The 288,358-nt window shown below is 44.2% G+C and overlaps 4 protein-coding genes and 1 long non-coding RNA gene across 14 annotated transcripts in view; 3 read left to right on the top strand and 2 right to left on the bottom strand.

The window, feature by feature from the left end:
* The first annotated feature begins 3,838 nt into the window (after positions 1-3,838).
* ap2a1 (adaptor related protein complex 2 subunit alpha 1) lies at positions 3,839-107,844 on the top strand. Of its 4 annotated transcripts, XM_073034072.1 has the most exons (24): positions 3,839-4,053; positions 22,061-22,129; positions 29,034-29,176; positions 30,915-31,108; positions 32,726-32,855; positions 40,661-40,762; positions 51,712-51,820; positions 53,582-53,732; positions 54,882-55,050; positions 59,756-59,893; positions 62,379-62,561; positions 63,928-64,025; positions 71,300-71,531; positions 75,534-75,701; positions 78,887-79,026; positions 87,068-87,127; positions 92,505-92,582; positions 95,872-95,954; positions 96,696-96,785; positions 99,290-99,413; positions 102,126-102,242; positions 102,551-102,620; positions 104,595-104,729; positions 105,770-107,844. In XM_073034072.1, the coding sequence occupies exons 1-24, from the start codon at positions 3,987-3,989 to the stop codon at positions 105,845-105,847; spliced, it is 2,928 nt and encodes a 975-aa protein (XP_072890173.1). In that variant the 5' UTR covers positions 3,839-3,986; the 3' UTR covers positions 105,848-107,844. The 4 variants fall into 4 exon arrangements, with proteins under 4 accessions (XP_072890173.1, XP_072890174.1, XP_072890175.1 ...); XM_073034073.1 differs by lacking the exon at positions 87,068-87,127; XM_073034074.1 differs by lacking the exon at positions 92,505-92,582 and having other exon boundaries at positions 3,840-4,053.
* Positions 107,845-112,042: 4,198 nt separating this feature from the next.
* Positions 112,043-164,931, bottom strand: fuz (fuzzy planar cell polarity protein). Of its 4 annotated transcripts, none has more exons than XM_073034080.1 (11): positions 164,822-164,924; positions 158,750-158,871; positions 153,544-153,628; positions 149,173-149,241; positions 147,599-147,703; positions 140,543-140,740; positions 131,632-131,727; positions 130,607-130,713; positions 128,599-128,678; positions 126,284-126,385; positions 112,043-113,094 (listed from the first exon to the last, which is right to left on the bottom strand). In XM_073034080.1, exons 1-11 carry the CDS (start codon positions 164,903-164,905, stop codon positions 113,051-113,053), a joined length of 1,092 nt encoding a protein of 363 aa, XP_072890181.1. In that variant the 5' UTR covers positions 164,906-164,924; the 3' UTR covers positions 112,043-113,050. The 4 variants fall into 4 exon arrangements, with proteins under 4 accessions (XP_072890181.1, XP_072890180.1, XP_072890178.1 ...); XM_073034079.1 differs by lacking the exon at positions 112,043-113,094 and adding an exon at positions 119,860-122,838 and having other exon boundaries at positions 164,826-164,931; XM_073034077.1 differs by lacking the exon at positions 112,043-113,094 and adding an exon at positions 119,860-122,838.
* Positions 164,932-175,937: 11,006 nt separating this feature from the next.
* Positions 175,938-211,495, top strand: LOC140719327 (cathepsin D-like). Its single transcript, XM_073033885.1, has 9 exons — positions 175,938-176,096; positions 192,246-192,396; positions 196,502-196,625; positions 198,064-198,182; positions 201,542-201,741; positions 201,868-201,990; positions 203,862-204,006; positions 207,393-207,491; positions 209,338-211,495. Exons 1-9 carry the CDS (start codon positions 176,035-176,037, stop codon positions 209,497-209,499), a joined length of 1,185 nt encoding a protein of 394 aa, XP_072889986.1. The 5' UTR covers positions 175,938-176,034; the 3' UTR covers positions 209,500-211,495.
* A 9,441-nt stretch (positions 211,496-220,936) lies between these two features.
* Positions 220,937-234,858, bottom strand: LOC140719329 (uncharacterized). The gene is made up of 3 exons (XR_012096893.1): positions 234,723-234,858; positions 225,350-225,466; positions 220,937-222,865 (listed from the first exon to the last, which is right to left on the bottom strand). It is a non-coding gene; the product is annotated as an uncharacterized lncRNA (long non-coding RNA).
* A 220-nt stretch (positions 234,859-235,078) lies between these two features.
* Positions 235,079-288,358, top strand: part of LOC140719326 (voltage-gated potassium channel KCNC1-like) — a 182,401-nt gene continuing 129,121 nt past the window's right edge. For all 4 annotated transcript variants that reach the window (XM_073033883.1, XM_073033884.1, XM_073033881.1 and 1 more), the window contains exon 1: positions 235,079-235,687. In XM_073033883.1, the coding sequence (XP_072889984.1) occupies positions 235,088-235,687 (600 nt within the window). In that variant the 5' untranslated portion in view covers positions 235,079-235,087. The remainder of the gene's footprint in view (positions 235,688-288,358) is intronic.

Here is a 288,358-nt window from a genome sequence, read left to right on the forward strand (position 1 = left end):
AAATAAAATAATAATAATAATAATAATAGATAAATAAGCAATAAATATCAAGAATATGAGCTGAAGAGTCTTTGAAAGTAAGTCCATTGGTTGTGGGAACATTTCAGTGAGAGGGCAAGTGAAGTTATCCCCTTTGGTTCAAAAGCCTGATGGTTGAGAGGTAATAACTGTTCCTGAACCTGGTGTTGTGGGTCCTGAGGCTCCTGTACGTTCTTCCTGATGACAGCAGTGAGAAGAGTGTATGACCTGGGTGGTGGGGTCCCCGATGATTGATGCCATTTCCTGTGGCAATGCTGCGCGTAGTTGTGCTCAATTTTGGGGAGGACTTTACCAGTGATGGACTGAGCCATGTCCACTTCTTTCTGTAGGCTTTTGCATTGAAGGGCATTGGTGTTTCCATACCAGCTGAAATCATTATACTCTCCACTACACATCTATAGAAGTTTGTGACATCATGCCAAACCTTCACAAAATCCTAAGGAAGTAGAGGTGCTGGCGTGCTTTCTCCATCATTGTACTTATGTTCCAGGCCCAGGAGAGGCCCTCCAAAATAATAACACCCAGGAATTTGAAGTTGCTGATCTTCTCCACCTCGGATCCTCCCATGAGTACTGGTTCATGGATATCTGGTTTCCTCCTCCTGAAAGCAATGATCAGCTTCTTGATCTTGCTGACGTTGATGGGGATGAGAGTGAAAGGAGCTAATCACACAGCCTTATGTTGATCCTGGGCTGATGGAGACCGTGGTGGAGATATTGTTACCAATCTGAACTGACTGGGGTCTGCAAGTGAGGAAATCGAGGATCCAATTGCACAAGGATGTATTGAAGCTAAGGTCTTGAAGCCTTTTGATTAGTTTTGAGGGGATGACAGTAATGAAACGTAGATTTTCTGTCATTGAATATGCTTAGGATTGAGCAAAATGATTGGACATGTGAACTTGAACGTAAATGATCTGAAATGTTGACTGCCTATTATCTTCCCCAGATGCGTCTTGACCCACCATTCTTCAAGCCCTTTTCCACATTCAAATAGACCTTGTCAAAACTGTACCTTAGATTTACTTCGTTTTTAGCTTGTTAATCGCCCTGCATCGCCGTCTGGTATGGGGAGGTGGGGGGTGTGGGGTGGATCTACTGCACAGGATCAAAGTAAGCAGCAGAGAGTTATAAAATTAGTCAGCTCCATCATGGGTACCAGCCTCCATAGCAGCCAAGACATCTACAGTGCTAGGGGAACTCAGCAGGCCAGGCACCATCCATGGAAAAGACTACCGCTGATGTTTTGGGCTGAGAACCTTCAGCGGGACTGGAGAAAAAAAGATGAGGAAATAGTTAGAAGGTCCCAATTCCTTCACAGTAGCCAGATCCTAGTGCGAGGTATGATCCGCTGTTTAGACTATCTAACTGCCACCCCAGATCGGAGGCGAGAGTGGTTCTGCTTGCTCGCCATGATGTTCACTCCTCTCTCCTGGGCACCAGAGACTTATACTGTTCCGTTGTTTGGTCAATTTAAACGCTGGCCCAGATAGACTGAAAGGACAGAGTGACAAGATCCGAGGCAGGAGCCGATTCCGCTCGTTCTCCGTGATGATCGCTCCTCTCTCCATGGTGTTGAGGATATGAAGACTGCCCCGATTGCCTTGCACCATGCCCACTAAATTGATGAACTGATAAGTGAGGCTTTGGGCCTACTCCGGGGTTCAGATCTGAGGACTCAATTTGGTTCGGAATGTAGCTATTTGCTTCAATTGTTTGCATCTTTTGTCATCTTTTTCTTTCTCTTGCACATCAGGTGTTGGTCTTTTTTTTCCTTTAATTGGGTGCTTCACGTTTCTTGCTTTGTGGCTGTCCGTAAGCAATCAAATCTCAAGGCTGTATAATTCATACATTTTTTGATAATAAATTTACTTTGAACCTTTGAATCTATTTTTGATGAGGTAAACATACAAAACATGCATTCAATTGTTATTTTGACGGGAACTGGTCATTTGGGACTGAATTAAATATGTGAAAGTAGAATTAGAGGGGAAGCCTTGCATGTTGTTGCCCTTTGGTAGGGCTTACACAGTGAACGGAAGGGCACCGAGGAGTGTGGCAAAACAAAGGGATCTAGGAATACAGGTCCATCATTCATTGAAAGTGGTGTCACAGATAGAGAGGATCGTAAAGAAAGCTTTTGGCATATTGGCCTTCATAAATCAAAGTATTTGTTTATGTTGTACAACTTCAACATGAGACAATGGCGAAGCCTAGTTTGGAGTATAGTGAGCAGTTTTGGTTACCTACTCACATGAAAAATGTAAATAAGGTTGAAAGGGTACAGAGAAAATTTGCAAGGATGTTGCAAGGTTTGGAAGAGCTGAATTATAAGGAAATCCGCAGGTTAGGACCTTATTCCTTGGAACATAGAAGATTGAGAGGAGATTTGACAGTGGTATACAAAATTATGAGGGATATAGATAGGGTAAATGCAAGCAGGCTTTTTCTGCTGAGGTTGGTGGGACTACAACCAGAAGTCATGGTTTAAGGGTGAAAGGCGAAAAATTTAAGGGGACTATGAGGGGAAACTCCTTCACTCAAAGGGTTGTGAGAGTGCAAAATGAGCTGCCAGCACAATTGGTGCAACGTTTAAGAGAAGGTACATGCCTGGTAGGGGTATGGAGGTCTATGGTCCTGTGCAAATTGATGGGAGTTGGTAGTTTAAACGGTTCGGCATGGAATAGATGGACCGAAGGGTCTGCTTCTGCGCTGTACTCTTCTGTGGCTCTATAGTTCTTAATAAAGTCAATGAGATTCCTGAGAAAGCTTTATCCACAGAAGTGAGCACTTAAATGTGAATGCCACAGACATATTTAAAAAAAATCTAGTCAAATATACAAGGTTTAAAAATGTTGTTTGAATGAATGAAGAAACCGGGTTTCTATAGACTCTACATAATAGAGCATTAGGCCAAATGGCTAGTTTCTGCACTGTGAATTCAGTACAGTAGGGCTCGTTTTCGAAAAGATTTGTGACCTCTTTTGCACCAGTTAATGTTGGTCTACTGATTAACTAGGAATAATATTGATCACCGCAACAACTCCAAGCCACCTGAGATTGAAGAAAGTTTCATTCCATTAATCCTAGCCCTCCCATCGTCAAAGAGCCGCCGCATGATTGATTGACATACCTCCCGCACAATCATCAAGCAGGATTTTCGTTATTGGCACGTTTAGTAACCATTCAGCGATTTTAGGAGGCGGTATTTCCGTTACGAAGCCGTTTATCATCCAATCAAATGCATCGCATTTGTAATAGCAGCTGCACGGAAAATATTATTTGCCATATGTTTGAAAACAAACGCGATGTTAACTTTTCGTTCAGATTGGTAAATCGTCCAGTTACATAAAGCTTCATCCTGTCTTCCCGCCTCCGCGCCTCATTCTCGACTTCAGGTCTCCCACATTACACCCACCCCACGATCATCATACCAGCCAATTAGAGTTGCACATATTTGACAGACAAGCGTTTTGCTCACTCACGGAAGAAAATATGAGTAGATCCCACCCACCAAGTGGTACAATCCCTTTTTAGCAAATAGATTCCAGAGCCTAATTTGATTGATGCTAAAGCAGTCCAATAAACATTTGGAACATATGCATTGACGTCCCATTTAACCAATGAGCTGTGAAGGAGGGTTGACAGTCTACTCAAATCTGATAGACCAATAGTGTTTGTGATTTACAGTGAGTGACGTTGACTTTAAGTAATTAGACGGCAGGAATCTATGATTGACGTTTATATTGCCCAACAAGGCCAGCGGAAGGGGATGCAGGTTGGGCGGCTTAGTTTCCACCCAGTTCCGGCCTGCTGATCCAGGCGCCCAGTGACAGGCAGACTGAGGCCTGGTGTGAAATCCTCATTGTAAAAGAGCCCGGCCGCTCGCCTGCTCGCCGCCTTCCGCCCGATTCTCTTGGCCGAGGCGGTAGATTGTAACCCGAGAAGATGCCCGCGGTGTCTAAAGGCGATGGGATGAGGGGGCTGGCGGTGTTTATCTCTGACATTAGGAACTGTAAGTGCCTACAGATATATTTTTTGGGGGAGTGGGTGGGGGCGTCCTTCAGCTCATTTATAATTCATCTGCCCCCTTCTCAATATTGATTAGTCCCTTCCCTTTTAATTAACCAATACTAATCTATGCATCATATATTTTTTATTGGGGCATTGCAAGGGGTTGGGGGTGGCACGGTTTCCACGGTGATGCCGCGGAGTGCCGTCACACCCCATGGAGCTGGTGGTGCCATGGAGTGTTTCCTTGGACTGACTTCACTCTGTCTGTGTGAGGGAGAGAGAGTGGAGGCTGGAGGTGTGCAGTACATTGAGGCAATCTCCACTCCTGCTCCCTCCTCCTCGCCCAGAAGGTCTCTGTTGTGCTCAACAAATCTGGGCAGCCGTGCCAGTTCTGCCCTGTTGAGGGTTTTGATAGCAAGCCTCTTGTTGTGGGCACAGCACTTCCATTTTAAAAGGACCAGGGATGCCGCTATTTAGGGCAGTAGATCGAGGGCGGTTGCCTCTTCCCCTCTCCCTCTCCCCATGACAGCCTTATCTAATTCTTACATTTGTTCGTTGTATATCTTCTCTAAACCAGGAATTTAGAGCAGGCCTGGAGATGTTGCAGATAAACGAGAACTGCTGCCCAAAATGCAGGATCTGTCACTGAATAAGGTGCCACAAGCTGAATTGATGTAGGGAGACTGCCACAAGGGCAAAAGCGAGGGTTTTTAGTCCCCTTGAGTGCTTTGTGCAAAGCAGTGAAATTGCTCACTCTGGTTAATGTTGTAGAACGTCTGATAATCTAGCAAGATCAAATCGGTCAGGATGTTATGAGGTTGTTGACTGCATTTGTTAAAAAATCTGCGGTTAATGCACTGCAATCCTGGTGTAGAGCCTGCCCTTCCTTATTTCTCAATAATATTGAACCTTGACCATCAGCATCAGAGTTACAAGTACAGCTCATCGCTGAGACCACTCAAAAATGACTGTACACTTCTCCAGTTCTACCATAACGTTTATTCCCTCTTGTGTTTTAGAACTGTACCCTATTTACTTTGCAATGGAGCAGATTGCAAGCCCCAACAATACTTTATAGATGGCCTGCATCAGTGTGCATTGAAAGGGCCAGAATCAGGTTTAATATCACTGGTGAAATTTGTTAACTTAGTGGCAATACATGATAAACATAGGGAAAAAAATCAATTACAGTAAGTGGATATGTATATTAAATAGTTAAATTAAAAATAGTGCAAAAACAGAAGCATAAAAAAGTAGTGAGGTAGTGTTCAGGGGTTCAATGTCCATTCAGAAATCAGATGGCAGACGGGAAGAAGCTATTCCTGAAATCGCTGAGTGTGTGCCTTCAGGCTTCTGTATCTCCTTCCTGATGGTAACAATGAGAAGAGGGTACATTAAACAGTTTTATGATTTGAGTCATTCCAGGTTAACCATGACAGCTATGCCAACGTTTGGCAGTTGTTCCCAGTTCCCTAAGAGTAACCACAAACTTGTTATTGGGACATCCCACTGTCTGCATTAGTGTTTTCATTTAGCAAAGTTGCTGAGCCAAAGTCCTTTGGAGTTTGTTTGTTCAGATCTGCTATGTGTGCTTTTGTTAGTTTCCTGTAAGTCTGCACAAGTTTGCTGTTTTGGTATGTTTCATTAGCTACCAGAATACAACCATAAATATGCTGCATTTAGAAACGTGCAATCAGATTCAGGTTTAATATCACCGGCGTATGTCATGAAATTTGTTGTCTTTGTGGAAGCAGTATAATACAATGTATAATAGAGAGGGAAAAAACTGAATTACAGTAAATATATATATATATATGTAAATCAAATAGTTAAATAAGTAATGAAAAATAGCAATAAAAAAAGTAGTGAGGTAGAGTTTGTGGATTCGGTGTCCATTCAAAAATCAGATAGCTGAGGGAAAGAACCTGTTCCTGAGTCATTGAGTGTGTGCCTTCGGGCTTCTGCACCTCCTTCCTGATGGTAACACTGCGAAGAGGGCGTGTCCTGGGTGGTGGGAGCCCTTAATGATGGACACCATCTTTTTTGATGTATCACTCCTTGAAGGTGTCTTGGATACTATGGAGGCTGATACTCATGATGGAGCAGACTTAAGTTTACAACTCCGCAGTTTACTTCAATCCTGTGCAGTAGTTCTCCCCCCACTCCCGGACCAGACAATGATGCAGCCAGTCAGAATGGTCTCCCAAGGTACATGAGTAGATGTTTTTGAGTGTTTTAGGTGACAAACCAAATCTTCTCAAACTCCTGATGAAATATAGTCACTGTTGTGCCTTCTTTGTAGCTGTATCGATATGTTGGGACTGAGATCCTCAGACATATTGACACCCAGGAACTTGAAATTGCTCACTGTCTCCACCTCTGATCCCTCTAGGACATATATGTCAAACTCAAGGCCCGTGGTGGAATTATCTTTGGCCCGCGAGATAATATCTAATTACTATTAAAGCTGGCCCCAGTAATCGAAGTGCCTATGGCGTATGATATGGCTAATGCTGAGTTTATTCAGGTACCAGGTTTTCAGGGTTTTTAGTGTTTATTCGGCAGTCTTCTTCATAAGAAACGGAATTTGTAAAGTGAAACACTTTGTAGTTATAGCAGAGACTGAGACACATGAGAGCAGGCTGAAAAAACGGAGGCAACAAAAGCTGCGTTCGCACGAGTCCGACTGATCCGGCCCGCATGAAGCTGCATTTTGCTCAATCCGGCCCGTGACCTAAAATGAGTTTGACACCCCTGCTTAGGAGGACTGGTGTGTGTGTTCCCTTGTCTTGCCCTTTCTGAATCTGAGCTATGTGATCTCTTGATATTTTCTTCCACCTTGCTTCATTGTAAGCCCACTGGTAAATTGTGACATTCCATCTTTCACTTGTGGATCAGGGGCACTATATTTGCTCAAAGACTCCTATCTGTCCAAGCTTGGCCAGCTTACCACAGAGAGAGAGAGGTGAAGGTGGGAATATGCGTTACTGTCTGGTATGGAGGGGGACTGCTCCACAGGATTGAAATGAGCTGCAGGGAGTTGTTAACTTGGTCAGCTCCATCATGGGCATTAACCTCCATAGTGTCTAGGGCCCCTCAAAAAGGCAGCATCCATCATTAAGGACCTCCATCACCCAGAACGTGCCCTCTTCTCATTGCTACATCAGGAAGGAGATACTCTTATTGTCCATCGAAATCCGATGACGACGTCCACTCCTTTACCAGTGAGATCTTTGATGACTATACAGTCCTATCCTGGACCCACAAGCTCTATTGCAGGTGGGACATGTATATGTGGTAGTGATGGCAACCATGGCTGCATTTCTCCTGGCTCTCTTCTGGTTGTTTTTTCCATCCCCAGAATACGAACCTCATCCCTACACAGCTGTCTCCAAGTGTTACGGTCAGCGGCAACATCCTCCAGGTCCTCAGGTCTGATCTTGCATGCACTTAAAGCATTCTTCATCTGATCCTTATAGCACTTCTTCGGCCCTCCAGCTGAGCATCGACCATGATGTAGCTGGCCGTATAACACTCTGCGGGGTAGCCAACGTGGGGGCATCCTTATCCCGTGCCTCAGCCACTGCAGCTGACGCTGGGTGATCGTGCCCTCAGTACTTCTGCAGTTGGTCTTTACAAGTACAGAAGCCTAAAGAGACACTCAGCGATTCAGGAACAGCTTCTTCCCCTCTGCCATCTGATTTCTGAATGGACATTGACCCCATGAACACTACCTCACTACTTTATTATTTCTATTTATTTTAACAAGTTAAAATATATAGTTTTTTCCCTATTATTATGTATTGCAGTGTAATGCTGCCGCAAAGATGACAAATTTCATGAGGAATGCTGGTATATTAAACCTGAATCTGATCTGCAGCTCAGTATTGTGGGCTGTCAGTGGTAGCATAACATTACTACAGTGCCAACGACCTGGGTTCCATTCCCACCGCAGCCTGTCAGGAGTTAGTACATTCTGCCCCTTGACCATATGGGTTTCCTCCGGGTGCTCCGGTTTCCTTCCACAGTCCAAAGACGTACTAGTTAGTGGATTAGTTCCTCCCATGGATGTAATTGACTCAGAAGGTCCTGTTACTGTGTTGTATCTCTGAATAAGTTAAGGAAAATGGCAGATGATTCTATTATTTACAGGGCCACTTGCCTGTATTGCGATCTGCTCTGTCCTCCCCATGGCCATGTGGGTTTCTTCCACAGACATTCAGGTTAGGAGTGGTAAGCTGTGGGCATGTTCTGCTTTTGCCAGGAGTGTGGCGACATTTCCAGTCCAGCACATCCTCAGACAGTGTTGATCGCTGATGCAAAACGACACACTTCACTGTATGCACACGTGACAAATAAAGCTAATCTTTCTATTTCAAATGTGCCAATATTATTCCTTACTATTTCTGAGGGCTTTAAAATGGTTCAGTTTGATGTCAGAGAATGCGTACAGTATACAAGCTGAAATTCTTACTCTTTGCAGACATCCATGAAACAGAAAAAAATCCCCAAAGAATGAATGACAAAAATGTCAGAACCCCAAAGCCCCACCTCTCCTCTCCCATGTACAAACAGCAGCAAAAGCATCAATCCTCCCCTCCCCTTCCCCCCACTTGCTCCAGCAAAAGTATCGGGCCGCTCTCCCCTCACCATGCAAGCAATAGCAAAGCCCCCAAAGAGACCGTCGGAAAACTACAGTCCATCCCAACGCTTCAGTATCTCAGACAGGCTTTCTCTCGCCAGCGAGGGAGAGAGAGGTTTGCTCCTGCAACAAATGAGAGTAGCCAGCAGCCTCTCGCTCACCTTTGAGAGAGAGCGAGAGGATCGCTGGTGCAGGGGCCTTCTTCCGACTGCAGCGCACACCACCTGCTATCCCGATGTTTTGGTCTCCTGTGACACTTCACTTGGCGAGGAACCGGGATGACCACAGGGCCGTGCCCCAAAGGCACACGTCTTCCAGGCTACATGGCGAATCTGAGAACCCACCGCCTGTGGAGAAGTGTAGTTTGAGCTGCATCTGTAGATCACGGACTCTTGACAGGACCCCAGCCACCTTGAAAAGAAAGGAAAGACATGAAAAAAGAAGAATAAGCTGTTTTGTGGGCAAACTAGAAGAAGTTGCCTGGGTCTGCAAAAAAAACCTGTAGCACAATATTTAAATAAGTAAAAGAATGTCAGAAAATAACTGGAAGTTTGGGACTGAATTTGTCGGTAGGAAAAAGCCAGAAAGTGGTCAACTGTTCTACTTCTGCAGCATATAGATTGATGTCTCTGATTTTTTTCAGTGGGTTTGTTTAAAATGTGGTAACCCACTGGGCCACTGCAGTACATCAGTCCATGGATTCACTGCGTATGTTTGCACACTAGGTTTATATGGACGAAAACCAATTTCCTGAGGAGAATAGCAAATCTTTTGATCAAAACTGTAATTAAAGATCAAAGATCTCAAGCTGCGTCCATTGTTGAAGACTCATTGTCACATCAGCTGTTTCACTAATTCTGGGTGCTATTATTAAGCTGGTGGGAGTTCACTTGCACAGTTGTGAGAGCAGGCGGACAGCAGTGTGTGCACTCCTTGAATAGCAGTTAATGCTCTTTGGAACAAGTCATGCCAAAAGGTTTGCAATTCCATTAATGCCTCTTTTTAAAAAACTTTTGGGTGTACCAAAGTGCTTTCCCATCACTGAAGTAGTTTTGAAGTACTGCCGCAGTTGTAATAGAAAAGTGGTGGACACAGCCCAGTACATTGCACACAAACCTCCCCACCACTGAGCACGTCTAAAGGAGCACATCACAGACCTCCCCACCATCTCCATCAGCCTTCATCATCAAGGAACTCCACCATCTAGGCCATGCTCTCTCACTTCTACCATTGGGAAGGAGCTTTAGGTCCCACTCTCCAGGTTCAGGAAGAGTTATTACCCATCAGATATCAGGCTCCTGAACCAGTGTGGGAGACTTCACTCACCTCAACACTGAATTGATCCCACGTCCTATGGACTCACTTTCAAGGTCTCTACAACTCGTGTTTCAGTGTTAGTTTAGTTAGTTAACAATTTGTGTATCTGTTTATTTATTATGATTTTTTTGTTTGTGCAGTTTGTTTTTTGCACATTGGTTGTCAGTCTTTGTGTGTAGTTTTATCATTGCTTCTATTGTATTTCTTTGTTCTACTGTGAATGCCCGCAAGGAAATGAATGTCAGGATGGTATACATACTTTGATAATAAACTTGCTTTGATCTTTAGACTTTAAATCAGTGAGATTTAGAACATGGAATCTATTCGCCTCTCAGCTTTGCAGGCCAAAAAAAATTATTCCTCCTTCCCACTTTCCCGTAGCCTATAGTTACAGCCCATCAAGCTACATTCTCTTACTATCTCTTCTTTCAGTTAGTCCTGATGAAGAGTCTCGGCCCGAAACGTCGACTGTACTTCTTCCTATAGATGCTGCCTGACCTGCTGCGTTCCACCAGCATTTTGTGTGTGTTGCTTGAATATATGAGGGAATCTGTCTCTTCAAGGTAGAGGTTCGTACGATTGAGAGGCGTAGATAGAGTAGACAGGGAGTATCTTTTTCCCGGGGTAGAAATGCCTAATACCAGGGGGCATGCATTGAAGATGGGGGGGGGGGGTAGTTTTAAAGGGGGATGTGAGGGGTAAGTTTTTTACTCAGAGAGTGGTGGATACCTAGAATGTGTTGCCTGGTATGGTGGTAGAGGCAAATGCATTGGAGGCTTTTAAGAGATGTTTAGATGGGCACCTAGATGTGAGGAAGATGGGGAGACATGAACATTGTGTTCAAGTGTTCAAAAGGAGGAATTAATTTTTTGGGGGGGGGTTGGATTTACTACTTTGCTGGTTCTGTACAATATTGTGGGCCGAAGGACCCGTTCTTGTGTTATACTGTTCTATGTTCTAGAGCATGAGTTCCCAACCATGTTTAGACTGTGAACCCCAGGTTGGGAACTGCTGCAGATTCCAGATTCAATGTAGTTTATTGTCATTTGTCAGTATGCAAGTGTAAAAAAAAAATGACATGATTGTTACTCATTCAGACAGAGATTCAGAGCCCCACACCTTTTGGGGGGGGGGGATTCTCAACCCCCCTCCTTTCCTTGATATCCAATCTTCTGCCGTTTACTTTATATCTATGAACTGTAGCTATTGAATTCTCTGGTATGAGAAATGGGTCCTTCTTGCTCGCCTAGACTAGTCCTTGCATAATTTTGTACACTGTGCTCTAAAATTTAAATTCTAAATCATCTTTGTTCAGAAGAGACATCAGACCTGCCCTTGTCTCATTACTAAAATGTCTTGTCAGTGTTCTCCTAAGTCTTCTCTGAATCGCTGTTAGAAATATAGACCAGTTTTTTTTTACACATCAAGCCCTTACAAACGGCAATATTATAATAATCTCATTGTCTCTTTCTGTCAGTTGAAAGATAAATAGTAGTCAAGGCAATGGCAGCAGGTCGTGCTGCTGGTTGGCAGCTCCAGCGACCCGCATCTAATCGTGAGTCAGGTGTGTGATATGTGCTGTACGGAGTTCTCACATTCTCCCTGGGTAGCAGATACTTGAAAAACAACTTAAAACCACTGAAAGACTAAACCAGGGTACTTGACACGCTTCCAAATAATGTATTTCCAAACCGAAAAAGTAAGTTCAATCCCTTATTACAAAACTAGCAAAAGCGAACAATCTTGCATCGATTGAAAACCAACAAAGCTAAATTAGCGATATAGCAATCTTAGCATTCAAATCAGCATAACTAAGCATTCTAATTAGCGATAGTACTAAGTGTAGTTAGCGGCTGAACTAAATTAGTGTTCCAGTTTGCGAAATTGGCATATTAAGTGGTCAACAAAAAAAACGATCATTCCCTGTGGCTCACAACTAACTAACCCCAATTGGGAACACGTAGCTATACTCGTTTGCTTCTACCACACCCCAACCCACATGACAGATTACACCGACAGAAAGTAGATACAGAGCTCCTACACCCCGTAACCATGTAGGTTATCCCCCACCCCAATATTCCAGTTACCTCCCACATCCCAAAGACAGACTACCATTAATTATGAACACAAGAAAGTCTGTAGATGCCGGAAATCCAAAGTAACACACACAAAATGCTGGAGGAACTCAGCAGGTCAGGCAGCATCTATGAATATAAATAAGCAGTTGTCGTTTTGGGGTCAGACCCTTCTTCTGGACTGAGAAGGAAGGGGGAAGCCACCGCAATAAGTGGGGGAAGGAGGCTAGATGGAAGGTGATGGGTGAAGTCATGTTGGTGAGAAAGGTCAAGGGCTGGAGAAGAAGGAATCTAATAAGAGAGGAGAGTGGACCATAGGAGAAAGGGAACGAGGAGGCGACCTGGGGTAAGTAATAGGCAGCTGAGAAGAAGCAAAAAGTCAGCAAGGAATAGAGGAAGAAGGGGGGGTAGAAAGAGAAATCGATCTTCGTGTCATCAGGTTGGAGCCACCCAGATGGGATATAAGGTACTGCTCATCTTGTCACAAGAGGACACCATGGACTGACATGTCAGAATAGGAATTGAAATTAATGTTTGGCCACCAGGAAGTCTCACATGATGTATGGTGCAGTGATGCTCGACTAAGTGGTCCACCAATTTACAATGGGTCTCACCAATGTAGGGGAGGCTGTGTTGGGAGCACCAGACCATAAATTGTCCTTTTAGTATGTGTACGTAGCGAAAGAATCAATTGGAGTTGATGGGCAAAGAGCGAACAACTTGCAGGATTGAGGGAGAATAAAGCCCCTCCTCTGGTAAAAGTGTTCCGTTTTCACAGTCATCCGTGAGGGGGTTTTGTCTGTGTCAGAAAATAGGGGGAAGAAAAGCTTTATATGGTGTCCATGCCAGGGGAGACAGATGAAAGCTTTGGGTGTTGCCATGGGAGGTGGAAAATGAAGCTTCAGTTCTTAAACTGAAAATCCCATTGCTTGAGAAATGAGAGAATGCCTGCATCTTAAAAGATAAAATAGGGATCAGCTTTGTCACGAATACTTCAAAACATACAGAGAAATGTATTGTTTGTGTCAAGTCAAATCAGTGAGGATTGTGCTGGGCTGTCTGTAAGTGTTGCCATGCTTTGGTGCTAACATGGCATTGTCACAACTAGCCCTAACTGTGCATCTTTGGAATGTCGGAGGACCTGGAGGAAATCCATGATGTCACAGGGAGAAATTACAAGCTGCTCGGAGACAACGGCAGGAATTGAAGCTCGATCTTGTAAAACATTGCAGTAACCGTTGTTACTGTACCACAGTTAGTTCATATCAGACTTGTATTTTATATGTTAAATCTGAAGAGTTTTGGGAGTAAAGTTTGAGGAAATCCATAGTTTAAAAGATAACATTGGGGTAGGCAAAGATCAAAGATGAGATTATGACATGGAGATTTTGAAGAAAAACTTGTATATCAAAAAACAGTAAGTCTACAGGTGCTGGAAATCCAAAGCAACACAAAATGCTGGAGCATCTCAGAAGGTCAGGCAGCATCTATGGAAATGAATAAACAGTCGATGTTTTGGGCCAAGCCTCCTCTTCAGGACTGAAGGTCTTAGCCCAAAATATTGACTGTTCATTTATTTCTATACGCTGCTTGGCCTGCTGAGATCCTCCAGCACTTAGTGTGGTTTATTTGAATATCAAGGTTGGATCATCTGTAGTATTGAGCTTAGTGCGGAGAGAGTACATACTTCAGCCCATCATGTCTATGGGCTGTAGGTCGCTGACAGCAGATCACCAGTCCTCTGTCCTGGGCGAGTCTTTCACATTGTCCCCAGGTGTAGCCCATTCTGGTGTATCCTTCCTCTCTCTGGAACTTCTGGTGTTTCTTTTGCGCTGGGTTTTCATGGTTGAGCCCCATGCCCAACCCTCCTCCTTTCGCACATGGGCTTGGGACCATGCGTGTCGGAGCTAGTATGGATGGAGTGCAGTAGGTTATTGATTCTGGGGATAAGGGATTCAGTTATCGGTTTTAAAATGGCGAGCCAAATAAGTACAATCTAAGTGTTAAATGGAACAATTTGGAATACAAAATAATAGCATTGGTTTCTACAGAGGATGAAATGTCTGTAAAGTCTGGTAAAGTCCAGCCATAGTCTAAATAGAGTAAGTTGGCCAAGTAAATGCTTATAATGGCATAAGTTGACACAGTAAGACTTAATCTGGTTAGATACTGATGAAAAGCTGCTTGATTAGGATGCTTCTGTTATTTGAGATCAGGATCAGAATTATATTTATTATCACTGACATATACTCACAAATGTATTATTTTGTGGCAGCAGTACAGTACAAGACATAAAAATTACAATGTTAGTGCAAAATGGGACTTAGTGAGCTGTTCATGGGACTTTCAGAAATCTGATGGCAGACGGGAAGGAGCTGTTCCTAAACCATTTAGTGTGTCTTCCGATTCCTGTACCACCTCCCTGATGGTGGTAATAAGAAGAGGGCATGTCCCAGATGGCGAGGGTTGTTAATGATGCATACTACCTATTTGAAGCACCAGCTTTTGAAGGTTTTTCTTAATAATGGAGAGAGTTGTGCCCATGATGGAGCTGGCTGAATCTACAACTCTTTACAGTCTCTTTTGATCTTTTGCTTTGGAGCCTCCGTACCAAACAGTGGTGCAAACAGTCAGAGTGCTCTCCATTGTGCGTCTGGAGAAATTTGCTGGAGTCTTTGATCATAAGATGTAGGAGCAGAATTAGGCTATTTGGTCCATCGAGTCTGCCCTGCCATTTCATCATAGGTGAACTATTTCCCTCTCGGCACCAATCTCCTACCTTCTCCCTGTATCACTTGATGCCTTGACCAATCAAGAATTTGTCAATCTCTGCCTTAAATATACTTAGAGACTTGGCCTCTACAGCAGCCTGTGGCAATGAATTCTACAGATTCACCACTCCGGCTAAAGAAATTCCTGCTCATCTCTTTCCTAACTGGACATCTCTCTTTTCTGAGGCTGTGTTCTCTAGACTTACATTTCCCCACCATTGGAAACAACCTCTCCATGTCCACTCTATAGAGGCCTTTCAACATTTGATAAATTTCAATGAGATTTACCCTCTTCCCCTGCCATATTTTTCTGAATTCCAGAGAGTACAGGCCCAGACATATTAAACACTCCTCATAAGATAAGCCTTTCAATTCCAGAATCATTTTTGTGAATCTCCTTTGAATCCTCTCCAACGTCAGCACATCCTTTCTTAGATAAGGGGCACAAAACTGCTCACAATACTCCAAGTGAGGCCTCACCAGTGCCTTGTAAAGCTTCAACATTACATCCTTGCTTTTATATTCTAGTCCTCTTGAAATGAATGCTAACATTGCATTTGCCTTCCTTGCCATTGTCTCAACCTGGAAATTAACCTTTAGGGAATCCTGCACGAGGACAACCAAGTCCCTTTGCACCTCAGATTTTTGAATTTTTCACTTAGAAAATAGTCTGCTATTCCTTCTACCAAAGGGCATGACCATACATTTCCCAGCACTGTATGCCAGCTGCCATTTCTCTGCCCATTCTCCTAATCTGTCTGAGTCCTTCTGTAGCGCCTCTGCTTCCTCAAAACTACCTGCCCCTCCACCCATTTTTGTATCATCCACAAACTTGACCACAAACCCATCAATTAGAATCATAATTAGATTTAATATCACTGGCATATGTCTTAATTTGTTAACTTTACAGCAGCAGTACTATGAAATACATGATAAATATAGAAAAAAAACTGAGTTTAGTAAGTATATACATGTCTATTAAATAGTTAAGTTAAAATAATCAGTGCAAAGAAACAGAATTTTAAAAAAAAGTAGTGAGGTAGTGTTTGTGAGTTCAGTGTCCATTTAGAAATCAGATGGCAGAGGGGAAGAAGCTGTTCCTGAATCACTGAGTGTGTGCCTTCAGGCTTTTTTACCTCCTTCCCGACAGTAACAGTGTGAAGAGGCATGTCCTGGGTGGTGGATATCCTTAATGATGGATGCTGTCGTTTTGAGGCACTGCTCCTTGAAGATGTCTTGGGATACTATAGAGGGTCGGTATCCGTAATGAAGCTGACTAACTTTACAAGTTTCTTCAACTTATTTCGACCTTGTACATTAGCGCCCCCCCCCCCCCACCCCATACCAGACAGTGGTGCAGCCAGTCAGAATACTCTCCATGGTATATTTGTAGAAGTTTTTGCGTGTTTTAGTTGACAAACCAAATCTCCTCAAACTCCTAATGAAATGCACCCATTGTCTTGCCTCCTTTATAGCTGCTTCAATCAGGTTAGAACTTCAGATTCCTCTGAGGATTGGTTTGTGTTCCCTCGACTTCCCCTTCCTGAGGTCAACAACCAGCTCTTTGATCTCGCTGACGTTGAGTACGAGGTTGTTGTTACAACACCACTCTCAGATAACTGGTATATCTCGCTCCGGTATGCCCTATTGCCACCATCTGAAATTCTGCCAATAATGGTTGTAATTTACAGATGCCATTTGAGCAATGCCTAGCCACCCATGGATGGAGAAAGGGTAGAGCAGTGGGCTAAGCATACATTCCTGTGGTGCGCAAGTGTTGATTGTCAGCGAGGAGCGAGGTGGAGATGTTATTTCCATTCTGCACAGAATGTGATCTTCCAGTTAGGGTCCAGTTTCAGAGGGAGGTACAGAGCCTAGGTTCAGTAGCATTTCGATCAGGACTGTAGGAACGGTGGTGTTAATTGCTGGCAGTTCCATACCACATCTCCTCAAACTCCTAATGAAGTACTGGTGTGTCTTCTTCATGATTGCATCAGTGTGTTGAGCTCAGGATGTATCCTTCGAGAATTCGCCGCCCAGGAACGAAGCTACTCTTGGGAATCAAAAAGGAGCTCTATAGGGGGATGTTTGTCTGGAATATGTCGGCAAGCTTGTTTTCAGTGCTGTTATTTATTCTGGAGGTGGATGTGATATAGTACATCCTATTGGAGGCTAAAATGCCTACTCCACTTCCTTCAGCTCACTGAGTGAAGAGGATGTAGTGATTGAGATGCTTGATGTGAAAGTCTGTGGGGGGGTGTGAGTTATTGCTGGAATTTGGTGGATTCAGCTGCACTGAGTTTTTTTTCTCTAAAAGAAAAATTGCTTGCGAAAATGAAGGTTAATAACTTTTCTGCCCTCTCCTCGTTTTTTTTTGTTTTTCCTCCTCCTTTACTGTCTCTCCCCCTTTTCCTGCAAGCACAGACTTGCTCTGGCATAACTCTAATACGGCTCTCTAGAGCCCAATTTCATGGTTCAGTGCAGGTCAAGAGTGTTGGCGGCATTTCATTTGTTAAATGTTGGTTGCCAATCAGCATCCACAGATGTGTTTTGGACCAGGTCATCGTTGAGTACCATGGCTGATGCTTTAATTCCTCGCCCAGTGACCTGAGCTGTAATAGTGTCACGCTAACTGTGTGGTACCGTGGCACCCCTCCTGGGCCTCCTGATACGGGTCCACCACTGTAATACAGCTGGAAGTATTTTGGTTTTTATGTATTGCACGTGTGTAATGATATCAGCTTAGATGAAAATTCTACCTGGAAAACTTCACTCCAATCCACACTGCAAGTGGCTTTTACAAGGTAGTCTTTGGGAAATCTGGAACTATTTTAAATGTAAAATTCCTCATTTAACTGCACAAAGAATTTTTAAATCCTGTCTTTCCATATCTATTAAACCAAGAGATTCAGCTGGTGACTAGATTGAGATGAGGAGAGAGATGTTCTGTTGTACTATAGGATATCAAATTTTGGTTCACATAGGCAGCAAAAGGTTCTAACTGGATCACCTGTGGAGACTGCAACGAGAACGATGCAAGCCAGGCAGGATTTGCGCTCTCAGCTCGTTTAAGGAGCATAACCTGGCCATGCAGAGACACGGTCTACTGTTGCTCATCTGGGTACATGAAGACCGCGAAGGACACACCAGAACTATGGAGGTTCTGGCGCAGGCAGACAAGAGGCAGGCATGGGAATTTTTAAGTGTGGTTCTCTTCTAATAACTCTGTTAAGAAACACATTGAAATTGACAAACCCCTAAGAGCCAGAGAAATGCAAGCCAATAGAATTCAAAGGTCAACTGAAGGGGTAGCAGATGGGGTGGGGGGGCTGCTTAAATGCGAGCACTCCCGGAGAGAAACAACAACAACAACTGCGCACTGAGGATGTCATCTCGACTGATGATGAAATGTCTACAAGCTAATTGCCAGGTTCAGTGAACACCTCAACATCGGGTTCTAACATTGTCATCTGGAGAAAACAAGGAATTTTGCTTTCATCTTGATTAATTTCTTCAACCAAGATGCCCACAGACCCGGGTTTGCGAAACTCGTGACTCGCCCACTGGAGGCCAAGGAAGATGGCTTGTCTTGGGGTTCGATGACTGTGTATATGGGTGGGTGGGAGGAGCAAGGCTTGTTTTGCTGTTGTTTTAATGTTTGCTCTGTTTGGTTGTGTGATCATGTTGTTCTGCCAAGCATTGTGGGCATGCTACATTGGCGCTGGAATGTGTGGCAACACTTGCGGGCTGCCCCCAGCACATCCTTGGGTATGTCGGTTGTTAATGCAAACGATGGATTTCACCATATGTTTCAAGATGCACTTGATAAATAAACCTGAATCCTGAGTCAAGCTTTTCATTTCACAGTAATCTATTATACTCAAGCCCCTTTTGTGATGTAATTAAAAATTACATGTAAGCACATAATTTCTTGAAAGTGGTGTCAAATAATTTTACCTGGGGCACAAGAAGTTTCTTAATATCACTCTGGTCAGTGATTTCCAATATCTGGGTACCTCTGATCTTTTAAAAAATATATATACAATTATAGGCGAGAAAGAGCTATTTTCTATGTAGGTAATACCCGGTAGTCTAGTTATGAGATCTTATCGTTCATCCTAAGCTGATGTGTAGACTTCCTACTCCCTCATGCGTTGTGTCAATGTTTGCACAATTAAGAAGTTTGAAACCTGTAGAATTTCTTACCTGAAGTTCATTTATTATCTATGTATAAACCCTGAGATTTTTCTCAAGATTACAGGCAGCCATGAAACAAGAAGTCCAAAAGAACCCATTTTATATATATAAAAAACAACAAACACCCAATACACAGAGAGAGGAAACAAATAACAGATCATGAAAACAATAAAAGTAAACCAATAGCGTTTAGGACAAAATCGAGTCATCAGACACTACACCCTCCACCTCAGTTCAGTACATAGCAGAGTAAATGTCGCTGAGCCCACAGACATGAAGCCCAGAGTAGGCCCCCAGCCTCAGCTCCAGTTAAGCACGTAGCAGAGCAAATGTCGCAGAGCCTGCAGGCACGCAGATGGAGCAGGCCCTCAGCCTCCATGCAACACGTAGCAGAGTAAATGTCCCAGAGCCTCAGCCCCTCTGAAGCGAAGAGTGGAGCAAATGTGGCAGAACAGTGAGCTGATCGAGCCTGACCCTCGCCTCTGGTCCCAGCCCTCTACCTTTTCAAACCACTGGCCCGCTGTTTAAAACGTCCAAGCATTGGGTCATTCCTTGCACTAGGACTCAGGCCTTGTCGCACCAATACATACCAATACCTGCTATTTTCTCTTGTAATTTATAAAACCCTGTATTGCTGTTGTTACGAATGTGCCACGGCTCTGAGGGGCCGAAGGGTGCGGGGTAGCCCCCTCCTTTGTGAGAATCGCAAGATCACTATTAAGTCAGTTCAGGGGACACAGGAAATGAGAGGAAGACATGCAGAATCCACAAAAGGGTTGGAATGTGTCCTGGCCTCCGAAAGGCGGACCCATTGATACCCGCTATTGTCTCTTGGAGACGGACTTGTGTATTGCATCCTGGACGATGCAATCAAAGCCCCAGGCAATGAACCAAGGAGGAGGTTGGTGGAGGGATTGCATCATCCCAACCTGATTGACACCTGAGACCCTGTGAGTCAGGATAAAAAGAGGGTCTGGGGAAACAGCCCCTCAGACGCACCAGAAGAAACGCTAGTGATCCCATAATAGCGAAAGCCGGTGGAAGGCCACGTGCGTCCGCTTCCATTTGCCCGGAATCGGTGACCTTTGCCACGGAAAAACGGTTTTTAGCTAACAACGGGGAACTCAATTCCCAACGACTCTCGAAGGATTGACATCATAAAAGGAATGGGCAAGTTTTAACCCGTCTCTCTCTCCAACCAAAGGCTGCAGCCTACAGCTTGACTGAACTAAAGTGACTTTTATATTTCCATCGGACAATACATTATCCCCTAGACAACGATAGAGCTATTTCTTATTGATTATTATTATTATACCCGCGCTTTTAGATTTAGTATTGACGACATATATTATCTGTGTGTTTGCATTGATATTATTTTTGTGTATTTCTATCAATAAATACTGTTAAAAATAGTACCATCAGACTTCAACGGACCTCTCTATCTTTGCTGGTAAGTGACCCAGTTACGGGGTACGTAACACTGTATAGACTGTATTTTGTTAGATCCTTGAGAAGAAGTGGATATGACATAATTGAAACATATTGCTTAAGAGATAATTGTTCAGGCTGTGCACTCTTGATTGTTACATTTTCTCCAATAAAGTTAATCCATGTTAGCTGCATAATCATCTTGCTCATAGAAATTCATTCATCCTGCTGATCAAAACAGCTCATGATTTTGATCTCTTAATATTATCTCCACAGTGCTCTAAGTACATCAAGATTCAAAATTATTTAAATTCATTTCCAGTTCACAAGTGTAAAGGAGAACAAATTGTTACTTTGGATCCAATGCAGCTCAAAAACCATAATAAGATAAAGAACACAATAATAATTAAGAAACTATTTAAATATAAATACTCAGCAGATCAGGCAGCATCTATGGAAAAGAGTAAACATTCGACGTTTTGGGCCGAGTCCCTTCATCAGGACTTGAGAAGGAAGGTTTCCCCTTTCATTCTCAGCCTGACAAAGGGTCTTGGCCCGAAACATCGATTGTTTACCCTTTTCCATAGATACTACATGACCTCCTCAGTTCCTCAAACATTTTGTGTGTTTTGCTTTGGATTTCCAGCATCTGCAGATTCAAATATGAATATGTAAAGTAGCTTATTTACATTGTTTGTACATCTATAAAGTGACACCAGGTAGTGGACTGTCTGCATAAGATGACTGACAGAAAGTGATACAGTAGTGGTGGTTGGAGCAGTGGAGAAGTGGGTTATTGTGTGGAGCCTTACTGTTTGTGTAAAGTAACTGTTTTGAGCCTGGTAGTTCTGGCATGGATGCTACGTAGCCTTCTCCCAGATGGGAGTGGGACAAACAGTCCACGAGCAGGGTGAGTGGGATCCTTCATGATGTTGCTGGTCTTTTTCTGTATATATGTTCTTGCTGGCAGGTAGGCTGGTGCCGCGGTCCATTGTGCGTTTTTGACTACTCATTATAGAGCCTTCGTGTCCACCACAGCAGTTTCCGTACTGTGTAGTGATCCAGCTTGTTAGGGTGCTGTCCACTGTGCACCTGTAGAAATGAGTATAGATGTGCATAGTCAGCTCTCTTCAGCCTCTTCGGAAATGAGAGGTGGTGTTGAACTTTCCTGACTGTGGAGGACATGTTCTGGGACCATGAGAGGTTGTGTGAAACGTGCACGCCCCAAAGTTTGAAACTACTCGCCGTTTCCACTGCTGTGCCACTGATGTAAAGGGGAGTGTGAGTGGTATGAGTTCTTCTGAAGTCAATAACCTTCTCTTTTATCTTGTTGACTTTGATTTGCCTGGCAGCAGGCTTCGAACTCCTCCTCCTCCTCCTCTCTGTAGGCCACCTCATCATTGTTAGTATTGAGCCCCACCACTGTCGCGTTATCAGCAAGTTTGGGTGTTTGACTATGCATTCGTGTATGAGCAGCTTTGGGCTCAGCACACAGCCCTGGTGGTCACCTGTGTTGAGGATGATGGGGAGGAATGGTTCTTTATCCTGATTGCTCATTGTTTTTTCCTTTCTTTCCAGGTAAAAGCAAAGAAGCTGAAATTAAACGCATTAACAAGGAACTGGCTAACATCCGATCAAAGTTCAAAGGTACGAGTACCCATTTGTCGATTGGATGCCCTTTTAGAACTAATTAAGTTGATTGAATTTGGTGACTGACCACAAACCTGGCAAAAGCTCCACAACTTCACTACTTACAGAAGCAGCATCAATAGGTTGTGTAAAAGGTTGTGTGATTCTTGGGTCCCTGTAGCTTGGGTTCCCAATCTTTTTTTAATGCCATTATGGAAGGAGTCTGCGTGCTCCAGCTTGGGATATCGTGTTGTAGCTCTTGGCCAAAGTACTTCTGGCAATGAAACTGGATGGTGTAAAATCTATTGCTAAAGGCACACACTAGCACTCCTGTGGAAATTATATTCTTCCTTGCCTCAGGTAGTAATTGCATTCATGCTATCTAGTGAGCTGCAAGGTGGAGGCTATTTGCTGTTCTCGATTAACTATGACACCATCTTCTCTAAGCACAGAGATCCACTGGTCACATTTATGCACTTCCTGGTAGTGTGTGGACAGACAAAGATTCTTGATTGGAAAATAATGAGGAAGGTCTCCTCACAAATTGCCATTGTCTTGGAAATTAATGGAAAGAACAATACATTCAGAAAATTAAAAATAAACTGACAAATTTAAAAAAATAACATGTCTGTATTTAGTTCCTCAAGTGGAACTCATTACCACAGCTTTTGTTCAGTCAAATACCTTTAAGGGGAAGCTAGATAAACATGTTGTGCAGCAAAGAACAGAAGAATATGTTGATAAGGCCAGATGAAATGGGGTGGGGGCAGGTTTGTGAAGTATACTTTAAGTGTTGATGTAAACCATTTCCATAGCCTGTGTCTGTATTGGGCATTTTAAGCAATAGTAATATTAGTTAAAGCTATTAGTTTCTGTAGGTATATACACTCAATAGCCACTTTATTAGATATAGGAATGAAACCCAGTGTGGTTCCTGATGAAGGGACTCAGCCCGAAACAGCGACTGTTCACCCTTTTCCATAGATGCTGCCTGGCCTATTGAGTTCCTCCTGCATCTTGTGTGTGTCCACATAATATTTTTTCTTTTTAACAATGTTAATATATGCTAGATTATCCCTGTCCTCTTGCCTGAAATCTGAAACTGGAACTTCTCATCTGATCAGCAATGTCAAATAGAAGGTAATGTGCCTCACCAGGAAATTAATTACTTTCTAACCTCCTTCCAATTCAACCATGCAGCAAAATAGATTAAGGTCCAGCTTCTTGCCTTTTATCCTAGTGATAATGGAATTGTTGTGAAACCATGGCCATCTATTATCTGTTAATTAGTCTGCCTCGTAACCTAGATGTGACATGAGGGAAGTGGTCATTTTGAGAACCAAGGACCCTATGTCAAACATTCCTCCCAAGCCAATTTGCTCTCAGCATATTTCCTGTCACCAACTGTTAATGTTTTATCTTTGGGGGGGGGGGGGGGGGGGAAGACCTATCTGATTTGCATTTGAATCCACAATGGAAATTTCATTGTTTTCCACAGGAGGCATCCCTCGGATTGCTGACTTGAACTAATGTTTCTACAGATCAGAACATAGAAATGTACAGCACATTACAGACCCTTGGGAGCACGATGTTGTGTCGATCTTTTTAAATACTCTTGGAAAATCAATCTAACCTTTCCCTCCCCCATTACCCTCCAATTTTCTTTCATTCATGTGCCTATCTGAGATTCTTGTTGTTTTAAGCCCACTGGTCCTACTAGGCATGGGCCACTGACAGCATCTTGCCAGAGTCCTTTGTCCTGGGCCAGTCTTTAGAGTTGTCCTTAAGTGTAGCACTCTTCGAAGGTCCTTCCTGTCTCAGGGTTGAGGTTTTTGGAACTTCTGTTGGCAATTTAGTAGCTCTGGGTTATTATAGGGTGCATTTGCTAGCCCCATACCCAACCCTCCCTGCTATGTGCCACAACACACACAAAATGCTGGTAGAACACAGCAGGCTAGGCAGCATCTATAGAGAGAAGCGATGTCGACGTTTCGGGCCGAGACCCTTCGTCAGGACTAACCGAAAGGAAAGATAGTAAGAGATTTGAAAGTAGAGGGGGGGAGGGAGAAATGTGAAATGATAGGAGTAGACCGGAGGGGGTGGGATGAAGCTAATAGCTGGAAAGGTGATTGGCAAAAGTGATACAGAGCTGGAGAAGGGAAAGGATCATGGGACGGGAGGCCTCAGGAGAAAGAAAGGGGGGGGGGAAGCACCAGAGGGAGATGGAGAACAGGCAAACAACCAAATATGTCAGAGATGGGGTAGGAAGGGGAGGAGGGGCATTAACGGAAGTTAGCGAAGTCAATGTTCATGCCATCAGGTTGGAGGCTACCCAGCCGGTATATAAGGTGTTGTTCCTCCAACCTGAGTTTGGATTCATTTTGACAATAGAGGAGGCCATGGACGCAGACTGGGAGACCGTTTCGTGGAACACCTATGCTCGGTCCGCCAGAAAAAGCAGGATCTCCCAGTGGCCACACATTTTAATTCCACGTCCCATTCCCATTCTGATATGTCTATCCATGGCCTCCTCTACTGTCAAAATGAATCCAAACTCAGGTTGGAGGAACAACACCTTATATACCGGCTGGGTAGCCTCCAACCTGATGGCATGAACATTGACCTCTCTAACTTCTGTTAATGCCCCTCCTCCCCTTCCTACCCCATCCCTGACATATTTGGTTGTTTGCCTGTTCTCCATCTCCCTCTGGTGCTTCCCCCCCTTTCTTTCTCCTGAGGCCTCCCGTCCCATGATCCTTTCCCTTCTCCAGCTCTGTATCACTTTCGCCAATCACCTTTCCAGCTCTTAGCTTCATCCCACCCCCTCCGGTCTTCTCCTATCATTTTGCATTTCCCCCTCGCCCCTCTACTTTCAAATCTCTTACTATCTTTCCTTTCGGTTAGCCCTGACGAAGGGTCTCGGCCCGAAACGTTGACATCGCTTCTCCTATAGATGCTGCCTAGCCTGCTGTGTTCCACCAGCATTTTGTGTGTGTTGTTGTTTGAATTTCCAGCATCTGCAGATTTCCTTGTGTTTGCTCTGCTATGTGCCAGCTGCTCATATGATTTACCACCTGCTCCTATGGTTTCCTGTGATCCTGATCTTGGGGGGGGGGGGGGGGGGTCCTGAGTAAGTGTTTCACCTTGCTCAAGTGTGGCCTGTAAGCTAGCAGAGGGAAAGAGCGCCCTACACCTCCTTTGCTAGAGATGTACCTCCACCTCGCTAACATTAGTTACTTCAGCCCTGGGAAAAAGTCTCTGGCTGTCCGCTCTATCTGTGCCTCATCATCAGGTATACCTCTATCAAATCAAATTAATTTTAAATTTGTCCATTTCTAGTGTAGTCTGTGTCTAATATTTCTCCTGTTCTGGGAAAAGTGAAAATAAAACTGCTGGAAGCACCTAACGGGCTCAGCAGAATTTATGGAAGAGATAAAAGGAGCGATGACATAAGCAATTCTGCAGATGCTGGAAACTCAGAGCAACTTCCTGAAGGAACTCAGCAGGTCAGGTGACATCTATGGAACTGAACAAACAATCAGGCAGAGACTCTTCATTAGGACTGGCAAGGAAAGGGAAAGAGGCCAGAATCAGAAATGGGGGGGGGGGGGGGGGGGGGAGAGGAGGAGGAGGACTAGCTGGAAGGTGATAGGTGAAGCCAGGCAGATGGGAAAAGTAAAGGACTGGAGAAGAAGGAAACAATGGGGGAGGAGTGGACCATGAGAGAAAGGAGGGGGGGAAAAAAGAGGGGCACCAAGGGGAGATGATAGGAAAAGCACCGGATGGAGACATCAATATTCATGCCATCGTGACAGGAAGTGCCACTTCATTTCAATGGTTGAAGCTTCTGGTTTGCTTTACATTTTCCAGCCCTTTCAAATCCTAAGCAAGCAACTCTCGTGCTTCTCAACCACCTCTTTACATAGTAGCACCTCCCAATCTTAGGAATGTGTGCTCTTGCTCATTAGGTTGGCTGTAGCAGAACTAATTGAATTTTAGGAAGAGGAAAGCAGCTCTTCCTGGTGGCTTAGCTGGTAAAAGATTGCCGAAACTGACACCAAGGAACATAAATCAAAGATTCCCCACATAGCACGTCTGTTCCGAGGTGGTGGTTAAGGTGTTCTGAAAAATGTGAATCTTTTTTTTTCCTTCTGCAGATGTTCTCTGACTAAATCTGTGGGCGTATCAGCCAGCGTATGTGGGAGGGGTGGGAGGAAAAGTAAGGAATAGTTGATGTTTCAACTCAAACCCTGTATCATGTTCCACTACTACTTTTGTGGCATCCAGGGTGATGTCCTGTTTTACTGCTTCCTTGGGTTGGGGAAGACAAGTGAGGATTTACCTGGGTGCTGTCAAAGAAATAACTGGATTTTGTAATGGAATATAAAATTTTTTGAAACCCTGTCACCAGGCTCGTATGGTGCTCAATAGCTATATTTTGAAAATTTTGATTTTTTTTAAAAAAAATTAAATTTCTGTATCTACTTTTTTTTTGCTGAAGGGAGAGCAATTTTCAGTATTGTACTATTCTAGAACGTAGCAGAAACCAGAATTAGAAAATTATTTAAGATATTAAAATCAAGGAACTAAGCTGGTGTTGTAATTCTCATCACTGCAGTAGAAGCAAGTTCATAATTGGTGCAGTTTACTCGTAAACGTGGGACTGCCTCTCTCCTCCAAACACAGTGGGTCAGCACAATTTTTAGTTTCCTATATTGTTCTTTATCCTGTTCACCTAAGATTTAAGTGCGGTCAGTTCATGGAACTGAGAGAAAACAGCAATTTCCCTTCACATCTGGGCTTCCTGTTTTAGTCATGAGTCAGCTGTTTTCTTTGGGGTGGGGGAGAAGTCTCTATTTTGGTAAACTGTGACTAGAGCCTGACTTTCTACTAGACTTTAGTCTGACTAGGATTCAGGGCAAGGTGTGGGGGGGAGGAGGAAGGATTGACTGTTCTGTTAATTGTGACTCTTGGCAGCAAATGTTGGTTCATTAGGCTCTTCTGTACAGTTGACTAATCTTGTTCACTCTTGATGCCTCCGTACTTTCTAACAGAAGCTATTGAATAAAGTTGAAAGTAAAATTTGATATCAGAATACATACAGATACAACCCTGAGATTCTTTTTCCTGTGGGCATACTCAGCAAATCTATAGAATAGTGACTATGACAGGATCAATGAAAAAGCAAGAACATTGAAGACAACAAACTGTGCAAATACAACTATAAATAAATAGCAAACACGAGGAAATCTGCAGTTGCTGGAAATTCAACACACACAAAATGCTGGTGGAACACAGCAGGCCAGGGAGCATCTATAAGGAGAAGCACTGTCGATGTTTCGGGCCGAGACCCTTCGTCTTGACTGTGTTCCACCAGCATTTTGTGTATAAATAAATAGCAATAAGTGACAAGAACAGGAAGTAACAAGATAAATAGCCCTTGTTACTGAGATAATTGAGAAAGATAACTGATAAATTGAAAAAGATAACTGAGAAAGTGAGATAATTGGTTGTGGGAACACCTCGATAGATGAGTGTAATTATCCTCTTTTATTCATGGTAAATTGGATCAGCAAATTTGCTGATGATACAAAGATTGGAGTGAGGAAGGTTTTCAAAGCTTGCAGAGGGATTGGGACCAGCTGGAAAAATGGGCAGAAAAATAGCAGATGGAGTTTAATACAGGCAAGTGTGAGGTATTGCACTTTGGAAGGACAAACCAAGGTAGAACATACAAGGTAAATGGAAGGGCACTGAGGAGTGCAGTAGAACAGAGGGATCTGAGAATACAGATATAAAATTCCCTAAAAGTGCCGTCACAGGTAGATAGGGTCGTAAAGAGAGCTTTTGGTATGTTGGCCTTTTTGAATCAAAGTATTGAGTGTAACATTTGAAATGTTATGGTGAGGTTGTATAAGACATTGGTGAGACCGAATTTAGAGTATTGTGTGCAGTTTTGGTCACCTAATTACAGGAAGGATATCAATAAGGTTGAAAGAGTGCAGAGAAGGTTTACAAGGATGTTGCTGGGACTTGAGAAACTGAGTTACAGAGAAAGGTTGAATAGGTTAGGACTTTATACCCTGGAGCGTAGGAGAATGAGGGGAGATTTGATAAAGGTATATAAAATTATGATGGGTATAGATGCAAGCGGGCTTTTTCTACTGAGACTAGGGAAGAAAAAAACAGAGGACATGGGTTAAGGGTGAAGGGGGAAAAGTTTAAAGGGAATATTAGGAGGGGCTTCTTCACACAGAGTGGTGGGAGTGTGGAATGAGCTGCCAGATGAAGTGGAAAATGCGGGCTCACTTTTAACATTTAAGAAAAACTTGGACAGGTACATGGATGAGAGGTGTACGGAGGGATATGGTCCAGGTGCAGGTTAGTGGGACTAGGCAGAAAAATGGTTCGGCACAGACAGAAGGGCCAAAAGGCCTGTTTCTGTGCTGTAATGTTCTATGGTTCAATGGATGCTGCTTTCCTACGACAGCATTTCATGTAGATGTGCTCAACGGTTGGGAGGGCTTTACCTGTGATGTACTGGGCCAAATCAGAATTGGTAATTTGGGGTAATCGGCCTTCTCACCTACTATCTCTCTGATATGATTGCCATGGCCGAGTAGCTGTTAGCATGATGTTATTACAGCTTAGGGGTTCAGAGTTCAATCCTGGTGTCCTCTGTAAGGGGTTTGTCCTCCACGTGGAATGTGCTTGTCCTCCAAGTGCTTTTGTTCCCTCCCACATTCCAGTTGGTAGGTGAATTGTTCATTGTAAATTGTCCAGGGATTAGGCTAGGGTTAAACTGGGGGTTGTAGGATGGCATGGCTGAAAGAACCTGTTCTAAATAAATAAATGAGGTATTGTCCTTGGCTCTGCTGCACATTCTGTACCTTTCTGAGAAATTCTCTTTTCTGATTTATAGGAGATAAAGCACTGGATGGTTACAGTAAGAAAAAGTATGTCTGCAAGCTGCTCTTCATCTTCCTGCTCGGCCATGACATTGATTTTGGTCACATGGAGGCTGTCAATCTGCTCAGTTCTAATAAATACACCGAGAAGCAGATTGTGAGTATTTGCTTCTGACTGATTAAAACTGTGGGGGAGGGTTATTGCGGTGTGATTGTTTAGACAGAAAGTTAGATCTCGAGGAAAGTTGTCGTCTGGTGACCCGCCAGCCAATCAAATTCATTCCTCTTGCACCCCCATTTTATTCAGTTCACTAATCAGAATTGGAAGCTTGAGACTGAGCAAGATTTCTGATTAGCAATTGTCTTTCCAAAAAAAAAATCTGGGGTTGGCAACGTAGCTTAGTGGTTAGCGCGATGTTATGAGAACTTGGGAAGTTCCAGAGTTTGGAGTTTGATTACAGTGCTGTTCTGTGAGGAGCCTCTGTACCTCCTCCCCATGGAGTGTGTAGGTTTAAAGACATACCAAGCAGGTTAATTGGTCATTGTAAATTGCCCCGTGATTAGGTTAGGGTTAATCAGATTTGTCAGAGGTTGCTGGGACACCATAGGGCTGAAAGGGCGTATTCCGTGTTGTAGTGCTAAATAAAATTTAAAAGCAAGTGTTTGTCTCAGTAGAGTATTTGTGCTTAATGTCTCTACTCAAAACATAGGGGTCACATACTCTTCAACTGAAAAGGATAGCACAGTTAAACTGTTCCTATAATTAGGCTGCACACAGACAAATCTTCCCTTTATGTAATTTCCTTCAGATTGCAAAACACTTGTGTGCGCACTGCTGTGTACAAAGAGAGGTTATAACCAGGTTGTACATACAGTAGAGCAGTCTTGCATAGAACTGAGATAATGATCAGAGGCAACTATTTAAGTTTTTAAGTTTGAGAGTGAAATATTGGCCAGGATAGCAGGAAAAGTTGTTTCAAATTATTCCTCAGTTTATCTTTTCACAAGTCAAGCTACTAATTTATTGATGTCTGTGAATTTTTGAGATTCGACTCCCTTGGTTTTGCTGGGGTGTATTATGACAACTTGGCGTTGATGTGTGCAAAGTGCTGGGTATGTCAGAGTTTTCTCCTTTGCATCCAGTGTGTACTTGCCTTGATTCCTTAATTACCAGCTTTTATACTATGACTTGACGTAAGATAATATTCCAGATTATTATTATTATTGACCATACATTCATGAGCGCCATGGTAGTGTAGCGGTTGGCGCGACGCTATTATGGCTCGGGGTGTAGGAGTTTGGAGTTCAGTTCTGGCATCCTCTGTATGTCCTCCTCAAGGAATTTATGGGTCTCCTCCAGGTGCTTCAGTTTCCTTCCACGGTCCAGGGATTTATTAGTTGTTAGGTTAATTGGTCATTGTAAATTGTCCCATGGTTAGGTTGGGGTTAAATCAGGGCTGTTGGAGGTTGCTGGGCAGCGTGGCTTGAAGAGGCTATGCCTCACTGTATTGCTAAATAAATCAACGTTTGATATCTTAAGATCAGCTGACTAGCAGTTTGGTAAAATTATCAAGATGCCAACAATTTGTTCCAATTACTCAAGCATTGACAGAGATTTTTTAAAAATTGGTTAGTGATCCTTCTGTGCACCAAACCTGGGGTCCAGGGACCCCCTCAGTCAACGGTAAGGGTCCATAGCATAAAGAAGATCGGGAACTCTTATGTTGGAGAATCTAAATTGTATTGTGCCTTTTAACTAGAGCTTTGTGGTTTATTTGCAATTCTCCAATTCCACTTTATGTTTAGTCATGACAGCTGAGAACACAAAATTGGTCAGTTATACCATGGCTGTCCTTTACAAATCCAGCCTTGGATATGTGTTTTTGTGCTTTCAGGGTTACCTTTTCATCTCTGTGCTGGTAAATTCTAACAGTGAGCTGATCCGTCTGATTAACAATGCCATCAAGAACGACTTGGCCAGCCGTAACCCTATCTTCATGTGCCTCGCTCTGCACTGCATTGCAAATGTCGGCAGCAGAGAAATGGCCGAGGCGTTCGCTTCTGAGATTCCCAAAATCCTGGTAGCTGGGTATGTATGTCCTCAACTGCATCTGCTGTTGGATTTTTGGTTAGGATAAAAAAAAAATTCTCTGTCCAATGTGCTACAGAAAATTAAGTGGAGAATTTCAACCTTTTTTTGCTGGTCGTAAATGATTCTTCATCTGTCTCTCATTAGGCATTTCCACCTAAGAGAGGTGATTTGTGTATTGAGTGTAGGATCTGTTTAATTTCTGATCCTTTGGGTTTTTCTGGGAGCCAAAAATAGCGAGCAGTCTTAATTCCAAGATTTCATTATTTTAGAATTCAAACAAACCTGCAAGTACTAAGCAAATTAAATAAAAAGTTGAGAAACAACGCTGAGGGGAATTGCAGTTTAGGGGTTTAAGACAAAGGAATAAAAGATGGCACTTCTGAGAAATCTATTACTTTTGTGGATAAGATGAGAAATTCCTTGGATAGAGATAAATTAATAGGCTACATAATTAAAACGATGGCATCATGTGGGTATTGTGCAGGTACTTGGCCAATGAAGAATGAGAAAGGTGATAAACAGGTAGTTTAGCTGTTATGCAGCTTTCTGCCAGTGATGGTGAAAAATACATGTTTGTTAAAAGTACAAATCTTATATTAAAAATTATTTTAAAAAGACAGTAGTTTCCAACATGTGGTAGATGGCATGTGGTCTTCAGAAACTGGTAAAAATGAATGAATTGCCTGGTGAATGTTTGGTGGTATAGCATAAATGTCCCTGATGGATGGTATGGAGACCCTCCCCCCCCCCCCCAATAATCCTCTCAGTTCTCACAGTCCTTCAGTCCTTTGTAGGGACTTCTGGTGTGATGCTCAACTGTTCCCAACTCCAGATGGGTTGGAGCCTTGCTTGCCTCAATCTTCTTAGGAAGTGGAGGTGCTGCTGTGCTTTGTTCAGGCAGGTGATAATTAGGCCTGGCACTTTCAGGAATCTGGGGCAACTGTAACTCATTAAAAAGAAGCAACCTGCATGTCATTGGGTATCTGCTGGGGTGTATTGGGGCATGATATTTTTAACTGTGTGCACAAATATGGCTTCTATTTAAGAAAGGGACAACTAAAATCCAATGACTAACCAATGCTGGGACAGCCCCAGGAGTGCTTGATGTAACCTTGAGTATCTATATACAATGTGTTCTCCAATACAACAATTTACTAATATCAGATCATGTGCAAAGACCTTCAAATGCACTATAAACAGAATGCTAGTAGAACTGCAGATCAAGTAGCATTCATAGAAAAAAGCTGAGTTAAAGTTTCCCCTTGAAGTACCATTAGATTTTTGTTGGTAGCATCCAATGATCCATTTGATAGCTGCTCCAACAGTCTATTTAATTGGATGACCCCTACATACATGTGGCAACTGAGTCTTGCCCTATCACAGATATTCTCTTTGTCCTATCCACCTCTTCTGACACTTACCCTGCTACTTAAATGCCATTTTATCACCTCTTTTATGGTTCAGACAAAGACTTTTTAACCTGTAACTAATTATATACTGTCTGATATGCTGAATGTTCCTCATATTTGTTAGTTTTAGATTTACAACACCTGTACTTTTTTGTTGATTTCTGGTTCATTACTGACATTGAACTTTTTGATGCCCTGTTGTCAGTGATACAATGGATAGTGTGAAACAGAGTGCTGCCTTATGTCTACTGCGTCTCTACAAGACTTCCCCAGATTTGGTACCCATGGGAGAGTGGACATCCCGAGTTGTGCATTTACTGAATGATCAGCATCTGGTAAGCAACAAGTTACCTCTGTTTCTTTTCTTTTGTATAAATTGATTAATTTAAGCTTATTTAGTAACTTCTCCTTTCAGTGTACAAACAGTAAGGGGAAGAAATCAGTGGTTCTTCAGTCAGAAGCTGTGATTACCCAAACATTTGAAGGAGAGAAATATCATTGAAGGGTCTCATTCTGAAGTGCTAAGCAGAACCTTAGGCCATTCATGCTTCAATTTTCGATAGGTCCATAGTCAATGCTGTATCTCCAGTTGACATACCCACTGGAATTCTATATCTTGTGATCTATTTTTAAATATTTTCTACAGTAGGGTATCTATGCATTGCATTTGTGGTGGAAAGAACATTAAGGGTGGTGGATGGGTAGCCAGTGACGTGGACATGGTGTCTTAGAGTCTTCTGTCATTGGAGATGGGCCAATCCAGAGCATTTCAACACATCTGGATGCACCTTGTAGATGATTTTTGGGCATCAGGAACGTGGGTGGGGGGGTGACATTTGCTGCAGGACGTCCCGTTTCTGATCAGCTGTTATAGCTACAGTTCTCAGTGGTGACCTCAGGAAGTTGAGGATGGGGAATCGAACAATTGTTATGTGCTGAAAGACAACATTGGGTGGTTAGATCTTCTGTTACTAGAGATAGGAAATGCCACTTTTGTAACACAGATGTTATTTGTCACTTATCACCCATGCCTGAATATAATCTAGGTGTAGTGGTATCCAGGTATGAGTTGCTGCATTTTCTGAGGAGTTGCAAATGGAATTATCTGTTGTGCAATGATTAAATGAATGCATTTATGACTTTTGTGGAGAGACTCTCATCACTGTAGTAGCCTTGACTTGGACTGAACTGCATCTGTGTCCTGTAGGTAGAGTGACTGCCCTCCATCAGCCAGAATTGTCCTCCTTTGTGCAAGGTATGACTCCAGCCATTGGAATGTTCTCACTTGATACTCATTGGCTGCGTTTTACCCAAGTCCCTTATGCCACAGTCAGCCTTATTCACATTGCCTCTGGAATTTCCCCTATTGTAAGCATGTTATTTTGATGCCAAAATGTATGACAAAACTTATGGGCTGCCTCCAGCACATCCTTGGGTGTGTTGGTTGTTAATGCAAATGTACATTGAAACATACAATGAAATGAATCATGTGAGAAATAAATATGACTCCTGGATCATGTTTGTGTGAAGCTGTGATGTGTTTTGGGCCTATCTTCTTGGCAGAACCTAAACAGGGTATCAGTAAACTGGTTATTTGTGACTAATTGCTGCAGCTTTCATTAATTTGGTAATAATTAACTATAGACCTGGTTGTATTCCACCTGATTAGATTTTGGCTGCTCTCCACGGAGAAGATGTGCCTGCAAAGTTTACGTGATCAGGTAGATGCCAGTGTTGTAATTGTCAAGAGGTGTAGCTAGTTCTGTTGTATAAGTATTGATGTGCGCTTTTATCACCTTTTTTGCATCCCGTACTGTCAACCAATTCTTGACTCTATGGAGCATTACATTGGCTGAAGACAGGACAACTCATGAGGAAGCCAAGATGAGTTATGCACTCCAAACTCCGAGTTGAATGCCGTTGCGAATGCTTAACTTTGCACTTGGCACTCATGTTGGGCCTCTATTGTTGAGGGTGGAGGTATTCTTGGAGCTTTCTCCTGTTAACTGAGAAGGGTAGAAAGCTAAAGATTAGCTTTACTTGTCACATGTACATCGAAACATACAGTGGCACACAGTGCTAGAGGAACACAGCAGGGCAGGCAGCATCTATGGGAAAGAGTATAGTTGATGTTTTGGGCCAAGACCCTTCATCAGGGCTGGTGAGGGGAAAAAAAGACGAAGCAGAGTAAGAAAGTGGGGAGAGGGGAGGAAGACCTACACGGTGATGGGTGAAACCGGGGGTGGGGGGTGAAGTAAAGAACTGGGAAGTTGATTGGTGAAGGAGATACAGGGCTAGAGAAGGGAGAATCTGATGACAGAGGTCAGGAGACCATGGAAGAAAGAAAAGGCGGAGGAGCACCAGAGGGAGGTGGTGGGCAGGTAAGGAGATATGGTGAGAGAGAGAAATGGGAATGGTGAAAGGGGGGGGGGGGGGGCATTACCGGAACTTCAAGAAATCAATGTTCCAGCCCTGTATCTTTTATCTCTTTCACCAATCAACTTTCCAGCTCTTTACTTCCTCCTTCTCGCCCCCCCCCCCCCCCCCCCAAAGTTTCACCTACCACCTTGTGGTTTGTCCTCCTCTCCACCCACTTTCTTACTCTGACTCCTCATCTTTTCTTCCCAGTCTTGACGAAGGGTCTTGGCCCGAAACATTGACTGAACTTTTTTCCATAGGTGCTGCCTGCTGAGTTCCTTCAGCATTCTGTGTGTATTGCTTGGATTTCTGGCATCTGCAGATTTTCTTTTGTTTGTGATTGAAACATACAGTGAAGTGTGTTGCTTGCGTCAACAACCAATGAAGTCCAAATATGTGCTTTGGGCAGCCTATAAGTGTCACCATGTGTCCGGTACCAACATAGCATGCCCTGAACTTATTTTAATGGTTTCCCACTCTTCAAATTGGTCATGTCAGGAATTTAGAATTTTGATCTAACCTGCTGATTATGTGACCTTTTGGCTTGTTCGAAAGGTTCGTTTATTGTCAAAGTATGAACACAGTATTCAACTCTGAGACCCCTATTCTCCAGATGAACCAAAAAAAAGTCAGAGAAACAACAAACCCACACACCCTTTGCACAAAAAAAGGTAATGTAAACATGAAATCCTCCAAATTCCGCTCCCCCCACACAGAACACTACCAAGAACATTAGCCCCCTCCCCAAAGCCCCCTGCCCCTGGCACAGAAAGAGAAAAAGAATGGGTGAAAACACAGAATATAGAACCATAAGACTGAAAAAGGTACATAGTCCAAATCCATAAACACTGAACCTTAGTGACATGCTGTGACATAGCTTGGTAAGCTGTACTGTGTGCTGGTTTTTTATTGCTTGGCGTGCAAGTAGTCTTCTGTTGGATTGGGAGCTCAGTTTTAGCTATTATCTTGCTATCTCCTGGCATACCATTCTGCACTCATTGAATGAGGATTGATTCCCTAAGGTCCCAGCCTTTTTTTATGCCATGGACCAATACCATTAAGCAAGGGGTCTATGGACCCCAGGCTGTGATCTCCTGCCCTAACAGTAGACTGATGGAACTTCAGGTTGTGGTTTGCGTTTCACTTGGTGGTGATGGTCTTTAAAGTCTCATGGATGTCGAGATTTGAGCTGCTAGATCTGTTGTTGTTCTGTTCCATTTAGCATAAAGTAATGGCACAAGATGCAGTGGAGCGTTGACTGTAAGGCCAGGTACAGTGCAAACTTAATCTGCAAGTTTGCCAATGAAACCATAGTTATTGGCCACATCAACAATAATAATGAGATGGAGTACAGGAACCCTTATGATCGTAAGACTGTCCTTCCATTAGAGCTGATTTATTATCTCTCTAACTCCATTCTCCTGCATTCTCCCTGAACCTTTGACGCCCTTACTAGTCAGAACCTATCAACCTCCGCTTTAAATATACCCAGTGGCTTGGCCTCCATGGCCATCTGTGACAATGAGTTCCACAGATTCACCACCCTTTGTCTGAAGAAATTCCTCCTCATCTCTGTTCTAAAGGGCTATGGTCCTAGTCTCGCCCAATATAGGAAACATCAACTCTCTCTAGGTCTTTCAATATATAATAGGTTTTAATGAGATACCCCCTCCCCCACCATTCTTCTAAACTCCAGGTCAGGGCTATCAAATGCACCTCAAATGTTCACTCTTTTATTCCTAGGGTCATTCTTGTGAACTTACACTGACCCTCTCCAATGTCAGTACATTCTTCCTTAGATAAAGGATCCAAAACTACTCTCAATACTCTTAAGTGTAGTCTGACAAATGTCTTGTAAAACCTCAGCATTACATCCATGAGACATAGGAGCAGAGTTCGCCATTTGGCCCATTGAGTCTGCTCCGCCATTTAATCACGGCAATCCTTTTTTCCTCTCAGCCCCAATCTCTTGCCTTCTTCTCGTATCCCTTCATCCCTTGACTAATCAAGAGTTTATCAACCCCTTCCCTTTATATACCCAATGACTTGGCCTCCATAGCCACCTGTGACAATGAATTCCACAGCGTCACTACCCTCTGGCAAAAGATATTCCTCCTCATCTCTGTTCTAAAAGGATGCCCCTCTATTCTGAGGCTGTATCCTCTGGTGTTAGACTCTTCCACAACAGGAAACATCCTCTCCACATCTGCTCTCTTAAGGCCTTTCACCATATGATAGGTTTCGATGAGGTCAGCCCTCATTCTTCTGAATTCTAATGAATACAGGCCCAGAGCCATCAAACACTCTTCATATGACAAGCGGTTCAATCCTGGAATTACTTTTGTGAACCTTCTTTGAACCTTCTCCAGTTTTAGTATATCCTTTCTTAGATAAGTGGCCCAGAACTGCTTACAATACTCCAAGTGAGGTCTCACCAGTGCTTTATTCTCAACCTTGCATCCTTGCTTTTATGTTCTAGTCCTCTTGGAATGAATGCTAACATTGCATTTGCCTTCCTCACCACAGACTCAGCCTGCAAATTAACCTTTCAGGAATCCTGTACAAGTAATCCCAAGTCCCTTTGCAACTATTTCCAAATTTTCTCCCTGTGCATTTATTCTTTCTACTAAAGTGCATGACCATACACTTCTCGACACTGTATTCCACTGCTATTTCTTTGACCATTCTCCTATTTTGCCCATCTGCAGACTCTTTGCTTCCTCAGCTCTACCAGCCCTTCCACCTATCTCTGTACAATCCATAAAATTAGCCATAAAGCCATCAATTCTGTCATTAAAATCATTGACATATAACGTGAAAAGGAAGCGGTCCCAATACCGACCCTGTGGAATACCACTAGTCACCAGCAGCCAAGCAGAGAAGGCCCCCTTATTCCCACTCTTTGTCTCCTGCCAGTCAGCCAATCTTCTATCCATGTTGGTATCTTTGCTGTAAAATCATGGGCTCTTATTTTGTTTTGCAGCCTCATGTCATGGGTTGAAAGAGCCAGTTGTTGACATAAGGAAGTGGGCTGGTGAATAAAACCCTTGTCCTTTTCAATGGAGTGTTGTAGAGATTGTGTTGGACCAGCATCCTAACCCTTAACATCAGCAAGGTGAAAGTGTTGGTGGTTGACCTAAGGAAGCTGGATGGCAAATAAAGCCATTTCCTTATCAATGGAACTGCTGTAGAAATGGCCAACAGCTTCAGATTGCTTGGCATAGATGTTGCCATCAACCTCACCTGGTCCCTTCACACTAATGTGTTGGCATATACATTTCCTGAGGTGTCTGAGAATGCTTGGCATGTCAATAATAATTCCGTGGAGCTTCCAGAGACGTGCTGTAGGAAGTTTTCTGATGGGTTATGTCCCAGCCTGATATGAGCATCTGCTCTTGACTGTAGTAAATACGGCCCAGTCCATCACGGGCTCATTGCTTCATTCCATCTAGTTCATCTTCACAGTGCATTGCTCGGGAAAGCTAGTAATATTGTCAATGATGACTACCACCCTGGACATTCTCTTTTTCTCTCTTCTATGTGCTGGTATTGGAGAGGGTCCATAGGAAATTCATATGGCTCTGTGCCTGTACTTGTTGGAGTTTAGAAGAATGAGAGGGGCTCGCATTGAAACCTAGCGAATATTGAAAGGCTGAGTTAGAGTGAATATGGAGGGGATGTTTCCTATAATGGGTGAATGTAGGACCAGAGGGCACAGCCTCAGAATAGAGGGATATTCATGTAGAACATCCATTTAGAGATGAAGAGGAATTTCTTTAGCCAGAGGGTGGTGAATCTGTGGAATTCATTGCCACGGGTAGCCATGGAGGCCAAGTCATTGAGTATATTAAAAGTGGAGGTGGATAGGTTCCTGTTTAGTTGGGGTTTCAAAGGTTATGGGGAGAAAGCAGGAGAATGGGTTTGAGAGGGATAAATAATGGTGGAGCAAACTCTGGGCTAAATGTCCTAAATCTGCTCCTATGTCTTATGGTCTACTTTCTGCAAGAAAGCCTAGACATCTAGAATAGCTGCTTTCCCACAGCTATCAGACTCCTGAACATCTTTCACACCCACTTCCTTATGGTGCTGCCACATTCTCGTACTCTCAGTTCTACTTCTGTTATTCCACTGTTGTCATTTTGACAATTTTTGATTTGCACTACAATCTTTGCAGCCTTCTGCCAATCAGTACTCATAATTGTGTTTGTCATTGCCTTGTTTTGTGTTAGCTTTGTGAGCTTCATACAAACAAGGAATTTCATTGCACCCTAACGTGTAAGTCAGCCGGTAGTGTAGTGGCATCAGCATTAGACTTCGAGGTGAGTGGTCCTGGGTTTGAATTCGGCTGGCTCCTTGCATGATTTCCATCTGCCGTGCTGAGTTTTGAGCTAGCAACTCAGCCTCATTTTTTTTTTTAAAAAGGACAAAATGCTAAAGAAACGGCTGCCCAATGCTCCAAAAGGAGCCAAGAGGAATAACACAAACAAGCTGGTGTATATGACGATAATTTAGTTTTTGGTCACCTCTTGTAACCATGTTCTAAAAGCATATAAGGAACATTTTCTGTGGATTCAGATGCAGGTTTGCCATTGGAGTTTTGGTTGACCATAGTGGTGTCATAAAGTGAAATTCCATAATTAAATAGTTCTCTGCTTAAATTGAGGAAATACTGATGGGAGAAAAATTAAATGAATATTGACCTTTTCTAAGTTGCAATTCTTTTGGTATCATTTGCATCGAAGGGATAACGTTGTTTTGCAGGCAAAATCAGAATTGGGTTTAATATCACTGGTATATGTCATGAAGTATGTTGTCTTTGCAGCAGCAGTACAATTATAAATTGCAATACTATATATAAAATTAAATTGGTGCACAAAGTGTACATGGTAGTGTACATGGGTTCATTGCCTATTCATGGTTTTCTTTGTTTTGTGGTTGTCTGTGGGACGACGAATCTCAGAGTTGTATACTGTATATGTAGTTTGCTAATAACTGTACTTTGAATCTTTGAAATCTGATGGTGGTGGTGAAGAAAATATTGAGTGTGTTGTCAGGCTCCTGGACCACCACCTTGATGGAAGCAATGGGAAGAGGGAATGTCCTTAATGGCAAATGCTGCCTTTTTGAGGCAGCACCTTTTGAAAATGTCCTCGATGCTGAAGAGACTCGTACCTATGATGGAGCTGGCTGAGTTCACAACTTTCTTCAGCTTTTTCTGATCCTGTCCAATGGCCCTTCCATACCAGACAGTGATGCAACCAGTCAAGTGATCTCCATGGTACATCTGTAGAAATTTGCAAGAGTATTATAATGAGTTTTCCTTTGTTAACGTCTCTCATAGAGTATTTGGTTGAAGTTTGACTAAGACTTCAAACTGCCTGGTAAAATAGTATCGTGCAATCTTTTAGTTGCTTCCTGAATAACTGGAGTAGACAAAAAATGGGGTTTAATGTGACATGCAGGAAGAAACAATATGCTAAAGAGCTGCTAATTTCGGGAGAGGAGCAATAAATCAACCGTGATGAAATGGTGTTGCACACTTGATGGACCAAGTGGCCTAATTCTGCTCCCATTTGGATTGACTTCGACCAAGAAATATTGTGCACTAGGCCAAAGTTTGCTGGTCCACACACAAGTTGACTTTCCAAATCTTGGAGCATCTACCTACATGCATTGAACCTGTTTCACAGAAACCTTTGTTCATTCTTTGTATTCCTTGCAGGGTGTAGTGACAGCTGCTACCAGTCTTATCACTTGTCTGAGCAAGAAGAATCCAGATGAGTTCAAGACGTGCGTCTCGTTGGCTGTTTCCAGACTGAGCCGGGTAAGTGATCATGCAGGCACTCCCATCTTTTCATCATTGAAGCATTCCCTCCTTTTGTGCAAATTCATTCATGTTAACTGATCATTTTGTAAAAACTTGTTTACTGTTCTGACTGGGTCCTTCCCAAAGCCTGGTGGATGAAGGTTCTCTTGCATGTCCCCGTGAATAAAACCTGGAAAATGTTTCAAAGTTTTCGCCATAGAACATGATGGTATTCAATTTCAACTATATAAATTTCATACTTTTATACAGTGCATTGAAAAGGTATTCACATTTTACTTTCTCATTTTCTATATTAAAAATTATTTTGAGCAGGATTTTTTTTGAGCTAATCATTGTTATTCCTCTCCGTGCCTTCTGGCGCATTGGGCAGCAACCTTGCCATTTCTTTTAGCATTTTTGTCCGTTTTTTTTTAAATGAGGACAAGTTGCTAGCTCAGTGCTCAATCCAGCATGGATGGAAAGTTGAAGGAGCTGGTTGGATTGGAACCCACGACCACTTGCCTTGAAGTCCGTTGCGGACGCCACTGCACCACTGCCAAAACATTGTGCCTCATTTCAAATCAAAAGATAAATTCCAAAACCTGACAACAATGTATTTAAAATTAGAAACCAAAATTGTCAGGCTGAAAAAGTATTCATCCCTTTTGTAATTACTGTAGCGATGTGCTACACACGGCACTGAAATAACGACACACAGTCGGTAAGTCGTTTGGAGACTAGTTTATTCAAACCGCGGCGCTGGCATTTGATCCCTAGCGCCCGCCCTCTCCAGGCGGAAATGACGTCAGAGGTGCATTACCAAAGTCTCTCCCTGCACGCTGGCTATTTGTGAGCTGGTTCGCCTGCGCAGAAAGTGGGTCGCCACATAACCCCCGCCCCCCCCCCTAGAACCAGCGATACACCCCCCAATGTCCACAGTCTGGATCTGCCTCTGTGCCGTGGTGCCTGAACCTCGACCGGCTGCGCCAAGTCCACATGGGCTGGTTTGAGTCGGTCCACCGTGAAAACCTCCTCTCTCCCCCCAATGTCCAGAACGTACATGGACCCTTTGTTGTTGATCACCTTGAATGGCCCCTCATACGGCCGCTGTAGCGGTGCCCGGGGTCCGTCCGTGCTGTGAAGTTGGTACGGGGTCCAGGTTGCTGAACCTTTCGCGTAGCCTGTCCAGGACTGCTGCGGGTTCTTCCTCTTGCCCCCTTGGGACTGGTATGAACTCTCCCAGGGCGGCCAGGGACGCGCTGTACACCAACTCGGCTGATGAGGCGTGCAGATCCTCTTTGGGCGCTGTGCGAATTCCAAGCAGGACCCAGGGAAGCCCATCCACCCAGTTAGGTCCTCTCAGGCGGGCCATGAGAGCCGACTTCAAGTGACGGTGGAAGCGTTCCACCAGTCCGTTCGACTGCGGGTGGTAGGCAGTTGTGTGGTGTAGCTGCGTTCCCAACAGGCTGGCCACAGCCGACCACAGGCTGGAGGTGAACTGGGCGCCTCTGTCGGAGGTAATGTGGGCCAGGTTGCGATCAGTGCTCAGGCGCAGGAATCGGCAGATGTGTCGGTGAGTGGGACCGCCTCTGGCCACCTCATGAACCGGTCTACCATAGTTAGGAGGTACCGCGCTCCTCGGGACACTGGTAGGGGGCCCATGATATCCACATGAATGTGGTTGAACCTCCGGTGGGTGGGTTCGAACTGCTGTGGTGGGGCTTTAGTGTGCCGCTGCACCTTGGTCGTTTGGCACTGCGCGCATGTTCTGGCCCATTCACTGACCTGCTTGCGAAGTCTGTGCCACGTGAACTTGTTGGAGACCAGCCGGATGGTTGTCCTGATAGATGGGTGTGCCAAACCGTGTATGGAGTCGAAAACTCGCCGCCTCCAGGCTGCCGGGATGATGGGGCGAGGTTGGCCGGTAGCCACGTCGCACAGGAGGGTCCTCACCTGGGCCTACGAGAAAGTCCTGCAGCTGCAAACCCGAGACTGCGGTCCTGTAGCTGGGCATCTTGTCATCTGCCTGCTGCACCTCCGCCAGTGCTGCATAGTCCACCCCCAGGGACAGGGCCTGGACAGCTGGTCTGGAGAGTGCGTCCGCCACGACGTTGTCCTTTCCCGAGACATGCTGGATGTCTGTCGTGTACTCGGAGATGTAGGACAGATGTCGCTGCTGGCGAGCCGACCAGGGATCGGACCCCTTCGTGAACACGAAGGTCAACGGTTTGTGGTCTGTGAACGCGGTGAACGGCCTGCCTTCTAAGAAGTACCTGAAATGCCGGATTGCCAGATACAGTGCCAACAGCTCCCGGTCGAAAGCACTGTACTTGAGTTCGGGTGGTCGTAGGTGCTTGCTGAAGAATGCCAGGGGTTGCCAGTGCCCCTCGATGAGCTGCTCCAGCACCCCACCAACTGCTGTGTCGGATGCGTCCACCGTGAGGGCGGTCGGAATGTCCATTCTGGGCTGCACCAGCATCGCGGCATCTGCCAAGGCTTCCTTGGCTTTAATGAAAGCGGTCGCGGCCTCCTCGTCCCAAGTAATGTTCTTGCCTTTACCCGACATCAGGGTGTACAAAGGACGCATGATACAGGCTGCTGAGGGGAGGAAACGGTGGTAGAAGTTCACCATACCAACGAACTCCTGCAGGCCTTTGACTGTGTTGGGCCGGGCAAAGTGGCGGATCGCGTCTACCTTGGTGGGCAGAGGTGTTGCCCTGTCTTTGGTAATCCTGTGGCCCAGGAAGTCGATGGTATTGAGACCGAACTGACATTTGGCCGGGTTGATCATGAGGCCGAAATCACTCAGTCGGGAGTAGAGCTGGCAGAGGTGGGACAGATGCTCCTGACGACAACTGCTGGCTATAAGGATGTCGTCCAAATAGATGAATGCAAAGTCCAGGTCGCATCCCACTGCGTCCATTAGCTGCTGGAACGTCTGTGCGGCATTCGGAGGAACTCGAACAGGCCGAACGGGGTGACGAGTGCTGTTTTGGGGATGTCTTCAGGGTGCACCGGGATTTGATGGTATCCCCGGACGAGGTCTACTTTAGAAAAGATTCTTGCCCTGTGCAGGTTTGCTGCAAAGTCCTGTATGTGCAGCATGGGGTAGCGGTCTGGAGTGGTAGCCTCGTTCAGTCTGTGGTCGTCGCCGCATGGTCTCCAACCCCCGGCTGCTTTGGACACCATGTGCAGGGGGGAGGCCCATGGGCTGTTGGACCTCCGTACGATCCCCAATTCCTCCATCCTCTTGAACTCTTCCTTCGCCAGGCGGAGCTTTTCCAGAGGGAGTCTTCATGCGCAGGCATGGAGGGGTGGTCCCTGGGTCGGAATGTGGTGCTGTACCCCGTGTCTGGGCATGGCTGCTGTGAACTGCGGTGCCAGAATCGATGGAAAGTCCGCCAGGATTCTGGTGAATTCATTGTCTGACAGCGTGATGGAGTCCAGGTTTGGGGCCGGCAACTTGGCTTCACCCAGGGAGAACATCTGGAAAGTCTCAGCATGTACCAGTCTTTTCCCTTGCAAGTCGACCAGCAGGCTGTGAGCTCGCAAGAAGTCCGCCCACAGGAGTGGTTGGGCCACGGCGGCCAGTGTGAAGTCCCACGTGAACCGGCTGGTGCCGAACTGCAGCTGCACTGTGCGGGTGCCGTAGGTCCGTTTCGTGCTGCCGTTTGTGGCCCTCAGGGTGGGTCCTGGCTTCCTGTTGCGGGTGTTGTACCCCGTCAGGGGCAAGACGCTGATCTCTGCTCCGATGTTAACCAAGAAGCGGCGTCCTGACTGTCCCAGACGTACAAGAGGCTGTCCTGGTGGCCAGCCGCCATAGTCATTAGCGGCAGCTGGCCCTGGCCCTTGCAGGGCAGGTGACAACGGCGGGCTTTTGTGCCCCACCGCTGGTGGCAGAAACACCACTGTTCACTGGCCTCCTCACTCCTGCCTCTATGTTGTGTGCGCCCCCCCTGCCGGGCCTGGTCTGGTCTGCTGTTGGGCGCGTGGCCTGGTAATCTGACCAACGGACGCCACGCTCTCCCTCTTGGCTTTCCACAGCACGTCTGCCCGGGCCGCCACCTTCCGGGGGTTGCTGAAATCTGCGTCGGCCAGCAGCAGATGTATGTCCTCGGGCAGTTGCTCTAGGAACGCTTGCTCGAACATGAGGCAGGGCTTGTGTCCGTCAGCCAGGGACAGCATCTCATTCCTCAATGCTGACGGCAGCATCTCGTCTGCTGAATCTGGAACTGGGCTTCTGCTTGGCTAAACCACACGCGTGGTCGCAGCGTCCAGAAAGTTGGCAGTTTTAGCGAAACTGCGTGAACAGATGAAGAGTCGGTCATCTTTGGTCCAATCCCGTTTGGACCGTCGGGGTCACCAATGTAGCGGTGTGCTACACACAGTGCTGAAGTAACGACACGCAGTCGGTAAGTCGTTTGGAGACTATTCAAACTTCGTAACGCTGGCATTTAATCCCTAGCGCCCGCCCTCTCCGGGCGGAAATGACGTCAGAGGTGCATTACCAAAGTCTCCCCCCGCGCGCTGGCTATTTGTGAGCCGGTTCGCCTGTGCAGAAAGTGGGTCACCACATTACTGCGCTAACTTTCCTCAGGTTCAATACTGTACACTACCTTGCCAACTCGCCCGATTTGTTAATGTAGAAATTTGGAGGATCACCTGAATAAATACCCCCTCACTCTGTAAGGTTAACAGTATGGTAGATTTTCAACAGACCAAACCAAAATGAAGAGGAAAGAACATTCAAGACAAATCAGGAAAATGATAATAAAGCAGCAGAAATCTGGGGAGGACTACCTACCTTGGAGCTCTGTGTGGCCCATTGTGAAAAATGGGAAAAACTAGAGCCGCAATGCCTAGGAAGGCCTCCCCCTAAACTTAGTCACCAGAGAATAATTGAGTTTGTAAGAGAGGCTAATGGGATGCCAGCAGTCACTCTGAAAGAGCTGCAGATGTCCGTGGCTGCAACTAGAGATGAAGTTCATGGCTCCATAATCTTTAAGGCCTTGCACCAAAAGGATATTTATGGAAGAAGGGCATATCCTTCCTGTAAAGACTTTACAAAGCGTCGCTTAGAAGATACTGTAAAGATGTGGAAGAAAGTCTTGATCAGATGAAACTAAAGTGGACTTTTATAGCCTCAACAGTAAGCGGTACATGTGGTGTAAATCGAATACTGTGTATCAGCCTAGTAACACCATCCCTACTGTAAAGTATGTGGAGGTAGCTTCGTGCTATGGGGATGCTTTTCAGCAACAGAGTTGGAAATCTGGTCAGGATTGATGGGAAGATGAACGCTGCTAAATATATAGAGATCCTGAATAAATACCTGCAAGCCTCTGCCAGAAAGCTTAAACTGGAGAGGAAGTTCATCTTTCAGCAGATTAATGACCCAAAGCACACTGCCAGAGCAACCATGGAGTGGCCCAGTCAAGGTCCTGACCTTAACCAATCGAACATCCCTGACAAGACCTCAAGATTACTGTCCACTGCTGCTTGAGCAATTTTGCAAGGAGAGATGGGCAAATCTAGTGAAGCTAATAGACACTTATCCAAAAAGACAACTGGCTGTAAGAAGTGGTTTGACTAAGTACTGGGCAAATGAGGATGAATACTTTTGAACTTCCGACATTTCAGATTTTGAATTTTTAATTTGTCATGCTTTACAATTTTCCCAGTTTTTTGGGGCACTACTGTGGAAAAGAGGAACATGTGATTCGCAAATAAAAATTCTCAGTTAAATTGATCAAGATCCCTTGTCACATAAATGAGTATTACAACCAAAGGAATGGGGGTTGAATACTTTTACAAGGCACTGTACATGCAATATTCTTAAAAGTTATATGTAGTTTTCAAAAGGAACTTGTAACTACTGATTAGACCTGTAATTTTGGATGAACTGGTCTATGGGGTGTTGGTGGTAAACTTTTAACAAGAGAATATACTTAGATTGTGCCTGAGGTATTAAACATTTCAGGTTATTTGGACTTTATAGACCAAACTTTGCATCTTGGTTTAAAACAAAATCATATATGCCCAATTTTTGTGTAACACTAAGCAACACAGACAAAATGCTGGAGAAGCTCAGCAGGTCAGGCAGCATCTATGGAAATGAATAAACAGTCAACGTTTTGGGCTGAGACCCTTCATCGGGAACGAGAAGGAAGTGTGAAGAAAAAGGGGGGGAGAGGAAGGGGAAGGAGACTAGCTAGAAGGTGATAGGTGAACCTGGGTGGGGGTGGGGGGAGAAGGGGAAGGAGGACAAGCTCGAGGGCATAGCAGAATGGGGAGGAGGAGACTCGGGCAAATGATAGGCAGGTGAGAAGAGGTAAAAGGCCAGAGACTGGGGAATAGAAGAGGGGGAGGGGAAGGGAAAAGGCTTTTTACTGGAAGGCAAAATTGATGATAATGCCATCAAGTTGGAGACTACCCTGACGGAATATAAGGTGTTGCTCGTCCACCCTGAGGGTGGCTTCATCTTGGTAGTAAACATTTCTGAACTATTTGTTTAATATCGATGATATCAATGCCAGTGAGTAGATTGTTGCTCTGCTTTGCCTTCTCACTATAGTGCAGCTGTTTCTGCTGAATACTGTCTGCATTGAACAGAACTGAAAATCAGATTCATGTGATTGATTTATTTAAAGGTTAGACTTGGCCAGAATATTTTTGGATTTCACTAAATTACATGCACGGGGTGATGCTGTTGGTCATTCTCAGCTCTAGAATGGAGTACAAGGCGGCAACAACAATGGACAGCTCACTGGCAGATGAATTTGAATACCAATTATACATTACATCTTCATGGTTTTAAAAACTAAAATGTACAGTCCATGAAAAATGCAAACAAAAGTTTGGAAAGGATGTGCTGTTATTGGAGAGGGTTCAAAGGAGGTTCATGAAAACGATTCTGGGATTGAAAAGCTTGTCATTTGAGGAATGTTTGATGTCTTTGGGCTTATTCTCACTGGAACTCAGAAGAATAACGGGTGATCTCATTGAATGTTGAAAGGCCTTGATAGACTGGATGTGGAGGAGATGTTTTCTTTGGAGGGGGAGTCTAAGACCAGGGGACACAGCCTCAGAATAGAGGGTTGTCCTTTTAGAATAGAGATGAGGAAGAATTTCTTTAGCTGGAGCGTGGTGAATCTGTGGAATTCATTGCCACAGGTGACTGTGGAGGCTAAGTCATTGAGTATATTTAAGGGAGAGGTTGATAGATTCTTGATTAGTCAGGGCATGAAGGGACACGGGGAGAAGGCTGAAGACTGGGGCTGAGAGGGAAAATGGATCAGCCATGATGGGCTATATGGTCTAATTCTGCTCTTCTATCTTATGGTCAAAAAAATGTATAGACTGGTCAGGATATTTGCACAGGACATAGAAAGAAAACCAAGTTCTCAACATTTATTACTAGTAACATGGAGCCAGAAACCCTGCTGAAGTTGTGCTAAATTTACATCAAGCGTGAAATAGATGGCACTTGAAATGCTATGTGTAGCATTGGCCACTAGGATACAGAGACTTTTGAGGAAAGAGAAGAGCAGGTATTCATAAGGATGGTTGCCTATCAGTGTGCCTATTTTATAATAGCCATCCACATATGCCTTTTCAAAATTATTTGGAATTATAATGTTTCTCTTTAAGATCAGAGAATATTTCCACTGTGGGATAGAGCAAGCCAGAGCCTCGGGATAAAATATTCACTTGGAAGCCATGTGGGGAGTTCTTTATCTAAGGAGTGGTGGGAATTATGAATTTGCTATCACAAAGACAGGTTGAGATTAAATAGACACATCTAAAGGGAAACAGGAAAAGGGAGTAGAGAATTGTAAGTGATGAAAGTAATGTGGAAAATATTGTAGGAAGTTCGACTAGAATATAAATGTCAGCAATGTCTACAGCTGAATTGCCTTTTTCTGTGCCATACACTCCACATAGCACAAGAAACTCACAAATAGACTTGCACCTGGCCTCTTTGGCAGCATGTCAGAGGTTGTGCTGTCCCAGTGAAAGTTCTTTCAGTAGGACAAATGATGGATGGGCTGGTGAGGGAAGAAATGGGCAATGTAAAATAATTCTGTAATGCAGCAGAGACCCCAATTGTAATTTAATCGGGATCACCTTTTCATCGCCCTTTGTGGAGGGATAAGCTATTTACTTACTTCTGGTTATGCTACTGTCATTTAGGGCAGCAGTGAAGGTCCTCCATCTCTGGGGATGCTCAGCGCTTCCTTCGTTGTACCAGTAGCTTCCTCTCTCTGTTCACCACTGTCAGTCATGTAGGTCTTGGGTGGAGACTCAGATGTGGAAGGATTCTTCATCACTGTTTCTGTAACCAATTTATTTTACCAGTCAGGGTTGTTAGCCCTGAGCTGAACCCCCAAAACTGGATGGCCAATGCTCCACTCTTAGTTTGACCTGTTTGACATGGGTGACCCCACCAAGAACCAAAGTATGAAGCCATGACTCCAGCCAACATAGCCCTCCAGGTCATTGAAGCACACAAGCCTCCAGATCACAACAATTTGATCCACTTGGAGGATAAAATGCTTACTGAAGGTTTATTTCCCACTCACTTTTCAAGGAAAATGCTGGAGGAACACAACAGGCCTGGCAGCATCTATGGGAAAGAGTAAACAGTCGAGGTTTTGGGCTGAGATCCTTCTTTAGGACTGGAAAAAAGAGATAAGTCTGTGGAAGGAGGGGAGGAAGAACTACAAGGTAGTAGGCGATAGGTGAAACCGAGAGGGGAAAGTGTGAAGTAAAGAGCTGAGGTCGATTGGAGAAAGATAAAGGACTGGAGAAGGGGGAATCCGATAGAGGACAGAAGGCCATGGAAGAAAGGGAAGGGGTAAGGAGCACCAGAGGGAGGTGATGGGTAGGTAAGGAGATAAGGTGAGAGAGGGAAATGGGAATGGGGAAGTAGAGCAGGAGGGCAATTCACAAAATTCTGGAGGAACTCAGCAGGCCACAGAAAATGCAGGCCAGGTAGTGTCTAGAAAAGAATAAACAGTCGACCTTTTAGGGCAAGACCCTTCATCATCCATCGTTTGGAGCTACATGCCCCACATTTCTTTTCCAATATTCTCGATCAAAAATTGTGCTTCCCTAGGGACAGTTTCATAAATTGAAACCAAAAAATGCAGTGGGTTAGATGCTTGTTCTTCATCTACGGGTGTTAGCTTTACATCCTGCCTGGAATAATGAGGTCCCTGCAATCGGACATTGAGGCTTGCATTCCAGGTGAAATGAGATGTCAGCCTCTGAGTGGGGGGTATATTGACCTCTGTGTAAAACTACCAACTTGCAGATTGTCACCAAACTTTAGTCTTGCACATTTTCAAAATGGTAAAATATTACCCACTTCAATAGACTGCCTTGTTCTGAGATTGGGTTGGAACACAGTAGCAGACATGATGTGACTGAAAACACAAAATGCTGGCAGAACTCAGCAGGCCAGACAGCATCTATGGGAGGAGGTAGCGACGACGTTTCGGGCCGAAACCCTTCATCAGGAATGAAGATGCTGGTATGGTTAACAGAGATTGCACTGGGCAAAGAGAATACTGGGGAATGGAAAAAATATTTTTTTACTCTTTTGAATATAAAATTTGCATAAAACATTTCCTTTTTGAAAATAAATTAGCATAAAGTATTTTTTTAATATCAATTTCATATAAAAACTAGATGTGTGCTGAAGAAGGTATACATCTTAGTAAGTATCTCTGCTTCTGAGTAGTCTCAGAAAAAAGACTTGATTACAAGGCAGAGATGGGGAGGAATCTGTTGTCTGAAACTCAAGGCAGTCTTTGGAATCAGAAAATGATAAGCGATGAGTCACTGTGTATTTTTAGCTGAGATTGCGAGAGAGTTTTGAACTGCTGGAGAATTGGCGGTTATGAGGGTGAGAGGAAAGTATTGAAACCGAAGATCAGATTAACCATGATATTGTGTGTAATACTAATTCAAGAGATTATATGGCCTCTTTGCTGCAGCTTATCGTAATTTTTATACCTTGCACTGTACTGCTGCAAGACAGCAGATTTCACAAGATATGTCAGTGATGTTATATTGTGTGAGGCGTTGGATAGGCCGGAGTGGGAGTGGTCACCTGCCTGCAGAAAGGATAGCAGTGGGATTGAAGAAGTGCAGAGATTATTTACAGGAACGTTGTCTGGACTTGAGGATGGTTGAATAGGCTTCAGTAGTTCAATAGGTATATTTAATGTCAGAGAAATTTATGCAATATACATCCTGAAATTCTTCTTTGCAAACATCCACGAAAACAGAGGAGTACCCCAAAGAATGAATTATAGTTAAATGTTAGAACCCCAAAGCTCCCCCCCAGCTCCCTCCTCCCATGCATAAGCAACAACAAAGCAACGATCCCGCCCTCCACCAGCAAAAAAAAGCATCAGCATTCCCCTACCAAACACTCCAGTGTGCAGCAAAGCATCAATAGGTTAGGACTTTATTCCCTGGAACGTAGGCGAATGAGGAGAGATTTGATGGAGGGGTATAGATAGGGTAAATGCAAGCAGGCTTTTTCAATTCATGTTGGATGAGGCTAGAACTGAGCCATATGTTAAGCGTGAAAGGTGAAATATTTAAGGGGAGCCAGAGGGAGAACTTCCTTGCTCAGAATGGTGCAAGTATGGAAGAAGCTGCCAGCGCAAGTGGTGGATGTGGGTTCAGTTGCAATGTTTAAGAAAAGCGTGACTAACTACATGGATTGACAAGGCATGGAGGTCTATGGTCCATGGTCTGATCATTGAAACTAGGCAGTATAACAGTCTGCCACAGACTAGATGGACTGAAGGGTATGTTTCTGTCCTGTGATTCTCTATAACTCAATAATAAACCTAACTCTGATGCTTTATGTTCCTGAGCACGATTCAGAAGAGGTTTGATTCACGTTTAATGAGATAGTTTGTACAGTGCTTTTTCCTTGACATTTTCAGATTGTGTCCTCAGCCTCCACAGACCTGCAGGATTACACGTATTACTTTGTTCCAGCACCCTGGCTTTCCGTCAAGCTGCTGCGGCTCCTGCAGTGCTATCCTCCACCTGGTAAGGCTCTTGCATTACCTAATGACTGTCCTGCACCGTTGTGATCGGAAACATCTGTCTTCACCAAATTACCTGCAGTGTCGCCAGTGAATCAGTTCATACACAGATATAATAGTGAAACAGAAGATGATCGTGCAATGACGGAACGGTTTGCCGCTCCTGTGCGTCGCTGCAATGGGATATTTAATGGACGTACCACCAACGGAATAAAGAAGTATTAATAAAACAAATTGCAGTATTAACAGTATGATCCTGAAATTGTCAACCAAAGATAAATGTTACACAAATGCAAGTTTCTAAAAATATAGATAAGGATACATCAGTGGTTAAATCACCAGACTATTTATCTGAAGGCTATAATCTCATCACAGTCCATTTCAGGCAAAGCCCTCCCCCACCATTGAGCACATCTACGTGGAGCACTGCACAAGACAGCAGCACCCATCATCATGGACTCCCACCACCCAGACCATGCTCTCTTCTCACTGCTGCCATCAGGCAGGGAGGTACAGGAGCCTCAGGCCCCGCACCACCAAGTTCAGGAACAGTTATTAACCCTCCACCATCAGGCTCCTAAACCAATGTGGATAACATCACTCACCTCAACACTGAACTGATTCCACAACCTATGGACTTTCAAGGACTCGACAATTCGTATTCTCAATATTATTTATTTATTATTTGGGGGGGGGGTTGTATTTGCAGAATTTTGCACAGTGGTCATTTGTCTATGTGTGTAATTTTTCATCGATTCTATTGCATTTTTATCTAAGTACCTTGATAATAAGTTTTCTTTGAACTCTGTGCAATCTAGAACCACAGGTTCAAATCACATCCTATAATCCTCAAAATTAAAAGTAGGTTAATTATTTGGAATTAATATATTTAAAATACTGGTGGTAATGATGACCCACAAAGCTGCTAAAATATTAAAGGATCAAACCCATTGGATTCATAAATATTCTTCAGGAGAGGAAATCTGGCTTACCAAAGTGGTTGTTGAAGTGGCTTAGAACGCACTCTGTTCAAGAGCCATTAGGAATGAGCGTTAATTGCTGATGTACAGATCCTGAAATAGGTTTAAAGGGACATAGAACAGCGCAGTACAGGCCCTTTGGCCCACAGTGTTGTGCCGACCCTTTAACTGACTCCAAGACTGATCCAACCCTTCTCTCCCCACGTAGCCCTCCATTTTTCTTTCATCCATGTGCCCATCGAATTGTCCTTGATGCATCTGCCACCAGCCCTGGCAGCTTGTTCCATGCACCTACTGTCTGTGTAATTTTTTTTTTAAATCCCTTTTGACATCTCCCCTACATTAAAGTAATATACACAAATGCTGGCGGAACCCAGCAGGCCTGGCAGTGTCTATGGAAAAGAGTATACAGTCAGTGTTTCGGGCCAAGACCTTTCATCAGGACTCAAGGAGGGTCTTGGCCCAAAATGTTGGCTGTTTACTCTTTTCCATAGATGCTGCCTGGACTACTGAGTTCCTCCAGCATTACGTGTTTATTACATAAAGTCATGCCCCACTTGGTCTAGCAATTTCTACTCTGAGGGGGAGAAATGGTCTCTGGCTACCAGCTCTGTCACTACCCATACATCTCCATCAAGATGTTAGGTCTGATATTTAGTGGCTAGTGAACCAAGTAGCACAAACCTAGGTCAGATTGTTTGCTCCTTGCTGTATCAAGACTTGTTAAATTGATCAGTCGGTGTGATTTGATTGGTTTGCTACACTCCTATTTCATTCTCTTGCAGAGGACACTGCTGTGAAAGGCCGCCTGATCGAATGTATGGAGACTATTCTGAACAAAGCTCAAGAGCCACCTAAATCCAAGAAGGTACAACACTCCAATGCTAAGAATGCAATTCTTTTTGAAGCAATCAGCCTTATTATACATTATGACAGGTATGTGATATGCTGCTTATAAATGATTTATTGTGATAGAATTGGTGTAGCTTGGTCATTGATTGCCAGATAGTTTTGATTTCTTTTTTTTTCCATGCTCATTGTCCACTAATGCACGTACATTGGCTCAACTGGAATGTGGCCAATTGAGTGAAAGCGAATGACATCCTGAACTGTAACCTGGAGGTGAGCATGGAACGAAAGGTTGGATCTCATCTCCCAGATGGATTTATACCAATCTGATAGGTTCTTGATTAGTAATGGCATCAAAGGTTACGGAGAGAAGACAGGAGAATAGAGTTGCTAGTGATAATAAATCAGCCATGAAGGAATGGTGCAGCAGACTCAATGGGCTGAATGGCCTTATGCTGCCCCTATGTCTTATGGTCTGCAAATGGAAAACCAAAATGTGGGATAATGGTAGGGCAGCACAGTACCATGGTGGAGAGCTCAAGTGACCCAGGTTCAATTCCCTCTGCTGCCTGTAAGGAGCTTGTACGTTCTCCCCATGACTACATGGGTTTCCTGTGGGTGTTCCGGTTTCCTCCCACAATCCAAAGACATACCGGTTGGTAAGTCATTGTAAATTGTCCCGTGATAAGCCTGGAGTTAATAGGGGTGTCGCAGGGCAGTGTGGCTCCAAAGGCCAGAGGAGTCTACTCCACACTGCATCTCAATAAGTAAATAAAACAATGTGTGCACTGCAACTTGTACTAATGAGACTACTGATTTCAGCTGTGTGAAAATGGAGCACTGAGGGAAAAGAATGAGAAACTGATAGAGAAATTGATACACTCAAAAAGCTGGAGGAACTCAGCAAGTCAGGCAACATCTATGGAGGGGAAGAAAAGCAATGTTTCGGCCCAAAACATTGACTGTTTATTCCCCTTCATAGATGTTGCCTGTCTTGTTGAGTTCCTCCAGCATTTTGTGTTTATTGCTCAACACTTCCAGCTTCTGCACATGCTTTTTTCTGAAATAGATATGGAATTATTTTGTGGATCCTGTGATCAGCTAAAAGGCCAAGGTACCTTCTTTATTTTCACTGCTGTGTTTATGCAATCTGCTGACTGCTTCTGTTAGAAGGAGGAAATAGTGGCTTGTTTTGAGAATTTAATCATTTAATAGCTTTTTAAAATTTCCTGGCAGCGAACCTAACCTGTTGGTACGTGCGTGTAACCAGCTTGGCCAATTCCTGCAACACCGCGAGACTAACCTCCGGTACCTAGCCCTGGAAAGCATGTGTCTGCTGGCAGGATCTGAATTCTCCCACGAGGCTGTCAAAACCCACATTGAAACGGTCATCAACGCACTGAAGGTAAGCTGCATTTTTTGTTTTGAAGGAACCAAAGTTTTTTTTAAACTTTAAGATTGTTTAGTCATTTCCTGTACACAAGTATAAGGAGAACGAAACGTAACTATGGATCCGTTGTGGCACGAGAAAGAGATAAAAGATGAAGAAACACAATAATAAAACATAGGCAATAAATATAAGTACATAAGATAGCTTATAGGTTGTATATCTATAAAGTGATGCTAGGCACAGGAGTGTCTGTACATAAGGTGTGTTACGTACCCCGTAAATGGGTCACTTACCAGCAAAGATAGAGAGGTCAGTTGAAGTCTGATGGTACTATTTTTAACAGTATTTATTGATAGAAATACACAAAAAATAATATCAATGCAAACACACAGATAATATACGTCGTCAATACTAAATCTAAAAGCGCGGGTATAATAATAATAATCAATAAGAAATAGCTCTATCATTGTCTAGGGGATAATGTATTGTCCGATGGAAATATAAAAGTCACTTTAGTTCAGTCAAGCTGTAGGCTGCAGCCTTTGGTTGGAGAGAGACGGGTTAAAACTTGCCCATTCCTTTTATGATGTCAATCCTTCGAGAGTCGTTGGGAGTTGATTTCCCCGTTGTTAGCTAAAAACCGTTCTTCCGTGGTAAAGGCCACCGATTCCGGGCAAATGGAAGCGGACGCACGTGGCCTTCCACCGGCTTTCGCTATTACGGGATCGCTAGCGTTTCTTCTGGTGCGTCTGAGGGGCTGTTCCCCCAGACCTTCTTTTTATCCTGACTCACAGGGTCGCAGATGTCGATCAGGTTGGGATGATGCAATCCCTCCACCAACCTCCCCCTCGGTTCATTGCCTGGGGGGGGGGGGGGGGGGGGGGCTTCGATGCATCGTCCAGGATGCAATACACAAGTCCGTCTCCAAGAGACAATAGCCGGTATCAATGGGTCCGCCTTTCGGAGGCCAGGACACATTCCAACCCTTTTGTGGATTCTGCATGTCTTTCTCTCATTTCCTGTGTCCCCTGAACTGACTTAATAGTGATCTTGCGATTCTCACAAAGGAGGGGGCTACCCCGCACCCTTTGGCCCCTCAGAGCCGTGGCACATTTGTAACAGGTGACTGACAGGAAGTTATAAAGTAGTGGTGGAGTTAGTGGATGGATATGTTGATCAGTCTTGCTGCTTGGGGAAAGTAACTGTTTTTGAGTCTGGCGATCCTGGCATGGATGCTATGCGGACTGTTGTCCCACTCCCACCAGGGAAGAGGCCATGAGCAGGGTGTGTGGGATCCTTCATGATGTTTCTGGCCTTTTTCCGGCACCTTTCTGTAGATATGTTCTTGATGGTTAGGCTGGTGCAGGTAATGCTTTTGGCAGATTTCACCATCCATTGTAGAGCCTTCCCGTCTGCTGCAGTGCACTTTCCATACCGAGCAGTGATGCAGCTAGGTAGGATACTCTCTCGTGTGTTTCTGTAGAATGACATGAGTGCATGAGTGTGTGTGTGTGTGTGTATATATATATGTATGTATACACACACATGCTCTCTCGCTCGCTCTCTCTCTCTCGCTCTCTTTCTCTCTCTCTCGTGTCTACTCAGAAAGTGGAAGTGTTGGCGTGCTTTCTTAACTCTGTAGGATGTGTTCTGGGACCATGAGAAGCCGTGTGATATGTGCACTCCCAGGTGTCTGAAACTGCTTCCAGTTTCCGCTGCTGTGTCACAGACGTAAGGAAGAGTATGAGTGGTACAAGTTCTCCTGGAGTCGGTAACCATCTCCTTAGTCTTATTGACAATAAGGAAGAGTCTAGTTGGCTGGCACAGGCCTCGAGCTTTTCCACTTCCTCTCTGTAGGCTGCCTTATCGTTGTTGGTGATGAGCCCCGCCACTGTCTTGTCATTGGTGAACTTGACAATGTGATTCCTCCCTCTCCGTGCTGGCTAGCATTTTTCAACCTCAAAAACGACTGGCGCTGATTTTTCACTGTTGCCCAAGACCCTACTGGAGTCATTATCCCAAGGCTGCTAATGGTCATTAGCACAGACCATTAAGGAATGGACGCATGGGATGGTCATTCTGTGCCAAATGACCATCAAATTGGATTTATAGGCTTAAGGCATGTATTCAAATACAGTGGTGCTAGAAAGTGTGTAAACCCTATAGAATTTTCTCTATTTCTGTGTTATTTATTTAATTGGGTTCTCTTCATCTAGCTTTAGGACTTGCATGAAGATCTGATCACATTTTAAGTAATTTTTATGCAGAAATAGAGAAAATTAGAGAAATAGAGAAAATAGAGAAAATTCTACAGGGTTAACAAACTTTCTAGCACCACTGTAAAACCTTTTGAAGTTCCCGTTAGGTGTTTCACAATGCTTTGCTGCCATTGGCATGCTTTATGAAGTACAGTTGCTATTCTGTCAAAGTAAATGTGGCAATAAATTAGTACTTTGCTGGTTCCCACAAATAGCAATGTGATGAATGCCAAATATCTTTGCATTAATAACTTTGCAGCCCTTGTTTAAAATTGTCAAGTTCCAGGTCAAATTTATTGTCTTTGGACTGTGCATATATACAACCAAACGAAACGGTGTTCCTCTAGACCACGGTGCAACCACAAAACACATAACTGGCTGCATCGCCTTCTGGTATGGGGGGAGGGGCGGTGTGGTGCTACTGCACAGGATCAAAAGAAGCTGCAGAAAGTTGTGAGCATTAGTCAGCTCCAGCTTGGGCACTCACCTCCATAGTATCCAGAACAGCTTCAAGGAGCAATACCTCAAAAAGACGGCATCTATCGTTAAGGACTCTCATCATCAGGAAGGAGGTACAGAAGCCTGAAGGCATACACTTGATGACTCAGGAACATCTTCTTCCCCTTTGCCGTCCAATTTCTGAATGGACATTGAACCCATGAACACCACCTCACTACTTTTTTTATTTTTGCACTACTTGTGCTAATTTAATAGATAAATTAGTACATAAAGCAAAATATTACATAAGTTAATAAAATACACTTCAAAATGCATGTAATTGTGAGCACAGGTAAACAGCTTGCTGTCCTAGTGACACAGCCTGAGGGAAGAAGCTGGCAGTCGCAGTCCTAATCCTGATAGTCCTGTACCTCGTCCTTGACGGTACTGGTTGAAAGAGACTGGGTTTGGGTGGTAGGAATCCGCTACGATGCTTCGGGCCGTTTGTCTGCAATGTTCCTGGTAAATGTCACAAGTAGTGGAGAGAGAGACCCCAGTGATCTGCTCCGCAGTTGCTACTATCCTCTGGGTCCTGTGGTCCTTGCAGCTTTGTACCACACAGTGATGCAGCCAGACAGGCCACTCCCGGTGATGCTCCTGTAGAAAGTTGTTAGAATATGGGCTTATGCTTCACTTACTGGAAGAGCAGACAGGATCCCTGTTTAATATCCCATCTGAACGATGGCACTTATGACAGTGAACACTCAGCACTGGAATGCAAGCCTGGGTGTTTGTCATTCTGTGTCTGGATAGTGACGTAACCCCCAAAACTTGGATTCATACAAGGTTGTGACTGTCTGATCCTGTGTAGTTGGAGGATGGAATTGACTGTGACGTCACAAAGAAAGGTTGGCCCTGGCATCACCTTCTAATTTCCATTCTCAATTCATTTTTAGGGTATGTGAATAAGCTGTCTGGTCAAAGATGAAAGAGATTGGCTTTATTTGTCACATGTATATCAAAACGTACAGTTTCAGAAATGCGTCATTTGTGCCAAATGAAATCAGCAGGAATAGCGCATGGCAGCCTGCAAGCAATGCCAAGTTTCCTGTGCCAATTTAATATGTCACAACTCGCTAATCCTAATTGCACATCTTTGGAATGTGGAAGAAAGCCCACACAGTCACAGGGAAAACATATAAGCTCCTTACAGACAGTGACAAGCATAGAGCCCTGATCTCACAGCAGGTGTTGTGAAGCATTTTGCTAACCGCGAGGCTACTGTGTTACCCTACTGAAGTAATATTGCACTTGGCTGTGGTGTCTCACGTGGCTCTAAGTTCATAAAAGTGAAGCATTGTGATTTTAGGCAAGGTATTGACAATCTGCCTGAAAAAGGACAGGTGCGATCTCTCTTCCCTTAGTACCAATGATCATGTGCAGAGGTTTGAATAAATTCTCTCCAAGTACAAATTCAATATATTTACTGCCCATCGTGCTGCTGGCATTTAAGGCAGCACGATGCGGTGTTCATCATGTCAGTAGCTTCCTTTTGGTTTTCACTTCTAGCAGTCACGCAAATCCCCTGCAGAAACTTTGCAATACCATTAAATTCAGATGTAGAATGATTCTTCATTGCTGTTTCCATAACAATCTTGTTTTACCAGTCAGGTTTGTTAGCCCTGAACTGAAACCCTGAACCTGGAGGATCAGTGGACTACTCTAGTCTGGCCTCCGGCTTTTGATAGGGTCATCCATGCCAAACAGGTCAAAGGGTGAAGGTCAAAGCCCAGACTCCAACCAATATAGCTGTTTGGGTCTTTGAGGCACACAAGCCTCCAAACCACAACAAGGATGTGGTCCTCTTGGAGGACAGGTTCAGTAGATGCCACAATAATTTTCTATCTTTGCACTTTCTAGATGCAATAATTCTATTCAATGATATTACAGAGAACCAAGCACCATAGAGGTATATTGCAATGCAATTGCTTGTTCATTAAGTTTTTGTTTATTATATTGAATAGACTGAGCGGGATGTGAGTGTGCGCCAGCGAGCTGCGGACCTTCTGTATGCCATGTGCGACCGAACAAACGCACCACAGATTGTGGCTGAAATGTTAAGCTACCTGGAGACAGCTGACTATTCCATTCGAGAAGAAATTGTGAGTTTTGCTGTCTTGTCTCTTTCAAAAGTCATCTACGTCAATAACTAGCACGTAGAAGCTCTCTTCTGTCCTGTCCCCTCATTGGTGTAATGGGAGTAGGGAAGGTGAACTGTTTCTTTTGGATTAACTTTGTGCGTTAATATACTTCTGTGAAACTCTTTTCATTGAATAAGACCATAAGATATAGGAGCAGAATTAGGCCATTTGGCCTATCACCATTTCATCATGGCTGATTCATTTTCCCTCTCAAGCCCAATCTCCTGCCTTCCCCCCATATCCCTTCATGCCCTGACCAATCAAGAACCTATCAACCTCTGCCTTAAATATACGTAATGACTTGGCCTCCACAGCCGCATGTGGTAACAAATTCCACAGTTTCACCACTCTCTGGCTAAAGAAATTCCTCCTCATCTGTCCTAAAAAGACGCTCCTCTACACTGAGGCTGTGCCTTTTGGTCCTAGACTCTCCCACCATCCTCTGCAAGTTGTGGTTAGAATGAATACTGTTTAGCTTTGCAAAGAGGGATTGTTCTTCCCCCTACTTTACCTCACCAAATTCTTCACATAAATGGCCTTTTACTCCTTTGCATCCTTCATGTGTGCTGACTTTGGGACCTTATTGAGGGGTATTTTCTGACTTGACCTCCACTATTTTCCCTGTCCTGCAGCTGTTTGGAGATTTGAAAGAGTGGGTTTCCACTTTTTTTTTAAACTTTCTGTTGCATTGCTTGTATAGGCTGCAGAAGTTTCCTATAATTGGACGATAAGAAGTGCTAGGAGCAAGGTTAAGCCATTATGGCCGATTTATTATCAGTCTCAACCCCTGCCTTCTACCTGTAACCTTCGATGTTCTTACTATTCAAGAACATATCAACCTTCACTTTAAATACACCCAACGACTTAGCTTCCACAGTTGTCTGTGGCAATGAATTCCACAGATTCATCACCCTCTACCTTAAGAAATTCCTCCTCATCTCTGTTCCAAATAGACATCTAGTATTCTAAGGCTGTGCCCTCTGGTCCTAGACTCTCCCACTACAGAAAACATCCTTGCCACATCCACACTATTTAGGCCTCTCAGTATTCAGTAGGTTTCAGTGAGATCTCTCAACCCCTCATTCTTCTAAACACAGGCCCAGAGTCATCAAATGCTACTCGTATGTTAACCCTTTCATTCCTGTGATCATTCTCATGAAGCACCTCTGGACCCTCTCCAATGCCAGCACATTCCTTCTGAGATAGGGGCCCAAAACTGCTCACAGGACTGCAAGTGCAATCTTACAAATCCTTATAAAGACTCAGCATTACATCCTTGCTTTGGTATTCCATTTCTCTCAAAATGAATGCTAACGTGCATTTGCCTTCCTCAACACCTACTCAACTGCCAGGTTCACCTTTAGGGAATCCTGCATGATACTCTTAAGTCCCTTTACACTGCACCTCTGATTTCTGAATTTGCTCCCCATTTAGAAAATGGTCAACGTCTTTATTCCTTCTACCAAAGTGTATGACCACGCACTTCCCTACATAGTATTCCATCTGCAGCTTATTTCCCCACTCTCCTCCAGTTATTTATTTGCTTGTTTGTTGATATACTGTGTGGAGTAGGCCCTTCTGGCCCATCAAGCTGCACTGCTGAGCAATCCCTGATTTAATGCCAGTCTCAGGACAATTTACAATGGTTAATTAACCTATCAACCAGTACGTTTTTGGGCTGTGGTAGGAAACTAGAGCACCCGGAGGAAACACACACGCAGTCGTGGGGAGACGGCAACGGTGGGAATTGAACCCAGGTTGCCTGTATTGTAAAGTGTTGTGCTAACTAATTCCGTGCCACATCTTTCGATGTCCTTCTGCATGCTCCACTTGGAGTCATAATTCTAGAAAAGTACAGTGCAGAAACAGGCCCTTTGGCCCATCTGGTCTGTACCGAACCAATTTAACTGCCTACTCCCATCAACCTGCACTGGAACCATAGCCCTCCTCCATACCCCTACCATCCATGTACCTACCTAGCCTACTCTTAAATGTTGAAATCGAGCTCGCGTGTGCCACTTGTGCTGGCAGCTCATTCCAGACTCTCACAACCCTCTGAGTGAAGAAGTTTCCCCTCGTGTTTCCCTTAAACTTTTCAACATTATCTTTATGTCATGCACAAACTTGATCACAAAGCCAAGTTATCAGTTAAACATGTTTACCTAATAAAGATTTACCTGAGAAAGAGCCAACTAGCTGGTATAAGGGAAGGAGGCAAGAAAGCACCTGGGCAAAATGAAGGATTGGTATTGGGACTGGACAGTGCTGGCAAGTGGTGGCAGTGCATCTGGTGCAACCACATTGCTAGAACAATGCAGTCTCTGCATTGAATAGCAGAGGCACTGAACTATTGACTTGCTTGGTCTTGGAATGAACCACAGTGATGATGGCCGTGCTTCGTGTGCTCGGAGTTTGAGAAAATGACCACTTGCTCTGTTTGTATCAGGTGTTGAAGGTGGCAATCCTAGCGGAAAAGTACGCCGTGGATTACACGTGGTACGTCGACACCATCCTGAACCTCATCCGCATTGCAGGGGACTATGTCAGCGAGGAGGTGTGGTACCGGGTTATTCAGATTGTTATTAACCGTGACGACGTCCAAGGCTATGCCGCAAAGACTGTGTTTGAGGTAAGTGTCTGTCCTGAAAGTCTGAAAGAAATCAACAACTCTTTCAATTGTTAATAACACCAAAATAAACCATTTGTCACATCATACATGTCATATTTATGAATTTGGACCATCTCTTCCTCCTCATTCCTTGTCCTTCGCTTTTAAGTTTTGGCACTTTGGCTGTCCATCTAGATGTATGAGAAGGGCTTCTGCCTTCACACTCTCTCAGTCACTGTATTCCAGATGCAGGTGGGAAAATAGTCCTCAACTCTCATCTATTAGGTTCAACTAACTACTTTAAATCTGTCTCTAATTATTGATCTCACCATGAAGGGAAATCTAACTAGGCCCCTCCTAATTTTAATTATAATTAACTTTTAAAAGCAAACAGCTGCAGCCTAGTCAGTCACACTTGACTAAAATGATCTGGTTCTACATAGGAAGTGTCCACTCCTACTCAGGAAGTGTCTTTTATGGTGCATGTGATATGCGTTTTGTGTGTGCACCGTGGTCCGGAGGAACTTTGTTTTTGATTATATATGTGTACAGTCAGATGACAAACTTCAACTTCTGAAGTCTGCACTCTGTCTAAATGTTATAACATCCTTCTACAGGACAATATGTAAAGTGGCTTGAAAAGTGTTATGTTAATGAATTAGTTAACGTTTTCCCTTTTTGCTGCATAAATAATTTTTAATATTAAAACTTTTTCACAATTATTTGATTGCTTGTGTTATGGTACATATAGTACTGAATATAGAGGTTTGGGATGGTAGTGAGTATTGGTAGCTCTGGTTGAGGCATTTGATGTTGTGGTATAGGCTGAGCTTGCAGACGTTTCATCACCAGTCAAAGTGACAGCCTCAGTGCCAATCAGGACTGAGGTATGTGAACAAAGGTCCTATTATAAACACAAGCACTCCCAGAGACAAACATCATCAACTGCGTAGTTGAAGGGCCCATTCCACACTCTATCTCTAAGTAAATAATTAAAAATACGTTTACTAAGAATCGCATAATCCTTCATGGCAGACTGGTCAGAAAATCTAAAACCCCATGGCATCCAAGGAATTGTGGCGTTGGATGGATAAATCTGGGAGTACCCACATTTGGGAAGAGCAGCTATGGAAATTTGGGAGTGCCTACATTTGGGAAGGATACCCACAGAAATCTGAGGGCATCCATTTTGGGGAGGGCATCATGCAAACTCCACAGTGACAGCACTGGTATCTCAGAATTGAACCCAGACTGCAGAAGTTGAGGCATTAGCTCTGCAATTGCACCATTGTGCTGTCCCAAATTTTGTAAAAGTGGAAAGGAGTGTTTTGGAAACTGCCTCCTCCTATTCTCTCTACATTAATCTACTTTGCATTTTGTTCTTAAGGCACTCCAGGCCCCAGCCTGTCATGAGAACATGGTGAAAGTCGGTGGATATATTTTAGGAGAATTTGGAAATCTGATTGCTGGTGATCCACGATCCAGGTGAGCAAACCAGGTAAAGCAGATGGCCAGAGTAACACACACAAAGTGCCAGAGGAGCTCAGCAGGTCAGGCAGCATCTATGGAGAGGAATAAATGTCAGTATTTCAAGCCAAGACCGTCCATTATATCCTGATAATAGATGTCAACAGTTTATTCCACTCCAGGATGCTGCCTCACCTGCTGAGTTCTTCCAGCATTTTGCAAGTGTGTTGCTCTGGATTTCCAGCATCTGCAGAATCTCTTGTGTTTAAAAGAGTTGGCCAGTCACTTGTATTAAGATGAGCATATCCTACTGAGAGTGTGGTTATTAGCACAGTTTTGAAGTTAGCCAGGGCTTGTTTCTCTGCAGCACTGTGACTTAGCATAAAGTAATCATTAGAGTGTTGTGAATGTCCTGTCAAAAGCTGATTGTTTCCTTCACTGAGTTCTGTGACCCAAGCTCTGTATCTGCGCCAGAAACCTTGCTCATTACTGGTGAGTTGTATGTCTTATTCTACACAAAATGTGACAGATTTGAAAGAATAATATCCCCTTACTTCATCCCCGGCTCTAAGAGCACCTGTACCATCTCATGCCTTCCTTTCGGACTATGTACAAATTGAGTTGTAATTTTACCCTTTCTGTAATACCATGGTATCCACTACGTTTTAAACTAGATGTGTTTATTGAAAAAGACAGATTTCCTTTTAGCATCTTGAGTTGGATTTGCACAAAAGGTATAATCTCTCCCACACGCGATGGTGTAGCGGTTAGCGCGATGCTATTGCAGCTCGGGGCCTCAAGAGTTTAGATTTCAATTCTGACATCTCTGACAAGTCAGTACATCCTCCCTGTGGAGTTTCCTTTGGATCCTCTGGTTTCCTCCCACATTCCAAAGAAGTACCGTAGGTTCATTGGTCAGTGTAAATTGTCCCTTGATTGGGCTAGGATTAAATTGGGGGATTGCTAGGCAGTGCAGTTCAAAGGGCTGGAAAGGCCTGTTCCATGCTGTATCTCAATAAAAAAAATAATAAAATACCACCATATTTTGTGTAAAGAACATCTCTGACATCCCCTTGTACTTTCCTCAAACCATCTTAAAATGATGCCCCCTTTTATTAGCCATATCTGCTCTTGGAAAATGTATCTGGCTATCCATGTGATCAATACATCTTAATTATCTCATACACCTCTATCAAGTCCACCTCTCATCCTCCTCCACTCCTTAGTGAAAAGCCCCAGCTCGTTCAACTTATCCTCATGAGACACGCTCTCTAATCCAGGCAGCATCCTGGTAAATCTTCTCTGCACCCTCTCTAAAGCTTCCACATCCTTCCTATAATGGGGCGACCAGAACTGAACACAATATTCCAAGTGTGGTCTAACCAGCGTTTTGTAAAGCTGCAACATTACTTCATGGCTCTTGAATTTTGTACCCTTCCCACTCCTGGCTAATGAAGCCTCCAGGTTCTGTAGTGCTCCCAATAGAATGGAAGGCAGCATCTAAAGGAGGGAGAGAAAATGGGTGCTCTAGATCAGTTGCTTCCAGAAAAATGTTAGAATACATCGGTTAAGGATAAAAGTTAACAAAAAATACCATGGTCTTTGATAGTTGACATGGCTTTCTGAAATGAAAATAATGATTTGTAAATCTGAGCCACAGCTGTTGTACATGTCTTGGGGGTGTTAATACTACCCTTCAAGTTATCTTAAGTACTCTTACTTCTCTCGAGTTTCTGTCGTGAGTTTTTGTTTTTATTTCGGACTTGCAGCATCTGCGGTGTTTTGCTTCCAAATCCAAGTCATGATCTGCGTCCCATAACTAGATTGTCCACTCTGGTTGCCAATTTGACAGTCAATAATTTTGCATCTCGTTCTCCTTATTGTGAACAAGGGTACATGCTGCAGTATTTCTCTAGTGATGGTGACTCATCTATAGTTTGTTTCCCCACATCATTGTTTTTGTTTTTATGTGGGAAGCCTATTGCCACAACATCACAGAACATTTGATTTTTTTCCTATTGCCAGAGATAGCCACACAAGGAGTATAATGGCTGACGTGCAAGTTGTTTAGATTTTTCCCTATTTCAGATTACATTGGCTAACTAACTTGCTGCCCATTATGCCGGTGGCATTTAGCACAGAAGTAAAGATTCTCCATCTCTGGTTCGGGGCTTCTACAGGTGTACCATGGAGAGCATTCTAACTGGCTGCATCGCCATCTGGTATGGAGGGGAGGGCTGGGCTATTTCACAGGATCAAAATAAGCTGCAGAGAGTTGTAAACTTGGTCAGCTCCATCATGGGCATAATGGGCATGTCTATAGTATCCTGGTCATCTTCAAGAAGCGATGCCTCAAAAAGGCGGTGTCCATCATAAAGGACCCCCATCACCCAGGACATGCCCTCTTCTCATTTCTACAGGCACACACTCAACGATTCAGGAACAGCTTCTTCCCCTCTGACATTGAACCCATGAACACTACCTCACTACTTTTTTATTTCTATTTTGCACTACTTTTTAATTTAACTATTTAATATAAATTTACTGTAATTATATTAAATATAATATATATAAGATAATTCAGTTTTTCTCTTGTGTATTGCAACATACTGCTGTCACAGAGACGACAGATTTCACGAGTGTGCCCGTGATATTAAACCTGATTCTGATTTCTTCATTGTGCCGGTAGCTTCCTCTTGGTTTTTACTGCTGTCAGTCATGCATGTCCTGGGTGGAGACTCAGGAATTCTGTCACATTCCAATGTAGAAGTTGTTCATTGTTGTTTCCGTAACAATTTGTTTTGCCTGTCAGAGTTGTTGGCCCTGAGCTGAACTCCTGAACTCGGAGGACCGGTGGACCACTCTTAGTCTGGCCTCTCCCCTTTGACCTATTTGGCATGGGTGACCCTACCAAGAGCCAAAGCATAAAGCCCTGACTCCAGCCAACATAGCTCTCTGGGTCATTGAGACACACAAGCCTCCAAACCCAATGACAAGGTTGTGGTCCTCTTGGAGGAGTGGCTAATTAAAGATTGTGATAATATTGTGTTGCTTTACACAGCACCTAGAGAGAAATTGGTGGTGTTTTGTCCTCACCCAGTTCACCTATGAAACAGAAAGAGATCGTAGGTGAACTTGGCTGTGGAGGCCAAATCACTGGGTATATTTAAAGCGGAGGTTGAGAGGTTCTTGGTTAGTCAGGGTGTCAAATGTTACAGGGAGAAGGCAGGAGAATGGGGCTGAGATGGGTAATAAATCAGTCATGATAGAATGTGGAGCACACTTGATGGGCCAAATGGCCTCATTGCTGCCATGTCTTATGGTCTGATGAACAGAAAGTTCTGGTCCAGTGTTATTATGTTGATGCTGTACTGCCAGTTCCCGTTGTCCTGAGTGCCAAGCGGAACCCTTCTTTGATCGTGAACGATTTAATTTTGTGAAATTTGTTGTTTTTTGGCAACAGTACAATGCAATTCATAATAAAAACTGAATTACAGTAAATATATATTAAAAAGTGAAGTTAAATAAGTACTGCAAAAAGTTGGGGGGGGGGGGGGGGAGGTTAGTGGTGAGGCAGTGTTCACAGATTCAATGTCCATTCAGAAATCTGATTGCGGAAGGGAAGAAGCTATTCCTGACTTGTGAGTGTCTGCCTTCAGGCTTCTGCACATTCTCCCGATGGTAGCAATGAGAAGAGGAGGATATGGCCTGGCTGATGAGCGTCTTTAATGATGGTTGCCACGTTTATTGAGGCATCACTCCTTGAAGATGTTCTGGATGCTGAGGAGGCGAGTGACCATGCTAGAGCTGACCTCACCCCTGGCAAATGCATCCTGTGGGAATAATGTGTGCAGTGGCTCTTTAATACTTCCTGGCGATGGCTTCTCTATCACTACCCCTGACTGAGTCCTCAGATTACTGCCACTCCAACTGCCTTGCACATTTACTTGTGAAATGCACAATCACATGCCCTTTGAAATAAGACTTGTGAAGATTGGGAAAATTCTCCAAAATGCTAGAGGAACTTGGCAGTATCGACAAAGGGAAATAGACAGTTGACATTTAGGGACGAGACCCTTCATCAGTCCATTTCCTTGCACAGGTGCTGCCTGATCTGCTGGGTTCCTCACGCTATTTTGTGTGTTGCTGCAGATTTCAGTACCTGTAGACTCTTGTGTCTGCATTGTTATTGTTTTACCTTGTTCTACTTCAGCGCACTGTGTAATGATCTGATTTGTATGAACAGTAAGCAAGACAAGCTTTTCACTGTATCTCAGTACATCTGACAATAATAGCAAATTCCAATTCTCTAGGTAGACATAAAGTTCGGCTGGGCTGAAGAACTCATTTCTTTGCTGTACCAATCTGACATCATTTTGTGCTTATGGCAGTTGCAGCTTATTTTTTTTATTTTAGAGATACAGAACAGTAACAGGCCCCTCCAAACCAAAGAGCCTGCACTACCCAGTTACACCCATGTGATCGATTAACCTACCAATCTATAATGCCATAAGATATTGGAGCAGAATTAGGTCATTTGTCCCAACGCCATTTCATCATGGCTGATCTATTTTACCCCTCTGCCCCAATCTCCCGCCTCTGTATCCCGTCATGCCCTGGCAAATCAAGAATCTATCAACCTCTGCCTTAAGTATACCCAATGGCTTGGTCATCCACAAGTTGCCTATGGCATAGAATTCCACAGACTCACCACCCTCCAGCTAAAGAAATTCCCCCTCATCTCCATTCTAAAAAGACTCCCCTCTTGAGGCTGTGTCCTCTGGTCTTAAACTCTCCCACCGTAGGAAACATCCTGTCCACATTCACTCTATCGAGGCCTTGCCTAATTTGGCAGATTTCAACGAGATCACCCCTCCATTCTTCTGAATTCTAGTGAATATGACATATGACAAGCCATTCAATCCTGAAATCATTTTTGTGAACCTCCCTTGAACCCTCCAGTTTTAGCACATCCTTTCCAAGATAAGGGGCCCAAACCTGCTCACAATATTCTCAAGTGAGGCCTCATCAGTGTTTTATAAAGTTTCAACATTACAGCCTTGCTTTTATATTCTAGTCCTCTTGAAATGAATGCTAACATTGAACTTGCCTTCCTCACCACTGACTCAACCTGCAAATTAACTTTTAGGAAATCCTGCACAAGGATTCCCAAGTCCCTTTACATCTCAGTTCTTGCGTTTTCTCTCCATCTAGAAAATAGTCAACCCTTTCATTTCTTCTGCCAAAGTGCATGACCATACACTTCCCGACATCTGCCACTTCTTTGCCCATTCTCCTAATCTGAGTCCTTCTGTAGCCTCTCTACTTCCTCAAAACTACTTGCCTCTCCACCTATCTTCATTTCATCTACAAACTTTGCAACAAAGTCATCAATTCCATCATCCAAATCATTGGCATATAACATTAAAAAGAAGCTGTCGCAGTGCAGACCCCTGTGGAACACCACTAGTCAGCAGCAGCAGCCACCAACCAGAAAAGGCTCCCTCTATTCCCACTCTTTGCCTCCTGCCGCTCAGCCACTGCTTTATTCATGCTTAACCCTTTCCTATAACATCATGGTCTCATAGCTTGTTAAGCAGTCTCGTGTGGCACTTCTGAAAATCTGATTGCACATATCAACCTATTCTCCTTTGTCTATCCTGCTTGTTACTGCTTCAAAGAAGTCTAACAGATCTGTCAGGCAAAACTTTCCCTTGAGGAAACAGCGCTGACTACGGCCTATTTTATCATGTGCCTCTGAGTACCGTGGGACTCCATCCTTACTAATCAACTCCAACATTATTCCAACCACAGAGGTCAGACTATCCGGCCTATAGTTTCCTTTCTTCTGGCTTTCTCCCTTCTGGAAGAATGGAGTGACATTTGCAATTTTCCAGTCTTCTGGAACCATTCCAGAATCTAGTGATTATTGAAAGATCATTACTAATGCCTCCACGATCTCTTCAGCCACCTCTTTCAGAACTGGGGTGTATGCCACCAGTTCCTGGTGACTTGTCTACCTTCAGACCTTTCAGTTTCCCAAGAACCTTCTCTCCAGTGATGGTAACTTCACACACTTCACACGCCCCCTGACACCTGGAACTTCCACCATACTGTTAGCGTCTTCCACAGTGAAGACTGATGCAAAATACTTATTCAGTTCATCCACCATTTCGTTGTTCCCCATTACTACCTCTCCAGCATCATTTTCCAATGGTCCAATATCCTGTCTAGCCTCTCTTTCACACTTATGTATCTAAAGAAATTCATCCTCATCTCCATTCTAAAAGGATGCCTCTGTATTCTGAAGCTGTGTCCTCTGGTCTTAGACTCGCCCACCGTAGGAAACCCCCTCTCCACATGCACTTTATTGAGGCCTTTCAACATTTGATAGGTTTCAGTGAGTCACCCCTCATTTTCCTCGATTCCAGTGAGTAGAGGCTCAGAGCCGTACATCTTTGGACAGTGGGAGGAGACTAGAACACCCGAGGAAACCCACGTGGTCACGGGGAGAATGTGCAAACTCCTTACAGACTGTGGCGGAATTGAACCTGGGTCACTGGCGCTGTAATATCGTTACACGGACTACTGTGCCACCATATCACCCTATCTGGCACTTTCACAAGTTGGCTCCTTGAAGGTGGCAAGATTCTGTCACCTTGAGCAACCTCAGTCCCTTTTGGCTAGGGAATTCCAGGACTTTACCCCGGTGACCACAAAGGGACAGCACTTTATTTCCAATTCTGAATGGTGGAGGAGTTTTGAGACTGGTGGTCTACAATCTGGGAGGCAGGTGCTCTTGGTTAAAGCCTTGCCAAGGGTGAAGATGCTCAAGGTGTCAGAGATGTGTAGTTCACCAGCAAGTCCTTTCCTGACTCGTCACTGTGACACACACAAAATGCTGGAGGATCTCAGCAGGCCAGGCAGCATTTATGAAAAGAGGAAACAGTTAGGATTTTGGGTTGAGACAGTTCATCGGGTCTGGAAAAAAGAGGAGTCAGATGAGAAGGTGGGGGGAGGGGAGGATAGGTGATACTGAGGTAGGGGTGAGGTAAAGAGCTGGGAAGTTGAATGGTGAAAGAGATAAAGGGCTAGAGAAGGGGGAATCTGATAGGAGAGGACAGAAGGCCATGGAGGAAAGGGAGGGAGGTAATGGGCAGATGTGAGTAATGGGGAATGGTGGAGAAGGGGGGCAGTTACCAGACGTTCAAGCAATCGATGTTTAAGTTGCTGTGTATGATTATTGTAACGTTTTTAATGTATTCTCTCCCCTTTCTTTCCCAATCTTTCAGCCCCTTGGTTCAGTTCAACTTGCTTCATTCCAAGTTCCACTTGTGCAGCGTGCCGACTCGTGCCCTTCTGCTCTCCTCGTACATCAAGTTTGTCAACCTCTTCCCTGAGACCAAGGCCACCATCCAGGACGTACTGCGCAGCGACAGCCAGCTCCGGAACTCTGACGTGGAGCTGCAGCAGCGGGCTGTGGAGTACCTGAAGCTCAGCTCTATTGCCAGCACGGATGTTCTGGTATGTAAAACACCAGAGCCCTCATTTCTTTCCTGTTTCCTGTTGCTGCATACAGGGTCTGTGTAATGGAGTAGAATTTGCATATGTTCTAAAGAATGCACTACAGCAGGTAGTTCTGCAAGAACTTATGTTAATGTAAATTGGTTATAATGTGTTGGCGCGTGGCCTAGTGGATAAGGCATCGGTCTAGTGATCTGAAGGTCACTGGTTCGAGCCTCAGCTGAGGCAGCGTGTTGTGTCCTTGAGCAAGACACTTAACAACACATTGCTCTGTGATGACACCGGTGCCAAGCTGCTTGGGTCCTAGTGCCCTTCCCTTGGACAACATCGGTGGCATGGAGAGGGGAAGGCTTGCAGCTTGGGCAGCTGCCGGTCTCCCATACAACCCAGGCCTGAGCCCTGGAAACTTTCCAAGGCGCAAATGGTCTCAAGAGACTAACGGATGCCTATAATGCAATTGACGGATTAGAAGATAAAATGTACAACCGTACAGTGCAGACCCTTCAGCCCACAATGTTGTTCTGACTCGTTAACCTACTACTACAAGATCAATCTGGCCCTTCCCTCCTATGTAACCCTCCACTTTTCTTTCATCTTATCTAAGAGCCTCTTAAATGTCCCTAATGTTTCTGTCTCTACACAATCCCTGAGAACACATTCCAATGTGGTTTTTTTATATAAAGAGCTGCCTCTGAAGTCCTCCCCATACTTTTCTTGCATCCCCTTGATAGCTATGTCTCCTTGCATTGACTATTTCCACCCTGGGAAAAATTATCTGGCTGTCCACTTGATCTATGCTTTTTGTACACCTGTATTAAGTCTCCTCTCCTCCTCCTCCTCTCCAAAGAGGAAAGCCCCAGCTCACTCAGCCTACATGCTTTCTAAACCAGACAGTACCCAGGATTATTGGGGGCCTGCGCCACTCCAACCACAAACTGTTCCAGCTGCTACCATCCGGGAAGCGGTACCGCAGCGTAAAAGCCAGGACCAACAGGCTCCGGGACAGCTTCTTCCACCAAGCCATCAGACTGATTAATTCACGCTGACAACAATTGTATTTTTAAGCTATATTGACTGTTCTGTTGCATACTTACTGTACGAACTATTTATTACAGATGACTAATTTGCACATTCAGACAGATGTAAAGATTTTTACTCATGTATTTAAGGATGTAAGAGATAAAGTCAATTCAATTCAATATGAATAAGGTACGGTACTAAGACGACACGGTGCTGATTACTTACTCCCCATTATGCCACTGGTCATTTAGGGCAGCAGGAAGATCCTCCATTTCTGGTGCTGTTCAGGGCTTCCTTCAACATATCAGTGCCCTTTGACCTGTTTGGCATGGGTGACCCTGGGTAGAATCAAAGCATAAAGCCCTGTCTCCAGCCAACATAGCTCTCCGGGATCAGGAAAACCTGTTTAAATCTGTGCTGTGTAGGCAACTGCAGCCTGCTCTGCCATAATGTGGCTTTCTATAACAGGAGGTTTCTTAGGGACTTAACTACCATTTTATAGCTGAATGACCTGTACTTGAGAAGTGGCACATCGTTGGAAGTGCTTGCTCCCTTTGCAGATGAGAATTTTAAATATGGCATTCGACTTGTCCACAGCTAAGCCTGGCATTATTGGCTGTTTGCGGTTATAACCGTCGGGTGAGATTTTGGAAACAACTTCAAAATGATACCGTAAGCAGAAGCGAATGAAAAGGCTGTTACACGAAGCTGGGTTGTAGATCAGCCATGACATTGGAATGTAAAGAGCCGAATGGCCTGGCCCACTTCCTGTGAGAGGCGTCAATTATAGTGCAAGCTGAGAAAATATCGACTTCCCCCTTTCCTATTTGGGTTTTCTAAAACAACCTTAATGTAACTTTGAGTATATTACAGCACAGAAGGAATCGGCTCTGTGCTGGAGCAGACTCTTTGAGACAGTTTTTATGCTCAAACCCACAGACCTCTTTCAGTCTGGACACTTTGGTCTTTCACCCGAGGAGGGAAATATTCTTCGTCTTACATCTCAATAATGTGCAGGCTAACACTGAGTATTGACTGCAATTTCTTTTATTCAAGATGCATATCCCTGAAGGTTAGAACATAGAACATGGGACAGGACAGGACAGGACCAGGCCCTTCGATCCACAGTGTAATGCCAAACCAGCTAAAAAGTAAATCAAAAACTCCTGAAAACTAATCCCTCCTGCCTACACAATGTCCATATCCCTCCATCTTTCTCACATCCATGTGCCTATATAAATGTGTCTTAAAAGCCTCTAATGTATTTGCCTCTACCACCATAACAGGCATCCACCACTCTGAGTTTTAAAAAAAAGTTACCCCTCTCACCTTCAATGCATTCCCTTTGGTATTAGACATCTCTACCCTGGGAAACAGATACTCCCTGTCTACTCTATCTATGCCTCTCATAATCTTATAAACCTCTTTCGGATTTCCGTGCCCCCCCCCCCCCCCCCACCTCCATCCTCCATCACTCCAAAGAAAACAACTCAAGTTTGTCCAGCCTCTCATGATAGCACAGGCCCTCTGAACCAGGCAGCATCCTGGTAAACCTCTTCTGTACCCTGTCCAAAGCATCTTTCCTATAGAGGGGCGACCAGAACTGTATGCAATACTCCAGATATGGCATAACCAGAGTTCTATATAGTTGCAACAAAATCTCTTGATTCTTGAACTCAATGACTCGACTAATAGAAGCAAACATTCCATAAGCTGCCTTAACCACCCCCTTTACCTGTGTAGCTACTTTCATGGAGCTATGAACTTGGACCCCAAGATCTCTCTGCTCAGCAACACTTAAGGGCAAGACCTTAACAGTGTACTGTCTCCTTGCATTTGCCCTCCCAGGGTGCAACACCTTGCATTTATCTGAGTTGAACTACACCTGCCATTTCTTTGCCCACATCTGCAACTGTCCTATCGTGCTGAATTCTTTGCCAGTCTCCTACACTATCCACAACTCCACCACTCTTGATATCATTTGCAACTTGCTAACCCACCCATCTACATTTTTATATAAGAAATACATCACCAATAGAGCTTTTACATTCAGTTGACGAGATTACTGGTACAATTATCTTTTGATAATGGAATGGTGGCTACAGGAAGACTTTAATAAGTAATGGACTAAGTCCTGATTACAGAGTAAAATGATTGTCCACAGGTCTAACAGTAAATCCAATTTTCTGTTAAAACATTGGGTGCACTCTATTACATAATCAGTGTAACTCCTGAACCTTGGACATCATCACTACTGCATTCCAAGTCTCCACCTAGAAACTTTGTCTGCAGTTCCCAGTTACCACGTTAGCACAAACCACATCCCTATTTACTAATTAGTAGCCCTCGCTGTTCTTTCCCTTCCATCATCTATTTATTTCCTACATAGTTGAAAGTTTTGTAGATGAGGCACACAAACTAGAATTGCCCAAGACTGACTCTTAGTGTAAGCTTACAGTACATATAGGGTGCCTAAGACCTTTGCAAAGCACTGTATTGGTCAGTGGAGCTGAGTGTAAGTTTGTAAATCTGCCGGGAGCAAAGGATGTTGGGGAAAGACGAGTATAGAGGGGTGTGGGACAGGTGGCAGAGGAGGAGTGCCAGAGGTGGGGGGGGGGAGAGGTTTGGTGGCGCAGATGCAGACACATCCAGGAAAAGTAATTTGATTCCAAACAATTGTGGTTTATTGGGTCATTACAGAATGTCTCTCTGGTGCTTCCCGCTCCTTTCTCTCACCCTTCCCCTTGTCCCATCCATGATTCCCCTCTCCCTGCCCACTTCCCACTTTCTGTCCACAACAGAGACCCATATCAGAATTGGGTTTATCATCACTCTCAATGTCATGTTATATATACACGCACACACACACACACACACACCCTTTTTCCCTCCACTTCTGTGTGTTTCTGTTTGGGCTGTCTCATTTTTGCTCTCCTCATCTCTGCTTTCCCCCTCCCCCCCCCCCCCCGCCCCACCGTATAGGCCACCGTCCTGGAAGAAATGCCTCCATTCCCTGAGCGGGAATCCTCCATCCTTGCCAAGCTGAAGAAGAAGAAGGGACCAGGCACCATGACTGACTTGGAAGAAGGGAAGAAGGAACAAACGGAGGTGAACGGTGGTGTCGAACCTGTTGTGAACGCCAGCACAGTGGTGAGTGTGACTTTGGCAGAATGCCTATATTCCACTCTTTGATCTGTTAAGAACCATATAAAGATAAAGATCAGCTTTATTTGTCACACGCGCATTGAAACATACAATGAAATGTGTTGTTTGCATTAATGGCCAACCCATTCCGAGGGTGTGCTGGGGGCAGCCTGCAAGTGTTGCCATGCTTCCCGTGCCAACATAGTGTGCCCACAATTTACTAACCCCAATACGTACCTTTTGGAATGTGGGAGGAAACCGGAACAACCAGAGGAAGCCCTTGCGATCGCGGAGAGAACATACAAACTCTTTACAGGTAGTGTCGGGATTGAACACTGGTCTCCTGATCGCTGGCGCTGTAAAACATGATGCTAACCACCACACTACTGCACCACCCAGTGTGTATGTTCGTGGTCTTCTGCTGTGGCCCCTACTTCAAAATTCAGTGTGCTGTGCATTTAGAGATGCTCTTCTGCACGCCACTGTTGTAATGCATCGTTATCTGAACTACTGTCACCTTCCTGTCGGCTTGAACCAGTTTGGCCATTCTCCTCTGACCCCGTTCATTAACGAGGTGTTTCCGCCCACAGAATTGCTGCTCACTGGATTTTTTAAATATCATTCTCTGTAAGCTTTAGTGACTGAGCGTGAAAATCCCGTGAGATCAGCAGTTTCTGAGATACTCAAACCACCCCATCAGACAGCAACAATCGTTCCGCAGTCAAAGTCACTTACATAACATTTCTTCCCCATTCTGATGCTTGGTCTGGACAACAACTGACCGAGTCTGCAGCTTTTACACATGGAGTTGCTGCCACATGATTGGCTGATTAGATATTTGTGCAGGTGTACACAATAAAGTGGCCGCGGAGTGTATATAATTCTGACCATGTGTCATACGTTTACTATACGTTGCACCACTTTCCTCCAATTCGGAAGGCTGTAGTTGCATTTCAGGGACTTGGGCACAAAATTCAAGCAGTTGTTCAGTGCTGAATAGAGAAAATGCTGCACTGTCAGAGATAGCTAATTACAGGCTGGAAGCTGCCTCTTCCATCTGCTTCCAGAAGGGAAGATGTAAATTGGTGCAGAAAAACAAACTTGGGGAAACTCAGAAACCAAGAGGAGACCAAACTGAAATATGTCCTTTGCATTGCTGTTCCAACGCAATGAATGTCGGAATCAATGGGAACACCAGCTGGTTTCTGGTATGAGAGTCCATGAATTACTTCACCTTACCACAGGAATCTGGTGCTGGAGATAACTGGCCTTTAACCTTCTTGAAACATAATTGGGCAGCACGGTAGCATAGTAGTTAGTGCGACAGTATTATGGCTTGGAACATTGGAGTTTAATTCTGGTGTCCTCTGTAAGGAAGTTTGTACGTTCTTCCCATAAGCAAGTGGGTTTCCTCCAGATGCTCCAGTTCCCTCCCACAATCCAAAGACATACTGGGTATTGTAAATTGTCCTGTGATTAGACTAGGGTTAAACTGGTGGACTGCTGGGCAGCGTGGTTGAGTATTCTGTGCTACATTCAATTCCGGTTTACTTGTCATTCGATCATACATGAATACGGCCAAATGCAAAACACTGGGGCCAAGGTGCAAAACACAGTACCAACCGTCACACACAGCACCAAGAGGGTGAGCACATGAAAAATATCAGTAAAATACGGTCGCACAAAAAATAATTCCAGACCCTGAGTCCATGAATGCCACAGAAATCTGCAGTCGGACACAATACAGCTTATCTTCTCAAAATAAAAAATAAATAAAAGTAATTAATACTGATGTTGCTGGCCAACTGCAGATATAAGTCACTAAGTCCACATCCCTTTTAGAGTTTGCATGAAAAACTATAACAGGTGCAAAGTTGTACAGCGTAGTAACAGGCCTTTCTGGCCTGGGTCTGTACAAATCGTGCCTATCTGTGCAAGTCCCAGTTGCCTATGTAACTCCTCCCAATTGTTGTTGAGCTCATGTCCTGTATCATCAGAATCAGGTTTAACATCACTGACGTGCAGTGAAATTTGTCGTCTTCGCTGGCAGCAGTGCAAAGCAATACATAATAATAGAAAAAAAAATGTGAATTGAAGTGTATATATATTCAATTGTTAAATAAGTAGTGTAAAAAGTGGTGACGTAATGTTCATGGGTTCAGTATCCATTCATAAATCTGATGGCAGAGGAGAACAAGCTGTTCCTGAATCGTTGAGTGTGTTTTCAGGCTTCTGTATTCCTTCCTGATGGTAGCAAAGAGAACATAATCAGTTCTTTGGTCTTACTGACGTTGAGTGGAAGTTGTTGCTAGGACACCACTCAACCAGCTGATATTCCTCACTCCAGCATGCCCTCTCGTCACTGTCTGAATAGTTGTATTGTCAGCAAAAGTTACAAAAGCAACCCTTTTTGGAATGTAAGTGAATGACCCAATTTCTGTTAAGACCATAAGACATAGGAATAGAATTGGAACATTTGGCCCATCGAGTCTGCTATTCCATCACAGCAGTTTATTATCCCGTTCAACCCCACTCTCCTGCCTTCTCCAATGATTTGGCCTCCACAGCTGTCTGTGGTAATGAATTCCACAGATTCACCACTTCTTGGCTGAAGAAATTTCTCCTCATCTTTGTTCTAAAGGGACATCCTTTCACTCTGAGGCTGTGCCCTCTGGTCTTGGGCTCCCCACTATCGGAAACATCCTCTCCAAGTCCACTGTATCTAGGACTTCCGATCTTTGGTAGGTTTCAATGAGATTCCCCTCTCAGTCTTCTAAACTCGAGTGAGTACAGGTCCAGAACCACTAAATGCTCCTCGTACATTAATCCTTTCATCCCCAGGATCATTCTTATGAACCTCCTCTGGACCCTCTTGACATTCTTTCTTCTGAGGGGCCCCAAAACTGCTAACAGTACTCCATGCGGTCTGACTAAAGCCTTATAAAACTTCTTTGATACCAACTACTTCCAGTAAATCCTCAGAAAGCCTTTCCTACAGATTAACCATTCACTCACTGAAACAGCATTCCCACAAATTTTATTTAGCCACTTTTCAACCTCAGGCTACCTAGTTGTGCAATTACAAGTGAGGAGAAATAGCTGGTCCTGCCCATTTACTATAAATGAATTGTAATTCGGTGCTGTGATTTTTTTTTTGGCTGTTCTATAACTGGATTTCCTGTCTCTTGTAGTCCACGCCTTCCCCTTCTGCTGACCTGCTCGGCCTGAAGAGTGCTCCTGCTAGTGGAGGCAGTCTGCTGGTGGATGTATTTTCTGATGCTGTGCCCACCACTGGGACCCTGGCACCAGGAGCTGAGGACAATTTCTCCCGGTAAGTGCAGAGCATGCAGTCAATTTCTAATCTCTTGTTGGTTTGGGAGGGGCTTTTACCACTGTTATTTAATCCAGCTAGTGTAACTATGAATCTGTACAAAGCCAATTCCGGGCTGTTTGATCAGCGTATACATATGTCAAAGTTAAATTTACTGTCTAAGTTCAAAGTACATTTACATAGTACAACCTTGAGATTCGTCTCCTTACAGGCAGCCACAAAACAAGAAACCCAAAAGAACCCATTTTTAAAAAAAAGACATACCCAACGTGCAAAGAGAAGGAGACAAAACAACAAATCGTTGAAACAGTAAAAGTAATCAAATGGCATTTAGAATGAAAGTGAGCCCGCAGACACGAAGCCCGGGGCAGGCCCACAGGCTCAGCCTCAGTTCAGTACGTAGCAGTGTGACTGTCACAGAGACTGCAGACACGAAGCCCGGGGCAGGCCCACAGGCTCAGCCTCAGTTCAGTACATAGCAGTGTGACTGTCACAGAGACTGCAGACACGAAGCCCGGGGCAGGCCCACAGGCTCAGCCTCAGTTCAGTACGTAGCAGTGTGACTGTCACAGAGACTGCAGACACGAAGCCCGGGGCAGGCCCACAGGCTCAGCCTCAGTTCAGTACGTAGCAGTGTGACTGTCACAGAGACTTCAGACACGAAGCCCAGGGCAGGCCCACAGGCTCAGCCTCAGTTCAGTACGTAGCAGTGTGACTGTCACAGAGACTGCAGACACGAAGCCCGGGGCAGGCCCACAGGCTCAGCCTCAGTTCAGTACGTAGCAGTGTGACTGTCACAGAGACTGCAGACACGAAGCCCGGGGCAGGCCCACAGGCTCAGCCTCAGTTCAGTACGTAGCAGTGTGACTGTCACAGAGACTGCAGACACGAAGCCCGGGGCAGGCCCACAGGCTCAGCCTCAGTTCAGTACGTAGCAGTGTGACTGTCACAGAGACTTCAGACACGAAGCCCAGGGCAGGCCCACAGGCTCAGCCTCAGTTCAGTACGTAGCAGTGTGACTGTCACAGAGACTGCAGACACGAAGCCCGGGGCAGGCCCACAGGCTCAGCCTCAGTTCAGTACGTAGCAGTGTGACTGTCACAGAGACTGCAGACACGAAGCCCGGGGCAGGCCCACAGGCTCAGCCTCAGTTCAGTACGTAGCAGTGTGACTGTCACAGAGACTGCAGACACGAAGCCCGGGGCAGGCCCACAGGCTCAGCCTCAGTTCAGTACGTAGCAGTGTGACTGTCACAGAGACTTCAGACACGAAGCCCAGGGCAGGCCCACAGGCTCAGCCTCAGTTCAGTACGTAGCAGTGTGACTGTCACAGAGACTGCAGACACGAAGCCCGGGGCAGGCCCACAGGCTCAGCCTCAGTTCAGTACGTAGCAGTGTGACTGTCGCGGAGCCCGCAGACACGCAGCCAGAGTGGAAGCAAAGCTATATGTATGCACAGGTGCAAGAACTTAGAGCAGCATCACAAACACAGCATTAGATCAGCAGCATTCAAAGAAAAACATGAATGGAACATAAATAATACACATTTTTTTACAAGAAAGAACACAATTAGAGCAAAACAAAGTGCAAAGTGATCATTATGTTGCTATACTGTAGTGATGAGGGTTGCACTGGTTGGCAAGAGTGTATGCTGGCATACAGTACATGGTAAATATTCTGTGAGGTTTTTTTTAAACTTTCACTTACGCCCACTAAGATTCTTTGGTTCAGATTTTAGTCTTTGTATCCCTACTGTGATATTTGGGCACCATTCCTGTATGTTAGTTTTTGACAGGATGAAGTTAAAGTTCTTCCCTGTACCAATAGGCACACTGGGTGGCAACCTTGCTGTATCTTTAGCATTTGTCTATTTTACAAGGCCAAGTTGCTGGCTCAGCGCACAACCCAGTACGAGTGGAACGTGCACGGAGCCAGCGGGATTCGAACCCGGGACCTCTTGCTCCGAAGTTCAGTGCAGATGCTACTGTACCACCAACACAGTAGTAGGGTAATACACACAAAATACTGGGGGAACTTAGCAGGAAGATACCATGTACTGAGGGAAATAAACAGTTGATGTTTTGGGCCGAGACCCTTCATCAGGATAGGTCATGATGAAATTTCTCAGTTCAAATGCTGTCTGACCCACCGAGTTCCTCCAGCGTTTTAGTGTGTGTTGCTCAAGATTTTCACAGGTGCCATTGTAGCGTAGTGGTTAGCGCAGTACTATTACAGCTCGGGGCATCAGCGTTTGGAGTACAATTCCAACGTCATCTATAAGGAGTCTCTGTCCTTCTCGTGGACTGTGGGTTTTCTCCAGGTGCTCTGGTTTCCTCCCACAGTCCAAAGACATACCGATTACTGGGTTAATTGGTCATTGTAAATTGTCCTATGGGTAGGCTAGGGTTAAGTTGGGGATCGCTGGGGGTCTTGGCTCGAAGGGCCTATTCCATGCAGTATCTTCATAAATAAATAAGTACATTTCCAGCGTCTGTAGCAGATGGTCAGACATGATCAGAATTAATTTTTAGAAAGAAATTTTTAACCACAAATGAGAATTAAAGAAAGCTCTGCGTTGTGTTTCTTGACCTTTTTCAAACCTTTCATTGCTGGCGAAACTCTGCTTCACTCTCCAGTTAAAATGGTTAGCTGCACACAGGTTTTGTCTGCACCTTTGTGTAGTAGTTATGCCACAAAGTGCCCCACCCTGTGGCCAGAGTGAGAACTGTTAATGTTTGGTCATCCAGTCTCAGGCCCAGACAAGTAACGTTCCTTGGCTGGTATTGCACCCTTGTCACAAAGAATGGAGTAGCTACACTGACACTGTCTTTCACATCGTACTGTTGCCTTGGCAACCTTTTTTGTAGCTTGGAAAGCTGAAGTGATGGGGGTGAATCTGTTAGATTGCAACATTTTTTGAACAAGACATTAATGGATTCAGACATTGCAATTTAAAGCATGGAACATTACAGCACTAGACAGGCCATTGGTCCACTATGTTGTGCTGATCTTGATGCCAATGTATATGAAATATAAGACCATAAGACAGGAGCAGAATTAGACCATTCAGCCCTTTGATTCTGCTCTGCCATTCCATCATGGCTGATTTATTATCCATCTCAACCCCATTCTCCTGCTTTCTCCTTGTAAACCTTGATGCCCTAACTAATCAAGAACTTATCAACCTCTGTTTTAAATGTACTCAATGACTTGGTTTCCACGGCCATCTGTGGCAATGAATTCCACAGATTCACCACCCTCAGGCTAAAGAAATTCCACCTCATCTCTGTTCTAAAAGGATGTCCGTCTATTCTGAGGATGTGCCCTCTGACCCTCGAGCCCCCCCCCCCATAGGAAACATCCTTTCCATGTCGACTCTATCAGGCCTTTCAATATTCAATGGGTTTCAATGAAACACTCCCCCCCCCCCCCCCCCCCCTGCATTCTTTTAAAATAAAGCAAGTAAAGGCTCAGGTCTTTCTTCTGGTAATCATCCATATCCCTCCATTCCTTTTATTTTTATGTGTCTATCTTAAAGCACCACCAAACTGTCTGTTTCCACTACTTTCTGGAAACCAATTCCAGGCATTTATTATTGTGCTTTTTTATTTTAAAAAAAAACTTTGTTCTTCACTCTGCCTTTAAATGTCCAATCCCCCAATCTAACCTCAAGCTTGTCCTATAGTATTTGAATTTCTACCCTGGGGGGAAAGATTCTGACTGCTGACCCAATTAATGCCTGTCGGAATTTTGGAAACCTTTATCAGTTCTCCTCTCAGTCTTAGATGCTCAGGAGCAGGAGTTTCCAACCTTTTCTATGCCACAGACCCCTACCGTTAACTAAGGGCCATGGACCCTAGGATGCAAGCCCCTGCTCTAGAGGGAACAATTCAAGTTTGTCCAATCTTTTAGCTCATAACCTCCAATCTAGGCAGTGTCCTGGTAAACTACTTCTGCATCCTCTCCACAGTCTCTTCACCTCAACATCTCTCCTGTGATGGGGTGACCAGAACTGCATACAAGTGCGGTCTGACTGAAGTTTTGTATCAGTACAACATGAATTCTATGCTTTTATTCTCAACATCCCTACCAACTTAAGGCAGCCGTACCAAACACTGCCAATTTCACTTTATCCTCTTGCAAAACTATGGACCTGTCTCCAAGATCCTTCTGTGCCTTAAAGCTATTAAGGGGTCTGTCATTAACTATTTACTTTGTCTTTTCATTTGACCTCACAAAGTGCAACGCCTCACACTTGTCTAAATTAAACTCTATCTGCCATTTCCCTGCCCATATCTGTAACTGATCTATACCCTGCCATGTTCTTTGGTAGTCCCTTACATTGTCCACAACTCCATCAATCTTAGTGTCAGCTTGCTAATCCACCCTTCTACATTTTGTGCTGTACACTCAGTGGCCGATATGTTAGGTATAGGAGTGGAACCTGGGGTGGTCTTTTGCTGCTGTAACCCATCCACTCAAGTTTTGTCAAGTAGCCCATTCAGAGATGCTCTTCTGCACATCACTGTTGTAACGTGTGGTTATTTGTCAGCTTGAACCAGTCTGGCCATTGTCTCTCATTATTAAGGCTTTTTCACCCACAGAACTGCCTCTCACTGGCTGTTTTGTGTTTCTCACACCATTCTCTGCAAACTGCAGTGAATGTTGTGCGTGAAAATCCCATGAGATCAGGAGTCTGAGATACTCAAACCACCCCGTCAAGGTCACTTGGATCACATTTCCTCCCCATTTTGATGTTTGGTCTGAACAACAGAACCTCTTGACCACATCTGCATGCTTTTATGCATCGAGGTGCTGCCACATTGATTAGATGTTTGCAATAATGAGCAGGCTTAGCAAATGGCCACTGAGTGTATATTGCAAACAACAAAGTACCAGCACCAGTCCTTGTAGAACATCGCTGGTCACGGACCTCCAGCCAGAGTACATGGTGTTCCATTTTTTCAATCCATGTTTACAATTCACCCTATATCCCCCCCCTGCACCTTTATCTTCTGAAGCAACTGACTGTGAGGGACCTTATCAAATTGTCTCCATGTGGACAATGTCCTTTGCCTTATCCACAGGCTCCTCTGTCACCTCCTCAAAAAAAAAAATCCTCAGTCAGTTTTGTTAGGCGAGTCCTTCCCCGTACACAGCTCTGCACAAATAACCACAAGCGCTGAGCCCCTGATATTTGAGTTTGTATACAATAGAAAATCCAGCAACTGTACACAATCCAAAAGAAAGATACTGCAGTTTAAATCTTCTCCAGCCAGGTACATCATATCGCTGCTGACATCACTCAGTGCAACACACAAGTTGTTGGTTTGCCTTGGATAGATTCTATCTCATCTCTCACAACAGAATATTTGAACATGTAATCTAAATATACTATTGAGGCAGACGGACAGACATACTTTATTGATCCCGAGGGAAATTGGGTAACTATTAAACTATTAATTGGGTATACTATTAAACTGCTGAACTCTGGTAACTTCAATATTGTCCATGGTTTCTCTGCCTCTGAGGTGCACCACAACAACTTTTGTGCTGAAGAAGGGCCTCGGCTATCTATTTATTACATGGATGTTGCCTTACCTACTGAGTTCCTGCAGCATTCTGTGTGTGTTGTTATAATAGCAGAAATATAGAAGTCTTTTGAGTGTTTCTAATAGTTGTATTCAGATGCCTTTAAGTCATACTGCAAGGCAAAGCATCAAGGTTTTCCTCTTCACACACTTCTCTGGAGTTTACAAAACACTTGTGTAAGGCTGAGATCCCCTAGTACAAATAATACCTACAACAAGACTCACTAATTTCACCTTGCCTTGAACATTGATGCTGTTGTACCTGTTGACAGTCTGTAGTGGGTTTAAACTTGGGTCCAAAAGATGCAAATTACTGTTTGAGTTGCTTTTCCCTGACATCAGCAATGATTTCTGTAACAACGGCAAAACCTGAATATAGTAGCCAATGTTTTTTATTTGTCCACACCTGCTTAGATCTATTAAACAACCTTTTGTGTTGCCTCGGTAGCGAAACACTATTGCAGCTTGTTGTGTTGGAGTTCAGTTCCAACACCATCTATGAAAAGTTAGTACATCCTTCCTGTGAGCTCAGTGTGCTCTGGTTCCCTCCTACATCCCAAAGATGTACCAGCTAATTGGTCATTGTAAATTAGGCTAGGATTAAATAGGTGGGTTGCTGGGTGGTGCAGCTACATGGATGGAAGAGCCTCTTTCACAGTGTTTCTCCAAATACAATAAAATTGGGGTGTGTCAAAAGGATACCAGCACTCTTTTCACACCAAGGACCAGAGCTGCATTGTAGCACAGACCAAATACGATTGGTGTAATCTCATTTGGAAGTGAGCTAGTTGTAGCCAATGTCAAATCTTGGTTATCTTTGATCCCTGCGTTCTTTTAGTACAGGAATGAGCGAGAAACTGATTCTTCATGATTCTTTATTTTAAAGTTTAAACAGAGCATTTGAAACTAAGTGAAGAGCTGAGAAACAAAATAGATATTAAAGAGATTTGGTATGGTGCTTTTGAGAAACCTATCACCCATAATCTCCAGATAACAGAAATTCCTTGGATAAAGATAAACCAGTTAAAAGGCTACACAATTATAACTCATGTAAATGTGCAAATTAAAAGTAAAAAGGGGTGATTGTTATACCACCACATACTGTGAAAATACATGTTTGTTAAAGATACAAATAGTTAAAAATACAAATTATGTCAGGGAGAAAGAAACTGCGATTAAAACTATGATTTTAGTCTTGCATTAATTCAGGTAGTACCTTACTAAAAAGTATTTAAAAACCCGATTGCAACACTGGTTTCTGCCTAGACCTATTGTCCAGAGCTATGATTCACAGCATGAATGCAGAGTGATAACAGATTAAAAATGCCCTTCTTTTGCTATAGGTCTTCATTTCTGAGCATGTGAACTGGTTACAGAAAGCTCTCTGCTATCCGAGAGTGGAATGGGGTTATGTTTGTGCTTTATTCCAGGTCTGGTCAGTGCAGTGCCTGATGTTAGGTATCTGAAGTGAGATCACCCTCACTTCACAGACATCTCTTGTGTACACTCAATGGCCATTTTATTAGGTGGAGGAGTGTACCTAATGAAGTGGCAACAGGAGTGGAACCTGCTGTGGTCTTCTGCACTGATGTAAGGCATAGTTATTTGAGTTACTCTCACCTTCCTATCAGCTTGAACCCATCTTGCCATTGTCCTCTGACCTCTCTCATCAACAAGAAGGTTCTTGGCATGGAACGTTGACTGTTCTGTCTTTTGAATAGATGCTGCGTGGTCTGCTGGGTTCTCCCAGCATTTTGTGTGTGTGTCATTAACAGGGTGAACTGTTGCTCACTAAATTTCCTTTTGTAATTCGTACCATTTTCTGTAAACTCTGTAGACTCAGCAAGCTAGGCAGTATCTACGGAGAAGAGTAAACTGTCGACGTTTCAGGCTGAGACCCCTTTGCAGGACTTCTTGGCCCAAAACGTCGACTGTTTACTCTTTTCCATAGATGCTGCCTGGCCTACAGCGTTTCTCCAGCATTTTGTGTGTGTTGCTTTGGATTTCCAGCATCTGCAAGTTTTCATGTGTTTGAACAAGACTGTTGTGAATGAAAATCCCAGGAGATCAGCAGTTTCTGAGGCACTCAAACCACCCCATCTGGCACCAACAATCTACCACGGTCAAAGTCACTTAGGTTACATTTCTGATATTTAGTCTGAACAACTGAACCTCTTGACCATGCCTGCATGCTCTTGTGCATTGAGTTGCTGCCACATGATTAACTGATTAGATTTTGCATTTATGAGCAGGTGTACTTAATATTAAGTGGCCACCGAGAGTGTGTCTACAAAATGTCTTGTAATGTTAGTTTTTAAATCCATAAGTTTAAAGGAGAAACCTTGTGACGCGATGTTTATTTTGAGTAGTTCTACGGCGGTTGCATTGATTTGGTCTCTTTTTGTTCCCTCTGTTCCTCTGCACGCTTGCCTCTGCTTTGGGATGGAGCAGAAGCCTGGATCTGCCGGGTGAGAGCCCTGCCTCGTTGGTGGATGCAGCCCTGTGTGCAGAGTAAGCTATGTACTGCTGAATAAGCCTGGACTGTTCAGATCCCTCTGACCCCGCTCACCCCACTCTACCCCTCCCTCAAACAATCCACTGTGTCCAGGCCCCCAAATTGAAATATTGTTTACCCCCGAGTGATTTTTTTTACCACGAGGGCCACAATAACATGGTGGTTAGCGCAACGCTATTACAGCTCGAGGTGTCAGAGTTCAATCCTGACATTCTCTATAAGGAGTCTGTTTGTCCTCCCTGTGACTGCATGGCTTTTCTCCTTGTACTCCTGTTTCCTCCCAGCGTCCAATGCCATACCAGTTAGTACGTTGATTGGTCATTGTAAATTATCCCGTGATTCCGTTAGGGGTAGATCTGTGTTGTCAGGGGTTGCAGCTCGAAGGGCCAGAGGGGCCTGTGCACTGTTTTCCTAAATTTAAAAAATAAATTACAGTATTTTATTTAGACTGTCACAGTTACAAGTAAGTAGGAAGGATCGAGAAACTTCTCTTGTCCAGAGCGCTTAATTACTAAAACATATCACTGCCCACAACACCACAGTCATAGTTTGAACATTTATCACTTTCAAGTTTGAAGCTTTTGTCAAGGTTTCAGGCAGATGAGTCTCACAGGAACATGTTAATATATTCCTTTTTAGTCAGTTACGTGTAGTGATAACCCAAGGAACAAGAAAACAGTCTGTGGTTTAATGATGGGTCCACTTGTGCGTTCGGGTATAGTGGCATGCGACATAGGAGCAGAATTAGCTCATTCAACCCATTGAGTCCATGGCTGTTTTGTTATCCTCCTCAACCCCATTCTCCTGCCTTCTCCCCTTAACTAATTAAGAACCTTTCAACCTCTGCTTTAAGCATGCCCAATCACTTGTCCTCAACAGTCATCTGCAGCAATGAATGCCGCAGTTTCACCACCTTCTGGCTAAAGAAATTCATCCTCCTCTCCATTGTAAAAGGACGTCTCTGTTCTGAGGCTGTGCCATCTGGTCCTAGTCTGTCCCACCATAGGAAACATCCTCTCCACATCCACTCTGTGTAGGCTTAGCAAGCAAGTTACACGTATACAAAGCCTCATATACCACAGGAGCTGAGGAATTTAAATACAAGGAATTAAATAAACCTGGAAGTTTTTTTTAATGTCAGTGGTTAAGTAAAACTTTGATAGTGCAAGCTGATTTTCTGTTCTATTGGCTCTTATAACTCTTATTAATGCCCAATCACATAGAAAAATGTTTGGAAGGAGAAAATGGGGAAATGAGGTGAATAGGCTCCTCTACAAAAAGTTTGCGTAGACAAAACTTATTCATACATACAACGATGAATTTTGTGTATTTCTGTGCTGAGGAGATTGACAAGGCAAGACACCGATTGTCTGGGTGACTTCATAGAAAACCTACAGCACAATACAGGCCCTTCGGCCCACAAAGTTGAGCCGAACACATCCCTACCTTAGAAATTACTAGGCTTACCTATAGCCCTCTATTTTACTAAGCTCCATGTACCTATCTAAAAGCCTTTTAAAAGACCCTATCGTATCTGCCTCCACCAACGTTGCTGGCAGCCCATTCCACACACTCACCACTCTCTGAGTAAAAAGACTTACCCCTGACATCTCCTCTGTACCTACTCCCCAGCACCTTAACCTGTGTCCTCTTCTGGCAACCATTTCAGCCCTGGGAAAAAGCCTTTGACTATCCACATAATCAATGCCTCTCATCATCTTGTACACCTCTATCAGGTCACCTCTCATCCTCTCTTGCTCCAAGGAGAAAAGGCCGAGTTCACTCAACCTATTCTCATAAGGCATGCTCCCCAATCCAGGCAAAATCCTTGTAAATTTCCTCTGCACCCTTTCTATGGCTTCCACATCTTTCCTGTAGTGAGGCAACCAGAACTGAGCACAGTACTCCAAGTGGGGTCTGACCAGGGTCCTATATAGCTGCAACATTACCTCTCTGCTGTTAAGTTCAATTCCATTATTTATCATTTACATTATTTCACTTTCTGTTTTGCATATTCTATAGACACACAGATTAATTGGAACACTTTACAGAGTGGGAAATGTGCAAGTGCTCCAGATCTCAGTTCCTGCTGCAACCCCATTCGTGTTCTGGTTCCCAACTCCTGGTCCACTGTCTAGGCCCAGCTCCAGCCACACTGTGCAACTGTGGTTCATGTTCTTGGCTGGCAAGTGAATCCGAGGATGTCCAAACAGTGGATGCCAGATTATCTGAGTCCTATTGTGCAAAGTTAAAAATTCTTCAGGGAAGGAAATAGTTGTCCCTGCCTCTGATGCACATGGTAATGCTCTTGCCTCTTAACTGCCCTCTGGAGTGGCTAACAAGATGTTCTGCTATGCCTAGGGATGGGCAGTACTTGCTAGTGAATTGATAAAAATAGCCTTGTGATTTATATATTATGCAGTGAGATTTGTGAAGCCAGTCTCTAAATCTGAAGTAGATATGTAGCATGAAATAAGGAGGTAGGCCAACTAAAGTCCAAATTCAAGTTTAATTGTCATTCAGCCAAACATTTGTATGCAGCTAAACAAAACATCATTCCTCTAGTAGCAAGGTGTAAAACACATTACATACAGTCACACATAGTTACCATCAGTACAAACAGACACAAAATAAAATTAGCACAAGCCCCTGAGTGACAGGGCCTGAAGATTATGTCACCCTGTCAAAGGATAACTTGCATCGACTCACGAAATGCTTCCCGCATTTGTCACGTGTAAGCTTGTGTGCATCAACTAGGGAATGGTCTTTGCCTGTCCTGTTACATGCTCAAATTGAACTGTTTTCGGCTGGCTTGAATGAAGCTAGCTTCTCTGTGGCTCTGTGTGTGGGGAGGATTTAATCCAAACCAACATGATGTGTGGCTCTGTGTGGAGAGGATTTAATCCAAGCCGACATTAAATGGAATAGAGTGCATCGGGGATTTGCATGTTTCAGTGTTCCCCAAATAATTTTGAAGCTCCCTGCCTTTTCTCACTTCCAATTCTCATTCCCGTTCCGACATGTGCCTAGATGAGGCCACTCTCAGGATGGAGGAGAAAGAAACACCTTGTATTCCATTCGGGTAGCCTGATGGCATAAATATTAAGTTCTCCTTCTGGAAAACTAGGTTCTCTCCCGCCCCCCCCGGTCCCTTCCTTCCCTATCTCCCACAGTCTACTTTCCTCTCCTATCAGATTCCTTCTTCTCCAGCCCTTGACCTTTCCCATCCACCTGGCTTCACCCATCACCTTCCAGCCAGCCTCCTTCCCCTCCCTCCACCTCTTTATTCTGGCATTTTCCCCCTTCCTTCTCAGCCCTGACGAAGGGTCTCAGCCTGAAACATCGACTGTTTATTCATGTCCATAGATGCTGCCTGACCTGCTGAGTTTCTCCGGCATTTTGTGTGCACTACCTTTTCTTTTGTCTGAATGAAATTGAGCTCCAGTTCTGGACAAGTGATGAACATTGTCTTAACCTGAGGCTCTGCAATGGAGCTGAATTTGTTGATTGTCAGACAGAGTCAGTTGGCCCTGCGTTGAGCTTTTTATTTCATTCAGTTTGATGTTTCTGTGCCCATTGGGCTTTGAGACTGTTGTGATTGTAGTTGTTTTGCATGGTAGCACAGAACTACCTGTTGTCTGTAACCTAACTATTAGGAGCATTATTCTGACCCCATGTGCCCTGCTACCAGTCCTGCCTTTGGCTGACAATCAGAAGATGCAATGCAATATGTATCAAGACAGAAGCCTATGCTTCCGCCTTACCTTTCCCACTTTGGGCCTGGCATGGCATGCAGTAAACGGGCTTTTCCTCCAACTCTCCCATGTGGAATGTACCGCTGTGCCTGCGTGGTTTAATCCTGCGAGCTCAGTGAGGCTTTTCGCACAAGCATGCCCTAGACAATGACCACGCCGGCGGCCACGCAGTCACCAGACACGTTTAGCGCAGTCAGTTTGCCCCACGTCAGTAGGCACACACAATGAGTGAGAAAATGGAGAAGAGTGACAAGTGCGACAGATTGGCACGGTATGCTCCACTGCGTTGTCCAGACTAGTCTATAGAAATGTGTTGGTCAGATAACTCAGTCCAATCATTCACAACAGGAGCATATCAGTAATTAGAGTTGCACCTTTATTCTGGTACAACCAGGTTCACAGTGTCTTCAAAGTTCAAAGTAAATTCATTAGTTAAGTCAACTTTGTCATTTAACTATATATACATCATATTTACATGTACAATCATATTATGTGTATGGAAATGAGACAATGTTTCTCTGGGTGGAAAGCATAGTACACAATATACTATAACTTATGAAGGTAAGGATAAAATCTACAGATAAACCATGCATAAATAACAAACTAAAGTGCATAAATTAAATATTGTAAGCTGTGGTACAGATTAACCAGTGACACTTTGAATGCAGTGAGTTCAGAAGCCTAATGGTCTGAGGGAAGAAACTGTTTCCCATCCTGACCGTTCCTGTCTTTATGCATCGGAGTCTCCTGCCTGGGGTAGAAAGTCAAAGAGGATGCTGGATGGATGGGTGGGATCCTTGATAATACTAAGAGCCCTGAGTACACAGCGCTCCTGATAAATATCCCCGATGGATGGCAGGGAGACCCCTACGATCCTCTTGGCTGTTCCCACAGTCCTTTGTAGGGACTGAGATTCATTTTTCTTGCAGGCATTCAGTGGATACAAGTAAATACAGTAGAATCAATAAAAAGCGACACACAGACTGACAAACAACCAATGTACAAAAGACAAATCGTTACAAATACAAAAAAAATCAATAAGTAATATTGAGAACTTGTTGAAACTCCTTGAAAGCGAGTCTTATAGATGGTAGAATCAGCTCATTATGGTGAGTGAAGTTATCCACACCCGTCCAGGTGCCTGATGGTTGAAGTGTAATAACTGTTCCAGAACCTGGTGGTGTGGGATCTAAGGCATCCCAGTGACCTGTGTGTACCAGGGGCAGTACTGTACGTGGTCCTGATGTCTCTGGTCGCCAAGTTGCTGGTTAAGCTAACAGAGGAGATGTGCTTTAGGAGCAGGAAGAGTTGTCACCTTTTGGGGTGGCAGGGAAGGGGTAGAAACTCAGGAGAGGAGTCAATCCTGAGGAATATGATTAAAATTGTCCAGCATGGATTTATTTATTTTTAAACCTGATTTGAACAATCTTCTCCTGGTACCAATAACAGTTCTACTTAAAATTTCAACCTTAAGTTATACATTGCGAACTATTTGTTGCTTGTTAACAGAATTGTGCTTTATAACTCCATCATTTCTCTCTAATAATTTCTCTCTCTGCCTCTCTGTCTCTGTCATTTTTTCCTCTCTCTCTCTGTTTTTCCTCTCGCTCCACCTCAGTGCCGTCGCGACTGTGCCTACTGCTGGCTCTGAGGATGCTTCTTTGCCTGTGCCTGATGCTGACGATCTCCTCAACAAGTAAGGAGATTACTTCTGTCTCTGTTTCAGGATGCTTTCTTTTCATACAAGAATGCTGAGCTGCCTTTTATAAAAGCAGCGTTGTGACTGCTGGTGTTCTATTGGAGGACAGCCCTTTCTCCCTCCACTACAGATGAGGAAAGTTCAGCAACTTTAAGTGATCACTGTTTGTTTGTTTATCCAGAATTGATATTTTTGGACCTGATGCTCTGAGTTAATTTTAATCCAGTGGCTTGCTTTACTGTCTCCAACATGGAGGTCTTTCACCTGGGGACTTTTTGTGCCACTTTTTTCACGGGGTCTATTTTCCTTGGGGCATTTAGTGTCGAAAAGATCTATCAGGATGTTGCCTGGAACTGGGTACACCTGAGATACAAGCAGAGGCTGTGAAGACTAGAGCTTGTAACCTGGAACATGGGATATTGAGGGGTGACAAGGTGCCGAAGGTTATGGGGAGAATGGAATGGAGAGGGAAAATAAATCGGCAGAGTAGACTTGTTGGGCTGAACGGCCGTGCTTTATGGGTATACAAGTTGATAAGGGGCATGGACAAGGTTGCAGTGCAGAGTTGTGTTCCCAAGGAGGAAGTGCTAAAAGCAGTCATGAGTTTCAGATCAGAGGCGAGAGATTCGAGGGGTACATCGGGCAGCTACTTCAACCAAAAGGAGCTGCCAGAAATGGTGGTTGGGGCAGGCGTATTAGCAATGTTTAAAAGCCATCCAGTTACGTAGATGGATAGGAAAAGTTTAGAGGGCTACAGGCAGATGGGACTAACTCGCTGGGCAATGCAGTCGGTGTGAGTTAGGCTGGATGCCTGTTTCCATGCTGTCCGAGTCAGAATTCACAGGAATGTTACCAGGGCTAAAAAGATATGGTAAAACACTCAATGTATTCTCTTGATTATTACAAATTATAAACTATTCTCATCAGTTTGTTCAAGTTAATTAAGGGCATGATGTGGAGGGAAATTATTTCCTCTTGTGCAGAAGTCCAGAATAAAGAGGTCACACAAAATTACGGTCGGGATGTTCTGAAGCCAAGTCAGAAAGCATTTCTTTACACAAAGTATGCTGGATATCTGGTGCTTTTTTTTCAAAGATGTGTAAATTGGGTCAACAATGATCAAATAGAATAGTACGATGGGCTGAATGGACTGAGTACCTGTTCACGTGGTGTCACATCACAATGTGTTCCTATTTGATTTGGCAGAAACTGATGCCTATCATGAGCCACACTGTTGTCTTGCTCAGGGAGGTGACTGTGTATCGCTGGCCTGATAGTTAAGCAGAGTTGATCTTTCCCCAATGAGGAGCTGAGATGAGTCTGCCACTCTGCATGGTACACCACTACCATCTACTGGACAGTAGCGGTAGTGCTTCTTCTGACAAAAGGCATCGTATGGAAAAAATAGCCTCTTTAGATGTAATTAATTTTGACTTTAAATTTTGCTTCCTTTAGCTTTTAGAAATTTGGTATTTTTTACCATCTTTTAATCCTGTGACTGTAGAAACTGGTGTGTGACTGGTAGGAACATGGTAGGCTGTAGCCCTGGTACAGGTTAATGGCAGCTTAATAGGTTTTGGCATGGATTAGATAGGCCAAGGGGCCTGTTTCTGTGCTGTACTTCTCCATGACTCCAACTGTAAGATAAAGTAAGGGTCAGCCAACTGTAGAGATGACTGTTGGATTCATTAAATGTGAATTGTTTAGGAAGGTTTCCCGATCAATATATTAACGGAGAAGATGAAAAAGTTTATTTTTGTACAATTCAACAAAGTTAGTTCACCAACTCAGATAAATTAACCCGTGCATCAGGAAAGAATAAATGTATTATTGATACCAAGTACGTACGGGGGAAATTACACAGTTTTAACCAAACGAGCATGGAACACATTAGCACAAAAGCCAAGTTATTGAGACTGGATTAAATACATGAGAGTAGTGTTACAGTGGAAGCTTGCACGTTGCTGCACTTCAGTAGGGCCAACCAGGGTCGGTCTGACACAGATTATGGTCGGGCACTGAGGAGTGCGGTAGAACAAGGGGATCTGGGAATACAGGTACATAATTCATTGAAGGTGGTGTCACAGGTAGATAGGATTGTAAAGAAAGTTTTTGGGACATTGGCCTTCATAGATCAAAGTATTGAGGACAGGAGATGAGATATTATGTTGAAGTTGTATAAGACGTTGGTGAGGCCTAATTTGAGTTACAAGGTAAGATTGAAAAGGTTAGGGCTTTATTCCTTGGAATGTAGAAGATTGAGGGGAGATTTGATAGAGGTATATAAAATTATAAGGGGTATAGATAAGGTAAATGCACGCAGGCTTTTTCCCCCTGAGGTTGGGTGGGGCTACAACTAGAAGTTATGGGTTAAGGTAAGGATGAAAGTTGAAACATTTAAGGGGAACGTCAGGGGGAGCTTCTTCACTGAGGGCGATGAGAGTGTGGAATGAGCTGCCAGCACAGGAGGTGTATGCGAGCTTGATTTCAACATTTAATGGAAGTTCGGTTGGTAGGGTTACAGACGGCTGTCGTCCAGAGCAGGTTGATGGGAGTAGGTGCCGTCTAGAGCTAGTCTGCCGTACTTTTCTGTGACCCTGTGCTAGCCAGGGCTAATTTACTTCAGATTGCTGAACTTTCTGATGGCCTGAAAATTGGGATTTGTCAACCAAGTTAAATATTAGCTAGGCTGCACCCCTAGTTGGAGTGTAAATGTGTGTGGAGAGGCAGATGCTTATTGAATGGGGGGTGGGGTGCAGTTTGTGAGAGGTTTTGAAATGTGGGGCCTCAATTGTGACAGTGACTGCAAGGTGAGGTGGCCTCTGCCTCGAGTCCTATTGGTGAGTGTTCACTGTGCAGATGTCATGCAAATGGGACTCTCTTCTATTTGTGATTTAAAAACAAGAACTGGGATACTATCAGGATGCAGTCTCATTGGGGTTCGATAAGATTTTACTTTTGAAATCGCCACACTTTTACTCCTGGATTTTTGGAAGTTACCTCTGCCTTTCCCAGCTGGTGTTAGATTTGAAGAGAGCACTTGGAGTTGTAATAGTGGGACCCAGGTGGTGTCAGAATCACCCTGGACATTGGGAGCAAGCTTTGTGGGTAAATGAATATAAACAGTGGATTTTCCTTTTTTTTTCTGGGGTGTTGGCACTGCTGCTTTGGAGTGGGGTTTAGTGACTGCTATTTCTATCAGTGTGTTCCCTTAGCTGTAGCTGGTAACAGTAACTTGCCAACATTACTGACTCCTTACTTGCTGTCTATCCTCTTCCCGATGTAGGTTTGTCTGCAAGAACAATGGGGTCCTGTTTGAAAACCAGCTTCTCCAGATTGGAATAAAATCAGAATACAGGCAAAACTTGGGTGAGTGACTGAGACCCTTTCCTTCAGCTTAATGGTCCTTGGTTGGGATAAACTACTGCAGTTTCTGGGATTTGCTCTTGCAGTTTACTTGCAACATCACAGTCCCTTTTGTGTTGAAAACATACATTCAAGTCGGTTTATTCCTTCTTCCCCAAGCTTTATTCTCTCGATTTTCTCGAAAGCACTGCCCTCCTGCAGCATGCTTCTAAAAGCCATTGTATAGAAATAAGACTTTGGCGGAGTACTGTACATTTGTGCCCAGTATTTATTTTGCGATACAGCATGGTAACAGGTCTTTCCACCACAACAAGCCTCTACTGCCCAATTACACCCATGTGACCAATTAACTTCCTAACCTGAACGTCTTTGGAATGTGGGAGGAAACCCGCACATTCATGGGGAGAACATACAAACTTCTTACAGTCAGCAGCAGGAGTTGAACTGGGTTGGTGCCGGTCTGCTAGTGTTACACTAACGTGCTGTCCATTATCACAGAGTGTGGGAGTAATACCCCACATCTCCATCACAGGGTACGTCTTCCTGGGATGTCGCAATGTCACTTTAATAAAGCCATTTGAGGTCTGTTAAAATAAAACAATCTTTTGGCCCCGAGTGGATTGCTTGCTTATAGTTTTGAAGATCAAATTTCTTCATGAACAGGTTTTTTAAAAATTTCTAAACCAACTTTTTGGCAACTTGGTCATCAAAAGCACTGTTACTTTTTTGTATCTATACATCTAGGTCGAATGTACCTGTTCTTTGGGAACAAGACGTCCGTCCAGTTCCTCAACTTCGCAGTGAATGTTAGCTGTCCTGGCGAGCTGCAGAATGATATCCTTTTTGATTTTGTTCAGCAAACGAAGGGGAGTACTTTTCAACTTGAATGGTTCAGTGGTTCCATTTAATATCAGAGAATTTATACAGTGTACAACTTGAAATTCTTACTCTTCACAGACATCCACAAAAACAGAAGGGAATTCCACAGAATTAATGACAGAAAGAAAAATATTAAGCCCCCTCTCCCCACCCCCACATGCACAAGCAGCAACAAAGCATCAACCTCCCCCTCCCCAACCATTTCAGCAGCTCCCACCACCCACCAAGCAACAGCAAAGCCCCCAAAGAGAGAGACCATGATCTGCAGTCCAACAAAAACCATTGTTTACCCAATAATTTGATGTGCCACAGGCTCTGTCTCTCTTCCTCTCTCATTAACAAGGGACATAGAGATGTCTCCCATTGCACAGGGGAGACCAACAAACAGTCGCTGTTACGATGTTGCAGTCTGCTGCATCACTTTTTTTAATCCGAGAGGGTGTGAAAGGATCAAAAGGAGGATTTACAAAAAGTGTATATTACCTCATGGGGGCATCAACAAAGACTGGCAAAAGTATCTGTGATTAGTTAAAAGATTCTTGGGTGGAGAGTAGGGAGAATCTAGAGCAGATGAGGTAAGGGAACACCGAAGAGGCTCCCAGATGTTTGATGGGATTTGTCAGGGTAAGAAATTCATTGGTCCTGAAGCAGAGTTTTAACCTGAAAAGTCAATCATTCCTTTCCTCCTACTGATACTCCTCAACCTGCTGAGTTCCTCCAGCAGGTCGTTGATAAGAAATTGCTCTCACTGTTAAGTTGGTGAGTAACTAGAGCTGAGTTGAACATAATTTACCAAAGGAGGAAAAATTAGTTTATAATTCAGCAAGTTTCATTCCTGGGCTTAGGGCTATCCCATAAAAACCCAGAACAACAGAAATGCCAACATAAGCTGCAAAGACCTCCTCGCTGGGAGAGGAAGAATCTTTGCCTAGGAGATGTATGAAGTTCTATGGTGAAAGCAGAAGCCACAATGGCTAATCAGCCTATGCCCCAGGAGGCTGGATGGGCTTAAGAAGTTGTTTTAATTCTGAATGTATTGCCTGAAAAGGTTGTTGCAACAGATCTGTTCATGAGAAATGGAACAATAATTGCACCACTTTCCAACTCGTGTTAGAAGCATAACAGAAATGATGGCTATTGGTTTAAACCAACCATCGGGACAACTTCCACCCTGAAAAGCAAGGACAATTGGCATCCCCTTCAAACTGAAGATGCTGGACAGCGCAGATCGTGCTTCAGCGAGACTTCGGAGGAGTCGGTGCGCGAAGGAGGCGTGCATTCTAATAATGAGTGACCGTCTTAGTCGCTTGTGATCGCAAGACCCTTTTTGACATTGTTAATGTAGAATGCTGCAAGCCCGGTTCACTGTTGTTGTTTTTTTGGCAGACAGCAGGGGCAGATGGCGGGGAGCTGCGTAGCCTTGTTTGTAGCAAGATGTAGGTCTCGAGTCGCAGTGTCGCCTATTTACAGCCACCAGGAGAGGGTGTCAGAGCCAGTGTGCTCCACCGGGGCGGTGTGGCAGTGTCCAGGCTGGAGTTGATGCTGCCCCAGTATTTGCTCGGCAGAAGACAAGCTCTGTTATGGTTGACTGTAGATTTCTGTGGCATTCGTGGACTCAGAGTCTAGCTGGGGTGATCAGTGATGCTCTTTATACAGGCATGTAGTGTCAGGAGTCTGTCATGGAGAATCAGAATCAGGTTTATTATCACTGATATGTGTCATGAACTTTTGTGGCAGTAGTGCAGAACTTACAAATACTCTAAGTTACAATAAGAAATACAAAAAATTAGTGCAAAAATAGAGGTAGTGTTCATTGGCTTATGGATTTATTAGAAATCTGATGGAGATGAAGCTGTTTGATGTTGCGGCAATTGGTTTGCAGACGCTTCACCACTTGTCAAGGTGACATCCTCTGTGCGCAGTTGTTGTTTCTCTCTGGGAGTGCTTGTGTTTATATAGACCCCTGTTCACTTGTCTCTATCCTGACTGGCTATCCCTTCAGTTGACCTTTTGAATTCTATTTTGGTTTGTGTTACGTTGGCCCTTTCATAGATGGTGTCTATATCGATACGTTTGTTAATGGAGTTATCAGAAGAGAACCACACTTCTAAAAATTCTCGTGCCTGCTTCACGTATGCCTGCGCCAGAACTGCCACTCTGTCCCAGTTGAAGTGACATCCTTCTCAATCTTCAGGTACCCAGATCAGCAACAGTGGATCATGTCTCCATACCACCAATGTGTGTTCCCGTAAACAGTTTAGCTGTTCCTAAAACGTTGAGTGTCTCTTCAGGCTTCTTCTCCCTGATGGTATCAATGAGAAGGCTACATGTCCTAGATGCTGAGGGTCCTTAATGTTTGAACTGTATCCATTGAGTCCTCTTAGAAAAGAATTGGGAGAAGATACAGCAAGTGCATGCTTCAGTGTAGATGCCACGATAGGTTCCTTAACACTGGTCACAGCTGAATCTTCAGGCTAAGCCCGTGGAGCCCATTGTGGAAGGCGGAGCACAGGTTCAGCAAGTGATTAACATCGAGTGCTTATCTGATTTCACCGAAGCCCCATTGCTCAACATTCAGTTCAGGTACTGGCTTCTTCATGTTACCCACTTCTCGCTGTTTTGTAAAACCTCTTGCTTTCTCTTTTCCTCTGCTGCTCTGTCCCCTGCTCTCCTCACTCTGTTCCACCCATGCACCCACCACACTCTGCAACCCCTCTCAACAACAAGAATGATTCGGGTTTAGTCAAGCTTTCTGCTGCCTTGTGCCATATTTGCCATTCAACTGGGCAGCAAACAAATTGGAAATTGAACAAGATAGAATATTCTAATGACCCAGAATAAAACTAATTGTGCTTTGTAAGTTCCCATCAACGTGTTCACTGGATTAGCAAAGCATATGTGGGTCATTTCCACTGTTATTAACTACTGTGTAGCTGTAGCACATTCCTCATTACAATTATAGAGCTGTTAGTTCATTGAATGCCATTCAGCCCATTTGAATCATTATATATTTGTTTAGAGATACAGCACGGAACAGGCCCAATGAGTCTCACTGTCCAGCAACCCACCTGTTTAACCCTAGACTAATCACAGGCAATCTACAATGACCAGTTAACCTACTAACTGGTACGTCTTTGACTGTGGGAGGAAACCGGAGCAGCTGGAGAGAAAACACACGGTTTGTATGGGGAGGACATACGGACTCCTTACCAACGGTGTGGAATTGAACTCCAACTCGTAGAGCTGTGATAGCATCTCACTGACCGCTACGCTACAGTGGTGCCCCTGCCTCTGTAGATCAATCCATGCCTGCTCACCTTCATCAGCTCAAGTTCTTCAGACCCTTTTCATGTTTCTTCCTTATTATTTGCTTCTGTGAGTTTCACCTGAGGTTTGAATTTACTAGTCTGTAGATGCCTGGCGCCTCCTGGGGTCACTGTTATACAAGTGCAGAGCATGAATGACAAACAGACCTGTGGGCTTAAACGATTTTAGTGGGTCTTGTTGGCCACTGTACAGGCTGGGCAGCAACCAGGCCCACTGAAACGAGAACGTGCATGCTCGAAACCCCACAGAAAAAGAGAGAGCCTCCTGTGGGTAGGAACCCCAGTTGATTCACTGCACAATCAATTGACCCCATGCGTACTTGCCACATTCTCACAATCGATCTGATACGGTTCAGGCACCACCACTTGCAGGTTCCTCTTCGTCCCACACCATCCCAATTTGGGGGAAGTTCCGCTGGTCCTTCATGATCACTAGGTCTCCATCCAGGAATCACTTGCCCACCAGCATTGATGTACTGTACTTCCATCAGTAGACTGCAGAGTTCAAACAGGTGCCTTCTCAAGGGAATTGGCAGTGGACAATAAATACTGGTTTGTCTGTGAACCCCAGATCTCAAAATGAGTTCCTGCTGAACTTTCCCTGAAAGAGAGCTGAAGATTTGTCCCCTGTGTTGACGAACATTGGAACATTAAGGAAAGCCAGCAGCAACTTCTAGCCACACATCTCCAACCAATCTGGGATAAAACCTTTCTGTACTTGATGACTTTTTCAATTTTAATTGCAACTGCCCTTTCATTTGCTCTCCTTATCAACACAAAATGCCAGAGGAACTCAGCAGGTCGGGCAGCATCTGGGGTTGCTGAGGGGGATATACAGTCAACATTTTGGGTGAAGACCCTTCATCCAGCTCTTTATTCCTCTCCATAGATGCTGCCTGACCTGTTGAGTCCCTCCAGCATTTCGTGTGTGTTTCTCTTGAGTCTCAAGTTTCAATTGCCCATTAATTCTCCTATCTCCCCTGATTATGATGTTTTGCCACAATCTTCCTCCTTGGTAAAGACAAAGAACTCAATTGCAGCTCTGCTAGCAGCACCTCCTTTGCACTCAGCCAGCCCTGCTCCTCTTACTACTTGTAAGACTAGAAGACACAGCTGTACAGCATAGAAACAGGCCCCAGGCTTTGCAAACATCAAGTATCCACCTGCACTAACCCATTTACCTGCACTTGGTCCGTAGCCGTCTGTCAATCTGGTATTAGAGATTTCAACCCTGGGAAAAAGACACTGTCTACTCCTATATTCCTCGTAATCTTGTGAACCTCTATCAGATCTCCTCTCAGGCTTTGCCGCGCTGAAGAAAACAGCCCAAGTTTATCCAGCACATGCCCTTTAAACCAGGAAGCATCCTGGTAAACCTCTTCTCCCCCCTGTCCAAAGCCTCAATATCCTTACTAGAGTGAGGCGACTAGACCTGTACGCAATGTTCCAGATGTGGCCCAACCAGAGTTTTATAAAGCCACAACATAGCTTCCTGACCTTTGAACTTGGTGCCTTGACTAATAAAGGCATCATGCCTTATGAAACACCCTATCAACCTGTGTAGCCACTATGAACTTGGACCCAAGATCCCTCTGCTCAGCAGCACTTATTAAGGATTTTGCCCTTAACAGTGTACTGTCACTTTATGTTATTTCTTCACTAGTATCTGCTCCTGATCTTTGCCTTAAATGCTTATCAGAATTCCATGTTATGCTAACAGCTGTTCACTTCTCTTTTGCTTTCCTTGTTATTTTCCTGTCTGGTTCCCTTGTCTGTTCACTATATTTAGCTTGGCTCTCACATTTCATCCCTGTAAGATGGTGTGAAGGTCCTCTGCAACAGACCTTGAACCCAGGCCTAAGAGGAGAATGACGACACTTAATCCAGTGATGAATCCCATTTCCCTGAAGTCTTTCATGACACTAATTTATACATTATTGTCATTGTTGAAATCCTTTTCCTTTGGTAGGTATGGTGGAACCTTGCAAAATATCACCCTAAAACTGCCCATAACTGTCAACAAGTTTTTCCAGCCAACAGAGATGGCGTCGGAAGATTTCTTTCAGCGTTGGAGACAGCTCAGCAGGTACAGGAATAATCATTTAGATTCAGATTAGTTTATATCTACTCAGAAGCAGAATCAAGTTTAGTATCACTGGCATGTGTCATTGTGAAATATTGTTATTTTTATATATATAATATCTGCATATCTATCAGGTATGGAGAGTTTGTGCATGGGAAATGTTTTTAGATGGCTTGGCTATTTTATATTGTTACTGCCCTTACCTGAGCAACTCAATATTGGTAAGGACATAGAACAGTACAGAATGTAAGGGCTCTTCAGCCCATGGTGTTGCAGGCAGCCCATGTTATTTATAGAACATTTTGTCTTAGTCCCCAGCAGGAAGCTCAGAAGATCTTCAAAGCTAATCACCCCATGGACACAGAGGTCACCAAGGCTAAGGTAAGGTTTCTTCTCTCCATTTGTGACTCCAAATAAAAATTGCTCATCTTTGCAGGCAGGCAGACTAAGAGAACAAACTGTGCCAGTCATGGAAGGCGACAGACCAAGTGTGTGTAAAAGGGATTAGTAGTCTGTGGTTGGCATGGGTAGGGCGGTGCTCAAAGACTCGAGTCTCCTATCCTCCTAAGCAGCAGTGTGTATAGAAGAATAGTGTTGATCAGCTTCTGCCGTCACCACACGACTTCTAGGCAAAGATCTCGCAGGGGTGAGATCCTTGGAACTTCTTTGGCATTTCTGTAGCTCTGGGGTTTTACAGAATGAAGTTGCTAGCCCCATACCCAACCCTTCCCCCTTTTGAAGCCAGGCTTGGGACCGTCCGTGTCAGGGTTTCACGCTATTGGATTAACACCTGTATATTCTTTTTCACTTCGAGGATGGGATCTCGAGCTCCTTCTTTATCCAAGAGGAAGGTGTCTCAGCCTTCCCTGCTTCTCTAGTCTCTATATGACTTCATATCCCGAAACCCCTGCAAATAAAAATGTAGCGGCGCCCTTGATCGTATGATATCTTATTCCTTCACCGTGTTCCGAATGTAAAATGGCAAGTCACCCTGTTCTACTGTAATCCCACATCTGTGCTCACTGACCAAGGGTCTCGGCCCGAAACATCGACAGTGCTTCTCCCTATAGATGCTGCCTGGCCTGCTGTGTTCCACCAGCATTTTGTGTCTGTGCTCACTAATTAGTTTGTGGATATGTCTAGTGGTTTTGTGGTGTTCCACAGTCCTTAATATCTGAAGAATCTCAATGCCTCCTCCCCTGAGCCAAATTATTTCAGTATTAATTGTTCCAATCTTTTAGAGTCCTACTAGCGCAGAAACAGGCCCTTCCAATCTTTCAGATTCAAGAGTAGTTTAGGGCGCGGGCGTGACGCTATTACAGCTTCGTTTATCGGAGTTCAGAGTTCAATCCTGACATCCTCTAAGGAGTTTGTACGCTTCCCCGTGACTGTGTGGGTTTTCTCCGGGTGCTCCAGTTTCCTCCCACAGTCCAAAGACGTCCTGGTTAGTAGGTTAATTGGTCATTGTAAATTGTCCCGTGGTTAGGTTTGGGATACATCGGGATTGATGGGTGACAAGGCTGGAAGGGCCTACTCTGTGCTGTATCGCTACATAAAACAGCACAGAAACAGGCCCTTCAGCCCATCTAGTCCATGCTGAACTGTGATTCTGCCTAGTGCCAGCGACCTGCACCTGGACCATAAACCCTCCATACCCCTTCATCCATGTACTTCTATAAACTTAAATACTGCAACTAAACCCATATTCACCACTTCCCTCACACACAAAATGCTGGCGGAACATAGTCCTGACGAATGGTCTCGGCCCGAAACGTCGACAGCGCTTCTCCCTATAGATGCTGCCTGGCCTGCTGTGTTCCACCAGCATTTTGTGTGTTGTTGTTGTTGTTTGAATTTCCAGCATCTGCAGATTTCCTCGTGTCCACCACTTCCTTTCTGTGTTTCTGTTGTTCCTGTTTGTAGATTGATGTCTAATTCTCTCTCAAGGGGTGCAAAGGTGTTAACGTGATTTGTTTGGTAAACCTATAAAGTGCAAAATAAAGACCTATTGTTCTCTAAGGTGTTTCTAAAACACTCCCACCTTCCAGTGGAATGAGCCAGCCAGGTCTATTTTTCAATCAAGGATCAAGTTTACGTCTATGTGTACAGTGGTTTGGGTTAACTTGGGACACGATGGGACTTATACCATTCCACACTGTGCCTGTAGGAAGAACCTATTCCACACTGTGCCTGTAGATAGATAGATAAACACCAGAGAGCAGCCCACAGCCTGAAACCACCTCAGACGCTCCGTAAATGGGAGCCTAGTACCCCTTTGTTGTGGGATATGCTCAGTGAGGTTCTGCAGGGGCACTTCTCTCCGTTTATTTTCTGCTTTTTCCATTCTTTCTGTAGTTGATAGGGTTCGGCACAGCTCTGCTGCAGGACGTCGACCCCAACCATGACAACTTCGTTGGTGCGGGAATCATTCACACAAAATCCATCCAGGTTGGGTGCTTGTTGCGGCTGGAACCCAACAGTCAGGCACAGGTTTGTGACATTTAGCGCTGAGTTATTTAGAGCCGCGGCCGAATCAGATCAGCTTACCGTCTGTGCGTCATCTGAGAATGAGAGCTCACTAGGTGACCTCTGTTGCCTGAGCTGGGGCAGACACTTGGGCCTGATCAAAAGACCGCCTTCAGGGGTCCAGCAGCGGTGCCCAAAGTGGTTCTTGGCTGCTTCCTCTGCATCAGCAGTGTATGCAGTGGAGCTGGGAGCTGGTTCATTACTGTCACGTGGACCAAAATGTAGTGAAAAGCTTTTGTTCGATGCTCAAGTGCATTGAGGTAGAACAGTGTTATAATTACAGAGGGAGTGCAGTGCAGGTAGACAAAACTCAAAATCCATGACGAGCTAGACTGAGAGGTAGCAGTCGATGTAATGTTTCACAGTGCCAGTGGCCCAGGTTCGATTCCCACCGCTGCCGTGCGTTCTCCCTGTGACTGTGCAAGTCTCCTCCGGATGTTCCAGTATCCTTCCACATTCCAAAGACGTTAGTGAGTTGTGGGCATGCTATGTTGGTGCCGGAAGCGTGGCAATGCCTACCTGCTGCCCCCAGCACATCCCCAGGCTGTGGCTGTTGATACAAATGGCACATTTCACTCTTTCGATGTACATGCGACTAATGAAGCTAATCTTATCTTTAAAGTGGTCCTATCAGACAAATTGTTCCATTCTGAAATACACTGAGCTGAACCAAAGCAGGAACAGAAAGAGAAGCTAATAGTTTTATAATTGCAAAGAAATTAACAGTGCAGGAAGACAAAATGCAAAGTCCATGATGAGGTAGATTGAGAGAATATTTATCTTGTGTTGGAATAAGTGTTGGGTAAAAATGAGGACCCCAATGGATGGGTTTCAGTGAGGAAGGGGTGCTCATTGCCCAGGCATGCCCTGTCTACCCTGGCATAGTTTTAGTGGGTTTATACTGCACGACCACCTGTGTCCTGTTCCCCCAAGGTTAGAAGTTGCTGGCTGGAATTGCTTTACTGTCTAACCTCTCACTTCTCTCTGTCTCTCTTCATCCACAGATGTACCGCCTCACACTACGCACAAGCAAGGAGACTGTGTCGAAGCGACTATGTGGTTTACTGTCTCAACAGTTCTAAAGTCTCCTCCATGTAATCGATCTCTTACACTATACTGTGTCTGTGTGAATCTGGGAGTGAGTGTGCGTATGTGTGTGTGCACGGGTGCATGAAGGTCTTATATCCATGCCACGTCCAGTGAAATCTTCAAGTATCATGTGACGTCCTCTTAACTACAGTATATGTTTACGTGACTGTTTTGTGGAGGTTTTCCTTCTGTTGCTATTGTGGAGGGATTTGGAAAGTTCTTTGGTACACGAGGCATCAGACTGTGCAGTAGATGGGCAGAATTGGCGTCAGGCTACAGTGAAGTCGACACGACCCCTGGCATAACTGCATCCTGTGTTGATGAGGGGCATTTAATGATTGTAAATCTTTGCTGAAGCAAGGAGTGTCAGATGATCACTAATCTCAGAGTGAAAAGAATGGCTCCTCCCTGCTCCTGTATGCACACCGTACTGCGGTGACCAGGTACAAACCAGGAAGGGTTCAGGGTGTGACACGATGGCAGCGCCCTTCAGAAATGGGGATTAGGCAATGTGCCTCTTTTGAAGTGTTTGGTGACTCCCACTACCCCACGGCTGAATGTCCAAACAAGGCTGTCGATAAGAGATTTAGGCAGGCTATTGGAGCATGTCTACTGACTGATGACCTATTCTCCAGTGAGGAGTGACTGCTATCAGAGATGATGAGTAGAGAAGGGGAGGATTCCGAGCAGACGGTGTCCAGTATATGCAGGGTGCCTCACCATTTTCGCTTTCTCGCTGTCTTTACAGACCTCAAAAGGAGGTGATGCCCGAATACCAAAAGACTTGATGTCCCATCTCGCTGTTAATCGATATAGTCATTTCTTATATTAAAAAAAATGTATGAAGTAATTGTAAAATGTATCTGTATATAACTCTTTCTTAGAGCTGGATAGAAATACCTGTACGACCAAGTTAGTCAGTGGTCTCTTATGTTAAATTTGCTGTTTCAATGTCACCATCGAAAGTTAAAGGGTGGGCATTTTTTTTATTTAACCTTTTGCTTAAGGTATTGTACATGCAAAAAGACTGGAACTTCCTGAAACTGTTCCCTTCTGCTCCTCCCTGTGGAACACGCATCATCTGTTAGTAGTTTTTGAAAACTCTCTGCTCTATGCAAATACTGCCCCTTGTTGTCGTCACCTGCAAATCCCATTCTACAGACTCTTGCACTTTTTTGCCCCCCTCTCTCTCTGTCTCTCTTTCTCTCTGTTGACAGCCAGCATGAGCTCCACAGTGCTTGCTGTTGTGCATGAATACTTAATATTATGGGAATGAAATGTGACAATGGGCTGAGTTGTTCTTCTTTCCTCACTAAGCCTGCTTTCATTACCAGCAATCGTTTTTAAACAGTTCAGAGTCTGGAAGATCCCAGGCACAACACTTGGATTCTCACTAGATAAAATTAATCTAATACAGTGTCTTTGACAGAGGGAGATGGAGCAGGAAGGCAAAATGCACAATGAACAACTCCCCCATTCAAAAGGCTCAGTTTCTAACTTCTCATCCCTCTCTGCTCCTGGCTTTACTTGACATTTCCTACATTTTTGGGGGACATTAGGATTGGCTTGCTCATTAACCCCTGCCTCCACTTCTTTCAGCTTGCTACTTCAGTGGCATTGTCTTGTAAATGGTGGGCAAACTTGTGCTGTGCAACCCTAGATTAGCTTAACTTCTCTGCTAATAAAGAGGATCCCATCTGCCTAATGCCTGTACATAAAACTAACTCTAGCAACTGGATAACGTGGCAGTGGGGCTTCTTAGTGGGTCCTGTGCGAAATGGAGGAAGCTTATTCCTTTGTAAAGACTGATTTCTAACGATAGCACCAGTACGCTCCTGGGGGGGGTGGGGGGATAGGGAAACCATGTTGAATGTTCACTGTCAAGTGCTTTGGACCAATAACTAATGGAGTTGCTGTGACCTTGGAAACAAATGCTTGTCAAAATGTAACCTGCAAGGGAAATACAAGAGAACAAAGGATGTGAATAAAACTCCAGCCTTGTCATTACTGTGAAACACGCACCACACCACTCCAGGCAAAATTCTCAGTGTGCACTCTAGGTTGCTTGTCGCGCAGTTGAAAACTAATCAAAGGATATTTAAGCCTCTCGCCTCTGCAACAGGAACCTCATCTCAAGCACGTTTAGCATTAAACCTGCGGAAGGTGGAAGAACATCTGGGGGGAGGGGGGGGAGATGCATTTCCCTGTTACTTGTGACTACCAACCTTCCCTTCAAGCTCCTGAAACATTCTCCCAGTTAAATAATATTGTCCTGTACTGGAGACAGATCTCATCATGAAGACAGAACCGAGGCTAACCATTCTTTGTTAACATTGCAGTTAGTGTTACTGTACTACAGCAGAGGGCTTCAGAATGCTGAGTGCAATCCTGGCATCCTTTTTAAGGGGTTTGTACATTCTTTCCGGGGAATGTCCGGCTTTCTCCCACAAGTCTGAAGACGTACAAATTAGTCATTGTAAATTGATCCATGATAAGGCTAGGTTTAAGTAGGTTGTTTGGTGGTCAGCATGCCTTTAAGGGTTGGAAGTTCTGCACTGTACTAAATACAATTAATATTCTACAAGCACAGGCATCAGGACAAACTGCAGAGGTACCCTGATGGTGGAACTTACAGTAGTGTGACTGCATGAGGTAACTTTAGAATTACTTCTAAATTGTCTTGATTTAATTTTTGTAAACTGGCCACACACCCCACCATCTTGTCCCAGAACCATCTGATTGGTGTGTTCCAAATACTTATGGTAGTGTCAGGTAGAGCAGCTGCTGCCCTTCAGCTCCAGCAGACCTGTTCGACCCAGACCTCTGGTGCTGTCAACAAGGGCTCTGTGCTTTCCATAAGACAGCAGCAGAATTAGGCCATTTGGCCCAATGAATCTGCTCCGCCATTCCATCATGGCTGATTATTATCCCTCAACCCCATTCCCCTGCCTTTTCCCCATAACCCTTGGCCCCTCTTACAAATCAAGAACCTATCAACATCCACTTTAAATATGCCCAAAGACTTGCCATCTGTGGCAATGAATGAATGTCCTTCTATTCTGAGGCTGTGCCCTCTGGTCCTAGACTCTCCCACGATAGGAGAGTCTCCACTCCATCTAGGCCTTTCAATATTCGATAGGTTTCAACGAGATCCTCCTTATGATGGCGTAGGTTCTACTTACCCATTTCCCCTCCCTCAATTTGAAATTCCCAATTTATCCTCCTGGTATTCTCAGCAATGTGGCGGAAGAAACGCTTCTTCCATGCACAGCAGCCCACTCCAGGAAATCCAGATAGGTTTAGTGACTCTGTAATAGTGCCACTGATAGGAAGATAGAAATTACACTGACCATTTTCCTTAAGTTCTCCATTTTCATAATTTTAATAACTTTAAAACACAGGTTTAACCCTTCCTCCTTAGCTAGCCTGAATATACTTGATATCTGGAGGAGGCAAAACCTCCTGTTATTGAAAACTACAGCGTTCCTCCTGCTCTGTTTATTCAATATACAGGTTAGTAGGTTAATGGTCAAATGGGTATAAATGGGCAGCACAGGCTGTTTGGGCCAGAAGGGCCTGTTACTGTGTAGTATCTCTATTTGTCTCTAAATAAAACATAAAGTAATATTTTAATATTAATTTAACATCAATAGCAGCACTTTCAACAATTTCAATTTGGTGCCTATTTCAGTATTATACATTTTGTCCTTAATATGTTTAAGGACAAAGCATTTTTATTTCTTATAAATGTTCAAACTTGTGTAAATATATTACAGAAAGCAACTACGATTAAGCAGGGGTAACTGCACTGATGTTTACATGGGCAGTTTCCATTCTAAATGTGAACATGGGATACAATTTTAAAATGAGATGCTTCCATTGAAAGATTTTTTTATGTATATTTTTAATCCTCCACTATCACACTTTACCCTTGATAATAGATGTAACAATCCGCCTTTCATATCGGAATATCATGTGGGGTTGGTTGTAGTGTAAGCAGTTTGCAAATTGCGGTTGTCAGTGGGCAAACTTCCAGTCAGTTGACCTTGTTATCGCAGCTCATGATTTCCAACACGCCTGCTCTTATTCTTAATTATATTCTTCCTGTTACGTTAACGTGTAAAACTAGCCCTCTGAGTCTTTGTGTCAATTGGTTAAAGGCACTTTTCAAGATGTAGATGCAAAGGCAAGGAAGTGCCCCGGCAGGACCGATGACCAGCGACACCTTGTCAGCTTCTCCTTCTGATTATTGCGCAGCACTTTCTACACGTGATTGTAAACAGAGTCCTCGTGGGGAAAAGCCCAATAGCATTCCCAGTCCGGCAGAGCAACCTGTGAAAGCCTAGCCCAAGGACAGTCAACACCTTCAGGAGTATTTTACAGAAATAAATATTTCCGTTAATCTTCTGTGCGTTTTCAACAATAGTTTGGAATGAGAAAAGTTTCAGGTCTCAGGATGGTCCTTGTATTCTACCTACCAGACAGGATTCCTGTGAGTGATGATACCTGTCAATCTTCCCATGTAGTTCAAGCCTTTTTTCCATTTTCAACAGGTAGTAGATGAATACTTGCAATTCTCTTTGGCATCGTCTTGATTATTTGCGTGTTCTGGTGATTGGTACGAGGGGAGGGCTGTGCTCCCTTCTGGGAGCAGTGAGGTGGAACAGCCACTTAACTGGATGTGTCTAGCAGGGAAGCTGTTCAATAAACTAGTATGCCTTGTTTAAATGCAACATATTTACAGGTAAAGAATGGGGCTCATTCTGTATCAAAGCAATTAACTTAGTGATGTGGAGCACTTTAATCAAAGGGTGGGTGTATAATATTGTGTGGCCAACAATATAGTATTTTGTCCATGTGCCTCTGGCCTTTGTTCTGTGTAAGCAGCCATACTGGTAGTTTTGCAATTAACGTGGTAGGAGATTGAACACATGCATATTTACATTTTGTTCTGAAGCTGAGGTACTTAATAGGTGTAGTTAAAAGGAGTATTATAAGAGTATTCTGTGTGTGGTATCCAATTCTTGCTGCTTATAACCTGCACACAAACCCTGATCTTCCTTATTACTGAAGTTTTATTTTGTGGCCTGCAGAGTATATTTATTATTGGTCCTTGGGTGAAATATTGACAGCATCCACAAACTCCTTTTGACCAGACTTTGGCAAACTTTTCACCACCTTAAATATTGCTGACAACCATGGTGCCCTGTAGGTGCATTCTGGAGAAGACTGTTCTGACAATAGCTTCTAATTGTGTGACCTCTACCACCAAATCAGCTAGGACATTAGGAGAATGGATACACCAAGTGCATCACCATAACTTGTATCACCTACACATCTCCATTCCTTCACTGTGGAAGGGACACAGAACTCCCCAACAACTATGGAAGCACCTTCACCATATCACCTCGGCTTGCCACTATTTTAAGGGAAGAATAACATTTGCCTCTTCTGCAACATCCATGTCCCATAAATCAGCTGAAACTTTCCGTCAAAACTTTGACCCTTGAGCTCCACCAAATATCACCTCAAGGCACCGGGAGTGTGTCACACCTCACACATACTCATCTCAGCCACACTTGCTTCAGTAGGGAAACAAGCTGATCTTCCTGCTTCCAGTTGGTATTAAATGTGTTGTCGTTCTGGTCAAAGCTTCTGTGTGGATCATCTCTGTCAGCTTTACCATTCAGCCTGAGAACATCAAGCCCTCCACCCCCCCAGCAAGTATTTACCCAATGTTCAGTCAATCTGGACCCGCAGCTCCCTTGCAGAGCTCTGTCTTGGGATGCAAAACCACTTTTTTCTTGTACTATCCTGCCTTTTCTGTTGTGGGTGCATGTAATCCAGACTCTTGCTGTGTCTGGTTTCTCTGCTGAATCAGCCACCGACCTGCACACATGCAAGGGGGATCTTTACCTAGCCCTGAGAAAAGCAGGGAGATTCTCCCCGTTCTGGACCCAATTTTGTCTCACTCAGGAAGATTGTTAAATTGTTAGCTAAATTACAACAATGCTGTTTGTGGTGTCCAATCAGCTGCCATGATTATGTCAAAAGCAAAAACTCTCCTTGATCTTTAGGATTGTCAGTACCAGGAATGGGTACGGTAGAATTAAACAATCCCAAACTGTTTTTGCTAGTTAAGTGTTGAAGCTGGGTGTGGAAAAAGTGCCTAACTCTGCCCCTTATAATTCCTGTCCTTGGTGATCGGGAGCCCTGCCCTGGATTGTAGTGAGTGCAAATTGTGATTGTCGATTGTCAGAGTTTAGCTAAGTTTCCTCTGCATTCCAGATCACTGATTGTTATAAACATTCTGACCTCACCCAGGCACTACCAGGTACAGATGGGAACAAAATACTTCAACCCACACACCAATCAAAAGTTACTTGTGATATATGGCATAAGCTCCCACGACCATGGCCCTTTCTATCAATCGCAAAGTTGATAGTTATGGTTCTCACTTGAACTTTCCCAGCATCCTCCTACAAGCTGAGCATCACCAGAAGACACTTTCTGATTATTAACCTTATAGCGCTAGGGTGGGATCTTTCTGTGTATCAATTAGCTGCTTTAACACTTGCTAGGGACCACAGTAACTGCCAGATGGTGATCAAGTGGTTTCATGTAAAATGATTTGGAAGATTTGTGTGGACAATTTTTTGAAGTAAGTAAATACGGTTTGGAAACTGGTCAGCAGTGATTTTATTTTTAGAGTTTAAAAAAACACAGTAATGAATCCAGAGCCGTAGGAGATCACGCTTCCCAGGCTACTTGTAAATCAGACTCGCTCTTGTGTACTGCCCACATTTGCTTTCTCACGTATTTGAATCTTCTGAAAGTTGCTATTAGAGGGGTATTCCACCCCCCCCCCCCCAGTCCATCAGGCAATGCTTATCACCATCATCCTCTGGTTCATTGACTTTGTGCCCTCGAGCCACCAGTGGAGCTGATTTCTCATTAACAGTACATCACAATTCTTTAATGTGGGTTACCTGCTTTATCCTGTTAGGGAAAACCAGTGGACTCATGAGGATAGTCAGGCTCCTTTTGTCATAGTTCTGCATACATTATACTCCCAGAATCCACCTCCTGGGAAGTTTTTAATTTCTCTGGCCAATCTCTTACTTGTTTTTGCAGTCATTATACAATTGTGATGAAAAGCCAGGTAGTTACCAGCTGCACATAACTGCGCCTGATGTTCAACTGTATTGTGATGTCCTTCCATGATCCTTAAGGAATGAGCCTGCTTGGAGAGAACACAAATGTGTAAATTCTCCTCTAGTCAACAGCATGCCAGGTTTGATGTTGGGGCGGTTCAAGTTTATTTTTCACATGTACTTTGAAATCTACAGTGAAACGCTTTGTGTTAACAACTAACACCCCTTGACTGGAGAATATTCTGCACTGTATTTCAATGACAGGGAACCTTTGAAATTCTCATTGTGATGGATGGTGTAGGGTGGCAGCATTACAGTAAGAATCACTGTCACAATGAGCTGGCATGAAATGTTTTGATTTCAGATTCAAAAAGTTGTGGCCATCCCACATCACCCCATGCTGAACCTTGTCACGTTTTCTACAGTTGTAGAGGGGGTACTGGTTCCCTGAACGAGAGAGAAAATGGACCGAGAAGAGGACACTGGAATTATAGTGGAAGGAAAGTGCACTTGGAGATGTGAGAACTGTTTGGGGTGCAAGGGTATGGGGCAGGGAACAGGGATAATATCAGGGGCTGGATTGAATGTGGGTGGGCTGGGGTTTGCAACAGAACAAGAAGAGGTTTTGCAACTGGCCAGATGGAAAATTGAGCCAATCAGGATCATTTGTTTCTGCCTCCCATCCAAGATGCATGTTGAGTGAAGGCAGAAGTGAGTGCTTGCCCCCCCCGGCTGTGCATCATTGACTTAGACAGCAGGTAATTCATTTCATACAGTAACTGGCCACAGTTTAAGTATCCATACATGGGAAAGCGTGATAGCGTAATGGTTAGTACACCACTTTACAGTACCAGTGGTGTAAGGAGTTTGTACATTCTCCCTATGAGTGTCGGTTTCCTCCAGGCGCTCAGCTTTCCTCCAACAGACCTAAATCATAACAGTCGGTAGGTTAATTGGTCACTGTAAATTGTCCTGTGATTAGGCCAGGATTAGATCTGGGGATTGCTGGGCAGTGCAGCTCGAGGGGTTTGATTCTGTGCTGTATCTCAATAAATAAAAAATGTAACAGTGGTGGTTTAGTAGTGCCTGTACCTCCAGGGTCATGTAGTTTGGGAGAGAAGGCTGGATAAAATTAAAAGGGGTAAGCCATCTGATCCAGAGATCATCTGAGTTCCAGTACAGCTGAATACATATTGAAATATTCTGTTACTATGCAATCACTTGCATTAGAGGAGTGGCTTCTAACATTGTGTATGGGTGTTATGTGTGCAGCCATGTACACCTGAGAGGTGATCCTCATCAGTGTTAAATGACAAATGTTTAACTGAAGAGATGTAAGATGAAGAACAGTATTTAGATAAAACATTGACATTATGATCGACCTCTGTCTCTGCTTATTTATTTTGTTGCAGTTGGATGGTTTATACCCAGGGAATGGATGAAGACTGATTCAGAACAATGAGTGGTGTGGGGCACAGGCCAGGGGCGTTACTGGAGTAGAACTGGGCTTGCATATCATCTCCACTACATTGCTAGCTAACCAACACATTTCACAGTGCTGCAGTCAACAGGAGGAAGAAAAAGACATCTAAGTAAAAAATAAATTAAGGGAATAAATCTTTTTATCAGTTTCTCATTGATTATGGATGCAGCATAGAATTTAAAACATTCCATCTGTAATTCTAGAATTGAGTAAGATGCACTTTTTGCATTCCCAGTGCTACTGAAAATTCAATAGTTAGATCCAAGTATGTTCTATTTTAAAAGTTTGTGGCTTTTGAGGAGGACAGCTAGGTTTCTGCCAATTAGTGACAGAGGGATCATTGTTCAGCACCAGTAGCATGACTTTGTTTATAATTGTTAAATAGTTATAGTTCATCCCCTGCACATATTGCAGGGAGGTAGTGAACAAGGGAGCAGACGACACACTGGGGAGTGAATGTGATCATGGTTTAAAGCAAAAGCTCGTGATCTTTGAACAACGGTATGAAAGCTGTTGTCAGAGGCAAAGGACAATGGAGAAACAGCAGAAATACTGTGGCAACTCAGTGACACAGCAGTCCTGATGAAAGGAAGGTTTTTCTTTTGACAGTCACTGCTTGACTGGCTGAGTTCTTCCAGCATCTGATTTTGTTTCAGATTCTATTTGCCCAATACTGAACCAATGTAGAACTATAACTGAATACACTGGACACCAAAGATTAGTCTTGAATACTCTTTGGTGTACCTTAAGGATTTTGGACTGCTGATCATGAAAATCACCATGAAATTCCCCTTTCATGCACCATTTTTAAAAAAATTGCCTGCATGTGTTATTTCAATTCATAATTTGTCAGAATAACATGCCAAGATTAAGGTAGGTGTTTTTTGTTGGTCCACAAATCATACAGGTCATCAATGATGGACAATTCAAAGAACTAATAGTAGGACTGGAGAAAATCACGGGAAGGCATTCAAACGTGTTGAAAATTTTCTTGGCATCTATAGAGCACCAAACTACAAGAAGCTTCAAGCAAACAAAACCATGAAGTACAACATGTCACTAAAGATTCACTTTCTGCATTCTCATTTGGACTTCTTCCCTGCAAATCTTGGTGCTATCAGTGACGAACACGATGAAAAGTTTCACCAGGACTTTCTGGTCATGGAGAAACAGTATCAGGGTAACCGAAATCCATCAATGCTGGCTGATTATTGTTGGACACTGAAGTGAAAGGCCTCAGACACTGAATACAAATGAAAATTGCCAAAAGGACATTTTTAGCTTAGCTGAACTATTGCAAAGCATCAGCACCATTATGCAATTAAATGCATTATATTCAATAAAAGTTAAATTTCTTGTTTCACCAAATTACTATGTGATACAAGTAATCTGAAATTATATTTGTGTTTATCTTCAAGCCGTCTATCATAAAAAAAATTCAAAGGAAGCAACACTTAAAAAAATTTGTTCTCAGTGATATTGGAGAAACAGGGAAATCATACTTATACATGGATCAGGCTAGCAACAGCAGGAAAGATGTACAGGAATAAAATGTGTATGTCACATTTAGGATCCTGATGGAGGATCTCGGCCTGAAACATCAACTGTTTATTCCTCTCCATAGGTACTACCTGAGTTCCTCCAGTGTTTTGTGCATGTTGCTCTGGATTTCCAGCATCTGCCGAATCTCATGTTTAGATTGAGCTGGAACTGGACTAGAAGGGTTAAATAAGGAATGTCTTCAATTGGACCTGAAGTTCAAAGAGATGGTGGAAGATATAGGAAGGAATGTAAGGAAGAACTTTTTGTGAATGGAGAACTTGGTGTTTGCCTACAAGGATGGAAGAACTCAGCATTAAACAGGGCTTATGATAGGGAAATGAACCAATACGGAGAAAAATTTTTGAAAGGAGAAAGTGGGGAAATGAGATGAATGGGTTCCTCTACAAAAAGCTTGTATAAACAAAACCTATTCATACATACAACAGTGAATTTTGTGTATTTCTGTGTTGAGGAGATTGACAAGGCAAGACACTGATTGTCTGGGTGACTTTGCAGAAAAATAGAAAACCTACAGCACAATACAGGCCCTTCGGCCCACAAAGTTGTGCTGAACACGTCCCTACCGTAGAAATTACTAGGCTTACCTATAGCCCTCTATTTTACTAAGCTCCATGTACCTATTTAAAAGCCTCCTAAAAGACCCTATCGTATCCACCTCCACCAACGTTGCCAGCAGCCGACTATCCACACGATCAATGCCTCTCATCATCTTGTACACCTCTATCAGCTCACCTCTCATCCTCCTTCACTCTCAAGGAGAAAAGGCTGAGTTCACTCAACCTGTTCTAATAAGGCATGCTCCCCAATCTGGGCAACATCCTTGTAAATCTCCTCTGCACCCTTTATAACCATATAACAATTACAGCACGGAAACAGGCCATCTTGGCCCTTCTAGTCCGTGCCGAACGCTTACTCTCACCTAGTCCCACCGACCTGCACTCAGCCCATAACCCTCCATTCCTTTCCTGTCCATATACCTATTCAATTTCTTTTTAAATGACAAAATCGAACCTGCCTCTACCAATTCTACTGGAAGCTCGTTCCACACAGCTACCACTCTCTGAGTAAAGAAGTCCCCCCTCGTGTTACCCCTAAACTTTTGCCCCCTAACTCTCAACTCATGTCCTCTTGTTTGAATCTCCCCTACTCTCAATGGAAAAAGCCTATCCACGTCAAGTCTATCTATCCCCCTCGTAATTTTAATTACCTCTATCAAGTCTCCCCTCAGCATTCTACGCTCCAAAGAATGAAGACCTAACTTGTTCAACCTTTCTCTGTAACTTAGCTGCTGAAACCCAGATAACATTCTAGTAAATCTCTGTACTCTCTATTTTGTTGACATCTTTCCTGTAATTCGGTGATCAGAACTGTACAAAATACTTCAAATTTGGCCTCACCAATGCCTTGTACAATTTTAACATTACATCCCAACTCCTACACTCAATGTTCTTTCTATGGCTTCCACATTCTTCCTGTAGTGAGGCGACCAGAACTGAGCACAGTACTCAAGTGGGGTCTGACCAGGGTCCTATATAGCTGCAACATTACTTACAAGAAAGATGCAAATAACATTGAAAGAGTACAGGAAAAAATTTACAAGGATGTTGCTGGGACTGAGGACACAAGTTATAGGGAATGATTAAATAGGTTAGGACTTTATTCCTTGGAACATAGAAGGTAAGAGGGGAGATTTGATAGAGGTATACAAAATTATGAAGGGTATAGATGGAGTAAGTGCAAGGAGGCTTCCACCCCCCCCCCCCCATGAGGTTGAGTGGGACAACAATCAGAGACCATGGGTCAAAGGTGAAAGGTGAGATGTTTAAGGAGAACAAGGGAAACTTCTTCACTCAAAGGGTGGTGAGAGAGTGGACCGAGCTGTCAGCACAAGCCGTGGATGCAATTTTGATTTCAACATTCAAGAGAAGTTTGGATATGTACATGGAATGGCAAGACTGTAAGGCTAAGGACTGGGTGCAGGTTCTTGGAACAAGGCAAGTTAAATAGTTCAGCACAGAACAGATGGGCCAAAGGGAATGGCCCGTTTCTGTGCTGTAGCTTTCAATGACTATTACCCATTGGCTACAAGTCCAAGTTGTTAAAACAGTTAGGGAGATGATAGACACAAGAGATTCTACAGATGCTGGAAATCTTGAGGAACTTAGGTCAGGAAGCATCCATGGAGGGAAACGGATAGTCAGCATTTCCTGATGAAGGGTCTGGGCCCAAAATAGTGACCATTTCCCTCCACAGATGCTGCCTGGCCTGCTGAATTCCTCCAGTACTTTGAGGGTATTGTAGGAAGGAGGTTAGATAGATTTGTATACCATTGAAGATATGCAATTTCATTGAAAATTCAATATGGCTGATTTTGTTTTAAATGTCAGGACATTCTCAAAGGGTTGAAGGTACCATCCCCTCTGCTCAGACATGGCTCCTCCATAGAGTTAACAGCACCAAGCTCCAAGGAGTTCACATCACAAAAGATCTCACTTTGTTCCTCAATATCACTTCCCTGATTAAGGCCTAGCAGCACCTCCACTTCCTAAGGAGCAAGTGAGGCTCCCCCCGTCATCTTAACTGAATTTTACAGGAACACCACTGATAGCATCCCGACAAGTTACATCTCCATCTGTTACGGGAGCATTGGACAGAAGTCCCTACACAGTACTGGGAATGGCTGAGTGGATCACAGGGGTCGCCCCACCATCCATCAGGGACATTTATCAGGAGTGCTACATACTCAGGGCTCTTAGTGTTCAAGGATCACACCCATCCAGTGTCCTGACTTTCTACCATCAGGTAGGAGACCCTAAATGCACAAAAGACCAGAACAGTCAGGATGGGAAACAACTTCTTTCCCAGGCCATTAGGCTTCTGAACCCCCCACTGCATCCAAAATGTCTCAGGATAATTTGTACTGTCCCCCTACAATATTTAATTGCAGCCAGTGGCCAAGCCATTAACATCAGGCCAAATACTGGGAGCACCAACATTTCATGTTAATCTAAAAAGCTAATATTCACCTCTCTTCTGCCGCACAGCAAGATCAGAGTTTGATTCCTGTCTTTGAGGAGAAGGTACAGTCTCCTCATGACCACGTGGCTTTCCTGAGTGTTCTGGTTTCCTCTCACAGGTTAGGGTTAGCATGTCGTGGACAAGCTAAGCTGGACATGCCGATTCACTGAGTTCAGGACTTCAGGATTATCTGACCCTAGATCAAAACCCACCAAGAATACAGACTCAGAGTGGATGTTTCGGGAAGATTCAATCTTGTCCAAGCAGACCTGACCTTGGTATATCAGCTCAAGTTTAATTGTCATTCAGCCATACAACACTTACACAACTAAACGAAACATCACTCCACTGGGATTAGGGGGGTGGGGGGGTGGGGGGGGCAAGGTGCAAAACACTGTTGCACACAGCACATCTAGTCACAAAAATATGAGCACTAATCCCCAAACGGAATGGCTTGAGGATCGGATATGGTCCTGGAGCCACATTTCTGCAAGAACAAGAATGCAGCAGTTGATAAAGATGATGGACATAAAGCAGCAGGCCTCGTGCTGGGCCAACCTCAAGTGTTCCAGCTTGTATTGCAGGAACCGAACAGTAGAGGGCAGCACTGACGAGCAGCCAATCTCCAACCTGCTGTGACTCTGCTCTCCCACATGGCCTCCAGTGAAAGGCTGTAACAGCCACACCAGGACCCGAGGGTCTGGTCTGTACAACAACCCAGGACACTTAGCTGCCCCGCCAGTTTCACCAATGAACCAGTAGCAGTATTTTATATTACCAACGTCCAACCAGGTCTTTAATCAGAAGCATTTAAGACACATTATTGTCACAATTAGCAAAATGCAGTGGAAAACCTTGCCTTGAATATTGCTCATATAGATCACTCCATTACACAGTGCATTGAGGTAGAACAAGGTAAAACAGTAACAGAATGCACAATAAAGTTTTAAAGCTACTGAAAAACTGCAGTGCAATAAAATACAAGATCATAAACAGACAGACTGAGGCCAGGAGTCTACCTTATCGCACAAGAGGTCCTCTCAAGAGTCTGATAACAGAAGCTCTCCTCCAGCCTGGTGACACACCCTTTTAGGTTTTGTATCTTCTACCCACTTTTCTTTGGGGGGCGGGGGGGGGGAGAACAGGAGAGAATGTACAGGGTGGGTTGGGTCTTTGATTGTGCTGGCTGCTTTACCAAGGCAGTAAGTGTAGACAGAATCCATAGAGGAAAGGCTGGTTTCCGTGATGGACTGGGCTGTGCCTACAAAAAGTGCATTATCAATGTATACAGTATACAACCCCAAGATTCATCTTCTCCACAGACAGCCATGAAACAAAGAAAACCATGGAACCTGTTCAAAGAATAAACCAACACGTAGCCACACACATGCAAAACAGCAACAAATGAGTGAAAAAAGCAATCAAATAGAATCCAGGTATATTCAGTCCAGCTCAGTGTTCGTTATCTGGAGGCCGCCCCGATTCAAAACAAATGCCCAGAATTGCAACAAGAAACACATCATAATGTGAACTACGGGTCCAAAACCAGAAACCGCATCGATTAAACCTTGCCCTAGACCCAGGATTCCAGCACGATCCTCAGTCAGCATTGAGGGGAGAGAGAGAGAGAGACACCATCTGAACTCAGGGACCTTCCTCCAGCAGCAGTGAGCGAGAGACTCTCCAGTTTCTTGGTCTTGAGCGGAGCAGTTGCTGTACATTGTGCATCCAGGTAGAATGCTTTCTACGGTGCATCAATAAAAACTGGCAAGTGTCAATGGAGGCGTGCTGAATTTCTTCAGCATCCTGAGAAAATAGATATTGACGTGCTTTCTCGGCTGTGGAATTTAGAGTGGTGATGCAGAAGAGTGCTGAACACTCAATGTCCCCAGAAATTCCCCACAGTAAAAACATTCCCAGGGGACTCTCCCCCCACCCCACGCCGATTACATGATTTTTCATAGAACAAATATTTTTCATGGAGTAACTTCACACTTCCTGGCTCTTTACTCAAAGCCCCAAAAGGCCAGGATCTGGGGTGTCAGGGCCAGAGAGAGGGATGGGCTAGTTAAGCTCGCTGCTCCAAGATGTTTACTCTGTTCTGCACTGAACTCAGGCTGCAGCTTCGTATCTGTGGACAGACTTTTTCCACCAGCATCAGCTCCGAATGCAAATTGGCTTGTTTTTATTGTTTTCTCTGCACGTTGTGTGTTTTTCAGTCTTATTTTTTTTTTTAAAGTCATTTTGGGTGTTTGTTTTGCCTGTAAGGAGACAAATTTCAAAGTTGTATACACTATACAACTTTGAACATTTAAGATTTGCCCCCTTTAAGAATCCTGTCTGATTCTCTTTTCAGTTGAGTTATTTCCAGATCATTTATAAAAATCCACAAAGAGTAAGGGACCCAGAACAGCTCCCTGAGGCATTCCACTGGTGACTGACCTGCATGCAGAATATGACCCGTCTACAACCACTCTTTGCCTGCTGTGGGCAAGCCAGTTCTGGATCCACAAAGCAATGTCCCCTTGGATCCCATGCCTCCTTACTTTCTCAATAAGCCTTGCATGGGGTACCTTATCAAATGCCTTGCTGAAATCCATATATGCTACATCTACTGCTCTCCCTTCATCAATGTGTTTAGTTACATCCTCAAAATATTCAATCAGGCTCGTAAGGCACAACTTGCCCTTGACAAAGCCATGCTGACTATTTCTAATCATATTATATACCTCTCCAAATGTTCATAAATCCTGCCTCTCAGGATCTTCTCCATTAACTTACCAACCACTTCCTCAGAACCTGGAAAGTGACAGAAACTGGGTGGCTGCAGCATTTAGATTTCTATCCTGCAAAGAACATGATGGAGAAATATCTGGGTAGTGACAAACGGCAGCTTCTCTGAATTGTTCTAGTTTACCAACAGCACCGAATTCTGCTGTTGAAACGTGATCGCTGGGCCTTGGCTTCAAATAATTTGCTTTCTGCAAGGTCAGGTCCCAAAAGAGTTACACAGATTACAATTAATTTGAAATAGATTAAAACATTCCGGTTTTGTGTATGTATTGATTAGTGTTAAAGACAGACACATGCACCCCCTAGACAAATAATGTCCCCATACAAACACACAGGTGCCTAGACAGTCACTACCCCTACACACATGAAAATCCAGTCACTATGTTGGTGGATGGTAGAACAGGCATGTGGGGGGTGGGCCTCTAGTTCCTACAGTAAGCATAGTCACATTGTATTTTGTACCCTTTCCAAAATCTGTCAGTTCTTTTTTGCAGCACTTCACTCTCTGGGCTGCGTTCTCCCTGCAGACGACCCAGAGAGCAGCACAGCACAGCTGGTCACACTAAAACATGAACAAGTAGCCACTGTGGCCACTTCTGGGCCCGGCAACCACCTTCCTCTTCCGCTTCGCGTGACGGAGCATTGACCGTGTCAGCGGGCTCAGCAAACCCCGACAACCGTGCCACATGGGTGGGTGGTCTACTTTGCTGATGGGGAAGGTGTGCAGTGAGCTACAAACAGGCATCATCTGCTTCACCCCCATCTTGGGGAGATCAGAAAGGCACTTCCTTTGTCAGCAGGTTCAGCGTTTTGGTTGCAATGTTCCGCAGAGCAAAGGTTGGGGTATCTGCCGTGAAGGTCAGGAACAGCTGGTGTTGCTGGGTCTGGATACCGTAGCACTTGTGGTCCTCAGCGACAACGTAGCACTCCGATGGCGAGTGGGTGAACCCGGCGTGGAATTCTTCATGGAGAGCTGGTGTGAAGAGAAAGTCGGGAAGTATGTTGGAATGGTTTGTGGTTTCGTACAGACCATCTAGGAAATGTGCAACATAGACTATAACACTAGGGTAACATTCGCAAAATGGTGGAGGTGCTCAGCAGGTCAGGTAGCATCTATGAAAAGGAATAAAAGAGCTGAAGTTTTGGCCCCAGACCCTTCATCAGGTCTTTGGATTCAGGACCATAGTACCAGGGTTTGTTTTTTTTTGGGGGGGGGGTGCAACTAGAATTGAAAACACACTAAACTTAGATTAAACTGCAACTGCAGTAGTGCGCAGCTCTAGTCTCCAAATCACTAAAGGACGTGGGTACAGTGACGTGGTACTGAAAAGATTCACAGGAATGATACCAGAAATGAGAGGCTGGAGATCGTCACCCTTAAAAGTAAGAAGTCAAAGAATGGGGGAGGGGGGGTGTATCTTGCTGATAAGACACCAGACTGGGCTGAACTAAACCGTACAACCATAAGACACAGGAGCAGAATGAGGCCATTTGGCCCATCGAGTCTGCTCCGCCATTTCATCATGGCTGATCCATTTCCCTCTCAGCCCCAATCTCCTACCTCCACCCAACCCCCTCCCCCCACGTATCCCTTCATGACCGGACTTAACAAGAATCGATCAAACTCTGCCTTAAATATACCAAATGACTCGGCCTCCACAACCGCCTGTGGCTACAAATTCCAGAGTCAGCACACTCTGGCTAAAGAAATTCTTTCTCATCTCTGTTTTAAATGGACCCCTCTCAATTCTCTGATCCTAGCCCATATCGTAGGAAACACCCTCTCCACATTCACTCTATCTAGGCTGTTTAAGTTTCAATGAGATCCTCCCTCATTCTTTTAAATTCCAGTGAGTACAGACCCAGAGCCATCAAACACTCCTTATAAGGTAACTCTTTCACACCCGGAATCATTCTCGTGAACATCCTCGAACCCTCTCCAAGATAAGGGGCCCAAAACTGTTCACAATACTCCAAGTGAGGCCATACCAATGTCTTGTAAAGCCTCAAGAGTACATCCTTGCTTTCATATTCTAGTCCTCTCAAAATGAATGCTAACATTGCATTTACCTTCCTCACCACTGCACCTATGTCTTAGGGTCTTTAACTGTTTGAGGTCTTCAGGACAATGACAGTATTTGAGCGAAGTGATGCTGCAAATTGTTTTCACCTACAAAGAATCCAAAACTAGAGCTGTGCACATGAAGTTAGAGGTACAAAATATTTGAATTAGTCAACTGGACAGGAAACTTCTGTAGCAACGAGTCAGGAGTTAACATTTCAGGCCAATGTCTTTTCACCAGAGATATTAACTCTGTTTCTCCCTCCACAATCTTTGGCTGGTCTGATAAATATTTCCAGCACTTTGTTCTTGCAAATCATATAATCACAAATTAAACTCAAAGAGCAAAAATATCTTACCCACAGAGTGATGGGAATGCAGTCCTCACACTCTTATCACAATAACTGACATTAGCATCAACATAAATAAAGCTAGAATAGGGGTTCCCAACCTGGAGTCCACAAACTCTTTGCTTGATGGTATTGGTCCATGGCATTAAAAAGGATAGGTATCCCTGAACTAGATTAACATGAGGAAGAAAGGAATATAACAGATAAGCCAATGGATGGGACGAGGGGGAGGCTCACACAGTACGGGACCTGCCTGTTTGTGTGTAGCATACTTGATACTCAGATAATGAACCAGTGAGTACTTTTATAAGTATTTTTTATGCAGCAGGAACATCCTGAGTTTAGCAGCTATCAATGGTAAAACAGTAAGAGGCAAAGTAAGAATGTCAAAGAACTGTCCAAGTGGCAAGGGGAAAAGTATAAAAGTCATAGATCCATTTTCAAGCACGCTACACGAACTGGAGCATCACTGAATCTAGAGCAGGGGTCCACAGACCCTTTGGTTAATGGTAGAGGTCCACGGCATAAAAAAGGTTGGGAACCCCTTGCTCTAGAGCAATAGCATCTCTATGTCTGACAGGGTAGTCTGCAACCTGATGGTATCAACTCTGAGTTCTCCAGTTTCAGGTGACCTGCTCCCCCTGTCCCTTTTCTCTCTCTCTCTCTCTCTCTCACCCCCCTCCCCCCCCCCGACCTACTTAGTTCCTCCTATACCCACCAGCCCCCATAACCATAATTCATTCCATTCCTTCCGGTCTCATCTGCTCACCCAACATCCCTTACTTGGTTCTATGCTTCACCTCCTTTCCTCTTAGATTCCATCACTGCTGCCTTTTGTAATCTCTACACACACCCCCCCCCCCACCTGCCTCTACCTTAGCTCCGCATCTTCCCCTCACTCAACTCTTTAACTGGCTTTCAGTCGATATAAAGTGTCTGACCTGAATCATCAACTGGCCAGTTCCTTCCAACTCACCAGGTTCCTCTAGCAGTCTGTTTTTGCCCCCTACTTCTGCATCTGCAGTCCTAGATCTATCCCTGTGATCATTTCTAACGTGCAGCCTAAGAAGTTTTGGGTTTGATTCCCAGCTTGCATTGGACAATTCCTGACCAATGATTCTGACTGAGGAAGGCAGGAAGGGGATTCCTCCCAATCTACAGTACTGTGCAAAAGTCTTAGGCACATATATATATATATATATATATATATATATAGCTAGGGTGCCTAAGACTTTTGCATAGTACTGTATTTGTCAATCTGGAGCAGAGAGCAAATTTGTAGATCTGGTGAGAGTTATGGATATTGGGAACGGTGAGGGTGGAGAGCCGTAGGAGGGATGTGGGATAGGTGGCGGAGAAGGAGTAGCAGAGACGGTGGGGGGGGGGGGGGGGGTAGGAATGGTATACAGACTCACCCAACACTGAGACACCAGGCAAGTTCATTTGATTCCAAACAATCGGCTTATTGATCATCACAGAATGTCTCTCTGGTGCTTCTCGCTCTCTCCCCTCTCGCCAACCATGATTCACTTCTTCCTGTTCCTTTCCCACTCTCAGTCCACAACAGAACCCATACTCTCCCCTCTCCATGCCCCTTCCCACTTTCAGTCCACAATAGAGACCCATATCAGATTTATCATCAAGTCATGAAATTTGGTTTTTTTTTGCAGCATTAGCACAGTGCAATACATAAAATTACAATAGTACTGTAATGCAGACACCCTAGCAATACCTAAGACTTTTGCACAGTACTATATATATATTTTTTTTTATTTTTATTTTATTTTAACTGAGTTAAGTATTGTATGTAATTAGTTTTGCTACAACAAGTGTATGGGACATTGGAAAAAAGTTGAATTTCCCCATGGGGATGAATAAAGTATCTATCTATCTATCTAAATGTGAAACTGCCCGCTGACACTTAATCAACACAACTCACTGGAGGGGTCGGTAGAAAACAGGTCACCCTCTATGGTTGTCCATGCATTTACGGTATATCCACCTACCAGGCTCGTCTTCCGTTGTATCTGCTGGGAAGTATGCCGAGACAGCCAGGGTGTAAAGCTGTCGCAGAACTGATCTACGGCTCTCAGGAGGAAGTATTGCTCCTGTAATATTTTTATTAAAATAAACTGCAATTAATGCCTTTCCTGACACATTACAATTAAAGCTGCTCCGTGCTCAGCATCTGCCTGGTTGTAAAATGGAAGAAATACTGAGACTGGAACGCTTAGTTAGGGACTCCATCAATGCTTTCCTGCACAATAGAGTAGTCCTGGAGTGCCCCAATTGTTTATTCTCGAGATGGATAGGAGAGGTTTAGAGCAGAGTTTCCCACCGTTAACAGAAGAGTCCGTGGACGCCAGGCTGGGAACCCCTGGTTTAGAGGGATATGGGACCAAATGCAGTGGTCAGCAGGGATGAGTAGGACCAAAGGGTCTGTTTCTGTGCTCTGTGATTCTACATTTCTTTGTGCAATTGGTATCAAGGACCTTGAGAAAGAGGTGAATCATCTTCTTGTATGAATGCAGGATGGTGGTCATGATTAAATTACTGGACTTTTCAAAGACTTGGGCTAACAATTCAGGAAGATCCAAATTCAAATCCCAATCTGTGACACTTAAGGATCACGGGTAAAGTTGACCACAAAACCACAAGATTGCGGTAAAAACCCTCTTGGCTCACCAATGCTCTTCGGGGGGGGGGGGGGGGGGGAGAGGGTAGAAGCTGCTGTCTTTCCCTCATCCATCAACCAAGTGGTTAACTCTTAACCAGCTCAGCAAACTACCCAGACCAAGTAGTCTTAACTGGCTGAGCAGATCACTCAGACCGAGCAGACTCTTAATTTGCTGAGGGTGAAGGTATGCAATGAAGCAGGGAATTTGAGAATTTTAACTCTGGCAAAGGTGTCTAAATTAAGATTGTGCATGGTTGGGTTTCCCTTTTGTGTGATAGATTTGGGAGTAGCTATGACATCAGAAGCTTGCTGCTCCTTTTCCCTCCACTTAGCCCTATATGAAAGGCACTCAGTTACTGCTTTATTTGGTACAGGAGGGGAACCTGGTATGGTCTTCTGCTGCTGGAGCCCATCCACTGAAAGGTTTGACATGTTGTGCTTTCAGAGATGCTCTTCTGCATACCACTGTTGTGACATGTGGTTATTTGAGTTACTGTCAGCTTGAACCAGTTTGGCCATTCATTAACAAGGCACTTTCATCCACAGGATGGCCATTCGCTGGATTTTTTTTTGTTTTTTGCATCACTCTGTAAATTCTAGAGGTTGCTGTGCGTGAAAATACCAGGAGATCAGCAGTTTCTGAGGTACTCAAACCATCTCGTTTGGCACCAATCATTCATTCCATGATAAAAGTCACATAGGTCACATTTCTTCCCCGTTCTGATGTTTGGTCTGAATAACAACTGAACCTCTTGACCATGTCTGCATGCTCTTATTCATCGAGTTGCTGCCACATGATTGGCTGATTAGATATTTACATTAACGAGCACCTGTACAGGTGCATCTAATAAAGTAGCCACTGAATGTATGTGCTGAATGCTGACAGACGTAGTGAGCTTACTTTCTTTACAATGTACTGATCATGTCAAAGCAGTTTAATGTGTTTATATTAATGTGCTGTTTATGGTTGATGAGTTTTTGCCATTTTGTTGCTGCGGGGTAAGTGGAGGGAATATTCACCAGGGTGATCCCTCATCTAGTTGGACTAGATATGGCTGGATGAATGAAGGCAGGTTGGGATAACCTTGACTTGTATTCAGTGGGATATTGGAAGAACTAAGCACTTCGTTGAAACATGGATGGAAAAAGGACCAACTAGGCGATGCAAAGATGTACTAGCAGGCAGGGGAGTGCGGAACCAGAGTGTAATTATACTTTTTAACTGAGACATAAGTCACAGCCCCAGAGCAGTGAGATGCCAACTTTGGTTCATGTGTGTTTGGGTCTATAGTTTCTAATATTCTGGGGAATTTCAGGTTGAGTCATTTTCTGGCCTCTTCAAGGAATTGAATCTGTGGAATTCATTGTCACAGACAGATGGCTGTGGAAGCCAAATCATTGGGTATATTTAATTCAGAGGTTGATAGTTTATTGATGAGAAAGGGTGTCAGAGGTTACAGGGAGAAGGCAGGAGAATGGGGTTGAGAGGGATAATAAATCAGCCGTGATGGAACGAACGGCAGGTTAGACTCAATAGGCTGAATGGCCTAATTCTGCTCCTATATCTTATGGTGTCACTTCCACACTACCAGAACTTTAGCAACATTAAAAAACTGCTGTAACACAGCTCAGCTAGATGCTTACCATGCTGCTGGGTGTTCTCGACCCCATGGGGCTGCAAGGTGAATAAGTTCTTGTTCTGTTCCCTGTTTATCAGCAGTAGACTGAAGAAACAAGACCAAACCGTTGATCAGAATGTAACATGGGCCAATACAAAAAAACAGCTGAATGGGGAGATATGGTAAACAGCTTCCTGAGAATTGCTTGGATTGGTATTTCTGTCAACAATTAACAATCTGCAGTCCCCTTAGCCCAAATAAAGTACACATTCAGCAAATTAAATTAAATGCACAATCTCTGCCTGCAAGAAAATGCAAACATTCAATAATTAGCAATCTTTAACACTTGGATCAGGATCCATTTGTTGAAACGGTATCCCATCACCACAGGATAGAATTCCCAGCAGATTCGGAATTCTCTATTGCTCGCAATGTATTAAAGTGACATGCACCATTACCTTCCAGCAGGCCACACCACACTCTTAATAGAAAAATTAATTCATCATTTCTCCTGATCTAAATCCCAATGCATCAAACTTTTCTCCAGTTCTTTAAACTTACAGAGTTCAAAGAAACTGAAATCCCATCCATTACTCCTCTGTTAAAAAATCTTAATCTTCCACCATTTCTAAAAAAATGCCTTCATCACCACCAAATTATAGGGCAGTTAGTCTGAGCTCAGTGGTTGGGAAGATGTTGGAGTTGATTGTTGAGGGTGTGAAATAGGCTGAGTTCAGTATAATTTTCTTAAAGAAAAATCTTGCCTGACAAACCTGTTGGAATTCTTTGAAGAGAAAGCAAGCAGGATAGACAAAGGACAATTAGTGGACGTTACGTACTTGGATTTTCAGAAGGCCTTTGACAAAGTGCCACACCTGAGGCTGTTTAATGAGTTAGGAGCCCATGGTATTACAGGAAAGGCACTAGCATGGATAAAGCATTACTTAATTGGCAGGAAGCAAAGGGTGGGAATAAATGGAACCTTTTCTGGTTGGCTGCCAGTAACTAGTGGTGTTCCACAGGGGTCTGTGTGGAACCGATTCTTTTAATGTTATATGTCAATGATGTGGATGATGGAATTGATGGCTTTGTGGCCATGCTTGCAGACAATACAAAGTAAGATGGAGGGGCAAAAAGTGTTGAGGAAACAGGGAGGCTGCAGAAGGACTTAAGATGGACCAGGAGAATGGGCAAAGAAGTGGCAGATGGAATACAGTGTCAGGAAGAGTATGGCCATGTACTTTGGTAGAAGAAATAAAATTGGAGACTATTTTCTAACTGGAGAGAAATTTCAAAAATCTGAGGTGTAAGGGGACTTAATGCAAGGACTAAAATATAAAAACAAGGATATAATGTTGAGGCACTGGCAAGGCCTCACTTGGAGAATTGTGAGCAGTTTTGGGCCCCTTATGTGCTGACATTTGAGAGGATTCAGAAGAGGTTCACAAAAATAATTCCAGGAATGTAAGGGTTACCATATAAGGGCTGATTGAAGGCTCTGGGCCTGTACTCACTGGAATCCACAAGAATGAGGGAGGATCTCACTGAAAACTATCAAATTTTGAAAGGCCTCGATAGAATGTATATAGAGAGGATATTTCCTATGGTCTCAGAGCAGAGGAACGTTCATCTAGAACAGAGATGAGGGGGAATTTCTTTAGCCAAAGGGTAGTGAATCTGTGGAATTGCCACAAGTGGTTGTGGAGGGCAAGTCATTGGGTACATAGATTCTTGATTGGTCAGGGCATCAAGGGTTATAGGGAGAAGGCAGGTGACAGGGGCTGAGTGGGAAATGGATCAGCCATAATAAAATGGCACAGCAGACTCAACGGATCAAATGGCATAATTCTGCTCCTATATCTTATGGTTTGTGGTCTTAATAAATTTACTTTGAACTCTGAAAGTTCCACAAGTAACGAGTGAAAGACTCGGGTAAAGGACTGCTGTTTAGGGAAGAAGTGCTTGTGGCCTCTACCACGCTCTTTAGCTGATTGATATTCACATTCTATTGTAGATATTATGAAACAACTTACCCAACTATGCTATGATGTAAAGGACTGCAGGCAGGGAAAGAGCTGTGATGCAACCTGAAACAGGTTTTTAAAGGTTCAAGCAATGGGCTCCAGAATCGTTCAACCAACTGGTGGCAGGGGGGAAAAAAAAATAATTTTGTTAAATGTTCCAGAAACAATTTACATACAACTTCATACCACATTAACCCAGGTGACCAACCCTCTTGTGATCACTTTCACTGGACACACATCTGAGCAGAATAGCGCACTCGTCTCCTTTACACATCTGCAAAATGAGTGATAATCAATACTGTCACAGAAATCATTCTTCAGGGTTGCTTGCTCAAACCTAGAATGAAGCATTGTTGGTTACCACGTGGACATTTTCATGGAACAGTGCCCAAAAAAAGGCAGCGTCCATCATTAAGAACCCCCACCACCCAGAAAATGCCCTCTTGTCATTGTTGCCATCAGGAAGGAGGTACAGAAGCCTGAAGGCACACACTCAGTGATCCAGGAACAGCTTCTTCCCCTCAGCCATCCGATTTCTGAATGGACATTAAACCCATGAACACGACCTCACTCCTTTTTGTTTCTGTTTTGCACTATTTATTTAACAATTTAATATACATTTACTGTAAATTACAGTGTATATCTATATACACATACTGTAACTATACTACATTGTACTGCTGCTGCAAAGTTAACATATTTCACAACATACTGTATGCCGGTGATATGAAACCTGCTTCTGACACCGTTCTGTGACTGCAACGGGTAAGGATGGGGGTTACAGAAATAGAAAGCAGCCCAAAGGGGAAAAAATGAGGAAGCATCAATGGGAACAGGCATAAAAGAGAAGGGAGCAGTGGGCCAGGTTAGAAGAAGAGCTATGGCTTCTGATCTCAATGCAGTCACTTTTGGTTAAAAGATGTACAGGAGGATTGAGGGGAACCACAATGATACCCTCTAGTGGAAGCAACAACACTATGCAGAAAAAGTCTTGAATGGTACAGCTATAAAGAGCGGAAGGACTTCTGCCTCACCTCTGACTGAACCTGTTGCAGAGATGGAGTTGGTCCACACAGTAAACACACGTCCACACCAGGGACCAACTGGAAAGTCAGCAGTCTGTGTGGTACCTGGTACAAGAGACGGAAAGAAAACAAATGATTCTTCTACCTATACAATCAGACTTGTCTTTTGCTCGGGGACATCAGAGACCATCAAGAAGAAAGGGGGGAGATCTTATTGAAACCTAAAGAATACTGAAAGGCCTAGATACAGTGTAACTGGAGAGGATGTTTCTTATAGCGGGGGAGTAGAGGACCAGAGGATCAGTGTAGAAGGACATCCATTTAAAACAGAGCTGAGGAACTTTGTAGGCAGAGGGTAGGGAATCTGTGGAATTCATTTCCACAAACAGCTGTGGAGATCAAATCATTGGATGTATTTAAACTGGAGTTGATAGGTTCTTGATTAGTCAGGGTGTTAAAGGTTACAAGGAGAATAGGAGTAAGAGGGATGATAAATCAGCAATGATGTAATGGCAGAGCAGACTCGATGGGCCGAATGATCCTCTTCCTGTGTCTTACGGCCTAATACCCACCTTAAGGCAAGCTCAATACAAATTCTGTATGACACATATGCTGTGTCACATTGATTGGCTTGTCTCAACTGAATTCAAAAGCACCAACAAGGCAGAACTGAACTGATGGGAACATTACCAACGATCACATATTGGAAAAGAGGCACTGACAGCAACTGATGAATCAGCAAAACCAAAATGCTGCAAGCATTCATAAAGTCAGGCATCACTTGAAGGAGAGCTGACAGTTCAGGTTACTGACCTTTCCACAAATGCTGCTCAACTTGCTGAGCATTTGCAAAATTTTCCACTGTGTTTTAGTTTCAGATTTCCAGCGTCTGCAGTATTCTAACTTCTTTAACAACCACGAGTGAAGAGTAGGAGGAGGCTATTCAGTCCGTAAAGCCCGCTCTGCCATTTCACAAACCACAGATGTAATCTTAACCATCCAAAGTATCACTCACTTGAATAGCATGTACACTCAGTGGCCACTTTATTAGGTACCCTGATCATTAATGCAAATATCTAAACTGCCAATCATGTGGCAGCGACTCCATGCATAAAAAATACATGTAGACATGGTCAAGAGGTTCAGTTGTTGTTCAGGCCAAACATCAGAATGGGGAAGAATTGTGATCCAAGTGACTTTGATTATGGTGGCAGATGGGGAGGTTTGAGTATTTCAGAAACTGCTGATCACCTGGGATTTTCATGCACAACACACTCTAGAGTTTACAGAGAATGGTGCAAAAACCAAAAAAAAAATCCAGTGAATGGGAATTCAGATGGCAAAAACCCCTTGTTAATGAGAGAGTTCACAGAAGAATGGACAGATTGGTTCAAGTTGACAGTTGAACTTGAATAGCCACACGCTACAACAATGGTGTACAGAAAAGCATCTCTGAACACACAACATATTGAACCTTGAAGTGGATGGGCCACAGCAGCAGAAGACCACGAACATACATTAAGTGGCCACTTTCCGCTACTCGACCTGCTCAGTTCTACCAGCCAGTTATTTATTCCACCATCTGCACTCTCCTATGTCTCCTTTTCATCTCTGCCTTAAATGGATGAGTCTTAAGTGCCTCAGCTTTAGATTTTTCCCCACAAGAGGAAACCTCCTTTCCACATCCACCCTGTCAAAGCCCCTCAGGATCTTTTACATTTTAATCAAGTCACCTCTCACTTTTCCAGACTCCAGCAGATACAAGCTCGTCCAACCTTTCCCCATAAGAGAACCTGCCCTTTGCAGGTATCTGCCAGGTAAAACCTTTGCCAAACATCCAGCCTTAAATAAGATCAATGCCATACACAGAATTCCTGACGTTCAAAGTACATTTCTTGTTGTAGTATGTATGTAGCATACAACCCTGAGATTTGTCTTCCCACAGACACGAAACAAGAACCATGGAACCAACCTGCCCAAAGAAAAACATCAACCATCAAACCCACCCCCTTACCCTGTGCAAAAAAAAAATCGAGCAAACAGCAACTGAAATAAAAGACCAAAAACACAGAATATAAAAACACAAAAGCAAAAGGCATATTTCAGTTCAGTTCGGCTGTGTTCATTATCTGCAGGCTGTTGCAAAGATTCAAAACTAGCCCAGAGGTAGTGACAATAAGCGATTTGAACTAGAGCGCATTATAAACCTGAGAGTCTGAAGTAGCACCAATTAAAATTTGCTACAGCACCATTCGGACGCAAGGGTCTTCCCTTGCGAGTGACAGAGGGAGAGTCCACCATACACAGGCACCTTCTCCGGCGCAGCTAGCTAGAGGCGGTAGACGGCGCTGAGAACACAGCTGCCTTCCGCACCCACCTTCATGATTTCAGTCTTCCTCGGTGCTTTAATCCGTGAGATCAGCAAGAGATGGAAGTCAATCATGGGCGTACACACGAGGTCTCATTAATGCCCTACATGACTGAAGCTAATTTTCTTACTGTTCTATTCAATTTCTTCCAACAAAGTGAACTGTCATCTACTCTCCAGAGCCTTTTGGTGCACCGTACTCGATCTGCTGCTATTGCCTGTTAAGTAAGTTGGAGAGAGGGCATGAATTTTGACTGAAAACTAAAAGATGAACAGTTGTCCACTATTGAGGCCTGCACAAGTAGAATACCCCCAAGAGGACCACAAGCTTGCCAGAGGGTTTGGAGGCTTGCGTGCCTCAATGACCCAGAAAGCCATGCTGGCTGGAGTCAGGGTTTATGCTTTAGCTCTTGGTAGGGTCACCCATGCCAAATAGGTCAAAGGGTAGAAGCCAGACTAAAAGTGGTCCACCGGTCCTCCAGGTTCAAGGGTTCAGTTCAAGGCCAACTACCCTGACTGGTAAAACAAAATTGTTACAGAAACAGCAGTGAAGAATCCTTCTACATCTGAGTGCGATGGTATTCCTGAGTCTCCACCTGGGACTTGCATAATGGACAGTAAACCGAGAGGAACCGACACGAAGAAAGAAGCCATGAATGCCACTGGAGATGAAGGACCTTCATTGCTGTCTAAACACCAGCGGCATAATGGGCAAAAGAAGAAAATGTAGAATGGCCATTTGGTTTTGGGCAGCAGGTATGTAAAAGGCTTTGAAAAAGTCAATGCCTCTTCACACTGCAGCCAGAACGAAAATAATAGACAAAGGGATAAGGTCAACTCAGATCACGATCTGCGGTCTCATCCGATTGACAAATTCAGCAAATTATTTTGCAACGTGCAACTTCACTTTTTGCAGCGCTGTGCTTGGACATGTTGTGAAGAATCTAATTGAGCAATCAAGAAATGAGTCATTCCTTGCTGAAGTCTCGTTCATTACACTGACGGCAATTAAATCCATTTGTGCAATAATTATTGAGATACAGCATGGAACAGACCTTCCAGCCCTTTGAGCCGTGCCGCCCAGTAATCCCAAGTTAACTGTCGCCTAATCACAGGACAATTCACAATGACCAATTAACTTACTAACCAGTAAGTCTTTGGGACGTGGGAGGAAACCGAAGGTCCCAGAGAAAACCCACGCATTCCACAGGGAGCACATACAAACTCCTTTCAGATGATATCGGAATTGAACTCTGAACTTTGTTGCCAAAACTCTGCCAACCTCTATGCTACTGTGGCGCCCACTGCAAGTTTCTGGATAAAATAAAAATGACAGTTACGTAGGAATGGGTCGGAAGTTGGGACTGAAGTACAGAGTCTCTTCTGATAACTCATCTACGAACCCCAAAGAGCCAAAGAAATGCGAGCCAACAGAATTCAAACGTTAACTGAAAGGGTAGCCAATCAGAACAGAGGCCTATGTAAATGAAAACACTCCAGGAGAGAAACACCAACAACTGCGCACTGAGGATGCCACCTCGACTGGTGATGAAACGTCTGCAAGTTAATTGCCAAGTTCAGCAAACACCACAACATCAAACTTTGTACAGCTGTACTATGTGTGAAAGTTTACTAAGGTGACAGTCAAGACGATAATCTGACAAAGACAGTATGCAGACATTGTGTAGTCATCCAGGCTGAATACAGTCCTTGAAAGCCTATTTCTTGTAGAGTATTTCTGTTCAAGCCTGGGTACCAAGGTCACTGAGCAGACTTACTAAAGTTCAGAGATTTATGAACTCACAAGTGTTACTGCCCTTTAACACGCAGATTTAATTGTATATTAACACCTGAAATATGTATTATGATTGGTACTTAAAAATGCAAATGATGGGATTCAGAAGTGCATAAAGTTTCTATTGGATAAATATATGTATATAACTGCTGTCAATTTCTGTACAAGGATGGAATTTCTTTGTTCAAACTTCAGAACAGTTTGGTGACAGGGGCCATGTTGTTCTCCTTGTGCACAAGCGAAGTGTTATTGAGGAAGGAGGGTAAGATGTCAGAGTCCAGTTAATCAGCAACACTAGGACTGTAACATTATACGCCACTGTAGTTCAACTACATATGCAAATACTTTGCAAATGGAGAGGTTTCAGCTTCCACCCTGCTTTCAGACACAGAATTCCAGATCCCTTCCAGCCTCTGGGCTAAAAAAACAAGTCTTCTCCGGTCCCTCAAAGAAGACACCAGTTACTTGATGTCCTGAGGTCCTCAATGGTTCCAGCACAACTCATCTGCTTATTAGTTCTTAAAGTATGAGTACAGAAGCAGACTGGAATCTCCGTTTGTATCAAGTGAGCTGATCACAGCCGTATGGTATACTTGAAGAGAATTTAATAAGCTCTAATTCTAGACACTGCTATCAAGGTTCAAGGTACATTTATTATCAAAGTATGTATGCAGTATACAACTGAGATTTGTCTTCTGCAGACTGCAATGAAACAAAGAAAACCATGAAAGTTGTTCAAAGAAAAACATCAACCCCCCCATACATAAAAAAATCATGCAACAGCAACAAGAATATCAACCCCCACCCTCACACACAAAAAAATTGTGCGAACAGCAACAAGAACATCAAATCCCCCGTACAAAAAAAAAACAAATCGTGCAAATAGCAACAAGAAAGAATGGGCGAAAACACAGAATAGAAAATCCTAAAACTGCAAGAGTTCAGTCCAATCCATAAACTGCAGGCCCAGAACTTCGGTATCACCACTGAGGTAGAGAGTGACCATTCAAACGCAGGTACCCTCCTTTAGGAGCAGCAAACTGGAGACTGTCACAAGCAGAGACCTTCCTCCAGCAGCAGCGAGTGAGGGAGACAGAGAGACTGTCACACACAGACACCATCCTCCGGCAGTAGTAAGTGAGGGAGACAGAGAGACTGTCACACAGACACCTTCCTCTGGCAGTAGTAAGTGAGGGAGACAGAGAGACTGTCACACACAGACACCTTCCTCCGGCAGTAGTAAGTGAGGGAGACAGAGAGACTGTCACACAGACACCTTCCTCCGGCAGCAGCGAGTGAGGGAGACAGAGAGACTGTCACACAGACACCTTCCTCCGGCAGCAGCGAGTGAGGGAGACAGAGAGACTGTCACACAGACACCTTCCTCCGGCAGTAGTAAGTGAGGGAGACAGAGAGACTGTCACACACAGACACCTTCCTCTGGCAGTAGTAAGTGAGGGAGACAGAGAGACTGTCACACACAGACACCTTCCTCCGGCAGCAGCGAGTGAGGGAGACAGAGAGACTGTCACACAGACACCTTCCTCCGGCAGCAGCGAGTGAGGGAGACAGAGAGACTGTCACACAGACACCTTCCTCCGGCAGTAGTAAGTGAGGGAGACAGAGAGACTGTCACACACAGACACCTTCCTCTGGCAGTAGTAAGTGAGGGAGACAGAGAGACTGTCACACACAGACACCTTCCTCCGGCAGCAGCGAGTGAGGGAGAGAGAGAGACTGTCACACAGACACCTTCCTCCGGCAGTAGCAAGTGAGAGGTTAGTGGATGGCACTGAACACTCACTCACCTTCCGGACATGCCTTGATTATTTCAATCTTCCTCAATGCTTTAATCAGTGAAAAATGGTGTCAATTTTGGCTTCTTCGCCTCGAGGCCACTCACCTCCTGGAATCTTCTCAGACTGCAAAGTGCCAGATCACTAAATTGATCTTCAAACTGTAGATCACAGTCTCTAGCAGTACCAGGAACACATTTAAAATAAAAAGTACCAATTCTCCACCAGAAAGTTTACACTCAGTGACCACTTTATTAGGTACAAGAGTGTAACCCGGTGTAGTCTTCTGCTGCTGTAGCCCGTCCACTTCATGGTTTGATACGTTGGTGTTCAGAGATGCTCTTCTGCACACCAGTGTTGTTAACGTGTGGTTATTTGAGTTACTGTTGCCTTCCTGTAAGCTTGATCCAATCTAGTCATTTTCCTCTTACCTCTCTCATTATCAAGTCATTTTCACCTATAAAACTGCTGCTCAATGAAAGTTTTATTTTTGTTTTTTTAAACAATTCTCTGTTATCTCTAGATCAGGGGTCCCCAACACTTTATGCAATGGACTCCTACCATTAATTAATCAAGAAGTCTGTGGACGCCAGGTTGAGAACCCCTGCTGTACACTGCTGTGTGTGAAAATCCCAGAGATCAGCAGCTTCTGAGATACTCAAACCACCCCATCTGGCACCAACAATCATTCCGGTCAGTCACTTAGATCACATTTCTTCCCCATTCTGAAGTATGATCTGAACAACAATTGAACCTTTTGACCATGTCTGCATGTTTTTATGCATTGAGCTCCTGCCACATGATTGACAGATTAGATACTTGCATTAACAAGGTGTAAACAGCTTTACTTAATAAAGTAGCCACTGATTGTTTGTAGATTCTTATCCTCCTCGTTAATGAAGTAACAATGGGAAGGCCACACAAATTGCCCATTTCTTATGAACAGGGAGTGACGGCAAGGATACTTCTTAGTACATCGAAAACCAACCCTGTAGCTTGATGGCCGGTGCCACATGAAGATCAGACCAGGGCATGGAGTTGACAGCTTCCCTTCTCTCTAAAGGACAACAATATGGGGATTTGCAGCTTTCCTTGCTACATGTGCTGATACTACAGATCATGCCACTGATTTTTGATTACTTATTTACTGAATGTGGCTATCACTGACAATCCAGAATCTGTGGCCTGTCTTTAAACATCCCTTCACCTGAATAGCTTGCTAGGCTGCTTCAACAGATGATTATGAGTCAAACACATTGCAGCAAGACTGGTCACAAGCAAGAGAAAATCTGTAGATGCTGCAAATCTAAACAATGTACTCAAAATGTGGTTTTGTATAGGTCCTGTAGCTTTAGGTTTGTCTGATGGGTTTGTAGTTCCTTTCCGGGGAACATGCTAAGATGGTAGCGCGATATTGATACGTAGCAGCCTCTCTGGACTCTGGATTGGGGATTACCAAGCGTTATGTGGTTTTTCTTGTGTGGTCTGTTTTGTGCTTTTTCGCGTTATCATTGTCTCATTTTTAACTGCCTTGTATTTGTGGTTTATAAATGACAATAAACTGAATCTGAATCTGAACCTGAACTCAGCAGGTCGGGCAGCATCTACAGAAAAGAGTAAACAGTCGATCTTTTGGGCCGAGGCCCTTCATTAGGACGGTCCAAGATGTCGACTGTTTACTCGACTGTCTGCTGAGTGCCTCTAGCATTTTGTGCGTGCAGCAAGTCTGGACCAATCTGGGCAAGAGCAGCACATTTCCTTTGTCAAAGGATATCCATAATCCAGGTAGGTTTTCACAACAATCCAAGTTTCAAGGTTGCATTATGAATTCTGGCATTTTTATTACAGATTTATTTAAATTCCATGTAGTGGGATCTGAACATTATTAATTGAGTCTCTGTATTATGAATGTAGCAGTTTAACCTTGGTTCCTTAAGGTTGTTATAGCTGAGGGGGCTAGTGGGTATGAGCTCCCACTACCTATTAAATGCTCCCAATGGTGTGCATCTCAAATTGCCTCTGACAACCAAGCCCAGCTCTAGGCCTTCACAAGTGGCTTAGCTACTAAGCCCAGCAAAACCATTTCTACTGAAGGAAGAAAGGGCAAAGGCAGGTTACTGGCACCTTAAAACCAGTCTCTCTGGGCAGATGGGGCTCATCAGTCATGGTAAGCAGCTCATCCTGGAGATGGACAACTCTGATTACAAACCTCCGCTACCTTGTGTCTGCACACACTCATGATGAAGGCTTCGGGTGTAAACTCCGAGGGAAAAATCCAAAGCTGGAGTCCCTGGGGCTGTCCTTCATTGAGTTCAACGCTAACCGGCAAATTCTGTGACACTGCTGATGCCAAACTGTATCGATCGCTGCCATTCCTTTCGATTCATCAGCTGCATGGAGAGAGGAAGCCTGGTACATGGGCAACACTTTGCTCTCCATATCGTACTGCCCTGGTTTGTGTTACATCAACAGCTAGGATACATGGTTGACTCCAACCAAGGTAGACCTCTACATAGAGGTTTAATCTTTATGTTTCCGTTATAGAGACAGAGAGTCATGGAGAACAGAAAAAAAGACCCTTCAGCCCATTCTCATGCTAACCATCAAGCACCTCTTTGCACAAATTTTATTCTCTCCCACATTCCCATCAATGGCCCAAAATTCTACCACTGCTGTATGCTATTAACTCACCAAGGTACACGTCTCTACAATGTGGGACGAAACTGAGCACCCCAAAGAAAGCCTCACAACTACGGTGGGAACGTGCAAAGTCATACGGCCAACACCGAAGGTCAGGCTTGAACTTGAATCTCCAGAGTGGTGAGGCAGGAGCTCTACCACTGTGCCACCCAAAGTCCTGAAGGATGAATGGGAACTGGGATTTAATGCCAACCTTGCACACACCCACAAAACAAGAAAGGGAGGCTGCATCCAGTTTATAAATGGTTATCTGTTACTTACGGTTGGGCTACCATGTGGTAAATAGATGGGGTAGTCCCGGGATGAACTGGGTGCCAGTGATCCAACCAGCCATGCCAACAGCACCACCTCCTGGGCAGCCAGCCGCCACCACTTCTCCGTGGCCACAACTACTTTGCCCATGACCATGAGACAACCAAAGTTGCTCTCCGCAGCAGCCACAAACACTTCCAGCGCTTCCTGAGGTAGAAAAGAAATAATGGACAACTTTAAAAAAGCACGAGGGCTTACATTTCTATAACCGCTAGTGACCTCTTTCCCAAAGCAGTTTACAGCTGATGAGATACTTGAGATCGTGGGTTAAGGGTGAAAGGTGAAACATATAAGGAGAACATGGGGAAACCTATTGACAGAGGACGGTGAGAGTGTGGAACAAGCTGCCAGTGTCAGTGGTAGATGCAGTTTTGATTTCAACATTTAAGAGAAGTTTGGATAAATAAATGGATGTGAGGGGTATGGTGGGCTATGGTCCATGTGCAGGTTGATAGGACAAGGGAGAATAACAGGCTAGATGTTTCTGCGCTATAGAGTCTATGACTGGCTGAGAAGATATAATACTGCAAAACATGAGGCAGAATAAAACAGAAGCAGAATATACTTTTAAATGTGAGTGACTGGGAAATTCAAAGGAACCTGACTGTCCCTGTTGCCAAGTCACTGAAGAACCAATACACCACAGGCAATTAGAAAAGCAAATAGTATGTTGGCCCTTATTATGAGAGGATTTGAATACAGGATTAAAGATGTCACATTACAATTATATCGGGCCTTGATGACACTGCATCTGGAGAATTGTGGATAATTTTGGTCTCCTTACCTAAAAAAAGGATATACTTACTGTAGAGGGAGTGCAACAAAGATTCATTAACCCGTTTCCAGGGATGGTAGATTTGCCATTTAGACTACAAGACATACAGAAGGAGCAGAATTAAGCCATACGGATCATCGAGTGTGGCCCGCCATTCCATCATGGCTGATTTATTATTCCTCTCAACCCCACTCTCCTGCCTTCTCCCTGTAACCTTTGACATCGTTTCTAATCAGGAACCTATCAACCTCCACTTTAAATATATCTAATGACTTGGCCTCCACAGCTATCTGTGGCAATAAATTCCACAGACTCACAACTCTCTAGCTAAAGAAATTCCTCTTCACCTCTGTTCTAAATGGACGTCCCTTTCTTCTGAGGTTGAACCCTCTGGTCCTAGACTCACCCACCATAGGAAACATCTATTCTATCTAGGCCTTTCAATATTTGATATATTTCAATGAGATTCCACCCCCCCACCCCCCACCATTCTTTTAAACTCCAGCAAATACAGGCCCAAAGCCAAACACTCCTCATACCCTAAACCCTTTCATTCCTGGAATAATTCTCTCTTTCAATCTTTTTATTAGTATTAAAAATATTATGAATAAAATACAATTAAAATATTGATAAGGGATTACAAACATATAGACTCCCATTACACATGAAGGAATACATAAGGAATGAATACAGTATAAGTAAGTTTTCCCAAAACATAAACCATATAGTATATATATGAACAAGGTAAGTCTAGATATTCCATAATATATAATATAAAAAAGAGAAAAAAAATAGTGATTCTATATATGAAAGTTAACTAATCTACTAATCTAATATCTAAGAAAAAAAACAAAGAAGGAAAAAAAAACTAAAAAAACTAAAAAAAAGAGAAGAAAAAAAAGGGCTGTTCATAGTATCTCACAAGCATACATAAACATCAATGACGTCAACTCCGATCCTCTCAACATACATACGATTAAAGCTGAAAAAACCAATAAGCCTGGCACAGGGCCATTACATCATATGAAAATATTGAATAAATGGTCTCCATATCTTTTCAAATTTAATAGAAGTATCAAATACAGCACTTCTAATTTTTTCTAAATTTAGACATAACATAGTTTGAGAAAGCCAATGAAATATCGTGGGAGGATTAATTTCCTTCCAATTCAACAAAATAGATCTTCTAGCCATCAAAGTGAGAAAAGCAATCATTCGACAGGCGGAAGGAGATAAGTGAAGTAAGTCCATCATCGGTAAACCAAAAATTGCGGTAATAGGATGGGGTTGTAAATCAATGTTCAGTACCGCCGAAATAATATCAAAAATATCTTTCCAATATTTTTTCAAAAGCGGACATGACCAAAACATATGAGTCAAAGACGCAATTTCTAATTGACATCTGTCACAAATAGGGTTTATATGAGAATAAAAATGAGCTAATTTATCCTTGGACATATGGGCCCTATGTACAACCTTAAATTGTATTAATGAATGTTTGGCACATATAGATGATGTATTAACTAATTGAAGAATTCTATCCCAATTCTCAATAGGAATAATAAGATTAAGCTCTCTTTCCCAATCATTTTTGGTCTTATCAAAGGGCACTGAACGTATCTTCATAATTATATTATAAAGTTTTGATATAAGCCCTTTTTGAAAAGGGTTTAATTCAAACAAACTCTCCAAAATATCTGAAGACAGAAAATTTGGGAACGAAGGAAGTACCGTACTTAAAAAATGCCTAACCTGTAAGTATCTAAAAAAATGAAATCTAGGCAAATTATATTTATTAGCTAATTGCTCAAAAGACATAAAACAGTTGTCCAAAAATAAGTCGGAAAATCTTAATAATCCCTTAGTTTTCCAAGCCAAAAAAGCTTGATCTATAATTGAGGGTTGAAAAAAACAATTAGATACAATAGGACTATTTAACACGAATTGAGTCAACCCGAAAAATTTCCGAAATTGAAACCATATACGTAAGGTATATTTAACTATCGGGTTGTCGATTCGCTTCGGCAATTTAGAAAGAGCAAAAGGGAGAGATGTCCCTAAAATAGAACCCAGAGCATAAGCAGATACCGATTTAGTTTCCAAACTCACCCAATGAGGGCCAAAAGGACCATCCCATTCTTTCAACCAACATATCAAATATCTAATATTAACTGCCCAATAATAAAATCTGAAATTGGGTAATGCCAACCCACCATCCTTCTTTGTCTTCTGTAAGTATATTTTACCTAACCTGGGATTTTTATTCTGCCATATATATGAAGAAATTTTTGAATCAACATTAGTAAAAAAGGATTTCGGAATAAAAATTGGTACCGCTTGAAAAACATATAAAAATTTAGGTAAAATAACCATCTTAATAGCATTAATCCTACCTATCAGAGATAAAGATAATGGTGACCACTTAGTAAACAAACCTTTAATCTGATCAATTAAGGGTAGAAAATTAAACCTAAATAATTCTTTATGGTTTTTGGTAATTTTAATCCCTAAGTAAGTAAAAGAGTCATTAGCTAATTTAAAAGGTAAAATACCATAATTTGGGACCTGTCTATTCAAAGGAAACAATTCACTCTTATTAAGGTTTAACTTATACCCAGAAAACTCACTAAATTGAGCCAACAATGATAAGACTGCTGGAATAGATTTCTCAGGGTTAGAGATGAATAATAATAAATCGTCTGCATATAAAGATACCTTATGAATATCTGTTCCACGATTAATACCCAAAATATCCTGTGATTCTCTGATGGCAATTGCCAAAGGTTCTAAAGCGATGTTAAATAGTAATGGACTAAGAGGACAACCTTGTCTAGTGCCCCGAAATAAACAAAAAAATGGAGATCTTTGATTATTAGTAAACACCGAGGCTACTGGAGTTTGATATATCAGTTTAATCCAAGAAATGAAGGTCGGACTGAAATTAAACTTCTCCAGCACATAAAATAAGTAAGGCCATTCAACTCTATCAAATGCTTTCTCCGCATCTAATGAAACAACACATTCCGAAGTATTATGTGAAGGATTATAAACAATATTCAATAATCTCCTAACATTGAAAGGAATAATTCTCATGACCCTCTCCAATGCCAGCACATTCCTTCTTGGAGGAGGCCTTCCATTGGTCGAGGGCGACCATGGACATTGTGCCTAGCTGTAATACGCAAACCAGGGCAGTATGATATTGAGAGACAGTTGTTCCCCATGCAGCAGTCTCCCTCTCTCCTTGAAACCAACGGAAGAGCAGAGACCGATAAAGTTTAGCACCAGCAGTGACGCAGGAGTTGCCAGTCAACATTGAAGTCAGAAGTCAAAGCAGGACTGCCTTAGGATTTAGCTCTGGATTTTTCCCCTCGGGGTTTACTCCTGAAGCCTTCCCCATGAGTGCATGTAATCACGAGGTAGCGGAGGTTTGAGATCAGAGTTTTCCTTCTCTTAGATGAGCTGACAAGCGCCATCTGCCCAAAGCAACTGGTTTTAAGGTGCCAGTAACCCATCTTTGCCCCTTCTCCTACAAGTAGAAACGGTTCTGCTGGACTTTAGTAGCTAAGCCACATGTAAAGGCCAGGAGCTGGACTTGGTTTTCAGAGGCTATTTGAGATGCCTGCCATTGGGAGCATTTAATAGGTAGTGGGAGCTTAGGCCCACCCCCACCCCACACCCCAGCTATGATAATCTTAAGGAACCCTTTCTTAGAAGAGGCCCAGGCTGCTCACAATATTCCGTGTAGTCTGACCAATGCCTTATAAAGCCTCAGCATTACATTCTTGCTTTTATATCCTAGTCCTCTCAAAATGAATGCTGGTATTGCATTTATCTTCCTTACCACCAAATAAACCTGCAAATGAACCTTTAGGGCATCCTACATAAGGACTCTCAAGTCCCTTTGCACCTCTGATTTCTGATTTAGAAACTAGACTACATCTTTATTCCTTCTACCAAAGTGTATTACCATATACTTCCCTAACCATATTCCATCTGCCACTTCTTTGCCCAGTCTCCTAATCCAAGAGCAAACACGAGGAAATCTGCAGATGCTGGAAATTCAAACAACACACACAAAATGCTGGTGGAACACAGCAGGCCAAACAGCATGTATAAGGAGAAGTCCTGATGAAGGGCCTCGGCCCGAAACGTCGACAGTGCTTCCCCTTATAGATGCTGCCTGGCCTGCTGCATTCCACCAGCATTTTGTGTGTGTTGTTCTCCTAATCCAAGTCCTTCTGTAGCACCCCTGCTTCCTCAGCACCACCTGCCCCTCTATTTATCTGGATATTGTCCATAAACATGGCTACAAAGAGGCGAAATTCATGAAGAGACTGAGTACTCTGGGTCTATACTCTTTGGAATTTATTAAAATGGGCAATGGTCTCACTGGAATTTAAAAATCCTTACCTGTGTTGTAGTTTAGAGTGAGGGCCATTTCAGATTGAATTAAGAGAAATTTTGTTATTCAAGAGGGTGTTGAATCTTTTGAACTGTCTATCCTGGAGGACTGTGAGGGAATTCATTCAAAGCAGAGATCAACAGATTTCAGGATATTAAAGGAATCAAAGAAAATGGTGTCTGTGAATGTGGGATGAGGTAAAATATTAGCCGTAAACTAAAGCAGGCTTGAAGAGCCAAGTGGCCTGGGAGTGTATGACGGGGGAGGGTAACAGGAATTCTACTGCCTACCTAACCCATGTTCAAAGGTTCATTTTACTATCAAAATATGTATTCAGTATTCATCTCCAAGATCCATCTTCTCCTGATAACCACGAAACAAAGAAAAACCATTAAGAGGCAACACGAGTGAATCTGCAGATGCTGGAAATAAATAAAAACACAAAATGCTGGCAGAACTCAGCAGGCCAGACAGCATCTATGGGAGGAGGTAGTGACAGCATTTTGTGTTTTTAAAAACCATTAAGAGTTTAAAAAACATCACCCACCCCCGCACAAAAACAAACAGATCGTCCACACAGAAAATCAGCAGCTACATCAAACCCCAAATCCCCAACCCCCTCCCTTGCAAAAAAAACCTAATATATCATCCACACAGAAAAACAGCAACAAGAACAGCAACCTCCAATATGCCAATCAGCAACAAGAAACACAGAAAACTGAAGCAGACCAATAGTTTGAACTACAGTTCACACCAATAATCACATAAATCCCAGAATTTCAATAACATCCTCTGACAGCATTGAGGAGAGCTTCCGAAGAAAGCGACTGCTTTGGAAATTACAATGGGACAGTGCAAAGAGACTTAACTAAATTTAAAATCTATCCCTTTCCCTGCCCTGGGAATGATGGGAGAATGTACAGGTTAGATTTTTTCTGACTATAACTTAATCAAAACTGTGTGATGCAGCTAACAGACTAAGATGAGAAACAAAACTAGTTTAATTCTCCAGAACTCTTCATCTAGGCTTCAACCCAAGCACTTTTCACACTTCTAATATTCGCTAAGGAACTCTTCTGTAAATAAAGTCAACATGTTCAATCATTGTTGCTCTTTGGATCATTGATTGTATTTGACTATTTTACTGCTATCTTATATATGCTATATGTGCCTTATGTGGAGTATGACTGTTGGTACTGTGCTTTGCACCTTGGCCCCAGAGTACTGCTGTTTCGTTTGGCTAAAATCTTGTATGGCTGAATGACAATCAAACTTGATAGTCCAGAGGAGATTCAAGAGAATGATTCCAGGAAGGAAAGGGTTAATGCATGTGGTACTTTTGATGGCTCTGGGCCTGTACTAGTTGGAATTTAGAAGAATGAAGGGGATCTCAATGAACTATATTGAATACTGAAAGACCTAGATACAGTGCATATGGAGAGGATGTGGATGAGTCTAGGACCAGAGGGTAGAGCCTCAGAATAGAGGGATGCCCATTTAGCACAGAGTTGAGTAGGAATTTCTTTAGCCAGAGGGTGGTGAATCTGTGGCATTCACTGTCACAGGTGGCTGTAGAGGCCAAGCCATTGGGTATGTTTAAAGCAGAAGTTGATGGATTCTGTTGATGGATGTGTCAAAGGTTACAGGGAGATGGCAGGGGAATGGGGTTGAGCTGGGATAATAAATCAGCCATTATGGAATGACGCAGCAGAATAGATGGGCCAGAAGGCCTAATTCTGTCGTACTGTTTTATTTCCAGTTAAGGCACTAAGGTGCTCTGTATCAATCATTCATCAGAATTTTGCATTCTCACATCACCACTAACCTGCAGTATTGCAGCATCAGGAGAGACTACACAATCCACGCACAACGTCAGGTCTCCCATCCAATCCGACGCAGCCAGCAAACTGTCAATCAATTTATAACAAGCCTAGGAAAACAGCGAGAACTTACAGCTCAAACAAGTAAATTGTAAACAAACATTTGAATGAAAATCTACTGTCAAATAATTCAGGAGTCAGAGGAGTCTAGTCATTTTCCTCGGACTTCTCTCATTAACAAGGTGTTTCTGCCCACAGAACTGCCTCTCACTGGGTGGTTTTTGTCTCCTGCACTATTCTCTGGAAACTCTAGAGACTGCTATGCATGAAAATCCCAGAGAATCAGCAGTTTCTGAGATCCTCAAACCACCCTGTCTAGCACCAACAATCATTCCACAGTCAAAGTCACTTGGATCACATTTCTTCCCCATTCTGATGTTTGGTCTGAATGACAACTGAACCTCTTGACCATGTCTGCATGCTTTTATGCATCGAAATGCTGCCACATGATTGGTTGATTAGGTAGTTGTATTAATGAGCAGGTATCTAGGTGTACCTAATAAATGTATGTTTCTGGAACTGTGGGCAGTGATTGAGTTGCTGAACCCATTGAGATCCAGATCTTTAGGTTTGTTGCATGACTGGCTGACAAATGGTTAACATGATGATTGCATCCTGGCTTATTGAAACTGCTGATGACTAACAGGCTGTGCATCAAATTGTTGCCACATGATTGTATTTACTGTAATTTATAGTTTTCATTATTATGTATCACAATGTACTGTGGCTGCAAAACAACAAATTTCATGACAAATGTCAGTGATATTAAACCTGATTCTGATTGTGGAAGCAAGTTCTAAACTTTGGAAATCTGAGGAAGATTTTTTCCCCCACCCAGAGGGTGATTGATTGCAATCTGGAACGCACTGCCTGAGTGAGTGAGATGACCTTGTAAGAAGGTCAGAAGAAAGAAGCAACCAGATGAACTCTTGGATTACCAAGGCACAGTAAGTCATGGACCAAGAGCTAGTAAACAGGATTAGTATAGGAGTACTTGATGATCAGCACAGATACGATGGGCAGAAGGGCTTGTTTCCGTGCTCTATGACTGTATCATTTATTCTATGTGTGGAAGCTTCCCCCCACCCAAAACGTTGACTCTTTATTCCTTTCCATCGATGCTGCCTGACCTGCTGAGTTCCTCCAGCATTTTGTGTGTGCTGATTTGTGATAAAATTAATGTTTTGTCAGTGCCAGGTTAGGGAAAGGTTTTGGCAAAGATACTGAGGAGAGTTAACCTGCTTATATTCATAAGAGAGGCTATGCAAGCTTTTACATCCCTTGGGTTTACCATCTAATTTAAAAGTGAAATACTGGAGTTTCAGATAGCATTTCCTTTTTGGTTTGGGTGTCACACTTCAGTCTTACAGGCAACAATCCCACTGAATCTCGCTGATAACAACAAAGAGTCTTGTCATTTCACAGCTCCACTTACCCAGAGTTCAGTCTTACAGGCAACAATCCCACTGATTCTCGCTGATAACAACAAAGAGTCTTGTCATTTCACAGTTCCACTTACCCGGAGTTCTCGCTTCAATCGCTCCACATTCTTGAGGTTCACCAGGTCATCCAAGCCAATCACCAGTACCTTCAAAAAAATAATTAGGAGCACAGGGTCAGGGTGAACCAGTAAACTCATAAACTACCTGGGATTCAGTGTGCAGTTGTAGTGCAAAATTGTCTTCAATGCCACTCTGTAGTCAGCCAGTTTTATGGCATTAATCCTTGGAAAGGAAGTAAAGAATAACAGGATGCCTTTCAGACCCTCAACCAGATAATTAATTGGAAAGTTAAAAATTCCACTACTCTGGAAACACCTAGCAAAAATCTTAGCAACTCTAATTTACTTTCAGAACCATCAGATTGCTGAAATCCATTTTATTTTGAGTGTTAAAGTATTTCACGATATTATCCCTATTCTAAGATTATATTCTTTTGTTGTATATTCCCTACTAAAAGAATTAGCCTCTACTTTTCTACCCTAATAACCTTCTCAAATATATGGAGGAAACCTATTTTTGTATTTTTAAAGTATCTAAAAAAAAGCATCCTTTAGTCAAAGAGGCACTTCTGAATGCAGTCACTGTCAGCAGCTTTAGCATAACATAGCAGAAGAGCTCATGAATCACAGAGGCTAAGAGGGAAACAAGGCAGAAGTTCCTCAGTGTAAGCACCATCTCTAATGTTGAAGAGAATGGACAGTATACAAACTGTCACAGAGATGAGTGATGACTGGAACTGAACCCTACAGAAGGGGACCATTCAGCTTGTCCAACTATTGGTAAAAAGCTGCATATCCCAGATATCTGCTACAAAATCCTTAAGATTAATCTTCCACCATTGCAATTTAATAAACCTTCTACTTCTCTGTTCAGCCTCCTGGAAACTTCTGAGGGAAAGCCCCAAGTTTTATTCAGCAGTTTATTCCCATTAACTTTGAACTAAACCGTGGAATGAAACCACGAACCAGCATAAATACACCTGACAATAAACTTCTTGCAAAGTTCCAAATTGAGCCCTAATGAGGAACGGCCATTGTATCATGTGATACATAAACGACTCTGCAGAATATGATTAAACTGTGAATCATGTTACAACACTCCAGCCTAGATACAATTTTGACAGAAATGTTCCAGAGGTTCATACACTCCCTTCAGGATTAAACTAATCTTTCAATGAATTTCTAATGCTTGTTCCATCAGCTGTCCTTTAAAGACCTCTTCAAATTCACTATCAATTGTGGTTAAAGAGTTCAAAGGAAATGGGTTTTCAAATTAATCTTTTCAAAATTCCTTCTCCTTTATATATATATTCATTTTTATAGTTTCTATCTCTGATTTTGGATTATTAACCCAAGGTCACAGGAAACAGCTTACTCCCACATGCTTCATCAGTCTCTGTCCACTGGGTCTCCCCCACCCAGATTCCACTAACTTTCTCATCTATGAGCAAGACTGTCTTCTCCAATCTCACCACTTAGCTGAAGTAACTGGCCCAAGGCAGCACACTCCATGACCACATCATCTTTCCTGATGTGTAATCCAGGAACATCTAAGCAAAGAATCCACTATTTGGTTATAAATCCAACTTGTGGGGCAGCACAGTAGTGTAACACTATTACTGTGCCAGTGACCAGGGTTCAATTCTGCTGCTGTCTGTAGGGAGATTGTACTTTTCCCCCGTGACTGTGTGGGTTTCCTCTGGGTGCTCTGGTTTTCTCCCACAGTCCAAATACGTACAGGTTAGTTGGCTACGTGGGTGTAACTGGAAAGCATAGGCTTATTGGGCCAGAAGGTCCTGTTACTGTGCTGCAGCTCTAAATAAAATTTAAATTAAATTTAAATTTAAACAGACAGACATACTTTATTGATCCCGAGGGAAATTGGGTTTTTGTTACAGCCGCACCAACCAAGAATAGTGAAGAAATGTAGCAATATAAAACCATAAATAATTAAATAAATAATAAGTTAATCATGCTAAGTGGAAATAAGTCCAGGACCAGCCTATTGGCTCAGGGTGTCTGACACTCTGAGGCAGGAGTTGTAAAGTTTGATGGCCACAGGTAGGAATGACTTCCTATGCCGCTCAGTGTTACATCTCGGTGGAATGAGTCTCTGGCTGAATGTACTCCTGTGCCTAACCAGTACATTATGGAGTGGATGGGAGACATTGTCCAAGATGGCATGCAACTTGGACAGCATCCTCTTTTCAGACACCACTGTCAGAGAGTCCAGTTCCACCCCCACAACATCACTGGCCTTACGAATGAGTTTGTTGATTCTGTTGGTGTCTGCTACCCTCAGCCTACTGCCCCAGCACACAACAGCAAACATGATAGCACTGGCCACCACAGACTCATAGAACATCCTCAGCATTGTCCAGCAGATGTTAAAGGACCTCAGTCTCCTCAGGAAATAGAGACGGCTCTGACCCTTCTTGTAGACAGCCTCAGTGTTCTTTGACCGGTCCAGTTTATTGTCCATTCGCATCCCCAGGTATTTGTAATCCTCCACCATGTCCACACTGACCCTTTGGATGGAAACAGGGGTCACCGGTGCCTTAGCCCTCCTCAGGTCCACCACCAGCTCCTTAGTCTTTTTCACATTAAGCTGCAGATGATTCTGCTCGCACCATGTGACAAAGTTTCCCACCGTAGCCCTGTACTCAGCCTCATCTCCCTTACTGAAACTTAAAATAAAATTAAAGTAAGTATCTGTCCTGGGAACTTTTCTTTACGGCCTCATCTACTTACTCTTAAAATAAAAGGGAATATGCATCCCCATGACTATCTGGTCCTGCTTCCAACTCGATACCTTTTAAATAAAATAAAAAGCAACAAATCTTGGAAACAGACAAAAGGTCAGACAGCATCCGTGGAGAGAGAAACAGCTGAAAACTCAGGTCACTGATTTATAATTAGAACGGTTCTGATGAAAGGTTGTAAAAAAACATCAGGTCTTTTGCTGCCTGACTTGCTCAATAATCGAGCATTTTTCTATTTATTTCCAATTTTCAGCATGATAGCATTTTACCTTTGTACCATTTAAATTACATACAGTACATTTGGGACAGAATGCACAGGAAGGAAAGAGTGAAGTCTTGAAAAGGTATGAACACAAGCATGGCATTTTTAACTATCAAAAGAGAATTGGGACAGAAAATTAATATGCTGGCAGTCAGAGCAATCACACACACCCCGTGAGGATCAACTCACCCATCAAATATTATTTTCCGTTTAGTGTTTGACCTTAGCTGAGTGAATGTTGTTTATGGTGCGAAGGAGACCACCTTCTACTTCTGGCATCTGGTGTTGGCAATACAGAACTGGCAGATCTGTGCATACAAACGTCATTGTCCCACACTCAAAGCAAAGGAAGATGTGCATTTTCTTTAGCTTTGCTACCTCAAGTCACCCCAAAGCACTTTACAGCCAATAAACTGCGATCCCAGTGGTGATATAGGAAAGGCAATTTGCACACAGCTCCCACGGACAACAACATAAGGATGATTAGAAAATTATTTCTTATTTACGGTGGTTGAAGGATGTGTATAGGTTCTTGGTGAATTTCTTGCTCTCTTTGCAAATGTGCCATGGGATCTTTCCCACCCACCTGGGAACATCTGATGGTAAACAGCTTCTGTCCCCAGGCCGTAAGACTACTGAACTCTCTGCCTCCACCCAGGTCTCATCATGTATGAAGATCCAGTAGTGTTAAACTGGTTACTTTTTCATTTGTATCTTATATGCATCTTATTTGTTAAGTTATTTGTGGTAATATTACTTTATATGTTATGTGTGAGAGTTACATGTACCTTGGTCCAGAGGAATGTTGTCTCATTTGGTTGATTGACAATAAACTTGAACTTCAGTTTGAACTTGCAGCATTGCCTCAGGAGTGCACGGGAAGCGTCAGTACTGCTTACAGACACAGTAGCAGAGCTGGGGAAGCTACTAACTCACCGCTCCAGAGATCTGGGTTCAATACCAACCTCCAGTACTGACTGCATGGAGTTTGTACGTTCTCCCTGTGATTATGAAAGTTTTCTCCTACGTCCCAAAGAGGTGGACTGGCATTTATTCACTGAATTGTCCCTAGTTTGTGGATGAGTGGTAAAATATGAGGGGTTGTAGTTGGGCATATGGGGGAAAACAAAGAGAGCTCTGTCAATTGAGCCAACAGTGCAGCAGCCCCCTGATTTTCCACAGCTCTGGAACTAACGGCAACGCTATTGTCCATCTGACAGATCAGCCGAGTGGAAGCTGCCACCTGACAGAAGGCTGTGACCAGAGGACTGCTTCTTACCTGCCTGTGATTGCGACAGCAGTACCTGCACGTGTGGCTAATAAAAATTCTGCTAATCTGACTAACGTGTAGCTTTGCAGACTCACCATGGCACTGAACACGTTGTCTAACAGGCGGCTGAGGTAAAGGTCACTGGCATCTTCCTCTGAGCTCATGACGATGAGTGTGATGCTGCGTAACCATGGAAACAAGCTGTTAGCACAGTATGGACCAACTTTTCCAGGTATATTTTTAAAGCACAAGCACAGCCACACCGAGGGGTCACTATTGTGTATCTGGAATGCAGTCACTGAGTGCTGTGTGAAAATAAAATACATTTTAACAACATAATTATTAACAACTTAAAAATATCACCTTCCTCCCCCACTTCTCAAGACACAATCACCTTTCCTCCACCTACTCCCCCCAGAGACCAGGCCTTCACGTGAACACCTGTTGGAGGGTACGAAACCAAGTTCACGTAGGAGACGCATACTGCAGCAGAGTCACTAGTCAACGACAGGGAACAGCAGCAGTTCTTGACTGTTTTCTCCCCATGGGGGCACTGAGATGTACACTGACCACCATGCCCATGGCCATTGGCACTAGTCAAAAGTTTGTGGGTTCAAGACATAAACGTATAAATCTAGGTTGTAATCTCGTGTACTGAGTTTAGGACGTGATGTTCAAACATGCCTCTTCCCTCTCTACTGGGTCCCATAGCAATATTCTCAAGAGTCAGGGAGTTATCCCTAGTGTCCCAGCCATTACTTATGCTACAGCTGAAGTCATTAAGATGGACTAGGTCATCAGCACAATGCTGGATTTGCTCTGAGCAAAGTGACTACAAAGTGCATAACATCAGTAGACACTTATCAAAAAAGGACTTATTTGACTGTGAAGAGCTTTGTAACTACCAAGAACGACTATTAATAGAGTTTGCTGAAATGCAAATCTTTTTTTTAAAAAAGGAGACAAGTGTGAATCTGACTATACGTGTCCTGTGGTAAACTGGGTATCATTACTGGACATAAACTGAAGAGATTCTGCAGATCTGGAAAACTTGAGTGAGACACACAAAATACTTGTGGAACTCAGCAAGTCACACAATATCTACGGAGGGGAATAAACAATCGACGTTTCAGCTGTGACCCTTCATCATAGAAATGAAGGAGGCAGAAGCCAGAATAAGGAGGTGGAGAGAGGGGAAGGAGTACAAGCTGACAGGTCATGGGTGAGACCAGGTGAGGGGAAAGGTGGGTGGGGGTGGTGTAGAAATATATCTGTAACCCTTAGTCTTTATGAATTTATAACTTTTGCTTTGCTGGTTCGTTGATAGGAAGCTTACAAGAGGGAGTGTGATTTATGGCAGGGAGTGTTTTGAGCAAAGAAAAACAGGGCATCGCTGTTGGGGGGGAGGGAAGAAAAATGCAACTTATTTAAGACGGATGTAAATAAGAAAGGAAGCAATTAACTGATGAAACAATCTCAAAGACATGAAGTTGATGAATTACTAGATTCTGTAAGCATATAAAAAATAATCTGCTTTGAGTTGTATGATTGAAGCTACTTACCAAGTAAAGAACTTAATGAACAGAGGTAGACTTTTCTTTGCAAGGAATAAACATGTTTTTAATTTGATCCACTCTGAGTTTGTTGTAATCTGTTAATGTAGACTCAGAAGACCTACTGAACATAGCAAGGGGATGAAGTGAGAAGCTGGGAGGTGATGGGTGGAAAAGGTAAAGGGCTAAAGGATAGGAAAATAGACCATGGAAGAAAAGGAAGGAGGAGCTGAACCAGAGGGAGGTGATGAGCGGGTGAGGAGAAAGGGTGAGAAGGTACCCAGAATGAGGAATACAAAGTAAAGAGGGAAGAGGGTCGAAATTACTGGAAGTTAGAGAAATTGATGTTTATGCCATCAATATGGATGCTACCCAGATGGAATACGAAGTGTTGCTCTTCCAGCCTGAGTTTGGCCTCATCATGGCAGTAGAAGAGGCCACGGACAGAAATGTCAGAATGAGAAAGCTAAGTCCAATTAAAATGGATAGCCACTGGGATATCCTGCCTTTTGCAAAAGACAGAATAAAGGTGCTCCACAAGGTAGTTCTCTCAATCTGTGTCAGGTTTCACCGATGTAGAGGAGGTCACACCAGGGGCACCAGATACAACAGATGACCCAGCAGACTCACAGGTGAAGTATCACTTCACCTGGAAGTGTTTTGGGGCTCTGCATGAAAAGGAAGGGGAAATGTACTTAGTTATCAATAACTTTTGCAGCACCTCCTCCATTTGGGAGGCAAATATTGGCCAGGACACTAACAAGAACTCCCCTGCTCTCTTTCAAAACATGCCTTCAAATCTTTTCCATCCACCTGACAGAACAAGAAAACTGTTAAGATGGTGCAGAACTCCTTCAGTACTTCACTGAGGGTGCCAGATCAGATTTTCTTGCTCATGTTTCTGAAGTGGGAGTTGAAGTCACACCTCCCAATGCAGAGGCAAAGGACATTAATCGTCTCAGCACTTACTGACACCCATAACTTATAACAGTTCTAGTCAACCCACAAGTGTGAACTTAATTCACACTTAGCAATTTAATTCTCCATTCCAATTCATTGTTCCAACAAAGTCCAAAAAGTTGAGAGTCATCTTCTGACTCCACTTTTTGTAGCCCTCAGAACTCAGTGTTGAATTTGATAATTACAGGTGCTTTGTATCAGGATCGTCCAGATCTGATGAAAGACTAAAAGTAATGTACCCTTCATTTTCTTTCTCCATAGAAAGATCTTTGATCTATTAAGTATTTCCAGCATTCTCCTTTTTTTCACATTTCCAGTATCAATATTCTATATCTCACAGATCTAGCATTTCCCCCCTCTTTCCTTCATTCACATTCATCTCTGGTAAGGGGGTGGAGGGGTCACTGCACAGGATCGAAATAAGCTGCAGTGAGTTGTAAACTTAGTCAACTATATCATGGGCTCTAACCTCTGTAGTATCCAGGACATCTTCAAGAAACGATGCCTCAAAAAGGTGGCATCCATTATGAAGGACCCTCATCACCCAGGACATGCCCTGCTTTCAATGCTACCATCAGGAAGGAGGTACAGAATTCTGAAGGCACACACTCAATGATTCAGCAACAACTTCTACCCCTCTGCCATCCAATTTCTGAATGGACATTGAACCCACGAACACTACCTCACTACTCTTTTATTTTTGCACTACATATACTTACTGTAATTCACAATTGTTTCACCATCATTATGTAATGCATTGTACTACTGCCGCAAAGACAACACATTTCACGACGTATGCCGGTGATATTAAACCTGATTCTGATTTTCTTCAGACAGATCAGCTACAGCTAACAATCCACTGCCACCACTTGGTCCCTACACTATTCACACGTTCCTTTTGTTCTCTCCACACCTTCCCTTTTTCTCTGGAACTTGAAGTGTTTGGCTTCTAACCTGATAGACCTGATAGAAATATATAAAATCATCAGAAGAATAGATAGAGTACGTGGTCAGAGTCTTTCTTACTGCCTGTTACACCACTCGTGTTTCAGGCAGCAATGAAGGTCTCTTGTTGCTGATGGAAGATCACCTGCTGCTTGATATGCTCAGTATTTCCAGCATCTGCAGTTTTTTTACCTCCTCCACGGACGGTCCCTAGCTCGGCAGCAAAAGGAGGAGGGTTGGGCATGGGGCTAGCAATCCCATTCCGTAAAAATCCATACAGAAACACCAACAGAAGCTCCAAAGGCATCAATCCTGGGAGAGGAAGGGGAAGATAGGCTACAGCTGGAATAACTTGGCCCAGGAGAGCGGACTCTGGCAAGCAGCTGTTGGTGGCACCAGTAGGAGTGATGAGCTTAAGTAAGTAATTGAGCAGATCTTTTGCTTTTTAAGTTAATAATAATGGTCAATAATTGAAAGGAAAGGAAATTGCCTTTTCAACTCGCAAGAGAGCATAGGCCATCAGCTTTTTGCTGTTGATGTTTCTGTAGCAGGCAATTTCATTTTTATGAGGTCGAGTTGCTAGCTCAGCACTCAACCCAGTGCGGACGGAAAGCACGCACGGGAGCCCGCTGGATTCGAACGCGGGAGCCTTCGCTTCGAAGTCTGGTGCTGATGCCACTACGCCACCAATAATTGGGATTTAAAAAAATATTTTAAGTTCTTTGAGCTTCACATGCATTTCCAGAGAGGGAGAAGAGCCACACTATCAGATAGAATGTTCTGCTATAATATTTCAGTGCTAAAATGATTCAAGATTGTTTATTGTCATTCTTCAGCACACAAGCGTAAAGGAGAATTAAATGATTGTTACCCTGGATCTGATGCAGCATAAAAAAAGACAATAAATATAAAAGCAACCCTATAAAACATCATGTACAAGTAACCATTAAGTGGCAGTGTAGGGCGGCATGCAGGGAGCTGAGGGGGTGTAGAGGGGAGCGGCTAATGTGTATGTTGTGGTGGTGGGGCTGTAGTGGCTGGGTTAATGGGTGAGGTTGATGATCAGCCTGATGCCTTGGGGGAAGTAACTGTTTTTGAGTCTGGTGGTCCTGTCGTAGATGCTGTGCAGTCTGCTCCCTGATGGAAGTGGAACAAACAACCCATGAGCAGGGTTGGTGGGATCCTTCATGATACTGCTGATCTTTTCCTGGCACCTTTCTGTATATATATCCTTGATGGTGGGGAAGCTGGTGCCGGATATGCGCTGGGCAGTTTTGAACTGCCCAATGTAGAGCCCTCCTATCAGCTGTGGTGCAGTTCCCATACCACACAGCGATGCAGCACGTTAGGACGACCTCCACTGAGCATCTGCAGAAGATCATGAGTATTAATGGCAGAGTGCAGCTCTCTTCAGCCTCCTCAGAAAGTAGAGTTGATTAGCTTCCTTGACTGTGGAGGATGTGTTCTGGGACCATGAGAGATGTGCACTCTCAGGAGTTTGAAATTTCTCACAGTTTCTACTGCTGTGCCAGCGATGTGAAAGGCACGAGTGGAGCAGGTAGGGTGTAAAAGTCAAAATTAGGCAGGAAGGGCACTATGCACAGAATAAGACTGGACTTCTAAATCCAGGGACAGTTACTAAAATAATTTTTTTCCACTAAGAATGCTAAATGTTCAGGGAACACAAGACAAAATCTAGCTCCCCCTTGCCACCTCCCATATATTTTGACTCAACATGCTCTAGTCACACCTCCCTACGAAACATAATTTTCTATTTAAAATCTTAAGAGGATGAGTTAAGTCCTGCACTGAGCCAGGGCCAGTGATCATTCTCACACCTCACCTGTCCCGGAAGACTCTCCAACAGACCCTGGTGTTGTCAGTGCAGGTACTAGTCAGCAGAACATCCTGGTTACTGCCAAACATGTGCACTCCATTTAGAGAACCAATCACAGAGAACGGGAGCTGAAAGTTAAACAGGCAATTTTAGTACACACAACAGTACAGCACAAGAACAGGCCTTTCAGCCCACAATGTTGCGCTAAACTAACTAAATTAGCAATCAAATGGCCAACTAAACTAATCTCTAATGCCTACACAATGTCAATATCTTTCCATTTCCTTCACATTTATGTGCCTATCTAAACTTCTCTTAAAAATCCCTAATGTATCACCGACCCAGGCACCCATCATTCTCTGTGTAAAAATCTTGCCCTCACATCTAACTTTCAGAGAACTAATGCAGTAAACTCCAATGGGACATTGAACTGGTTCACTTCATTCCATTCCCAGTGTTTAAAATCTCCAACTCCTGCCTTACAGACAGTGGGACGATTCTGAGGCGATCATAGGATACTCAACAAAATCTTTTTTTAAAAATCAGAAAACTGCAAATGCTGACATGGAAAGTGCTAGAAACATTCAGCAGCATTTATGAAGAGAGAAGCAAGGATTGACACTTCTGTTCATCAGAAACAAAAACTATTCTGAGGGACACACACAGGACGCTGTGGGAACTCAGCAGATCAGGCAGCATTGATGGAAGTGAATAAACAGTTAACTTTCAGGCCAACATCCTTCATCAGGACTGAGAAGAAAGGGTAAGATATCAGAATTAAAAGGAGGGGGAAGGGGAAGGAGGCTAGTTGGAAGATGACAGCTGAAGACAGGTGGGTCATAGGCTGGAGAAGCAAGGATCTGATAGGAAAGGAGAGTGGACTTAGGAGAAAGGGAAGGAGGAGCAGACCGGGGGAATTAATAGGCAGGTGAGGAGAGGTAAAGGATCAGAGAGAGGAATAGAGGAGGGTGGGGGAGAATTTGCTGACCAGAAGGAAAAATCTATATTCATGCCATCAGGTCGAAGGCTACCCAGACAGAATATAAGATGTTGCTCCACCCTGAGGGTGGCCTCATCTTGGCCTAAGCGGAGGCCATGGACCGATACTTCAGAATGGAGATGGGAATCGGAATTAAAATGTTTGGCCACCGGGACGTCCCGCTTGTGGTGGATGGTGCAGAGGTGCTCAACGAAGCAGACCCCCAATTTACAACAGGTCTCCAAATACAGAGAAGGCTGCATCAGGAGCAGCGGACACAATAGATGATCCCAGCAGATTCATGGTGAAGTGTTGCCTCACCTGGGGCCCTGAACGGAGGTGATGGAGATTACCAACTATAAGAGCTAACATTGTTCCTCTCATACTGAAAAAGATGGTGGCAGCAAACAACATGACCAATGGTGACATCCTGCAGACCATTCACAAAACTACTTCTTTTACCTCCTTCTTTCAAATATGATTGCACTACTGAGCCGCGTGCGAATGGAAGGTGTGATTTTCATTTTGATGGCATGCTTTGGAGTCAGTTAAGCAATCTGGTGCTTTGCTGTCTCCAAGGGAGTTTCGTGAGGTTTGAAGTAGAGTGTGCAGCCTGGAGGCCAAGAAACTTGGAAACGAGGCACGAGCCCATGATGGACTCCAATGCTTCTCTCCGATCTCGCTGATTAAAGCGTCAAGCAAGATTGAAATCAATGAGGATGAGAGCAGAAGGCAAGCGGGTGTTCACCATTGCCTGCCTATGTTTGACTGGTCTATCTCTCTCGCTTGCTGCTGCTGGAGGAAGGTGACAGAGTCTTGGGTCTTGGGCAAGGTTTAATCAACACTGTTTGTCGGTTGGACTCTGTAGTTCATGTATTATGTGTGTCTGGTTACTCCTTTTTTAAAAAAGCTATTTTGTGAGATTTTGATCAGAGTGGACTGGCTCTGCGGCCTGCAGTCAACGAACGACACAGTGTGAGATTGAACTAAACTGAACATTCCTAGACTGGTTCAAGGACTCTGTGGTTTGCTGTTTTATCTTCTGTGTGTTTTTCACTAATTTTTGTCATTTGTTACATTTGTTCTTTTCCTGTGCATTTGGTGTTTGTTGTTTTTCTTTGACCAGGTCCCAGTTTGATATTAAATGTACTTTGAATCCCTCACAGATGTTATCTATTTTAATTTAATTAGAGCTTAGAAAAGTAGAGGGCTATGGGTAACCCTAGGTAATTTCTAAGGTAAGGCCATGTTTGGCACAGCTTTGTGGGCCACAGGGCCTGTATGGTACTGTAGGTTTTGTATGTTTCCATACAACACAGTAGCAGGCCCTTCTAGCCCCCCCCCCCCCCCATCCAGTAACACCCAGTAGTCCTACTAGCATATACATCTTTGGAATATGGGAGGAAACCCATGCGGTCACAGAAGAATATACGAACTCCTTACAGACAGCAGCAGGAATTGAACCATGGTCATTTGGCACAGTACAGCATTATGCTAAATACTACCGTACCGGCCCTAATCTAATCTCTTCTGGAGGGAGAATCCAAATTAAGGTGGGGGGAGGGACGGGGCAGCTATAGGAGTCACCTCAGGATGTAGACCATTGGGAAACTCTTCTTCATTCACAGAGAAAGTCTAGGAATATCTCCCTCCATATGTCGTGGTTTCTCGTGCCCCACAAATGACCAGGAGACGGAGAAGATTCCTCAAGAAGGGTTAAACTTTAATTAGCAAATCAAAGCTGAGACAGTCATTGAACTAGTCGCTGATTGCCCAACGATCCTTTGGACACAGCATTCTTTATAGCAATCTCCTGGTCCAGTTGCATTAGCATATGCAATTGGTCTATAGTTGCGTATCACACGTACATCCGCCACTATTGTTTCTACCCATTGACTTAATCATGTTCTAATCTACATCTCTTAGCTACCTCTCATTAACACACCATTGTCTTCTACATTCTTAAGATTTCATTCTCCTACTAAATTGGGTACATGCATAGCAAATAGCAAGTTTCAAAACTGACTACATAGTTTTGGTTACACAGCAAAATTTATACTTTTATACTCCAATACATATAAAAAAAACTTGAGACAAAGGGCAAATTTTTAAAACTGACAACCTTTAGAGACAAAAGCCAAGACTTATATATTAAAGACAAAGATCAGTGACGATCTAACTGAATGCACTACTCCTGTTATTAGCAAGCAGTGTTAGAATGAGCAAAAAAAGGAACTCAGTGGGTTAGGCACCATTGGTAGAGGGAAATGGGTAGTTAATGTTTTGGGTTGAGACTCTTTGTCTAGGGCAGCATGGTGGTGTTGTGGTTAGTGTAATGCTTCACACTGCCAGTATCGGTAGGTTCACGTTCAGATATATCAGACAGTTGAGTGGTGTTGCAGCAACAACCTCAGTAAGACCAAAGAACTGATTGTGGACTATGGAAGGGGTAAGACGAGGAACACATACCAGTCCTCATAGAGGGATCAGAAGTGGAAAGAGTGAAGAATTTCAAGTCCCTGGGTGTCAACTTCTCTGAGGATCCTGGGCCCAACATATTGACGCACAAAATGCTGGTGGAACACAGCAGGCCAGGCAGCATCTATAAGGAGAAGTCCTGATGAAGGGTCTCGGCCCGAAACATCGACAGTGCTTCTCCTTATAGATGCTGCCCGGCCTGCTGTGTTCCACCAGCATTTTGTGTGTGTTGTTGTTTGAATTTCCAGCATCTGCAGATTTCCTTGTGTTTGCTCCCCAACATATTGATATGGTTACAAAGGAGGCACGCCAATGGCTACATTTCAAGGGGAGTTTCAGATTTGCTATGTCACCAAAGACACTAGCAAATTTCTACAGCTGTATTGTGGAGAGCATTCTGCTGATGTGCGTGGGGGGAACTCCAAACTCAGGTTGGAGGAACAACACCTTATATACCGGCTGGGTAGCCTCCAACCTCATGGCATGAACACTGACTTCTCTAACTTCCGTTAATGCCTTTCCTCCTCTTCTTACCTCATCCCTGACATATTTAGTTGTTTGCCTGTTCTCCATCTCCCTCTGGTGCTCCCCCCCCTTTCTTTCTCCTCAGGCCTCCCGTCCCATGATCCTTTCCCTTCGCCAGCTCTGTATCACTTTCGCCAATCACCTTTCCAGCTCTTAGCTTCATCCCACCCCTTCCGGTCTTCTCCTATCATTTCGCATTTTCCCCTCCCCCCACTACTTTCAAATCTCTTACTATCTTTCCTTTCGGTTAGTCCTGACGAAGGGTCTTGGCCCGAAACGTTGACAGCGCTTCTCCCTATAGATGCTGCCTGGCCTGCTGTTCCACCAGCATTTTGTGTCTGTTGTTGGAGGGAGAGTGTGGAGGGTTGATGCTTTGTTGCTGCTTGTGCGTGGGAGGGGGACTTCGGGGTTCGTACAGTTTTCTGTCATTCCTTCTTTGAGTTTTTTTCCTCTCTGTTTCTGATGTCTGTGAAGAGTACAAATTTCAGGTTGTATACTGTACACATTCTCTGGAATTAAATTGAACCATCGAAGTGAAAGGTGGCAAAGGATGGTTAGATCCAGATGAAGAGGGGCGATATGAAGCTCAGGTGGGGGAAGGAAAGAGTGGAATATCAACAAGACTTGGGGAGGTGGAGATATTGAGGGATGGAGGAAACAAGCTGGAGATCAAAACTGATAAGAAAGGAAGAAGGAGAATGGACCCAAATAGAGGAGGTAGGGTGGGCAGGTGAGAACAATGGAAGATGAGCAGGTGGAAATGGAAAGAAATTGGTTGATGGGGACCTGGCTGGATCAGAAAAAGAAGGAAAGTGACAGAAGAGGGCTCAGGTTACCTGAAATTGAAGAATTCAATGCTCATACGATCAGGTTATAAAGACTACCCAGGCAGAACATATCTAGTTTGCATTTGGCTTCACTGAGTGGAGGAGGTTGAGGACGTACATTGTGAGAACACAGAGGCAAATTAACATGGCTTGCAACCAGGAGCTCCAGATGGCTATGACAGAGAGCACAGATGTTTGGCAAGGCCTTCTGTGCTTGGCCATCTCATCAATGTATGGGTAGCCACATTGAGAGCAACTTTGTAGTGTGACTGGATGACTCGTAACTTATATACCAGTCCAGCTCAATCAGCAATTGAACCATCACCTTGACACCCACATCTCTCCCTATCAGCAGACAATGGCTGTAACCAATGATCCCTCTAAGGTGTGTGTGCTTGCACGCATCATTTACTATTGGCACCCAAAGGAATTTAAACTGCACACAAAAGGTTGTCACCTTCTACCTCATTGGCACATTAAGAATATTTCACGAATGTACACAATCACATTTCCTTTTCTGGTTTTTGATGCAGAACGTGGAGTTTGCGATAATTTGTCTGAAGCTTTTAGAACCGGCTTATTTATACTCTTTTTACGGAAGAAATTATTCAGTGCACACATCTTGTCGCCACTGGGCAAAAATAGCTCAGCCCAAGATTTTTGTGCACACTGGTCATTACAAATTAGAATGAATATTGGTTGTAACATAAAAGATGCAATAGACAACTGACAGAGGCTACTCAATCTTGCCTCTCTGAATCCAGTTCATGTGCCATGGAGAAGGCTGTATAACCATCATCTTCAGGTCCCACTCCAAGTCACAAACCAACTTGATCTAGAAACATATCCCTGTACCCTTATTCACCACTGGATCTAAATCTTATAACTTCCTACACACTGTTGAAGGACTTTCACAAGTACATCAAGGGACAACTCATGACCACTTTTTTTTCTCCCAAGGTAGTTTGGGTTCAGTAACTAACACCAGTCAACCATAGATGAAACAACTTATTTTCTTAAATAAGACTATCTTTGATTCAAAATAATCAGACATGGTAATTCCAGTAGATATTATATCTCCTATTTTCATTCTAATTATGTAGAGAACTCACACTTATCGCCCTGCATGATAATAAATGTCTACAGAACTGATAAACTACACTGACCTTTTTACCAAACAAAATTAGCTAAGCAATATTTAATGATCAACACAACTGTAAGTAAAGGATCATTTTAAACACAGGCTTTGTGTCAAACACAGTGAGTTACCTGCCTGCTCTCCCCCTTGCTCCTGCAGTACAGAGGCACGCCACTGCTGGTTGCCAAGCAAAGTAACTGCACACTACCCGCCATCTTGTTCGGCCAATGCCGCCTTCCCTTTCCCGGTGCAAGCCGGGAAACCAAACCGAACGTCGCCCGGCAACCGGCGTCACCCGATTGCCCCGGCAACCGCCGAGACCGCCTGACAACTCACTGCGCATGCGTAGTTGTGCAACGTTGTCAACCCTGAGATTGATCCAGGCTCAAATTAATGGAATTGCCCCTACTTTTTTTTTAAAAAAAGGATGCAGAAATAATAAACTTCAACTGATGAATAAAACAAACTGGAACTAAAGCATAATGTTATTCGACGTTTTCTACCTGAGTGTGCATGAAAGTTAAAGGTAATAAATGTATCCCCTTCGAGCAAATATTTGATCGATTTGACAGCAAAGGTTTTATATAGTTAGAAAATGTCACAAGTTATTAAAAAAATCGCCAGCAACATAGAATTGATTGAATATTAAGAGTGAAATTTCAGATGAAAGGTCGTGAATTCAAAGTTTGGCCAGTGCTTTGAAATCAATTAAAGTAATTCTTTGGTTAATAAATCAATAAAAGTTTGATGGGTAATAAATCAATTAAAAACCTTGCTGCTATTTTCTTGTTAACTTTAACATTTAAATTAAAATTCAAGCTTATTGTCATGGGCATACATATCCATTTCAATGCCATGAAAATTAGCTTTTTGCCCTCACCCTAACCTTCTGGTATAATTCCCTCTTCATTTTATTGATCCACAGTCTTTCGTGATCTTTTTATCGAGTTTAAGAATGGCAATGGGGGAAGGAGCTGTTGTTGAATGCCTAGGTGTAGGTCTACGGGCTCCTGTACCTTCTGCCAAATGGCACCAACAAGAAGAGGGTATGGCCCAGATGGTTGGAGTCCTTAATAACAAAGAATGAAATAATAACTCTGCATGCTTTAGGAAGGTGCAGATGAACCACCCCCCTCTGCACATACATGGCTCCTCCATTGAGAGAGTTAAGTGCACCAAGTTCCTGGGAGTTCACATCATGGACAAACTTACCTGGTCTCCTAATATCACCTTCCTGACTAAGAAGGCACACCAGCACCTCCACTCCCTGAGGAGACTAAGGCAAGCAGTGCTCCCCAGCGCTTCCCCCCTGCCTCCCCACCATCTTAACTGAATTTTACAGGAGCACCATTGAGAGTGTCCTGACAAGCTGGATCTCCCTCTGGTATGGGAGCAGCCGAGCATTGGACCGAAAGTCCCTACAAAGGACCGTGAGAACGTCTGAGAGGATCATAGGGGTCTCCCTACTGTCCATCGGGGACATTTGTCAGGAGCGCTGTGTACGCCAGGCCCTTAGTATTATCAACGATCCCACCCGTCCATCCAGCATCCTCTTTGACTTTCTACCATCAGGCAGGAGACTCCGATGCATAAAGACAAGAATGGTCAGGATGTGGAAACAGTTTCATCCCTCAGGCCATTAGGCTTCTGAACTCCCTGCCGCATCGCATTCGAAGTGTCACCAAATAAATTGTACTTCACCCTATAATATTTAATTTATACTCTTTAATTTGTTTATTTATGTGTAATTCATTTGTAGATTTAATTCTTACTTTACCAAGTTATTGTGTGTTATGTATACTACTGTAATTTACACCCTGGTCCAGAGAAATGTCTCAATTGATGGTATACATGTATACAGTTAAATGACAATAAACTTGACTTGATATAAAGATGTCACACTTATTTGTGGGAGCACTGTGTTGTTATTACTTGTAGGTGGAACAGAATAGTGGAAACTATACAGGCAGGAGGCTATTTGGTCTAGATGTCTATGTTGGTTAAGTTCCAATCTTCAGTCACTAGGAGGCATGTCACAGCTGTGGGTCAATGGGACTAGGCAGAATAACAGTCCAGCATGAACTAGATGGGCTGAAGGGCCTGTTCTATGACTCTAAGTGCACGTCCAAGTGCATTTAAATATGATGTGAACTTCTCTGCCTTTACTCCTTTTTGAGACAGACTCCCAATAACACCTAGCAGAAAATAATTCCTTTAATATCTTGATTTAAGTTATTTTTAATCCAATCACATTGTATTTTTAACCAGTCTGCTAGCGGAAATGGGTCCTTCTATTTATTTTATATAAGCCCTCCATAAGCTGATATACTGGTATCCACACCCCCTTCGGCCTCCTCTCTTCAAAGGTTCATTTATTTACTCATTATCAGAGTACGTATGCAACTCCGAGATTACCGTATTCTTCTCAAGGTAGTCATGAAACAAAGAAAAACATGGAAGTCAGCTCAAAGAGAAACAGCAAACCCGCCCCCTCCATGCAACCCCCCCCACTCCCCCACAACAAGATCATCGGCCCCCAAATCCCCACTCCCCCCCACAAAAATACAAAGAGAGCTTCAGCCTCCACATGAAACACAGTAAGAACATTGCCCCCAAAACCCCCTCCCCCCACATGAAAGACAGCAAGAACTTCAGTCCCCAAACCCCTCTCCCACCTCAAACAAAAAAAAACTAACAAAAGCAACATCAGTTCATCTAGATTTCCAGTGCTGATGACATAATGGAGATCTTTGCAGTCTCCCCAGACAATCATATCTCTTCTTTAAAGTGGTGTATGAATTATATAAATTATGTTTTATGTATGTAGTTCTAGTATAAACTGCCTGTACTTAAATTCTATACTTCATAGACAATGCCTCTTGAACTCTGAATATACAAATTATGAATTATAATAAAGAGATCCTGAGGGACTGTGGATTCATAAAACCAGGAATGAATTACACCCTCTTCCAATCCTTCCATTCCTGCTCTATCACACATAGAGTGACACAGGGGATCACATAACGTCAGCTGAACCTGTATAAATCTGATTTTCATCTTGCAGATTATCTGTTTAACTGATCGAGGTGTATTGGCCAGAAAAACTCCAATAAACTAACAGTTTATATTTATATAGGAAGGAGCGAAAAACAGAAGGAAGGAATGAAAAAGGGAAAGAAAGCAAAAAAAATAAAGAGAGAAAGAAAGAAAGGCAGATGGTCAGAAAGAGGGAGAGAGAGAAAAGGAGAAAGAAAGAGAGAGAAAATAAGAGAGAGAGGGAAAGAAAGAAGATAGAAAGAAAGAGAGAGGAAGAGTAAAAGAGAGAGAAGGAAAGAGAAAAAGAGAGAAGAAAGAGAGAGAAGGAAAGAAAGAAAAATTGAAAGAGAGAAAGAAAGAAAGAAAGAAAGAAAGAGTTTTTCATTCCCATGTTTCCATACCAGGAGGTGATACAACCAGTCAGGATACTCTCACAGAGTATCTATAGAAGTTTTCAAAGTTTCAGATGTCCTGCAGAATCTGTGCAAACCTCTAAAAGGGCAGAGGTGCTGTCAAGCCTTCTTTGTGAAGAGACTTACTTGCCGGTCCCAGGACAACCCCCCAATATGAAAGTTTCCAACCCTCTCCACCTATGATCCCTTCAAGAGAAATGACTCGTGCACCTCTGGTTTCTCCTCCTGTAGCCGGCAGTCATCTCTTTGGTTTTTTGCCGGCATTGAGTGGGAGGTTGTTGTTATGGCACCATTCAACCAGATTTTCAATCTCCCTCCTAAATGCTGATTCATCACTGCCTTTGACTGGGCCAACACCAGTGGTGTCTTCGGTAAACATGAGTGTGGCATTGGAGCTGTGCTCAGCCTCATAATCATGGGGATAATGCAAGTGGAGGAAAGGTCGAAGCACACAAATCAAATCATGTTGTGAAATGTGTTAACTTAGCAACAGCAGTACAATGCAATACATGATAAATATAGAAAAATAAATGAATTACGGTCAATATATATAGTAGTTAAATTAAAAATAGTGCAAAAACAGAAATAATAAAAAAAGTGAGGTGGTGTCTATGGGTTAAATGTCCATTTGGAATTCCGATGGCAGAGCTGATTCCGAATCATTGAGTGTGTGCCTTCAGGCTCTTGTACCTCCTTTCTGATGGTAAAAATGAGAAGAGGGCATACTCTGGGTGATGGGGGTCATTAATAATGGACGGTGATTGGTTGTGGGAACGTTTCAATGTTGATAGCATCTGGAACCCATTTATTGCCCATCTCTAGTTGCCCTTGAGAAGGTGGTGATGAGCTGCCTTCTTGAACCGCTGCAGTCCCTGAGCTGTAGGTACACCCACAGTGGTGCTAGGGAGGGAACTCCATGATTTGGACCCATCAACGATGAAGGAATGGTGAAATGTTACCAAGTCAGGATGGTGTGTGACTTGGAGGAGGATCTCCAAGTGGTGGTGTTCCCAGGTATCTGCTGTTGTCGTCCTTCAGAGGGTCTTGTGAGTGTGGAATGAACTGCCAGCACAAGTGGTGCATGCAAGCTCAGTTTCAACTTCTAAGAGAAGGTTGGATGGCTACATGGATGGTAGGGGTATGGAGAGCTGTGATCCCAGTGCAGGTTGATGGTAGTAGGCAGCTTAAATCAGCATGGACTAGATGGGCCAAAGGACCTGTTTCTGTGCTGCACTTTTCTTTGGCGCTATGTTCTATGCCTTGCGGACTGCCCCCAGCACACCCTCAGATGTGGGGGCTGTTAACACAAACGATGCATTTCACTTTATGTTTCCATGTAACTGTGATAAATAAATTTGTATTCTGAATCTTGAATCTTAATTTATTTCCTGTGTGTTGTCTGATTCAACGTGCATATAATGCTGCTGCAACACACACAGAATGCTGGAGGAACTCGGCAGGTCAGGCAGCATCTACGGAGGGGAATCAGCAGTTGATGTTGACCCAAAACTTTGACTGTTTATTTCCTTGCTGGTGCGGGGCGAAGCAAAGTCAAGATGGCGCTAAACGGCAACTCTTTCGTTTGCATCTTCAGAAACAGCTCTATTTCTATCTTTGATATCTTTTTTTTCCCCCCGTTTCAAGGTTCTTTTGAAGACCCTGACATTCTGACTTCAGTTCTTTGTGGGAATGAGACCCACTCTCGGGGGCTCATGATTGGCTGATATCCCAAGGGCGTGACCTGGAAGACTTTTCGTGGCTCTGGAGACGGGCTGATTCACGGCATCGCGGGAGAATGCGGAATATCGAGAGCAGTGGGTCAGCTGCTGACCGTGTGACCAGAGACCTAAGCCTTTCCGGGGCCGGCTCTCCGGGCGCAGAGCTCGGAAAAAGTGACGCAACGGACTTTCAGTATCATAAGTCAGAGAGTTGTTTGTTATGTCTCCCCTCTCACTGTGAAACAGTGACACCCCTTTTTCCCTTATGTGGAATGTCAAATTACTGGGTGAATGAGAGATCTTTGGGGTACTGCAAGTCTGTATCTTTATTGATACTTCGGTGCACGCTTGGGTGCCCGGTGGAGAGCGCTGATGCTTTTTTTGCTGATGGGGGTGGGGATCATTGCTTTGCTGCCGCTTGTGAATGGGAGGGGGAGCTGTGGGCGGCTTCGGGGTTCTAACATTTAACTGTCTTTGGGGCACTCCTCTGTTTTCGTGGATGTTTGCAAAGGAAAAGAAATTCGGGACGTATATTGTATACATTCCTCTGACATTAAATGCACCTATTGAACCATACATGCTGGTGTTGCTGTGTATTAAATTTTGTAAAAATATTAGATGAGAATCTGAACAGCTCCAAGTAACACTTTAACTCTTCGTGAGCTCGCAGCATGTAAGGTGTCTGTACAAGTTAAACACTGTTGGTTTGTTAAACGTTTGCTGGTTGCGGTTGGAGTCTTCCCTGGCCTCAGGCACAGTGGCATCAGGATGTCTGTCGATGAGCACGAGTTGTTTGAATGAAAGAAACCATGCTGAGTTAGTGGCATGAGAACAAAACATCAAATAGTTTGTCTGTGTGTCTTGCTATGCTTCTGGATTGAACCCCTATTTATTGAGGGACCTTTCTCTCAGCTCTTGGGACTTCATCTAGACTGAGGAATCACGATTGATTGGTGCCTAGGACGGAACAAGGGTCAAGGAACAAGTCAGAATGCGGAGTTCCCCCAACAACAGAGACAATAAAGTCCCCTTGACAATGGTAATAATTAAGTGGAAACCACAAATGGTGAGCCCGGGAATCTTTGTAACTGACTATGTAGTATTTAGTGTGGTTTATTTGTGCTTTCTGTTTTCTGATGTTAAGTTGTGCTTAAGTTACTTGTTGTGCTTGTGCGCTTATTACCACATTTCCCTGCAGACTCGAAATGCTTTGAGTGTTTTGGCTTTGATCAGCCCAGCCTGTTACAGCTGGTGACCTGCTGAGTTCCTCCAGCATTTTGTGTGTGTTGCTCTGGTTTTCCAGCATCTGCAGAATCTCTTGCAGAATTATAATGCAGATGCAAACAGCTATTTCATTCTGCCTGTATCTCACTGTGCTTGTGCATATGGCAACCACCATAACTCAATTTGACCTTACGTGGACCCAGTTCAGAGCTGTACAACTCAGCAATTATAACTTGGATGTAAATGAAAATGTCGTTCCTCTACAAGTCTCTCTGTCTCTTGTATCCAGGGCAGGAGACCTGTGGGGGAAAGTTTTTAAAGTGGAAAAGCCATCCACTCTCTCAACCTCGGAAGTCTGTGTTACTGTGGTGAACTAGATATACCTGTCTGACTGCTCCTGTGGCTCCTCCCACTGACCCCTGTATAAAGGCGACTGTGGGCTGCTGCTCTCCCTCATTTTCCCCAGGATGTAGTGTTGTTTATTCTTCTAGTCAATAAAAGCCGATATCTAAGTCTCAGCGTGAGTTATTGATGGTGCATCAGTTACATTTTGTAATTTCAAAACATAAAACTAATTGAAAGGAAGACACAGAGCTGGGGATAGCTTGTTTACATCATTTACTTGTAGTTATAATTTAGTGAGGCGCACACTTCTGACATGGGGGCGTAATGACGTATGCCATTACTTTTATGAATTGCAGTATGTAAACAACTAAGAAGGCTTAATCAATGGTCAGATCAATATCAGAGATTGTACAGAGTACTGTATACAACCGGAAATCCTCACCCTTCACAGAAAACATAAATAAATAGGTAGTGAGGAAGTGTCAATGGGTTCAATGTCCATTCAGAAACCGGATGACAGGGGGGAAAAAGCTGTTCCTTCAAGCTTCTGTACCTCCTCTCTGATGGTAACAATGAGAAGAGGGCACGTATTGAGTGATGGGGTTCCTTAATGATGGACGCTGCCTGGTGTAGTTTTTTTCTCTGTGTTGTTTTATTTACGTAGTTCAGTCTGGTTTTTTGTACTGTGTCATGTAACACCATGGTCCTGAAAAAACGTTGTCTCATTTTTACTATGTACTGCACCTGCAGTTATGGTCGAAATGACAATATAAGTGACTTGACTTGACTTGACTTGCCTTTTTGAGGCACTGCTCCTCCTTGAGGGTGTCCTGGAGTCTGCAGAGGCGAGTGCCCGTGATGGAGCTGGCTAGTTTTACACCTCTCGGCAGCTTACTTCAAACCTGTGGAGTAGCCCCCACCCCCATACCAGGCGGTGAAACAGCCAGTCGGAGTGCTCTCCATGGTACATCTGTAGAAATTTCTGAGTTAAAACTTACCGTGCCAAAGGGCAAGCTGCGGTTGGTAGCAAGCAATGAAAAGACCATCGGTCAGTTTCTGTTTGAGAAACACAGCCTGCCAGTCATCAGCACTTCCTTTTTTTTTGTAATTAATTTTTACTGAAGTTTGCCATAAGCCCGGATGCATTACTCAAGTCAAGTCAAGTCAAGTCACTTTTATTGTCATTTCGACCATAACTGCAGGTGCAGTACATAGTAAAAATGAGACAACGTTTTTTCAGGACCATGGTGTTACATGACACAGTACAAAAACTAGACTGAACTACGTAAAAAAACAACACAGAGAAAAAAACTACACCAGGCAGCGTCCATCATTAAGGAACCCCATCACTCAATACGTGCCCTCTTCTCATTGTTACCATCAGAGAGGAGGTACAGAAGCTTGAAGGAACAGCTTTTTCCCCCCTGTCATCCGGTTTCTGAATGGACATTGAACCCATTGACACTTCCTCACTACCTATTTATTTATGTTTTCTGCGAAGGGTGAGGATTTCCGGTTGTATACAGTACTCTGTACATGTCAGCCAGTCATGCAACAAACCTGAAGATCTGGATCTCAATGGGTTGAGCAACTCGATCACTGCCCACAGTTCCAGCAATATACACTAATTAGGTGCTCATTAATTCAAATGTCTAATCGACCAACCACGTGGCAGCATCTCAATGCATAATAGCATTATGGTCAAGAGGTTCAGTTGTCATTCAGACCAAACATCAGAATGGGGAAGAAACGTGATCTAAGTGACTTTGACTGTGGAATGATTGTTGGTGCCAGACAGGGTGGTTTGAGTATCACAGAAATGTCTGATCTCCTGGGATTTTCACGCACAACAGTCTCTAGAGTTTACACAAAAACAAGCATATCCAGTGAGCAGCAGCTGTGTGGGCAAAAATGCCCTGTTAATGAGAGGAAAAAAAGAGAAAATCTGCAGATGCTGGAAATCCAAGTAACACACACAAAATGCTGGAGTCCTGCTGTAGGATCTTGGCCTAAAACGTCGACTCTTTTCCGTAGATGCTGCCAGGCCTGCTGAGTTTCTCCAGCATTTCATATGTGTTACTTGTTACTCAAATAACCACACGTTACAACACTGGTGTGCAGAAAAGCACCTCTGAATGCACAACACATCAAACCTTGAAGGCTACAGCAGCAGAAGACCACAAACATACATTTAGTTGCCACTTTACTGGATACAGGAAGTACCTAATAAAGAGGCCACTGAGGGTAAGATACTATGACTGGTGTCCAAAGGATACGACCCATTTGATTGCTACTTTTTTCAACCAATTCAACATCCATTATTCAATAGACTCAGACATAATTAAAGTTTTAAAATGTCTTTACCGTAAAATATATGTCCAGAACAAAGTCATCTGTCTGGAATCAGACAAAAACTTCAGTTCTGCTTTGACTCAAGCAAGAATGACCCTGAGAAATGGAAAATGGGAACTGATCCAGAATTGTTTATGCCCACATTAGCTATTTAAAGAAAGAACGATTAGATTTATTTGTCACATGCACATGTAGTTAGGTGAGGTTTGGAGTGGAGCGTGCAGCCTGGAGATGGACCGCGGGCCCGTGATTGACTTCATATCTCACCGATTAAAGCGCCGAGCAAGATCGAAATCAAGGAGGACAAGAGCGGAAGGCGAGTAGGTGTTCAGCCGCGATGCCCTCGGTGAATATTATCGCTAGTTCAAACACCTTCAGTGTGTTTTTACCATGTGGCACTTCAGCAGATGACATGGACACTGCACTCCTCCCACAATTCGGATTGGAAGTGAATCTTTGGCCACTGCAGCTACCAAGGTGGTGCTGGACCTTGTGTTGCCCCAGCGGATGAGGAAGACGAAGAGTAGATAGAAGCCAGGGATCCATGTGTTAAACAGGCTGCCTGGTTTTATTAATTTTACTATTTAGAGATACAGTATTGTAACAGGCCCTTCTGGCCCAAGGAGCCACACTGTCCAATTATACCCATGTGACCAACTTATTTATTTACTTATTGGCCATGCCTCCCAGCAACCCCGATTTAACCCTAGCCTGATCACAGGACAATTTACAACGACCAAGAGCATGATGATGCACAGAAGGTCATCCTTTGCAAACCAAGGAATGCCCCAGTTGTACCACTGGACCCAGACTTCCGAGGTCGAGAGAGTGGAACTGCTCTAATTAAACAGGCTTTCCTCTTTAAAAACTCCCCGGCACAGGTTTCCAGTCCTTATCGGACAACAACTGCCACCAGAAGGGCCACTGGGAATAAACATCTCGACTCATTCTTTGAAACCTTTGCCTTGGGATGTCTCACGTCTGAAAAACAGGGCGGGGACTCCCAGTAACAAAGACTGCGTGCCTATCATAACGCACTAGCCTGTGTATTTCCCCCCCCCCCCCCCCCATTTTGAACCTCTGCCCGGCACCAGTGACCCAGGAATCAGAAGCAAGACAGCTCCTTCCAAAGAGGCTTTTAAACGCATTGGCCGAAACAAACTGTGTCATGAAATTTAACAACTTTACACTCAATGTCAGTAAGTCCAAATAACTGATTGTGGACTTCAGAAAGAGTAAGTTGAGGGAAGTCCCACCAGTCCTCATAGAGGGATCAAGAAGTGGAGAGAGTGAGCAATTTCAAGTTCCTCTCTGAAGATCTATCTTGGACGTAACATATCGATGCAGCTACAAAGGCACAACACGCAGCACTATTTCATTTGGAGTTTAAGAAGATTTAGTTTATCACCAATGACGCGCAAATTTCTACAGATCTTCCATGGACAGCATTGCGTGTGTGTGTGTGTGTGGAGGGCGGTCTACTGCACCGGATTGAAATAAACTGACGGATTTGTAAACTCTGTCAGCTCCATCACGGCCATTAGCCTCCCTAGTGGGACAGCTTTAAGGAGCGATGACTCAAAAAGGCGGCGTCCCCCTCCTTAAGGACCCCCCCCCCCAATCACCCATGCCTTGTTCTCATTGCTACCATCAGAAAAAGGTATAGAAGCCTGAAGGCACGCACTCGACAAGCAGGAATAGCTTCTTCCCCGCTGACATCAGATTTCTGAATGGATATGAACACTAACCCTCTACTTTTCTCATCTCTATTTTTGCACTACTTACATAGCTATTATTTATTAAACCGGATTCTGATTCCTACGCCTGAAAACAGGGCGGGAGCTCACTATGAAAGACTGCGTGCATTCCACAACGCACTAGCCTATATTTTTTTTTGCATTTTAAACCTCGGCCCTGCACCAGTGACCCAGGAAGTTAGAAACCAGACAACTCCTCAGGCAAAATGCGCGTGTGAAATTTAATATCAGCAAAGTGACGAACGCAATCCACGCGGGCAATCTAGCCCGGCTTGAAACGACCTTCAGGCGGTCGCCTGATCCATCATATGACTGCGCATGTCACATGACCGCAGAAAGTTGGTGTTGTCATGTGACCCGAGATGATTGGCAGCAGGCACGGGCCAATCAGCGTTGCGGAGCGGAGTCTATTAGCCGCGGTGCTCCGGCCACAGTTCGTGTCCTCGCTGAGTGAAGGAGGGAGCCCGGTTGGAGTTTCGGAAAATCAGGTGCAGTCGCTATGAACTGGGCCCAGGTGCTGTTACTTTGTAAGTTATGGCTAACTGCTGATGCCATTATCAGGTGAGCAGACAGGTTGTTTATTCTGGCCTCTTTGTTATTAATTTGGGCACCTTAAGGGTGTTGTAAGCGACTTTGAGGCATTTTTTTTGTAAGGTGGTGGTTTATGTTGGGGGGTGGAGGAATCACGGGGTTTACGGGCTTGCAGTAAAATGTTTAATTATTTGGCAGGGTTGGTTAGTCCTGGGCGGGGTTAACACCTTTGAACACGATGGCGGGGTTCGACTTGTAAAATTCTAACATTACTAAACTCGACAAGGGGCAAAAGACCTCTTGGCCTACTGTGGCTTAGAAATGCAGCCTGCTTAAGCCTGTTCAAGATTGTTTAATCAGTACGTTATGTAACGTGAAGGAGAACTAGGTGGACCCGTTCAGTTGCTGATCTAAAGTGGCTTTGAGGTGTTGTTTCCCCGTGCTTCTTGGGCAACAGGTTCTAAGCTTCTAGTTCATTTTAAAACTCGCGCCCCTTTTCATTTAATTCTTTCATTTATGGCATTCTTAATAGTTCATTCACATGTGCACACTCACAAGACATATCTGTGACGCAAGAAATTCTGCAGTTGCTGGAATTCCGCAGACACACACACACTGTTGGAGGAACTCAGCTGGTCAGGCAGCATCTGTGAAAGGGAGTAAACCGTTGACGTTTTGGCCGAGGCTCCTCAATGAGAAGGAAGGGGGAAGGGACCAGAATAAAAAGGTGGGGTGGTGGGAAGGGAGGACTAGCTAAGAGGTAAACACAAAGTACACTGCAGATGCTGGGGTCAAAGCAACATGCACAAACAAGCTGGAGGAACTCAGCAGGTTGGGCAGCATCCGTGGACATGAGCAGTCGATGTTTCGGGCCGAGACCCTTTGTCAGGACGAAGGATCGCGGCCTGAAACGTTGACTGCTGGTTCAAAGTGCATTTATTATGTATGCAATGTACAACTCGGGGAGGGGAGGGGCATTGGGAAGAGGTTGCTGACAGTTGAGGAGCAAGAAGCTAGAGTGGGCAATAAAGAGAAGGGTAGAGAATTTTTTCAGTGTAGTTTTATAAAAAGAAACAGACTCAAACTCTGGAGAAACTCTGGTTCAGGCATCATCTATGGAGGAAAATGACCTGTAACAAACAGGAGAAAATCTGCAGATGCTGGAAATCTGGGCAGCACATACAAAATGCTGGAGGTGCCTCGCAGGCCAGGCAGTATCTAGGAAGAGAGGAGAATTGACGTTTTGGGCCGAAACCCCTCGGCAGGACTCTTTTCCCAGATGCTGCCTGGCCTGCTGAGTTCCTCCAGCATTTTGTGTGTGTGTGTGTGTGTTGCATTGAAATGACCAATACCTGTCTCGAGCTGAGACCTTTCATCTGGTCTTGACTGCCCACTTCGCTCCAGAGATGTTGTCAGATGACCCTTGAGTTTCTGCAAGGTTTTTTTGTTGTTGCTGCAGTTTTCAGCATCTATGTATCTTTCGTCTCCACACTAAAACATGGGCTTGGCCACAGCCGGAGCACGGTGTAGTTCTGGTCACCATCTCGTAGGAAGGACTTGGTTGCACTGGAAGAAACCTTTTCCTCCCTGTTAGGCAAGAGACTGAAGTTGGGAGGGTGGGGGGGGGGTGGCACCTGAGAAAGTACGGAGTAGGTGTAAGGGTGAATCTTCTCACTCAGAGCATGCACTGGGATCTGGAAACCACGGCCAGAAAGGGCAGTTAGTCATTTGGAGCAGAGATGAGGGGGAATTTCTGTAGCTAGCGAGTGAGAAATCTGTGGAAATTGTGATAGCTGTGGAAAACTGTGGAGGCCAAGCCATTGGGTATACTTAAAGTGGATAGTTTGATTGGTTCTTGATTAGTCAGCGTCAAAGGATACTGGGAGAAGTCTGGAGAATGGGGATAATGAATCGGCAATGGTGAATTGGTGGAGCAGACTCGATGGGCTGAATGGCTAAATTCTGCTCCTATGTCTTGTGGTTTTAACATTAAGTATCTAGATGTGCACTTGAATCACCAAGGTATTAAAAAGCTTGTTTTCAAGATGTTCAAAATTGTTTAATGTCATTTCCTGCACACAACTAAGGGGAACGAAATACTCTGGATCTTAGTAGCTGGAAAGAAACCGTAAGAACACAGTAATTTAAAAAGGCACACCGCAACAACCACCCAAATGCACGCAAAGAGCTGTATCAAAACTGAACAGCAAAGATGCACTGCAGCCTGACGGAGCTAAAGAATAAAGAGGAGAAACATCTATTTTAAAGTACTTGCACGAAACAGATACCCACAGAACTTCATGCTAAGATATCTATGAGGTCAGCAGTGCACCATCCAAGGAGTGACCAAATGGGTTGTCCTTCCATATGTTTTGAAATATCTCAAATGATGAACTGACTGCTCTAAGAATATAGAATTTCAGTCACTCACGAGCCAACAGCAGCATTGAGGTGAGTATTTCACAAAAGAATGAGCCAAGCTATAGGACAAGACCAATGTAAGATATGGCCCTTGTGGCTAAAGGGATCGGGGGTATGGAGAGAAAGCAGGTACAGGGTTCTGAGTTGGATGATCAGCCATGATCATACTGAATGGCGGTGCAGGCTCGAAGGGCTGAATGGCCTACTCCTGCACCTATTTTCTATGTCTATGTGGTCTACGAAATCCAACGTGGGGACTGCAGTAGATACTAAGTTTTCTCCCAGATCAGCCAACAATCTACAAGGATCCATGAACATCAAATGGCTGTAAAGTGGCATGACCAACTCTCCCTGGACTCTACCCATGAAGAACTAGAGGGGGCAAGTTTGACTGGGCATCAGTGGAAGTGATGATGCAAGCAAATGTGTATCATGCATGAGAATTCATAGAAGCAAGGTTTTCTGTGAATAATTCTGTAAATACTTGGACATCTATCCTATTATGAGTTGATGTGGACAACATTCCTGATGATGTCCAATCTGCTGATTGAAAAGTGTATAAAGGCTGAGCGTTCGGAGGACATGCCACAATCACCAGTGCCCTGACGATGTCACCTCACGTGATGACAAAGTGCTTGCAAGTAAATTGCCGAGATCTGAGATTGACTCGACCGAACCACACCCCAGAATGATAAATACATAAGGTTGCTTAACATTGGACTAGGCATTGATAAATGTTATGCCTGTATTATAAATTATAGGCTTGGCACTGATAAATTGGCATGCTATGTAGATTGAAACTTGATGGTCAGTATGGATGTGATGGGCTGAATGGCTTGTTTATTGGGACTTTCCATTGTCATGGTCAACCATGGATTTTGGGTCCCAGCAGTCTTGGTGATATGCAGGTCAGTATGATATGTAGAGTAGGTTGTTGCTCATGAAGCAGGCTTCCCCTCTCCACGTAGCTGAGGAATCCTCAGGAACGGCAGAGACCAATGAAGTTTGGAACTGCCATTCAGCATTGAACTCAACATGGGTCCAGATATTTTTTTTCCCTTGGGGCTTATTCCTGGGGCCTTTTCAATGAGTGGGTATAATCGCAAGGCAGCAAATGTTTGAGATTAAAGTTTTCCTTCTCCTAGATGAGCTGCCAACCACAGCAGATGAGCCCTGTGTACCCGAAGGCCTGTTTTTATTGTATGAATAAAACTCCATTCCTAATATTCAGTATCTTCTGTGACACAAGAGAATCATTGTATGTACCAGATTCTGCTCCTAGGGAGCTTGTGGCTTGAGATCCTGCAAATCAAGATGCTAGTGAAAGGTTCAGCCTACTGAATCAGCTTTATATAGTCACCAAACTTGGCAAAGTAGTTGATGAATGACTGAGTTCAAAGTTCAATGTAAATTATCACGGTACTTTTAGTTTGAAAGTGCAAATGTTGATTTTTAAATACTGAATGAGCAAAGTGATTTTTATCAGGCAATGTTATTTAGAAAAGCAAACTTTGAGCATCTGTCTCCTAGATTATTTGTTCTGCACCTTACAATCTTAATATACTTTGTTTATGCGTGATTCATCAATAGAATTTATCCTTGCCTTAAGAGCGATTAGGCTCTTGAACAAAAGGGATAACCACACTCACGTGCCCATCTATTGAGCTATTTGCACAACCAATGATCTCACTTTAATGAGATATCTCATTATCTCATGTTCTTGTTAGTTATTGCTATCTATTTATATTTGCATTTACAGTTTTCTGTGCTCTTCTCTTTCATTGATCCTGTTTACAGATACTATATAGAATTGTTGGGTATGTCCACAGGAAAAAGGGTCTCGGGTTTGTGTATGGTAACATTCAAGTCGTTTGATAACATTTACTTTGAATTACAATAATAACCCTCCTAATGTTGTCATGGAAGCCCTTGGTGCACAATGTAGGATACATGACCATCAGACACAAGCAAAATTGGGCCATTTGGCCCATCAAGTCTGCCCTGCCATTCCATCGTGGCTGATTATTATCCCTCTCAACTCGAGCCTCCTGCCTTCTCCCTGTAACCCTTGACATTAATCAAGAACCTATCAACCTCCACTTTAAATATACCCAATTACTTAGTCTCTGCAGCCATCATGGCAACGAATTCCACAGGTTCACTACTATTTGTTTCTGCACTAGCTGTTGAATTTAACTGTTTAATATATTTGCTGTAATTCATGACTTTTATTATGTATTGCATTGTACTGCTGTTGTAAAGACAAATTTCATGACATATGCAGGTTAAATTTATACCTGATTCTGATTTACTGTTGGGAAAGAAGTTTGCTACCCTTTTCCATGTGACTCCAGACCTACAACAGTGCTCCTGGTTGCTCTCTGAATAGCATTAGAATTCAAGGATGATTGAAAGCTCATTCTCGATAATGGATTTGCAGTGTTGAGCTAAGACTAGATTCTAATCAGAGGCTTTGTGGGGGGTGCTGGTGATGTAGGGGCATGAATTCGGATACAGTGGGCTCTGGTTACACATTGGTAGTGAGAAATAAGGAAGACAACCGGAAACCCTTTTGCTCCCTGCAGTTTCAAGCATACGGGCATAGAGAAGCTAGAAATGGCCAGGAGTGGAAATGAAACTATTTCAGTACTTCAAGTTAGAACTATGAAGAATTTGAAGGTATTGGCGACCATCTTGAATGTTACAATGAAAATGAAGATTCGGTAGATGTAATCATCTAAAAATTCCTACGAAGGCAGCCCATTAAGTATACTCAGTCTGATTTTGTTCAGAACATGGCAGTGTACACTAGATCACTGTGTGGAATGAGCTTCCTGTAGTAGTAGAGGCCAGTTCAGTTGTGTCATTTAAGGTAAAATTGGATAGGTATATGGACAGGAAAGGAGTGGAGGATTATGGGCTGAGTGCAGGTAGGTGGGACTAGGTGAGATTAAGAGTTCGGCACGGACTAGGAGGGCCGGAATGGCCTGTTTCCGTGCTGTGATTGTTATATGGTTATCAATTCACCTTTTGATAATTGGGAACTAATAGTTTTATAGTACTGTAGCAATATTGATAGCATTCTAATTTGTTCTGTATTTCATTTAAAAACCTAATGAGGAATTTAAGGTGGGGGGGGGGGGTTATATGGGAGGCAGGGTTTAAGGGTCGGCTCAACATTGGGCTGAAGGGCCTGTACTGTGCTGTATTGTTCTATGTTCTATGTTACTTGGTTAGATGGGAGTTTCTCTTTTTTTAATACCTACTTGACTATTTCCATGAAACTTCGGCCAATTGGGGTAGCTGCTAAATTGGGCTTAAAATGTACTGTTCCTAATGTATCCCAATTAACCAGAATCTACTATTTATAATAGAGGATTATTTATTTATTTATTTTTGCTCATTGTACCCATTCTAGTCAAAAACCAACTATTCAGGTGAAACCAGCCCTCTATAATATGGCAGATCACATCCAGTACTTCAGAATGAAGGTAGTTCCCTCCCTTTTGGTCTTTCATGTATTTTGTTCCAGTGAGTAATGCTGACGGTGAACATTTGTTTTAACTTCCTTCTGATCCATCAATCTTAATCCCAGGTCCTTTAGTTGTGATGTCTCTGCCAAGGGAAATGCCGAACCTTGTTCTCCCCCTTATAACGACATGCGTCGATCAAACCTTCCATTGGCTGTTTCTGTTCAAAAGAAAACCACCTCTGTCTCTCATCATGAGGAAGCTGTTGTTTCTAATGGTATTCTGGTAAACCACTCCTACAACCTTCTCTAGAGTTGTCATATCCTTCCTGTGGCATGGCCAGTACTCTGCGCGCATACTCTAGTTGTGGCTAACTGTTTCGTACAGTTCTGGTACGGCTTTACTGTTCCAAAACCATGAGTCAGCTGGTGTCGTTAATATATTCACAAGTACCATTTTGGTAGTGTGAGTACCATCACTGTAGGTGGACAGACAGTTACAATTGCTCTGAGCCAAGGGCCCGTGGACCCCTCAGTAAGCCTCCGTGGCATAAAGGTTGGGAGGCCCTGCTGAAGATTTAATATCATAACTTTAATTCTGTGACTTAGTTGGTCTCTAAGTGTATCTTTTATTTTCCCCCTTGAGTGAAGTACATTTTTTTTGCCCACTTGGTTAGTTTATTGACAAGTTCAAAAGTAAATTTTGTTATCAAAGTATGTATGTGTTATCATATACAACCCCAAGATTCACTTTCCTGTGGACATACTACGTACAAAAAGAATAGTTTCAATGAAAAACTGCACAAAGACAGATAAATAACTAATGTGCAAAAGCCAAAAAATTGTGCAAATACAAAATAAGAGTTGTAGAGTCCTTGAAAGTGAGTACACATGCTGTGGAATCAGTTCAGTGACGTGAATGAAGTTATCATTGCCAGTTCAGGCATCTGGTGGTTGAGGGAGAATAACTGTTCCTGAACCTGGTGGTGGTGTGACATTCTCCACTCCTACATAGATTGCTGAGTAGGAATGATAAACTGGAAAATGAGGAGTTCTTGTGGAAGGGGAGGAGGAAAGGTTTTGGAATATGAGATGCCCAAAAGTTGGTTGGGCCCCATTTGGCTGGGGGGGGGGGGGGAGAGAGAACAGGGGAGAGTAGTTGGTGGTCTATATGTATATAACAATCATCCAGGTGTGAATTATTATTTAATCTAATTCTCCTTGGTTTATATAAAGGATAACCTGGAGTGGTTTAGTTAAAACTAAACTGCAGTTGATGTATTGACCTGGGGACTAAGGTGGAGTTTGGAGCCAATATTTATTAAGCAGCACAGAATAGGCCTTTCAAATCACACTGCCCAGCAAACCCCCCCCCCCATTTAATCAAAGATAATTTATAATGACCAATTTTAGCCTTCCGCCTTCCAACGGGTGCATCTTTGGACTGTGGGAGGAAACGGGACGAAGAATATACAAGTCTTTACAGGCAGTGGCGGGAATTGAACCCAGGTCACTAGTACTGGAAAGCGTTGTGCTAACCACTACACTACTGTCCCACTAAAATGAAGGGTACATCTTGGTGTAATAGTCTTCAGTTAGATACTTGGAGTTGACTGGTTACCAGAACTAGTAATCTGTTGTGGTAACCTGGTAAACAACAGATTTACGACATGTCGATGATATTTTTGTAGTGTGAATAAAGTCATCAGAGAGACTGAAGCTAGTGGATATAAGTGGTTTATCCAACAAGCAAGTAGCAGGAATCGTATTGAGACCCTTTTGGAGGAAGAGGCCTGTCAAACACGACATGACATTTTGTATGCTGAAGATCAAAGGACAGTTCTATATTTAGTGTAACTGCAGTATTTTTTGAATTGCACACAACTTTCACACCATCTTCTTTACATCCACGCTCCAAACAATGTTTATCCACACTGTCTGGTTTTTCAGTTGACTGTTGTTCACAGCTCTAGTAGCCTATTGTCCAGAGCTGCTTTTTAAATTTAAGCTACAGTCCCATGTCCAGCTCTGAAGATTGGTTGCTGAAGTTAATATTTTGCTATACTCTCCAAGTCCAGAATGTTTTAATAATACTAAATCTGATTCTGGTGTGTGGGTGCTACTGATGGTAGAGTTGTCATCTCTTGACTCCAGTGACCTCAGTTTGAGCTATGGTCTCTGTGGAGTTTGCACTTTCTCCCTCTGGGTGCCCCAGCTGCCCCTCTTGTCCCAGTGGCCATTCAGTTGGTTGCTTGTAATTTGCTTGTAGTGTGTGGATGGATGGTAGGAGCAGGATTACTTGGAACTGACTGTCCTTTGGTAAGAATTTTTGAGGATGGGAGGGAGTCCAAGAGCCTGGGCTCAACTCACTCCTCCCCCCCCCCCCCCCCACACTTGTCCTGTCTTACCTTAAATGCACTGATACTGTTTGCCCCAACAACTTCTGTGAGTGAGTTCCACTTTCCCAGTGCCCTATGCACTTATTTTAAAAATAATTCTTCTGAATTCCTGGTGTTCATTTGTTTTTTGGTGAATACCTTGAAATCATGCAGTTCTTGGAAATGCTGTTGCATTGCAGTTGCTGTAACAGATTGGGGTTTTAATTCCTGCCACCCTCTGTGAAGAATTTGTACATTTTTCCTGCCACTGTGTGGGTTTCCTCTGGGTGCTCTAGTTTCACTGCCCACAACATTCTGGAAGACCGGATCGAGTTATTAAGTTGTGGGGATGCTATAATGGCACTGGAAGTGTGGTGACTCCTGTGGGCTGCTTCTGAACATCTTTGGGCTGTTAGTTGATGCAAGCAATGCATTTTTGCTGTGCTATGAACTACAGGCGACAAAAAGGGGAAATCTCTAATAAATAGCTATGCCCTTGTCCACAACTGATGGGTGGGTCACCACCTTGGGTCAAGTGAAATGGGTTCTATCCCAACTTTGGGAACTGAGACATCTGCACTTTTTTTCCCTGGGACTGCATGGGTTTCCTCTGGGTACTGGGTGGCCTGCTATGTTAACCAGCTGCTGTAAAATGCACCTGTTGGAGGGCACACAGAGTGAGTAATTGAGGCAATTGAGTGTAGGAGTTGCTTGTGGTCACAAGCACTAGTAGGCTTCTCCCACGTGTTCTCATTCACTTTATCCCCCTTCTACTCAAATCTTTTCTCAGTGAGATGACCCACTTGGCTGCCTGCCTTGAAGGAAAATCATAATCAGGAGAGTGATTAGGGAGGGGTATTTTTATTATTGTAAATATTGCACATTTACAGACCCTTCCGCACTGAATGGTCCCTGTAGTGTTCTTGCACAGGTGTAAAAACTCTGAACTAAACACCAAGTATAAACCGGTCAATGAGGCAGGATCCCAGTAAGATTAACCGTTTACTGTTCACTCTTCCACATTAACGTATGGTGAAAACTGTTGATAAAACAATAGAAAATATACAGTATTTGTTTCCTTTTGGCATCACGTTTACATCATAAATACTTGCAAAAGTAAAACTACAACTGTATTACATTAAAGTACAACATACAGTCAGAATCTACCTATGCCATTGACTGGCTTTAAATACACTTCAACACAAACTATCCGCAACTCTTTAAATAACAAAGAACATAAACTTTATCAACCATCATTACTTTTAACAGAATCAGCGTTAACATTTTTACTTCAACATATCAATTATCTTATGAAATTATGGCGTTGCTTCTCTGATGTTTCTAGTGCGTAGAAAGAAAACTTCTCTCGTGCTAATCCTGCACACACAACCCCCCCCTCCCCGTTTCTCCAAACCGGTATTTTCCCACAAGACGCGGCGAAACCAGGTGTGATGTCATCGCATGCCGCGATGTATCACAGACAACGAATTTACTTTCAACAACCTTAACTTTAACTAGAAAATGATTACAAATGAATTACTAAAGCGAAAATATAACAAACTAAATGAATGCCTTAAGGCAACACAGTTCCATTTAATTTCAGAACATATACAACCTGAAATTCTTGCTCTTCACTGGTAAACCATTCCTACAACACATCCACGAAACAGAAGAAAATCCCATGGGAGATGGAAGAAAACCGCAAAGAATGAATGACAGGAAAACACTAAACCTCAAAGCCACACGCGTACACCATCGAACTTCCCTCCATTTCTTTCAGTAGGAAGTATCAACCTCCATGCAAATCATAGTGAAAGTCCCCAAAGACACCGTGACCCAAGTCCATTTTAAAAACTACAGTTTAACATGCCACAGGCTCTGTCACATTCCTCCAGTTTCCTCCCATGTTCCAAAGATGTACGGTTAAGTTTAGTGAGTTGTAGGGATGCTATGTGGGCACCAGCGGTACACAGTCCTTGCTGATGTGATTTGACACAAATGATGCGTTCCATTGTTTCAATGTGCATGTGACAAATGGGTGCTATTTGCCTTCTGGCCCATCAAGCCTGCACCTCCCAGTTACACATGTGATCAATTAAACCACTAACTCAGGCCTTTGGAATGTGGGAGGAAACCCGCGGGGGAACGTAGAGAGCAAACACGAGGAAATCTGCAGTTGCTGGAAATTCAAACAACAACAACACACAAAATGCTTCTCCCTATAGATGCTGCCTAGCCTGCTGTGTTCTACCAGCATTTTGTGTGTGTTGTTGGGGAACATAGAGACTCCTATTTTGGACAGCAGTGGAATCGAACCTGTGTCACTGGCCCTGTACTACCGTCACTCGAACCGCTATGCTCCTATGCAACCTGGGGTTGGAAATAACTCAAATGAAAAGAGGATTGGACAGGATTCTTAAAGGGGGGGGGGGCAAATTTTAAATGTTCAAGGTAGTGTATACAACTTTGAAATTTGTCTCCTTACAAGCAAAACAAACACCCAAAATGACTTTTTTTTAAAAAAAACACACAAGACTGACAAACACTCAACGTGCAGAGAAAACAATAAAGGCAAGCAAGTTTGCATTCGGAGCTGATGCTCGTGAAAAAGTCTGTCCACAGATACAAAACTGCAGAACGGAGTAAACATCTTGGAGCAGTGAGCTGAACTAGCCCATCCCTCTCCTCTGGTCCTGACACCCCAGATCCTGGCCTTTTGGGGCTTTGAGTAAAGAGCCAGGAAGTGTGAAGTTACTTCATGAAAAATATTTGTTCTATGAAAAATCATGTAATCGGCGTGGGGGGGGGGGGGGGGAGTCCCCGGGAATGTTTTTACTGTGGGGAATTTCTGGGGACATTGAGTGTTCAGCACTCTTCTGCATCACCACTCTAAATTCCACAGCCGAGAAAGCACGTCAATATCTATTTTCTCAGGATGCTGAAGAAATTCAGCACGCCTCCATTGACACTTGCCAGTTTTTATTGATGCACCGTAGAAAGCATTCTACCTGGATGCACAATGTACAGCAACTGCTCTGCTCAAGACCAAGAAACTGGAGAGTCTCTCGCTCACTGCTGCCGGACGAAGGTCCCTGAGTTCAGATGGTGTCTCTCTCTCTCTCTCCCCTCAATGCTGACTGAGGATCGTGCTGGAATCCTGGGTCTAGGGCAAGGTTTAATCGATGCAGTTTCTGGTTTTGGACCCGTAGTTCACATTATGATGTGTTTCTTGTTGCAATTCTGGGCATTTGTTTTGAATCGGGGCGGCCTCCAGATAACGAACACTGAGCTGGACTGAATATACCTGGATTCTATTTGATTGCTTTTTTCACTCATTTGTTGCTGTTTTGCATGTGTGTGGCTACGTGTTGGTTTATTCTTTGAACAGGTTCCATGGTTTTCTTTGTTTCATGGCTGTCTGTGGAGAAGATGAATCTTGGGGTTGTATACTGTATACATTGATAATGCACTTTTTGTAGGCACAGCCCAGTCCATCACGGAAACCAGCCTTCCCTCTATGGATTCTGTCTACACTTACTGCCTTGGTAAAGCAGCCAGCACAATCAAAGACCCAACCCACCCTGTACATTCTCTCCTGTTCTCCCCCCCCCCCCCCCAAAGAAAAGTGGGTAGAAGATACAAAACCTAAAAGGGTGTGTCACCAGGCTGGAGGAGAGCTTCTGTTATCAGACTCTTGAGAGGACCTCTTGTGCGATAAGATAGACTCCTGGCCTCAGTCTGTCTGTTTATGATCTTGTATTTTATTGCACTGCAGTTTTTCAGTAGCTTTAAAACTTTATTGTGCATTCTGTTACTGTTTTACCTTGTTCTACCTCAATGCACTGTGTAATGGAGTGATCTATATGAGCAATATTCAAGGCAAGGTTTTCCACTGCATTTTGCTAATTGTGACAATAATGTGTCTTAAATGCTTCTGATTAAAGACCTGGTTGGACGTTGGTAATATAAAATACTGCTACTGGTTCATTGGTGAAACTGGCGGGGCAGCTAAGTGTCCTGGGTTGTTGTACAGACCAGACCCTCGGGCCCTGGTGTGGCTGTTACAGCCTTTCACTGGAGGCCATGTGGGAGAGCAGAGTCACAGCAGGTTGGAGATTGGCTGCTCGTCAGTGCTGCCCTCTACTGTTCGGTTCCTGCAATACAAGCTGGAACACTTGAGGTTGGCCCAGCACGAGGCCTGCTGCTTTATGTCCATCATCTTTATCAACTGCTGCATTCTTGTTCTTGCAGAAATGTGGCTCCAGGACCATATCCGATCCTCAGGCCATTCCGTTTGGGGATTAGTGCTCATATTTTTGTGACTAGATGTGCTGTGTGCAACAGTGTTTTGCACCTTGCCCCCCACCCCCCCCCAATCCCAGTGGAGTGATGTTTCGTTTAGTTGTGTAAGTGTTGTATGGCTGAATGACAATTAAACTTGAGCTGATATACCAAGGTCAGGTCTGCTTGGACAAGATTGAATCTTCCCAAAACATCCACTCTGAGCCTGTATTCTTGGTGGGTTTTGACCTAGGGTCAGATAATCCTGAAGTCCTGAACTCAGTGAATCGGCAATGTCGCAATGCTAATAGCACCAGCTTAGCTTGTCCACGACATGCTAACCCTAACCTGAGAGGAAACCAGAACACTCGGGAAAGCCACGTGGTCATGAGGAGACTGTACCTTCTCCTTAAAGACAGGAATCAAACTCTGATCTTGCTGTGCGGCAGAAGAGAGGTGAATATTAGCTTTTTAGATTAACGTGAAATGTTGGTGCTCCCAGTATTTGGCCTGATCATAATGGCTTGGCCACTGGCTGCAATTAAATATTGTAGGGGGACAGTACAAGTTATCCAGAGACATTTTGGATGCAGTGGGGGGTTCAGAAGCTTAATGGCCTGGGAAAGAAGTTGTTTCCCATCCTGACCGTTCTGGTCTTTTGTGCATTTGGGGTCTCCTACCTGATGGTAGAAAGTCAGGACGCTGGATGGGTGTGATCCTTGAACACTAAGAGCCCTGAGTATGTAGCACTCCTGATAAATGTCCCTGATGGATGGTGGGGCGACCCCTGTGATCCACTCAGCCATTCTCAGTACTGTGTAGGGACTTCTGTCCGATGCTCCTGTAACAGATGGAGATGTAACTTGTCAGGATGCTGTCAGTGGTGTTCCTGTAAAATTCAGTTAAGATGACGGGGGGAGCCTCACTTGCTCCTTAGGAAGTGGAGGTGCTGCTAGGCCTTAATCAGGGAAGTGATATTGAGGAACAAAGTGAGATCTTTTGTGATGTGAACTCCTTGGAGCTTGGTGCTGTTAACTCTATGGAGGAGCCATGTCTGAGCAGAGGGGATGGTATCTTCAACCCTTTGAGAATGTCCTGACATTTTAAAAATAAATCAACTATATTGAATTTTCAATGAAATTGCATATCTTCAATGGTATACAGATCTATCTCATCTCCTTTCTACAATACCCTCAAAGTACTGGAGGAATTCAGCAGGCCAGGCAGCATCTGTGGAGGGAAATGGTCACTATTTTGGGCGCAGACCCTTCATCAGGAGATGCTGACTATCCATTTCCCTCCATGGATGCTTCTGACCTAAGTTCCTCAAGATTTCCAGCATCTGTAGAATCTCTTGTGTCTATCATCTCCCTAACTGTTTTAACAACTTGGACTTGTAGCCAATGGGTAATAGTCATTGAAAGCTACAGCACAGAAACGGGCCATTCCCTTTGGCCCATCCACTCCGTGCTGAACTATTTAACTTGCCTTGTTCCAAGAACCTGCACCCAGTTCTTAGCCCTACAGTCTTGCCATTCCATGTACGTATCCAAACTTCTCTTGAATGTTGAAATCAAAATTGCATCCACGGCTTGCGCTGACAGCTCGTTCCACTCTCTCACCACCCTTTGAGTGAAGAAGTGTCCCTTGTTCTCTTTAAACATTTCACCTTTGACCTGTGGTCTCTGATTGTTGTCCCACTCAACCTCATGGAGGGGGGGGGGGTGTGGAAGCCTCCTTGCACTTACTCCATCTATACCCTTCATAATTTTGTATACCTCTATCAAATCTCCCCTCTTACCTTCTATGTTCCAAGGAATAAAGTCCTAATCATTCCCTATAACTTGGGTCCTCAGTCCCAGCAACATCCTTGTAAATTTTCTCTGTACTCTTTCAATCTTATTTGTATCTTTCCTGTAGGTAGGTGACCAAACCCACATACAATACTCCAACATCATATACAACTTCAACGTAACATCCCACTTTCTATACTCAGTATTGTTATTTACAAATGGCAATGTGCCAGAAGTTTTCTTTACGACTCTACCTATGATGCCACCTTCAATGATTTAAGGGTCTGTATTCCCAGATCACTTTGTTCTACCACACTCAGTCCCCTACCATTCACTGTAAGACCTACTCTTGTTGGTCCTACTGAATTGCAACACCTCCCACTTGTCTGTATTGAATTCCGTCTGCCATTTTTCAGCCTATTTTCCCAACTGATGCAGATCCCACTGCAAGCCATGATGGCCTACCTCACTGTCCACTACATCCCCAATTTTGGCGTCGTCAGCAAATATGCTGATCCAGTTAACCACATTATCATCCAGTTAATTGATTATAGATTAACAACAAAGGACTGATCCCCTGCAGCACACCACTAGTCACAGGCCTCCAGTCAGAGAGGTAACTCTCAGGCTTCTCCCACAAACCCAATGTCTAATTCAATTTACTACCTCATCCTGAATGCCAAGCGACTGAACCTTCTTGACCAATTTCCAAGGTGTATGTAGACAACAGCCACTGCCTTGCCTTCATACACTTTCCTGGTAACTTCCTCAAAACTCCAAGGTTGTTTAGACATGATCTATCACACACAAAGCCATGCTGACAATCCTTAATCAGTCCATGTCTGTCAAAGTACTTGTATATCTGGTCCCTTGGAATTTCTTCCAATAACTTTCCCACAGCTGATGTCAGACTCTCCAGCCTATAATTTCCTGCTCTATGTTTAGAGCCTTTTTTTTAAAACAGTAGAACAACATTGGTTCTCATCCAATCCTATGGTACCCCTCCTGTTGCTAGGGCCTCAACAATTTCTGTACTTGCCTCCTGTAAGGTCTGAGAGAACACCTTGTCAGGCCCTGGGGATTTATCCACCCTGATTTGCCTCAGGGTAGCAAACACCCTCTCTAAACTATACAGGGTCCATGAAGTTGACGCTGATTTTTGCCTCGATTCTATGGACTCTATCCATCTCCGAGTAAATACAAATGCAAAGAACGCATTTAAGATCTTTTCTCGTCTGTTTTGGCCGCACACATGGATTACCATTTTGGTCTTCCAGAGGGTCAATTTTGCTCTTTGCAATCCTATTGCTTTGACGTGTCAGGAGAATCCCTTGGGATACTCCTTGTCTGCTATGCAACCTCATGCCACCTTTTAGCCCTCCTGATTTCTTTAAGTGTACTCTTGCATTTCTTGTACTCCACAAGAACCTCATTTGTTCCTACTTGCCTATACCAGCTAGGCATCTCCCTCTTTTTCTTATCCAGGGCCTCGATATCCCTTGAAAACAGGTTTAGGGAACCTTGGCTACCTTTACCTTTTTATTCTGACAGGCACAGACAAACTTTGTACATTTTTTATTTTAAAGGCCTTCCACTTTCTAAGTACCTGTTCTAAGTTGTGTGTGCTACTGTGCTTTACATCCTGCTCTGGAGAAACATTGTCTTGTTTGACAGTATATAAGTAAATGACAATAAACTTTTTTTGGCAAGTAACTGTAGGGACAGGATTGGGGAACACACGGAGGGGTGGTTGAAGACTAGAATTGGGGAGTACATAAAGAGGGGGGTGAAGGCAGTTTATGGGGAGAAGTACTCAACATCTTTCACTGTTTCACAGAATTCCGCTGACAAAATTCCAGTCCATGCGCCATTCGCTGACGGATGTTGCAGGCTCTGTTGAGAATCTTGTTGCTGCCGGACAGCTTGGGAATGGGAAGTATACCAAGTCCTCGGGAGATACTCCGGAAATCCTCACAAACTACCTGGATGTGAGTACATGTTCCTTCTAAGCAAGGACTGTCCACTGCAGTCTCTGCAGGACTTTATAAAGCAATGGTGAGGCCTCGCATGGAGTATTGTGAGCATCTTTGTTCCCCTTATCTTCAAAAGGATGTCCTGAAATTAGAGGTTCAAAAGGGTTCCAGGATTGAACAGTTTGTCATATGAAGAGTGTCTGATGGCTCTGGGCCTGTATTCACTAGAATTCAGAAGAATGAGGGCTGATCTCATTGAAACCTATCAAATGGTGAAAGGCTGCAATAGAGTGGCTGTGGAGAGGATGTTTCCTGTGGTGGGAGTCTTAAGACCAGAGGACATGGCCACAGGGGTGTCCTTTAGAATGGAGATGAAGAGGAATTTCTTTAGCCAAAGGTTTCAATAGGTACATTTAATGTCAAATGTAAACAATATACATCCTGAAATTCTTTTTCTTTGCAAACATCCACAAAAACAGGAGTGCCCCAAAGAATGAATAACAGTTAAATGTTAGAACCCCTAAGCCCCCTCCCATAAACAGGGTGGTAAATCTGTGGAGCTCCTTGCCTCCAGATCTGCCTGTGGCAAAGCCTTTATGTATATTTAAAGCAGTGGTTGATAGAATCTTGATTGATCCAATTTTCCTCTCCCCAAAGCACTTCATGCCCTGACCAACCATGATGAAATGGTGGAGCAGACTTAATGGGCCAAATGGCCTAATTCTGCTCCTATATCTTGTGGTCGTGGTCGGTGTCTCTGGATTATCATTTGTACACACTCCTTCCCTAACTTTGTGCTGTTTCTGATTTATGTTGCTCTCCTTCCTTGCTCTCATATCTGGAGCAACATAAAAAGATGGGGGCAGTCAACAGGTCAGGTCAGGGAATTTTTTTATTGAAATACTGCGTGGAATAGACCCTTTCAGCCCTCTGAGCTATGCTGCCCAGCAATGCCATTTTTTACTTAAGTCCCTAGCCTAATCACGGGACAGTTTACAGTGACCACTTAACCTACGAACTGGTACGTCTTTGGACTGCGGGAGGAAACTGGAGCACCCGGAGGAAACCCCCATGGTGATGGGGAGAGCGTACAAACTCCTTACAGCAATGGCGGGAATTGAAACTGGGTCACTGGTACTGTAAAGCGCTGTGCTAACAGCTACACTACCGTGCTTTCTCCCATGGAGAGAAATGAACAGTTGATCTTGACCACCTTCATCAGGACTGGAAAGAAAGAGGAGATGGCCATATTGAAGAGGTTAGGGGAGCATTGGAGCGAGGCCTAGCAAGTGTTTCTGGGGGGAAAATGAGGAAGGTGCAGGACGTGTTAAAATGAAGAAATACTCAAATGGTAAAATAGTATAATACAACCATGACTGATGAGGGAAGTCAAAGCTATTGTAAAAGCAGAAGGGTATACGAGACTGTGGTGGCCAGTGCTATCATGTTTGCTGTTGTGTGCTGGGGCAGCAGGCTGAGGGCAGCAGACACCAACAGAATCAACAAACTCATTCGTAAGGCCAGCGACGTTGTGGGAGTGGAACTGGACTCTCGGACAGCATCCTCTTTTCAGACACCACCGCCAAAGTTGCATGCCATCTTGGACAATGTTTCCCATCCACTCCATGATGTACTGGTTAGGCACAGGAGTACATTCAGCCAGAGACTCATTCCACCGAGATGTAACACTGAGCGTCATAGGAAGTCATTCCTACCTGAGGCCATCAAACCTTACAACTCCTCCCTCGGAGTGTCAGACACCCTGAGCCAGTAGGCTAGTCCTGGACTAATTTCCACTTGGCATGATTAACTTATTATTATTTAATTATTTATGGTTTTATATTGCTATATTTCTTCACTGTCCTTGGTGCGGCTGTAACGAAACCCAATTTCCCTCGGGATCAATAAAGTATGTCTGTCTGTCTGACAAAGCAAAAATTAGTGGGAAGATAGAAGATTGGGAAGATTTTTTTAAAAAATCTACAGAGAGCAACTTTTTTAAAAAACCCAACAACACATTAGTAGGCAAAGGATGAAAGCAAACTAGCAAATAATATCAGAGTGGATAGTAAGTTTTTTTTCCAAGAATAGTTAAAAAAAAAATGAGAGTGGACGTGGGACCACTTTATATATTAAAAAAAATGAGGCAGGAGAAATAATAACGGGAACAAGGAGATGGCTGATGAACTAAATGAGTTTTGCAACAGCCACTGGAAGACATGAGCAATATGCTTGATGTTGTCGTGTGCGAAGGAAGAGAAGTGGGTGCAGTTACTGTTACAAGAGAAGGTGCTCAAAAAGCTGAGACCTAAAGGTACACAAGTCACCTAGACCAGATGAACTGCACCCTAGGGTTCTGAAAGAGGTGGCATTAGAGATGATCTTTCAAAAATCATTGGACTCTGGCATAGCGCCAGTGGACTGGAAAATTGCAAATATCACTCCAGCCTTTAAGAAAGGAAGAAGGCAGCAAAAAGGAAATTGTAGACCAGTTAGCCTGATCTCAGTGGTTGGAAGATGTTAGTCAATTGTTAATGATGACGTGATGGAGTACTTGGTGACACAGGACAAGATGGTACAAAGTCAGCATGGTTCTTTCAGGGGAAAATCCTGCCTGACGAACCTTTGGAATTCTTTGAGATTACAAGTAGGACAGATAAAGGTAATGCAGTGGATGTTGTATATTTGGACTTTTATAAGGCCTTTAACAAAGTGCCACATATGAGGCTGCTTACCTGTGGTATTACAGGACAGTTACTAACATAGTTAGAGCATTGGCTGATTGGTAGGAGGCAGCAAGTGGGAATAAACTTTTCTGGTTGGCTGCCAGTGAACTAGTGGTGTTCTGTAGGGGTCGGTGTTGGGACCACTTTATACTATATTTAAATGATTTCAGATGGAATAGATAGTTTTGTTGCCAGGTTTTCTGATGATATGAAAATTGGTGAAGGGGCAGGCAGTGTTGAAATGGGTAGGATGCAGAAGGACTTGGACAGATTAGGAGAATGGCAAATTAAGAAAGTGGCAAATGAAATACAATGTTGGAAAATGTGTGGTCATGCACTTTGGTAGTAGGAATGTGTGAGCTATTTTCTAAATGGGGAGAAATTCCAAAAATCTGAGATGCAAAAGGACTTGGGAGTCCTTGTGTAGAACACCCTAAAGGTTAACTTGCAGCTTGAGTCGGTGGTGAGGAAGGCAAATGCCATGTTAGTATTTATTTCAAGAGGTCTAGAATAGAAGAGCAGGGATGTGATGCTGAGGCTTTTTAAGGCACTGGTGAGGCCTCACCTTGAATATTGTGAACAGTTTTGGGGCCCTCATCTTAGAAAAGATGTGCTGGCATTGGAGAGGGTCCAGAAGGTGTTCACAAGGATGATTCCAGGAATGACAGGCTTTTCATACAGGGAATGATTGGCTCTGGGTCTCTACTCATTGAAATTTTGGATGTGGGGGGGGGGGGGGGAAAGAATCTCATTGAAACCTTTTGAATGTTGAAAGGCCTAGACAGAGTAGATGTGGAAAGGATGTTTCCCATGGTGGGAGAGTCTAGGACAAGAGGGCACAGCCTCCGGATAGAAGAGCACCCTTTCAAAACAGATGCGGAGAAATTTTTTTAGCCAGAGTGAATTTGTGGAATTTGTTGCCACAAGGCTGTGGAGGCCAGGTTGTTGGTGTATTTAAGGCAGAGATTGATAGGTTCTTGATTGGACATGGCATCAAAGGTTATGGAGAGAAGGCCAGGAACTGGGGTTGAGGGGGGTGGAGGGGGGAGAGATCAGATTGGCAGAGCAGACTCAATGGGCTAGATAGCCTGATTCTGGTCCCAAGTCTTGTGGAGAGGGGACTGATGGGAAGGAGGGAGAGTGGAAAGGTAGGAAGCTTGGAGGTGATGGGTGGAAGTGACGAGGGTCTGAACAAGGTGAAATCTAATTGGGCAGCAGGCCATGGAATAAACGGTGGGGAGGGGAGCCGGTGGGAATGTGTGTGTGATGGGCAGATGGAGGGGCTGGTAGGATAAAGGGACGGGAATGGTTGCTTTTTGCTATGTTTCCCTCAGAACTTGTTCTGAGCAATTTTTAACTTGCCCAGGGTGCTCACTAGTGTTCCTGTCTTTCAGGCCCAGTATTACGGCCAGATTGGCATTGGCACTCCACCACAGCTCTTCACCGTGGTCTTTGACACTGGATCATCCAACCTGTGGGTGCCTTCATCCCACTGTTCCTTCTGGGACATTGCGTGTTGTGAGTGAAGCAAACGTGCTTGTTTTCAAAAAAATAAATAAATAAATAAAAATTAAAAAAAAAAAATCAAATCTTTGGGTTGGGCATAATTCTAGGTTGGTATTGTCTGTTCCCTAGTTGTCATAAAGCTACTGGAATCATTGCTGCCTCACTAGGAAATGTAGAGAATGCAGAGTACTCTGGCCTACCCTGGGAGTAGTTTCCAGGGCAGTGCAGAAGGACCTTTGTCTACCTTCCACACCATCCCAAAATCTCCCAGGACCTTTCCTGTCCTGGGAGCATACCAGCAAATTTATTATCCAAGTTTGTAGAACGTAACTGGCACTTGGCTGTCCTGACATGCAAGGTTAGCTCTGGTGGACTGTGTGGGTGAGATCCAATAGCCAGGAAGGCAGTTTTACAACACTCCTTGGAGAGCAAAGAGTGTGACAAGGCAGAGAAGAAGTTGTGGTCATTCGACAATGTGCTAATTCGACAATTTGTAATGACCAGTGTGAGCAAAAGTCTTGTGCTGGGCAACTTTTCGCCCATTGGAGACAACATGTGCGATCTGAATTTCTGAGTAGAAATAAACCTGAAGCTATCCTAAAGATGATAAACTACCAAGTCAAGCTTGTTCATTAAGAGAAATAAAACTGCCATCGCAAACCGAAAAGGAAATGTGATTGTGTATAACCGTGAAATAGATTTAACATGCCAACGAGGCAAAGGGTGACAACCTTTTGTGTGTAGTTTAAATTCCTTCGTGGGCTAGTAACAAAAGATGTGTGCGTTAGAGTTATCCACTGCAACCAAGGAAGACCCCAGTTGTGACGGCTACTTGTACCACTGGACCCAGACTTCGGAGGTCGAGAGTGGAACTGCCCTTGCTGCAACATCTATTCTATCCGTTTTTAGAAAGAAAAACCTCTCCCACACAGATTTCCTATCATTGTCGGTTGTGATGGACAGCTACCATACCATATCCAGCCCTGGGGCTCGTCATTCTTGCAGGCACCTACAAGAAGGCCAAATTTATATTAAAAAAAAATAGAAATCCATGAGGACTTAAAACATGCAAAAGAGCACAAATAGTGCAAATGATAAAAATAAAATAGATAAATAATGCCGAGATCACGTGCTGCAAAGTCCCTGTGAGTGAGTTTGTAGGTTGTGGAATCGGCTTGGCGACGAGGTGAGTGAAGCTGTCCTCGTTGGTCCAGGAGCTTGATGGTTAGAAGAACAACTGTTCCTGAACCTGCTGGTTTAGGATGGTGTGGAAGTTGCTCATGTTGGTTCTGGCCTCCAGGGGTGGAGGGGAAAAGAATTTTCTTTAAATAAAGGGCTGTTAAGATTTGAACACCAGGGGCTACAAGTCGGTCGCTGAAATTACTTGGTGGTGTCAGTGGAAGTATAAGGATGAAGTTGGCTCTTTTTAAATGAAGCCCTTTCCACCTAGGGGTTCACCACAAGTACAAATCAGATGCATCCAGCACATTCGTGAAGAATGGAACAGCGTTTAATATTCACTATGGAACTGGGAGCCTCAGTGGATTCCTCAGCCAGGACACTGTAACTGTAAGTAAAACTGTCTCGTGCTCTTGGTTTAAGTCATACATTGGTTAGCATTTAAGAGTTTCATAACAAATATTTCATAGAATACTATAGTGTGGTTTCATACTTACATTTATTATAAAGTATGTATGCATTATGCAACCTTGAAATTCATCTCCTTACAGGCAGCCACAAAACAAGAAACATGAAAGAACCAATTTAAAAAAAAAAAACAGCAAACGCCCAATGTGCAGAGAGGAACACAAATCATGCAGGCACACAGCATTCAGAATGAAAGCAAGTCTGTAGTCATGAGGCCTGGAGCAGCCCTCCGTCTCAATGCAGGGAAGAGCGGAGTAAACGTCACAGAGCAGTGAGGCAGAAATCAGCTCTTGCCTCTGATCCCGACACCCTGTCTTTCCAGTCTATATGGGCCAGTGTTTAAATTGGCCATACAGCAGATTGTACCTGGTATTGGGACGTGGGACCACTGTTGCGCTCGGGGCTTAGACCACACCAAACAGCCCAAAGCCACTCTCAAACTCTCCAAATCAGCTTGGCGCCCTGAATGATCTGACCTCACGCCCAAGCCAGTTGCAAAGGCAATGGAACTCCTCTGCTCAGACTTTGTTTCATCGGCTTCGATTCTGCAACACACCAGCGTGGCTCGTCCCTGGAACTCGCTTCACTGTAATGATAATTTAACAGTTTACTTCAGAAAAGACGTTTTTAGTTGAATTTCTTGCCGTTTGAACTACCAGAGAGCTGTTGCAAGAGTTCAGTGGCGCCATCTTAACTGGAAGTTGGCGAGTATTAATCTCATCAATCAATCTTCAGATTTACAGATTAGATTTAAAATGCAGGTCCGCATTTACAAATTCCCCGCATGAAAGCTGCCCAGAGTCCATAAGAACGTGACGTAGGAGTAGAATTAGGCCATTGAGACCATTGAGTCTGCGTTGCCATTGGCTTTATCCACACTGCTTCAGGAGACAAAGTAGAATAATAACTGTTCCAATGGTCGGATAGTGACTTCCTGAACCTGGTGGTGTGGGGCTAAAGCTACTGTACCACCTACCCAGTGGTTATAGCAAAGATGGTATAGCCTGGATGGAGGATCCTTGACGGATGCTGTTTCTAATCCTGGGAGTGTTTGAAGCAATTGTAGTCAATTTGTTGACGTGGGCATGTTACACTTGCTGTGAGCAGAAGGTATGCCCAGTAATGGAGGTTGAGGAGTCCCTGACTCAACACTCTAGCAGATGAACCAGTGGCAGTGAGAAGATCTGCACCCTGACTTGAATGTTCTATTGGCATTCACTTGGCATTAGGTTATTGTCACATGTGGCAAGGTAGAGTAGACTACCATGCCACCAAGAAGATCGACATGCAGACCATATGACCAATTGAGAAAACATTTGGATAGTCTAAGGGATAGCCACAGAACTTCGAACTGTGGCCCCAGCTGTACTGAGAGGGGTCACAGTTCAAAGTTCAATTCCAATGTCCTCTAAGGAGTTTGTATGTTCTCCCTGTGGAATGTGGTAGGCTGGTTTCCTCCCACAGCACAAAGACTTGCTGGGTAGTAGGCTAATTGGTCATTGTAAACTGTCCTGTGATTAGGTTTGGGTTAAATTGGCAGATGCTGGGTGGTGTGGCTAAGAGGGCTGTTCCACGCTGTATCTCAATAATAAACTAAAGCTTGTCTTGCATGCTGTTCATGCAGATGAAATCATTATATGGTGCATTGAGCTAGAATAAGGCAAAACAATAACAGAATGCAGAATAAAGTGTAAAAGTTACTGAAAATGTGCACTGCATGTAAACAATGTAAGATCATATTGGGGTAGACTGTGAGGCCAACAGTCCATCTTATCAGACAAGTGGTTCACAGTCTAATAACAGTGGGTAGAAGCTGTCCTCGAGCCTGGTGATGTGTGCTTTCAGGCTTTTGTATTAACACCCAAGGGGAGACGAGAGGATGCCTGGGCTGGGTAGGGCTCTCGTAAAAACTTCACTGCCTCAGTAAAGCAGCCAGCATAATCGGAGTCCACGGAGGGGAGGCTGGGTGCTCTGATGTGCTGAGCTGTGTCCACAACCCTGTAGTTTCTTGCACACGAAACGTTATGCATCCAGATAGGATGCTTCCTGTGGTTCATTGATTTAAAAATTGGTTGGTTGACAGAGGCATGATGAATTTCTTTAGCCTCCTGAGAAAGTGGTGGGAGTATGCTATGTTTCCCCTCCCTCTTCATGTACTCCACATTAGCTGCAGTGGAGTGAACTGGAAGGGCACTAGCCCAGAGGGGATGAGGGAGTTAGTGGGCCCTTTCACTGTATAGGATACTCGAGTGTTCCGGAAGCTGGTTGTCTTTGGTTTTCCGCCTTTTATACAAAGCACAGTTGACTTTCTCCTAACTTGCGGATGTATGAAGTGTGGAAATGGGTTGCAAACGTGCAGCACCTTTCTTGGAGCTAATTCTTCTGAGGAGTTGAGTGACTGCTGAACAAAATTTGACCCAAATGTTATGTAAACAAAAAAAAAAACCCACTTTTGGTCAAAGAGGGAGGTTTAAGAGGGGGAGGTCTGAAGAAATTCCAGACCTGGAGTCATGGCAGATAGTGACATGACCACAGATGAACTGAATAAGTTGAGGGTCCATAACTAGAGAGGCACTCCCTTGGAAAGAAGGTTGCACAGTTGGAGGGTGGAAAGGTTTTGCAGTCTGAAACAAATTTTTAAAGGTTGTGTCGGAGGAGAAGAGTGGAACAAAGGAAGTTACTGTTACGAGTCCTATCCTATCTGGCCAGTGAGGAGCTCTGATCTTCAAAGCATCTTGTTATCAAAGCTTGTTTATGATGTCACCATATTACCCAGAGATTCATTTTCTTGCAGACACTCACAGTAGAACAAATGCAATAGCATTGATGGAAAAGCTGCATGCATGCAAAGACTATGGCAACGCACACACAATGCTGGAGGAACTCAGCAGGTCAGGCAGCATCTGTAGAATTGACTAAACAGTTGACGCTTTGGGCCGTTCATCAGGATGAAGGGTCCCCTGCCCGACTCGTTGACTGTTTGTTCACAGATGCCACCTGACCTGAGTTCCTCTGGAATTTTGGTGTGTGTTGCTCTGGATTTCCAGCGTCTGCAGATTTTCTCGTGTTTGTGATGCAGACTACCAAAGCATTCAATGTGCCACAGAAGACAAATTGTGCAAATACAAAACTAATAGTAAACAATACAAGAACATGAGTTGGAGAGTCCTTGAAAGTGAGTCCATGGGTTGTGTTCAGTCTGGTGAGTGAAGATAGCCATGCTTGTTCAAAAGCCTGGTGGTTATTGGGTAATAACGGTTGGTTCACTCCCGATTTTCCAGATTGGTGACTTGAAAATACCATCGCAGATCTTTGCCGAGGCAGTTAAGCAGCCGGGATTGATGTTCATCGCTGCAAAGTTTGATGGGATCCTTGGCATGGCCTACCCAATAATTTCTGTTGATGGCGTCCTGCCTGTCTTTGATAACATGATGAAACAGAAGATACTGAAAAAGAATGTCTTCTCCTTTTACCTGAACAGGTGGGTTTTGTCTGTGGCGTATCCCGCTCTGTTCATTTTCCTCTTCCCCAATCCCGGAATCTTACTGTTCTGTTGGTCTTTTACCATTTTCTAACGTTCCTGCTGCCTTCCATTTCTCTGTTTCAGGGACCCGAGTACTCGGCCTGGAGGTGAACTGTTGCTGGGAGGGACTGACCCCAAGTACTATACTGGAGACTTCCACTATTTGAATATCACACGCCAGGCCTACTGGCAGATAAAGGCTGACAAGTAAGTCCAGGCCAGCTTTGGCTCTTCTGCACTTTTATGCGTTTATTTTCATGAGCTCTTGCCTCCTGGATACAAATCCTGGGCATCACGCACAAAATGCTGGAGGAACTTGGCGGCAAGTTGCCTCTTCCCGTCACCACCCCCACCTACCCACTTACTCCCTCACCTGCCAGCTTGTGCTCCTCTCTCTCCCTGCCCCCACACCACCTTGTTCTGGCTTCTGTCCCCCTTCCTTTCCACTCCTGATGGAAGAATCTTGTCCCAAAACATTGACCGTTTCCCTCCATAGATGCTGCCTGACCTGCTGAGCTCCTCCAGCATTGTCTGTGTGTGGAATTCCAGCGTCTGTAAACTGTCCTGTTTCACAAATGTGCAGGTGTAGCAGGTGCTTCTCAGAACCTCTCTTGGGCCCATCGCTACTGGTGCATAGGCCACCAACAGCAGCTGGCCAGAGACCTCTGCCTTGGGCTGAATAGAGGGTTGCTTGGCCCTGTAGCTTGGCTTAAGATCTTTCCTGTCCCAGGAGTGAGGTCCTTGCAGCTTTAGTTGATTTTTACGGGTGGGGTTGCTAGCCTTGATGCCCAACCCTCTTCCTTGCTCAGCCCAGCATGGGACAGTCCAAGGCGGAGTCGCCTCTCTCTGCCTCCCCTAAAGTCTTGTTCGTTCGTAGCAGAAGTCAGTTATTCAGGCGTGGGAGCTTCCACAACCTTTGCAGGAAACGTGCTCGGAACTTCTAATGCTCACCAGAGCAGGGACCTTGACCTTGGCATGCCTTGAGGGCTGGGGGCACTTGCTTCAGAAGCCAAAGTCCTCATGGAGTTCAGAGTGTACACCTCCATTAATCCAACACCAGGAACTTTTGTGGAACTGAATTGGCAGGCCCTCTCCAGACTGTTGGATATTGTTCCAATTGATAAGGCCAACACTTCTAAAGAAGTTATGCAATCGTGTGCAGTAAATTTTGTAGTAAGCCTCAAGGGAACCTCGTGGGATTCCCCAAAGGTATGTTTGCAGGTAGAGTCGCTGGTGAGGAAGGCATATGCAATGTTGGCATTCATTTTGAGAGGACTGGAATAAAAGAGCAAGGGTGTGATGCTGAGGCTTCATAAGGCATTGGCTGGATTGCACTTGGAGTATTGTGAGCAGTTCCAGGCCCCTTAACTAAGGGAGGATGTGCTGGCATTTGAGAGGGTCCAGAGGATGTTCTTGAGTATGATCCTGGGAATTAAAGGGTTAATGTATGAGGGTTATTGCTAGAGTTTATTAGAATGAGGGGGGTGGGGGAAATTATCATTGAAACCTGTTGAGTATTGGAAAGTCTAGATAGTGAATGTTGAGAGGATATTTCCTGTGGTGGGGGAGTCTAAGACCAGAGGGCACAGATTCAGAATAGAATAATGTCCCTCTAGAAGAGATGGAAGAATTTCTTTAGGGACAGGGTGGTGAAACCGTGGAATTCATTGCCATAGATGGCTGTGGAGGCCAAGTCATTGGGTACGTTTAAAAAGGGAAGTTGAGTTTCTTGATAAAGTTATCAAAGATGTGTATGGAGGAAGCAGGCGAATGGGGTTCTGAGGGGAAAATGAATCACTGATGGGATGGCAGAGTAGACTTGATGGGACAAATGGCCTCATTTACTCCTATGACTTAAAGTAATACAGCTGCTGCCTCGTTGCCCTGACAACACGGGTTCAAATCTGGCCTCGGATGCTGACTGCATGGAATCTGCATGTTCTCCGTGACCAAACTGCCAAATGGCTGGATAGTGGAAAATTTGCTGCCTTGGAGAAAATATTAATCAAATTTCTTTGGGCAGGTTGAAAGAAATCTCTCATTCCTGTGCTGCTTTTTTTTTTCTCTCTCCCATGCAGGGTATCTGTAGGCAGTCAACTGACCCTGTGCAAGGGAGGTTGCCAGGCGATAGTGGACACAGGAACGTCGCTCATCGTTGGGCCTGTGCAAGAGATTGAAGCCCTTCAAAAGGCCATTGGTGCACTGCCCATCATTCGGGGAGAGGTACATGGAGCCCTCTTACATTAAGTTGGGCAATGAACAATAAGTGTATTTACTTGGCAACTTTGCTATGGTGAATCATGATCTACAGGAGCATTAGAACAACACTGCAGCACAGTACAGGCCCTTTGGTACACTGTGGCAACCCCAATCTACCCCTTCCCTCTGACGTAACCCTCCATTTTTTTTTTTCAGTCATCCATGTTGCTTTTACCACTACCCCTGGCAGGGTGCCCATGTGCTCACCATTCTGTGTAAAGAACTTGCCTCTGACATTCTCCAGTACTTCCAATTACCTTTAAAACTTTAATGCTCCGATTAATATATTTTTACATCTTGTAATGGTTGGCCTGGAGTTTTTTTTCCTGTGAGAGGGGTGGGGGTGGGGGGGGGGAGATACTAACTTTTTTTTCCTGGATGCTTTTTCCTTACTGTTTTGAACTATATAATGTGTTTATTTTGCACTGTATTAATCTTCATTTTGCTTTTGGGATTTTGCTTGTAGTGGCTGTAGAAGTGCATTTTAAAAAAATCAATTAAAAAAAAAAAAAAAAAAAAATGCCCCCTCATATTAGCAATTTCTGCCCGGGGGGGAACAAATCTCCTGGCTATCCACCCTACCTGAGCATCTTACCGTGTACATTTCTCAAGTCATTTCTCATTCTCATTTGCTCAAAAGAGAAGCCCTAGCTCGCTCAGCCTATCCTCATAAGACATGCTCTTTAATCCAGGCAGCATCCTGGCAAATCTCCTCTGCACCCTCTCTAAAGCTTCCACATCCATGTTACTGAACAAGATCGGTTTCCTGTGGTTAGTACCAGAATCAGAAAGGCTTGTGGTTCACTGCAGACTTGCCTCAGCTGTTGCTAAAATCTTTGTCTGTTTCTTTATCTGAGCCTCGCTGGGTATTCCCATTTTGATGTATCAGTCCATAACATCCCAGATGAGGGCACTGTCAGAGTGGAGGAGCAACCCCTTGTATTCTGTTTGGGTAGTCTCCAACTCGATGGCATGAATATTGATTTCTTGTGAACAAATTTCTTCTCCTCCTTCTCCACCCTCTCCCCAATTCCCCACTCTGACCTTTCAATTCTCCCCAGTCTATTACTTCCCCTTGGGTCCCCTCCTCCTTCCCTTTCTCCTGTGGTCCACTCTCTCCTCTCCTGTCAGATTCTTTCTCCATCCCTTGACTGTTCCCACCCAGCTGGCTTCTATCACTAGTTAGCCACCATCACCACCTCCTCCTCCACCCCCCCCCCACCCTTTTTATTTTGGCATCTTCTGCCATCGTTCTCAGTTCTCAAGAAGGGTCTCAGCCAGAAATGTTGACTGTTTACTCTTTTCCATAGATGCTGCCTGACCTGCTGAGTTCCTCTGGCATTTTGTGTGTGTTGCTGTGGATTTCCAGCATCTGCAGATTTTATTGTCTTGTCCAAAATGACTGTTATTTGTTCCATGCACTTTGTGCTTGTTCACTACCCATTATGCCGCTGTTGTTTAGGGCAGCAATGAAAGTCCTCCATATCTGGCAGTACTCAGGGCTTCCTTCATGCCAGTAGCTTCCTCTCAATTTTCACTACTGTCTGTCAGAAAGTCCCTGGTGGAGACTCAGGAATACCTGAAGGATCCTTCATTGCTGTTTCCATAACAATTTTGTTTTGCCCATCAGGGTTGTTGGCCCTGAGCTGAACCCTTGAACCTAGTGGACTGTTCTTAGTCTGGCCTTTGACCTGTTTGGCATGGGTGACCCTACCAAGATAGATAGATAGATACTTTATTCATCCCCATGGGGAAATTCAACTTTTTTCCAATGTCCCATACACTTGTTGTAGCAAAACTAATTACATACAATACTTAACTCCGTAAAAAATATGATATGCATCTAAATCACTATCTCAAAAAGCATTAATAATAGCTTTTAAAAAGTTCTTAAGTCCTGGCGGTAGAATTGTAAAGCCTAATGGCAATTGTAAATTGTAAAGAGCCAAAGCATAAAGCCCCAACTCCAGCCAACATAGCTCTCTGGGTCATTGAGGCACGCAAACCTCCAGCCTACAACGAGGAAGTTGAGCATGCTTTGGCATATGATATGAGAATATTTTAATAGTTCCCTCTGCTTTTATTTCTATTGTATCCTACCATTGTCTCAACTCCACACCCCACCACAATATCAGGATCTCCTGCACAACACTACCTGGTCTCTACACTCTTGCCCATCTCCAAATCACTTCACTGATCCGAGGTTAATTTTTTTTTATTTGGAGGTGCAGCCCAGTAACAGGCCCTTTCGACCCACTGAGCCAGCACCACCCAATTAGACCCACACCACTTACTAACCCATGTTGGAATACGGGAGGAAGCCCATGTGATCACGGGGGAGAGTGTGCAATTGAACATGGGTTGCTGCTACTGTAATAGTTATGCTAGCATGCCACGAGAAACCTGTGGCTGTGCTTTCAGCTATGGGCCCAGGCTCCAGAACACCTCCCCAAATATACTTCAGTTTCACTCTAATCCTGCTCTTAATATTGCTCTAATATCTTTGTATGGCTCAGTTGTGTCATTTTTACAGCCTTTCACAATCTTTGGTTACCAAGCACTTGGCCAATTAAATTGTAGTGGTCTCAGGTGGTGCACAGCGACCGATCTCAAGCACCTGTGACTGGGTAATTGAATTATGATGGAGGTAAAGACCAGAAAATGCAGGGCTGGGAAAGTAGGTGTTTTGAGTTTGAAATCTTGGCCTGAAATCCTGTTCCACACACTTGACATCATAATGGTGTGCTTTCTCAGCAGGGAGGGTTACTGTTCTCCATTATGCTAGCCAGTATTCATTCTTCAGTTAATGCCAGATGAGTTACTGATTTGCCTAGTCCTAGTGCTGCCAATAGGAATGAGGCTTAGGAGCCTCTTGGGGTGGGTGTGGGAGTCCCATGCCGCCAGGTTTTGGAGCCTCTGGTGGGGGAGGGCAGGATCCCACGCCACTGGGTTTGGGAGCCATTATTACCCTACAGCCATCAGAGGATAATGTCACTCACCTCAACACCTGAACTGATTGTGCAACCTATGGATTTGCTTTCAATATTTATTACTTTCATAATTTTTATTTGTAGATTGGTTGTATGTCTTCATTATGTAAAGTTCTTCATTAATTGTATGATGTCACTGAATGCCTGCAAGAAAGTGAATCTCAGGATGGTGTATGGTGCTGCGTACATCAGTAATTTTACTTCCTTGCTGCGTTTGGAAGTTGGTGCTTGGTTTGGCTGCAGCGGAGGCTTGTAGAACGAGTGTCTTATTGAACAAGGGATGTGCTGAGGTGGTGACTGTTGACACACAAGACTTTGTAAAAAGTTTGCACTGATGTTCCGTTCCCTTTCCATCGACAGTACATGATCAACTGCGACAAGATTCCGACTCTCCCCAGTGTCACCTTCACGCTGGGAGGCAAGGAGTTCTTGCTGACCGGGAAGGATTACGTGATGAAGGTGAGGCAGCTGGCCAGTTAATTGCCTGTGGCCACGTGGCTTAATTTTTGCTTTTTTTTTTCTTTCTGCTGTTCTGATTAAGATGAGCACTAAATAGCTCTGGGAATGGGACGCGTTCCATTTCTAGCTGTTATTTCCCAACTTGTCTTATTAAAGTACAAGGTCCCTCAGCTCCAGCAAGTCGCTACTTGAGACAACAATCCTGTGTTGGTATTTTTGTACAGCAAAATCCCCCGAACAAAACAGCTGTTTCATTTTAAAGTGGCTTGTTCTTGTCATGTGCAAGGAACCAGCCTGATTTGAACCTGGAACCACTCGTATCAAACTCCAGTGCTGACTCCACTAGACCCTCCGGCCAGCTCCAGCTATCTGAGGACCCACTAATAGGCGACCTCTTAGGAGGACCTCGTACTCGACCCGAGTGATTGCACTATGACTAGTTCTGGAATCTGGGGACAGGGAGTTGATGGGGAGGAGGAGGGAATTTAATAGGACTGGTGTAGGATTGGTATGAATGTGTGGCTGATCACTTGGACCCAGTGGGCCATAAGGCCCATCTCCAGGGTGAGCGAATCTGTCTGAGCCACCTAAGGTGAATGAAGTGCTGCCCACTGAGACCCTTGTTGCTGGGTTAAGGGTCGACTCCTCTCTGAAGCCTACTTGCCATGCACGTCCCCTGCTCTTGACGTACCTTGAACTTGGGCCCAACGTCAAAGAGCGCAGATGGCGGTGACTGGGTGACCCTGTGCCCACCCCCACCCAACCCTCCATATCTCCAATATCAAGTGCCAGTGAAATTTTCCATGACGTCATCGGTCTGTGTTTCACAGGTTGTCTTCTGGGCCTTTGAGTTTAGTTACCAGGTTGGGTTGTTCTGCCTGAAACCCATGGATGGGAAACGGCAGAGGTTTAAAATCTATTGCCCCATCCTGTAAGATGTGGAGCACTCTAATCTCTTGTAGAGGGGTTAACGTTGACCCTTCTGTTCGCGTTTCTACTCAGCAAGTTGCCATCTGGGCTCGTGTCCTTCTGCCAGCACTCCATCCTAGTTGCCCCATTTTTTTTTTCCCCTCGATTTGTCCAGCTTCCACCTACATCTGCCTGTTTTCAATCCAATACAAAGCTCAGTAGCCGGGGGCAGTCTCACAGCCTTGTCATCGTGGAGACCATCTCCGGCTGCCGCGCTTCGTGTCTACGAACTTGGCAGCGTTTTGTCCCGCTAATAGGAGGAATTGAATGCCAAGGCTTCGGGCCCACTCTGAGGATTTGGATCTGATGACTCAGTTTGGTTCGGGATGCTGTTGTTGCTCATTTCTATTGTTTGCATGATTTGTGTTTTTCTTTACGTGCAGGGAGGGTTAGGCGTTGGTCTTTTTTTAAATTGGATTCTTTCAGGTTCCTTTCTGTGAGGCTACCTACAGGCAAACAAATCTCAAGGTTGTGTAATATACCCACTATTTCAAAATAAATGCTCTTTTGAATAATGCTCCCTTTGGGAGCAAGTTCCATGTTCTTGCTGGGTAACGAAGTTCTATGGTTCTCCTTTGTGGGTTTTGTGATCTACTCCTGAAATGGATTCATTGCTGCGTGAGTGGAGTTCAAGTGTAGATGTCTGTGTGTCCATTTTAGCATTATAAAATGCAGATCCCTGTCAAGGTTGGATGATATAGCAGTGGGTCGTTTGGTTTCTACCTGTTCTGAGCTGAGGTAGAATTCCTTAATATCCACAGTCTGTCTTTGGGACTTGCTTTGGGCCAGGGGTTTCCAACCTGGGTTCCATGATGTAAAGGCTGGGAACCCCTGTGGTGTACACAGATAGTTAACTCGTAATCTCTTCATTCCCTAGATCACCAAGTTTGGAAGGACTCTGTGCCTTAGTGGATTCATGGGCATGGACATCCCACCCCCTGCTGGACCACTCTGGATCTTGGGCGACGTTTTCATTGGCCGCTATTACAGCGTCTTTGACCGCACCAACAACCGCGTGGGTTTCGCTACAGCAGTGTAAAGCGTTCTGCAGAATCTGAGACTATTTGCTGTTTTCCATGCGTGTCCCTGATGATTAGGCTGTTTGTAGCTCAACCCTAACCCTACACCTCCGTGAACCCTGTTGCCCCGGTTAGAACCGCTACCTAAACCCAGTGTCAGGGAGGCGCTTCCAGGTGGCCAGGTTATTTTTGGGTTTGATGTTGAAGGCACTTCTGGATAAATTGCCTGCTCTTGTATAAAACACCCCCTGCTCCCTCCTAACCTCCTGTTCCCACTTATATTAGAAGTGAGAGGCTTTCTCCTTGAAGCATGGTGAAGTTATTTAAGTTGGAGTTGATGAATTTGACATCTCTCCCTTCATCATTCTGCCCAAGTCCTCATGAATCTCACCCACCCACTTGCCCTGGTTAGCTCGGACATTTGAATCACTGGAACATATTAGGCTGCTGAGCTTGTGTGTAGCTGATGGTTGCCGACACCTCTCCTTCGGTATCACACTATGCCCACTTTATCCCTTCTTAGATGCAATGGATTTTTGTGGTGATACCCCAGGCAAAAAGATTGGGGGAGGGTGCTGGGGGAGGTGAATGTCTTCTGTAATGGTAAGATCGCGATGGATGTAGCAGTTTGGTCTTGTAGAGTAACACTTTCTGAAGTTTGCTGCAGACTGCTCAATGTGGGTTCCAAAACAAGGGCTGAAGTGACATACAAACGTCCACTTTGCATGGTTTGGGAGTGATTTAAAATTCAATGGGGGATAATTCATTTTTCAAAAGTCAAAAAGATTCAAAGCACATTTATCGTCAAAGAATGTATAAATTGTACACCTCAATTTGTGGCTGCTTGTAAGCAGATGAAGCGTTCTCAGCAAGTTCCCTTTTTGTATCTGAAATTATCCAGGACTTGTAATAATCTGTGCTGTCTTCTGGCCCTGGGTCAATGGACCATTTCTATAAATGCTTTTTCTCCCCTGTCATTGCCCCCTGTTTGTCTTTGGGTTTGGAGGGAAGTTTTAATGGACTCTCATTCAATTAAGTGCTTTGTTTTGGACAAGCTGTAGCATCAACGTTTCACTTGTAGAATAGATAATCGTGGTACCAGTTGAGGTTGGCTTAACAAAAAAAGCTGGAAGTCTTCAACCTGGACAGCCCAAGTCATTGCTGGGGTTTTAAACTTTGCCTTCCATCCCTCTGTATACTCACTGTCTCATGGTCACATCCTTATCCAGCTCTTCAAGTCTACTTCTGCCCCATTCCCTCCAATGACCCTAGGACACGAGCAGAATTTGTCCATTCAGCCTATCAGTTAGCTCTACCATTCCGTCACAGCTGATCTGTTAGCCCTTTCAACCCTGTTTTCCTGCCTTCTCCCTGTAACCTTTGCCCTTGCTCATCAAGAGCCTAACAACCTCTGCTTTAAATTTACGGACTGCCACACACAAGACTGCAGGTATTGGAATCTAGAGCAGTGGGTGAGTTCCACAATTTTGCCACTCATTGGGAATTCAGAATGATTTTTATATAATTAGTTCCTAGCTCTGCCATCAATCACTCCTCCACCATGTAATATCTTTGCCTGTAATCGTTTTAACCCTCTGATTTGATTGTAACATCCACAGAAAGCTTGTGATGCAATATTCTCACTTAATCAAAGGACTACTTCTCGTGTTACGCTGCTGGTGTTTAGGTTAGCAATGAAGATCCTCCGTCTCTGGCGGTGTTCGCGGCTTCCTTCATTGTGTCAGTAGCTTCCTCTCAGTTTTCACTCGGGTCTTGCATGGCTGAGAGTGGAGACTCAGGAACACCGTCACACTTAGGATTCTTCATTCCTGCTTCCGTAACGATTGTTTGACCAGTCAGGGTTGTTGGCCCGGAGCTGAACCCGGTGGGCCACTCTTAGTCTGGCCTCTATACCCTTTGACCTGTGTGGCATGGGTGACCCTTGGAGGTACTCCTGGAGGTAATAGGGATAAAAAACTTTGTATTTAAACTAAAATAAAATGAGGTTTGTGTTCAGTTACTGAATCTGAGTTTCTATTTTCTATAGAATATTTTGTGAGAACTGCGTAGTTTCTTGTAAGTTGGCGCATGCAGCATACATTGGAATGTGATGTAACCTATTGTGGAACAAGAGGCAGTTTGGCCCATCCTGGCCATCCTATCTGTGCCATTTTCCCTGCAACTAATTTTCTCGTGCCTCCCACCTCCCTTTTGGATTCACTGACACTAAAGAGGAATTTACGGTAAAGACCTGAATCCTTGGTGGAAGCTGGAGCTGTTGTGTCTCTTCCACCCCAAAACCAGCCGATATTTTTGAGAAGAGAGATCCTCATGAAATTGGCAGCAAGTTTCATGCCTTTGGGGCTTCCTTGGCTTGTCAGGCCTTGTGGCATGGTCACTGATGTTGGAAATGTGATCCCACGGTTCAGTGACATTTATTATCAGTTAATGGTGATTGTTGCAGCTACTGAAACCCCTACTGGGGTGGGGGTGGGGGGGAATTGATCCTGTGTGATGCCAAAGCCAGTTAACAAAATTCACAGTAAGAATTAGCTGGCCCACGGTGCAGTGGCATCTGCACTGGACCTCGAGTTGAGTGGTTCTGAGTTTGAATCCACCCGGCTCCTTGCACGCTTTCCAACGGTGCTGGGTTGAGTGTTGAGCTGGCAATTGGCCTTGTTTTAAAAAAAAATGCTAAAGAAATGGCAGGTTGCTGCCCGATGTGCCACAAGGCACAGAGAGGAATAACAAAGTCAAAGAATATGTTCAATCTTTTATTAAATAGGCCAATAGACTTGAAGCAATTTAAAAACTAATGAAATTAAAATCAGCAACATAACAAAATAGTGTTAGCATAATAGAAGTACTTGAGCTTTCTCCAACTGTATTTAAGCAGACTTAACTGATTTTAAATGTAATTAAGTGGTCAACAAAAAAAAGACACCACCCCCTAGCTCAGTCCCTTAGCTCTCCGCAGAACTAAACTACCCCAAAATTCAAAGCATGAATGGGAGGGCGGCACACTAGCGTAGTGATTAGCATTACACTCGCAGTACAGGTGAGCTGGGTTCAATTTCTGCTGCTGTCTGTAAGGAGTTTGTACTTTCTCCCTGTGAATGCGTGGGTTTCCTGAGTGCTTGTTTCCTCCCACAGACCAAGGATCTGCTGATTGGTAGGTTAATCGGTCGTTGAAAATTGTCCTGCGGGTTGGCTAGGTTTAAATTGGTGGTTGCTGGGCAGCTCGAAGGGCCTATTCTGTACAGCATCTCAAGAAACAAAATTTTAAAAAGTGTAACAAACTCTTCTACACCCCTTCTCGCATGACTGACTACCCATATTAAATGTGCAACACAAAATACAATACACATTGAAAACATATGTGTCTCCTACAGTGTTGCAGAAGGATAAATATTAGTCCAATCGAAGGTATGCCCTCACCCTTCAAGGGTTTAATTTTAATATCGTTATCAAGATGTTGAGCACCTGGGACAATGGTGCTGTCTATGGGTGGTGCAATTGAACTCTGGACTGGAGTTCACTCGATTTGCCATTGTTTCGTGTACCAAGATGCTGTGAAATGCCAGCAGTGTGCATGTGATTTAGAATCAGGTTTATTATCACTAGCATATGCTGCAGTGGCTGTACAGTACAAAATCTTCTGTGGTTTCATATATACACATTGTACATGCAAAAAGTTTGGAAAACAAAAATCCTGACATGTTGCAGCTACAGTATGAATACCTGACCCATGTCTAATGGGACCTGAATACAGGGATAAGTTCAGAGTAAATGTTATTATCAAAGTATATACGTCACCACATACAACCCTGAGATTAATTTTCCTGTGGGCATACTCAGCAGATCTAGAGAATAGTAACTATAACAGGATCACTGAAAGATCAACTGGACTGCAGAAGACAACAAACTGTAAATATAAATAACAGGAACCTGATACAATGTCTTTAAAGTGAGATCATTGGTTGTGGGAGCATCTCAAAGATGGGACAAGTGAAGTTGAGTCATTCAAGAGCCTGATGGTTGAGGGGTAGTAATAGTCTTATTGGGAAACAGTTTCTCTATCTTGTCTCTTTGAAAGCCAACCTGTCACTCAAAGACTTGGTGTTTCACTTGCAAGCTTAAAAGGACAATTGTCAAGCAACGCACACAAAATGCTGGTGGAACGCAGCAGGCCAGGCAGCATCTATAAGAAGAAGCGCTGTCAACATTTCGGGTTGGGCCGAGACCCTTCGTGACAATTGTCAAGATTGTCTAAGATTTCCAGTACACAAGTGTAAGGAGAACAAAATAATTGTTAATCTGGATCTGATGCAGCACAAAAAACCCCATTAAAGATGAACAAATATTAATAAAAACACAACAAATATAAATACACAAGATAGCTCATATACATAGATTGATGAAATGATGCTAGGTACAGGTGTGTGTCTGTGCATAAGGTAACTGACAGGAAATGATAAAGTAGTGGTGGTTGGGGGGTGTGATGGGGTGAGTTAGTGGGTGGAGGTGTTGATCAGCCTCACTGTTTGGGGAAAGGATCTGTTTTTGAGTCTGGTGGTCCTGGCGTGGATGCTATGTAGCCTCCTCCCTGATCGAAGTGAGACAGTCAGTGAGTAGGGTATGTGGGATCCTTCATGATGTTACTGGCCCTTTTCCGGCACCTTTCTGTATTTACGTTCTTGATGACGGGTAGGCTGGTGCCGGTGATACATTGGGCAGTTTTCACTACCGGTTGTAGAGCCCTCCTGTCTGCCCCAGTGTAGTTTCCACACCGTACAGTGATGCAGCTTGTTAGGGTGCTCTCTACTGTGCATCTGTAAAATGATGTGCAAAGTCCAGTTCCCTTCAGCCTCCTCAGAAAGTAGAGACGGTGGTGAGCTTTCCTGACTCTGTAGGATGTGTTCAGGGACCATGTTTGTGATGTGCACTCCCAGGAGTTTGAAACTGATTTCAGTTTCCACTGCCATGACACCGATGTTTATCCCCGTACATTGTTTAATGCAAATTAGGGTAGTCAACTTCAGATTCTGGGCTGTTACTATTTTGAACGACCTGTCCTGAACCCAGCATGTAAATGCTGTTGTGACGAAAGCACGGTGGCATCTCTACTTCCTTAAGAGTCTGTGGAGATTCAGCTTTGACAAACTTCCATAGATGTGTAGTGGAGATTGTATTGACTGGCTGCATCACAATTATGTACAGTTTAACATCGGTAGCTGAGCGAAGGGCGCTGAGTAGGCTACGGTCAATTATGGAAAACTCTGAACATCCTCTACATAGCACCATCCAGAGACAGAGAAGCAGTTTCAGCGACAGGTTACTATCGATGCAATGCTCCTCAGACAGGATGAAGAGGTCAATACTCCCCAATGCCATTAGGCTTTACAATTCAACCGCCAGGACTTAAGAACTTTTTAAAAGCTATTATTAATGCTTTTTGAGATAGTGATTTAGATGCATATCATATTTTTTACTGAGTTAAGTATTGTATGTAATTAGTTTTGCTACAACAAGTGTATGGGACATTGGAAAAAAGTTGAATTTCCCCATGGGGATGAATAAAGTATCTATCTATCTATCTATCTATCTATCTATCTATCTACAGACCCCCGACACTGGGGGAGGCAGTTCCTGTCTCAATATTGGACACGTACAGACCCCCGACACTGGGGGAGGCAGTTCCTGTCACAATACTGGACACGTACAGACCCCCGACACTGGGGGAGGCAGTTCCTGTCACAATACTGGACACGTACAGACCCCCGACACTGGGGGAGGCAGTTCCTGTCACAATACTGGACACGTACAGACCCCCGACACTGGGGGAGGCAGTTCCTGTCACAATACTGGACACGTACAGACCCCCGACACTGGGGGAGGCAGTTCCTGTCACAATACTGGACACGTACAGACCCCCGACACTGGGGGAGGCAGTTCCTGTCACAATACTGGACACGTACAGACCCCCGACACTGGGGGAGGCAGTTCCTGTCACAATACTGGACACGTACAGACCCCCGACACTGGGGGAGGCAGTTCCTGTCACAATACTGGACACGTACAGACCCCCGACACTGGGGGAGGCAGTTCCTGTCACAATACTGGACACGTACAGACCCCCGACACTGGGGGAGGCAGTTCCTGTCACAATACTGGACACGTACAGACCCCCGACACTGGGGGAGGCAGTTCCTGTCACAATACTGGACACGTACAGACCCCCGACACTGGGGGAGGCAGTTCCTGTCACAATACTGGACACGTACAGACCCCCGACACTGGGGGAGGCAGTTCCTGTCACAATACTGGACACGTACAGACCCCCGACACTGGGGGAGGCAGTTCCTGTCACAATACTGGACACGTACAGACCCCCGACACTGGGGGAGGCAGTTCCTGTCACAATACTGGACACGTACAGACCCCCGACACTGGGGGAGGCAGTTCCTGTCACAATACTGGACACGTACAGACCCCCGACACTGGGGGAGGCAGTTCCTGTCACAATACTGGACACGTACAGACCCCCGACACTGGGGGAGGCAGTTCCTGTCACAATACTGGACACATACAGACCCCCGACACTGGGGGAGGCAGTTCCTGTCACAATATTGGACACATACAGACCCCGACATGGGGGAGGCGATGCCTGTGACAATCAATCCCAATATCAAAATCCACCAAACCTGCAGGCTTGTAGTGGCTATGTTGGGCAGGTTCTATCCTGCCTCCAAACAGATCTGTTGATACTGGATTATTACTGTAAGATATCCTAAGGTACAGTGAAAAGCTTGCCTTGGATACTGTCGTACAGATCAAATACTCACACAGTGTATCGTGCTAGAATAAGGTAAAACAAGAACATGGAAGAGTACAGCACAAAGACAGGCCCTTCAGCCCATGATGGTATACCAAATCAGCTAAAAAAATAAATTAACCCCAAAAACCAATCTCTCTGACCTACACAATGTCCATCTTCCTCATATTCATGTGCCTATGTCAATGTCTTGTAAAAGCCTCCAATGCACTTGCCTCTCCCACCATACCAGGCAGAACATTCCAGGCATCCACCACTCTCTGAGTAAAAAACTTCCCCCTCACATCCCCTTGAAACTACCCCCTCACCTTCAGTGCATGCCCTCTGGTATTAGACATTTCTACCCTGGGTAACAGATACTCCCTGTCTACTCTATCTATGCCTCGCATGAACTTATAAACCTCTGTCAGATCTCCCCTCAGCCTCCGTCACTCCAGAGAAAACAACCCAAGTTTGTCCAGCCTCTTGTGATCTCACATGACAATGCAGAATAAAATGTAAAAGCTATCAAGAAAGTACAGTTAAATATAACCTTATAACAATTACAGCACGGAAACAGGCCATCTCGGCCCTTCTAGTCTGTGCAGACCACTCATTCTCACCTAGTCCCACTGACCATTATTTCATCCATTAAGGATGAAATAGTGGCATATCTAGATAGCAGTGATAGGATTGGGCCGAGCCAGCATGGATTTATCAAGGGTAAATCATGCTTGACTAATCTGTTGGAGTTTTTCAAGGATGTAACCAGGAAGTTAGACGGGGGAGATCCAGTGGATGTAGTGTACCTCGATTTTTAGAAGGCATTTGATAAGGTCCCACATAGGAGATTGGTGGGTAAAATCAGAGCTCAGGGCATCGGGGGGAAGACATTGACATGGATAGAAAACTAGTTGGCAGATAGAAAGCAAAAGGTAGCGGTGAATGAGTGTTTCTCGAAATGGCAGGTGGTGACTAGTGGGGTGCCACAGGGCTTGGTATTGGGACCACAGCTCTTTACAATTTACGTCAACGATTTAGATGAAGGCATTGAGAATAACATCAGCAAATTTGCTGATGATACTAAGCTGGGTGGCAGTGTGACGTGATGAGGATGTTAGGAGAATTCAGGGTGACTTGGATAGGCTGGGTGAGTGGGCAGATACTTGGCAGATGACGTTTAATGTGAATAAGTGTGAGGTTATCCACTTTGGGAGTAAGAACAGGAAGGCAGATTATTATCTGAATGGTGTAGAGTTAAGTAAGGGAGAAATACAAAGAGATCTAGGAGTCCTTGTTCATCAGTCACTGAAGGTGAATGAGCAAGTGCAGCAGGCAGTGAAGAAAGCTAATGGAATGTTGGCCTTTATTACAAAGGGAATTGAGTACAAGAGCAAGGAAATCCTCTTGCATTTGTACAGGGCCCTGGTGAGACCACACCTGGAGTACTGTGCACAGTTTTGGTCTCCAGGGTTAAGGAAGGACATCCTGGCTGTAGAGGAAGTGCAGCATAGATTCACGAGGTTAATTCCTGGGATGTCTGGACTGTCTTACGCAGAGAGGTTAGAGAGACTAGGCTTGTACACGCTGGAATTAAGGAGATTGAGAGGGGATCTGATTGAAACATATAAGATTATTAAGGGATTGGACAAAATAGAGGCAGGAAATATGTTCCAGATGCTGGGAGAGGGCATGGTTTGAGAATAAGGGGTAGGTCATTTAGGACAGAGTTAAGGAAAAACTTCTTCTCCCAGAGAGTTGTGGGGGTCTGGAATGCACTGCCTGGGAAGGTAGTGGAGGCCAATTCTCTGGATGCTTTCAAGAAGGAGCTAGATAGGTATCTTATGGATAGGGGAATCAAGGGATATGGGGACAAGGCAGGAACCGGGTATTGATAGTAGATGATCAGCCATGATCTCAAAATGGCGGTGCAGGCTCAAAGGGCCGAATGGTCTACTTCTGCACCTATTGTTTGTCTATTGTCTATTGACCTGCACTCAGCCCATAACCCTCCATTCCTTTCCTGTCCATATACCTATCCAATTTTGACAATATCGAACCTGCCTCTACCACTTCTACTGGAAGCTCCTTCCACATAGCTACCACTCTCTGAGTAAAGAAGTTCCCCCTTGTTTTACCCCTAAACTTTTGCCCCCTAACTCTCAACTCATGTCCTCTTGTTTGAATCTCCCCTATTCTCAATGGAAAAAGCCTATCCACGTCAACTCTATCTATCCCACTCATAATTTTAAATATCACTATCAAGTCCCCCCCAACCTTCTATACTCCACAGAATAAAGACCTAACTTGTTCAACCTTTCTCTGTAACTTCGGTGCTGAAACCCAGGTAACATTCTAGTAAACCTCCTCTGTACTCTCTCTATTTTGTTGACATCTTTCCTATAATTCGGTGACCAGAACTGTACACAATACCCCAAATAAAGGGCAAAATCATAACGAGGTAGATCGTGAGGCCAAGAGTTCGTCTTATTGGACAAGAGGTCTGTCAAGCATTTGGTAACCGTGGGATGGAGCTGTCCTTGAGCCTGGTGGTATGTGCTTTCCGACTTTTGTATGTTCTGCCTGATGGGGCGAGGAAGATGAGTGAATGCCCGGAGTGGGTCGGGTTTTTGATTATGCTGGCTGTTTTACTGAGGCAGTGAGGTCTGGCATCTAGTATTTTGGTCCCGGTATTAGTACTGGTTTGTCATTGTCACATTCTGAGTGAAGAGATTGCCTTGCATACTGTTCACACAGATCAGATCATTACTCAGTGCATTGAGGTAGAACAAGGTAAAACAGTAACAGAATAGAGTGTCACGATTACAGAGAAGATGCAGAGCAAGTGAATGGTGATGTGCGAGATCATAATGAGGTGGATTGTGGGATTGGATGTGGTCCTCCAGTACGCAAGCCAGACCAGTATGATACGGAGAGCAAGCTGTTGCTCATGTAGCAGGCTCCCCCTCTCCACGCAGCTGATGAACCCAAGGGAGCGGCAGAGACCGATACAGTCCGGCACCTACGGCCTTGCAGGTGTGGCTGGTCAGTGCTGAACTCAGCGTCGGACTGCCTTAGGGACTCCAACTCCAGATTTTTCCTCAGGGTTTACTCCTGAAGCCTTTCCATGAGTGGGTATGGCCGCAAGGTAGCGGAGGTTTGAGATCAGAGTTTTCCTTCTCCCTGATGAGCTACCAACCACGGCTGATGAGCCCCATCTGCCCGAAGCACCAGTAACCCCCCTTTGCCCCTTCTCCTGTCAGTAGAAACAGTTCCACCAGGCTTAGCAGCTAAGCCACGCCCCTTAAATGCCCTTTGATACATGTTATTAAGGGCAGGAGCAAAATGCACACTGCTGTAGGAACTCAGATGAGAGAAATGGGCAGTAGATGATTTGTGTCAAGACTCCTAATTTGGACTGTATAATCTAGATGAAATTTCCCGGACCTGAAATCTTGACTGTACATTTCTGTCTACAGATGCAGCCTGATCTGCTGAGTTCCTCAAAGATTTTGCTCGATTCCAATATCTGCAGGCTTACTTCTCCATTTTAAGGGTTGCTAATAGGTCATTTGGTTATTTCTAGGGTTTTATTTCTTATTTTATTTTATTATATTTTATTTTCTTATTTCTACACACACACACACACACACACACACACACACACACACACACACACACACACACACACACACACACACACACACACACACACACACACACACACATATATATATATATATATATATATATATAGAGAGAGAGAGAGAGAGATATCTACATATATATAGATAGCTAGAAGCCCAGCTATAAAAGGAGAAGTGTTGGACATGGGGCTAGCAACCCCATCACGTAAAAACTCGGAGATACAGAAACGTCAACAGAAGCTCCAAAGAAGTTATCCTAGGAGAGAAGGGACCTTCGAACAAGGGGACAACTTGAAAGACTGGCCCAGGACAGAAGGCTCTTGCTGCTATCAGTGGCCTGTGGCCCAAGTAGGGGTGATGGGCTTAAGTAACACTGCAGAGCCAAATACATTTTTATTATAAACCAATAATTTCATAGTCACTGTTACTAATACTGATTCTATTAAAATTTAAAATTGATTTAATTATTTGCATTCAAATTCCCCAGCTCCCAGGTTAGGCTTCAAACACAAATAGATCTATGGTCCAGAATTCTGGCTGTTGCCCAGTACTTAATTGCTAAGCTTTCAAACTCAATTCCATTACTCCAGGAGGCCAGTAGCCGCTTTGTTCGCCCAGTGCTAATCCATACGTTTTCCATGTGACATTTCCTGTGTTAGCTGAGTGAATTGGATGGCATGAATTGATATTTTCCTCCTTTTAGTAAATGTTTCAAAGGTTCGTTTATTATCAAAGTACGTATGCAGTACACAACTCTGAGACTTGTCTTCTCCAGATAGTCACGGAACAAAGAAAAACTATGGAAGCCAGCTGAGAGAGCAACAGTAAGCCCACCCACTCACCCGACAGAAAAATAACGGCAACACGATCCCAAACCCCCCAAACCCCTCTCCACCACACAAAACCCAACATGATCATCAACACCCCAAACCCCCTCCACCTGGCCCCTAAATCCCCATCACAAGGACATTGACCCCCAAACCCCCCTCTCCCCATGTAAAAAAAAACAAGAAAGAACAGGCAAAAATATAAAAATCAAAATACTGAAAAATTCCATCATCCATCTATAAACACAGAATATTGATAGAAGTGTATCAATATTCAGAAACATCAGTCTAGGCTGTAAATATTTAAAGTCAGTCTCAGGTCAATTGGACCCATGGTGAAAACAGCCTTTTATTCCACAATTATTGATTATTTATTTATTTATTTGGCACAAAATAATTGATTGCATAAGTATTCACCCCCTTCAAGTCAGTATTTAGTAGATTCACCTTTGGCAGCAGTTACAGCCATGAGACTGTGTGGATAGGTCTCTATCAGGTTTGCATACTTTGCAAATTTTCCCCCATCCTTCTTTACAAAACTGCTCAGGCTCTGTCAGATTGCATGGGGATCATGAGTGAACAGCTCATTTCAAGTCCAGCCACAACTCAATTGGATTGAGGTCTGGACTCTGACTTGGCCACTTCAGGACATTACCTTGATTGTTTTTAAGCCATTCCTGTGTAGCTTTGGCTTTATGCTTGGGGTCATTGCCTTGCTGGAAAACAAATCTTCTCCCAAGTCACAGTTCTCTTACAAACTGCATCAGGTTTTCCTCCAGGATTTCCCTGTATTTTGCTGCAATCTTTTTACCCTCTACATTCGCAAGCCTTCCAGGGCCTGCTGCAGTGAAGCATCCCCACAGCATGATGCAGCCACCACCGTGCTTCACGGTAGGGGCGGTGTGTACTTACATTTGTAGTTAGTCTGATGGTTAAATAAAAAGCTCACTTTTGATTTCATCAATCCATAGAACCTCCTTCCAGCTGACTTCAGAGTCTCCCACATGCCTTCTGACAAACTCCTGGGTGAGATTTCATGTGAGGTTCTTTTTCAACAGTGGCTTTCTCTTTGCCACTCTCCCATAAAGCTGTGACTGGTGAAGCACCCGGGCAACAGTTGTTGTATGCGCAGTCTCTCCCATCTCAGCCACTGAAGCTTGTGACTCTTCCAGAGTTGTCATAGGTCTCTTGGTGGCCTCTCTCACTAGTCCCCTTCTTGCACAGTCATTCAGTGTTTGAGGACGGCCTGCTCTAGGCAGATTTACAGCTGTGCCATATTCTTTCCATTTCTTTATGATTGACTTAACTGTACTCCAAGGGATATTCGGTGACTTGACAATTTTCTTGTATCCATCTCCTGACTTGTGCTTTTCAATAACGTTTTCGCAGAGTTGCTTGAAGTGTTCCTTGTCTTCATGGTGTAGTTTTTGCCAGGGTACTGACTCACCAGCAGTTGGGCCTTCCAGATACAGGTGTATTTCTACTACAATCAATTGAAACACCTTGACTCCCACACAGGTCTTCAAAAACAGATCTCCATTTAACTAATTATGTGGCTTCTAAAACCAATTTGCTGCACCGGTGATGATTTAGAGTTTCATATTAAAGGGAGTGAATACTCATGCGATCAATTTTATTTTGTGTTTTATATTTGTAATTCATTTAGGTCATTTTGTAGGGATCAGTTTTCACATTGACATAAAGAGTCTTTTACTGTTGATCAGTGTCAAAAAATGCCAAATTAAACCATTGTGATTCAGTGCTGTAAAACAATAAAACATGAAAACTGATACACTTCGACAGCACTCCCTCTTCTTTCTTCTTCTTGGGCCCTTGGCTCCCAGTGGAGAATAGGACATTGAGGACCTCCCATCCCCATTGTCCTCTGAAGTTGTTGTTATGGTTGGAGTTCATCAATGTTTCCATAATCCATTGTGTCCATTGTATGGGGGATTGGCCTGTACAGCTTCACCAGAGTCCTGTTGGCCGGCCTTACTGATCCACGGCGGGGACGAAGGGTTGGAGTTTGACAGGCTGTGGCACCCTTGACATCATATTATTCCTGCTCATGTATATAAATCTGGTGGTTGAAATCTGCCTGGATGAGAGAACATATTGTATGAGAATTGACTGACAAGATAAGGCCTTTCTCTTTTGGAGTGAAGAAGGATGAGAGGTGACTTGTAGAGGTGTGTAAGATGATAAGAGGTGTACAATGGGCTGCCAGCAACTTTCTCCCAAGGAAGTGTCTAATATGAGAGGGCATAATTTTATGGTGATATTTGTGGGGGGGAGGTGGATGTCAGAGATAGATTTTTCACTCAGAGACTGTTGGGTGCATGGAGTGTTGGAGGTAGATACATTAGGGAGATTTAAGAGATTCTTAGATAAGCACATGGATGAAAGAAAAATGGGGAGCTATGTAGGAGGGAAGGTTTAGACTGATCTTGGAGTTGGTTAAAAGGTCAGCATAGGACTGTGGGCTGAATGGCCTGTATTGTGCTGTACTGTTCTATGTTCTAACCCTTGGGGATTGAATTGCATCAAAACAACAAACTGCAAGCAAGTCTTGAAACCTCTCCCAGCTGAAAAATTGTTTATTCCTTATTCTGGCTTTGTCACCCCAATCCATTATCCGTGGTAATATTTCATTCCCAATCCTTTTCCCTGTAACTTATGCAACTACTTTTTGAGTGACCTCTTATTGACCGCCTTTAGGAATTCTCAATGTCATCTCAAAGTTCAAATAAATGATACTGATGAGATGAGTTGTAGAGTCCTTGAAATTGAGTCCGTATGTCGTGGAATCAGCTCAGTGTGGAGGAGGGTGAAGCTATCCACGCTGGTTCAGGAGCCTGACGGTTGAAGGGTAATAGCTGTTCCTGAACTGGGAGATGTGGGATCTAGGACTCCTGTGCCCCCTTCCCAAAGGCAGCAGCGAGAAGAGAACACTGCCTCGATGGTGGGGGTCCGTGATGATGGATGCTGCTTTCTTGTGGTAGCGTTCCTTGTAGATATGCACACTGACGGGGAGAGCTTCCCCTGTGATGGACTGTTGAATCCACTACCTTTTGTAGGCTTTTCCACCCATGGGAGCTGGTTTTTCCATACCAGGCCATGATGCAACTAGTCAGAATACTCTCCATTGCTAGTTTTTCCTCATCTTTCTGATAATTACAACCAAGACTCTAGATTTTCTGTTGACTCTAACTAGTTGTAGAGGAATCCTGTTAAAGTTCTCTTGATAACAAAGTCCAGCTCTTTCCCAACTGTGGGCATAGATAAAGGAGATCAGAGGCGAGAGATTTAAAGGGAGACAGGGGCAGCGTTTTCACGCAGGGGGTGGTGCATATTTGGAATGAACTGCCAGAAACAGTGGTTGAGGCAGGCACATTAGCGATGTTTAAAAGTCATAGAGTTGTCATAGGAAAGCAGCAACCATCATCAGAGATCGCCACACCCAGGACATGCTCTCTTCTCACTGCTGCCATCAGGTAGAAGGTACAGGAGCCTCAGGACTCACACCACCAGGTTCAAGAACAGTTACTACCCCTCAATCATCAAAAGGGGTAACTACACTCACTTTCCCATCGTTGACGTGTTCCCACAACCAATGATCTCACTTTAAGAACTCTTTACCTCATTAGCAAGAGCCGAGCTGAGTGGGAAAGGATGGGTGCATGCCCAAGCTCGAGGATGAGGAATGACCTAAGGTTTGGACGATTTAAGCACCGAGCCAGATTGAAATGGTTGGGGTGTTGGGGCTGGTTCGGCTTGCTGCTCCGCGGGATTTGCTCAATTCCACGCTGGACTGAAGCCTTCTGAATCGGCTTCTTGGACTGCTTGCACGATTTGCTTCTCTCTCTCTGCACACTGAGAATTCGACAGCCTTCTTTTGTTTTTAATGGGTTCTATTGGGTTTCTTTGTTTCATGGCTGCCTGTGAGAAGATGAATCTCAAGGTTGTATAAAGTTGATAATAAATGTACTTTGAACTTTGAACTATCTGATGTTCTCATTATTTACTGCTATTTATTTATAGTTTGTTGTCTTCTGCTCTCTAGTTGATTTTTCATTGATCCTAGTAACAATTGTATTGACTAAGCCCACAGGAAAATGAATCTCATGGTTGTATATGGTGACATATAAGTATTTTGATAATAAAATTTATTTTGAACTTCCGTACTTTGTACTTTGATATGAATGTGGATTGGAGAGGGCTACAGCCAAATGCAGGCAGATGGAAGTAGCTCATTGGACAACACTGTCAGCATGGATGAGTTAGATGGGAGTAGCCCATTGGTCAACACAGTTGACATGGATAAGATAGATGGGAGGAACTCATTGGACACCATAGATTAGATGAGTTGAGCTGAAGCCTGTTTACTTGCTGTTTGACTATATGGTTTAAATTTTGACACCATTCTTTACCCTCTACCTGGATAATATTTAGTTTAGTTACATTTAGTTCATTTTAATTCACTGAGACTGCCCGAAAATCCTGGGAAATTTTCTAAGACGCCAGTGTTTGTCCAATGGGTACCCTGACCCACAATGTTGCCTCGCATTTTACTTTTACCTACGTTTGGCCTGGCTTGCTTCGGAGTTGCTATCCTACTCTTCCGTAGCCATTCCGCCGCTAGGATCGTGCCTGTTGCAGCTCCTTTATCGCAGCAAGCGAATCCCGTCGTGTGGAAATTCTGTAGAGAATTCATGGAAGTGAGAAAGGCAGCAGTTCAAAGTTCAATGTAAATTTATTACCAAAGTACACACATATACTACCTCAAGATTCATTTTCTTGCAGGCATACACATTAGAGCACAGAAATACTATGGAATCAATGAAAAATTACACAGAAAGACTGACGAACAACCAATGTGCAAAAACAGACAAACTGTGTAAATACAAAACTAAAATGATAATAATAGATAAATAAGTAAATAATATTGAGGGCACGAGTTATAGAGTGCTTGAAAGTGAGTCGATCGGTTGTGGAGTCAGTTCAGTGTTGAGGTGAGTGATGTGGTCTACGCTGCTTTGGGTGCCCAATGATTTAAGGGCTAATAACTGTTCCTGAACCTGGTGGTGTGGGACCTAAGGCTCCCGCACCTCCTTCCCATGGCATCAGTGAGAAGAGAGCATGGCCTGAATGGTGGGGGTCCTTGTTCTTTGACCTCCCCAGCACAGGCGAGGGTGCTCGGGACAGCAGGACAGCTGGGACCTGAACCACGGTTACATCCTGAAACCAAACCCAGCTGGGACATCCGTGTGCGTGTATATATATAGAACACATTACCTATCTGGCAACGAGTTGCAGACACAAATCTAATTAGAGAGTTGGGTGTTTTAAATATAGAAAGATGAATATCAGGGAATTGTAATGAAGAGTTAAGATGGTTTGAGGGCTGAATCAGCTGTTCTTGTGAACACTTGGGGTATGGTAGCATTGTTGTTAAATTCACACACTAATGAACCTGAGGCCAGAGTTAATTTTTGAGGCATGTTTGAATCTCTCTCATGGCAGCTGAAAATGTACATTGATTTTGTTAAATAAACACAAATTTAAAAAAGCTGGTATAAATAATGATGATCACAAAATGACTGGATTTGTTTTTAAGAAAATCCTTCTCATAGTTATAAGAGGACACAGGCCCTTCAGCCCAATTAGTCTACACTGCCCCTGGGGCCGCTGAGCAAGTCCCATTTGCTGGTGTTCAACTCTTATCCCAAACCTTTCCTGTCCAGGTGTTATAGAGTCACAGAGTGGGGCGGCACAGTAGCGTGGTAGTTAGCACGACGCTTTACAGTATCTCAATCAATCAATCATCCAATAAATAAATAGCTAGTTAGATAAATAGATAATTAAAATTAATTAACTGACTCATTAATTAACTTATCGATTGATTAATACGCCATGGGGTAGACCCATCTGGGAAAGCCCAATGACTCTTCGTTTAACTACTGTGAAGATCGTTGTCTCCGACAGAGTCTCCTTTCCTCAGCGCAGCTCTGGGGTTCCCTGGAATGGGGTTCAGAGTGCTGCTGGTCACTAATTGATCCAGAGACATAGAGTTGTGCAGTGTAGGAACAAGCCCCTCAGATACAGCCCCCCCCCATGCTATCTTTCTGCTGACTTACACTAACTCCATTTGCCCACAGGAGGACCATATCCTTCTGCACCTTTCCAAGGTTGGCATGGTAACGTGGAGGCTGGCATTGCGCTGAACAGCACCGGCGCTCTGGGTTCAGTTCCCGTCGCTGTCTGCAAGGAGTCTGTATGTTCTCCCCGTGACCATGTGGGTTTCCTCAGGGTGCTCTGGTTTCCTCCCACGTTCCAAAGGCATATGGAGAGACAGAACCCGATGTTTGTGCCACGATTTAGGTGCCGGGGCAGATTGAAAAGGTCAGGGTGTCGGGGTCCGAGGTGAGGGTTAGACTGCTTCAGCTCACTGCTGCAGTAAGGGTGTGGGGATGGACTCTCTTTGTGGACGTCAGTTCAGAACGCTATTTGCTTTTGTTTACTGTTGGCATGATTTGTTCTTTATTCCTCTTTCCGCATTTTTAAATGACTTTTTTTAAAAATGTTTGGAGACAAATAGTTTTGTTAGGAGACAAATCTCAGGATTGTCATAAATGTACTTTGAACTTGGACTTGTAAGTTGAGAAGTCGAGAGTATGTTATGGTGGTGCTGCAAGAACAGCGACACTTGCCACAATATCTTTGAACTCTGTTGGTTGTTGATGCGAATGACACATTTCACTGGATGTTTTGATAGGCACGTGACGAATAAAGCTAATTTAATACGGGACTAAGGAGGCGATGCAGGAGGGAGGGCTTCAGATTTCTGGATCACTGGGCTCTCTTCCAGGGAAGGTGGGACCTGTAGAGAAAGGACGGTTTGTACCTGAACTGGAGGGGGATTAATATCCTCGTGGGAAGGTTAGCTAGTGTTGCATGGGATGGGGGTGGTGGGTTTGGAAGAGAATTTCAGGGAGGTGGGAACCAGAGCGCCAGAACAGACAGTGGAGTGGCTGGTGAGAAGGATGTTGTTAAGCCTACACTCAAGGTCAGGAATCAAAAGGTTGAGCAGGGTGGGATTAACGTTCTGAGCTGCGGGGAGTATTTTATTTATTTATTGAGGTACAACGTGGCATAGGCCCTCCGCTCCTTTGAGCTGTGCCGTCCAGCAATCCCTCGATTTAACCCTGGCCTAATCACGGGACAATTTACAATGACCAATTAATATACCATCTGGTACATCTTTGGACTGTGGGAGGAAACTGGAGCACCCAGCGGAAACCCACGTGGTCACGGGGAGAACGTATAAACTCCTGTCCAAATGTTACAGAGTCATAGAGCAATACAACATGGAAGCAGGCCATTTGGCCCAACTAACCCATGGTAACCATGGTGCACACAGAACTAGTCCCACTTGACTGCATTTGGCCCATATCCCTGTAGACCCTTGTAACGAGGTTTACAATGGGAGAATCAATAATTGAGACTAAAAAGGTGCATGAGAAATCTTGGAGCTTCTACCATGATGGGGAAGTTGTTTTCTTTTGAATGTTGTTAACATGACTTCAGTTCCATTAATATTCTTTACAACAAAAATGAGACTGAACTCACTGGATCGAAGACAAGTACATTCCTATGGATGTTCTCCACACTGTTGGACAATCATCCGTAATCTGATTGAACGGTAGGATTGGGTGATGTGTGTCTACTTTAAATTTTCTACAGAATGTTTTGGTAAGAGTCCACACCTTTAATATTGACACAAAACTAGTGCTTATGGTATTATTACTGAGAAATAGTTGTCAATTTGCACAGAGCAAGATCCCACAAATCATAGTCTTGAAACTGCCACATAATCTGCATCAGGTTCACAGCTCCATGAAAGTGGCTACACAGGTCGATAGGTGGTTGAGAAGGCTCATGGGAGGCTTGCTTTTATTAGTCGAAACATTGAGTTCAAAAGTCAAGAGGTTATGTTGGAACTTTATAAAACTCTGGTAAGGCCGCATCTGGAGGATTGCACACAGTTCCGGTCACCCCACTCTAGGAAGGATGCTGAGTCTTTGGGGAGGGTGCAGAAGAGGTTTACCAGGATGCTGCCCGGTTTAGAGGGCATGTCCCACCATGAGAGGCTGGAGAAACTTGGGGTTGTTTTCTTCTGAGCGCTGGAGGTTGAGGGGAGATCTGACGGAGATTTACAGGATTATGAGAAGCATAGATAGAGTAGACAGGGAGTATCTTTCCCCCCAGATAGGAATGTCTGACTCCAGAGGGCAGGCATTGAAGGTGAGAGGGGGTTGGGTTCAAAGGGGACTGATCGGTGGATGCCTGGTATGGTGATAGAGGCAAATACATTAGAGGCTTTTAAGAGAGGTTTAGATAGCCACATGAATGTGGGGAAGATGGAGATATGTGGACATTGTGCAGGTTGGCTGGGATTAATTTTGGTTTTTAAAAGATGTACTTTTTAGCTGGTTTGGTTCATCATTGTGGGCCGAAGCTCCTGTACTGTCTGTGTTCTATTTAGTAATGCTAACTATGAGATAAATAAGACCAAAAGATATAGGAACAGAATTAGGCCATTCAGCCCATCGAGGCTATTCTTCATGGTTCAGTCATGCCAGTCCCTCTGGCAGCTCATGCCACACTCCTACCACCCAATTCACCGGCCTGTCTTCAGATCTCTCTTCCAGTGGTCCCTCTAAACACCAGTTGGCAGCGGGCTATATAACCGGGGCAGGCTCTAGTCAGAGACCGGATCCACTAGACCGAGATTCACAGCGAGGTGTGGAGGAGGAAATGAGAGTTCAGCCTGGAATCCTTACCAACCGCCCCCCTTTCAAAGTGAGAAGCAGTGATTTAACTGGCAAAACAGACCATTGAGTCTTGCCGAAGGGTCTCGGCCCGAAAGGTCGACTGTACTTTTTTCCATAGCTGCTGCCTGGCCTGCTGAGTTCCTCCAGCATTTTGTGTGTGTTGTCTGACAGCTTCAGACATCTTTTCATTTGAGCAATTCATTTTATTGCATTAATTTTAATATATTAATATTTAAAAACCACCCATGTAAATCCGCTCCCCTCACTGGGAAGACCCGCTATGGTCCATTCGGCCCGTCTGTTTCAATACTGAACACAACGTCCAGACGCTCAAGGCACCGCGGTGGCCAGGGGGAAATGGGGGTTAAATTCTAAATTCTGCTGCATGCCGATCGCAAAAGGGATTACACATTTAATTCATGGGAATAGATTTGCACTCTTCATTTTATTTTCGCAGTTCGGCGGGGGAAAGAAAACGAGAGAGAAAAAAGAGCTCGCGTGTGTGTAGGTTGCATTTTGTCAGTTCAGAGTGGATTCCTGTGATAAGGTAACTTGGACCAGGAACGGAATCCGTCCATGAATTGTTAACCGTGTTACGTCATTGACTCGCTCTGCCGCAGAATTAGCGGAACTCATAGGCTCTTCCAGTCCAGACACCAATCGTTCAGCCTACCCTCTTGGAGTTGGCAACATCCTCTTTTGCACTCTCTTATTGTGAGCTAGAGGGAGAGAGAGAGAGAGAGAGAGAGAGAGAGAGAGAAAGTCTATCTGTGTGTGTGTTGTATTTGACTGCTCGGTAAATGTCATTAAAACACGCGATACGAACCAAGGGTAAACGTAGGCTGTGCTGAGCCTGTCAGCTAAAACCAAATAGAAAACTGAGGGATTTGTAGTTTTCTCTTAGGCGCTTTTAGTTTCTCCTGTTGGTGTGGATGTGAGTACGAATCAGGGAGAGTGAGTGTGTGTGTGTGTGTGTGTGTGTGTGTGAGTGAGTGAGTGAGTGAGTGAGTGAGTGAGTGAGTGAGTGAGAGAGATACTGAGTGTGTGTCTGTGTGTGAGTGTGTGTGTGTGTGTGTGTGTGCGTGTGTGTGTGTGTGTGTGTGTGAGAGAGAGAGAGAGAGAGAGAGAGAGAGAGAGTGTGTGTGTGTGTGTGCGAGCGACCAACAGGGAGAATCCTTTCTGTCACTTCCCTGTGAAACTGGCGATCTCTACCGAGCAGGGAGCATCATTTGAATCAAACCTTGCGGCCGTAAGTAACCCTCTCTTTCTGTGCCTTCTTTATACGGATGTTGCTTTGTTCGGCGTTTGTTTATTAAATGGGTCGTTTTATAACGAGCTGCCAGCTCCTCGTCGCGGCAAACAAATGCAAAATAAAATAATAAAGCAAGCTTTTGGCAATAAAATATATCACGCAGCTAGAATGAAGCAAGGAAGCAGATTGCTTTATTTCTCCCATCTGCCAGCTCTTCGGAAGGCTGCATTCTTGGGCACTGCACACCGACAGTGCTCTCTAACGCAAGGATAATTCCCTTTATAACATTATCAACACGATATTTCTCCCTCCCTCCCCGCCCGCAGTTCTTGACTTATACCCTAGTATTATGCAGAGAGACTGACTTATTACAGGTTATTCTGACTGCTGTGTGGATTTTAATAGCTGTCACTGGATTTTTTCCTCTGTCTCTCTCTCTCAGTCTAGTAGGTGATTCAGTCTTTGCGAAGCATAGAGAATTCCCTTTCTGTTTTCCTATGTGCTTGCTTGACCATCTGTAGCATAAATCGCCAAACTGGATAGATAAAGCGCGGCTCCGACAGTCTGCATGGCCCTTCGTTCGTCGTCGCTTTCCCGCAAAGAACATATATAAAGCAAAACCAACCACAGATCAGCTAAAAACGGGACACCATTGTAACCAAGAATCAAGCCTGTCTTTCTGCCCGCTTCCGTATTCTGTAGTTGTGCCCATTTGTTTTGCTTTTGCTCTCCGTAAACAACCACTTTGCCTTTCCGTAGCTACATCTGCCTGTGTAATTCCTTGTCCCTCCCCAAATGTATGTATTTTTCTATCTCTTTATTTATCCAACCTACCCATCTGATTTATCATTCGCGATCTATTCATTCTGCATATTTCTATTTATCCATTTTATGTTGCATCTTTCTTCAACGGGGGGACCGCAACGCCGCCACTGGTGGGAGGGTGTAAGTGCCGCCGGATAAGTTTACACAGGCAGTTTCCACTCTCCCACCTGCCTCCTCTGTAATCCTTTAACTTGTCCGCACCTGTCTTTGTGATATGTCCTTCCCTCTATTCTTTATTATGGGACAGTTTCTGGACTTAACCCCTTCCTCCCCCCCCCCAAGCCTGATCTGAAGACTGCCACACTGACTGTATGCATCAATATTTTAGGTTTCTATGACGCTGCCTGACGCGCATCAAAGGTTACGGGGAATGAGGTTAAGAAGGACCATGTTGGAATGGCGGAGCAGACTTAACGGGCCGAATGGCCTAATCCTGCTCCTACATCCAGCATCCTCCACAGATGCTGCCTGACCTGTTGAGTTCCTCCAGAATTTTGTATGCGTTGCTCCGGATTTCCTGCACCTTCAGAATCTCTTGTGTTAGTGTTAATAGGTTTGCTGCTGTTATCTATACATGTGACCTGTCTCCTGCACCGTTCTAACGGGAAAGCAGATGTGTAATCTGCAGCTACACTCTCATGGCACTGGGGCGCGCTCACTAGGTAGAGACAGGAACTTTTCAACCAAGCCAAAAACACCCTCAGAATGTACGTTTAAATCAGATACTGACTTAACTCTAGGCATCCTGGTCCAATTCTCCCCAGCCTTTCGATCAGGCCTTGACTTGCTATGGGTGTTCACGGAAGACGCAAGTTACCTGGTTCACTCTCTAATACCGAGGAGTTATTGGAGATTGGGCAGGTCTGTTGCCACTGTAATCGATGTTTTGTTTTTCTCTTAATCGATTAATCTTCCCGGCCAAAGTGTTAATCTGAAATGTGCGGGAGGGCGGTTCAACGTGGCCGGGTCTGCTTCTCAGTATCCAGCCGATGTTCACACAGATTCACACCTAATCTCACCAGAGACACTGCAGGAAGACAGGAGCGCGCGGGCACACACACGCACGCGCACTCGGGCACACTCACACTCACCTAGGCATCCAGACAGACAATAACTCCATACAGACACACACACGCGCACACATAGCTGTACCGCTCTCCCTCTTGTCTGCCCATCTGCCTCCTCTATAATCCTTTAACAAGGATTAAACGCATACCCCTAATCATCTAAATCATCTAGACAAAAAATAATCCCAGACAAACACACACACACACGGGTACACGTGGTCAAACAGTATATACACACACAGGTACACATACTCATGTATGTTGTTCAAATATTCTCTGACGGATACAAACCACACACACAAAGTGCTGGACGAACTCAGCAGGCCCCGCGGCATCTGTGGAAAAGAGCACGTTCGAGATTTCGGGCCGAGACCCTTCGGGGGGGACTGTTTTTCCACAGAAGCTGCCAGTCCAGCTGAGTTCCTCCAGCGTTTTGCGTCTGTTGCTCTGGATTTCCAGCATCTGCAGATTTTCACTTGTTTCTGACGGATACATGCTTGCTTTGAGGCATGGACTGATCTACATGGAAGACACACATATATGCACACTAGTGCAGCTATAGATAATTATGTACAACGAACTAAACGCGTACACAAGCATCCACGATTTGCCACGGGGGGACGCGCGCGCGCACACACACACACACACACACACACACACACACACACACACACACACACACACACACACACACACACTCACTGACATGCACCTTGTGTTTGACTGGGTGTGACTTGGTGACTAAGTGTCACTTTGAGGAGCCCACGCTCACGGTGCCAGGCAGAGCCACTCGAAACACGCTCACACGCATAAACACACACTCGCGCACAGCCACATTTAGCCGTCCTCGGCTTTGCACACAGCTGCGTTTACATACCAACAGTCGCACACGTTCAGCAGCCACCCACTCACCGATATAATCACACGCTGGCACGTACGCCAGTTCGCACCCCAGCAGTTCTCGCACAGGGATCTCTTCCCCCCAGTCAGTTCGTCTCCAGATTGCAAATGGAAAATCGCTGACGTTGCAGATAATTTCCAACTCACACCTTGCCTTAGGAGGCGAACTACCGGTACAGAAAATGGTCGTTTGATTGACCGACTCCGAGTTAGGGACGAGGACCCTTGCCCCCCAGTCCGATTGGGCTGAGATTTATACAAAGCGAGCAGATCCCCACTCTCTTACGCAAGGATTACAGCAAATTCTCGCTAAATGTTAATGCCTTCTTCTCTTACAATCTATGCACAAACCCCGTTTTAAAATTAACAAAAAAAAATGTAGATTAACAGTCCTTGGACTACATATCAGCGATTCAATTCCAAAAAGCCCTCCATGGACGAAAATCTAATTTACATCGAAATTGCTCCTTGTCGTGACAGTAAGGCTAATTAAATATACTTTTAGCTTGATACGGGAGTGCTTTCTAATTATATGTTGGTTAAAAAAAAAGATTTAAAACGTTACTGTACCATGTTCGGATACTTAAAGTCATCCCCCCCTTTTATTTAATCTTCTGTGGAGCTCCTGACTGAACGTTTACCATCTCTCAGTAATTGCAACGAGGCTCAAATAGCTGCAGGTCATTATAAGATTCAAACATTTAGTGACTGTTTTCTGCTGCAATGCCTGGTCTATTTTTTTTGCTAGTCGTGCAGATTTTAATTGTTGGCGCGGGGCAATACTTCAACCCACACAACGACTTCCCAAAGTAGTTTTCAATGAGCTCTCTTTCTCCCCCCTATAAACACACACACACACACACACACACACACAAAAAGCGCGCATCCGTAAGAACAAAGCGAAGAAAAAAACCCCAAACCCCCTTTCGCGCCCCCTTGACCTGACGGATTTGTAAACAATATGTTTACATCATCTCCCGCCACCTGCCAGAGACTTAGATACATTTTAACCTCAAAACTTCCTTAAGAGTAAGAGCATGTTGTACAATACGACCTGACTTTGACACCCAGAATCACCTTAATTTTCGTTTCGTCTTGCAGGTTCCGAGAAGGAGTCGCGAAAAAGTCCTTTGGAAACTCGGCGTTTGGTTCCTCTCAAGAGTGTCTCTCCTCACCCCCTCCCGTTCGTCTTCGAATTTCGTCCAGCCACACACAGTCTTCCTGTCCGAAACCTCTTCCCGCTCTCTCGGTAGGAGTGAGCAAGGGAAAGTGAAGTGAGGGAGAGAGAGAGAGAGTGAGTGAGAGAGAGAGAGGGAGAGAGAGAGAGAGAGAGAGGGGGAAACAAAGCAATGACGAAAGCCACCTGACTTATCCGCGGTTCGAAGAACTAACACGTGCTTTTGCAAGAAAAAAAACGTCACCCAGGCAAAAATCTATCCCATATGATCAGTTCAGTCTGTGTTTCCTCTTTCCGCGGGCGAAAGTCTGGAAACAAACCTCCTTCCAAGTCATGTTTGAAAGGAGATATGGGCAAAAACGAGGAGAGCGACAAAATTGTCATCAATGTTGGGGGCATTAAACATGAGACGTACAGGAGCACGCTCAAAACTCTGCCCGGCACCAGGCTCTCCTGGTTAACTGAGCCGGACGCTTCCAGTAATTTTGATTATGACCCTAAGACCGACGAGTTCTTCTTCGACCGGCACCCCTCCGTTTTTGCCTATGTTCTGAACTATTACAGGACGGGCAAGTTGCATTGCCCGGCGGATGTGTGTGGACCGCTCTTCGAGGAAGAGTTGGCTTTCTGGGGCATCGACGAGACGGACGTGGAGGCATGTTGCTGGATGAACTACAGGCAGCACCGAGACGCGGAAGAGGCGCTGGACAGCTTCGAAACCCCGGAGCCCGACGAGGAGGAGGACGGGGACCTCAAAAGACTATGCCTGCAAGAGGACTCTGGAAGGAAACTGGGCTGGTGGAAGAAACTCCAGCCCAGAGTCTGGGCTCTCTTTGAAGATCCCTATTCATCTAAAGCTGCCCGGGTAATTTATATATGTGTGTGTGTGTGTGAGAGGGAGAGAGCGCGCGGGAGAGATGACTTAATGAATCAAATTCATATTGTGTTCTTCAGAGATGCAACTGTGTTCTGGTTTGCTCGTGGGTCTGTCTGTTCCTCTAGAAATGAGGATTATGGGAGAGAGCGACAGGGAGAGAGAGTAAAAAGTGAGGGAGAGAGAGAAAGAAGAGAGAGGGAGGGAAAAAGAGAGGAGAGGGAAGAGAGGGAGAGAAAGAGAAAGAAATGAGTGAGGGAGAGAAAGAAATGAGTGAGGGAGAGAGAGAAAAGAGAGGGAGAAAGAGAGAGGGAAAAAGAGATAGAAATAAAATAAAGTTTAGACAAAATGTTGACTAAGTGAGTTCGCAAGAGAATGTAATTAACGAGAAAATTTAAATTGTTAATGACTTTTTTTTCCTGAAGGGATTGATGTATAAAATAATGTGGTTGAAGTTTAAAAAAGAAGAGCAGGGAAGGGAAAGAGGCAAGCAGAAGGGGAAAGGGAGGTGGGGAAAAAGAAGTCCAAGAGAGCGGAAATAAAATGGATCTCATTAAACAGAATAGGGATAGGGAGAATGCGGGATCTGCATTTGCAGAGGCGAGAGATTGTTGAGGGGGAAGGAAAAGACGCATTTAAATCCCTCCGCGGGCCGGCAGGGGGCAGAGCTGCGCCGTTGCAGAGTGCGTGGCTGCGGCAAGAATTCAGCAGTGGTAGCAAATTCTGGCGATTAATAATCACAACGCCAGCAGGTTTGTAGTTGTGGTGAACGGCTTCCTTCACCATGCAAAGCAGTAATGCAGAGAGAGAGAGGGGAGCTCGTAACCATTCCCACTGCAGCAAGGGACCCGGGATCTCCTCCAACAAACTTTAAATCCATCAGAATTGCAACAGGACCTCGTTAACATGCATCAATTGCTTCCCTCGACTGAGGAAGATATTTTACAGAGAGGATAGGGTTAAAATAGTTTTATATTCAATTACCAAGTTGACCAGAAAGTACTTGAACTACCCAAAGCTATGGGACTAAAGAACTAAGGAACTATAAAGCTTTAAGGGGACGCGGGTGTCTGTGAAGGAATATGTGGTTGAAAACCATAACGTGGTCAGTTTCTTTTGGGTTTCTGATATGGTGGAAGGTTGAAAACTGATCAGAAGGAAATCTTTTGGAGTTGTGAATAGGTAGAAAATTCAGGGAAATCAGAGTTGTCGGGTGGGCGCATACGCACTTGTAAATTTGGCTGTTACCTTCTATTCTGAGGCTGTGCCCTCTGGAACTGGACTCCCCCTCTATAGGAAACATTCTGTCCACATCCACTCTGTCGAGGCCTTTCAATATTGAGAAGGTTTCACTGAGATTCTCCCCCCCCCACTTCATTCTTCTAAACTCCAGCAAGTACAGGTCCAGAGCCATCCAAAGCTCTTCATACTTTAACCCTTTCATTCTCACGAACTTCCTCTAGACCCTCCAATGCCAGCATATCCCTTCTTGGAAAAGGAGCCCAAAAACTGTTCTCAATACTCCATGCGTTCGAGGCGACGGTAATGGACCCACAAAACAGGGGAGGCAAATAGAGGTCTTACAAAATCATTATGGGTGCTTAAGGTGAGACACTAAATTGAAGTGGGTTAATTGGTCTTGTCTAAGGGTTTAATCTTGTAAAGAATGGGAGGTTCTTAACAATCATCCTTTCCTACATTTCAGCTTTGGGTGAGCTAACCAGTCATAGCGTGAGAATTTTGAATGGTACAAGGCCATTTGGTCCATCTCCCCATACTGGCCAACAAACTTACTTTAGGGTAATTCCCTTTCCAGCTGGCAGCCTGCCTCTTGGCAGGTTCCAGCTTTTCCAGTGTCTACCCAGGGGGAAGTGAGCTTTTCCAGGAATGGAAAAGATTGAGTGAAAGATTTTACTCAATCCCCTCTAATTCTCCCACCAATGAACTCCTCCTTGCTGTAGACTGAACGATTTTGCGTAAGATCTAGGTCTATGATTTACATTAACACACTGCGTCTGTCTCACCCGTTAATACAACTTGCTTGGAAGAGCAGTACTAGGCAATGCAGAGAGCTTCAACTTTGACTGCCAGCAACTCAGTTCAGAAATACTCTCCTCCTCTCTCGACTTTCCCTCTCTCTTTCTCTCTCCCCACCCTCTCTTTCCCCTTCCCTCTCTCTACCTCTCTTCTCACCCCATCTCTCCCCTTTCTCTCCTTTCCTCCCTCCCTCTTCCCTCTCTCTCTCCCCCTCTCACTCCCTCTCGTCTCCCTCTCCTTCTCCATCTCTCTCTCCTCTCTCTGCTTTCCTCCCACCTCTCTCTCTCTCTCTCTCTCTCTCTCTCTCTCTCTCTCTCTCTCTCTCTCTCTCTCTTTCTCTTTCTCTCCCTCCCTCCTTCCCCTGCCAGTTTGACAACTTGTAATACTACTGAACACGTGAATCCAAATTATTTTCTGCTCCCAGCCTCCTAGCTTAGCCTTGCAAGCTTTATCAAGAAATATATTATTCAGGCTGACAATGTGTGGGTGGAAGTTATTCAAAGAACTAAATGCTATTTGGGTTGGTGAACTATGTGACAGAATTGCCATCATCATAGCCGTGAGTTCAGACTGCATCCTCCGGTTTCTCTAATACCCCCTCTGTTTCATCGCTGTCCGTGCTTCACCCTCACACCGGGTCACTCTCTCTGCCCCTCCACGTATCCTGGGTAGTAGGCTCTGTGTGTATTATTAGGATTGGTTTATTATTGTCACACGTGCCTAGATACAGTGAAAAGCTTGTCTTGCACCCAAAATGCCAGAAGAACTCAGCGGGTCAGGCAGCACCTACGGAGAAGAACAAATACTGAACTCAACCTATGGACTCACTCTCAAAGACTCTGGAACTCAAAGAGTCATAGAGAAGTACAGCACAGAAACAGGCCCTTTGGCCCATCTAGTCCATGCTGAACCATTTAATCTGCATATCTCGCACCGACCTGCTCTGTGACCGTAGCCCTCCGTACCCCTACCGTCCATGTACCAATCCAAACTTCTCTTAAACATTGAAATCAAACTCACACGCACCACTTGTGCTGGCAGCTCTCAGTGTTCTCAGTATTATTTACAAATTTATCTATCTATTTAACTATTTAATTTGGTACTATATATTTACTTATTTTTGTATTTGCACAGTTTGTCTTCTTTTGCTCTTTGGCTTCTTGTCAGTCTTTGATCGTGTGTAGTTTTCCATTGATTTTATTGTTTTTTTTTGTTCTACTGTGAATGCCCGCAAGGAGACGAATCCCGGGCCAGTATATGATGACATTCACTGTATGTATTTGGATAAAAGAAATTACTTTGAACTTCGAACGTTTTGGGCTGAGACCCATCATCGGGAGGGTCCTGATGAATTTTCTCGGCCCCAAATGTCGACTGTTTGTTCATTTCCACGGATGCTGCCGGACCTGCTGGGTTCCTCTGGCATTTTGTGTGCGTTCCAGTGGATTTCTGGCGTCTTCAGAATCTCCGTGTTGCAAACCATCACACGGTGCACTGAGCTGCAGCGGCAATGTGCGGAAGCTTCCGATAAGGTGCAGTGCAGGTGAACGATGAGGTGCGAGGTAGATCGTGAGGCAAGTGTCCAAGAGCCTGGTAGCCAGCCGGACAGGAGCCGTCCTTGAGCCGTGTTTTCAGGAGTTTGGGGCTTCGGCCCGATGATGTCACAAAGAGTGCAGTTCACGCACAACACGGAAACTGGCCATTCAGCCCAACTTGCCCATACTAAGCCAGTCCCGTTTGCCTATATTTGGCCAACATCCCTCTGAACCTTTCCTATTCCTGAGGCTGCAAGATCCCTGTTAAATGTTGGAATCACTCCTGCCACTACCACTTCCTCTGGCAGCTCGTTCCGTAGACCCACCGACCTCTGTGTGTGTGTGTGTTGAAAGTTGCCTCTCGGTTCCCTTTTATTCTTTCCTCTTGTCTTAAACCTATGCATTTGCCTACCCGGTGACCCTCTCCCCTACCTACATCCTCCCTGACTTTACAAGCCACCTTGCTGTCTCCTAAGCTCCAAGGCAAACAGCCGCACGTGCTGGGTGATGGATTGTTATGGGCATTAAGTAGGATAATTTATTTAGAGATACAGCACGGAGCAGGTCCTTGCGGCCAAACAGGGCACACTACCCAGCAACCCACCCCCTTAACCCTTGCCCAATCACAGGACAATTTACAACGATCGGCCAACCTGCCAACTGGGATGTCTTTGGAATGTGGGAGGAAACCAGAGCACCCGGAGGAAACCCACACGGTCTCGGGGAGAACGGACAAACTCTTCACAAACGGCACCAGAATTGAACCCTGAACTCCGATGCCATGAGCTACTTACTATAGTGTGGCGCTGACCCCTACGTTACTGCGGCACCCCTTATTAACCCCCCGAACCCATTATATCAACCTTCCTGCATATAAGGGTGTAAGGGAGAGGTGTCCTTCTGCACACTACAGAGTACAAAATAAACCCAGTGAGGCAGAAGCTGCGCTTAAACCTGGTGGGTATGTGTTTTCAGACTGTTGTATCTTTGGAGTGATGATATTACAATTCACGTACAACACGGAGACGGGCTCTACATGAGCCCCGATGTCGCGGCCCGAAACGTCGACTCTTTATTCTTCTCCGCAGATGCTGCCTGACCTGCCGAGTTCCTCCGGCATCTCGTCAGCGGGATGCTCCGTATCTTCAGCATCTGCCGCATCTCTTGTGTTCGAGAAACGCTCACAGGTCCGGGCAGCATCTGTAGTAAGAGTAATGGAGTCAACTTTTCAGGGTTCATGGCATCATTCTGTCTCCACAGATGCTGCCTGACCTGCTGAGTGTTTTTTATTTTTAGTGCTTTCTGTTGTTTTTCGAGCATCTCCATCTTTTTAATCACTACATAGTACAGACCAGTTTTGGGGATTGGTATACCTTCCTAGGTTCACCCATGGAACTAACAATGGGTGAGTTCATTTAAAAAAAAAATTTACCTACTCAAATAATGCCGAGTTATGACCTTACCTGTAGGACTGCCTGCTTCTCACGGCCTTGAACTAAATAGTCGGCTAAGAGTCTGGGGCATCAGTGGGACTGGAGTATTTATGGGCACAGTCACGGTTGCTTTGGCCAGAATCCACTCCTGAAGAAGAAGCAGCCTGCAGGAGGAGCTCAGCGGGTCAAGCATCATCTGTGGCAGGAGCTGAGTGGTTGAGCAGACTCGATGGGCCAGAGGGTCCATAGACCCTCCGCTTTATCTGCTCCTCCAGCAGCGGGCGGTGTGAGTTTGGGACGAGCCGCCAGAGGAAGCGATGGATGTGGTTTTGATGCAACATCTCAGAGAAACCTGGATTGGTACATGGATGGAGAGCTGTGGTCCGGGTGCAGGTCAATGGGACTAGGCAGATTAGTAGCTCAGCATGGAGTAAATGGGCCGAAGGGCCTGCTTGTGTGCTGTAGTATGCTATGACTAGGTGACTCCATGCTCATAACAGCCCTACTCATTGGCCGCTCAGCCTAGAGATGGGAAGTGAGTGCATGCCAGCCTCTGAAGTTCAAAGTGTGGCCAAGTGGTTAAGGCGTTGGACTAGCCATCTGAAGGTCGTGAGTTCGAGCCCCGGCCGAGGCAGCGTGTTGTGTCCTTGAGCAAGGCATGTAACCACACATTGCTCTAGTCCACCCAGCTGAAAATGTACTGGCAAAGCTTTTGGCGATAGACTGGTGTCCTAACCGGGGGGGGAAGTCTCGCATTCTCAGTCGCTTCACGCCACAGAAACAGGCATAAGCACCGGCCTGACGAGACTATAAAGCTCGGGACAGAATTTAACTTTTTAAAGTTCAAAGTAAAATTATTATCAAGGTACATATATGTCACCACATACAATCTTGAGATTCATTTTCTTGCAGGCATTTTCAGTAAATGCAAAACAGCAGACAAATAAAATAACAATAATAAATAATAAGCAATAAATATCGAGGACACGAGATGAAGAGTCCTTGAAAGTGAGTCTGTCGGTTGTGGCAACAGTTCAGCGTTGGGGTGAGTGAAGTTCAGTGAAGTTACCCCCTCTGCTTCAAGAACCTGAAGGTTGAGGGGTAATAACTGTTGCTGAACCCGGTGGCATGGGACCTGAGGCTCCTGTACCTCCTTCCTGATCCTGGTGGTGCGAGTCCTGAGGCTCCTGTATCTCCTTCCTGATGGCAGCAGTAAGAAGAGAGCACGGCCTGGGTGGTGGGGGTCCCTGATGAGGGTGCACATGATCTTACCAATTTAAGGGTCTGATAGAGGACGTACAGCTGAAGGTGTCCTTGCAAAAGGGAAAGAACCGTTCCCCGATTTACAAGCGACACATTCCTGAAAACTATCTCAGTCAGTGGAATTTTGTAAATTAAATATGGCTGACAAAATCCATTGTGAGTGTTCGATACGGTGTATTCCCACAGAAGGAGAGTGGCTCGTTGTGTGTTATGGAAGGAGACGGCTTCCTAACTCAAGGGCAAGTGCCTTAAAGAGTCAACGGTGAATCATCGCAATAATATCTAAATCAAATCTTCATAAATCAAAAATTTACTGCATTCCGACTAATCCCAGTTCTCAGAATCAGAATCGGGTTTATTATTACTGATTCACGTGATGTGAAATTTGTTGTTTTAGCAGCAGCGGTACAGCGCAAAGGCAAAATAATTACTCAAAATTATAAAATAAATAAATAAATAGTGGCAAGAACAGGAATAAACGAGATAGTGCTCAGGTTTGTAAGTTATATCTCGTCCAGTCATTAAAGGTGCTGGGGGGTCCCTGTCTCCATCACCTCTTCAGACTGTGTGTTTCAGCCCTTACCGTCCCCAGGAGAATCTCTTATTCCTCTATTGCCCTCCTAAGCATAAAGCAATTTCTTTAGGTTACCCTGTCATTATTGAACTCTTCTGCTAACGAAGCCATTTCCTATTCAACCCAACCGGAGCACAGGACACTGCAGGTGCACGACCTGGAGCAACAAACAATCTGTTGGAGGAACTCAATGGGTCGTTCCATTTGCAGGGGGAAGGAATTGTGGACGCTCCAGGTCACAACCCCGTACGTCAACAATTCCTTTTCTCCCACAGATGCTGCTCGGCTCACTGAGTCTTTCCAAAAGGCTGCTTGTTGTCGAGTCTCTCATAATCTTCATTGCATTCTATCGCAATATGACAGGGCTGGCCTGAGTATTTAAATGTCACGGTTTTCTGTATATTCCACTATGAGGGAGTTGTGTTCATAGAAAAACCCGATTTTCCATAACATGAAGCCACATCATCTGCACACGCATCAAGAAAAAAAACATTTGTGTATTATTTATTTATGAAAGCAGCATTTTATTCTGTGCTGCAGATATTTTGGTGGTGATTTGTGTAAGGACGGATTTCTGTAAAGTGAATGCAGCAGGGGTTGCCTGTATTTGTAAATAGATGTTCGTGTATATTTATAGAGCCCTCTATTCAGGATATGACAAAATTTATTTTGTTTGCAGGTGATTTTCTGAATTTAATTAGCTTTTGGCAAAATTGGGTAAGTTTATTTGTATGGTTCTGTGTAGTGAGTATTTGGCTTTGAACGGAGGAGACAATTAAACGTTTCGGTAGGAGTTGGAGGCGGCACAATGGCGCAGCCTGTAGAGCCGCAGACTCCGATTGCCAGAGTCACAGGTTCAGTCCTCTGACCCTCGCTGTCTGTGTGGAGTTTGCATGTTTTCCTTGTGATAAACGCCAGCTCAAAACCTATTAATTTAATCTTGTTTTTTACCAACATATCTTTTATTTTCATGTTTTCTTTCTGTATTTTGTACTTTTACCTCATTGCAAAGCACTTTGAACTACATCGTCTGAATGAAAAATGCTCAGTAAATTAAGTTGTTATTATTATTTTGGGTGTATTCCGTTTGGGTAGCTTCCAACCTGATGGCATGAACATCGATTTCTCAAACTTACAATAATGCCTCCACTCCCCCTTCACCATTTCCCATCCCCTTGTCCCTCTCTCTTGTTATCTCCTTGCCCACCCACCACCTCCTTCTGGTGCTTCCTCTCCAACCCCTTTCTTCTTTCTTCCAAGGCCCTCTGTCTCTTTCACCAATGAACTTCTTAGCTCTTTGATTCATCTCTCCCCCTCCAAGTTTCACCTATCACCTGCCGTTTCTCTCTCCCCCCCCACTTTTTAAATCTACTCCTCAGCTTTTTTCTCTCCAGTCCTGCTGAAGGGTCTCGGCCCAAAATGTCAACTGTTTATTCATATCCATAGATGCTGCCTGGCCTGCTGAGTTCCTCCGGCATCTTGTGTGTGTTGTCGGATTTCCAGCGCCTGAAGATTCTCTCTTGTTTATTATTATTATTATTATAGTGTGGGTTTCCCCTGCACTTTCTCTGGTTTCTTCTGATGTGGTTAATTGGCCAATATAGATGGCCACTAGTATGTGGTGAGGGTTAGAATCTAGGAATAAAAGACAATTAGTGTGAACAGTCGGTTGATGGTTAGCCGAAACCAAATGGGCTGAAGGGCCTGTTTCTGTGTTGCATCTCTGTTGGAATTTATAGAAAAGACTTACGGTTACTCTGGAACGTCAAGATTGTCATAAAAGACTCATGCAGGGATAGAAATCTGATGTGTCTTAGTTGGCCTGGCCTCCATGTTCATAGGAGCTTCGATTTCTTCTCGGTATTGGTCTCTTCGACAATCTTGTCATTCCAGGGTAGCTGTATCTCTATAAATTCCAAGATTTATTTCATTACTGGAATTTAAATTCCCCAGACGCTGTGGCGGGTTCTGATCTCACAGTTTTCGATCAATGGCCCAGGATGGCGTATTCAGTGATTTAACCACAATCCTCCTGCAACCGTGCGCTGTCATTTATGGGTTATTAGAAAGCAAGATCACTAAAGTGAGACTGATTTGTAGCGCTTGTACGTATTCTGGAGAAAAACAATGTGCATGTACGTTATAGAGCATAGCTGCTCCTATGTGTGTAATGGGAGGTCTGTGCCTCTGCATTTATTGGGTCTCTCATGAATTTCATTATCATCAACTGGCACCAGAAAGAAAGAACAGATTTCGGTGTATTTTGTAGGAAATGATAGTGCTCCTGTCTTTTGTAAGTAATAACTAACTTAAGTATTCCACAAGATACGAAAATTCAATCTACATTTCAGAAAACAATTAATGAGCGTACTTGAAATAATTGCTGCTCGATCTGTATCACCTTGGAAAACTTTGGTTCACTGTCCACTCCAATCAGATTCATTCTTCTTCAGCCCTTTTACTCCTTCCACCAATCACCTCCCAGCTTCTTACTTCATCCCCTAACCACCCACCTTCCCCCTTACCTGGCTTCACCTGACACCTGCCAGCTTGTCCTCCCCCCACTCCCCCCCACTTTTTAAATCTAGCTTCTTCCCCCTTCCACTCCAGTCCTGATGAAGGGTCTCGGCCCGAAACATCTGCTATTTATTCCTCTCCGTAGATGCTGCCTGACCTGCCGAGCTTCTCCAGCATTTTGTGTGCGTTGCTCTCGACTTCCAGCATCTGCAGAATCTCGTGTGTTTATGGAAAACCACCATTGTGTATGAATCTCTGAGTTATTCTTGCACCGATTGAGGGCATTTATCCTGTCGAGGGTCCACTGGAGCAATCCAGTGAACATTGTCACTGTGTTCTTTTCCCGTAATCCTTTATTTGGATTTTAACCTTCAAATACCATTGTTTTCCCTTTCAAAAGCCACCATCCACCACCCTTTCAGACAGTGCATTTTGGATCATCGCCACTTGCCAAGTAAATATGGGTTTCTTGCCCCTGCGCTACTGCAGCTTCCAGTCCTCGATCTTCCTGCTAATGGGAACCGTCCTTCCCTATTTATCCCACATTTCCATCACCCTTTTTCTTAACCTTTCCCATTGCAATGGGAATACATATCGCTGATATACATCGTGCTATTAAACCTGATTCTGGTTCCGAACCCTAGAATCCTTGGTCTGCCCTCAAAATAGAAATGTTTTTATTTTATTTGTACTTAGGGATACAACGTGTAGTCGGAACCTTCCAGACCTTCGTTCTGCCCAGGCAGCCCCGGACAACCCTGATTTAGCCCTAACCTAATCACGGGACCATTTACAGTGACCATTTAACCTAACCGGTACATCTTTGGACCGTGGGAGGAAACCGGAGCACTTACATTCCGCGGGGAAAAGGTACCGAGACTCCTTACGGAGCGGCGGAACTGAACTCTGAACTCTAGCGCATTAACATTGTGCTAACCACTATACTACAGTTCTGCATTTCTGTCACCCTTCCTCTTAACTTTCACCATTGCAACGAGAATCAGGTCAAATATCACTGATATATGTTGTGAAATTTCATGATACATCAGTGATATTAAACCTGATTGTGTTCTGAACCCTGGAATCCTCGATTCGACATCCTCATGGACTTTATACAGGATTCCTGCTTTTACAAATGGAGGCTTTCAATTAGGAAATGTAAAGGAGTTTGTACTGGCCCTTTATAGACCCAGTGACCACTTCATTGTGTCCCTGCTGTGCCCTAGTAAAGTGTACAATACTAGAGTGTGTTTGCACTTTCTGAGTCTGATCTGCTGGTGAAAATAAGGAACAACCTTGGGTTAAAATGCCTTAATACAAATTTAACTTCGACACTTAATGATAATATAGTAACTTCTCGCCTTAGGAATTTTAATTGCCAGGATAAAAAAAAATAATAATTACCGGGTTAGTTTTCGTCAAAAAAAGATTGGGGTTGTATGTTTTAAAAGCAAAGTTAAATCCAGTGAAAGGTTTTACATCTTCTACCCAATCACATTTTTAATGTGCTTTGATTATGATCTAACACATTGTTACATGTTAGATCTTGATATGTCCTTATTATGTCCTGGGAATGATACTCTGAGAAGGACTTATAAACACAGGAGCTTCTAGAGATGCTGGAAATCTTGAGCAACACGCAGAAAATGCTGGAGGAACTCAGCTGGTCAGGCAACATCTATGGAGGGGAATAAATATATATAACCATATATAACAATTACAGCACGGAAACAGGCCATCTCGGCCCTTCTAGTCCGTGCCGAGCGCTTACTCTCACCTAATCCCACCGATCTGCACTCAGCCCATAACCCTCCATTCCTTTCCTGTCCATATACCTATCCAATTTTACTTTAAATGACAATACCGAACCTGCCTCTACCACTTCTACTGGAAGCTCGTTCCACACGGCTACCACTCTCTGAGTAAGGAAATTTTCCCTCGTGTTACCCCTAAACTTTTGCCCCCTAACTCTCAACTCATGTCCTCTTATTTGAATCTCCCCTACTCTCAATGGAAAAAGCCTATCCACAACAACTCTATCTATCCCCCTCATAATTTTAAATACCTCTATCAAGTCCCCCCCTCAACCTTCTACGCTCCAAAGAATAAAGGCCTAACTTGTTCAACCTTTCTCTGTAACTTTGGTGCTGAAACCCAGGTAACATTCTAGTAAATCTCCTCTGTACTCTATTTTGTTGACATCTTTCCTATAATGTGGTAACCAGAACTGTACACAATACTCCAAATTTGACCTCACCAATGCCTTGTACAATTTTAACATTACATTCCAACTCCTATACTCAATGCTCTGATTTATAAAGGCCAGCATACCAAAAGCTTTCTTCACCACCCTATCCACATGAGATTCCACCTTCGGGGAACTATGCACCATTATTCCTAGATCACTCTGTTTTTTGATGTTTTTAAAATTTATTACTTACAGCATGGAATAGGCCTGTCTGGCCCACCAAGACTTGTTGCCTAGCAACCCAATGATTTAACACTAGCCTAATCAAGGATAATTTACAAATGACCAATTAACCTACTAACTGATACGACTTTGGACGGTGGGAGGAAACCCAGGCACACGCGGGAAGAACATACGAACTTTCTTAGAGAGGATGCCAGAATTGAACTCCAAACTCCCTGAGCTGTAATAGCATCCCATTAACTGCTGTGCTACCGTGGGGTGATGAAGGGTCTCTTTATTGCCCTCCATTGATGCTGCCTGACTGGCTGAGTTTCCCCGGCATTTTGTGTGAGAAAGACTTCTAACCCTAGGGGAGCTGCAGGTAAGATTTGCTAGGATAGTTTGTGGATGTGGGACTGTGGTTTCACAGAGCAGAAACTTGCTTGGGTACAAAATCAACTCCCCTCCCTCCCTGCCAAAATTAACCCAACCATTGCCAACCTTAGCCAAAAGCTTGAAGATATTAGCAAAAATTGTCCCTCGTACATTGACAGTGCAATAATTACCCTACATCCATCAGGGTGTTGAATCAGAGGGGTTAACTTCACTCAAGTTCAGTCACCCCATCACTGAACTGTTTCCACAACCTACAGATTCACTTTCAAGGACATAACAACTCATCTGCTTGATATTTATTGCTTGTTTGTTGGTTTATTTATTTATTATTTTGCTTTTTTTTTGTATTTGCACAGTTTGTTGTCTTTTGCACATTGGTTATTGTCCATATTGTTGGGTGCAGTCTTTCATTGATTTTATTGTGTTTCTTGTATCTACTGAAGAAAATGGATCTGATGGTTGTATTTGGTGACATACGGGTACTTTGATAATAAACTTACTTTGAACTTTGAATCAGGGTTGCCAAGAAAGATGTCTGGGACCTGGTGAATTCCTTCACCACAGCCCCAAGGACAGACGTCACTGCGTCCCGTGGTCCTGAGGCAGACTCGAAAAGATACCTGGGAATTTGGTGCCCCAGTGCTTTCCCAGTGAGTATTCCCTGTCCTGTCTCTTGCTGAGAATCTTGGTCACTGCTGACAACCGGCCAGATTTCAAAATGGTGGTCACTCACACCATCTTGGATCAAGACCTTTGTCTGCTCCCAGTGGCTCTCTCCGCTCCCACCGCACCGCAAACTAACCGATGGTAGCGACGCGGTGCGCGCAGCCCTTGTGCAGCTTTGGCCGTCGGAGCTGGGAATCTGTACTCACAGATGACACCTGAATTGAACTCTGAGCTCCGACGCCTCGAGCTGTAATAGCGTCGTCTAGCCGCTGTGTCACCGTGATGGTGGAGGCAGGAATGTTCACTGTGTTTAAAAAAGGGGGGAAAGCTGGAGGTGATTGGTGAGAGAGAAAGTGAATGACAACTGGTAAAAGATAATTGCGGAGGAGGCGGAAGAGGATGTGGTAGCGGCTAGCGCAACGCTGTTACAGCTTGGGGTATTGTGGGGGGGGGGGGTGGTCACAGTTCAATTCCACCACTGTTTGTACATCCTTCCCCTGAGTGCATAAGTTTCCTCTGGGTGCTCTGGTTTCCTCCCACATTCCAGAGATAGTAAGTCAATTAACTAGTAAGTTAATTGGTTATTCTAAATTGCCCTGTGATTAGGCTAGGGTTAAATTGGGGGTTGCTGGGTTGCATGGCTCAAGAGGCCAGAAGGGTCTATTCTGCACTGTATCTCTAAATTAATTTATTACTAACCTAAGTCAGCTTGACAAAGCATGGCCCATCCTGGATTCAGAGAGACATACATTTGTAACAGGCCTTTCGGCCTACTGAGTTTGGTGCCGACCATTATTCACTGATCCACACCAATCCTACACTAATCTTAGCTACTCTCCCCATATTCTCATTAATCCTTCCCAGATTGACCCCTTGCCCCACACAAATAGGGGCAATTTACAGCAGTTGATTAATCTACCAACTTTCACTGAAGGCCTAGGTAGAGTGGATGAGGAGAGGATGTTTCCTATAGTGGGGGAGTCTAGGACCAGAGGGCACAGACTCAGAATAGAAGGATGTCCTTTTAGAACAGAGATGAGGAGGAATTTCTTTAGCCAGAGAGTGGTGAATCTGTGGAATTCATTGCCACGGGCTAGAGGCCTAGTCATTGGATATATTTAGAGTGGAGGTCGATAAATTCTTCATTAGTAAAGGTGTCAAAGGTTATGGGTAGAAGGCAGGAGAATAGGGTTGAAGATGATTATAAATTAGCCATGATGGAATGGTGGAGCAGAATTGATGGGCTGAATGGCCTAATTCTATGTCTAATGGTCTTATGAAGCACCCAGACGAAACACACATGGTCACAGGGAGAGCATGCAGACTCTCACAGACAGATCTCAGGCCTCTACTAGCTGTGCCACAGTGCCATGCTAACCTGAGCTGATCTGACTGGGGCATAAATGGTCAAGCCTCATCGGCTCAGGCCAGGAATCCAGGCTAACCTGCAAAAAAAGCCTTCGAGCCCAAGTTGTTCTCTCTGGAGCAGAGAAGGTTGAGTAGAGATTTAACATAGGCATTTAAACTCATGAAGAAATCTGATGGAGTCAATTAGAATAAACTTCTTTCACAGGTGGAAGGGACCAGAGAAGATAGATTAAAGCTATTAGTGAAAAAAACACTCAAGGGGCTACACTGAGGTAAATTAATTATTAGTGAGATTCCGTATTTCATGAGAGTGGACAAGGCAATTGGACAAATCTATGAACTCAAAATATTTCAGACCATAGAACCATAGAACATTACAGCACAGAAAAAGGCCTTTTGGCCCTTCTTGGCTGTGTTGAACCATTTTTCTGCCTAGTCCCACTGACCTGCACCTGGACCGTATCCCTCCATACCCCTCTCATCCATGTACCTGTCCAAGTTTTTCTTAAATGTTAAAAGTGAGCCCGCATTTACCATTTCATCTGGCAGCTCATTCCACACTCCCACCACTCTCTGTGTGAAGAAGCTCCCCCTAATGTTCCCTTTAAACTTTTCCCCCTTCACTCTTAACCCATGTCCTCTGGTTTTTTTTCTCCCCTAGCCTCAGTGGAAAAAGCCTGCTTGCATTCACTCTATCTATACCCATCATAATTTTATATACCTCTATCAAGTCTCCCCTCATTGTTCTACGCTCCAGGGAATAAAGTCCTAACCTATTCAACCTTTCTCGGTAACTCAGTTTCTCAAATCCCGGTAACATCCTTGTAAACCTTCTCTGCACTCTTTCAACCTTATTAACATCCTTCCTGTAATTTGGTGACCAAAACTGCACACATGAGATGTTGGAGTAGAATTAGGCCATTTGGCCCATTGAATCTGTTCCATCATTCAATCATGGCTGATGTATTATCCCTCTCAACCCTACTCTCCTGCTTTCTCTCCATTGGTGGATAATTGTTTATCGGGATGGAGGCCGGTGACTAGCGGGGTGCCTCAGGGATCTGTTTTGGGCCCAATGTTGTTTGTAATATACATAAATGATCTGGATGATGGGGTGGTAAATTGGATTAGTAAGTATGCTGATGATACTAAGGTAGGAGGTGTTGTGAATAATGAGGTGGGTTTTCAAAGCTTGCAGGGAGATTTATGCCGGTTAGAAGAATGGGCTGAACGTTGGCAGATGGAGTTTAATGCTGAGAAGTGTGAGGTTCTACATTTTGGCAGGAATAATCCAAATAGAACATACAGGGTAAATGGTAGGGCATTGAGGAATGCAGTGGAACAGAGAGATCTAGGAATAACAGTGCATAGTTCCCTGAAGGTGGAGTCTCATGTAGATAGGGTGGTGAAGAAGGCTTTTGGAACGCTGGCCTTTATAAATCAGAGCATTGAGTACAGAAGTTGGGATGTAATGTTAAAATTGTACAAGGCATTGGTAAGGCCAAATTTGGAATATTGTGTACAGTTCTGGTCACCGAATTATAGGAAAGATATCAATAAATTAGAGAGAGTGCAGAGACGATTTACTAGGATGTTACCTGGGTTTCAGCACTTAAGTTACAGAGAAAGGTTGAACAAGTTAGGTCTCTATTCATTGGAGCGTAGAAGGTTGAGGGGGGATTTGATCGAGGTATTTAAAATTTTGAGAGGGATAGATAGAGTTGACGAGAATAGGCTGTTTCCATTGAGAGTAGGGGAGATTCAAACGAGAGGACATGATTTGAGAGTTAGGGGGCAAAAGTTTAAGGGAAACACAAGGGGGTATTTCTTTACTCAGAGAGTGATAGCTGTGTGGAATGAGCTTCCAGTAGAAGTAGTAGAGGCCAGTTCAGTTGTGTCATTTAAGGTAAAATTGGATAGGTATATGGACAGGAAAGGAGTGGAGGGTTATGGGCTGAGTGCGGGTAGGTGGGACTAGGTGAGATTAAGAGTTCGGCACGGACTAGGAGGGCCGGAATGGCCTGTTTCCGTGCTGTGATTGTTATATGGTTATCAATTCACCTTTGACACCCTGACTTATCAGGGACCTATCAATCCCTGCTTTTAAATATACACAATGACTTGACCTCCATGGTCACCCGTGGCAATGAATTCCACAGATTCAGTATCCTCTGGTGAAAGAAATTCCTCCTCATCTCTGTTCCAAAGGGCCGTCCTTCTATCCTGAGGTTATGTCCTCTGGTTCTAGACTCTCCCACTAGAGGAAACATCATCTCCATGTCCACGCCATGTCTCGGCCTTTCAATACTGAATAAATCCCACCCCTCATTCTTCTAAACTGCAGGGAGTAGACAGCCAGAGCCATCAATCACTCCCCCATATGTTAACCCTTTCGTTCCCAGGATCATTCTTGTGACCCTCCAGTGCCACATGCAGAAATGTGTTTGGTGGTAGGGTCCTGTTGAGGATGTTGGGAATCATCTCCGAACCCTCTGCCTTCCACAGGGATTGCTCCCTCCCTGATTCTCTTGTCCATTTGTCCCTTCCCACTAACCTCACCCCTAGCAGACATCATTGCTAGTGGAAAAAGTACTACACCTGCCTATTCATGCCTCACCAGGGCCTCAATTAGTCCTCTCAAATGAGGCAACACTTCATTTACAAATCTGTTGGGGTCATCTGCTGTATCTGGTGCTCCCGATGCGGCCTCCTCTACACTGGAGAGACCCGATGTAGATTGGTGGGGGGAGGCTGCTTTGTCAAGCATCTTCATTCCCTCTTCAAAAAGCAGGATTTCCCAATGACCAATACAGTTCAATTCCAATCCCCATTCCCATTTCTGGGATACCTCTACAAAGGAGGTGTAAGGAACTCCTTCCCTCCGCTAGTCAGCAGGTCACCCTTGGGCAAGGGCAAGGCGTAGCACCTGCTTAGCTCCCCTACCCCCCCTCCACCCTACCCAGGATCAGGGTCACGAGGAACCATGGGAACTGGTCGTATGAGCAGCTGGTGCGTACTTCAAGTCCTAGTTATGTGACCACTGACGCCAGGCAGACAATCTCTGAAGAGTATTGATAATGGCTGGGGTCACCCATCTTGTAAAGACCCGGCCCAGAAGGCAACAATGGCAAAGCACTTCTGTAGAAAAATTTGCCAAGTACAATCATGGTCATGGAGAAGTCCATGATCGCCCATGTCATATGACATAACTCATAACGAATGGACGAACGATTCCCATTCCAACATGTCCGTTCATGGCCTCCTCTACTGCCACGGTGAGGCCACTCTCAAAGTTCAAAGTTTAAAGTACATTTATTGTCAAAGTATGTATACCATTATACACTCTTGAGATTCGTCTCCTTACAGGCAGCCACAAAACAAGAAACCTACAAGAGCCCTCTTAAAAAAAGACCAACAAACACAGAACAGGGAGAGAGGGAGAGGGAGAGGGAGAGAGAGAGAGAGAGAGAGAGAGAGAGAAAGAGAGAGAGAGAGAGGAAAAAACAAAATGTATGAACAGTAAAAGCAAACAAACAGCATTCAGAGTGAAAGTGAGTCCACAGACGTTCTCAGGTTGGAGGAGCAACACCTCGGGTTCTGCCTACAACTTGATGGCATGAACTTTGATTTCTCTAATCTCTGATAACTTCTCCACCCCCTCCGTTCCCTCCTCTATAATTCCTTACTCTGGCTCCCCTCCTATCTCTGACCAACATCTTGGAATAAGAATGGGAACTGGAATTAAAATGGTTAGTCACCGAGAAATCCTTCCTTTTATAATAGAGAATGATATATGTTGTATGCAGTTTTGTGTATATTATTGAGGAATCTCTCTTCAGAATCAGACTTAATATCAGTGGCGTATGTTGTGAAATTTGTTGACTTTGTGGCAGCAGCACAATGTAATGCATAATAATAGAGAAAAAAACCTGTGAATTACAGTAATTATATATATATATATAATAGTTAAATTAAGTAAGTAATGCAAAAGCAGATATAAAGAATTAGTGAGGTAGTGTTTATGAGTTCAATGTCCATTCAGAAGTCCGATGGCAGAGGGGAAGAAGCTGTTCCTGAAGCGCTGAGTGTGTGCCTTCAGGCTTCTGTACCTCCTTCCCGATGGTAGCAATGAGAACAGAGCCTGTCTGGGTGGTGGGGGGTCCTTAACGGTGGACGCTGCCTTTCTGAGCCACCGCTCCCTGCAGACGTCCTGGATACTACAGAGGCTAGAGCTTGTGATGGAGCTGACTGATTTTACAACTCTCTGCAGCTTACTTCGATCCTGTGCAGTAGCCACCCCCCCCCAACCCCTCATGCTAGACGGTGAAGCAGCCAGTTAGAGTGCTTTCGACAGTACGTCTCTGTCGTAGGGAATGGCAGTCCATGTGTATAATCGGGGGATCAGCAATGCACGTGTGTGTTAATGATGTCAGCTTCTGTGTTCATCTTAACAGCATCGTATGTTATGGAGAGTAATAGTTTCTGTACTTATTACAGGAAATATAAACCCTTGTGTCTCATTGGGAGAAAAGCAGCTGCTGTGTATAATATAGAAAATTGCAGCTCCTGTATATATTTCAGAATCAGAATCACGCTCAATCACTGACAATGGACAGGAAATTTGTTGTTTTGCGGCAGCAGTAAGTGTAATCCCTAAAAAATGTGCGAATTACAATACAATATAAATTCAATTTAATAAGCAGTACAAAAAGAGCAAAATTAGTGTAGTAGTCTTCATGGGTTCAATGTCCATTCAGAAATCTGATTGTGGAGGGGAAGAAGCTGTTCCTGAATCACTGAGTGTGGGTCTTCAGGCCCCCTGTACCTCCTCCCTGATGGTAGCAATGAGAAGAGGGCATGTGCTAGGAGATGGGGATTCTTACTGATGGATGCTGTCTCTTTGAGCTGCCGCCTTTTGTAGACATCCTGGATGCTGGGGAGGCTAGTGGCCATGACGGAGATGGCAGAGTTTACATCTTTCTGCAGCTTTTTCCGATCCTGTGCGGTGACTCCTGGCCCCCCCACCACCATACAAAACAGAGATGCAACCCATATGAATGCTCTCCGGGGAACATCTGTACAAATCTGCTGGATTCTTAGGTGGTATACAACATCTCCTCAAACTCCTAGTGAAATATAGCCACAGACAAGAAATATAGCAGATATTATATATATATATAAATTTTATATATGTTTTCCTGAATAGTAACAATTGCATAGCAGAGAGAATAGCATATTTCACAGCTCCTGTGTATTTTATATTGAAAACATGTGAGCTATGTATAATAGAAATGAACAAAGCCCACATCAGCAATCAGGTAATATTGTGGTGATATGTTGTTTGGTCATACTGCTTCCTGTTGTGTGAGCTACGTACGGATTTAGTGCAGACCAAGGCAATTGGAATTTTGTTTTTGCTGCAGTATATAGATGTGCTGACGCAGGCATTTTGTGTTCTCCAGCCTGTGCTTGTGCTGTCTGATCTCTCTCTTATTAAAGAGACTGGTTTTTTTGTTGGAGTCCCACCTGGAGACAGTCTGCTAGTGGGGAGTCTTGAGTCAGTGTTCACACACACACACACACACACACACACACACACACACACACACACACACACACACACACACACACACACACACACACACACACACACACACACACACACACACACACACACACACACACGATTGGGAAAGCTGAATGAAATATTGGCTCTGGGTTTTTCATGCTGCCAGCTTAGCCGAGGTGCAAATTAAATTGTAAAAATTCAGACTCCTGTGGAACCTTCTCTGTTGCCCTAAGCCATTTGGCCCTGATAAAAGAGCTTGCATTGACAAAATGCAGTCCTGATGAAGGGTCTCAGCCCAAAATTTCAGCTCTTTATTTACCTCCATAGATTTTGCCTGACCTATGTATTGCTCTAGATTATAGGCTATAAGACCATAAGACATAGGAGCAGAATTAGTAGGCCATTCAGCCCATCAAATCTGCTCCACCATTCCATTGTGGCCGACTTTTTATCCTCTCAACCACATTCTCCTGCCTTCTTCCCGTAACCTTTGATGCCCTGATTAATCAAGAACCTATCAGCCTTCACCTTAAATATACCCAATGACTAGGCATCTGTGTCAGAGGATTGATTCACCACCCTCTGGCTAAAGAAATTCCTCCTCATCTCCATTCAATTCTGAGGCTGTGCCCTCCTGTCCTAGACTCTCCCACCGCGGGAAGCATCCTCTCCGCATCCATCGGGTGTGCGTTACACACCCATTTTGTGTGTGTTACCCTGGTTTCCCAGCATCTGCAAAATCTCTTGTGTTTGTGCCACGCAGACGCTGGCGGGAATTGAACCGGGGCTTGGACTCATATAAAGCTCATGCTCTCGATTTCTACTACAGTGAAGGAAAACCCAGTGGACAATCTGCACACAGCAAGATCCCATGAGTGAAAGATAGTATGTTCCGTTATGTTTTGAGGACCTGAGTTATGAGGAAAGGTAGAACAGGTTAGGACTTTATTCCCTGGCATATAGAAGAAAAAGGTAGAGGTGTAAAAAATGATGAGGAGTATAGATAGGGTAAATGCAAATGAGGAGTATAGATAGGGCAAATGCAAATGAGGAGTATAGACAGGGTAAATACAAGCAGCCTTTTCCCACTGAGGTCGTGAGAGACGAGAGCCAGAGGTCATGGGTTAAAGATTAAAGGTGAAATGTTCAAGGGGAACATGAAGGCGAACCCCTTCACTCAGAGGGTGGTGTGAGTGTGGAATGAGCTGCCAGTGGAGGTGGTGGATGTGGGTTTGATTTCAGCATTTAAGAAAAATTTGGGTAAGTACATGGATGGAAGGGGTATGGAGGGTTTTGGTCTGGGTTCTGGTTGATGGGACTATGCAGAATAATAGATTAGCCTTGACTAAATGGGCCAAGTGGCCTGTTTCTGTACTGCAGTGTGCTGTGCTACTATGACGATGTCAGTTCGGGAATACAGGATGCATTTCCCTGCTCTGTAATGAAACAGCGTCCACCTCCATCTGAGAGTGCAGCGTAGCGAGGCACTGCCTCTGTGATGGCAGCTGAACTCGTTGGAGTGAGACCTGGTCCCATTTTGAAGGTAAGAGACAAGGGGCAAAGGTTGAGAGGAAAGGCAGTTGGAGGGATCAAGAGTCAGAAATAAATTGGAGAGCCTGAGGACCCTTGTTCTCTGGTCCAAGTATCCTTTCTCCATTGGCTTGACACCATAAGACCACAGAATTAGGCCATTCGGCCCATCGAGTCTGCTCCAACATTCCATCATGGCTGATTTATTATCCCTCTCTACCCCATTCTCCTGCCTTTTCTCCATAACCTTTGATGCCCCGACTAACCAAGAATCTACCAACCTTTGCATTAAATGCACTCAGTGACTCGGTCTCCTTAGCTGTCTGTGGCAATGAATTCCACAGATTCACCATCCTCTCCCTAAAGAAATTCCTCCTCATCTTTGTTTTAAATGGATGTCCCTCTATCCTGAGGCCCAAACTGCTCACAATACTCGAAGAGTGGTTGGACTATTATCTTATAAAGTCCCAGCATTACGCCCTGAGGCTCTTGATTAGGGAGGCAGGAGAATGGGATTGAGAAGGATCAAGTCAAGTCACTTTTATTGTCATTTCGACCATAACTGCCGGTACAGTACATAGTAAAAATGAGACAACGTTTTTCAGGACCATGGTGTTAAATGACACAGTACAAAAAACTACACTGAACTACGTAAAAAACAACAGATGAAAAAAAAACACACAACAACTACAGTAGACTACAGACCTACACTGGACTGCATAAAGCGCACAAAAACAGTGCAGGCATTACAATAAATAATAAACAGGACAATAGGGCAAGGGGTCAGTCCAGGCGCTGGGTATTGAGGAGTTTGATGGCTTGGGGGAAGAAACTGTTACATAGTCTGGTTGTGAGAGCCCGAATGCTTCGGTGCCTTTTCCCAGACGGCAGGAGGGAGAAGAGTTTGTATGAGGGGTGCGTGGGGTCCTTCATAATGCTGTTTCCTTTGCGGATGCAGCGTGTAGTGTAAACGTCCGTGATGGCGGGAAGAGAGACCCCGATGATCTTCTCAGCTGACCTCACCATCCGCTGCAGGGTCTTGCGATCCGAGATGGTGCAATTTCCGAACCAGGCAGTGATGCAGCTGCTCAGGATGCTCTCAATACAACCCCTGTAGAATGTGATGAGGATGGGGGGTGGGAAATGGACTTTCCTCAGCCTTCGCAGAAAGTAGAGATGCTGCTGGGCTTTCTTTGCTGTGGAGCTGGTGTTGAGGGACCAGGTGAGATTCTCCGCCAGGTGAACACCAAGAAATTTGCTCTTTACGATCTCTACCGAGGAGCTGTTGATGTTCAGCGGGGAGTGGTCGTTATAAATCAGCCATGATCGAATGGCACAGCAGACTCGATGGGCCAAATGGTCTAATTCTTCTACTCTGTGTAACAGTTTTATATTCTTACAATGAAAACAATGACATTGCAGAATAAAGTGTGACAGTTTCAGAGAAAGTGCAGGGCAGGTAAAGATAAGGTGCCTGATCATAATGAAGTAGTTTGTGAGGTTAAGAGTCAACTTTATTGTACTAAGGAACCATTTAATAGTTTACTTAAGGGCAGGTTTTTGCCTTGGAGTTAATGTGATGAACATCACTGGACAATACAGTTTTTTGGAAGTGTTGTTTCCTCAGAATTTTTGTTTTGTTTATGATAGAACGCTTGACGCTGAACACAAATATAATTTCAGACTGCTTGTATCACGCAGAAGTTTGGAGAAACAAGAAATTAACTTTTTTGAATATAATGTGTTTAATTGCATAATGGTGCTGATGCTTTGCAATAGTTCAACTAAGCTAAAAATGTTTTGTTGATTTTTGTACTCAGTGTCTGAGGCTTCTCGTTTAAGTGTCCAACAATAATCAGCCAGTATTGATGCATTCCAGTTGTCCTGATACTGTTTCTCCATGACCACAATGTCTTGGTGAAACCTTTCACCATGCTCGTCACTGACAGTGCCAAAGTTTGCTGGGAAGAAGTCTAAATCGGAATGCAGAAAATGAATCTTCAGTGACATGTTGCACTTCATGGTTTTGTATGCTTGAAGCATGTTGTCAACCAGCTGCATGTAGTCTGGTGCTCTGTAGTTGCCAAGTTTTCTTCGGTCCCACGAGAAGTTCTTTGAATTGACTGTCATTCATTACCTGTTTGATTTGTGACCAACAAAAATGCCTTCCTTAATCTTGGCATCAGTTTTTCTGACTTGAATTATGAATTGAAGTAACAAATAGAGGCAATTTTTAAAAAAAGGTGCATGATAGGGAAATTTCATGGTGATTTCCCTGATCAGCAGCCCAAAATCCATAAGGTACACCCAAAAGTATTCGGGAAGAAAAATCTTTGTTGACCAGTGCATTCACTAGACTTCTGCCTGCAATCAAAGGTTTCCTGTTGAGTTCAGATCATGCAGAAAGAATCCCTGTAATTCAGAAAGTAATGTAACATCTCAGACTCCGCTGAAGCTCTAAATCCACACTCCCGATCTTTTGTCAGCATTGGGGAAAAAAAGAATTAAGTTTAAGTTCAATTTCAAGTTTAGCATCAGCTGACAGTATTTATCTACAACCAAACGAAACAACGTTCCTCTGGACCTCAGCGCACCCGCACAACATGCATATGAACAGTACATAAACCAACACATTACCACAAATATGTTAATAAAATATAATTCAAATTGCATGTTGTGATGAAGGGATTAAAAGTAACATTAGCAAATTTGCTGATGACACAAAGCTGGGTGACAGTGTGAAATGTCAGGAGGATGTTATGAGAATGCAGGGTGACTTGGACAGGTTGGGTGAGTGGGCAAATGTATGGCAGATGCAGTTTAATGTGGATAAATGTGAGGTTATCCACTTTGGTGGCAAGAACAGGAAGGCAGATTACTATCTAAATGGAGTCAAGTTAGGAAAAGAGATCTAGGTGTTCTTGTACATCAGTCAATTAAAGCAAGCATGCAGGTACAGCAGGCAGTGAAGAAAGCTAATGGCATGCTGGCTTTTATAACAAGAGGAATTGAGTATAGGAGTAAAGAGGTCCTTCTGCAGTTGTACAGGGCCCTGGTGAGACCCCACCTGGAGTATTGTGTGCAGTTTTAGTCTCCAAATTTGAGGAAGGACATTCTTGCTATTGAGGGAGTGCAGAGTAGGTTCACAAGGTTAATTCCTGGAATGGCGGGACTGTGATATGTTGAAAGATTGGAGTGACTGGGCTTGTATACACTGGAATTTAGAAGGCTGAGAGGGGATCTGATTGAAACATATAAGATTATTAAGGGATTGGACACGCTGGAGGCAGGAAGCATGTTCCCGCTGATGGGTGAGTCCAGAACTAGAGGCCACAGTTTAAGAATAAGGGGTAGGCCATTTAGAACAGAGATGCAAAAAAACTTTTTCACCCAGAGAGTGGTGGATATGTGGAATGCTCTGCCCCAGAAGGTAGTGGAGGCCAAGTCTCTGGATGCATTCAAGAGAGAGTTAGATAGAGCTCTTATAGATAGCAGGGTCAAGGGTCAAGGGAGAGGGCAGGAACGAGGTACTGATTGTGTATGATCAGCCATGATCACAGTGAATGGCGGTGCTGGCTAGAAGGACCGAATGGCCTACTCATGCACCTACTGTCTATTGTCTATTGTCTAACACAGTTAAGCTGTAAACAATAAATCATAAACATGAAAGTGAAAGCCAAAAGTGGAACTTCCCAGTGGCCAAACATTTTAATTCCGATTCCCATTCTGATCTGACATGGTCCATGGCCTCCTCTTGTGCCATGGTAAGGCCACCCCCAACGTGGAGGAGCAACACCCTGTATTCCATCTGGATAGTCTCCAACCTGATGGCATGAATATCGATTCCTTCTTCCAGTAGACTTTTACTTTTGTTGGTGCGTGGCCAAGTGGTTAAGGCGTTGATCTAGTGATCTGAAGGTCGCTAGTTCAAGCCTCAGCTAAGGCAGTGTGTTGTGTCCTTGAACAAGGCACTTAACCGCACATTGCTCTGCGATGACACCGGTGCCAAGCTGTTATTGGCCCTTGCCCTTCCCTTGCACAACATCGGTGGCGTGGAGAGAGGAGACTTGCAGCATGGGCAACTGCCGGTCTTCCATACAACCCTGCCCAGGCCTGGAAACTTTCCAAGGCGCAAATCCATGGTCTCTTGAGACTAATGGATGCCTATTCTTCCAGTAGAAAAAAAATCCCTCCCCTCCTCACTCTGGCCTTTTACCTCATCTCACCTGCCTATCACTTCCCTCCTCCTTCCCTCTCTCCTATAGTCCAATCTCCTCTCCTATCAGATTCATTATTCTCCAGCTCTTGACCTTTCCTGCCCACTTGGCTTCACCTATCACCTTCCAGCCAGCCTCCGTGGGCCATAGAAGAAAGAAAGGAGGAGTGGACCCAGGGGGATGTAATAGGCAGGTGAGGAAAGGTGAAAGGTCAGAATAGGGAGTAGGGGGAAGGAAATTTGTTTACTGGAAGGAGAAATCAAGATTCATGCCATTAGGTTGGAGGGTGCTCAGACTTTGCTCCTCGGCCCTGAGGGTGGTCTTGTCGCGGCACACGAGGAGGCCGTGGATCGACACCTCAGAGTGTGAATTATAATGTCTGGCCGAAGGGAAGTGCCCCTTGCGACGGATGCAACTGATGTGAGGTTGCTCTCTGTGATGACGGTGTAGAATTGTGCCAGCAGGTTCTGGGGAAGATGGAATTTTGCCATCTTCTGCCAAGCTGTTTCGTTAACGAAGAAGGTACGGTTCTCTCACATGAAGTCCTGTGAAATAACGATAGCCAGAAACCCAGATGTTGAAATGGATCTGACTGTAGAGTCGCTGATGATGAGTGGGTGGGGAGGAGACACATTTCTCCTGAAGTCGATATGCAAGAGGATGCTGGAGTGGAAATGGAGCAGATTAAGAAACAACGGTGAGGTAGCTGACCGGGAAATCCTGCATCGAAAGCTGTTGAAGGTGACGCTAGAGTCTGGCCTTGGTGGTTTTGGGGTGGGTGGAGCTGTAATACACGATGGTCCCTGCATGTCGTTTCAGAATTAAACATTGCTCGGCACAAGCCTCCCCCCCACCTCCGGCAGTTCGCCTCCTCCCTCAGCACAAATCTGCGAGCCTCCTTCCCAGAGATGAATCCCAGGGCAGGAGGTGCTTTAACAAGCGGTTTAATGTCTCCTGCTATCTGATCGCTCGGAGATCAGGCCGCATCCCCAGAGGTCACACCGCCCCATTGATTCCCGGCTGCTTCTGACAGATGAAGCATTGTTCTTCTGGGAATAAAGAGTATCGGTGCTATTTAGTGCATGGCTCTTCATGCCTTCTGATACAGAGTACGCTTTATTAATCCCCAGGGGCAGCGTCAAGTTGTCAAAGCATCCATGGGCAACGTAGGAACAGCAGGACCTCATGTTCTGCTTTTCAATTAGACTAGAAAATCCTAAGCTGCCCTCTCTTGCACCCCCCCACCTTTATTTAATATCTACCTTTACAGTCCAGCTTCAGTTTTTAACCCCTCCAATGCCAGTGATTAGTATTCAAAGGTTTCATTTAATGTCAGAGAAATGTATATCACATACATCCTGAAAAGCTTTTTCTTCACAACCATCCACGGAAACAGAGGAGCCCCCACAAAGAATGGATGACAGTTAAGTATCCTGACTCCCCCGACGACACGCGGGTCTCCTGTCGTGCCACCGACCCTCGACCCGCCCGTCTCCAGAGCCCCGAGATCCTAGGCTTCCGAAGCCGAGCCGGATACTTGGGCCGAGCCCTTGGCATGTCATGGAACCTCGAGAGTGGGTCCCGCTCCCGCAGAGAACCGTAGTCAGCGTGTAACTCCAGGTTGGGGTCTTCAAACCTGAAAGGGAAAAATAAAAAATATTAAAGATGGAAATCACTCGCCCCATCACTGAACTATTCCCACAACCTACAGACTCACTTTCAAGGACTCTTCATCTCATGTTCTCGATATTGATTGCTTATTTATTTATTTATTTATTTATTATTACTATTATGGTTGTTATTATTATTGCTTCTCTTTTTGCACGTCCTGTTGGGGGAGGTCTTTCATTGGCTCTATTGTGTTTCTTGTATTTACTGTGAATGCCCACAAGAAAAAGAATCTCAGGATTGTATGTGGTGACATATTTATTTATCGAGCTACAGTGAGCAATAGGCCATTCTGGGCCTTCGAGCTGCGCCTCCCAGCAACCCCCAATTTAATCTGAGCCTCATCACAATATCCCACCAACCGGTACGTGTTTGGACTGTGGGAGGAAACCGGAGCACCTGGAGGAAAGCCACGCGGTCACGGGAAGAACGTACAAACTCCTTACAGGCAGCAACGGGAATTGAACCCATGTTGCCTGTATTGTAAAGCGTTGTGCTAACCACTAATTGGCTGTGCTATGTACCTTGATAATAAGTTTACTTTACTTTTCAACGCCTGCTCAACCCCGTGAACTCCTAGTTATCTGCGTACTATCCACCTCATGGTGGCGACCGCCAATCCACTGGAGGCTCGGAGGACTGGAGGTGACCTATTCTGAGGTTGGAGGCCTCTGTGTGTATGTGTGTGGCTGAGTTGGTAGAATGGAGGAAGTGGGCTTGTTTACTGTTGCTTTGTGCTGTTGCTGTTGTTGTTGCTTGTTCTGCCGAGCATTGTGGGTATACTGCGTTGGCGTCGGAATACGTGGTGGCACTTACAGGCTGACCCCAGCACATCCCGATGTTGTGTTGGTTGTTAGCGCCAACGATGTAGATGTTGTGTTCTGTTCTGGTCACCTCATTCTAGGCAGGATGTAGAAGCTTTAGAGAGGGTGCAGAGGAGATTTGCCAGGATGCTGCCTGCATTAGAGAGCATGTTTTAGGAGGATAGGTCAAGCACGCTGGGGCTTTTCTGTCTGGAGCGAAGGAGAATAAGAGGTGACTTGCTGGAGATGTACAAGACGATAAGAGGCAGAGAGTGAGCGGATATCCCAGGGCGGGAATGGCCAATACGAGAGTACGTAATTTTAAGGTGATGAATGAAAGTACAGGGGGTGTCAGATGTAGGTTTCTGCTCAGAGCATTGGCTGCGAGGTAGAGGGAGATACATTAGGGCCATTTAAGAAACTCTTAGAATCACAGATGAAAGAAAATTAGAGGGTTAGGTAGGAGGGAAGGGTTAGATTGATCTTAAGAGTCGGTTATAGTTGGACACAACATTGTGGGGTGAAGGACTTGCTCTTTGCTGTAGTGGTCTAAGTTGTGAAAAATAAAAGAATCTGAATGGTTTTCGCCAGTCTGACACAATGCCCTGTCTCCTCACTGCAAATGTCCACAACCTCACAAATCCAGCATTGGTCAATTTATCTCCAGTACATCTCCCTCAAAGTTGATGCTGGTGCTCCCAGGATCATATGTTGCACAACTAGGGAACATCCGAATGAGAGAGTGGCTGGAATGCGCTCGCTCATCAAGCTGTCTCTCCATTCTACCTCTCTCCGCATTCTCATCAGCACAGTAACAGGCCCTCCCGGCCCAGCGAGCCCGTGCCGTCAAACTACGCCCACGTGACCAACTAACCTACCAACCAGTACGTCTTCGGGACGGGGGCGCAAAGCAGAACACTCGGAGGAAATCTGTGTGGCCATGGGGAAGAATGTGTAAGCTCCTTACAGCCAGCGATGGGAATTGAACCCAGGTCACTGTAACCGCTAGGCTACGGTGTCACGGTCGTAGAGATTCCAAGCCTCTCGAGGAAGCATGTGTTACTCTTCATGCTAAGTTACAGATTAATTTCATTCCAAAGCATCCCGGCTCTAGAATTAACATGATTCTGTCTTGTTTTAATTTTTCTTTTGGAAATTTCAAGCATCCATTGACAGAGGATTAGAATACAAAGACAAGGATGTGATGCTGAGGGTTTATATCGTGTTGATCAGACCGCCTTTGGGGTATTGCCAACAGTTTTGGGCACCTTATCTTAGAAAGGGCGTGCTGCTCAGAGGAGATTCATGGAGCTGATCCTGGGAATGAAATAGTTTACATATGAGGAGCTTTCGATAGCCTAGGCTTGTAGTTGCTGGAGTTTAGAAGAATGGTGGTGCGGGGGGGGGGGGGGGGGGGAGGAATCAAATTGAAACCTCTTGAATACTGAAAGGCCCGGATAGAGTGGATGTGGAGAGGATCTCTCCTATGGTGGGGGAATCCAGGATCAGAGGGCACAGCCTCACAATGGAAGCACGTCCCTTTAGAGCAGAAATGGGCGTGGCGAACTCTGATGGTGGACGCTGCTTTCCCTCTGCAGTGCTTCATGTAGATGTGCTCAGTGGTTGGGAGGGCTTTACCCATGATGCACTGGGCCAAATCCACTACCTTTTGAGGGATTTTCCATTCAAAGGCATTGATGTTTCCATACCAGTCCGTGTTGCAGCCAGTCAATATACTCTCTACCACACATCTATAGAAGTTTGTCTAAGTTTTAGATGTCATGCTGAATCTCTGCAAACACCTAAGGAAGTAGAGGCTGCCATGCTTTCTTTCTTTGTAATTGCACTTGGTCCTGTGCTGGGTCCAGGACAGGTCCTGTGAAATAGTGACATCCTGGAATGTAAAGCTGCTAAGCCCTCTCCACCTCTGATCCTCCAGTGCGGACTGGCTCATGGGCCTCTGGTTTCCCTCTCCTGAAACCTCCAATCAGTTCCTTGCTCTGGCTGACATTGAGCGAGAGGTTGTTTTTAATGACACCACTCAGCCAAGTTTTCAATCTCCCTCTTGTATGCTGATTCATCAGCAGCTTTGAATTGGCCCACAACAGTGGTGTCATCAGCAAACTTAGTGCACTGAGCCTGTGCCAGCTCTTGGAGTAATCCCATTCCCCCATTTATATTCCCCCTAGCCATTCTCCTGACGTGCCACTGGGCGCAATTTACTGTGGCTGATCTTTTTACTGATTTATGTATTGAGATACAGTGTGGGATAGACCCCTTCATCCCCTTGAGACGCACTGATTTAACCCTAGCCGATTCTTGGGGGCAATTTACAATGACTAATTAACCGACTAGCTGGCAGATCTTTGGACTGTGAGAGGACACTGGAGCACCCGGTGGGAACCCACGCGCGCATGGCAAGGAACGTACAAACTTCCTTTCAGAGGTCACTGGAAATGAACTCTGAACTCGACGCCCCGAGCTAGTGCTGCGCTAACCGCTACGCTACTGCGGCCACCGAGCTCCGTTTCTTTGGGATGTGGGAGGAAACTGGAGCACCTGGGGGAAGTGTATGGGGTGGACAGGTAAATGTCTTATAGACAGCACCAGAGATCAGGTCCAAACCCAGTTGCTGGAATTTCCCCCTTCTCTCTTTCCCAACCTGGGGTCCATAGACCCCTTGCTTAATGATATTGGTCCATGGTTGTATCTAAATCCATCGCCATTTTCTACACCAATGTTTTCTCAACCTTCTTTTCTCCAGGGAGAACCTCAGCTTCTCCACTCTAACCTTGCTGCTGAAATCCCTCATCCCTGGAACCATTCCAGTAAACCTTTTCTCTGCCTTCCCAAGGACCTTCCCATCCTTTCTAAAATAGAGTTAGAAGGACAATCGTCCAGTCAAGTCAAAGTCAAAATACCTTTATTATCAAAGTATGCATGTGGTATACAACCCTGAGATTCATCTTCCCACAGACAGCCACAAAGCAAGGAAAAAAATCCATGGAATCTGTTCAAAGAAAAACATCAACCTTGCCATGCACAAAAAAAAACCCAAATTGTGCAAATTGCAACCAAAAAAACCTCAAATTGTGCAAATTGCAACCAAAAAAACCCCAAATTGTGCAAATTGCAACAAAAAAAAGTGAAAAACACAGAGTATAAAACACAAAATTGAAAAAGTCCAGGCATATTCAGCTTCAGCTTAGTGTTCATTATCTGCAGGCCACCCCGATTCAAAATCGCCCAAAATAACAACAAAAAACAGAAACGGCCAGAACCAGAAACACATCATAACGTGAACTACAGAGTCCAATCCTTAAACCACGTCGATTAGACCTTGCCCAGCACCCGAACTCAGGCACAATCCTCCGACCGCGTTGAGGAAGAGAGAAAGAGACCATTTGAACGCAGGGACTTTCCTTCGGGACCACCAAGAGAGGGCGGCGAGAGAGACCTGCACAAGCAGACTCCTTCCTCCAGCAGCAGTGGGAGATAGGCCGGTAGGCGGTGCTGAAAACCCACTCACCTTCCGCTCACTCCTCGATGATTTCAATCTTCCTCAGGGCTTTGATTAGCAAGATTGGAGAAAAATGGAGTTAATTATAGGCTCGTTTCTTGGCCTCAGCACATAGACCTAGACTTCTGCGCAGCTGTTATGCAACCATAAATAAACTTAAAGGTGCCATTGAAAGGGTTCAGGGTCAGAGAGAATGTGTTGAACTAGTTGAGAAGAATGTTAACAAAAGACGCCGGATCCTGTGGTTTTACTCAGAGAGGAACAGAGGACAGAAGTGATATTATCCTAAACCTTTATATAGAGCACATTGGGTGGTTAAAACACTTTTGGTGTGCTGGCCTTCATTAGCTGGGGGAGATTGAATTCTAGAGCTGCAAGGTGATGTTGCAGTTCTGTAAAACTCTAGTCAGACCACACTTGGAGTCTCTTGACTGTCCCTGAGGGATCTGCCTCTACTACTACCCCTGGCACCCACCAGTCTCTGTGGAAAGAAACCCGACATCCCCCCCACCCCCATGCTTCCCTCCAATCACCATTAAATTATGCCCTCATGTATGAACCATTACCACCCTGGGGGAAAGTAGCTGGCTAGTCACTCTAGTTATGTCTCTTGTTGTCTAGCACGCCTCCTCTCATCTCCATGGAAGAGTCTGAAAGAGTGGGATGAAACCCTACTAAATCACTGGCAGAGTACAGGGTTAATGGCAGGATTCCTGGCAGGAACAGAGAGATCTTGGGGTCCACATCCACAGATCACTCAAAATTGCTGCTCAAGTTGATAGGGTGGTTAAGAAGGCATACGGTGTGCTGGCCTTCATTATTTGAGGAACTGAATTGAAGATCCACGAGGTAATGTTGCAGCTCCATAAAACTCTGGTTAGGCCGCACTTGGAATATTGTGTTCAGTTGTGGTCAGCTCATTATAGGGAGGATGTGGAAGCTTCAGAGAGGGTGCAGAGGAGATTAACCAGAGTGCTGTCTGTGCTAGAGAACATGTCTTATGAGGAACAATGAATCCATGAACGATATTCTTCTCCCAATATTCTTTTTTCCCTCTCTTGCTGCAGTACTTATCTAATTTAATTTTCTTTTTTTATATGCAACTATTGCAAATTATAGTTATTATTTTGTATTGCCGGGGCTTTTCCATTCAGAGTGAAGGAGGATGAGACATGACTTGTTGGAGGTGTAGGAGAGGCACAGAGAATCAGAATCAGCTTTAATATCTGTATGTCATGAAATTTGTTGCTTAGCAGCAGCAGTACATTGTAATAAATAATAATAACTATAAATTACAGTAAGTATATAAATATAAAAAGTAGTGCAAAAAAGAGAGGGAAAAAGAATAGTGAGGTAGTTTTCATGGATCCATTGTCCATTCGGAAATCTGATGGCAGGAGAAGAAGCTGTTGCTGAGTTGCTGAGTGTGTGCCTTCAGGCTCCTCCCTGATGGTAGCAATGAGAAGAGGGCTTGTCCTGGATGTTAGGTATTCGTAATAATGGATGCTGCCTTTTTGAGGCATTGCCTTTTGAAGAAGTCCTGGCAGCTGGGGAGGCTGGTGCCCATGATGAAGCTGGCTGAGTTTACAACTTTCTGCAGCTTTTTCCGATCCTGTGCAGTGGTCCTTCCGTACCAGATGTTGATGTTAGAATGCTCTCCATGGTACATCTGTAGAAATTTGTGAATACCTCTGGTGACATACCAATTCTCCTCAAACTCCAGGTGATCGAAGGCGGTGTGAAGAGCCAATGAGATCGCATCCACTGTTGAGCTATTGCGCTGATAGGCAAATTACAGCGGGTCCAGGTCCTTCCTTAGGCAGGAGTTGACTTTAGACATGACCAACCTCTCAAAGCACTTCTTCACAGTCAATGTGAGTGCTACTGGACGATAGTCATTGAGGCAGCTCAACCTGCTCTTCTTGGGCACTGATATGACAGAAGCCCTTTTGATGCAGTGGGAAATTTCGACTACAGCAGTGAGAGATTGAAGATGTACTTAAACACTCCCACAGTTGGATGGCACAGGTTTTCAGAGCCTTACCAGCTACACCATCAGGGCCTAACGCCTTGTGAGGATTAGCACTCTTGAAAGATGTCCTGACGTTGGCTCTGAGACAGAGATACGCAGGGATTCGCATAGATGTAGTTTTATTCTCCCTTTCAAAGTGAGCATAAAAGGCATTGAGCTCCTCTGGGAGTGAAGCATCACTGCCATTCATAAGGTTAGGTTTCATCTTGTAGGAAGTAATGGCCTGCAAACCGTGCCAGAGCTGACGTGCATCCAATTCTCTCCCTAACCTCAGTTGAAATTGTTTCATCACCCTGAAAATAGCTTTCCATGGGCTGCACTTGGATTGTTTTTGTATAGTTTCATCGAGGATTTTCTCATACCAGAGGACATCCTTTTATGGTGAGTGGGGGGAAGTTTAAGAGAGACGTCAGAGGAAGACCTTGCTTTCACAGAGGGTGGGAAGTAATGGAATCTATTGTCTGGTGAACTAACATTAATAGGCTAGTGATAGAGGCTGATACATTAGGCACATTTAAGAGACTCTTAGATGGATGAAAGAAAAATGGAGGTAAGGGTTTGTTTGACTGTGGAGTAGGATAAAATGTCAGAATGACATCATGGGCTGAGGGGCCCAAACTATGCTGAAATGTTCTATGATCTGAGGCATTGGTTAGCCTTCGCCTGGAATATTCCATTCATTTCTAGGAAGGAATGACCTCTTTTGTTAAGGAGAGATTTGTTCAAAGTTGGAACATCTCAATGGATGGGCAAGTGAGTGTAGTTATCCCCTTTTGTTCAGGAGCCTGATGGTTGAGGTGTGGTAACTGTTCTTGAACCTGGTGGTGTGAGACCTGAGGCTCCTGTACCTTCAACCTGATGGCAGCAGCGAGACGAGAGCCTGGCCTGGGTGGTGAGGATCTCTGATGACAGACGCTGCTTTCCTACGACAGTGTTTCATGTAGATGTGCTCAATGTTATGTTAGAGAGATTGTTGCAAACTTTTATAGAACATAGAACATACATATATCATAGAACATAGACCACTAGAGCATAAGAACAGACTCCTCAGCCCCCAATGTTGTGTCAATCCAATTAAATTAATAATTAAATGGTCAATTTAATCTTCTCTGTCTACACAATTGTCCATATCCCTACATTTTCCTCACACTCATGTGCCTATCTAAATGTCTTTTAAAAAGTCCCAAGGTATTTGCCTCGACCACCATGCCAGGCAGGGCATTCCAGGCACCCACCACTTTCAGTGGAAAAAAAACTTGCTCCTCACATCTTCTTTGAAATTACCCTCTCTCAGCTTCAATGCATGCCCTCTGATATTAAATATTTCAACTCTGGGAAAAAAGATACTCCCTGTCTACTCTATCTATGCTCTCATCATCTCATAAACGTCTATCAGATCTCCCCTCAGCCTCCGCCTCACTAGAGAAAACAACCCTAGTTTTGTCCAGCCTCTCGTGATAGCGCGTGCCCTCCAATCTAGGCAGCTCCCAACACTTTAAAAGAAGGCGAAGCAATGTAAAAGGTGCTTCAGTAAATGCTGAGTTCCTCTGGCATTCTGAGTGTGTATATGTAGTTAAAAAGTTAAATTAAATAAACAGTGCATAAAGAGAATTCAAAGTAGTGAGGTGGTGTTCATGGGTTCAATGTCCATTCAGAGATCAGATGGCAGAGGGGAAGAAGCTGTTCCTGAATCGCTGAGTGTGTGCCTTCAGGCTTCTGTACCTCCTCCCTGATGGTAGCAATGAGAACAGGGTATGCCCTGGGTGATGGGGGGTCCTATAAGATGGATGCTGCCTTTTTGAGGTGTTGCTCCTTGAGGATGTCATGGATGCCGGGGCCCATGATGGAGCTGACTGAGTTTACAACTCTGCAGCTTATTCCCATCCTGCGCAGTGCTTCCCCCCACCGCCCCATACCAGACGGTGATGCAGCCAATTAGAATGCTCTGCAGTACACCTGTGGAAACCTGTGAGTGTCTTTGGTGTCGTACCAAATCTCCTCAGATTCCTCATGAAATCTTGCTGCCATCGTGCCTTCTTCGTAACTGCATCAATATGATGGGCCCAGGATAGATTCTCTGAGATGTTGACACCCAGGAACTTGAAGAACTTGGCAAAATAGATGCTGCTGTGATTTTCTTTTCCCTGAGAAACCTACAACTAAAAGGCGCATAGTTTTAGAAAAATGGAGCGCCCATTTAAGATAGTGATGAAGCTGATTTTCATCACTCAGAGGGCCACAGAAGATTTGATGTTCTCTACCTCAGAGAACAGTTAAGGCTGAGCCTTCTAATATACTCAAGGCTAAGACTGACTTTATTTTTTGATTACAAGGGTTATGAGGAACAGATGGGAAATTGGAACTGGAGGTAAGAAATGGTGGGTTTTCGCACCAGCTGTACGGCTTGGCATTTCGATATCTCCGGGAGCAACCTGGAAGATATGCGCCTTTCGGGGAAGACGACTCGCTTCCTCACCATTTTCGCTGACTGAAGCTTCGTGGGAGACTGAAAGACTGGGACAGAAGGCAGAGTGTGCGCCGCCGTCGGAAGAAGGCCCCTATACTCGAGCGGTCCCTCTCTTTCTTTCTGTCTCTCAATGGAAAGCGAGAGCCTGTTGGTCCCCAAGTTGGGGGTCTTGGAGAAGTGCCTCAGAAGACAGCTTGCCTGAGATATTGAGGTGCTGGGTTACGGACTGTAGCTTTTGATGGCATCTAAACCAACGTCTCTTTGGGGGCTTTTGCTATTGCTTGCTTGGGGGGGGGGCGTTGCAAGTAGAGGGAGGGTTGATGCTTCTGCTGCTGCTTGTTCATGGGAGGGGGATTTTGGGGTTCTGATGTTGCCATCATTACTTCTGTGGGTTCCTTGTTCCGTCGATGTCTGTGGAGAGTAAGAATTTCAGGTTGTATACTGTATATATCCTCTGCTATTAAATTGAACCACTTATAACATTTGATTTGAACCAATCCACTGAATTATTCAAATCATTAATTGAAAGGCATGGCAGAATTGATGACCCACATATGCTCCTATTTCTAATATTTACAGTATCGTACCATCACTCCAGCAAATTATCTGATGTGGGAGCTTGCTGTGTGCAGTTTTGCTGCCTTGCTGGTAATTAGTTTATCATTGTCCCATGCACCCAGATACGGTGTAGAGCATTCCAAACACAAGTACAGCGGAGTGGTACAAAGGGACCCTACAACAGTGGCTATACTTCAGGAAGTACCTCATTAGCTATAAAGTGATAGTTGCTATGGAAACGCAGGTTCTTGCTTTCTCCTTGGGTGGAGTAATTGGTGCCCAGTTGCAGACACACGGAGGATGTTAACAGGATACAGCGATGCTCCATTGGGCATACAGATGGCTGACTTTGTACTATTTAGGATCCTGTTCAATACTTATGTCAATCATCTTCAGCAGACTTGTGATGTGTGAAATTGCCTGGATGTGATTATGTTCCCGTGGGGCTTTGACCGACAGATATTTTCAGACAATTTACAACTTTCTTCCCCACTCTCTAAGCAGAAACAATGGAATATACAAAATAAATTCAGAGATATTACACTAAAGCGCTTAGCCTGTGAAGCTGACTCTCTGGCGTTATACTGACATGGATCATTGTATCTGTCTGGGAAGAATCCCAATCTGTTCCTCAGTCAGACAGAATCCATGGAACTGGAGTCTAGTCTACTGGACTTGGGATTGAATCTTTCTGAAGCTTTTAGAGGGAGGAAGCAATACGATGGAATTATTTCCGAAGCAAACACGAGGAAATCTGCAGATGCTGGAAATTCAAGCAACACACACAAAATGCTGGTGGAACACAGCAGGTCAGGCAGCAGCTATAGGGAGAAGCACTGTCGACGTTTCGGGCCGAGACCCTTCGTCGGGACTAACTGAAAGCTGACGGCCCGAAACATCGACAGTGCTTCTCCTTATAGATGCAGTCTGGCCTGCTGTGTTCCACCAGCATTTTGTGTGAATTATTTCAGAACTGTTTTCTCAGTAAATCCAAATTGATTCTGTATTGTTTATTATTCTATGATAGATTTATTGATCATGCCCGCAAGAAAGTGAATCTTAGGGTTGTATATGGTGACGTATATGTACTTTGATAATAAATTTACCATGAACATTACTTAGAATTTCTCCAAAGCTTTGAAACTAAACTGGAGAGTGAGGAAGAAACATCAAGACAAGTTTATTGTCATTTAACTATATATATGTATTCTGCCAAACGAGACAATGTTTCTCAGACCAGGGAGTAAAGTACAGTAGTACACATGACACGCAACAACTTAGGAAAGTAAGAAAGTAAAGTGCACAAATTAAATATTGTAGGGTAGAGTACAAATTATCCGGTGACACTTTGAATGCGATGCGGCAGGGAGTTCAGAAGCCTAATGGCCTGACGGAAGAAGCTGTTTCCCATCCGTTGGTGCCTGATGGTAGAGAGTCAAAGAGTATGCTGGATGGATGGGTGGGATCCTTGATAATACTAATAACGCAGCCCCCCCCAGATAAATATCCCCGAAGAATGGTATGGAGACCCCTATGATCCTCTTGGTCATTCTCACAGTCCTTAATAGGGACTTCCAGTCCGATGCTCGGCTGTTCCCAGACCAGATGGAGAGGCAGCTTGTCAGGACACTCCCAATGGTGCTCCTGTAAAATTCAGTTAAGATGGGGTGGAGAGGGGAGTTTCACTTGTCTCAATCTCCTCAGGAAGTGGAAGCTCTGCTGTGCCTTCTTATTCAGCGAGGTGATATTGAAGGAACAGATGATTTCATCAGTAAGATAGATTATGTAATTTTCTGTTTTCTCCGTGACTACTGGGATAAAGTGAATGTCCAGATGTTAAAGGATTGCTTGCTGCTCTGGAAGTAATGGCAGCTGAGAGACTTGTAACTTAGATTAATGTTTAGATTTTTATTTTAAAATTATTTTGATTAGATTTGGTTACTTTGCAATATTTGGCAAAAGAGCATATATGACATTGTGAGTGAACATGAGAAAATTTAACTGAGAAAAATAAAAGCCTGTATTCTTGGAGTGACTAAGAGCATGATTAACTCATTGAAATTCCATTCCGTGCAGGTGCATGGGAATCTCTTTGGTCTGTTGCAATGCGACATAATGGATGTAAGTTGGAAGGTGTTTGTTCCATTGGAATTCTACAAAATGGTTATGAATGGGAAGGGTTTGGTCCATTGGGATTCATCACAGTGGCTGTGAATGGGAAGGTATGGCCCATTGGAACTGTATGCAATATTGTGAATGGGAAAGGTTTGGCCCATTGGAAGTCTACAAAATGGTTGTGAATGGGAAGGTTTGGTCCATTGGAATTCTACACAATGGTTGTGAATGGGAAGGTTTGGCCCATTGGAACTGTATGCAATATTGTGAATGGGAAAGGTTTGGCCCATTGGAAGTCTACAAAATGGTTGTGAATGGGAAGGGTTTGGTCCATTGGGATTCATCACAGTGGCTGTGAATGGGAAGGTATGGCCCATTGGAACTGTATGCAATATTGTGAATGGGAAAGGTTTGGCCCATTGGAAGTCTACAAAATGGTTGTGAATGGGAAGGTTTGGTCCATTGGAATTCTACACAATGGTTGTGAATGGGAAGGTTTGGCCCATTGGAACTGTATGCAATATTGTGAATGGGAAAGGTTTGGCCCATTGGAAGTCTACAGAATGGGAAGGTTTGGTCCATTGGAATTCTACACAATGGTTGTGAATGGGAAGGTTTGGCCCATTGGAACTGTATGCAATATTGTGAATGGGAAAGGTTTGGCCCATTGGAAGTCTACAAAATGGTTGTGAATGGGAAGGGTTTGGTCCATTGGGATTCATCACAGTGGCTGTGAATGGGAAGGTATGGCCCATTGGAACTGTATGCAATATTGTGAATGGGAAAGGTTTGGCCCATTGGAAGTCTACAAAATAGTTGTGAATGGGAAGGTTTGGTCCATTGGAATTCTACACAATGGTTGTGAATGGGAAGGTTTGGCCCATTGGAACTGTATGCAATATTGTGAATGGGAAAGGTTTGGCCCATTGGAAGTCTACAAAATGGTTGTGAATGGGAAGGGTTTGGTCCATTGGGATTCATCACAGTGGCTGTGAATGGGAAGGTATGGCCCATTGGAACTGTATGCAATATTGTGAATGGGAAAGGTTTGGCCCATTGGAAGTCTACAAAATGGTTGTGAATGGGAAGGTTTGGTCCATTGGAATTCTACACAATGGTTGTGAATGGGAAGGTTTGGCCCATTGGAACTGTATGCAATATTGTGAATGGGAAAGGTTTGGCCCATTGGAAGTCTACAGAATGGTTGTGAATGGGAAGGGTTTGGTCCATTGGAACTGTATACAAGGTTGTGAATAGGAAGGGTTTGTGTCATAGAGTCATACATCATGGAAACAGAGCTTTTGGCCTTACGCATCCATGTCAATTAAGGTGCCTGTCTAAGTTAGTTCCACAGTTAGCCCATATCTCTCTAAACTGGTCTAAACGCTTTGTAAATGTTTTTTTAAAATTGTACCTGCTTCAACCACTTCATCTGACAGCTCCTTTCATATATGCAATACCTACTGCATGAAGACCAGTTCCCTCTAGTCTTTTTTTCCCTTTTTCTGGGGAAAGATACTGTGTGCTTATCTTATGTACGCACTTCATGATTCTGTATAAGGTCACCCCTCAGTTTCCTATGCTCCAAGGAATGAAGTCCTAGCCTTCCCAACCTTTCTCTCTATAACTCAATCCCTCTAGTTCTAACAACCTTCTTGTCCACTGGGAGTCTACAAAATGGATGTGAACAGGATTGAATACAGGATGTTATGTTGAGGTTGCATAAGACGGTGAGGCTGAATTTGGCTGTTGCGTACCGTTCTGGTCACCTCACTTCTGCAAAGATATTAATAAGCTTGAAAAAGTGCAGAGAAAATTTACAAGGATGTTAAGAGGAATAGATATTAGGAGGAATAGATAGAGTGGACAGTCAGCACCTCTTCCCCAGGGTACCTCAATGCAAGAGGACATGGCTTTGAGGTAAGGGGAGGGAAGTTCAAGGGGGATATTAGAGGAAGGTTTTCCATTCAGAGAGTGGTTGGTGTGTGGAATGCACTGCCTGAGTCAGTGGTGGAGGCAGAAACACTAGTGAAGTTTAAGAGACTACTAGACAGGTATATGGAGGAATTTAAGGGGGGGGGGTTATATGGGAGGCAGGGTTTAAGGGTCAGCACAACATTGTGGGCTGAAGGGCCTGTACTGTGCTGTACTGTTCTATGTTCTATGTTCCCAGTACTTGAGAGCCTGAATTACAGGTAGAGGTTGAATAGGTTAGGACTTTATGTACAGGAGCAGATTAGAATGAGGAGAAATTTGATAGAGGTATACAAAAATTAGAGGGGTATAGACAGGGGTAAAAGCAAACAGATTTTTTCCCCTCAGGTTGGGTGAGACTAAAATCGAGGGTCAGATGTTTAGGGTGAAAGGTGAAACATTCAAGAGGAATCTGAGGTGACTTCTTCGCTCAGAGGGCTGTGCAGGTGGAGAATGAGCTGCCTGTAGTTGTGGGTTCAAATGCAACATTTAACATGCGCCGGTGGTGAGTGGCATCCACGTCAGTCTTCGAGGCTTCGAATCCAGCCGACTCCCTGCACGCTTCCCATCCATGCTGGCTGAGCATTGGGCTAGCAAGTTGGCTTCGTAAGAAAACAGATGAATGCCAAAGAAATGGCAAGGTTGCTGCCTGATGCGCCAAACACAGCGTGAAGAGGAACTCCAATTTAAGAGAAGTTTGAATGGGTACGTCGATGAGAGAGGTATCAGATTTTGCTCTGGGTGTAGTCTGGCAGAGACTAGATGGGTTGAAGGGACTGTTTCTGTGCTGCAGTGCTCTGGGACTCTATGAATGGCTTTGGTCAAACAGCATTCATAAATGGAAGACATTTAGGTTCAGAAGTATTAGGCAGAAAATGGTGTTGAGTAGACTGATGGGACTGAAGGCTGATAAATCCCCAGGGCCTAATGGTCTGCATCCCAGGGTACTTAAAGAGGTGGCTCTAGAAATCGTGGACGCATTGGTAATCATTTTCCAATGTTCTATAGATTCAGGATCAGTTCCTGAGGATTGGAGAGTAGCTAATGTTATCCCACTTTTTAAGAAAGGAGAGAGAGAGAAAACAGGGAATTATAGACCAGTTAGCCTGACATCAGTGGTGGGGAAGATGCTGGAGTCAATTATAAAAGATGAAATAGCGGCACAGTTGGTTGGCAGTAACAGGATTTGTCCAAGTCAGCATGGATTTACGAAGGGGAAATCATGCTTGACTAATCTTCTAGAATTTTTTGAGGATGTAGCTATGAAAATGGACAAGAGAGACCCAGTGGATGTAGTGTACCTGGACTTTCAGGAAGCCTTTGATAAGGTCCCACATAGGAGATTAGTGGACAAAATTAGAGCACGTGGTATTGGGGGTAGGGTGCTAACATGGATAGAAAACTGGTTGGCAGACAGGAAACAAAGAGTAGGGATTAACGAGTCCTTTTCAGAATGGCAGGCAGTGACTAGTGGGGTACCGCAAGGCTCGGTGCTGGGACCGCAGCTGTTTACAATACACATTAATGATTTAGATGAAGGGATTAAAAGTAACATTAGCAAATTTGCAGATGACACAAAGCTGTGTGGCAGTGTGAAATATGAAGAGGATGTTAGGAGAATGCAGGGTGACTTGGACAGGTTGGGTGAGTGGGCAGATGCATGGCAGATGCAGTTTAATGTGGATAAATGTGAGGTTATTCACTTTGGTGGCAAGAACAGAAAGGCAGATTACTATCAGAATGGTGTCAAGTTAGGAAAAGGGGAAGTACAACAAGATCTAGGTGTCCTTGTTCATCAGTCACTGAAAGTAAGCATGCAGGTACAGCAGGCAGTGAAGAAAGCTAATGGTATGTTGGCCTTCATAACAAGGGGAGTTGAGTATAGGAGCAAAGAGGTCCTTCTGCAGTTGTACAGGGCCCTGGTGAGACCACACCTGGAGTATTGTGTTCAGTTTTGGTCTCCAAATTTGAGGAAGGACATTCTTGCTATTGAGGGAGTGCAGCATAGGTTCATGAGGTTGATTCCTGAGATGGCGGGACTGTCATATGTTGAAAGATTGGAGCGACTGGACTTGTATACATTGGAATTTAGAAGGATGAGAGGGGATCTGATTGAAACATATAAGATTATTAAGGGATTGGACACGCTAGAGGCGGGAAACATTTTCCCAATGTTGGGGGAGTCCAGAACCAAAGGCCACAGTTTAAGAATAAGGAGTAGGCCATTTAGAACGGAGTTGAGAAAAAACTTTTTCACCTAAAGAGTTGTGGATCTGTGGAATGCTCTGCCTCAGAAGGCAGAGGAGGCCAATTCTCTGGATGCTTTCAAAAAAGAGTTAGATAGAGCTCTTAAAGATAGTGGAGTCAAGAGATATGGGGAGAAGGCAGGAACGGGGTACTGATTGTGTATGATCAGCCATGATCACAGTGAATGGCAGTGCTGGCTCAGAGGGCCGAATGGCCTACTCCTGCACCTACTGTCTATTTCTAACAATGAAAGTGAATGGGTAGAAATTCTGTAATGTGATTGGACATAATGGAGATGATTGGGATGGGATTAGTCTTCTGGGCAGTGTTTTCCCAGTGGGAGTAAATAAGGAGGAGGTTAGATGTCCAGGACTCTGCACAGTTACAGGCGGTTTTGGTGGAGCTATCCATAGTCCAACTTCCTGATCATGGAGAATGAGAGTTGGGTTAGCACTGCAGCATTTCACTTTGTTCAGAGACGTTTCAAGGTGCCTTACGAACGTTGAACTGCTGGCACTTGCTTCCCCTGAATGGCAGAACAAATCTGTCTCTGTCCGCCATCCAGCCTTCAGGGTTGCATGGAGGCAAGACTGAGAACCTTGTAAACACTGAATAGAACAATCAGCTTTTACGATGCACTCTTTATGATCACACGGCCGTCCCTTGCAGCCAGGGAAATATATTTGAATTACACGCATTGTCACAATGTAGGAAACCAAGGGACCAATTTGCGTACAATATGTTTGCGATTCCATGAATCTGTGAGTCCACTGGAGGCTGGAGGCCGAGGATGACATGGACAAATTGGAAGAAAGGGCAAAAATGTGGCAGATGGAATGCAGTATTGGGAAATGTACGATAATGCATTTTGGTAAAAGGAACGACAGTGTGGATTATTAACTAAATGGGGAGAAGGCCCAAATGTCAGAGGTGCAGAGGGACTTAGGAGTCCTCATGCAAGACTCCCAGAAGGTTAATTTACAGGTTGAGCTTGTGATAAAGAAGGGAAATGCAATGTTGCCATTTATTTCAAGAGGAATAGAATTTAAAAGCAAGGAGACAATGCTGAGTCTTTATAAGACACTAGTCAGGCCCCATTTGGAGTATTGTCAACAGTTTTGGGCCCCATATCTCAGAAAGAAGGTGTTGTCATTGGAGAGAGTCCAGAGGAGGTTCACAAAGATGATTCTGGGAATTGAGGGGTTAACATACGAGGATTGTTTGGCAGCTTTAGACCTGTACTCACTGGAATTTAGAAGGATGTGGGGGGATCTCAATGAAACCCACCGAATGTTGATTCCGAGGGTGGATGTGGAGAGGATGCTTCCTCTGTTGGGGGTATCCAGAACTAGAGGGCACACCCTCAAAATTGAGGGGAGACCCTATAGAACAGAGGTAAGGAGGAATATTTTTAGCCAGAGAGTAGTGAATCTGTGAACACCTTCTCTGTCAAAAAACCCTCACAGTTCTGATGAATGTTGCAGAATTTAAGATTACTGAATTAAGGAATAATTTTATCTGGATGCCAGTCCAAATCATTCTTGTCACTTTAGAATGTAAGACCATATGTTCTGTATGAATATAAGGTTCAAGAGCCTCAGGACCTGCACCAGCAGGTTCAAGAATAGTTACTACCACACAACCATCAGGCTCTTGAGCAGGAAAATGAATCTCAGGGTTATATGTGGTGATGTATGTGTACTCTTATAATAAAATTTACTGTGAATTTTGAAGAGAACGAGAGCAGAACTGGGCCATTTGGCCCAACATGTCTGCTCCGCCATTCGATCGTGGCTGATTTATTTTCCCTCCCAACTCCACAATCCTGCATTTACCTCATAACCTTTGAAGCCTTTAGTAATGAAGAAGCTTTAGGTCAGCAGTTCACCATCCTATTGAAAGATGTGACTGCACTGGAGAGGGTGCAGGGAGATTCACCAGGGGCATCTCCTGAGCTTTAGCTGCCCATGATGAGTCCAGACAAGGGGCCTCAGCCCAAAACGCCAACTGATTATTCCCCAGCTGACTTGCTGAGCCCCGCCAGAATTTTATGTGCGTTACTCCATTTAAAATACATTTGGAAAGACACTTAAATAGATTACATATCAAACGTTACTGAAGAATACACAAGATTTCCAGCATTTATGGAGGGTTCATTTACCTTGAGTGGAGGGGGCTGAGACAGAGAGATTTAAGTATACAAAATTACGAGCAACACACACAGAATATTTGTCAGGTCAGGCAGCATCTATGGAGTGGAATAAACAGTCGACGTTCTGGACCGAGACTTTTCATCAGCACCAGTCCTCATGATAAGTCCTGATGAAGAGTCTCGGCCTGAAATGTCGACTGTTTATTTCCCTCCAAGGATGCTGCCTGACTTGCTGAGTTCCTCCAGCATTTTGTGTGTGTGTTACGCTCCAAACCTGCTGGGAACCTCCTCTAACTGAGGCAGCAGGGCCCGCACGGCTGAGCTCACAAATCCCATGGTGAGGCAGGAGAAATAAAATCAAAATTAAAAAAGCGTTTTATGTTGATGGTGAGGGTTTGCGGAGGGATCTGGGAATCCATAAGACGATAAGACATTGGAGCAGAATTAGGCCATTCGGCCCATTAAGTCTGCTCTGCCGTTCCATCATGGCTGATTTATTATCCCTCTCAACTACATTCTCCTTCTTCCTCCCTGTAAACGTTGATACCCTGACTAATTAAGAACCTATTTACCTCCATTTTAAATATACTCAGTGCCTGGGCCTCCCTAATGTCTGCGGCAATGAATTCCACAGATTCACCACCCTCTGGCTAAAGAAATTCCTCCTCCTCTCTGTTCCAAATAGATGTTCCTCTATTCTGAGGTTATGGCCTCTCGTCTGAGACTCACCCTCTAAAAGAAACATCCACTCTGACTAGGCCTTCCAATATTTGACAGGTTTTAATGGGAATTCCCTCCCCCTTCCACCATCCCGTTCTCCTAAACTCCAGTGAGCCATGAAACGCATCTGACACATGAACCCTTTCACTCCTGGAGTTATTCTCGTGGACCTCCTCTGGGCCCTCTCCAATGAATCATGATGCATGATTCACTAACGACTGGTACTTAGGACTGCTGAGTAGTTAAGGAAGCTCATGCAAGGTTATTACTGTTGTGAGGTGGAATGAAACAGAAAAACAGATAGATTATGTGTCAGTTACATAGGGCATTGGTGAGATCACACTTGCAAACAGTATGGGTGTTTTTTTTTAATCTAAGGAAGGGTTAAAGCACTTCATTGCAGGTTTCGACAATAAACCCATAAGGCATAGGGGCATAATTAGGCCATTCAGCCCATCGAGTTTGCTCCACCATTCCATCATGGCTGATTAGTCGTTGGCCTTTCTAATGGCGCACAAGTGATGCTGGAATCTGGAGCAAAAGAGCAAACTGTGGGAAGAACTCTGCAGGTCAAGCAGCTTCTGTGAGTGGTCAACATTTTGGTTTGGGATCCTCACACATGGGCAGGAAGTGACCACTGGACTTTGCTGTTCAAAAAGATCATGGCTGATCTGATTGCGACCTCAACTTTGCATTCTTACTACCCCCCACTCCGGCAACTTTTCACTTCCTTGCTTCTCAAGAATCTACCTATCTAGGCCTTAAAAATCTGACGGACTTACAGCTATGGACCAAGTGCTGGTCAATAAGATGTGCGTAGAATGGTGCTTGAGAGCCAGCACAGACAAGATGGACCGAATGGCCTGATTGTGTAGTATGTCTCCAACACTCTAATGTACAAATATTTTCTGCTTCCAGTGCCCTAGAGGAGGAGAGTTTCAGAGAGTCGCAAACAATAAGTTGCCTCATTGGTTCGTTCACTTTCAAGGACCCTTCACCTCATGTTCTTGATATGTTTTGCTTATTTATTTATCATTATTATGATTATTTTCTCTTTGTATTTGCACAGTTGGTTGTCTTTTGCTCATTGAATGTTTGCTCGTCCTGTTGGGTGTGGTCGTTCATTGATTCTATGGTGTTTCTTGTATTTGCTGTGAATTCCTGCAAGAAAATGAATCTGAGGGTTGTATATGGTGACATATCTGTACTTTGATGATAAATTTACTTTGAACTTTAAAATTTATTAAATGGACAACCTCTTATTTTTAAGCAGAGACCCTAGCAGTTACCCTAGCTCTAGGTTCCCTGTGAAACAGCCTTTCCATATCCTCCGTTAAGATTCAATGATTCAAAAAATTCAAAGTACATTTATTATCAAAGTGTGTATAAATTATATACCCGTGAGGTTTGTCTACTTACAGACAGCCACAAGGCAAGAAACCCGAAAGAACCCAATAAAAAAAATACTAACACCCGATACGCAGAGAAAGAGGGAAAAAAACCACAAATCATGCAAACAACAGAAGCAAGCAGCAACATTCCGAACCAAACTGAGTCCTTAGATCCGAATCTCTGGAGCTGCCGGAATAGGCCCAAAGCCTCGGTCTCAGTTCAGCAGGATAGCAGGGCAAATCGCCCCGAAGCTTGCAGACACGAAGCACAGCAGCCAGGGCAGTCTCACAACCTCAACGTGAAATTGGCCTGACGCTCCCCTCCGCTGCCAACTCCCGGCCTTTCCAGTCTTTCTGGGCTGGCATTTAAATTGTCCATATAGCAGATCGTGCCTCACATCGGCACGCTCTGGGCCTAGTCCGAAGCTGTTCTCGACCTCTCCAATTGGCTTGGCACTGAGAGCGATCCAACCTAGCATCCGGGTTAGTTGGACGAGCATCAAAACTCCTCCGCTTCGACTCCCCCTCTCCGATTTGCTCACTCCAGCTCCATCTGTGACCCCCATCTCGAACACGTTATGCTTTGGCTTTGCAACCCACCAGCCCGCATCGTCCCTCCGATCGGCTTTACCTTCGCTAACCTCTTCATTGTTTGTGGTGATAGTTTACCACAATTTACCTCAGAAGCGGTGTTTCAGTTACGGTTTTAGTCAGAATTCTTGCCTTTCGAACTACCAATAAGCTGTCGCTCACCTTCTGTAGTGCCATCTTAAACCAGAGGCCACATTCCTCATGATCCTGTATGTTTCAATTTAGTTGGTATAACTGGAGTTAATAGTGAGAGTCTGGTCCAACTCATAGAGCAACCAACCGATTCCAGATATTAGTCTATTAAATCTGTAGTGAGGATTTAGATGAGTCTTCTATAGCCAGATTTAAAGATCTAAGATTAGCTTTATTTGTCAACATCAAAACATGCAGTGTAAAGCATTGCAACGCACACAAGATGCTGGACGAACTCAGCAGGCCAGGCAGCATCTATGGAAAAGAGTACAATCGACTTTTCAGGCCACAGACGCTGCCTGGCCTGCTGAGATCCTCCAGCATTTTGTGTGCTTTGCTCGGATTTCCAGCATCTGCAGGTTTTCTCTTGTTGGTCAGAAAGGTCGTTTATGTCAAATCGCTGCCCTACCGTGCTGCTCTTTGCTGCCATACAAAGGGCGGGAGGCTGGGAAGTTGTGAGGGAAACGCAGAGACTGGTTGGACAAGTGCGCAGGAAGTTGGAAGGTGAGCAGACATGAGGTTGGCTGGACCCGAAACATCATCCCTCCATTTCCTGGTTCCGATGCTACCGGACCCACTGAGTTCCTCCAGCAGATTGTTAACTGCTTGTGAGGTTATTCACTTTGGAAGGAAGAATAATTATTCACACAGAGTTATACTACAGAATGTGGGTCTGGAGGTTATGGTGCCCAAACATAGTGCTTTGGAGGGGGAGGGCACGATTAGTCAAGTCAAGTCAATTCAATTCAAGACCCTTTTTATTGCCATTTTGACCATAACTGCTGGTACCGTACACAGTAAAAACAAGACAACGGTTTTCAGGACCATGGTGCTACATGGTACAAAAACTACACTGAACTATGTAAAAACAACACAGAAAAAAACTACAGTAGACTATAGGCCTACCCAGGACTGCATAAAGTGCACAAAACAGTGCAGGCATTACAATAAATAATAAACAAGATAACAGGCACAGTAGAGGGCAGTAAGTTGGTGTCAGTCCAGGCTCTGGGTATTGAGGAGTTTGATGGCTTGGGAGAAGAAACTGTTACATAGTCTGGTCGTGAGAGCCCGAATGCTCCGGTGCCTTTTCCCAGATAGCAGGGGGGAGAAGAGTTTGTATGAGGGGTGTGTGGGGTCCTTCATAATGCTGCCTGCTTTGTGGATGCAGCGTGTAGTGTAAATGTCTGTAATGGCAAGAAGAGAGACCCCGATGATCTTCTCAGCTGACCTCACTATCCGCTGCAGGGTCTTGCGATCCGAGCCGGTGCAATTTCCGAACCAGGCAGTGATGCAGCTGCTCAGGATGCTCTCAATACAACCCCGTAGAATGTGATGAGGATAGCGTAATGCTATTACAGTGCTAGCGATCTGGGTTCAATTCCCGCGCTGTCTGCATGAAATGCTCTGATTTCCTTCCACGTTCCAAAGATGTACGGGTTAGTAAGTCAATTGGCGGTGACTGGGTTTTTTTGGCCCATAAGGGCCAAATAAAGAGAAAAAAAGATTAAAAAGATTAGCTTTATTTGTCACCTACATATCGAAACATCAAAACATACAGTGAAGTGCATCATTTGCGTCAAATCAAATCAGCGAGGATTGCGCTGGGCAGCCCACAAGTGTTTCTACGCTTCTGGCGCCAACATAGCATGTCCGCCACTCACTAACCCTAGCCATGCGTCTTTGGAATGTGAAATTAAAAAAAAGTTAAGTCAAGTAAGTTAGCATGAAAGCTCAGGAAATATTTAGGGAAGTGAATCAAATGTTGGCCTTAGTTTAACGTAAATTTATTATCAAGGTGTACATGTATCGCCATGTACAACCCTGAGATTCCTTTTCTTGTGGGCATTCATAGAAAATGCCAGAAACGCAATAGAATCAATGACAGACCGCACACAGCAGGACGGACGAAACAAACAATGTGCAAAAGACAACAAACAAACAAAAACAAAACGAAAGAGGAAAAAAAAAGTAATAAATATTGAAGACATGAGATGAAGAGTCCTTGAAAGTGAGTCCATAGTTTGTGGGAACATTTCAGGTGGGCAGGTGAAGTTGAGTGAAGTTATTGCCTCTGGTTTGAGAGCCTGACGGCTGAGGGGTAATAACTGATCCTGAACCTGGTGGTGTGAGTCCTGAGGCTCCTGTACCTCCTTCCTGAAGGCAGCAGCGGGAAAAGAGCAAGTTCTGGGTGGCGGGATCCTAGGTGATGGATGCTGCTTTCTTGCGACAATGGTGGGGAGGGCTTTTCCTGTGATGGACTGGGTTGTAGGGATACGGCCCAGCCCATCACCGAACGGTACACACTATAAAGGAGGAATGTCACAGGCACATCTGAAGTACTGCATCTGGTTTTGTCTCCGTAACTAAGGATGGATAAGGTTCATTAGGTTGATTCTTGGCATGAAGAAGTCAGCATGTGAAGAAGGGTCAAGCAAAATGGACTGCATTCAGTGGAGTTTAGAGATATGAGAGGAGAGCTTACTGAAATATACACTCAGTGGCCACTTTATTAGACACCTCCTGTACCTAATAAAGTGGCCACTGAGTGTATGTTCGTGGTCTTCTGCTGCTGTAGCCCATTCACTTCGAGGTTCAATGTTCTGTGTGTTCAGCGATGCTCTTCTGCACACCACTGTTGTAAGGGGTGCTTATATGAGATACCATTGCCTTCCTGTCAGCTTGAACCAGTCTGGCCATTTTCCTCCGACCTCTCTCAATAGCAAAGCTTTTTCACCCACAGATCTGATGCTTACTGGATGTTTTTTGTTTTTCACACCATTCTCTGTAAACTCTAGAGACTGTTGTGCATGACAATCCCAGGAGATCAGCAGTTTCTGAGATACTCAAACCGCCCTGTCTGGAACCGGCTATCACTCCACGGTCAAAGTCACTTGGGTCACATTTTTCCCCATTATGATGTTTGGTCAGAACTACAGCTGAACGTCTTGATCACGTCTGCATGCTTTTACGCATTGAGTTCCTGTCACATGATTGGCTGATTAGATATTTGTGTAGCTAATAAAGTGGCCACTGGATGTATAGGTTTCTGAGGGGGGGGGGGATCCTGAGAATATGTACTGCATCTTTAATGGTGTTATCTAGAAACAGGGAGCAAAGTTTCAGATTACAACGTGACCCTTTTCAGATGGAAGTGAGGAGAGAACTTCTCTCAGAAAAATGGAGCATTTTTGGAAATCTCAAACTAGAACTGCGAAGGCAGAGCTGATGAATATAATCAACTTGGTTAACAGGCATTTAACACACAAGGGAATTGAAGTTTCTGAAAGGTGACACTGGGGCCAAGATTGGATCAGCCATGATTGTATTGAATGTTGGAGTACATTCAAGTCGTGACTGGCCTCCTTGTGTTCCCGTTACCTAAATTTCGATGTAAATCTTCTCTGATCCGCTTCCAGTGCAGCTAATATTTCCTTAAGTAAGGATACCCAGTACTGAACATGTATCACCAGCGCTACGTGCTACTGAAGCATAACCTGCCTATTTTTGTATTCAGTTCCCTGGCACTTAACTATACATTTTGTTATGTTTCCGCATTATTTGCTCGAACTGCATACTAGCCTTCTGTGAATTGTGCATTAAATCACCCAGATCCCTCTGCGTCTCAGAGCTTTGCTTTTTAATTTTTTTCCCCTGTGAAGATGTAAAATACCATTATTTCACACATCACCGGATTTTTTGCCCACTCACTTAACCTGCCTGTATCCCTTCACAGCTTCACTTGTGCCTTTCTTAGTGGCATCAGCAAGCATAGCAAAATGTGCTGTCTTCTCATCACTACCATCAGTGAGGACAAACAGGAGCTTGAAGACAGAGAGAGAGCGAGACACACACACACACACACACACACACACACACACACACACACACACACACACACACACACACACACACACACACACACACACACACACACACACACACACACACACACACACACACACACACACACACAGTTTTGCGAACAGCTCCTTCCCCTCCACCATTAGATGGACAATGACTGAACCCTTGAAAACTACCTCACTACTTTTGCATGACTTATTTATTTTTATACTTTTTAATATATTTTTTAAGAGGAATAGATGGGGTGGATAGCCAGTGCCTCTTCCCCAGGGCACCACTGCTCAGTACAAGAGGACATGGCTTTAAGGTAAGGGGAGGGAAGTTCAAGGGGGATATTAGAGGAAGGTTTTTCACTCAGAGAGTGGTTGGTGCATGGAATGCACTGCCTGAGTCAGTGGTGGAGGCAGAAACACTAGTGAAGTTTAAGAGACTACTAGACAGGTATATGGAGGAATTTAAGGTGGGGTTTATAGGGGAGGCAGGGTTTGAGGGTCGGCACAACATTGTGGGCTGAAGGGCCTGTAATGTGCTGTACTATTCTATGTTCTATGTTCTATACATATTTCCTATTGTATTTATAATATTTCTGTTATGTATTGCACTACATGCACAACAAATTTCATGACATGTCAGTGATATGAAACCTGGTTTTGATTCTGACTTGTATCTTCGATGTCTCAGAACATAAGAGAACAGTACAGCAGAGTAAAGGCCCTTCGGCCCACGACTTTTGTGCTGACCTATTAACTTACTCTAAGCTCAATCTTCCCCCAGAACCCTCCATTTTCCTTTCAGCCATATGCCTAAGAGTCTTTTAAATCTCCCCAATCTATCTGGCTCTACTAAAACTCCT

Source organism: Hemitrygon akajei, chromosome 31, assembly GCF_048418815.1.
Source record: "Hemitrygon akajei chromosome 31, sHemAka1.3, whole genome shotgun sequence".
NCBI classification, from domain to species: domain Eukaryota; kingdom Metazoa; phylum Chordata; class Chondrichthyes; order Myliobatiformes; family Dasyatidae; genus Hemitrygon; species Hemitrygon akajei.

Bases quoted from the DNA above. Each gene is read 5' to 3' on its own strand.
- ap2a1 (XM_073034072.1), top strand. From the start codon at position 3,987: ATGCCCGCGGTGTCTAAAGGCGATGGGATGAGGGGGCTGGCGGTGTTT. The intron at 59,894-62,378 runs GTGAGTTTTGCT...TGTTTGTATCAG, and splicing joins ATTCCATTCGAGAAGAAATT to GTGTTGAAGGTGGCAATCCT. The intron at 64,026-71,299 runs GTGAGCAAACCA...CCAATCTTTCAG, and splicing joins GCTGGTGATCCACGATCCAG to CCCCTTGGTTCAGTTCAACT.
- fuz (XM_073034077.1), bottom strand. From the start codon at position 164,905: ATGGCGGGTAGTGTGCAGTTACTTTGCTTGGCAACCAGCAGTGGCGTG. The intron at 140,741-147,598 runs GTTAGTGGTGAT...TTTCTACCTCAG, and splicing joins CTGATGCTGCAATACTGCAG to GAAGCGCTGGAAGTGTTTGT. The intron at 126,386-128,598 runs GTAAGCATCTAG...AAAATATTACAG, and splicing joins CGAGAACACCCAGCAGCATG to GAGCAATACTTCCTCCTGAG.
- LOC140719327 (XM_073033885.1), top strand. From the start codon at position 176,035: ATGAACTGGGCCCAGGTGCTGTTACTTTGTAAGTTATGGCTAACTGCT. The intron at 201,991-203,861 runs GTAAGTCCAGGC...TCTCCCATGCAG, and splicing joins TGGCAGATAAAGGCTGACAA to GGTATCTGTAGGCAGTCAAC. The intron at 204,007-207,392 runs GTACATGGAGCC...TTCCATCGACAG, and splicing joins TGCCCATCATTCGGGGAGAG to TACATGATCAACTGCGACAA.